The 288,358-nt window shown below is 36.8% G+C and overlaps 18 protein-coding genes and 1 long non-coding RNA gene across 31 annotated transcripts; 10 read left to right on the top strand and 9 right to left on the bottom strand.

The window, feature by feature from the left end:
* The first annotated feature begins 7,813 nt into the window (after nucleotides 1–7,813).
* LOC127935912 (tribbles homolog 1-like) lies at nucleotides 7,814–14,409 on the top strand. The gene is made up of 3 exons (XM_052534131.1): nucleotides 7,814–8,452; nucleotides 9,045–9,337; nucleotides 12,207–14,409. The coding sequence occupies exons 1-3, from the start codon at nucleotides 8,168–8,170 to the stop codon at nucleotides 12,670–12,672; spliced, it is 1,044 nt and encodes a 347-aa protein (XP_052390091.1). The 5' UTR covers nucleotides 7,814–8,167; the 3' UTR covers nucleotides 12,673–14,409.
* A 23,342-nt stretch (nucleotides 14,410–37,751) lies between these two features.
* Nucleotides 37,752–39,319, bottom strand: LOC127935597 (protein LRATD2-like). The gene has a single exon (XM_052533610.1). It carries the CDS (start codon nucleotides 38,673–38,675, stop codon nucleotides 37,869–37,871), a length of 807 nt encoding a protein of 268 aa, XP_052389570.1. The 5' UTR covers nucleotides 38,676–39,319; the 3' UTR covers nucleotides 37,752–37,868.
* Nucleotides 39,320–40,829: 1,510 nt separating this feature from the next.
* On the bottom strand, nucleotides 40,830–60,326 carry LOC127935623 (protein FAM91A1). Its single transcript, XM_052533695.1, has 24 exons — nucleotides 59,908–60,326; nucleotides 58,949–59,033; nucleotides 58,596–58,747; nucleotides 57,520–57,577; nucleotides 53,461–53,528; nucleotides 53,123–53,236; nucleotides 52,655–52,745; nucleotides 51,844–51,906; nucleotides 51,543–51,649; nucleotides 51,393–51,431; nucleotides 50,065–50,177; nucleotides 48,983–49,092; nucleotides 48,706–48,815; nucleotides 48,073–48,159; nucleotides 47,611–47,740; nucleotides 46,683–46,831; nucleotides 46,174–46,308; nucleotides 45,543–45,656; nucleotides 45,367–45,439; nucleotides 45,107–45,244; nucleotides 44,691–44,798; nucleotides 44,393–44,516; nucleotides 42,857–42,926; nucleotides 40,830–42,512 (listed from the first exon to the last, which is right to left on the bottom strand). Exons 1-24 carry the CDS (start codon nucleotides 59,977–59,979, stop codon nucleotides 42,309–42,311), a joined length of 2,514 nt encoding a protein of 837 aa, XP_052389655.1. The 5' UTR covers nucleotides 59,980–60,326; the 3' UTR covers nucleotides 40,830–42,308.
* A 7,291-nt stretch (nucleotides 60,327–67,617) lies between these two features.
* Nucleotides 67,618–107,411, bottom strand: LOC127935762 (protein spire homolog 1). Of its 5 annotated transcripts, XM_052533908.1 has the most exons (19): nucleotides 106,893–107,411; nucleotides 102,693–102,724; nucleotides 84,515–84,748; nucleotides 81,028–81,153; nucleotides 78,982–79,053; nucleotides 78,693–78,857; nucleotides 78,413–78,499; nucleotides 78,139–78,268; nucleotides 75,668–75,709; nucleotides 73,733–73,780; nucleotides 73,093–73,262; nucleotides 72,894–72,987; nucleotides 72,655–72,797; nucleotides 71,805–71,822; nucleotides 70,996–71,133; nucleotides 70,753–70,823; nucleotides 70,636–70,663; nucleotides 70,100–70,254; nucleotides 67,618–69,299 (listed from the first exon to the last, which is right to left on the bottom strand). In XM_052533908.1, the coding sequence occupies exons 1-19, from the start codon at nucleotides 107,203–107,205 to the stop codon at nucleotides 69,050–69,052; spliced, it is 2,316 nt and encodes a 771-aa protein (XP_052389868.1). In that variant the 5' UTR covers nucleotides 107,206–107,411; the 3' UTR covers nucleotides 67,618–69,049. The 5 variants fall into 5 exon arrangements, with proteins under 5 accessions (XP_052389868.1, XP_052389870.1, XP_052389869.1 ...); XM_052533910.1 differs by lacking the exon at nucleotides 75,668–75,709; XM_052533909.1 differs by lacking the exon at nucleotides 71,805–71,822 and having other exon boundaries at nucleotides 106,893–107,410.
* A 4,589-nt stretch (nucleotides 107,412–112,000) lies between these two features.
* On the bottom strand, nucleotides 112,001–118,211 carry LOC127935883 (V-type proton ATPase subunit C 1-A). 2 transcript variants are annotated; one of them, XM_052534094.1, is made up of 13 exons: nucleotides 118,043–118,211; nucleotides 117,543–117,702; nucleotides 117,393–117,460; nucleotides 117,094–117,179; nucleotides 116,503–116,597; nucleotides 116,311–116,402; nucleotides 116,129–116,227; nucleotides 115,652–115,720; nucleotides 114,490–114,582; nucleotides 113,644–113,737; nucleotides 113,345–113,442; nucleotides 113,126–113,249; nucleotides 112,001–112,595 (listed from the first exon to the last, which is right to left on the bottom strand). In XM_052534094.1, exons 2-13 carry the CDS (start codon nucleotides 117,669–117,671, stop codon nucleotides 112,500–112,502), a joined length of 1,143 nt encoding a protein of 380 aa, XP_052390054.1. In that variant the 5' UTR covers nucleotides 117,672–117,702; nucleotides 118,043–118,211; the 3' UTR covers nucleotides 112,001–112,499. The 2 variants fall into 2 exon arrangements, with proteins under 2 accessions (XP_052390054.1, XP_052390053.1); XM_052534093.1 differs by having other exon boundaries at nucleotides 113,345–113,737.
* Nucleotides 118,212–120,580: 2,369 nt separating this feature from the next.
* On the top strand, nucleotides 120,581–127,572 carry LOC127935084 (antizyme inhibitor 1-like). Its single transcript, XM_052532678.1, has 12 exons — nucleotides 120,581–120,760; nucleotides 122,133–122,276; nucleotides 122,825–123,001; nucleotides 123,115–123,288; nucleotides 123,395–123,567; nucleotides 124,204–124,332; nucleotides 124,420–124,501; nucleotides 124,599–124,673; nucleotides 124,759–124,924; nucleotides 125,587–125,702; nucleotides 125,787–126,004; nucleotides 126,443–127,572. The coding sequence occupies exons 3-12, from the start codon at nucleotides 122,900–122,902 to the stop codon at nucleotides 126,516–126,518; spliced, it is 1,311 nt and encodes a 436-aa protein (XP_052388638.1). The 5' UTR covers nucleotides 120,581–120,760; nucleotides 122,133–122,276; nucleotides 122,825–122,899; the 3' UTR covers nucleotides 126,519–127,572.
* Nucleotides 127,573–127,767: 195 nt separating this feature from the next.
* Nucleotides 127,768–133,992, top strand: LOC127935085 (ribonucleoside-diphosphate reductase subunit M2). Its single transcript, XM_052532679.1, has 9 exons — nucleotides 127,768–127,974; nucleotides 128,550–128,699; nucleotides 130,059–130,175; nucleotides 130,298–130,431; nucleotides 130,786–130,880; nucleotides 130,977–131,110; nucleotides 132,465–132,569; nucleotides 132,664–132,777; nucleotides 132,866–133,992. Exons 1-9 carry the CDS (start codon nucleotides 127,927–127,929, stop codon nucleotides 133,016–133,018), a joined length of 1,050 nt encoding a protein of 349 aa, XP_052388639.1. The 5' UTR covers nucleotides 127,768–127,926; the 3' UTR covers nucleotides 133,019–133,992.
* Nucleotides 133,993–134,544: 552 nt separating this feature from the next.
* LOC127935083 (protein LYRIC) lies at nucleotides 134,545–145,112 on the top strand. 4 transcript variants are annotated; one of them, XM_052532677.1, is made up of 12 exons: nucleotides 134,545–134,992; nucleotides 135,598–135,735; nucleotides 137,273–137,357; nucleotides 137,515–137,676; nucleotides 137,832–137,879; nucleotides 138,388–138,555; nucleotides 138,831–138,905; nucleotides 139,024–139,101; nucleotides 142,275–142,396; nucleotides 142,479–142,586; nucleotides 142,688–142,802; nucleotides 143,455–145,112. In XM_052532677.1, exons 1-12 carry the CDS (start codon nucleotides 134,639–134,641, stop codon nucleotides 143,520–143,522), a joined length of 1,521 nt encoding a protein of 506 aa, XP_052388637.1. In that variant the 5' UTR covers nucleotides 134,545–134,638; the 3' UTR covers nucleotides 143,523–145,112. The 4 variants fall into 4 exon arrangements, with proteins under 4 accessions (XP_052388637.1, XP_052388636.1, XP_052388633.1 ...); XM_052532676.1 differs by having other exon boundaries at nucleotides 137,512–137,676; XM_052532673.1 differs by having other exon boundaries at nucleotides 135,595–135,735; nucleotides 137,512–137,676.
* A 1,566-nt stretch (nucleotides 145,113–146,678) lies between these two features.
* Nucleotides 146,679–154,628, top strand: LOC127935690 (lysosomal-associated transmembrane protein 4B). Its single transcript, XM_052533785.1, has 8 exons — nucleotides 146,679–146,805; nucleotides 146,918–147,010; nucleotides 148,196–148,313; nucleotides 149,246–149,319; nucleotides 149,581–149,703; nucleotides 149,784–149,882; nucleotides 150,715–150,810; nucleotides 152,704–154,628. The coding sequence occupies exons 2-8, from the start codon at nucleotides 146,918–146,920 to the stop codon at nucleotides 152,776–152,778; spliced, it is 678 nt and encodes a 225-aa protein (XP_052389745.1). The 5' UTR covers nucleotides 146,679–146,805; the 3' UTR covers nucleotides 152,779–154,628.
* A 1,744-nt stretch (nucleotides 154,629–156,372) lies between these two features.
* Nucleotides 156,373–158,014, bottom strand: LOC127935691 (60S ribosomal protein L30). Its single transcript, XM_052533787.1, has 5 exons — nucleotides 157,903–158,014; nucleotides 157,739–157,787; nucleotides 156,987–157,132; nucleotides 156,764–156,894; nucleotides 156,373–156,479 (listed from the first exon to the last, which is right to left on the bottom strand). Exons 2-5 carry the CDS (start codon nucleotides 157,757–157,759, stop codon nucleotides 156,421–156,423), a joined length of 357 nt encoding a protein of 118 aa, XP_052389747.1. The 5' UTR covers nucleotides 157,760–157,787; nucleotides 157,903–158,014; the 3' UTR covers nucleotides 156,373–156,420.
* A 2,563-nt stretch (nucleotides 158,015–160,577) lies between these two features.
* Nucleotides 160,578–164,737, top strand: LOC127935897 (putative protein TPRXL). Of its 2 annotated transcripts, XM_052534115.1 has the most exons (5): nucleotides 160,578–160,775; nucleotides 160,956–161,045; nucleotides 162,700–162,936; nucleotides 163,966–164,016; nucleotides 164,111–164,737. In XM_052534115.1, the coding sequence occupies exons 2-5, from the start codon at nucleotides 160,967–160,969 to the stop codon at nucleotides 164,128–164,130; spliced, it is 387 nt and encodes a 128-aa protein (XP_052390075.1). In that variant the 5' UTR covers nucleotides 160,578–160,775; nucleotides 160,956–160,966; the 3' UTR covers nucleotides 164,131–164,737. The 2 variants fall into 2 exon arrangements, with proteins under 2 accessions (XP_052390075.1, XP_052390074.1); XM_052534114.1 differs by lacking the exon at nucleotides 160,578–160,775 and having other exon boundaries at nucleotides 160,782–161,045.
* Nucleotides 164,206–168,550, bottom strand: LOC127935896 (2-iminobutanoate/2-iminopropanoate deaminase-like). Of its 2 annotated transcripts, none has more exons than XM_052534111.1 (6): nucleotides 168,370–168,550; nucleotides 167,065–167,167; nucleotides 166,755–166,809; nucleotides 166,259–166,327; nucleotides 165,488–165,543; nucleotides 164,206–164,996 (listed from the first exon to the last, which is right to left on the bottom strand). In XM_052534111.1, exons 1-6 carry the CDS (start codon nucleotides 168,432–168,434, stop codon nucleotides 164,937–164,939), a joined length of 408 nt encoding a protein of 135 aa, XP_052390071.1. In that variant the 5' UTR covers nucleotides 168,435–168,550; the 3' UTR covers nucleotides 164,206–164,936. The 2 variants fall into 2 exon arrangements, with proteins under 2 accessions (XP_052390071.1, XP_052390072.1); XM_052534112.1 differs by lacking the exon at nucleotides 168,370–168,550 and adding an exon at nucleotides 168,057–168,262.
* A 617-nt stretch (nucleotides 168,551–169,167) lies between these two features.
* On the bottom strand, nucleotides 169,168–174,433 carry LOC127935633 (serine/threonine-protein kinase 3-like). The gene is made up of 11 exons (XM_052533709.1): nucleotides 174,250–174,433; nucleotides 173,924–174,004; nucleotides 173,705–173,833; nucleotides 173,486–173,600; nucleotides 173,238–173,402; nucleotides 172,867–173,034; nucleotides 172,637–172,774; nucleotides 172,353–172,478; nucleotides 172,066–172,264; nucleotides 170,760–170,932; nucleotides 169,168–170,671 (listed from the first exon to the last, which is right to left on the bottom strand). The coding sequence occupies exons 1-11, from the start codon at nucleotides 174,270–174,272 to the stop codon at nucleotides 170,513–170,515; spliced, it is 1,476 nt and encodes a 491-aa protein (XP_052389669.1). The 5' UTR covers nucleotides 174,273–174,433; the 3' UTR covers nucleotides 169,168–170,512.
* A 1,105-nt stretch (nucleotides 174,434–175,538) lies between these two features.
* Nucleotides 175,539–190,617, top strand: LOC127935001 (cytosolic 5'-nucleotidase 1A-like). Of its 2 annotated transcripts, XM_052532577.1 has the most exons (8): nucleotides 175,997–176,014; nucleotides 178,157–178,201; nucleotides 182,380–182,566; nucleotides 183,887–184,054; nucleotides 185,001–185,130; nucleotides 187,369–187,491; nucleotides 188,256–188,440; nucleotides 189,389–190,617. In XM_052532577.1, exons 3-8 carry the CDS (start codon nucleotides 182,558–182,560, stop codon nucleotides 189,743–189,745), a joined length of 972 nt encoding a protein of 323 aa, XP_052388537.1. In that variant the 5' UTR covers nucleotides 175,997–176,014; nucleotides 178,157–178,201; nucleotides 182,380–182,557; the 3' UTR covers nucleotides 189,746–190,617. The 2 variants fall into 2 exon arrangements, with proteins under 2 accessions (XP_052388536.1, XP_052388537.1); XM_052532576.1 differs by lacking the exon at nucleotides 182,380–182,566 and having other exon boundaries at nucleotides 175,539–176,014.
* Nucleotides 190,618–196,737: 6,120 nt separating this feature from the next.
* On the top strand, nucleotides 196,738–197,875 carry LOC127935050 (uncharacterized). The gene is made up of 4 exons (XR_008147960.1): nucleotides 196,738–196,772; nucleotides 197,079–197,218; nucleotides 197,410–197,459; nucleotides 197,578–197,875. It is a non-coding gene; the product is annotated as an uncharacterized LOC127935050 (long non-coding RNA).
* Nucleotides 197,876–215,082: 17,207 nt separating this feature from the next.
* LOC127935773 (hippocalcin-like protein 1) lies at nucleotides 215,083–247,196 on the top strand. Its single transcript, XM_052533931.1, has 5 exons — nucleotides 215,083–215,274; nucleotides 238,930–239,100; nucleotides 240,239–240,520; nucleotides 243,757–243,862; nucleotides 244,005–247,196. Exons 2-5 carry the CDS (start codon nucleotides 239,005–239,007, stop codon nucleotides 244,100–244,102), a joined length of 582 nt encoding a protein of 193 aa, XP_052389891.1. The 5' UTR covers nucleotides 215,083–215,274; nucleotides 238,930–239,004; the 3' UTR covers nucleotides 244,103–247,196.
* LOC127935772 (transmembrane protein 54) lies at nucleotides 245,981–252,161 on the bottom strand. Its single transcript, XM_052533930.1, has 6 exons — nucleotides 252,013–252,161; nucleotides 251,136–251,329; nucleotides 250,467–250,526; nucleotides 249,159–249,350; nucleotides 247,050–247,196; nucleotides 245,981–246,470 (listed from the first exon to the last, which is right to left on the bottom strand). The coding sequence occupies exons 1-6, from the start codon at nucleotides 252,065–252,067 to the stop codon at nucleotides 246,249–246,251; spliced, it is 870 nt and encodes a 289-aa protein (XP_052389890.1). The 5' UTR covers nucleotides 252,068–252,161; the 3' UTR covers nucleotides 245,981–246,248.
* Nucleotides 252,162–254,252: 2,091 nt separating this feature from the next.
* On the top strand, nucleotides 254,253–266,785 carry LOC127935910 (homeobox-containing protein 1-like). Of its 2 annotated transcripts, XM_052534129.1 has the most exons (11): nucleotides 254,253–254,481; nucleotides 254,970–255,081; nucleotides 255,848–256,259; nucleotides 256,908–256,993; nucleotides 262,080–262,190; nucleotides 263,005–263,130; nucleotides 264,096–264,246; nucleotides 264,748–264,830; nucleotides 264,985–265,080; nucleotides 265,324–265,445; nucleotides 265,528–266,784. In XM_052534129.1, exons 2-11 carry the CDS (start codon nucleotides 255,003–255,005, stop codon nucleotides 265,669–265,671), a joined length of 1,410 nt encoding a protein of 469 aa, XP_052390089.1. In that variant the 5' UTR covers nucleotides 254,253–254,481; nucleotides 254,970–255,002; the 3' UTR covers nucleotides 265,672–266,784. The 2 variants fall into 2 exon arrangements, with proteins under 2 accessions (XP_052390089.1, XP_052390090.1); XM_052534130.1 differs by lacking the exon at nucleotides 263,005–263,130 and having other exon boundaries at nucleotides 254,260–254,481; nucleotides 265,528–266,785.
* Nucleotides 266,786–271,548: 4,763 nt separating this feature from the next.
* Nucleotides 271,549–277,388, bottom strand: LOC127935700 (hairy/enhancer-of-split related with YRPW motif-like protein). The gene is made up of 5 exons (XM_052533794.1): nucleotides 276,079–277,388; nucleotides 274,261–274,327; nucleotides 273,834–273,917; nucleotides 273,605–273,686; nucleotides 271,549–272,980 (listed from the first exon to the last, which is right to left on the bottom strand). Exons 1-5 carry the CDS (start codon nucleotides 276,156–276,158, stop codon nucleotides 272,364–272,366), a joined length of 930 nt encoding a protein of 309 aa, XP_052389754.1. The 5' UTR covers nucleotides 276,159–277,388; the 3' UTR covers nucleotides 271,549–272,363.
* Between the last annotated feature and the right edge of the window lie 10,970 nt (nucleotides 277,389–288,358).

Here is a 288,358-nt window from a genome sequence, read left to right as displayed (position 1 = left end):
AGAACACAAGAGAACAGGGAGGACACAATGTGTAATGGAGCACATGCAGGATCCCTGCTTTGTGTCCCTCTGCCTTTATCCTGAGTGTTTGTTTGAGTAGGACAGGATGTAAAAAAGACATCAGGAGGAAATCAATCCAGTGTTTGCTACCCAGACTCCAATGCTCAAAGGTTAGATATGGTCGAATATGTCAAATCTAGGTGATATCTCCACAGCTTGGGATAATACATGACCCAGAAATAAAAAATACAATAAAAAAAAATATTATATATTTGTTCCATCAATGAAAATAGTTCTAAGTAAGCCACAGCAGAAATGCTGCACATAGTAAATGAATATGTTGGGTCAGTGATTCAATGACTTACTAATCAGTTGAATTAATGATTTACTGGCTCATTACCTACAGGTGGTTTTAAGTTAAGTATTTAAAGTATAATTTCATTTTTAAATAATTTCATATTATATTCCAAATTTTATATTTGAAACATGATTCTCATAACCTTGTTTATGCAACTATAATCGCAGTGTAAATGCATTCATGCCATCTCTAAACTGCAATAAACATCAGAATGGGTTGATTTTTCCTTTTCTTTACTTTTGTGTATTTGTTATTGACTAAACTAGCAGTGGATTTAGAAGTCTTTTAGCAGGGCTAACAAAATAACGTGTTCTTTTGGTGTAAACTTGTGAGCTTCTATCTTTAAAATGTAGCTTGCGAAGCAACAAGATATTTAGTCCTTTCACTAAAGAAAACAGCTAAACTACTATCACTAATATCAAGCTCTTGTTGATGAGTCATGCCACAACTTTAGTTAGTTTGCTTCTGTGAGCAATGGTGAAAGTCTTATAACAGAACATTAATCTAATAAATCTTTACATCTTCTGAATATGATCCAAAAGGTTGCTGTTACTCATACAGACTAAGACACAAGTACGGTGGTCTATTACGTTAACTCACTTTCTTCCATCACAAGTGTTGCAGGAGCTGGCATGTTACACTGCCTTCTTCTCTCACCAAGCAAGTGTCAGAGAAGCAGCAGGGGAATGTCTCTCCTCCTCGGCCAGCTCCGGCTGTTTCCATTTACCTTCCAAACTGATGAAAATATTTACTCCTGAAAACCTAGAGGATAATTTTCCTTCCCTGACTCTGTTCCAAAGGCATCTGGACTGTGTTAAGAGCTTTTGTGTGAGGTGGGAACAGACTGAGAGTGAAGACAAAACCTGAAGAACGTCTGCGCAGTTAACTCCTGAACCCAGAATGACCCACCATGACACTGAGACATCATTGTTTGCTCTACTTTACCAAGAAATGGTGCATATAATAACACAAACACTGTGAGATGTTCATAATAGGCATTGAGCCACCAATATTCCAGTCTTCAATATCAAATGATCCTTTAAAAATCATTCTGATTTACAGCAAAAGATACATTTCTTATTATTATCATCATTCTGCTTAACATTTCGATGGAAACTGTAATACGTTTTTTATAATTATTTGATGAAGAGAAAGTGTTCAAAAGAACAACATTTATTTGAAACAGAAATCCCATGCAAGAATGTAAATTACAATACTGTCACATTTGATCAATTTAACGTAATTTTATGATAATTATTTAAACCAAGATAATATGCATAATAATACAAACATCAAGAGATGTTCATAAATGGCACTGTGTTGCTTTGAACACAAAATGAATTGCGTTGGATTACTGAATCATTAAGAACACACACGAAATATAGGGTTTATACTAAGTTCAGTAACTTGTTAAACCATGCAAAACACGCTCCTGATGAGCCTTTTCTCTGTTCTCTTTTATCAAGTACAGTGTGTTCAAAAACACACAGGCCTCGTCCCAGCTCCAGACTGTGCATACTGTATGCCAATTCTCCTTTGGACTGTACAGCAGCTGATATTCAATCTAGTTTGGTTTGTTCCTCTCAGTATGTTGAGATAGAGTCTCATTATCCATATAGGGCTGTGCTCGCCTTTGTCCCAGCTTGTTCAGTTCCCAGGAAGATTTGATTCACAGCCTCATTTCATATCATATCATTTCCCCTTTGTGGGAAATTTGGCACTCTGTAGCCAGCGTGTTGCAGTCAGAGACGCAATTTACATAATGAGTTTGTTTTTGGTGTCAGCAAGAGCTGTCTGAAAGCTTTCGTCATCCTGTTTATAGTAAAACTACGCTAATCTCATCATCAGCTTTGGCTAGTTTTGTCTTTACTCCTCATATGGCATGTACAGCTTTGTGTCCTGAGAGAATCACGACTCAGCTAAGATCGAGGGCTCTCGATTTGCTGAGTGAGAGTTCTGACAGATCCAGGGACAACAGCGGGTACATCAACATGCTGGCGACCCAGGGTGGAAGGCACAACAGATCACGCCGCAGCCTATTATTATAACTCATTAGCATTAATAATGCATGTTTCCCTCTCTTAATTACCTCCGTCTACATGTTAACTTAACACCTTCTTCTCAGTGCTCACTCAATCCATACTACCTCGACAAGTACAAACCAGTCACTGACCCTGAACAGAGCTCTCACGAGTCCATATTTATGGAAAAAGGAGTTGCGTAACCTCTGCACACCTCTAAACAAAGCTGACAGGGGCAATTCTTTTCTAGTCAAGCTGAGAAAGTGCTCCCGGGGTAAAAGCACTTTAAAAGTGATATTAACAAGCCTTTACTAAAATAAGACTTGACTCCAGGGTTTGCCGGGAATCTCTTGACATTGATCCAGTGTCAGAAATCAATGTTTAAGTGCTAACACAGGATCACAGTTATTTGTATTAAATAAAAAATATGGTTGTTACATAAAAAATTAACACATTTTTTTTTATAAAAAAATTAAATATACACTACTGTTCAAAAGTTTTAAAGTATCTTATGCTCACCAAGATATATATTTTTTATTATAAAAAATACAGTGAAAATAGTATTTTATGAAATATAATATTATTCCAATTTAAAAAGACTGTTTTCTATTATAATGCATTTTTAAAAAAAAATTATTTCTGTGAAGCAAAGCTGAATTTTCAGGAACCATTACTGCAGTCTTCAGCATCCTTAAAATAACTCTAATATGCTGATTTGGTACCCAAGAAATATTAATTATTATTATCAATGTTGAAAATAGTTGTACTGCTTTTTTTTTTTCAAAACCGTGATGCATTTTTCATAGAATTCTCAGATGAAATGAAAGTTCAAAAGAACAGCATTTATTTGGATTAGAAATTGTTTGTAATATTATAAATGACTAAATGACTGTCACTTTTAATGAATTTAATGCGTACTCACTGAAGTAAACTTGTTTTTTTTTTTTAAATCATACTTACTCCAAGTTTTCAAATGGTAGTATATATTTATTTACCAATTAAATAATTTTAAATAATTGATTGGTCCATTTGTTAGATTAAATCAGTATATGAGGACATGTTTTTAATTTTTATTTTTTAAATATGTTGTGTTTTTTTAATCACTTTCCATGCCATGTTTGCTTAATCAGGAGACATAGAGCAATTACTATCAAAATCTGAAAAGTAACACAGGTATTCCTTCGCTTAAGTATGTTCTCCAAACCTACTACAGCAATTTTTCCAGGCCTTCCCTTGCATCCTGTCACAATGCCTGTGAAATTATTGCTTCATCCTTTCATGGTATTATTGGTGTAAATCTCAACTGTTGCAGTACAAAGCTGAAGGCCACTGAAATCCTGTTAATGTACTACAATTTAATTATTTTTGAAATGCTAAGCTCTCTCTCCCTTTGATAATTTAAGAACAGTTGACTCATTCTTTATGACTGAGAGGTTTAGAAGGTTTTTTTCATGCTAACGGACTAAAGACGAGTGTTAACTGTATAGGTCTGCACTTAAGTGGCATTAATGTGTTTTTAAGAGGTTCCCCTCCTCTGTTTCTTCTCTAAATGGAATTAAAACCAGCTACTTCATGCTTTTTGAACCTGCAAGAGACTATAAGCAGAACTCAACGCGATATTACGGCAGACTTTGTAGCGGTCGCTCTCACCGTTTAACCTCTCACTTAGGCAACATCTGAGAATCTCAACACAGATCCACATTCCAAACCTCTTTCTTAAGGTCATACAGTTGTAAGCAGCGGCACACTTCCTCTCAGAATGACTGTACTCAACTGAAGTAGGAGACTGGTGTCTGGGTGGTGTGGGGAACTGCCCTTAGCCACCACACCACTCTTTATTTCCTCAGGCTGACAGTATGAGCTCTTACTCATCATGATAACACTTACCATAACAAACACTTGGTATTCTCTAGTGTAACTGGATCCTGAGAAACATGGTAGTAAAAAAGACTTTAAAAAAACACTACAGCACATGGGAAAAGTTCTCAGCAGAAATACGCAGAAGCTGCATGGAAGCTGATTCAACTTGGCCTGTTTGAAATTTGATGCTGGTTAAACCGTGGAATGTTTACAGGAGCATTTTAGTGGTGCTGAATATGAGCCAATGCGCCTGAATGTATTATGTCTACTAAACCATGAGGATTTCAAAATCTTGCCACTTGAGGTTTTACAAGGCTAGCCGTAGATGTCCAGGCACCACTTCAAAAGTGCCTGCACACATCTGTGACCAAACCACAGCCGCTGAAGAGGAAAGACGCGTGACTGAATTACTGTGGGGCTGTTTGTATCACAGTCTCCTCACGTTAGCCCCAGACCCTCTCTGACCTCCTGACTCCCACACTACATCAGCTCCTAAGACCACTTTGTCAGGCTACACCATTACAATCAAGCCATCTGATGTTTTTTCATAACATTTTTAATAGGATTTTTAATTCATTCATAATTGTTTATATATATATATTTTTTTTTTCTATTTAAGCTAGTTTCTACATTCAAGAAACAATAGTCTTGCAATTTTATTTCTCACAAATGCTTCTTTCTTTCTCAAAAGTGTAACCTTAAGGGGATGTTTGATTTGTCATTTTATAAAGTGCACATTTTAAAAGTGTACTTAAGAATGTATAGTCATTAAAGTGCTTAATATCTCTTCAGTAATATTATATTATCTACAATAAGTTCAATACAAGTGTGCATTCAATACAATTAAGCTTCCTTCTTTTTCACAATGATATCCCTTTAAATCTCCTAATTTTATCAACCCGATCTCACGGCAATTCATACATTTTTCACAAGGTGGCTTATTCGTACGAATTCGTACGACCACACTCGTACAAATTCATACGATTGTTGCCAAATAGTACGTATTTTACGTGTTGCACAATTCGTATGAATTTGTACGAATGACCTACACCTAACCCCGCCCCTAAACCTAACTGTCACAGGGGTTTAGACAAATCATATAAAATCGTACGAGTGAGGTCGTACAAATTCGTACGAATAACCTCGTAAAATACGTACGACTTGGTCGTGAGATAGCGTTGAATTTTATCAGTATTTCTTATTTAACTTTTTCTCACAGTTACCGTATAAATTTTTTACTCTGAGGCAGAGATGGGCTTCTATAAAGAGCCTTATCATGCTTTCTTGTGCGGTTAACCTGTAATTGACTTTACACCTTTTGGGCTGTGTGTAGTACTTAGAACTTCCCTATTTCATGATTGCTTTTGATAGTCATTCGCATGGTCAAAGTTCAGCCAGACGCATGATGTATCATTCCTGTCAAGGCCAAAATCACAGGTATTTTTTTCTCTCTCTCTCTTCCAATCCAGCCGGTGTATGTACAGACCATCTAAGTAGAACGTACCTGTTTCTGGCTGAGCTGTTGAGTGCACACAGTGATCAGTTCCCTTTGTCTTTGCTACTGGCAATGAGTCAGCTAATTACAGTGGAAAAGAGCTCTGTTAGGGCTCTCAAGCGAGAATGACCTCAAATAGCCAGGTTCTCTGAATCACATGCAAACATAACACAAATAGCGTCCAGTGTGGTCTCAGTGACACCTGTTTATGTCATAACAAAAGAGAAGTAGATATTTCCCATGGAGAGTAGGGTGTTTTACACTAAAGGGAGAGGAAGAAGAGAAAACCTGTTCTGTTCCTGCTTAACAGCATGACAGACACACACATCAGATACTGAGTCATCAGAGAGATATTTTACAGTCAAAGAAAACATGGTTGCTAAAAATAATTTGTCTTTAATGTTAAATCCTCAGTCCGACCACATTTACTCCAAACCTGCAGGCCGCAGCTGCACCATCTATTTTACACATGACAAATTCAGGCAAGCAGGACAGGAATGTAGTGTACTGAAATATTCCACACTTCTTTTTTGGAACTGCAGGAACCTTTGTCATACTGGTGTTCTGCTGAATCACCTCTGAATACTTTTATTCCGCACATATTTGACTTGACCTTGATCATTAGCCCATAAAAATACAAATTTATCTTTCTCATTAACACCGAAAAATCTGATAAAGCTCTGGTATTTTAAGCATCAAAAACAGCCCATATTCCCTTGAGTCTATTCTAAACGGGGCTTTCTTTTTCTGTGTAGTGAAACAGGTGCTAGTTCAACTACACCCTTCCAAATTAAGAGCGGTCACAGCCAATGAAATGGACAAATTTGTCAGTAGTGACATACTCAACATTCTGTGTGGGACGTATAGCCATATGCAGCCAATTAGGAGCTGCATCAGATTTTATTTTGTCACACAGCTGATGTTTCAAACACAATGTGGAAGTCGCTGTCTTGCGTGCCCTGGAGGTTTGCTGGAGTAAGCCCTATGCTAATAGGTCAAATGGCACGGTGAGAAACAAATATATTTTGTGCATCATATGCACACATTTTTCAGCTCTTTGTGCATTCCCCCTTTGGTTAAATTAAACAAATATCTCCCTCCTAGAAAGATCTATGGTTATTCTACACAGGGCACCACCACCACTCCCCTGTCTTTCTCTTTTTGGGGATGACTCATCAGCATAGCCTAACAAATATGAACTATAAAGTACAAACCCACCGATTCCTCAGACACAGACCATTTTTTTTAAGTCAGGTGGGATAAATATGCAATTTTGGTTGATATATTTGCAGGAATATGATGCATCTTAAACATAATAAGAAAATAGGCACATGAATAGTGCAGCAGGCTTAATGAGTACAATAACCCTCTGAGCCCTGAATGTCGAAATAAGTTAATCATTGCCTGGCCATGTGTTTTGATGAAGAATGAAAAATATGAATGCAACTTCCTTGGATTTCACAATGCCGAACATTTGGAGTTCATTATAAACATTTGAAAAAAAATACAAAGGCGGCAGTTTTACATGGGCTAAGTGTTACATAAAAGCTTCGCTTGCAGATTTGAAAGCTGAGAGAAAAGGAAAGTTGATTAAACCAGCGCTTTACTATTATTCTGGAAGGTGAATGGCATGTGGCGATTGCTCAATCGTCGAGACTGCAATGAATGTGTCACTAGAAAGAGTCTGAACCGGGCGGAGTTCCAGCTTTGGGAAGTCCGATTCATTTTAACGAAAAGCTTCGTTCGGACGAAGTGATTCAATAAAAGCGATTCAATGATTCTTTTGAGTCATCACTCAAAGTTGTCCGCTGAAGTAGGTACATGCGCGACATTATGTGCATCATCATGAAGTAAACCACATTTAAGTTTGCCGATATTATCGCTGTGTTTCGTTTCTGCCGTATCGATCGTGTTGTTTGTGGATCCAGCACGTCACCCACTTCACAGTTTTACAGCCAATGTTTTCCATTCGGGGGAATGATCAGAAGAATCTTCCGAATCGATTTAAGTGAATCATTAAAAAGAACCGACTCGTTCGAATCGGACATCAGCTGAAAGTAGAGCTCAGAAAACAGCATCAGTAGTTCAGTGAGTCAGACAGCCCTCCTCTCGGGCTCAGATCTACACCGGGAATATTTCACACCACACAGCTGCCTCATACAGTATCTTTTGGGCTTCAATTTCGTTCAAAAAGCTTTAACGGACTAATGCAAAAAAATAAAACAAAAGCTGAAAAACAATGGATAAGCGAAACAGGCAGCAAACCTATGATAAAGAAACTTGCGTTTCACATTCATTAACGAGTAAGTAGGAATTTTTTTTTTTTTTTTTTTTTTTTTTTTTTGCTTTTTGCAGCGCATGTATAGATCCGGGATATGCTTGTGTAAAATCAAACTTACATCAGTTTCAACTAGCCTACTGTAGTTTGTAAGAATGAGCGTTCAGTGGCTTCAGAAACCGGTACCGGGAAGACACGGACACAAGCGCTTTGACACAGACGAGCCCGTGATCAGATGTCCGCGGCTCAGCGAGTCTTCTGCTGACGTGGGTCTCCTGGGCTCCTCACCGGGATCCCCGGTAAGCGGATCACCTCTGAGCCTCACCTCAGCCCACCAGGGTCCCGCTCGTATCGGCCAGTACCTCCTAGTGCCCCTGACCGACCGACCGGGGGTGCACAGCGCTTTAGACATGGACACAAACGAGGAACTGCTCTGCAAGGTAAACCAATGCATACTATAATATACATGACCCATATAATGATCCACTCTCTTCAACTAACACGTTTTATGCATCTGAGACCCAGCACTTTTATTTATTTTTAAACGCAGGTAATTTTTAAGTTTCAATAATACGCATCATCTTTAACAACAACAACAACTAAAACAAAATTATTATTATTATTATTATTATTATTATTATTATTATTATTATTATTATTATTATTATATTGTGTCTTATTTATACTTATTGTATAAATAGTATAATATTATATACAAATATGCAGTTGGAATTTGTGTTCAGATAACATGGATGCCATATTATTTATATCTATAAATTAAAATATGACAGATGTGTATCAATTATTTATGTATCTGCATCTGTGTGAGAAATATGGGGCTGACATGACACTCAAAAAGACTGTTTTATTGCTGCCACTCACTTTAACTTTTTATAATATGTTTGTGCTTTAATCTTAGAGTATCACTTCCATTCACCTCTTGTGAACTGACTTAATCAGGTCAGCGTTGATGTTGTCTTATAATACTATACGGAACACTATTTTTTATTTCAATTTTTTTGCCATCTGCAGGTGTTTGATATGGGCCAATACCAGGAGAAAATAACAGCCTACAGCATGCTCTCAAGTCATAAGAACATTGCACAGATAAAAGACATAGTTCTTGGAGAGAGCAAAGCATATGTGTTCCAAGAGAAGGATTTTGGCGACATGCACACCTTTGTAAAGAGTAGCAAGAGGATTCCTGAAGACCTGGCTTCCAAGCTTTTCTACCAGGTGGTATCTGCAGTGAACCACTGCCACCAGGTTGGCATCATTTTGGGGGACCTCAAGCTCCGCAAGTTTGTGTTCTCAGACGAGAAAAGGTGAGAGTTATAGTTAGTGAGCAGGAGTTCTTATGGAGCACACCAGGTGCAGTACTGTACCTCATGCATCAATGCCGTGACATCAGCAGTGTTATACTGGATGAATAGTGTCAGTTTTAGTTTTATTCAGTTTTCACTTCCTCGCAGCAATGTGTCACATTGCAGGTGACTGGTGCTGCTTCCCAAAAGATTCAATGGAACAAACCTATTATGTTCCTCTGGATTTTTCTTTAGAAAACGAGAGTCCTCTGAATTACGGAAGTGAATTATGTATAAAAAAAAAACCATCATTGATTGAATTTAAACATTTTTATCCACAATCCCCAATGAAAGAAACACACTGAAGATATATATATATTTTAACAGAGCTGTTTTAATTAGCATGCTGTGTTTCTGCTGCTAGACAATAAAACGTTGCACTTTCAAAATAATTGTGTGTCAAAATAATCCAGTTTATACACATTGCTACAGATTTCTGCATTGTGTTACATTACTTAGTGTCTAAATGTTTTTGAAAAATACAATGTAAATGTCCCTTAAAAATGCATCCGTTAAGCCTCAAGTAAATTTCAAACTAACCTAAAGGGCTTATACAGGGCTTCTTTAGAACAAATTATCCAACTACCAATAAGCAGATTTAGCAAATATGTTTTTTTTTACATGCTTCAATACATACATTTAGTTTGCCATTTCTGGGCCAACGTTTTAAGCCTGACCTTTGGGCATCGGTTTTCATTTGAGTGAAGCAGACAAGAACGTATAAGAGGACGTAGTCACCCTTCTTTCATGGCAGCCAATGGGTGCAGCAAGATGAGTCATAGCAATGCACACAGAGGGGAAACTCACCATTCAGGATCATACCCACACACTCGACACTCCACTCCTGAATACAGCACCGCTCGTAGGTGAGGGGCTCCGGCTCCGGCCATTGCAACACTTAAAGATTGGTCGGTCTGGCCTAGCAGACGCGTCCGTCTGGCACAGACGTGACCAGGGCATGCTGACATTTAGTCAGACGAATAGAGCGTTTGTGTTTTCTTTCACTTTGTTCAGCACCAGGCAGCATAGTGACAGATTATGCAAACCTGCTGTCTGCACACACTTTATCTTTCCGAATGCAATTTCCATAGCTAGAATAGCTTTTGTAAAATGCAGTAATGATGAGTGATGGATAAGCAACAAAAAGGTTGAAGCCCTGTGATAACGCTGAGATACGGTGTGTGATTGCATACAGAAAGACACTCAATGACCTGGAATGCGTCTGTAGTTCGATTGTGAAACACAAACACGCACACAAACAGGCTGGTTGGGCAGGGGCTGTTCATGCGTCACTTGATGTGGGTAATAAGGCTCTGCCAGATGCCGTGAGCGTACAGCACAGGTGCAGGAAGAACACAGTGGACCTACAGCACAGCGCAGTGCATTTCATATGTCCACAGTCTCTCTGTCTGTCACACACACAGGTCTATGACTCATTCTCTCCACCTCTCTGGCAGAATGCTGTTGTGTCATCTGCAAACCCCCCAAACCAAGGCTGATAGCCAGTGATGAAACACAATAGCATGCAGAGCAGCTCATGTTTTACTGAAAGGGATACCACAGACTCATGGGTCATCAAGTCTACATCTAAAGTCCACAGGGATATTCCTAGAGTAGTAGGGGATTTGTTTCTATCGGAAACTGAGCTAAACTTAACCCAGTGTTTACAAGAATACATTGCAGAGCTCTTTGGAATGAGAGGAAGTGTGATCATTTTGCACACGTGCGTTGTGGAAACTCTCGTGCATGCTTTTGTTTAAACGAAGGCCGTAATTAGATGAGGATCTGTCCTATATTTGTTGTAGCAATGGTTTCCGTGGTTTCCCTTCACAGCAATCTGTGAGCTCAACAAAAGGGATGGAGAGTTATTTCAGATCAATGCACAATGAAGGAAGGCTTCAATACATCACTTTGTTTAGCAATGGAATTGAAAGATACTAAATCTATCATCATCAGGCCCACAAGGAATCTCTGTTCACGGAGTCCTGCGTAGATTTCCACAGAGCCGGATCACCTGTCATTTACATCACGCCACCCTCTGTGTTATATCCTGGCTAATTTTATTATGCTTTATGCTTTGTTAAAAGATTGATTCCCATGTTTAAGATTTGAACTTGCTCTCTGATGGCAGTTTATTAAGAGATAACAAGTTATGACAATGCATTGATACCAAGGACCAAAAGAGGGAAGTCTCCCCCTTCTTACAATATAAATGCAGCTTAATATTTTAATCTAAAAACAATAACCGGTTATTGTTATTGTACTAAAGCAAACTGTTAAAATATTTAAATGATCTTGACTTAATCATTGCTGACCTGTATTCAGGAAGCAACATGAAATATAATTTTTAACAAATCTGGTGAATGTCAGTAAAAATCATTACATTAATATTTTCATATTTATATACGAGTGCACACATCAAATATGATTGCCCTAAAAATACACTACCGTTTCAAATGAATAAATGCTGTTCTTTTGATGTTTCAAAGAAAAAAAGTGTCAGTTTCCAAAAAATAAGAACAACTGAAAATCCAGCTTTGCTATCACAGGACATTTTAAAATATATATTAAAATAGAGAAGCTATTTTAAACTGCATTAACATTTCACAGTATTACTGTTTTTACTGTATTTTTTTACAAAGCATTTTTTCCCACAGGTTTTGCATCAAAATTTGTGTGTAAATGTGAAAAAAGACCTGATCGTTAGTGCAATGTAGCTGATTCTGAATGGAATGTATACCAGTCATATGATTTTTTTTTTTTTTTTTTTTTACAGCCAAAACACAGTAAATAGTACCTGATTGTACTAACCATGATGTGTTTATTTTAGGGCCCAACTGAAATTAGAGGGTCTGGAGGACTGCCATATTCTGCGCGGAGAGGACGACTTGATGTTTGACACGCACGGCTGCCCTGCTTACGTGAGTCCTGAGATTTTAAACGGCGGAGTGTGTTACTCTGGCAAGCAGGCGGATGCGTGGAGCCTCGGCATCATGCTGTACACAATGCTGGTGGGCCGCTATCCTTTCCATGACCCGGACCCCGCAACCCTGTTCTCAAAGATTCGACGGGGCACATATTGCCTCCCTGATGGGCTGTCTTTAAGGGCGCGCTGCCTACTTCGCAGTCTGCTCAGAAAGGACCCGGGCGAGAGACTGACCACAGCGGAGGTCCTCATTCACCCGTGGTTTAATGGCAACACACAGGACACAGGAAATGCAGAACAGGAAGTCAACCTGAGAGAACAGACAGTGCCCCAGATAGAAATTGAGCAGGATGAGGATTTTTTCTCCTGAGGAAACCATATAGATTGAATATGGACCAAAACTGTTCGTGAACTTGGTGTTTTGTTTTTATCATTTGGTTTCTTATATGGATTTTGTAATAGATTCAGAAGTATACACTCAGTGAGTATTCACTCAAAGTACTGTATCATGTGTGTCAGGTTTTTAAGGCCAGTGTGAATTCGTTTTGATGTCTTCTGCTAGTGAATCATTCTTGTGCTGTATGAAGTGAATGAGACTGGGCATTATGGGTCATGTGATAACGAGAGAATGTGAGAATGTGTGCATGGTGACTAACCTCGGCCTATGGGGCAGACCTTTGGCTTCACTTACTGTCAAAATGAATTGTCACTAAGTGAATACTGCAGTACCAAAGGTACTTGTCTCCTTTTATAAGGAGGAGAATGAAAACTAAAGGAATCTGACATACGCATACATATGGAGGACTAGAAGTGCAGCTTAAAAATATAATAAATAAACAATTATCAGTATATTTAATAAAAAAAAGTAAGAATTGTAATAAAAAATATAGACATTTTAACCTATTTAATTAATGTTTAGAAATTTAGTTAAATATAAAAACAAACAGAAAAATAGTTTTTAAAATGCAACTGGTTTAAAAAGCTTTTTTTAAAGTGCTCTTACAAAATAAACAGTGTAAAAAAAAAAGCACTTTTAAAAAAGCAACTTACCAATGCTTTATTAGATACAATTTTTAAAAAAGCATTTAAAGTGATTTTAATATTTAATATTAATACATATAATTAATGTTTTACTATATTTACCATTTTAAACATTAATTAAATAAACACTGGTAATTATGTTTATATTTGTGAATTTTTAAATGGCAATTTAGCTGCATTTTATTTTTATTTTAATTAAATAAATTGATAATTGATTCATTCATTTTAATTTGAGGTTGCACTTCCGATTACATGCTATAGACTGTTTTAAATCACAGATACTGTTTGCTATTCTGACTTATGCCTCTCAAGATTTGCCAAACTGTACAGAAAAGCCATTCAGAAGTTAAATGTCACATATTGACCTTTAACACTCTGTGACATCTAAGGGGTTACCATTACATACAGATTCTTAAATGTTCAGGATGAGCCTCGTACAGACTGATACAAAGTGTTCATTTATTCTGCTGTATCCTGATCTTTATAGTCTTTCTAGACACAGTTCATTTACTTGAATCCAAGCAACCTCATAACAGCATGAGGCTTCAGTATGGCAGGCAAGTTCATACTGCGAGTAAGATATAAGATGACTCAACAGCGGGGCGTTGGTGTAACGAAAAGGAAAGGGCTATGAACCCAGAATAGTGTGCTCAGTATGACTACAAACGCATATCTTTACTCTCGCTTTAAAGAAAGGAGAACAGTACTACTGTAAGGGTTGAGCATCCTATAAAGGTCTGTTTTCTGCTTGCCCTCTTGCTGGGGATTTTATGTTACCTCTAGATCCAAGAATAATGGTGATGCATGACGTTTATGATTTCTGAAAGGCTCTTTATAAGCAAAGGCTGGAGGGTTTGCAAAATGTCGTTCTTATGCATGCAGCACATGGGGAAAGCTGACACGAGTGCACAGAGTTCATATTGCTCTGTGAATTATGTATTTGTGACACAAACCCCAAGGTTTGACCATGAGGGTTTAACGGTTATAATCCATTGTTCAAATGAGCATCTGTAAATATGTACATCTTAAGTGTGTGAACAAAATTTAATAAACTCTTTGTTATTTATATTTGTGGTGCATTCTGTGAAAAACGTCTCTATAGAAAGATTGTATATGTTTTGTATAAAGCAAAGCTGTACATTGCATTTTATTCCTTGTGATTTCTTTTTTAATTTCCAGACCATCAGAGATCACTGATAATTTTCTCAATCCAGTCTCAAGATGTCAAAATAACTCTTGTTAACACAAAAGGTGTGCTTAACTGTATTGAATGTGCACTTCAGTGTACTTCAAACTTTAAAAGTATACGTATATAACTGTACTTGCAGGTGATAGAGTAAAAGGCCACTTAAGTATACATAAAGAGAAAACACTTTCATGACTGTTACTTACACACTTAAGTGCACTTTAAAAAATAATAATTTAGGAAGTATACTTTCTAATTTGGATGTGTTAAAACCTCTAAAATAACTAATATTTTTTTTATTATATTTTTAACTGCATGTTATTAAATATTACATTTAAAGTTAACATTTTTTAAATTAGTAGCTTCATTATTACAAATGTGTAATCTGTTAAAAATAAATTTAATTTATTACAAAAAATTAAATACGCAACATACAAGTTCCAGAATAAATTACTTTTTTTTTTTTTTTACAATAAATGCTTGTCAGTGCAGTATATCCAACAGTTCACTTTAACCATTTAACCAAGACAATAAAAGTATTTATGAAATTCATATTCAAAAAAGCACACTAAACTGTGTTTTACATTTTTATTTCATTGCAATTAACATGCAGTTAAGATTATGAAAACTTTACATTTAGTTTGTATATACTGCAGTATATTATTTCCGTAATATGAGTCTTTTCAAAAGTATTCTAAACATGTGCTTCTTTCTCACCAGGGAACTAAACCACTGGCAGCAATAAAACGTCCTCTTGTGCTAAATTCAGGACAGACTGAAAGAGAAAGCTTAATGTGCATTTTGACCTGAGAGTCGGGTTGCTCCGCCCTCTATTATGACTTCACAGAGGCTTGCGTAAGCGGCTGATTGGGTATCAACAGAGTAGCTGGAGCGTCTCTTTTGTTGGGCGGCTGCCAGGCAGCGTTGCACGCCATGGGTGCAATTGCCAAACATGTCGGCGCCAGCCTTGGGTGACGCTCTGATAAAAAGTGCCACTGTGCTTGCACGACCCATATTATCTTGACACTAGTCTTTCTGAGTGACATTATGAGTCACTACCAAGTGTATGAAGTTGTCTCCAAATCAAAGAAGATGTGATGGGATAAGGTCATATTTAAGGGCCTGTTAGCAGCTTAGTTGTGATATGCAGTCAGGCTTTAGACGTGATAAAGATATATAGATAAAGAGGTGTAAAGCGACTCTGTAAGCAACTTGTGTCACTACATGTCAACTGCACCGACTATTACTCTGCTTGCTTCAAGTGAAGGTAACGCCAACAGCCATGAACTTAAGTCTACAGAGACTTGATTTCAAGATTTACAAGAGCAAGAGCCGGAGCCATTATGATGCACAGCGTATCACTGTAGAGCATTTCATCTTCTGTCAGGACCATTTAAACACAAATACTGACATCACATTTGTTGTCAGTTACACAATCTACAATCCCACACAGAAACAAGGAGCAGAGGTACACTCTGATGATCAGATAATAATCCAAACAAATTGTTTCATATTGCATCATTTTGGAGATCTTCTATCTAAAACAACTTTGCAACATTACCCTCATTTCAAAATGACACTAATTTGAGGTCGAGGGAAAGAGGGCTGACAGGGTCAAAGAACATCATTTGTAAGATGTTCACAACATCAGTCAGAAACCAATACATGTCTGTTTTGGATGTCTGCACTGTTAATTATTCATTATTAATTTTATGTATTATTATACATTTATTAATATTTTGAATAAGCTTTTATGTTCATATTTTCATCTCAATTATATTTTTTACATCTCAATCTAGCTTTATTTTTATTTAAATGTTAGTTTTAGTAGATTTCAGTTAGTTGCCAGAGCAATAAGATTTAACATTTTCATTTAAGTTTTTCATCTAATATTTAGCATATATTTTATTTTAGCTTATTCAGTTAACCAAAAACTGATTTTTGAGTTTTAATTTAGTTACAGTAACAATAACAACACTGTCGACAATGGTTTATGAAAGATTTAATAAAGTTACTTGAAATTCTTTGAGGGCAATATTTGATTAGCAGTGTTATGTCACACTCATGTGGAGATGTTTGGTACTTCAACATTTACTTTTTCCAAAGAAAACATTTCCTGTTCCTGGAAAACAGGAACATAATTAAATTGGATAAAGGAAGGAAAAATCACTAGAATTCACAGAATAATTCAAGCCTGTTTCAGGAAACACATTTCTAAATTTGTTAAAAAGCCGACTATTCCTAATATATATGGGAATGGTTAACCACCAGAGGCCAGTATTTCAGCAAAATACCGATACACTTCTCGTCAGGCCTGTTGAACAGATGGTTTGATGTTCTCCGTGCTGTGCTAGCATCTGTTTCACTGTTTCAGTATGTTAGCTACATGAGAGCTCACATAAAAATAGAGATGCTTTACCTTTACCTGTCCCATCAGCCGTTTTACTGCGCTCATGGCGCAAGCTCTATATCACTTCATCATAAATAACCCCGCACAAGAAACTGTGAGCATACATTCAGTAGTCTAAATAGTTCTGTCATCATGAAGGCAAATTGTGCATACGCAGCACACAAGAACGTCTCTCAAATGCATACTGAAATATAGTTCTGCATTTCCAGATTACATAAGGTACAAGCTAACATGCATTTTTTATTTGTCATTTAATGCATAATTTGACAAATCTATTAGAAAATATGCGAAAATGAAAATGTATATGCATAAACCGGCCTTTTTCACATTTTTATCACTATCTGCAGGTCTCATCCATGAGTATGCAATATTGGAGAGCAAGCATTTAGTTTTGAGAAGTTGAATGATCAATGAAGCTATAGTGGACCCCTTTATTAAAATACCTGGAAGTGAGGAATAATATAAAAAATGTCATATTCACTCAGTATTACTTGATCTAATTCACAAAAATCTCAATTGCATTTAGGAAGAAATGAATTGTACTCAGTTGTGTTTTAGACACTAAAACAGTCCAGTACATTAGTCAAACACATTTTTATATTGAAATAATGAAGATTTCTGTGCCGCCCCAGACTGGTTGCTGGCCCCTCCCTGGTCACCCCAATGAAAAACACCCTGACTCCGCCACTGTTCCATTCTGTCATTGTGTGCTTATCAGACATAGCCTACTGAAGTAGTGCCTCGAAGTCAGCAAGTAGGCCTAACATACCAATTTTAAGCTTGTTTACTGTTGTGGTTGATTGACAGGTGAGGGGGCAGTGTTTCATGCGTCCAAAACGTGTTCGACCCACTGGTCGATAATAATGGATAATTCACCACGTTTTGAACTCCATTCACACTCCTATATAGCTGTGTTGGGATTCATCTTAAGTTAAACAAATGCCTCAAACACCATAAAATCACTTGGAACGCTTTAGCTACCAATTAGAAACTTTTGGAAAAGTTGTCAGGCTAATGCACAATGTCAAAAAGTTTTGTAGAGACAAAAAGTGATTTTTATCCTTTTCTGCTTTGTACTAAATTTGATTCAGGGTTACACCAGCATCCTAAACATTACAGAAGGTTTTTGCCTCCTGCAAGTGACAAATAACATGGGGAATGTTGCAACAAATCTGAGAGAGAGAGATAATCTTTTAATAATTGTACTGTGGTGCTTTGAATGCGAGATGCATTAACGCTTGCTCTCCCTCATAAGATCACGGGTTTGCCAGAGCTCTGTTGGCTGGGTTATATCATACCCCTCCTGATGGAAGTGAAACTTTCAGAGGAGCCATCTTTTTGAAACTGCTCAAACAGATGACTTTTGAATTACATTTGTCATCTTATTACCGCTCTCTCTAAATGTCATGTTCATTCCTGCTCAGTCATTCATCAGCCATCACATCTGTTAATAGACTGCTTGAAGTCTGCTCATTTTGTACACCACTGGGATGGTAATGCTAAACTGATAAGTTGAGCTACTTGTTGAGCCTGTTTTCACTCACAGCATCGACTGGTTTTATATTAAAAGTGAATCATTATAATAATAACAAGTTTACTGATGATAATTATATCAGTTATAATAGGTTGAAATGAGCATAGTAGGTTTACAAGAGTTAAAAAGGAACATATTTTTTGATTTGGTGTTGATGAAGGAGTGTTTGAATGTTTCTAATGGGACTTTAAATTATGTTGATGCAACTTAATTGCTTTATGTGTAACCGATGTACAAAAAGCATACTTTTTTAGTGAGTAAATGTTGGGAAAGATTATAAAAATATTTTTATAGAGGTGTTCTATTTAGTTGTTAATCTCAGTGTTGAATGCCATTAGCATTTGAGAGGGTAAAATAATATAGTTTTAGCAAGAAAACATATTATTCTGCCAAATAAAATTCAAAGAGAGAAGATGTTTATATATATAAAGTGTGGCAAAATGAGCACTAAAGCAAAAACATGCTGTATCAAAGATATAAACAAACATTTATTTGTTCAGGTAAAATAACATTTAAAAATATTCCTGCTTTATTTAAATAGGTGGCTCTTTATTGAGACTAATTTTGGATGTATTTAATGTGACACAGTGGAGCAAGAAGCCTAAGTAGCTTATCTTCCAGGCTTCATCAGCAAATACCTAATCAGCATTTTTGAAAAAAATAAAAAACACCCAAAATAGCCAGTAGATTAATTCTAATCAGACCTACACCACATTGTGAGAGGCTTAGCTGTACTTTCCAAAAATTGACCATTATATCCAAGCACACATGCCGCTTTTTGTTAAGGAAGCTGTGCATTTTTTGGTGCAAAAATAAGTTAACGCCTGCCCTTTTGTAAAGCCACAGAAGACAAAAGATTAGATTCTCAGCACATAACACATTGTGTTCTCTTCAAATCCCACAGATCAGACATTTCATTGGCAGCCTTGCTGGTTGTTCTCCCCATACGACTACGGAGATGTGATGTGTTAACAAGAATATAAATAAACTCTGGCTAAAAAAAGTAACTGAAACTATGGGAATATACAAACCCGATTCCAAAAATGTTGGGACACTGTAAATAAATTCATTGTGAATAAAAACAGAATGCAATGATGTGGAAGTTTCAAATTTCAATATTTTATTCAGAATACAACATAGATGGCCTATCAAAAAAATAATAATAATAAACTGATAAAATGTATAATTTTAAGGAAAAAATAAGTTGACTTTAAGTTTCATGGCATCAACACATCTCAAAAAAGTTGTGACAAGGCCATGTTAATCACTGCATCCCCTCTTCTTTTTATAACAGTCTGCAAACGTCTGGGGACTGAGGAGACAAGTTGCTCAAGTTTAGGAATATGAATGTTGTCCCATTCTTGTCTAATACAGGCTTCTAGTTGCTTAACTGTCTTAGGTCTTCTTTGTCGCATCTTCCTCTTTATGATGGGACAAATGTTTTCTATGGGTGAAAGATCTGGACTGCAGACTGGCCATTTCAGTACCCGGATCTACGCAAGGGCCCGAAGATCACGGGCATGCAGTATGGTTTTCCAGCCTTGACCTTTACGCACAGAGTTTGTTTCAGATTCCCTGAATCTTTGGATGATATTAAATGCACTGGATGATATTGGATGATATTAAATGCTCTGTACAGTAGATGATGATAAAGTCAAACGCTTTGCAATTTTTCTCAGAGAAACTCCTTTCTGATATTGCTCCACTATTTTTCACCGTAGCATTGGGGGAATTGGTGATCCTCTGCCCATCTTGACTTCTGAGAAACACTGCCACACTGAGAGGCTTTTTTTATACCAAATCATGTTGCCAATTGAACTTATAAGTTGCAAATTGGTCCTCCAGCTGTTCCTTATATGTACATTTAACTTTTCTGGCCTCTTATTGCTACCTGTCCCAACTTTTTCGGAATGTGTAGCTCTCATGAAATCCAAAATGAGCCAATATTTCAAAATGTCTCACCTTCAACATTTGATATGTTATCTATATTCTATTGTGAATACATTTTATGAGATTTGTAAATTATTCCATTCCTTTTTTACTCACAGTTTGTGCCACGTCCACACTTGGGTTTGTAAATTAAAAGTGAGGAAGTTCTTGAATGGAGGCCTTTATGTTGTTGCCAAACAATTCCCTTTGTATATACGATGTTTTGGATTTTTTTACCTTCGCTAATTCATTTTAAATAATGCCTATTGACTTTGGGTCAACCATTTCTGTCAGTAATGTTTGGGTTAAGATTACTGATAAGGTTTCTGTTCGCGCATTTGTTTACCGCATTCTGCATGTAATCACTTGTGTCATTAGTGATCACAGAATATATTTTTTAAAAGCTTTTTTTAAACCATATATTTTATACATAGCTTATAATTTTGTAAGAAAAAAAGTGTGCAGAATACCTCCATGCATGCCCAACCTTTTGTTTTTACATGCTTTTAACCCCCCACTCCCTGCTGTCATGTGGCAAATTCATTTCTAAACATACAAATGCTGCATGTCGTTTCCCAGTTAACATGAAATCATAAAAGCATTTAACAGTAGTATTACAAAATTTAAACTGCCTGTATGTGTGCAGTGTTTACATTTACATTTATGCATCTGCAAATGCTTTAATACCAAAGCAATTTACAAAGGCCGAAGGAGTGAGTCAGTGCATTGTTTTAATGATGTGAAATAAAAAGTTTTGTTACATCAGGGAGAATGCAAAACCTTAGATTAATTTCTCCACCCACTCAGAAGACCTTGCATTGCTTTTTTGTTGCTCTTGTAAAATCTTTCAAAGGAACAAGAAGGACTTTTGCTTAATTTTTTTGTTGATATCATGCACTTATGTTCTAAAACTTGCAATGTGCACAAGCCTACTCTATCAGTCCATTTAAGGTCTTTGGGGATTTTTTTTTTTTTTTTTTTTTTTTTTATGTTTGCCACCACATTCTTGTGGTTGATTACAAGGTGTAAGGTGGTTATGCACACCTCTCTCCACCCACCACCGAAACCATAAACTGTCATTCTGCTGCTGTGGATTGTGAACTAGAGTATGACGAAAGGCCATTTGCCCCATAAATGTAGTAAAGAACATAATCAGAAACCATAGACTGTTTCATAAAGATGAACAAAACATTCCGAGGCTGCATTAAAAGCCATGACCTGTACAGATGTGCAACAGCATGAGATTCACATTTCAGCGGGTGAAGTAAAAGGAGGAGAGTGGTAGCATGACCTCCTGGGCTACTTTAATTACAGTTCAGCCGTGTTGCTTTTCAGAGGCATAGACCATGGTTCTGATCATCTCCTTCTGATTATTAGACCTTTGTAAAGACTCTGTATGCTGTCAGGCTGTAATTATAAGAAGCTCAGATAGCTTTTTACATATAGCAGTACCTTACACAGAGCAGTTTCGAAGAATCTCCTGGCATAAGGAAAAAGACATGTATTTATAAACATGTATTTCTTACTTCAACTGTAATTATTATGTTTATTTTCTTTTTTTTCTTCTCCTTTTTTTTTTACATTAAGTTGCATTGACTATCAACATTAAAATTAATTTACACGGTATGTAAATTACATGGTACATGGTATGAATGTAAAATTGTGTTAAATGTCATGGTGCAAGAGCAAATTGCTTATAAACTGCACCATAAAAAAGACATGAAATTGTTAGATGTATTAAAATTCACAAGCTCCAAAAATTTTGTTAGATTTAGTTAAATGTAGCATTACTGTATATCACTTGCTCACCATTGGATCCTCTGCAGCAGTGTCACCAGAATGAAAGTCCAAACAGCTGATAAAACAGCTGATCACAATAATCCAGTCCACCAGTTAACATCTTGTGAAGTGAAAATCTGTGTTTTTGAGGAACAGATTCAAACACAGTCTTCCTCCATGAAAAGGCCATCCTCTGTTGTCTGCTCACATCAAAGTCCACCAACATAATTGTTTAGAACTGTTTTCACTTGTAAATTGTGCTTGATCTATGGTATTTCTCTCCTGATTCAGATAAGAAGACTTTTTCACTAGTGAAAGCAATGTTATGAATAGAGATTATTCGATGGATTTGTTACAAACACGCAGCTTTTCAATTCACAAGACATTAATTCATGGATTGGAGTCATATGGATTACTTGAGGATTATTCTGATGATTTTAACACCTGTTTGGTTCTCATTGATAGAACCCATTTCAATGCAGAGAATCCACTGGTGAACAAGTGATGTAATGCTAAGGTTCTCCAGATCTGTTCTGATGAAGAAACTAACTCATCTACATTTTTGCCTGAGGGTCAGTACATTTTCAGCAAATTTTAATTTTAGGATGATCTATTTCTTTAAAGTAAGCTATATTAGAAAGTATTGAGTATTAATCATGCATCATATACTAAGTCTTCTGAAACCACACGATAGCTTTATGAGAGAATCAGACTAAAATATGCACACATGAAAGAGATTTGAGAGCTGTGGCAGAGGGTAAGCTATCCAGTGAACGGCAACTTTTAATGGTTCCTCCAGTGAGTATAGAGTATAGACTTTTGATTTATATTATTTATTATTTAATTATATAATTTTGGAAACTTGACAGCCCCTAGTCCCCATTCATATTGTATGACAAAGAACAGCTTAGACTTACTGCCTCATATAGGTCATATGGGTTTAGAAATACTTGACGGTAAATAATGACAGGATCTTTATATTTGAGTGAACCATCTCTTTAAGTATTGTGGAAAATTGTTCAGAAGTGGATCGGTCTCATTGAGTTGAATAAAACTGAATAAAAGGAGCTGTCCAGAGAATGGGAGAGTGGGAACTTCTTTATGTGAGTCATCCTTTCAGCCAGAAGCAGCTATAAAAAAGGCTTAACACAAGCAAATATACAGCCATGACGCAATGATATAAATAAATCTTTTGCATTTTTCTCAGTTTTGTAGAGAAATGTCCGAAATCATCCAAACTTATGGAATATGAGAGTTTCTGTTGTTAGTTGTTTGTTATTAATATATCTATAAAGGATGACAATCATTTGAGCCATTCATTTGCTCTGGAAATACAGTATGGGCATTATTTTGTGTCACTTATCAGTCCAAATACTCTCAGCACTGCATGCCTACACTGATGCTAGAAGTGATGCATCTTGAACAGATAACTTCATCATCACTCCTGACAGTAATATCAAACAGTCTGTTCTTTCAACAAAGCTAAAAGGCTTTTTGAAGACCCCCAGCATCGTTCTTTTTCTTTGGACAGTGTTTTGCTAGTTGATATTAGACTTAATATTAGATATCAAGCTTCATGGATTCCCCCAAACAAGTTTCTTTTGACACATTACTGGCCACATGGAGGAGGCTGGGATGTGAAATTAATGTTCCGCTCTGATAGCCCTGACCCTGAGCTTACTGTATTGGGTGCTCCAGATTTTATTGTACATAAAATGCATCCGAGGCAATCACTGCTCGACACCAGTAAGGCGCTGTGAATGAAACATTCGGGCAACCCATGGGAAAGTGAACAGGAGCAGTGATCGGATCAGTCAGGCATTACGTGCAGAACCAGCAGCGAATGAAATCAAATTTGCAGAGATTTTGCATCTGGTATAACCGAGGAATGTATGATTCAGCATTTGGTGTTCGTCACAGTGGCTCCTGGAGTTATCGTCACAATACAGATCAGAGGAAATTGTCCTGCCCTGCAGGTAGTCAGCAGTGGCTCTGGAGTTTCTCTCTTTGTATTCAGAGAGTAACATGACAGCTATCAAAACACGTTCAGACAGGATAAACAGTGAAAGTAGCTTGTAAATTGTTTGATGTTAGGGAAATAAAACGTTCCCAGAATGTATTTGGACACAAATTATTCAACAATAAATTCTTTTAAAACAGCTAGTTCTATTGTTTTTATTGCTCTGCTTGTTTTTTTCACATGAAGGTTACATCTTTACACTAGTAAAAGGTCTTTATGAGTGAGTCACTGAATCAATAATTCATCCTTTTCACTCAAAAAGATTGATTATTTACGACATGAAACAAGCGATTCAGGAAGGAAACGTCACTATTGTCTATTGCTCGTGTTCAATAGATTGGAAACATTCCAACATAAAGCTTTTAATAATAATTCTATGAAACTAAATAAATAAAATAAAAAATTGTCCACAAAAATAATACTAATTCTATGAGAATAGACCATTTGGAAATACTGCAGAAAACATTTTTACTCCACTGCAGTTGTGTGTGCACTTTGGTGGCAGTGGGGAAAAACAGGTGAGATAGATAAAAAAATACCTTCTTGTGTCTTACTGTCAGACTCTGAATGTGTTTGGGAGGAGCACGTTCAGATTATAAACCAATTTAGCACAGGTGAGAATGTTCAGATGATTAACTCAATTAGCGTAAGTAGCCTATAAATACCCACAACAGTTTTTCTTTAATACAGTCCCTCCTCCACCCCAAATCTTCGCTCCTAACTGTTCTTATCCCAGCGTGTGGATATGGTGTTCTCTTGGTTCAGGCTAAATTCTGAGCTCGGCTCCCACCCCTCGGACAGCACACCAAATATGTATTTGATTGGCTCAATTTGATTATAAGTGTAAACTTGTGCTTAGTATATAGTTGTTTGACTTATTTATATGCTTGTATAGCTAGATTTTGTGTGTTTGTTGCTGACTAGGCAGTACACTGGTTCGTAATACACAAAATCATTCAACAAATACTGGTATTTAACATCAATGACATGACTTCAAAATACTAAATTATATGCACCAAGAGATTTGTATGCCTTAAGCTTTTCTTTTGTGTAGATGTTTTGTTTTTTTCTCAAGGTATACAAAGATGTCCAGTAATTTTGGTTGGACCCCACAGACCTATGTAAATTAAGTCAAGTCAACTAGAAAAATGTATTTGTTTCAAGTTGAGACCCTCTCGTTGTTGGTAAGAGTCCATAATGCTATATTGACTCATGTTTAGAGGAAAAAAATAGAAGAGTTCATTAATTCTGTTTCCTCACATTTATCAGCTGGCACTGTAGATTTTACTAAGTTCAATTAAATTTTCCAGCCAATCAGAATCTGCCCGACTTTAAAGAACTTGAGAATTTTAAGCAATTAAGCAATTGAACATTAATATAGTTATCATTCTTGCTGTGATCTTGCCTTTAGAGAGGTTAATTTGTCTTTGTTTAGTACTATTTTCATTGGAGGAAAAAAAAAAAGACTAAGTAAGTGTCAGTATTCTAGTTTAAATATAGGTTGCTCAATAAAAACATCTTGTTTATTGAACTGTAGGCCTGTAAAAGCAATATCACACTGTGCTGTTGGTTTGAACGTTCAGCAGGACTGTGATTACCTGTGACTGAAGCACAGCTGTGCTGACACACAGACAAACTGCATTCATGTGAGATTGCTTAGGCTTAATTGAAAAACCAAATTTAAAATGACAGATGCACACTGGAAAAAGCTCTCTCACTGACTGAAATAGCCTACCATTTGATTCAAGCACTTATTTTAACAGTGTTGAAACATGCAGACAGCATCATTTATGCTGCTCCTCCATTCATTCTGTTACTGAAGTGAGTGTGAAACAAGAGACTTAAGAAACAAGCTGTGGAGGGAGAATATGCTCCAATTTATTGGAACCATGTAATTAAATGCAAAGCAGATTACACCGTGAATTCATACATCAGTGAAGGCCTGATTAGAGCCTGGAGTATGTGACTTGATTGATCAAAATGCCACCACTATGTGTATTGGTTTAAGATCGATTACAGTGGCCATAGTTTTTGAGATTTTCAATGGCTTACATTTAAATTTTGTGTTTTTTGGACCTTGACAGTCCTTAGTCACTGGAAATTGCTTTTGAACAACGTGAGGGAAAATGAATGTGAATGATCACAGGATTTTGTTTTCTTTTTTATAAGTGCAGTATTATATTTGACCATTGTCTTGTTTTAAAGCTCTTGAAGCTCTTCTGTTATTTTGTTCCAACAAGCAATCCTACAGTAGTTTTTGTTGTTTGAAAGTGCTGTGATTGTCTTCTACTTCAGGTCTATCATATTTACCATTACTATGAATAGAAGATGATGCATAAAAAGCGTCATACGGGATGCTGCTCCTCTTTCCCACACACATCTCCTGCATTTCATGCTTTGAAACCCATTTAGTGGCCTCCATCATTTAAATGTTTTAAATGTTTAAATGTACTCACATTCACAGACCTCTGGAGTTGAACAGAACACGATTACTACCAATTACCTTCCTCAAGTCATTTACTTTTCTGATATACAACATTTAACTCACTCACCATTGGGTCCTCTTAGCAGTAAAGGTGTAGTATTATGAATGATGGAGGTTTGGGTTGGAGGAGCTTTTATGAGAAGTGAGAGAGCTGTAATGATATAAAGTCCTCCACAGCACTTACTGTATCTGCATGCTGCAGACCTCAAGATGCCCTCTTCTCTTAAATCTATTAATTTATAACCAATTCCTGTATCAACACTCAGAAAAAAAACACTGATTATTCCCAACACATTTAAGCTCTCTCAAAAAGACATTATTCTGTTGTTCAAAGTGTCGTGCAAAGGTAGGGGTGTGCAAAAATACATATATTTTCTTAACTGAGACATCAGTGGGTTTCCTGAGTGACTAGCTGACAAAGAGATCTTTAGAAAGGTTTGCATAATCAAGGAGCTACAGTAAACAGTTTGTTTTGGAAGGAAAATCCCATTCTTCTTGTCCATAAAAGAAACTGATTTTAAAACTATTGTGTGTAAACCTTTCAGACTGACCTGTTATGAGATCCAAGATTATGAATCAATGGAATATGCTTCTCTTGGCCAGCGTTATTTCAACTTCCATTTTTAAAAATCACATTTAATAACCAAATCCCAGGTGATCAACTTTTTTCGCTTTGCTACCAGGTCTGCATTTATTTGCAAAAAAACAGTAATACAGTGAAATATTATGATTTAAAATATTATATATAATATATGTAATATATTCTAAAATGGAATTTCTTCCTTTGATGGTAAAGCTGATGTTTCAACAAAATAACCTAACCCCTTCAGTGTCTCCTTATCCTTCCGAAATCATTTTAATATGCTGATTTGCTGAAGAAACAAATCTTCACATTATCAATGGTGAAAACAGTTTCATATAGCTTCATACAGTTCAAAAGAACTGCATTTATTTGAAATGGAAATCTTTTGTAACATTAAATATGTCACTACTGTAACTTTTAAACAAGTTAATATGTTCTTGTAATGTAAAAGTATTGATTTCTTTAAAAATTGTAATGACCTCAAACTGAACAAAAGTGTATGACTCTAGGCTAGTCATTTGTTTGACTTTTACAGACTTTAGCAGGGGCGGAGTGGCCATCTGGCATATCGGCCATTTCCCAGGTGGGCCAACGAACTTTGGTTCCGAAACAATGTGATGGCCCATCATGCAGGGACAGTGGCTCATTGTTTGGTATTCTGTATTGACAGAGTAAACCCAATCACAATGCGCCATAGACTGAGCAATGAAGTATCTTGCTCTGCCTCCACCTAAATAAATATTGCTTCACCCCTGGAAATATGTGGAAATATTACGAAGTCTGTAAACAGGACGTTAACAGAGGCCAGAGACGGCACATGATAAAGATGGATTAAAGAGGACAGAACAGATGCGTAACTGTATTGCAGCTGTTCAATAAGTGCCACCTGCTGTCAGAGAGTGAAACTGCATTATTATCATAATTTCACAAAGCTAAAGTCTGACCATTCTGTTTGCTTTAAATCTTGTAAATGTACATCTAATTTAAATAAATAAATAAATAAATATTATCATACTATATGTATGTAGCATCTTTGTTTGGATTGTGATTGTGATTAAAATGCATTGTTTGCCTCTAATTTTAAATGGATACAGATATTTGTTTGTTTGTTTAGGGTCAGTTCAACCTTTAATAGAGCAACAGTTTGTTCATGCACTCTTTCATTCTTGTCTCTAACTTAAAGAAAAAAAAAAGCAATCGGTATTCTAATCAACCAATTGGCCACGCATGTGCATGTGTATATCTTGAACCACAATGTATGGGTGCTGTCCGACTGGACTGATTCTGAATGATGGGCCGTTTGGCCTCAAAATCAAGGGCTGTTTTTTTGTCCCAGTCCAGCCCTGGCCTTTATGTTCTAATGTCATTTATCAGTGCACTTAAAAATGATTAAATTAAGTGTGGCTAAACAATTTCATTAATATTTGAATAAGATATTCTAACATTATCTCCACACATTGTCCTAATTTTAGACTGTTATCTACATCATGAAATATTTAATGAAGCCGATCACAGTGCTGACAAAGGCTCCTGATATGACTGATATGCCTTGTATTTTCAGACATGCCATACTTGTCACATAAAAGAGAAAAATTTACATTTATCAAATTAGAATAAGGCACTGCGTCTATCGGCACCACATGCGGTGACTTTCTGTCGCGCGCCCATGATGCTGCCCGGCATCACAATGAGGCCCTGGAATTTCCATTGCTTTGACTGAGCCAGCAGGTACTCAACGCTAAGAGAGATCCAGATACACCCTTGTGAGTTCATTATAATACATATCCAGAATGAAAATAAAACTCATGGAGTCTGGATGATTGATAGGGGTGTTTGGCATTTTTATGTCACCTATGCTTCAGGCCTTTTATTAATTATCACCAGCTTTAGAAGTAATTTAATCCTTTAAATTCAGTGTCATTGCGCTGTTTAAACAGCAGTTTTAAAGGACAAACTCTAAAACCTTTAAAAGCTTTCTTGAACATATTGGCACTTTTTCAAACAAATACAATATAGGACCGAATTCAATCTACCTTCATAAAAAAATGGATTGATGTGTTTTTTTGAGACAGGGGAACAACAATATTTCATGAGTCCAGCAGTGGTTTCTATGTTCTTCTGTGATAGCTTTTATGTTGCCGATCAAATAGGGTTCTCTTCTTGAGAAATAAGATACATAATCAAACAGGCTTTCCTCTTTCTAGGATGTTCAAAGCAGAACACAGACAGTGGGTAAAAGTTAATTTTACTATATAGGCTGACAAAATTGCTTCATGACATGTTTGTTTTTCATGTGGAAAAACAATGGTAATTAAATAAAATATAAAATAAGCACTAAATTGACTAGTTTGTATTCAGCCACATTTTTGCATTTTATCGTTCTATATTTAAAAAATATGACAACAACTAGAATAATAGTAATTAAATACAAGATAACATAAACACTAAATTAACTAAAGTTCAAATTCAGCCACTTTATTTGCATTTTATAATAATTATAATTAAATAAAGGTTTTAAATGAATCTATTAGGTGAACAAATTGTTCTCATTCACATCCAATGACTCCATCTACTGAACAAGAGGCAGCTGACAAATATGCAGAAATTACTGATGACCGTACACAATGTAATGTAGACATTACTGAAAGTTACTCATAAAGACAAAATTTTTAATAAATTGTTGAGTGAACGATTTAAAGCTGCGGTAGGGAACTTTTGCACAAATTATGTGCCCAGCTACATCTGATTCAAATATTATGCTAATTAACAGTGAGTGGTGGTTTCAGACATTACACTGCTTCACTCGCACTGACTCTTAGTCTGCCTGAAACAATAAAAAGACCAAGCTGAAAGTGGAGCGATTCGACCAATCAGATGAAAGCAGCGTTTCAGCTCCGCCCACAAGTGCGAATGAAATATTGAAGCCATAAACCGAAATGATCAAAACGTACACGGGCCAACTGTCTTGTCCATTTTCTCTCACTTGAGTCTCTTGACCTTCTGTAAGCCCCGCCTTGTTCACGCAGTGATTGACAGGGCTTGAGGGGGCGGAGATGTGATCGGCTCGGAATGCATTTTCAATGTGCACTTTGAATTTTGCTACATTCATTGCGTGTCATTAAATGAAAATGCAATCGTAAGTGTCTTGACTGTGAGTGTTAATGCATTTAAGAAAAAAATAGCAAAAATAGCATTTAAATGATCATTTTGCCACAGTTTTTGCTTGAAGGTGTTAGACATATCTAATCATTTCCGTAATACATTTTCATTTTAATTTTGCAACTTATAAAGCGTTAAAATTAATATTCATTTTACATGTTAAAACTGGTGTATGAAATGGCGAATTAAACTTATGAAATTTTATTTTCATTTTCATTTTGCACCAAACTTTGCACAAATGTATTGGAAAATGTAAATGTAAATACAGAAATGCATTGCCATTTTACATATTGCATTGTCATTTTGCATATTACATCCCAAATTGAATAATGCTACCCATATGCTTCCATACTTTTGACGCTCTAGCGGTTAATAAACAGAACTGCTTGCGTCTTGCGGAAGAACATCGTAGCCGGAACTACTTCTCTCTGTTTATGTCTATGAAGAATCACAAAGGTACTGGGTTACTCCGCCGCGGTACCCCGAAGCAATCTAAAATAGTCCGAATATAAACACTTATTATAGGTGCACCCTAGTGATTCAGGACAAGCCAAAAACACGGTTTGGAAAATGGATTCATGGTGTACTCGCTTATTATATACATTTTTCTACATTTTGAACACAAACAAAGTTACGGACCACAGCTCTGATTGGTTATTTTTTTTACCGGGAGCGATGGAGTTTCTGCAAATGGCAATAGGACCACTGGGAGGAGCCAGAGGAGCTTGATTTTTTCACAGATTATCTGTCTCATATTCTACCGTCAGGACATAATGACAGGTTTAATAAATATGTAAAAAATATTTTTTTACAAAAGTTCCCTACAGCACCTTTAAATGACTCACTCATAAAGAGAGTCACTTGTCGCCATTTTTGGGATGATTCAAAATCCACACCACTACTTAGATTTCGTCTAGAAACATTATATTTCCTACTGAAAAGTTGCACAATTTCACAATATTCAGGAATGCCGCTGACGGTGTGGGGTCTCATGTAAAACAGTTGCTTTAAAAAGTGTTTCAATTAAACTTTGAGACAAAGTTGGAGAAGTCTGTCAGAGCTATAAGCTATGATAAAACAAGACCATCCTATCAAACTGAGAACAAGGGTAGCTTTCAGAGAAATGACCAAGAGGCAGGTTACAACCCCCAGAAGAGCTGCGGTCTTTATGGTAGAAATAGTAAAACAGCTATCAACACACACTACAGCACTTTGCAGATCACGGCTACGAAAGACACTTCTGAGACCAAAACATGAATCATGCCTGGAGTTTGAGAATATCTGACACCTCTTAAAGAAAGAAATGTGAGCTGATTAAATTAAATCACACTCTTGGGCCAGAGAGTGAGGCACTGTATTAGGCACAAATAAATGACTGCACTTCAACAAATATTTATTTTGGTTCATAAATTTGTTGGGGGGTTACAGATTGGAATTGATGAGGTGGTGAATCCTTTGTCAAAACATTCTTGCACAAACGATCTTGCATGTCCCAAACATGTTTGGTTCATAAAATAAAACTCTCACCAAATATGACGCATGCTGAAACAGGCCTGAAACTACAGTACGCACTGCAGCTGCTCGCAACAGGAAGATTCATAAGTACAAGAAGTGAGAGAGCAAATTTACAGCATGTAACTTCCTTCCTGCTTGTTATTGCAGTTTAAGCGAAATCTGGTGTAGCCTTTCACATCTAGTGAAAGAGAAGCCTTTTATAGTGTGACCACTGCAGGTGTTAAAAAGATGGTTGAGGCTTAATCTCCAACACTGAAATATTAGCATAATTTAAACATGGCTTAAAAAGGCATTTTCTAAAGCCCTGGGGATATCAGAGGTATATCGTTAAAAGACACACTCTTAACTTGCATGGTAATTTGCAAGGAAACTGTGACTGCATTTATAATACTAATTAAATGTTATTATGAAAGGCTACTGAACGCTTCAGACATTACAGCATAAATTGGATTTACATAATGAGTCAGGTATGAAGAGTATGATAATTAGATAATGAGAAGCAAGGGAAAGATTTTGCCGTGGTTAAATAAGCATGTTTGACGAAGTTGATAAGCTATTTATGCATTGACAAATAGCTGCACAAGTTCACCTCAACCCAGGTCATCTGAAGCAAAGGTCTGCCAGAAATCATGCAGCTACGATAAGGACACTAGGGTTTTTGGCACAGGCTACAGTGCATTTAAAATGTACTTTCATTTCTAAAAATGTTAAAGATCTCGTTGTAACGTGAAAGTTCTCTCCAGTACCATGGTCTATCATTATAATAGCGTAGTCCAAACCGAACTGTTTAATTAAGAGGTCGATGTGTGTTGCGTAACACTGGAGGTTGTCACGGGTTCCCTCAGGAATTTCTAATACTAAATCTATTCGGCATTTTTGTACGACAATCCAAAAACAGCTCTATGGCAGGAAATGCTAACTAGGCTAGAGACCTGCACTCACAGCACAAGAGCAGTGTCACTGAGGCAGATCAGATTCAAAACATCACTGACTAAGTGCTCATAAGGGGGCTGTTGTCTCAAGCTGGCTGGAGTGTTGGCTTTCCAGTGATTCACAAAGACTGTCTTGTAGCCTTTGTGGGCAACCATTACTCACTCACAGTATGACAGTTGTAATTACTTCCCTGTTTCCCAGCATCCCGTGTTTACTCAGAGTGACCCTGTGGCAGTGAGATTGGGCTCAAATCATAAAACACCCTTTCCTCCTGTAACAAAGCACGTCATATGTGGCATATCTCAAAGGCACGGCTCCTGTTCCGACAGATAAGTCACACTGAGTTTCTATGACATTGTGTTTCGACCCTTCGGATTGTCCATGCATTTCAAGTCTTACCAGCTGATGTTTTTCCATGAGCAAAGTTTGAGGTCAGAGTCTAATATGGATGAAGCGTTTGCCTTATGATCTCATGAATGAACGGCTATGAACAAATGCTAGTGGCATATGTTAGGGCCTTTATAATAGCGTCTCAAAGCAAAGATATAAATTACAACCCATGTGGCATTTTATGCCTTGGCCTGTTCTATATTTATTTAACCCATTGTTAGGAAAGCTTTTTTTTCTACAGCCTCACATCATCAAATTCAGTTCACACGCTGAGAGAAAACTGTATTAAAATTCAGAAGTGGGAGGACAATTAGAGGATAAGCCAACTTTGGTATTGCATTTGAAAGTCGTGGAGAGTTTGCAGAGGCTCAGGATTAAAGCATTTGTTGAATTTTAAAACATAACTTCAAATGATTTCTATCAGACTTTTAAAACAAGCTCATATTTTACCTGTAGCTTTCCAGTTTTAACATATTAAGTGACCTAAAAAAAATGTGAAAAAAATATTAAAATAAATATTTTAATGATGTTGTTAATGTCAGGTACACTGACACAATCCATCGGCACATGTCAGTGTCAGTGCCACTCTCCAATGACAAAAGTCAGTGAAAACTGGAATACGGCACTTGCTTCCATACATCAGATGCCATGTCACTTTATGATAAAACTGCTAATTTTAATACTCTGCAAAAAACTGTGAATTGTTTTATGGTAACAACAAATGTAGTTTCATAACAAGGTTCGGGAGAAGCACATCAGATACTTAGCCTAATTAGCACAGGTGGAACCACTTAAGATAATCAACCTCAGGGTATAAATACAGCTGAATTACTCTACCTGTCTCCATTGACGGTTTATCAGCACCCCCCCTCCACCCCATCTCCTCTACTAGAGTTCATTTTACACTTTCTTTCACTCACGTAACTGCCGGAGGCTCACGAAAATACACAAAACTACATACAGATGCACCTACAGAGAATATATCTGCCGATATCAATGGCATACTTGTTGATCCTGGAACCACATTCCAATCAACCAATCAGAATTGAGATTTAACTTTTCAAAAATATCTGTTTTAGGCTTAAAATCAGAGTTAGGTGCTTCTACACTCTTGTTAATCATCATTTCCCACTGATTTTAGGAATAAATTATGGGTAGGGTAAGATTTAGGGGCAGGGATTGGGTTAAGTTTATATTTTTGGACAATAATGTTGATCCAGGATCATCATAAGATGTTGATCCAGGAACATGTCTTACTTGACAAAATCACGGTGATCGATACCAATAGACGATTATTCTGAATCAATAACGATGAAGATTATTTAGAATGATATTTACCGATACCGATAGTTTGCTTTTGTTAAAGAAAAATATCTCTCCTAATCGATGCTGTGCATAATTACACTCAAATAAAAATGTAAATGTCTATTTACAACTCATTTGCACAGTCTTCATAAATACCTGTCTTCATGCCAGATGAATTGAAACATACATATGTTATTGTAAAGCTCCTCTTTGGTGTTGTTTTATAGCTAACTAATGAACTGTGAACAACAAATATTAAGTGACATTCTGTTCACAATCTTAATTATTGATATCTTTCTGCGGTTGAAACACTGATTGAGCGATTACATTAGAGATGATACATTTTGGTAAGTGCTTCACTGTACTAGACTGTTCTTTAGACTGTCTCTGTTTGCTTCAGTATGCTTGAGTTTACGATGAGCTGAGAGATAACAGGAAATATTTGATGTGTGTTGTGTGCAGTACAAGTTTGAGACAGAGATGTTATTTTAGTTTCTTAGATGTCCTGGCTACTTAGAAATTGATTTGCATTAAATTCTTAGAAACTCATCTGGAGGACATAGTTGAACACCTTAAATGGACATTTACTGTATGTTGAATATGCATTATGATTGGATGAGATTAAAGCATCCGCATTTGATGAAGGTAGAAATGTTGAGTTTGGGTTTTTTGTCTTTGTTGCAATCTACAGAGAACCCTGAATGACTGTGAGAATGTAGAACTTTTCCTACAGGAAAATAAATATTCAAAAGACTTTTGTCTGATACCTTTAATTGAAATGGAAAATTGCCATGACAGTAAGCTAAACTGTATCTTTCAACATACCTTCTGATGTTCATTTATGTTTATTTTGCGATATAACTTATTAAAGTGGAAGAGACTCGTGCTCCGCGCTGCTGCTTGAACTGAGGTGCTAGCTCCTGCAATCTGTCACGTCACATTTAAAAGCATCAAAATGGAAAGAAAGCACAAGGCTCTTTGCGGTTATTGGATGGGAAGAGCGTTACAAATAATGTTTGGTGTAGAGAAAAACTGCAGATCTGACAACCATGGCTTGCACTATGTGATTCATAGGGTCAAACATAATGTCGCTATTTTTAACTGTGAATGTTATCGTGTTCATTTTGACAGAACTAACTTCAACAGAGAGATTTTCTTCACACACAGATTGAGTCTGACACGTTTTTCCACCGCTTTTTTCTTAACAGTATATTACTGGCCTTTATCATCGACTGATTTTGAACAATCAGCCGATGGCCATTGGCCAATAGTGAAATAAATTGCTCGGCCAATAATGATTTTTGGCCGATCGGTGAATCTCTAAGAAATGCACCATACTGACCCCATTGAAGAGACGTGAGGTCAGATATGTTCTCAGAGCATAATTGTATAGCCTAATGAATAATAATGAATAAAAGCAAGAACTGAGAGAGAGGGTAAACAGATAGATTCAGTCACTGTTTACTTGTAATTGCATGTGTACCAAAACATTTAGAAAGCAAGGTTGATGATTTATTTTGCAACTCATAGAGAGCCTGATTATACATTATAGAGAACAGCTTACAACTTGAGAGAAAATCTATCTGAAAACAATAGCACTCAACTTAAAATATTTAATAACTGAGTGTGAAATTATTTTGATTTCCAACAGAAGGAAAATTAACATAATTTGTCATCATGTGATGTCAAATACCAACATACTGATAAATCTCACGAAGCCCCAAAATTAAGAAAAAATATATATTTTTGCTAAAAGTAGCTAAATGAAGCCTACATTTGTCCATTGAGATGTTTTGCATTGTAACATTATTTTAAAGACCATTCAGCAAGTTTGACCACGCAGTTTTCATTACCATAATTCAGCCCGCTCACTTCTAAGCTACTGTTTCCATTATTTTCAATGTATTTTATTATATTGAAATAAATATAATTAAAGGTGGTAATACTAGCCTACTCTGACATTTTTAACTGATATAACTAAATACAAACAGGGCTTTACAATTTAAAACAAATACAAATGTTTTGCTCACCAGCCACTGTGGCAAGTGGTTTTCCAAAATTACTCAGCATTTTCACTGGCCACAGTTTTGTTATTGGGAAATAACATTTTATATAATTTCACTTAATATGAAAAGACACTACAGGGCTGTTACCAATCAAATGAAATCAGTATTAACAAAAACGATCTTTCCACTGCAGAAGAAACAGAAGCAGCTGAAGTGGCATTTAGATGCATTTATGCGGACAGTTTAATGAGGCTGAAATACAGCATGGATGCATTTACACTGCAAAATTACAACAGCATAAATAATATTATGAGCTTGGTGTTTTAAATCATTTAGTTATATATATATATATATATATGTGTGTGTGTGTGTGTGTGTGTGTGTGTGTGTGTGTAGAAGTATGAAATGTTAGAAAAAATGCAAACATAAGCTACTTTTAAATATGAAAGGAAACAGCCATGTAAGTGATTGTTAAAGAGTGGGTCATTGAGTCATTCATTCAAACTATTCATTCAGACGGCTGATTTATTCAAGAATTAAGCCTCTCTTTATGAATGGACCACTGAATCATTGACTCAAATGATTACTTCAAAAACCCTGAATCATTCATTAAGACTGGAATACACTGCACACTTTTTCCCCCGATTTTCTTCAGATTTAAAAGTTTTTAGTTTTTTTTTTTTTTCAGTGAGATGGATGGTACCAATGTCTGCACAAAGATCATCAAAATCGTTCTCAAGCACCCAAATTTGAGAGCCGCTGGCCTAAAGTAGGCTACTTTGTTTTTATAAAGACGTTTTATAAAATGTAAAATATTAAGGACACATTTAGGCTATTGCTGAAACGTTTATATATATATATATATATATATATATATATATATATATATATATATAGCCTATATATATATATATATATATATATATATATATAGGCCTATATATATATATATATATATATATATATATATATATATATATATATATATATATATATATATATATATATATAATGAAATACTATTTATTAAATAAATTCATTAAGTGACATCCTTCCGCTAAAAGATATAGTCCCTGACATGACAGAACATGGGCCTAATAGTGATATGATGAAGAGCTTGTTTCATAGTGTTGATCAGTCAGAATTTGTCCCAGTTCTGCCATTTTCTTTTAACAACAAAAAAAAAATGTTATAATAATTTATTTTAATTTTGAAATTAAATGTTCTGGATGGGTTTCATGAGAGTCACACATTATGCCGGGAAACATTTCTCTCCGCTACCTGTTGCACGTCAGTGACCGTTCGCTTTACTTCCGTTATTGCTCAAATGATGCGCCAACTCCTGTAAAACTGCAGCTTTACCGATCTGATCGTTTCTCCTCTTTTCCATGATCAAATCCTCCAAGCTCTGAAACTCCAGCACATGAAACTGTTTGTCAGGCAAGAAGAGCTTTAATCTGTACGGCTGTTTTCCTATCCGTATCTCCCCTCCCATCTTAAACTCCCGTTTACCGAATTTGCACCAGGCGGAGAAACATTCCGAATTTCTCCAACTTAGCTCTCTGTCTTTGGCCCCCACCTGCTCCATTGCGTTCTGCACCACCATGTCAGGACTGAGGGGTTTGTATTTGTACAGCTCGTTTACGACCCTGCCCCTCCTGCCCTGACTAGCATCGGTCAGAAAACTGTTCTTGACCTCCGCCCGGTGCAGGTGCACCACCTGGAAGTCCCCCACATACACAGCCCAGTGCGGGTACTGCCCGGCGGACACGAACTCCAGCACGTCCCCGGGCTTACATTTGTTCAATAAATTCTCCGGGCTGAACGTCTCCTGTTCCGTAGGGTTGCTACTTCTCTCATAAATGCACTCGTCTCGGTGGTAAACCGCGCAGTCCAGCTCGTAGTGCTTCTCTTCCTCCTTCTGCCCCGATCCATCGACATGCTGATGATGATTATCGTCCAGTTCTTCGTCGTCGGTGGCGAAAATGTAGGAGACCCCGATCCGCGGGCCGTCTTCCTCCGTGTCGAGCCCGTTAGGGTCTGTCGTGGGAACTTCGGCGTAACTTAGGTGTGACAGTTTGTCAACCTGGTTGCCCATATATGCCACTTCAGCAGCGGACAGATGGAGTGAAATGAGCTCCACCTGTTACGAGCAGAGAGAGACGGACATCTGGAAGTAGATTCACTGCGACGCTCCGTCTGCGCTGATAGTTGCTTACTAAAGAAACCGCGCGCATCACAGTTACAGACCCAAAACAAAGCACTTTACACAAGAAGAGTTACGTGTTATTGTTTGGGATAAGTCAGAGGTCACGTCCAGTTTGCATATCCAATGATTCGTGTTGCTGCTCCAGGCGCTTAGTTAGCTAGTTACTGGTCTATATCACACCCGATGTTTCCAAGCAGAAAGTTCTTCAAAGCTTCACCGACTTACTGATGGAAGGGATCAAATGTTGCTCCGGTATCCGAATACGACAAACCCGTTATTTGCATGCTCATAGAAACGTAAAGCGCGTTGTTGTTGTTTTTTCTCTAAAATTGTTCTCTTTTTTGAACTGCACCTGCTGCGTGTTGCTTGGGTCCATCAGATTATGAAAACTCAGAGAGACAAAGCTAAAGAAAACCAACCACAGCCACACTTACACACATACTCCCTCATTTAAAGAGACATCGCTGCACAATAGCACAATATAAAACATCTTAGACAGACGGCATCGAGAATTATTAATATGATAAAGTAGCTCACTCACGGCTGTCCTGTTAACACACTGTAACGCTGCTCTGTCAGTCATAAGAGGACCCACCGGAAATATAACCTAACTTCTGCATATAACGTATGCAATGATAATAATAATACACTAAATATAATTAATTAAATATAAAGTACATTTTATTTACAAACAGTGTTGTCGCTATATTTTTCCCTGATAAATCCCGTAAAAGTAAACCGTAATATTTTAACAATCATGTCATTTGTGTTTTCTGACTTAGAATCGGAACCAGTCTTGCGAGATTGGCCAATCAATCACAGTCTTACTGGTCAAACAGGTTTGCAAAATAGTCTGAATGCAGTTCATTCACTCGAACAATGAACAGTAGTTTCTCCAAATAGTAACGAAAAAAATAGTAGGCTTACACTAAAATATTTCAGAAGACCAAAAACAAAAAGTGCTGGGTGTTCACCAGTCCATTGTGAGAAACATGACTTTAGAATGTCTTCTACTATTTGTCAGCAAATAAGGCCCACACCAAGGATGATGAAAATAACTAAAAGAATTTTATAATTTGACTAATTCTGTGAGAATAGTGTGGAAGCCCGTTTCAGGCACAATAATATATATATATATAATAAATCCAAAAAAGTTATTGTGACTTTCTATCTTCAAAATTGAGTTGTTATATTTCACAATTAAAAAAATTGTAAAAGGTTGATCATGTTGGAATGGACTCACATTCAGAAAGATTTTTTTCCAGTCACGCACAGCTCGAGCATTTAAAGACAGACAACATAACTCCAGAGCTTGATGTAAGCAAAGCATTTAAATCTTTTGGTCTGGATGCTAATGTAGTTATAGTTATCAATCTTGGTGGGACTTTATTTAGTGTATATTGTGAATGGCTCTGTGCTGTATTTAAAGTCAATTTATATCCATAACAGTTTCACAAGAGTATCAAAATATGGCGACACATTTTTGATGGTAGGTGGGGGTGTTCACAAATGAGCTCTATCAATTTAATAATTCAGAATAATAATTTATTAACAGTCTTTTTAAACTGTAAAAAAAACTATTGAACCTTTTTCTCAAAATTACATAAAGATAGTTAATTACATAATACCAGTTTTGTTTTTCTACATGCACTGCTTAAAAACATGAAACGCTAAAAGACAGAGAGACTGAAGTAGAAAGTTATAATCCTTTCATACAAGTCTGTAGTGTAAAAGTTTCATAGGCTGCAGCACATCTACAATAAAAATAGATAGGGTAGCCACCCGCTGTCAAATTTCCTCCCATACACACATTTCTTGAAATATTGAGAGTTTCTGACTATAGTACTGACCTAGTTTTAAAGAGCAAGCCTCCAGATAAAACCGGTTTTAATTAAGCTCCAAGAAGATTAATTATAAAATTAATAAAAGTCTAACCACTACGTACACAGGCCTCACACATATTGTAGGATGGAAAAAAAAGAACATAACATTTTTTGTTGATAGGCATCATCAGATGTTTTCTTTTTTTTCTCTCTCTCTCTTTTCTTCTGGCTTGTGCTATTCCTATGATGCCATGCCCCATTTCAGGGCCTCACTGCCCCCTGGTGACACCCTGAATTTGTGTTGCTATAGTAATTAGTCATCGGGGACCCATCCTGTCTAAAGCCAAGCTTCAACAATCTGAAGTTAACAGTTTTTTAAATGACAAACTGCATGCTAACACTGGTAATGGGTGTTTCTGTAACATATTTATTAGTACTTTCATATAGTTTTTACATATTCATTTGTTATGACATATATTTTGGTGAATGGAATTGCGTGTGGGGAAAACGTAACTTCTGTACCCATTTAATTACAAGAGCATGTTCACAGTCCCATCAAGTACACTAACAACAGACAGTTCTTAAAATGCAGGGTGACTTTATAAAACTATCGGTTATTTTATTTCTCTAACACTGTGACTGGGTCGGGCACGGAGCTGGTGTTGTTTTGGGTCGTATCGAAAGGAATGGAAAGGGGAAATAAAGAACAGCGCACAATACACACAACGACTCTACACACTCATCATGCAGCACCAAGATCTCTAATCGGTCTTCATACACCACTACCATAGGTTTGATTGGGAAAACACTGGCAGCACCCTCAGTAAAGGCGGAAGGGAAAAAGTCAGGCCACTGAGGGGGATTTTAATGCTGTATTACTGCATCTTCGCACAATAAACTCTAAACTTATACTGATATTCAACACATCTAGGTCCTGATGGATAACTGATGACCTTGCTGTCACTGCTTGAAGGTTTGGGGACTAAAGTAGATAGTTTGTTCAAGTGGAAAAATGTTCAATCTGGCCTATTGGAATAAACGCATTCGGTGATAAAGTAGTCTAATGGGCACAAAGCAAACAAGGCAGCCAAAAAAATAAAATAATGGTAAAAATCAACATAAAAAAAGTTGGTCTTTGGTCTCAGTGAAGCAGAAACACTCCTCTGCTAAGCAGAATTGAGACAGACAAGTTTTCCAGCTGGAATACGACTTAACCGAATAAACTGTAATCAAGTTCCAACAAAGGTCTCGATTTCCCCCCAAAAAAAGAATAAACCTGAATGTCATCCACAGGCTTTGTGCAAAACGTAAACCTCAACTTCATGTTTTCAAACCCTGCTGATTCAGTCAAGTAGTTTTTGAGATTCTGTGCAGTGATATCATGCATAAGTCACAAAACATGATCATACGAGTAGGGCAACGTCATCCATCTCCAGGATCCAAGCAAAGTCTATATACACATTAAAAGGTCAATATAGGATAATTTGTAAATAGATTTTCTATGTTGTAGTTGGGTGAATGGGACGTGTGATTGAACCCATCAGGACTTTTAGAGTTACTCTGGACGCTCGCATCCAAACGTGACGGGAGGCGGCAGGAGCACTTGATGGCTGTGTGTGATTGAGTGCCACAGGTAACATGGTTACTCGTGACAGAAGTGATCAGAAGTGAGTGGAGTATGGTGTGGATCTGAACAGGGTTATTTTGAGGGAGGTGTTTTAAGTGGGCTGATCTTCTGTGGGGCACAGATATGCAGGGAGGGCGGCGCTCGGCCGCTCCATTCCTTCAGCTCGCCGTCCTTGAAGAACAGGTTGATCGCAGGTAGGGGGACGCCAGACTCTGCTGGGGGCTGACTCAGGGGACCCCAGACCCCGCTGTCAGGGTCCGCGGGCTGTTTTCCATCCTGTGAGGGATGGTGAAAAATAGTCAACACATAGAAAAAACATCAGAGAGTGAAAAGATAACAGGGGTCTGAAACTTCTTGCCTAAATTTTATAGAGATTGCACTCTCATAGAACAATTTATAGCTGATGATGGGGAACATTTAACAAAGAAAAAATTATATTCACTATAGAAATTTCCATGACTTTATAAGAATCCATAAAGGTCCTTTAGGAAATTGTAATTTTAAAGCTTGCTGATACTTCTTGGTTTTCCATGACTGTGTAATACGTAAGACATTAGCACTGCTACTATGAACTAAATCAACATTACATTAGGAACAATATAAAATTGGGGAAGATGTACCTGGAATGAATGAACAAAGCTGAGAAGTTTTAATGACAGTTTTCGACTGGAATGTAGTAACTCTTGAAGACTGCAAAAGAAAAAGAGTGTGTTCTTTATTATTTAGTATAGTCACATACTGTATATACTGTAATTAAGGCTGTCAAAAACGAACATGATTAAATATGCATAATGCTGCTTAAATATGCTTCATTTTTCTTAATACTGTTAATGCATTTATTCAGTATGTCCTTATGCAGGCAGATATTAAACAGTGGCCAGTCTTATACTTTCACAGAGATGGGTGTGATTTCTCACACAGCCTATTTTAGTGTTATCTGTCACTGTAGTAGGGAAGATAATATAAAAAAATTGCTAGCAATAATAATTAAATGTGCCAAAGGTGAAATATTTTTGTTCTGGAATACACATACAGAATTGGTTCCCTGTGTGTGTGTGTGTGTGTGTGTGTGTGTGTGACCCATGTAGGTCCTTTATGCCCCGCCTCTCTCAAACACGTAGTTTTCTACAAAGTCCCTCCTTCCTACAAGCGCAGTCTACTCTGATTGGCTAAATGACCCAGTGCATTGTGATTGGCCAAACATCGCAAGCACTCGTTGGAAATTGACGCCCCATTCTATAATCGCGAGCTTCATCTTTCAAAATAAATGTAAAGACAGTTAATAACGTCCATAGTTTTACCATCAGTTCAAGCCTGAAAGAGGAACCGAGTCGCGTGACAGACACAGTGATGAAGCTCCTCTCTCTCTCTCTCTCTCTCCTACACACACACACACACACACGCGCGCAATCCGCAAAAGTCCACATTTGAACAGTCAATAGCAAATACTTAAACTAAAAAAAAACACTTATAATAGCGTATTTAGATGCGCCAGATTGTCGTAACAAAGTCAGAATGACCTCCTCTCCTAGGTTCATGAAACGGACATCCATGAAATACTTTGCTGTTCTGTTGTAAGTAATCTTAAATATTCCTAAATGCATCTACTTTCAGAAGGCCAAATAAAGAGCTTTTGCTTTCGTCTAGAAACACACAGCATCTCCCTGACATCACTGCTTCAACACTAACTGTGTTTACTCAAACCACACCTTCTCTCTTTGCGTGAACATTTGGGCGGCATTATGCAAATATTTCCACGTAGACATGTGGGGGCGTGTTTGAACGAGCCGTTTTAGGGGGGCGTGCCAGAGTCTTAACTTTGATAAAGAATATCTCTTTGGATTTGAGACTTTAGTCTTTGCAACTTTAAAGATCTTCTTTATGCACCAAGAGCTTGTAACACTCTAAAGAGAAAGGAAAAACGTAGCATATGAGCACTTTAATATATATAGTGTACAGAGGACAGGAAATTATGGGATAAAGAGGTGAGACTGAGATTGCAAGAATAATGGGCTGGATTCAAATTTGCTTTGCTAGAAATGTTTGCTATGGTGCACATCGATGCTCAATATGCCAGCATATGTCTGCAAACACAGTATTTTTAACATTCTTGTACAAAGCAAAAAAAGGGACATTTCAGATTTTCAGGTTGTCACCTGTCTTTGCTGCAGAGTTTGTGGGAGACGATCCTCTCACACACTTTGTGGTTTAACTCGGAGCTAAAAAGAGGCATCCCGAAGCAAAGCTCCAGAGGAACCCATTCATCCTCATTGGACGACCCTGTGAACAAACAAGATTTTCTGAGCACCTCATACTGACTCAGTCGCATAACCAGATTGATTAGCAGCACTCACTAGTACTTTCAGCTGGGTCTAACACATTTCTAGTATGTTTAAATCTATTCCGCATGTTTTCTCCCTCAAAAACATCTGCTCTTAGTCAAAGAACACCTACCTTCTGTTCCCGGTTTCTTGCTGCCGTCTCCGTTATTCTCCTCCGTAACCAGCTCAAAAGATTCATTGCTTCCGTTGGGATCAAGCACTCTGCCAAGCTCAGGGTCTCCTGTGAGGAAAGTAAAGAGAGTGAATCTCATTGTTCCTTTGAGACCCCGAAGGTAGCGTTCAGGTTTTCACTCTGATTAGTGATGCAATCAAACATGTGGACTGAAATTAAAACAATCACTGAATTAGAGATTGGTGAGAGCTTGAACCGGTTGCTCTCATTCTAATCTAATTGCAGCACTTATAGTGGCTAATACAGCCAAGATATAGCATGGAGTGGTAATGATCAGTATAGGCGCCGTCCTTATCAGGGCTTTTGGAGATTGGTTAAATGGATAGTGTGGATTGAGAAGAGGCTCTTAGCCACACCGTCGGGGTCACTGGGTCGTCTGCGATGTCTGTTGTTGTGGTTCAGCATGGTGATGTAGCCACACTGGTGCTCCAGATCCACTTTGTCCCGCAGGATCTTAAGGGCTTTGTGCGCACACATATTGGAATATGAGAACTCTGGGAGAGGCAACACAAATCAGAGAGTCCAGTTAGAACTAATGGCCTTTCAGAGTGCTAAACACATCTACAGTGACCCTAAAAAACCCTGGGTTAATATTTATATAGAACTAAGACTTTACCTGCTTTAAGGTCTTCGTCATCAAATGGGAAGGGGACATAGACAGTCTCACCATGTCCATGCATTCCATGACCCTGAATAGAGAGCGAGAGATTTTGGTAAATGTTTTGATAAAACTAGATATGAGAACGTGTTAGATATGAGAACTCTTGGTTGTTCAGGGTCTCCCTCCATTACCTGAATGAGCACAGCAGAGTGGGTGAGGGCATCATTCAACATCGTTAGGACGTTGGATGTCGGGGCAACCCCGGGGTCATGACCCCATGATGTAATAAGCAGTCGGTCATAGGCCTGAATAACATGTTAGATGATTATGTAAGCACTAAGCATTATTTGTAACTTTTGTTATTTTATGCAGAATTGCATTTCTATAAAAATATGCTTATAATGCATAAACTACATCTCAGAATTTTGAGGATGGTAAGTGTTTTTTTTTTGGGGGGGGGGGGGGTACTTTTATTTATCAACAGTGACAAGAAATACAATTATAAGGATGCTCAAAAAAATTTAAGCACACAACTTTTGAATGCTAGTGTAATTTATATGTACTATTTCTTATAATTGAGTCTTTTTCATTTATTTATTTTATTAATGTATGGGTAGGGCGAGAAAAATAACACAAAAATTCAAACAGATTTTTAAATCTTTTTAAATATTTAATTTAAAGAAAATAGATGTATTTAAATATTTAAAGGAATATTTTTAACGTAATAATTTTTTTTTAATTAAAGAACAGATTTACAGAAAGAATTAAAGCACAATAAAATACAAACACAAATGAAATAAATATTTGAATGCTGAGATCAACCTGGAAGATTTCTGGCAGCTTCCGGAGCCTGGAGCCCTTGGACAGCAGTAGAGAAGGAGGGCCTTGACCAGTGACCGAGTACAGGTATAGTTTGAACCAGATGGAGCTGACCTCAGGAATGGCTGGACCAATGTGCTGAAAGAGACACAGCAGACATGTAATATAAAGCTACTCTAATAAACATGGCCGCTTCCAACCAAACCTCCTAGTGACAAAACATGTAATGCGAGTTATTCTAAATGCACAACGTAATTTCTGCTTCTGGCCAAATGCTGACCTTATTTGTAAAAGACGTCTAAACAGCATGTAAAAGATCTTTATGGAAATGCAGAGATGTAGTTGGTGGATGCAACTTTTATAAAGAAGCCCTGAGGCAAAGAAAGACCTATTTAGCTTGAACGCTACTCTCAAGAGAACAATGATCTGACTGCTCACTGAGCGAGCAGTTTCGTAAGTCCCAGCGATCATATATCCCTCTCTACGGGTCTGACTACAGTCTCTTGGGCTACCTGAGGTGTGCAGCTGCTGATTGGCCGGATCTCGTTGCTGAGTGGCGCCATGGAAACTAGCAGTTTGTAGTTCTTGTTCAACACACGGCTGCAGGTGGCAGGGTCCAATCCCAGCAGGCTTTCACAGCGGAGGAGGTCCAGAGGCAGGCCTGATGAGAAACACAAACCAGGACATGTGTCTACATGTACCACCCCATAATTGAAGGAGAATTAGATTTAATAAAGACCACAGTGATACAGTTTAAACAAGGACACTGATAGTGACGTGTATTACCCATCAGAATTGTTTCCACAAAAAATGAAGCAGCAAAAAAACACTGTTTTCAACACTGATAATAATAATAATGTTTCTTGACTGGCAAATCAGCACATTAGAATGATTTTTGAAGGCTCATGTGACAAGATTAGAGTAAATATGCTAAAAATGTTGCTTTAGGTCACAGGAATAAATTGCATTTTTAAATATATTAAAATAAACTTCTTTCAAACACATTTAAAATTCCCTAATCATTCCAAACATTTGGCCATCTTTTTAATTTTTTATTATGTATTATTATATTTCAGATGCTCAAAATAGTATATTTGCTTTTAATCTGAAATTACTAAATTATTTAACAAATTATCATTATTATTTTAATGAATTTGAATTAAAATTAAGAAAGAGAAACCATTATTAACAAATTCAAAAACTAACATAGAGTAAAGAATTATGGCAGACATTTATGACATTCTTTTTCGCATTGTTAAAAAGGCATACATGAACATTTTTAAATGTAGATGCAATGATGCAATTAAATTGTTGAACTGATTCACTGAGAAGGATTCAAAACTGATTCATAGAAATACAATTAATTGGTCAACAACAATATAATAAGTAAGTTGATCTCCCACGTCTAGTATTGACAAGCCCTCAGATACTGACACATACCTATATTTGGTACATCAGGGCCCTGATCAGGCGTGAGATCTTTGTTGTAGCGCAGAAAGAGTATTGTGTTCCTGAGGGTCAGCGCATGGTCAAAATATCTCTGAGCCTCTCCTTCAGCAGTGCTCTCAACCTTATAACATAAAAGCATCCTTATCAAGCTCAACACACAAAGACAGTCATTATGTCTGTGAGTGAAAGAACATGTGCAAACAAGAAAAGAATAACTAAAGGTTGGAGAGATTATTAAGGGAGAAATGCAATAGTCTTTATGCTTTTGTGTGCGCAAGAGATGTGAGAGCAGTGCCAAAGTGAAAAATGTGTGTGTGTGTGTGTGTGTGTGTGTGTTATATAATCAGCCCCTGGCGGTGGCCCCTTTCTATTTCAACACAAGCACAGAGACGGAGATTGTCTGTCCACTGTGTGTCCCACAGCTTCTTTTGTGTCCTATAATAAGGGTATTACCTTCTCCAGTTCCATGAGAAAACTGTCCAGGGTCTCATCAGACAACTTCCCAACCTCAAACATCGTCACGGCGTGGCTCTTCAAGTTCTGAGATGAAAAACAGCACATTCAATTCCAATACTTATAGATGTTATATGATGAGATCATATGAAGACAATCTTGGAAAACCTTTCATCATGACTCCTCCTCTATGTTCACTAAATCAGTAGTTCTCAACTAGTTTAGCTTCAGGGTCCAGCTTTTCCACTGGAGTTTAAGTGGTGACAGCATAGTACTTAAATTACTTAGTTTATAAATTGAATTTCGAGGGCTTCATGCTCTCGGCTGGCAATAATTCACCACACTAAACACATTGTGGAGGGCACAATCCGGGTGTTGTCTTTTCAGCAAGCGAACTCATTTTTAACATATTTTGGGTTGCATTTAAACAATTTTGTTTTTACTATTTAAAACCGCAGACTTGGCAACCCTGTCTGTAACCTGTTTTCAGTCATAACCCACCAACTGTGAACCACTCCACTAAATATTATCAAGCACCTTTAAAATAAAAACGTTAAATAAGCCACATGCAGTGTATCAAATATGTGTTCGCTGTAAAGCAGAAATACTTCGATCTATGAATGAGACACTAACAGGGGACAGATTGCCCATCATGAGGAAGGCAGTGAGGGTGGAGTCAAACAGGAAGGCGATCCTCTTGGTCGGGGCGGCTGGGATACTTAGACTGCTCACACTTGCGGTGTCTGGAGGACAGGGAAAATCATAAAGTCAATTTAATTCACATTATGATGGTTTATGTACTGACTGGAGCCAGACTAATGTTTAATAACACACTGCAGTAGAGTGAGTTGGTGTCTAATGGATGAGTGGAAAGATGTTTCTGACTTAATGAAAGCTGTTGTGCTCTCACCCTGGTCCTCCAGGCTGGTGGTGTCTGTATCAGTGGCTGAGGAACCTGCCTCCATCACTGGACTGCCACCCTCCCATGACAGCAGCATCTTCTGAGGGTCCATAGTGCCTCTGGCAAGTGTAAGAACACACCAAGGTATAAAACACATGAAACACCCAACTAAAGAGATATTCACACAAATAGCAAACTTTTTTTACAGGCTATACATTCCCATTCTGATTAGGGCTGCATATCGACATTGATTTCCTGATTCAATTTGATTCTCAATCACAAGCTCTCAATTCCATTTTGATTTCAATCTGATACTGAATCATTTGGGAATACTGAAGTTACAATGGCAACAGCTACTTAATCGCCTAACATGAATTTTGACTAGCTCTACAGTTTCTCTTTTTTTCCTTTCACATTTCCAAATATTTTTGCCATTACAGATTGTTATATTGGATACAAAGATAATATGACGCATTGGTACAGAGAACGAGATTATATGATTTTTCCAGAATTTGAATGTCACTAAAACACACACACAAAAAAAATTCAAAGGTTTTCCTTTATGGGAAATTAATAAAGAATAATGCATAATAATTTTTTTTTTAATTAATTAAAGGATTCATTCATTTGAATTATTACATTATCAAAAATGGTTAACTATTACTAAAATTGAAGTATTATCATGTTTAGCATGATATAAATAAATGAATAAATAAATAGCAAGGTGAACAGATGTGGGGTACTGCATGTGTTAGGTGTAAACAATTATTCATCACTAACCCAGCAACATCTGCTAGACGTGAGGTGGCACATATTATATTATGTTATGGCAGACATGCTCATGCATCAACTACAAATGCATCAATTAAAATGCCAATCCTAGGATTTTAAGAATCAATATTCAGTTCATTGGAAGTCTTATTTATGATCAGAATATGATATGGTATGATACCAAAAACACAGCTAAAATCTCTTTCTGTGTGAACGGCACAGAGTTTGGGATTTCTAGAACAGTAAGATTTTTGTTTGTTTTTCAGACGTGAGCCAGCAGTAAAAGCCTATTCATCAGTGTCAGGTAGGCTTTCTCATACTTGAGTCTATTGACCGAAGGGGCACTCTTCCACGAGGGGTGCATCTGGTCCGGGCTGATCACCTGACCCTTTTTGATAGCGAACCCCAGGCGACAATACATGGACACCGCATTCTGGAAGACAACAGAAAAAAGTCCAATATTCTTTCAGCATTCATACACAATCCAGTGATGATTATTAACTACTATAATAGCAAGTTAACACCATTAATTTACAAGGAAGTCTTCCAGTCTCTGAATTATGTTTGGAAAGCATCCACACACAGATCTTCATATATAATCCATATATAAATAAAATCCATATATAAATAAAATTATATTTTATATATATATATATATAATTTTATATATACATATTATATATTTTATATATATATATATATATATATATATATATATATATATATATATATATATATATATATATATATATAATTTTATATATACATATTATATATTTTATATATATAATATATATATATATATATATATATATATATATATATAATTTTATATATACATATTATATATTTTATATATATATATATATATATATATATATTATATATGTATAAATCATTAATGTTCATAAAACTATTCTTACATAAACTGACATATTGTTTGGCTTTATTAATGATTTACAAAAAAGTAGGAAAAGAAAAGAGAAAAAAATTATTCACGTTTCATAAACAAGGACTGATATTAAAGCTTTTTCAATGAAGCTCTCTGTCTTCAGGCACATCCCTATCAAAAGGCACCATGGCTGTCACACATAAAAACTGACGTCAATGGCTCTATTCAAATATACTCTGTCATCATCATTCACTAAATGACTAAGTTTTCACTAATCGGATGACTGCAGGAAACATTTCATTCTGTTTGTCTTTGCAAAATGTCAAAGAGATAAGGAAAATGAACACTACCTATCTTGTGTAAAGATAAATTCATTGGTAAAGATCGTGTCCTTTGAGTCACGTCAGTGTTGGCTTCTCTAATAATGAGTTATGGATTTTCATGATGGAGCTCATGAATAAGCTTGCTTTCCACTCTGCCAGATACTGAAATGGGGATAAACAGCTACAAAGGAAATGTGTGAACACAATGGTTCAGTCCTCATTCACCTCAGTCTGCTTTAAACATTCAAAGAAGGACTCATTTCACACCCCATCAAAAAGCCAAAGGATTTGGAAAATTGCCTTTGCGGCAGCGGTAATTCCAGAACCGGTGCATCCTGGATCCACCGCTCTCTCGGTCAGCTATAAAGGCATCATTTCAAATCAAACATTCCATGTAAATGGCCTTCCATTTTCATCCCTGCATGACACATACCTTCACCAGGCCCAAGTCAATCTCCAGTACATTAGCCAGCTGAAATGACAAACAGAAAAGTGGTATGACAGTCTCAAAGACAAGCAGAGTTACTGAAAAGAAACGAGACGGCATTCCAAGTGCCCTGCAAAGTGAAAACTGAATATGCACCTCCGACACATTAGTCTGCTCATCGATGGACACAAAGATTTTGTAGAGTAGCGTTTCGAAATAATCACCCTGGACTCTGTTCATGACAAACCCCTCAAGCGGCGGCACTGAAAACAAAAAACAAGAAGAGATTGTGTGCGTGTGAGCGTTGTACCCTAAATGTCTGCTATTCTATCAAATGGATTTATGATCATCCTATCATATCTTTTTGACAAATGATTCTTCCAGCCGCTATTCTGTACATTCTGTGGCAATGGAAGAGGTTATAAATAAAGCCTATTTGATAAACTGCAGTGCATACCTGATATACAGCTGTCATCTGATATGGGCACATCAAGATATATATAACCCCGGTTGTACAAACCTGAAAAAATTGAGAAGATAAATAGATAGAAGTTCTTGTACAGAATGTACCACCTATAAAAGCACAGGGCTTCAGACTATGAATACCGGTAAATGGTGGCTTTTTCCAACCTCTTTTCTAGCATGTGCGACTTACATTTTTGTTAGAGGTCATACTGGTCTGACTTCAAAAATGCCCCACACTTTTGGACTGTGCTGCTATTATCTGCTGTGCATGTGAAACCAATCATCTGCACAAGCCAAGAGACAGCTCTGTGCAGACCAGTACAGACTGGATGTTTCCATGGTGTCTATTACAGGTTGGCTGAAATCTTACAAATTTTAGTAAATATTATGATGTTTTTATTATTTTTATTAGTATTATGTTATTAATATAACTATTTAATAAGTGTGGTTAAGGAATATAACTTTTAATATTTTATTTATTATTTATTTATTATTATATTATTAACTATGGTAGTCTCACTGTCAAAATATTTAAAGTCTATCAAAATTAAGCCTATATAAAAAGTATCAATTAAATTAATTAATTAAATTTAATTCACAATTGTTATTGTTTTTTGTTGTTCTTTCTGAAAGCCTGCTATCAGTATGTCACACCATATACGGTCCTGAAATAGGATGACAATTAATTCTTCATTCCATCATAACATTAACGCTAAAATATGAGTACACTGTATTCATGCATAGAGCATGACATTATTTCAAGTGGTTTTCTTAAAGACTGAAACTGTGTCAGTGTCACTCACTCAGAACCACGTTGAACTCCATCGATCCAGCCAGCTGAGGTCCAGAATCTATCATCTTATCAATGGCGCTCTTCTCCGACACAGAGCAGGCCTGAAATCAACCCAGCACAAAAGCACTAAAGGCCAGAGATATTTCAGTACAGTTACAAACCTTCAAATGAAAAACTAGAAGAGAATGTTGTCCTCTGACAGTTTCATGCAGGGATTATGAAGGAAAATGTAGCTGTTGAGAATAATTTGTTAGGTTTTGTGCATCTTTTTTTATTTAAAAATTGCATAACTGTAATGGTGTGTTAGAAAACACAGTTGCATCATAAAAGAAGTATTAAAATGGTTAATGTATTTATATTCTCACTGACTCCATTTCTTTAAAACAATATTACCGTATTTCCTTTTTTCCATTTCCAAAAGCCTAATGCAATTCTGTGAAAGAGAGTAAAGAAACATTGTTAAATGAATCCGCCTTACCCTGATGTCATCCTCGGTGATATATCCGGTCTGTACCACCCACCAGGGCTCCACTGTGATCTCCACAGGTTTTGCTGGCAGGAGATCCCGAGCCGTTTTCCTCCGGAAGAATTTCTAACCACAGACAGATGTTGCTTAGGCAACAGTGTGAGGTTATCACCGTGTGTACAAAGCATTGCTCTCTATGGATTACATCTTTCATCTTCAAATGGAGCAATGGAACCATAAAGATTTGAGAACCATCTACTGAACATCATGTTGAAATCCCAGAAGAGCTTTCATGGAAGTTAACCACAACATCCTAATTGATCTACAGCGTAAAACCAAGAGCGACTTACTTTGGAAGATCTGCATTGGTTCATTAGGTCAATGTACTGGTTCCTGCCAATCCCAAGCAGCCTCAGACCTGAAAGGTCAACAGTTAGATCAATGAACATGCTAATGGACGCCAACTACCAAATACTTAATGTGTGGACACCTAATTTGCAATCTATGACCCTGTTTACACCAGGATTGGATATTAACAGGGGTTTGGGGCAAAATTTCAAGATAAGGGGGCAAAAAAATGCATTATTAAACTTAATCAGTTTAGACTGATGCAATTAAGTATTGATTTACACTGTACAGTAAAAGACGAGATGTAAGTAAGAGATTAATTTTGCATTGTAAGACAGCTTCAGTGGTTATACTCGGACATATAGACCATTTCAGTGAACGCTCTTTGCTCCCTTTCTGCATATAATTTATTCCCAGTTTGATTAACCTTTTTTTTTTCATGCTGCTAAGACCACTAATGTGAAGTGCTGATTTTCTTATGAGTAAAAAGCAACAAACTAATTGGTTCTGAGCTTGTTGGTAGCCAGAACATGACACGTCCATGTGTCTATTGCACTTAAACATAAATAATCACTATTACAATATCAAGATCAATAAATGACAAATATTTTTGTCATAATATTATAGCCCTACCCTACCCATATGAATTTATACAATGCCTTGCAAAAGTATTGAGTTAATTTTTTTTCCCCCATGGTTTATGTTGCTGAAATTTTTTTCACATCTATCTACACTCCATATTGACAAAGCAAAAACCAGGTTTGTAACAACGTAGCAAATTATTAAAAATAAAAAAACTTAAATGATTATTGATCATATGTAAAATTATAAATAATTGCCCTTTTGAAAGGTAAAAAATATTGAGAAAGTTTGTTTCTGAACCTGATTTATACCCAGTAAAACTGTTTTAAAACAACATGTTGGAACTGACTGTAAAAAAGCTAAATTCTGCACACTTGCATACAAATATAGCTCACCATTTTTTTCTTACATTGTAATCACAAATTTTCCTTACTTTGTAATCAATATGATCATTACATGACTCTATGAAATCTGCTTAATTTTTCCCCAAAATCTGCTGTATTTTTTCAGATTCTGTTTTTTACCATTTACATTTTTCTAGACTCTGTTTTAATTGTTATATTAACTTGTATTAATCAAATAGCATGTCTAATTAATTGAAATCATGAAATAGTTAACAGCAATTTATTAAAAGTTTAAAGTGCCACTATAATGCCATTTCCAATATTGCCTTTCATGCAGTGTGTAATGTAGCTGTACGTGAATGTAAACAATCTGCAAAGAAGTAAAAAGCTGAAAGTGCACGATAAATAAAATTATTGTCTACCAAAATAAAGAATCGACTCTCTACAGTCTAAACGAGTCGTTGGTAAATGAATCCCACTTCCATGATGGCTACACGTCACGGGATAATAAATTTGCATAATGTTGGCCAGCCACGTAAACATCTTGAACCCACCCACAAACACATCTTTCTACTGACGATTGCTTCTCTAATCTCGAGGAGTTCAACGTGGGATTCTGCTGTTGGATAATGGAACCGAATTCTGTTTATTTGGACCAGCTGCTCCATTGAATTACAACCTGTAAGTATGATAAATAATAAATGTTTAGATTTTCTATAGAACGTTCAAAATACAGAACTATTGAAATAGGCGTATTGTTTCCGACACTGCTGTATGTTATCGACCGATCACAACAGACTAGGCCATCTGACCAATCAGAGCAGAGCGGGCTCAAGGAAAATGATGGGTTTAGAAAGACTGAATCTTTGAACTGCTTATATTTTGAGAAAGTAAAGTGTTTTTTTACATGCATGTAATCCTATTGTAGGATATTACCAAAATAATATTAGGAACTGTAAAAATGGCGTAATAGGTGCACTTTAACAAAAAATACATTTTTAAGGTCCTATGAAATACATTTTATTTTTCTCAAATTCTGTTTTATTTTTACCACATTCTGTTTTCCATTCAATTTCTAGATTCCATTTTAATGGTTTCATTACATTTTAATTATCAAAAAAAGCATCTCTAATTAATTAATTTTACACAAAATAATTTATTATTATTATATTTTTTTTTTTTTTCAAAAAATACTGTTGTATAGCCTATTTACTATTTCCTGTGGCTTAGTGGTAGATCATTGCGTTGCCATAGCAAAAGGTTGTGGGTTCGATTCCCAGGGAACACATGTTAGTTACAAAATGTTAGCCTGAATGCACTGTAAACCGATTTGGATAAAAGCGTCTGCTAAATGCATTTCATGTTCGATTTTTCTGCTAAATAAATTCTGGTAAATAATTTTTCTGGTGAATATTCCTTAAAAAAGAAATGGTTTAACAATAATTGTATCAGTAGAAGTAGTGCTATCATTACATTAAGTAAAATATTTCTGTCAGTTTCTTCAATTTACACCAAACTTTTATTTTGACAGTCTGCTGTGAAGACCTTTAAGTTTCTGTCTGTATATGATATGACATGATTTGAAGTGAGCAGAGCCAGAGATTATGTTTATGTCTTCATTTGCTCATATATTGAGGCTGAAATCATAGGGACATTACTTTGACAGCCAGCTCTGAAAATAAATTACTCTTAATTGTAATGTGGAAATATGCATTTCCTGTAAAGCCGATTTGAAACAATATGTATTGGGAAAAATGGTATAAAATAAATGTGAATAAATAATAAATAAATAAATAAATAATTGAATTTTTAGCAGAATTATTATTTAAACTTTGAATGTGCATTCATGTAAAGCACAATGTATAACTGACAAGTGACCCGGCAGCCATACAAACACTATAAATTCAATGTGGCTTACGTGCATTTTCGACTACCTCTGAATCGTTTGATGATCACAAAACATTCTGGACCCAGTTTACACCTCTACTGAGTGCTGACTGCATATGCTTGTAATTGGTAGGACATCATGGATGTCCTTTAGTGTTTGGGGGAACTTCAGTGACTTTAATATATTCCTCTATGCCCCAGATCCTGCCTTCCTGGGGCCTCAGCAGCCCGTCCCTCTCCATGCATAAAGGCACAGGGGTCTGGGATCATTAGAGAAGGCCAGGCCTGACTGCGGCGAGCCAGACATGATGCCAAAGGCCGTGGGGTGAGCTGTGAAGGGCAGGAGTGCAGCCTCACTTCAGACAGAGAGATTAGAGCAATAGACCCTTGCATAGCCTGCTGGCTACCTTCTGTCGACCCAACCCAAAGACCAAATTCTGTGAGATCTCTGAGCATGCAGAGCCAGCTATTATGGGCCAATAACAAATTATTTATTTCATAAGAGTTTAATGATGTGCTATTATGTCAATGATTTTATACACAGATGCTGTGGGGTACAAATATGTGTAGCACTGTACAGCCTTCTACCCAATTCGCTTTAATATGTGCCTGCAATTCACATAAGACTGTTGATATCAACTCCCATAAGATACAACAGCACCTTTCTTTCAGCTGAATAATGAAAAGACACATGGGTAAATGTAAGGGGTTCATAAAATGCAAATTTACTCTAAAATTTTGTATTTTTTTTCCACTAAATAATATATGACTGTTTGTATTGTTTTCAGGTGCCTGTACAGTATTATTATGTCTGTCTATTTACACAGTATTTTATACTTGAACCGCACAATATTGCTTTCAGTGCTTTGAAGGTTTTTTCAGATATATTTGTATATTAAACAGTATTCTATTCAAAAAACAATATTTTTTAGTTTAGAAATATTTTTTATATATATTATTTCAATAATCATTATTTAGTAAATGCATTTATACTACCTCTGAGCAGCATTAAACAGTAATATGTCTAATTTGTAGTTTAAAGACAACACTGCCATATTTCTTCTGAAGAATAAGCAAAGTTTATTCAATAAAATATTTACATTCACTATTATTTAGAGTAATTCTGAGTCAATTCATTCTGAGTGGGCAATGCACAGCCGTCTCTAGTGGCTTATGGCCTTGTTATTGTACATGAGCAGCCAGTAACAAATAATGATTCCCAGCTCTGACAGAGAGAGAACAACTTACAGTCAGCAGCAGTGAAGTTGGGCAGGGAATCATAACTCTTCTCACTGTTCATGATGTCCTGAATGAAGGAGAAAGAGACTGGGTCATGCACTTCCAATCAAATGTAGTCCAATGAAACAATATTTGACCTAAGAGTTATGATTCTGTCATCATTTACTCTTCCTCATGCCTTTCAAAACCCATATGACCTTCTTTCCTCGATTAAAAACAAAAAGAAATGTTTACATCAGAATGTCCAAGCTACTTTTTTTCCATTGAATGACACTGAATGATGACCATGGCTTTTTTTTTTTTTTGCATAAAAAAATCAAAGAACATCAAGAGACTTAAAATATAGTCATTAAGACTACTCGTCTGATGCTTTATTGTGTTTTTCATATTTTTTGGACAGCCTGGTAAAACATGTTTGGAATAACGTGAGAGTGAGTAAATAATAATTGGGGAATTCTCCCTTTACATGATCTCAGAACATCCAAATAAATAAAACATTTTTTACTATGATTACTATGAATGCTGGTAAATGAATTTGCTTAAGTGACACCAGAAGTCACATGGATAGAAAACAGACACTGTTGCTTTACAATAAAAACGGTAAGCTAACACTCTGCAGAAGTAATATACAGTAAGCTCAAACAAAACACTTCCATCTAGATTACCTGTCTGAAGCATTACCAGAATGCAGAACTTAATGAGCATTAACAAAAGCAAAAATAACCTTGTAAACACTTAATACTTCTCTATTGCCTCTGTCATTAAAGGATGAAAAACACTTGAAAACTAGAACAGTAAAACACTGAACACTTGGATGCCTGCCCATGTCTACCATATGCTATGACTGTTTTCACAGTGTAGACAACATAATTTGGTAGTTTGAGGAAATGTAATTAGTAAATACTTAAGAGACGTGGCTGTGGTGCTTATATAGGCAATGCATGATTGAGTTAAGCATCATTTGCTGAGCCGTTACTTCATACTCTCCCCATTACTCTCTCTACACTATTAAAAGCTGCAAAAATAAATTAAAAAAGAAAAAGCTATTATGGTAAATGTTATTCAAATAGTTGACTTGACCGAACCTCCATGATGCTGATGTAGTAGGAGAAGGGTGTGACCCGCAGACCCTTGACCATGATGTCAGACAGGTGGTAGGGGTAGAGCATCAGATGCTCCCGGCTGTATTTCAACAGCTCTTCATAATACTTGCGTTCGTCCTTCTTCACATGCCTGACTGTTAGAGAAGAGGTTTTGACAGTGTTGTGGGACACTAAATCAGGGCAACAATGCTCATTATTTTAGTGTAATTACATCTGCTGACAGAAGCTACAATGGGCTTGTTGGCCCAGAGTGGAGTGAGAAACACCAATGGTTCGGAACAATGTCAGAATGAAAAATAGGATTTACGAAAGTGAAAAGCAATAGATTTTCTTACCTAGGTTATTGCGGAAGCGAAGCTGGTTTCGGATACTGTACAGAAGAACCTGCTTTTCATATTCACGCTGCGAGTTTCCCAGACTCTATGAATAAAGCAAAACACTGCAAAATCATTTCTTATAGAAACGAAGGAGCAAAAAATACATTTAATTCCTATGGATTTAGTTGAACAATGCACAATGCAATTTAAACACATAATGTTTGGCATTATGAGAATGTGAATTTGTTTAAATGATTTTAATGTAAAAGAAAAATCAGATCAAGAGTCAAAAGTAATTTCCATACAATGTACAAAATATTTACAAAGCCACAATTGTTGTACATCCCAATATTCTTATTGTATGTCAATATTTGTCTAATTTGTTCCCCTTTTAACCCTTTGATGCATTCTATTCTATTTTATATTGCAGATATTTCAAAATCTATTTTTTTTTATTTAAAAACAACTAATAAATCAATTAATCCTAAATATTAATATATCAACAATAATAAATAAAGTAAACCATTACATAATATTATTAAAAAAACTAAACATTATTTAAATATTATAGTTTAGTGTACTGTTGTACTGTTTATATTTCAAAGCATTAAGAAAGATTAAGATATTTTATTCCCACAAGCTTTAATAATTCACGAAGCAGAGGATTACTGCCTCCAAAGGCATTTTAAAACAAACATCTGAAACAAAATTTACACTTTTTTTAATGATAAGCCTTTTATGCCTATTGATGTGCAGATATTATGCAGAGGAATCCGATGACAGTAATGAAACTACAATAATGATGATGATGATGATGATGATGATGATGATGTGTGTGTGTGTTTGTTTACAGATAACTGAATGAATGAGATGACTGACAGTATATCTGGAAATCATGCTGATGCTGTGAATTATTCTGCAGGTAGTGCAGGCAGTGATGGGAAGTCATGTCAGATGGTGTTTGTGTGTTACTGTACCTGTTTGACATTGGCTGGGAGTTTGTTCCACGGGTAATTCTGCCTGATGTGAAATTCTACGTCCGTGTTCATTGCTGGACTCGAGCTCCACGTCTATTCTAACCGATACTCACGGGCTTTTGGGTAAGTCCGAGATGACTATACCCTCCCGGTACTTATTTAGTGATAAGAAACCGTCAGACAATTAAATGTCTCCTTTATGAATGTTATTTTAGCCTTGACAGTGAATGTCCACTTCCTTGTATATTTACGCCAGCCTTGGTCACGCTTCTGGCTATGTACGTCACTTCCGTTCAGCGCGTGACGAAAGAGGATTAGTCTGAATGGTCTGAACAGTAGTAATGGGAAGTCCGAATCATTTTCTCGTATCGGTTCTTTTGAACGGCTCGTTTCAATGAACTAGTTCGGAAAAACTTTGCCTGAGGGTTGTAATGTCGTTTAAGATTTAATATGATTTTACATTTAGTCCCGTCTTTTTGGATGTATTCTACGGAATCATAAAAAAGATCCGACTCAAAATGAACAATTCATTCACGAATCGCTGCAGAACAAAACGCATTGCATTCATTTGTAGTGAGGCGGGTGTAAACAAAAGAAAACGTTATGACGTGAAATGAAACTCATATGCTAAATCTTTGCCCACACCTTATAATAAACCTATCATTATTTTTTTAATGCAAATATCTTCGGTTTGTGTTAAGAAAAAGGCATTAACCACACCTATGGTAGGAAAGCAGTGCAGAAGTCAAAGAAAACAGATGTGTGCATCAAAGGGAAGAGGTGACATTACAAAATATGAGGCTCCCTTGCTGACAAATCAGACTCCATGCATTCTAGACAACATTCAACATCCTTGTTGATCCTGGAACAACATTCCAATCAACCAATCAGAATTGAGATATAACTTTTCAGGAAATATCTGTTTTAGGCTTACAATCAGGGTTAGGTGCTTCTACACCCTTGTTAATCAGCTATTATTTCCCACTGATTTTAGGAATAAATATGGGTATGGTTAGGTTTAGGGGTAGGGATTGGGATTGGGTTAAGTCCATATTTTTGGAAAATAATGTTGATCCAGGATCATCAGAAGACATTGATCCAGGAACATGTCTTACTTGGCAAAATCACGGCGACCATAGCTGATGATAGGCAGTGTTGGGAGTTGTCGATCGCGAGGTACGTAATCAGATTACTTTTTTCAAGTAACTGGTAAAGTAACGCATTAGTTTTTAATAATATAACTTTTTCATTTAAAAAACAAACAAGCAAGCCCTGTCCAGATTTTAAAAGTAACGTGAAAGTAACGTAACACATTACTTTACATAAAAATAATCTAAGTAACTTAATTAGTTGCTTTTTTATGGAGTAACGCAATATTGTAATGCATGACTTTGAAAAGTAACTTTCCCCAACACTGATGATAGGGCTATAAGGAGTACCCATCTGCACCAGTATCTAGAGTTCCCTTTCGATACAACACTCGTACTGTGTCGTAAGCCGTTAGGCTGAGATGCTATGGGGAAAAGTCCTTTTTCTCATATTTCCGAAGCCTTTCTCAATCAAGCAGTGAAACTGCAGGACCATTGGATCGTGGAGTTTGGTAGAAATGAACCAATGGCGGTGTGGCGGTGCCATGCAAGCCTATGGTGGTCGAGCCCACTCACCATATCCATATAAGCGGCTTCATTTTCATTTTCCTTCTGCCCACCTGCTGCCATTGGATGGAAATCTAAGGCGACCCTCCCTTCCAAACCATGAGCCCCAACAACGCTCGCGCTCTGCTAAGCGCTACCCCCTGTCGAGGCGGCAGGGACCCTAGCCCAGGATAGTGCTGGACCCGGCACCTCAGAAGTCAGCCTGATGCACCGGTCAGGAAGAGGGGGAGGCTAATTGCCTAGTCTCAACTTCCTGTCAACCCGTTCTGTTTCGGGTGCCCGAAGCGATGTGTTTGTTGCCTGCACAGGGCCCAACATAGCACCCTGGCAGCGTGCCACCATTCTAGCGGATTCAATAAAACCCAAACATACTCAAAGATAGAGCAAATTTCCTCTTCCACTATTTACGAGCACCACAGTTCCTTACAGCAACTCAGTGCCTGAACCAACTCAACCCCTCATCACGCAGGCCGAGGCATGGCAGGCCATCCCCATGTCAGAGTGGCTGTTGAAAACAATAAAGTGAGGTTACATACTCCCCACAAGGTCCTCCTGGTAGTCCCTCTTTGGAGAAGCCAACCATGGCTCTCGGACCTGTCGCTAGTGGAGCCATGGCCGATCCCTTTGAGACAGGACCTCCTCTCTCAGGTGAACAGAACGATATGGCATGTATGTATCCATGTATGGCCTCTCAACGGGAGTAGGTGGACCTCCAAAAGAGCATCATGAATACCATATTACAGGCTAGAGCTCGCTGGCTAGAGGACCGCTGAGCGAATGCTGGAGCCACGTTACACCCATCAGTGAGACTCCTACCTTCACTTCATCTTTGCTCTTGGTGGAACAGGGCCGGATAAGTTGATCTCAAATACTGTGGAGCGTTACAACAGAATCTTAAATCAATGGGAGGCCATGGCGCCGATGCCCACAGCAGTCCTACACCCTGCAGCCGCAGCGAACGACCGGAGGATTTGTATGTTTGGAGGCGAGGACACCTTGCAGAATCCAATGAGACTAATACAGGTAACAAAACTCATTTAGGCAATATAATCTGTGCCGGTCAAGGGATGATCCCACATGAAAAATGTTTTTTGTCTCCCCGAGGTTTATCACATCCCCCACAACTTGTGCTCTTGTATCTGAATATCAGATTTTTAAAACTATGTGACTATGGTTCTTCAAAAGAAGAAAGCAGTTGTTGAGTGGGTGAATAAATAAAAATAAAAAAATACCATGATTTTAAGTTGTTTTGTCTTATTTTAAATAATTTTAAGTAATCTTGAGGATACCTTAGAGGTTTGGTAAGTCTCACTACACTCTTAAAAATAAAAGTGTTTCAAAAGGTACTTCCAGCAATGCCATCGAAGAACCATTTTTGGTTCCACAAAGTACCATTAAGTCAAATGTTCTTTAAAGAACCATCTCTTTACTACCTTTTTATAACCTTATTTCATCACAAATAACCTTTTGTGAAACAGAAATGTTCTTCAGATGTTAAAGGTTCTTCTATGGCATCACATTTCTAAATGTCATGAACAAATTAACAAATAGACATAAAAACCTCAAAACGAATCTGTTCATAAATCTGACAAATGTTGTTTTCAAGATTAAAGTCAAGATTAATAAATAGAGCAGCATTCATTAAATGTTTAGATTAAATTTAATGACATCTACAGTCAAGAGGAAAATCTTGCCCCTTGTTAGGAACACACAACAATCCAACCATGAAACGTTCTGCATCATTTGATGAGTTGATACATTAATTAAACGGCTTTATATTTTTAGGATACACAAGAAGAGTGACTGCCTATGACACCAAAGCTAATAAGTTTGTGAAGTGCTCCAGTATAAAGGAGAGAACGATGCACAATGCAGCCACAGTCATTTATAACAAACTCTATGTAACCCTAACCCTAAAACAGAAGTGTGGTTTTCCAAAGGATCGTTACCGTACAAACGGTTTGATCATGGTTCGCTATCATTGATCTGCTTCTTCAACAGCCCCAACCAACCATGACTGTTTAGAGAATGCAACCCCTCTGCTAGGGCGTCCCAATTGCTCCTCTGCTCATTAAGGGACATAAGAAATATGGGGCCACAGCTGAGACTGGAAACCATCTAACTAAGGTTGAATTCACTTGTGAGTTGAGTACATATCAGCTGTGGCTTTGATGGTACGCTGCTGGTGCTCACCAGTATCTGTGCCATATTAAATCAAAAGAGATTTGAGCTGGCAATTGCAAGTGTCACAGTGGACCTCCTAGGTACAGCTTTCCCTACAGAGCTGTGACCCAAAGATCTTCAGGCAGATGTTTCTCATCATGATCTCCATCTCTCAGAATGGCTTGAGCAGCCAACTTTTTGGTCAATAGTGCCTTGTTAGCATAAATTGAATTGGAATCAAGGAGATATCCCTTTTTTCTTTTTTTTAGCCAGACTGTTTGATGAAATAATTGGTGAAGTGAAGAGAACATTTCCTGAGAGCTGTTTGTGGTCAGTTCTATGTAATTTACGAACGCCAAAAATGAACCTATGATTCATGAAATGGTTTATGTGCATGCTAAAATTATGTGGACAAGCATACAGCCATGCAATCTGCTGAGATGAACATTTTCTGTATGGGGCCCTTTTCTGTTCCAGGATGACAATGGACCCATTTTGGGGTTTGGAACATGGAAGTTAACTATAGGGGGAAACAAAATAACAACAACATCAACTACAGCAGTGTTTTTTAGCCTTTCTGACTCCAAGGTCCCCCTTTGCTGTTGTTTGCTGCTTTTGAAAACCTTCCTATCTAAGCTGAGAATAACCTCTTGGCATATTTTAATGAAGTTTATGAAACTAAAAATAAATGTAAAATACTGGATGTTTGCATAGGTTCATGAAAGGCATGAAACAGTGCAACCTCTTGCAAAAGGTTTAAAACAACTAATATTTTGCTGAAAACATAATTTGGAACACAGTATGCAAAAACAAAGTAAATTAATATGTTGTGGTGTCCACATACGTTTGGCCATGCATGTATTTTATTTCTCAAATGTCAAAAAAGATTTGATGATAAAAACTAAATCATGACTTCTGAAAGAACAGGAAGTGCTTGTTAGCAATGATTTATGTTTGTCACATTATGGAATCTCAAAGCGCTAAGATTTGAAGAGGCTGTCTTGAACCCAATCTCCATTATCAGGAAAAAAAAGGGCTTAAAGAGCCTTGACATCACTTAAGATACAAAGGATCAGTGGACAGAGATTCAGTCAAGATGTCCATTTCCTCCTAGTATTTAATGCTGCTTAGAAATGGTTTACTTCGTAACTGATGACCTTCCCTCTGATGATTAAAACAAAAATGAGATCGATAAGAAAACTCTTTTTTTCTGTTGAGTTCGGCTACTGAATAAAAGATATAGGGTGATAAGGTGATAAGGGTTTCTAGGCTATTCATTCCTAAAACTGATCGATTCAGCTTATATTTCACTGCACTATGTCATTTACAGGACACCACCAGAAGTAAACAACTACATACTGAGCATAACAAAGCATAGCCCCAAGCTTTTAGATACAAAGTACACCCCTCAAGCTTAGATAGCCCTTGACAGCTGTTGTCATGGGACCCACCAATCAGACTGCAGGACAGGCTTGTTGTGTCACCATCATCTCAATATACTGTCCTCTCATTGATTCAAACCCATTAAGACAATTTCAGCTGAAACTCAGCGTCAGAGTCAACATGATCTGCTTAGGCCTTATGAAATAAGTCTTTAGAAGTTGATTGATAAGACGGTGATGTTGTCTGACTTGCTAGAAAAATTCCAATTGAAATATTGAGACTTTCAGTACTTATGTAACTTTGAACATAGTACAAAATTGTTGTGCAATTGTAATGAGTCAATGATCACTACAGTCACCCATTCATAAAGATTGCTTCGTTCCTAAATGAATCAGCCACTGCGAACGAATCGACTGAATAAATGATTCAATGACAAAGAGTTTCATTTTGAAAGTACAATTTGAGTAAATTAGATTATATTCAAAACTTTATGGTTAAAACATTAATCTCGTAACATTGTTATTATGAGTTTAAATTCATTCATGCCACCTCTGAGCTTCGTTAAACAGCCTATTCCTTAAAGGGTTAGTTCACCCTAAAAATTAAAATTATGTAATTAATAACTCACCCTCATGTCGTTCCAAACCTGGAAGACCTCCGTTCATCTTCGGAACACAGTTTAAGATATTTTAGATTTAGTCAGAGAGCTCTCAGTCCCTACATTGAAGCTGTGTGTACGGTATACTGTCCATGTCCAGAAATGTAAGAAAAACATCATCAAAGTAGTCCATGTGACACCAGAGGGTCAGTTAGAATTTTTTTAAGCATCGAAAATACATTTTGGTCCAAAAATAACAAAAATTACAACTTTATTCAGCATTGTCTTCTCCTCCGGGTCTGTTGTGAGCGCGTTCACGACACTGTAGTGGCGCTGATGATGTATGACACTGCTTACATGTTATCTTTGTTATTGTGACCCGGAAGACAAGACAATGCTGAATAAAGTCGTAATTTTTGACCAAAATGTATTTTCGATGCTTCTACAAATTCTATCTGACCCTTTGATGTCACATGGACTACTTTGAAGATGTTTTTCTTACATTTCTGGACATGGACAGTATACCGTACACACAGTTTCAATGGAGGGACTGAGAGCTGTCGGACTAAATTTAAAGTATCTTAAACTGTGTTCCGAAGATGAACGGAGGTCTTCCAGGTTTGGAACGACATGAGGGTGAGTATGTGGTATTTTGCAAGATGTCTCAAGATGAAGGCCATACTTGTCTCGTGATCTTCTTACACACTGCTTTGAAATGGGTTTCCTCCTTTCATTTGGGTCATCTTGCAAGTCTTTGGCTGTACATTGCAGGTTTTTCTCAGTTGCTATGATTAAACATTTTATGATACTATGCTTTTTCTTCAACACCCTCAAAAGTTTTCTGGTAAAACACACTTGAAGCTAAGAAATATGGCTGAGAACTGTGTCTCTAGGAACTTTCAATGTCTGGGAAATATTCATATACTGTAGTCTCAGCCTTTCTAAAGTAATTTACTATTTACTCACATTTCACTGCTGGTTATATATGCTCTATATAATTGTGTATGTGACAAATAAAAATTCTTGAATCTTGAATCTTCTTGAATCTTGAATATTTATTCTCTTTAGCCTTTGTGAGATCTCTGTTGACATTTTTGCTACTCAACTTCAACACATGCATGGGCTAACTGTATAACAGCTCCAGATAATTCTGTTTTTAATAGAGTTTCTAAATGCTTAATTGTGTTTTGAGACTGTTTTATTCCCCATCATGCAAATAAGTGCTTTAAAAACAGCAATGCTGAATAGGGGTTGAATAATTATGACATAGCAGTATTATTAAAAAATCTTTTAACTCAAAAATTTGATATTATATATTGACAATATCACTTTTAATATGCCAGTGAACTGTTATAGATGCAATTTTTTATTTTATCCTGGATCTTCAGCTTGTATTTGTAAAGTACTGCAGTCTCTGAGGGGTTGAGTAATTTTGATTGCAACTGTACCTGCTGTTGAAAGTGATGTTTTTCTGCCCTCTAGTGGAGAATTGCAGTTCTGTCTCTTCCCCTGTAGTTTGCAGTAATCTGGTTTCAAGAAATCACTGCTATTTAGATGGAGCCAAATGTCAAAATCATAAAGGGGGTTCTGATGTTTAAACCCAACATCCAAAGACCCGAGAAACCCTACAGCGGCCCTCGGGCTAGACGACATATTGAATTTAACGCGGATGAAGACGAGGTTATGAAGGATAGACTATACAGTCTTTACCATCACACACACTGTAAAAGTCCTACGTAGATCACGTATTTTTCTTCCATATGGTTCCACTGAGGTAATTAATTGCGGTTTTAATACATCCTAAATACTGTATCTTCATCATATGAGATAATGTAGGCACATGATTCTTCACTGGCATGTCAATGCAAGTCTGATAATGAATGTGTAATAAATATCAAATGCGATTTCAAATACGCAAATGCAATGCTTTATTTATTGACAATTTCATTCTTATTAAAAAAAATCATGCAAATCAATCATTCTTTAGAGGAAGGCATTACAGTCAGTTTAGCACAAAACAAAAGAACAAGTCAACAGGCCTGTATTCAATTGCAGTGCATGTCTACTCATAAGTGTATTTTTTAATGGAATTTTTAAAGGACAAAGAGAAACAATCCTACCAAAAACTGTGACATGACTTCAGTACCTTAAAATAAAGTCTCCTGGGGTGTTTCATTGCCCAAAACAGCTAATAATATATTATAACTTAATTTACAATATTTTTAAGACAGCAAAATAAATGCATCTGAAAAATAAAAAAATATTTGTAGATGTTGAGTGAAGGTTAGAAATGAACAGGAAAAGAAAGCAACATTTTGCAATAAAATGATCATTATTAATATAAATCATAACTTTATCACAATAGAATGTATTTTAATAGTAAGAGGATCAGATGAGATTCGGATATACAGCATGTACATAAACATATCCTACAAAAGTCACTTCCCACTTTGAGCCAGTAAATATTAATGACTATGTACATCAGGTCCAAAACACATATTGCTCAGATAATGGAGATTTGTTTGGCACAGCCGATCACTACAGCTTTCAGCATCCGCTCTTAAAAAACACTTCTTGATCCTCATTCTTTGACTAAAATTTAAAAAAAACACCGCCATCAGACAGGAAAAATATTTATAGTTATCTTTAAGTATTTTTGTAATTATCTAAATGCATTTGTTTGGACCATGTCACATTTACAGCAGCATTATCTTTGAACAAACAATAAGAAAACCATTTGGTAGGACTTGATCTTGAATTGGCTGATTAAATCTACAGTCTCTTGATCTTTCAGCAATCGACTAGTACTTCCTTAAAGGGGAAAATAAGTCCATTTGGATGCTTATTTACATCTAGAACAGTTAGGCTGATCATTCAGCAACTATTTACATACAATTGAGCTCCATTTTACTATACTGAAAAATTTACATTCAGGCCTTTCAGTGATCAAAGCAGCCTAGCGATTTCTTTTTCACACTATCATTTCATTAATTTCATTCAGTGTCAACTCAAGATTCATTTGAGAAAAGCTGGTCAAAGTAAGTTTAAAGAGTGTGAAACTACATTCCAAAGCTTTAATCACAAAAGAAAACTTTTCCTGAGAAGGCCGGCGCTTAAGGACTCGTGCTGGAAGAGGAACGGCTTTATTCCTTCACCTCTGGCACTTTTTAAAAGGAAAAGAAGAGGTACTGAAGGTACGTTACAAAGGTAACAAAAGAGGCCGTATTTTTCATATGTAACATAAGCTTATTAACGTCTGGCATGTTCGCGACAGGTGAGAACAGTATAAGTGAGAGAGCTTTATTAAGACGGAGCACACGTGACTGTTCCAAAACATAGGGTCCTAAACCTCTTTGATAGTCCGTTCTGAGGGTTTGTAGTTGGAAGAACTGGTGTTGGACGAGTAGACGGAGTGGGTCCTGCGGTGCAGCCGGGCACGTTTTGTGGACTGATTATGTCTGCTGTTGCTGATGATGTCATTGATGAACTTCCTGCAGTCCACGCAGACCTCCATGGTGCTCCAGTCCTCTGTGAACTGCTCCGGCAGCTCCAGCTCGTCTTTGGACGATGAGCGCTCACCGTGCTTTGATGATCTGAGACGAATCAGGACGAGAAATAATATTACTGGCAGCCCTTACAATGCTAGAGATCAAGAGTTCCAACGTTTTTTGTTTTGTCAGCTGAACCCTATAAGCGTAAAATATTTCCTAAGTACCCCGTGAGATTTAAAGTTAATATTTCAATAATTTAAAGACACAATTACATGTTTACAGTTCTCTGATGCAAGTGAAGTAAAAACAAGTCATGCAAATAAAACTCTTTTTAGTAAGGGTTTTATTTGACTGTTTTTTTTTATTTGTAATGTTTTTTATTAAGGGCTCCATGACTAGGCCAAAATATTATATTGTGATTATTTTGTCATATATCACATTTTGATATGATGAACACTTACTTTGTAGCTGAACTTTAAAGGGACCTCAATCATCTTTTTTAGTCTACATTCTATTTGTGTGTTTTAGGTAACCAATTCAATTTATTAATATTAATAATAATAATAGTTAAGTATTATTATTAGTTTTATCTCTAATTAAGGTTTTAAGGTCTAAGGTTATAAAAGTTAACTTAAACCATAATACAAAAAATGTGGTTGTTATACAATATGTTATTTAAGATGGTTTTTAAAAATGATGTGAATATGAAAATAAAATGAGCCTTAGCGAATGCTACATTCTCAAAACAGTTCCATTTGTTTAATTTAATGTTAATGTTCATGCTTCTTTTAAAGTTGCATTTAATTAAGTATTAGCTTTTTATCAATTCACAAACTCCCTACAACTCCCTTAAGAACCCTGGTACAAATGACACACACTCTCTGATCACTTGTGGAGCTCACCTGGACATGGTGCGCTGAAGGCTGTGGCGTTTGAGGCTGGATGTGGTGGAGGTCTTCTCTGGGGCGGCTGACGCTCCAGACTCCTTTTTGGGCAGAATGCTGGGGCCCAGAGAGGAGATGGGCAGGCTGGCATGAGGCTTGGAGGGCAACTTCATCTGAGATGAGAGGATGTGCGGTCATGAGCAAAATGAAAAATGCACACCATAGTTAAAAAGTTTGGGGGCAGTCAGATTTGTTTTAAAAAAAAATTATACTTTTATTAAGCAAAGCATTCAAAAAAAGTCACAATGTTTAAATGTTGCAGCATGAATGTTTTCAACAGTAATAATAATAGGAAATGTTTCTTGAGAGTCAAATCAGCAAATCAGAATGATTTCTGAAGGATCATGTGACACTGAAGACTGGAGCAATGATGCTGAAAATTCAGCTTTGCCATCACACGAGTACACTGCATTTTAAAACATATTAAAAGACAAAACATTTTTGTTTAAATCAATGCAGCCTTGGTGAGCATAAGGTAAAGATGCTACATTTACCTTCTTACAGCACTGTGAACAAACAGGCCTGTGAGAAGAAAAGAAGAAGAAGAAAAAATATGATTCCACTGTGCATCACTACTTCATTTTAAGCCTGAAATGAAAATCTCCACCCACCTCTTACAGAACTGGCAGGTGTAGGACCAAGTGAAGAGCGAGAACTTCTTCGTCCGACATGAGAAGCAAAGCTGAGAGGAGGAGACACACAATGAAACACCTAGCATGTTCAAAACCTAGTGCGCAGTCTACTTAGTATTTATAGGCACCCTGTGCTTCAAACAAGAAGACAAATTCAAAAGATAAGCTTGTGTTGTGACATCTAGAGTGGGCAGTGATTGTAAAAGAGAAGAGTGCATTTACCTTTCCTTTCTTTAGCGCATTATAGACGTCTTTATATTGCTGGAACTTTTCCAGCTCTGCTTTGACAAGAACCTGTCTGATATGCATCACCTCCTCTACGGTCAATGTCAGGCACTCGACGGGGTAGCAGAACTCCTCCTGAAACCAACATATCACTTTCACAAACATCCTGAAGCACAAACTGCATATTTAAACATGCCATGCGAGAATGAGGGATGGAAAAATCATAATCAAGACGCAGCACTGGCAATGGAAACAGAGCTGAACATTTATAATTCATTAATATGGAATGTTAAACTCCGTTTATCTTGTTATGTAAGTTTCACCTCTATAGGTCAAGCCTTGCATGCAAAATTTGCATATAAAGATGAGTGGAAATCTAAATGCTCTGTGCTAAAACAATGCATAATTTTTATAATCATATTATACAATTATATTTGACCTGCTATCTCTGCATTATCCCATTCTTGACCCCTCTTATCAAAATCTTACTTCTCTAAATCTAGCATCGTCTGAATGATGCACTAACTTGTGCATCATTCAAAAGGAGAAAGTTTGTTGAGCGAAGTTGTTTTTCCATTCGATCATAAAATCATCTTGAGGACGGGTAACTGAAGTGATTTAAGTGTGGGGAATTTCCTTCAGCAGCTTTCCCTACCGGCCATGCAACATTGTGCAACATGCACACATGAAGCAGACTCCCTGCAGGAAGACTAACGAAGCCAGTGCTGACTAAATAGTGATGAAATGACTCCTCCGACATAACGTACATCCGTGGGCATGAGAATGTGGAATATGGTGTGCTTTACCTTGTTGTCCGAAGACAGCTTCAGTGTAAGGCAGGAGAGGAAAGCAGAGTGGTTACAGCTCTTTATCTATACTGCAATAAAACTACAGTATCACTCACTATCTAGAAGTGTTTAACAATCATTTTCCTGTAAGTGCTCTGTGATTATCAATTTTACAACCGTTCAAAGACCTCACAGGTTTTGCAATCAGTAATGATCAGTTACTTTCCTTTTAGACAGGACCAAAAACATAAAAAAACATTAAAAGAAAAACAGCATTTATCTGAAATAGTAATGTTTTACATTTAACATTATGTCCTTGCTGTCATTTTGATCAATTTAATGCATTCTTACTGAATAAAATGTCTTTAAAAAAAATCTTACTGACTTAAAACTTTTGCACGGTAGCGTAGCCCTTGAAACTTGTGCGAGGATGGGACAGAATCTGAGTCATTATTTACTGAAAATCTTTTATTTCTGGCAAGTATATCGTCAGCGTTGCAGATTTTAATGTGTGAATGAGAATGACATGAAAAGCAGGGCAGTCCGTGCCTCCTTAGAAAACATCCAGCCCCCCTGTGCTGCTGTATGGCAAAGATTAGCCTTTAATTGGGCTTCTGAATTGAAAATGAAAGCACAAGTTCTCCTTTATTTCTCTTTCTCCTCACTCGAGACCTGCAATGCTGCAGCACTAGACAGAATCCTGAGAATCTAATTATACTTTCACAAGACCCGGGACAGTTAAGTGTGACCACAGCCTGCAGCCAACTGACTGCTCGACACTAAATTACTCATTTACTGTCCTGGGAACAAGGAAAAACAACTTTGTAGGCAGAAGCATGGAGCTAAAGGAAGGGTTTGTAACAGTTACCAGAGATTTGGAGTTCTGGCGAGACGGAGGCAGGAAAGGCCGAACGCTGGTGGGAGCTTCTTTCTCTATGGAGTGCCTCCTCTGTGGAGCGAAGCGTTTGTCAGGTTGAGGGGTGGAAGAAATGGGCAGGAACTGTGGGGGATCTGGGGAAAAGACACAAATTGAGATGAGGAATCAGTGACAGGTTTTTTGTTTGGACTGTGAATAAAAAGTTCTGGATATTTCATGGCGGTTCTTACTCTTTTTGCCCATGACGGACTCTGGAGACGTGTCCTCAACCAGCGATGTGGACACACTGGAGCTGCTACCAGACTTCATAGTGTTTTGTTCCTCCTAAAGTAGGAAAAAGAGACGGTTCACAATCATACTTCACCTGAAAGTCTCGTCTAACATTTTGATGGGGTTTTTGCCAATACAGAAGATATCGAACCCACTCACATCAGAGTCGGAGCTGTCGAGCTCAGCCAGCGTGGGCGCTTTGAGCAGCCTCTTTCTCTGGGACAGCGGCTGACCTCCAGCTACACCGTTTACGGGGCTCCGAGCGAGAGACGTGCAATTGGCCAGGGACAGTGTGCTGACGGCCAACTTCCGGGGTCCATCAGGGATGTCTGTGTGTGGGATGGACATTATGAACATAATCAGATGCCAATCAAGACAGCAAAGGCTTTTTAACATTAGGCTTACACCGCACTGAACTACAAATAGTTTTACAAGCTTGCAGATCTTGATTTCCGACTGTTTGCATTGTCAGTTTGGAACTGATGAAATTGGATCTCTTTGTTCAAAGCAGTTAATAAAGGGAGGACAGAAACTCTCTCTATGGCACATTCACGGATATACTATGTGAAAGAAAAGGCTCACTCACTTGTTTTTAAGTGACTACATAGCAAATGCAACTTAGTTCACTATTAGGGAAAATCAGTACATTTAGACAATCCATTTCTTAGTCTAATCCTCATTCAGAACTGAATTCTGTTCACACACACGGGCTCTCAGAACCCAGGCATTTCTTCTCACACTGGGCTCAGGGGCGTGAGAGAGTGATGTGAAAGTCATGCTTGCATCAGGAATACTTTACCTGAGCTTCGGAACAAGTCCTGTGGGGTGCTCATACTTTTGCCTGCGCCTAGAAAGGAACATATTCTTCAATATGATCCCAAAAGCACAAAACAGGCCTTTCTATATGTGACATTCAGACAGTAAGCCATATAATATACAAGTTTAAACTAGACTTGGGTAAACCAGTCAGCAGCTCTGTGACATCAGCACACAGAAGCACAAGCGCGGTGTAGCCACAACAGAAGCAGCAGCCATACTGGACAGAGGACTTGTGGGATATGGAGGAGATGGAGATATGAACAGTGTGGTATAGCAGCAGGAGGTATAACAGACGAAAGTCCAGTGCAAGCAGCCATATTGGAGGTTAGCAGCAACTATTTTACATTAAAAACCGCAAATCTTTGCGTATGGCTTATTTAATAAAATGCAATTGAAAGGGAAGGAAATACAGTCCGCTTAAATTGGCTTTATTCATTAAACACTGACTGATTAAATCTGCATTGCTTCTCATCTGAATAAAAGCTGAGCTTGCTATCTGTTATGTCAACAGAAATGACCAACTCTCATTAGTGACGAATTGCTTTAAGCTGTAGCAATTTGCTGTCAGTGTGAACAACCCTAAAACAAATGGTTTCAAATCTTGGTTGTTGCTTTCTAGGGCGATTCTCCTTGTTCATATTTATACATTCATAGTGGGTGAAAAAAGACTTAATAAATTCAATAAATTAAAGGGTAAACATGTATGTGTAAACTGACACATTCACTTCATTGCAACAATTTATTTTGCGATCGATAGCTAGATTGATAGAGATTGACAGCCAGGTAAAAAATAATATAACTAATTAAACAGCCTATATATGTCTATGTATGCCAAATTAAATATGGTATATACTACGGTCAAAGTCTATTCATAGATATTATAGACTTATTATCTTATCATAAAGAATTACAATAAGAATCAGGTCACAAGATATTAAGAAGTCCATAATCCATCTTACTCTCTACTATTCACAGACCATATGATTATCCAAGTCAATCTTGACAACCATCACCAACTGTATTATTGATGGATAAAGAGAATCTATAATTTAATGGATTTGACTGAAAGCCACTGCTCACTAAAAAGCTTATAAAAACCTTAATTTAATATCTTGATATGTCCTTTAGTCATTTATTATCATTATTTTTTTCCATATTTTATTTAGCATTCATTTGTTCTTATGTTTTGAGCTCAAAATGTAATATTTTATTTATTTTTTATTCTGTGATTTTTCCTTTTCTTTCATAGTTCTTTTAAAATGTATATTAATTAATTATATTAAAAAAACACTAAAACTATTTTAATAATTTAAGTTAGCAGAAACGTAAGAAAAATCTGATTCTGTGTCCATCATATTCTACACCAACGGTTCTCAATTCCAGTCCAGGGATTCCACTGCTCTGCACATTTTCCATGTCTCTCTTATCTGACGCCCTCTGTTCAGTTCATGGATCTCCATCCTAACGAGCTGATGATCTGAATCAGGTGCATTAAATAAGGAAGACATACAAAATGTTCAGAGCAATGGTATCCCAGAACTGGAATTGAGAACCACTGTACTAGACGATTTACTCTAAATCGGTCATTACTGAAGGTCCGAAATCTCTACTGTTGACTCATCCAGACTTTAAATCTGGGCAAATTTTGTGTACCAAGTTACAACCTTAACTAAACAAGTAATTGTTTCAAACAATTCAATCCACAGACTTCCAATATTGATAATATAAGAGGGAATATAAGAGGCACTGCCTTGTCCCCATCCTGCTATGAGCACTATAAGGTTCAATGCCACAACCCCACCAGCAGAGGAGCGTGACGTGATGGGAGGAGCGACTACAGGGTTCTGGCACAAACACAGAAGCCACAGGGTCAGTGAGCTGACAGGGGTGAAGCCACAGTGAGTGAAGTCTTTACCTGATGAGTCAAAACTGACAGACATGCTAAGAGGACGCATGACTGTGAGAAAGAGGCAGAGGTTATGAATGAAGAGAGAGGGAGGAGAAGATAAATTAAGCCATGGGTTAAAACAAGGCATTCAATGTAAATGCATTTAATGTCAACAACTAAGCAGCCAAACAACAAGTCATTTCCTTTTAGGATCAAGAAAGAATAAATGTTGTTTTTGTAATTTCTAAGTCAAGCCAACAGAACTGTATTACAAAACTGATGAAGCTTTCTGACAACATATAATGTATATCACATTCACAACGAATGGAATACAATCAACTTTTTTTTACTACTTTAGGATCAAGAATGAAAAAAATTAAGATTTATTTTCACAGCTTTGTATCAAGCACTGCTTTAATAGACCCAGTTTTCTCAAAGAAAATCCAACTATTCACGTAACATATACAATACATATTTCTGATAAGCTCCTTTAAGTTTTAAAGGTTTATAGACTGTTAGTCTCACGTAGCCAGACCTTAAGACTGGCAGCAGAAGGTCTGGGAACCTGAGCCACTTTAAAATGGCCAAGGAGTGCTCACGAGGCAATATGACTGACAGGTAAAACAACCAATCACATTTCGTTTTGTGCCGCCTCATGTTTAGTAGCGTGGAAATGTCGGCACAATAACAGTGTGTAAAACTCTTGGATGTATTTTAAGTCTATGCCACAAACTATACATATCTCATATTTGAAAATTCAGTGTTTAGTTGATCCTGATAAGCGCTCATTGTCACAGTTGTAAACAAGACAGCTGTTTTCTTTCATGAGGGGGTTTGAAATCACATCACAGCATCATTGTTTCCAAGCAGAACGTTTCCTGGGAAATCCTGTAAATTCAACCAATCCAATGACGACTTCAAAGAGTTTCCAATGTTGTGTGCTAAATAGATATGCATCAGATGTTCGGCTAACGGCCCGTGGGCATGACGTCTGAGGCTGAGACCAACTGACTGTACACACTGAACTCTGTATCTTTAGGCAACTGGAGAAAACAACAGACTCTTTTCACCACACGACCTGAGAATACATACATGCAAACCTTAAGCTTCATTAAGTCAGCTGTAACCGACTCAAATCTGGGACTTTTATCCAACATGGATTATTCTTATATCACAATCGCCAGATTTGTGCTTGTGTAACTATATAATCATCAACACATACACCCGAGAGGTCTTCATGTGCATGTGCACCTTTAACTTAAAACCTCACAATCTTTATCTATTGAATCCTTCAGCAAAATACCACCATGAGACCAAGGGTCCTATTTTAACAATCTAAACGCAAAGTGTAAAGCACACAGTGCAGGTGTCCAAATCCACTTTTGACAGAAAAACGGCTGGTGCACCCGGCGCACAGTCTAAATGGGTTGTCCCTATTCTCTTAATGAGTAATGGGTGTTTTTGGGGCGTAACATGCAATAAACCAATCAGAGTCTCATCTTCTATTCCCTTTAAGAGCCAGTTGCGCTCGTGCCATGAAAGATTTGCTATTTACATGGCGGAATTTGGCAAGTGCAAAGACAGAACGCGTCTCCGAGATGAAGCGGAGCTGTTTGTGTGCGAGTCCCTGTGTTTGATAAACAGCGTATACGCTCTTTAAATAACAAAGAAAAAACAGACTTGCGCTAGACCAGGTTAAAGCTGGTCTATGGTGCAGTCTATTTTCAGCTCCTTAAAATGGCATTGTGCCAAAAATGCGCCTTAACACACCTCTTTTTTAGACCAGCATGCCCATGGGCACAAAAATTTGCGCAAATGCATTTGCTAATTAACCGACATGGCGCTGGATGGGAAAATGCAAACGGCACCAGACTGAAACTAGCAAACACACTTGCGCTGTGCGTTGCGTCGCATTGCGCCGGGTGTATGATAGGACCCCAAATCTCAGGGCAAATCCACTATTAAAAATATGTACCCTTTCTATAACCATGCAAATTAAAATGGTTGATATGCAGTACAAGATTCAAATGCCATGTAACCATATGGATCAATACGTTTTTAAAAACATACAGTATCAATCCAAGGTGAGAAATATATCCAGAGATTTACAGCTGTAAATAAAATGTGCGGCGCAGAGTTAGAGACACGGGGCTGTACTATAGACGGTGTTAGAGAACAAATGGTTGAGTGTAGCGCAAGCAGCCATGCATGAGAATGACACACTGTCACACATCTGCACTGCTGTCTGACATGACATCTCTGCCACAATGACACATACTCACCTCCTTCCATATGACTGATATACTTGATATATAGGTTAACTAACTCAACATGAAGCTGGCTTTGAGTGAAAATGCAATGCTATTTAAAAGAAACAATGTATCCTGGATATGTAAAGAATGCATTTGGAAAATTTGACTGGTAGTGTATATACTGTATACTACCAGACCAAATAAGACTCTGTGATTATGAGAGCAAGCCTGTGAAAATGTACTCACCGAGTCGACTTCTGCGGATCATATCAGGTGAGACAGGCCTGAGCTTTCTCTCCGACCGGATCCCTTCCAGGATACGCTCATGAAGGCTGGGAGGTGTTGGAGGATGAGGCTTTAGCTTACGAGCAGAAACCTTAAAGCGCATGCAAACACGCGCATACACAAAGATTAATAGGTTGGTGTTAATAGGTGACACTTGTGCTAATAGATTCATGTCATATACTTCAGTTCACACATGACCATAGGTGAGCGTATTTGTGTATGCTCTCATGCTCACAGGATTCAGTGGAGGTCTGGAGCGAATGAAGTCCAGAATGATCTCGTGTGCGCTCTTCTTTAACCTCGGAGGAATGTCACCACTGACCTACAGCAGAAAGAAGCATGCTTGATTTCAGATAGGCAAAGTAAACACTGTTGTGGTGAATGATCTCTGCAACAAACAGTAATAAAGGTGAATTGCAATGTGCGGCTGTAATGTTGGTACCAAGGAATCGAGGAGAAACTTATCTGAATAGATTGATGCAATTTGGGATTCATTTTTACATGTGCACACTCACCATGACTTTGCGAAGTTTGTAGCGCTTGGAGCGGATGTCGTCCATGAGCATCTCATAAGGCGTGAGCTGGAACTCGATGGGGAGAAGGTTATACTGACGCTCCTGGACCTTCTTCAGCTTCACACCGTGTCTCAGGTCCCTCATCACCTGCACCCAAAACCGTGCCTGTGGAAAATATACACAGCATGTGGTGTATGTCATATGACCATCCTAAAACCAACACACACTCTTAGCAGTGCATAATCTAAAAGTATCCAGGGGAGCAATGAGCTTGTCTAATTGTCCTAACCCAGTCAGCGTTCTGCAGCTCATTCAGGTCTCTGGTGGGCTCTTCGGTTTCTTTTCCCATTTTCCGCAAAACCTGAAAAAAAAAAAACTTTTCAGAAACTGTATTCAGCATTTCTTTGGTGTTGGATATGGAGAATGACATAGACTGTCCTCAGTCTGGGGTCAGATAAGAAAAAGTCAATGTCACTTTAACCACTAAAGGTCTGGCTTGTTTGTAAATCGATTCCTTCTCATGTGACACACAGTCCCAGCTAGCTTGCCAATATTAAGCCGAGATCAATATGCAGCTAATGCAGTCTTTAACTACTTTTACTAGTCTGCACTACATCCACACCCACTGATCCACAAGCAAAAGTTCATTTCCACACACGGGTTGAAGTCGGGACAAAGGCATATATGACAGACAGATTTTGCAGTAATGGTTTTCCCCTTCACGGGCTAACTGACAAACTACAAAATGTGTTCAGCAAACGTCAGCCGATAATACTGTATAGTCTCTCATCTTATTAGTTTTGAGTTGTTTGACATTCATGACAACATAAATTAGATTTACCATCACAGGACATTGTGTACACAAATAGTTTTCAGCATTGCCTTAGAATTATGTAAACCAGGTTTATGGTCAGAACAATTAATTATTATTTTGCTGCCACCTGGATTGCTTATTAAATTTCTTTGGTGAGCTTACAGTCTCCCTCAGAAGAACTCAGTGAAGTAAAGGCATGTGTCCCCTCTGGGGTTTACCCTGCCCTGATGAAAATTTAGCAGGAATGAACAGAAACTCACATAGCTAATATTATCTGAGCAGAGAGTCTGATTTCTTAAAGCAAATATAACTGAGCAGCATCCCAAAAACACAAGCCAAAAAGGAACCTTTTGTTTATGCATAAGAAAGAAAATACAGGCACAGAGGGGAAAAAAAAAGTGTAGACTCTGAATCACCAGAGCGAGACTATTCTGTCATTCTGGCCAAGATCAAAAGAACCACTCGACTGATTCTGCTTTCCACTCGCTCTCTACACTCCCTTCCTCTAAAGCAGGGGTGATTCTGGAAAAGTACTATGGTGTATGGAATATAACACAGCTGCCAGTAATATTCAACTGAGCAGCTGATTTGTGCTGCATCCCAATTCTCATACTTCTATTCTTCACAAGTAATATGCACTTTGCTAATGTTATTTCACACTTTTGATGACGCTTGTATACTAAAATGTGAAAATTTGTATTTATTTTGAATGTGCAGGTGTGTGCACAAAATTCTGGTTCAGGACTGAATTGTTCAGGATTCGACATGTGACCTCCACCCAGTGGCACTCGGTGCCGCTGGATTAGGTCTCCTTTATGAGAGGAGGAGGAGCTGCACTATAGAAAGCAGGTTAATTCAAACTAATGCCTCAGAGAAAGAACACATTCAGTGGGATAAGGCTTATATTACATGGTGTTCACAACATGCCACTTGATTACATGTTACAGTTTAAACAGCCACACTCTGTACTAAACTAGGCCAACAAGGCCAATCATAGAGCATTCCCCCTTAAAAACAGCTTTTTATAAACCTTGTCAAGTTTAGGCTTACATAGCTCAAGACAATAAGAGCGTTCTCAAATTTCCTACGAATTCTGAACAGGGGCAGTTTTTTTTAGAAGTAATAAAATAAAATGCACACTGTAATACATATACAGAATATACATAATACATCAAAAACAAATCTCACAGATTTGTAAAAAAGAAATAAAAAGAATTATAAATTATAAAAAAAAAACAGTTTGGTACGTAACCAATCGGTATGCTTCTAATGCTTTCAGTGAACATAACATAATAAATAAATAAATATAATGATAATAAAACATATATTGTGCATTTATACAAATAAATATATATAAATAAGTGTGTGTGTGTGTGTGTGTGTCTGTGTGTGTGTGTGTGTGTGTGTGTGTGTGTGTGTGTGTGTGTGTCTGTGTGTTTCTAACTTAAAAAAATGCAGTTTCATGGTTGGAACAAACACTATTGGCACATGATCAGATGCGAGTCACATGAGGGTCATTACCTCTTTGGCACTCTTGATCTTCTCCAGGAAGGTGCGTAGCTCCTTGGTCTCTGCGTACAGGGCTCGACACACGGCCTGGTAGTGGTTGGGCGCATCTGAAGGGCTGGGGAGGTGAGACGTGCACAGCTGGAGAGGAGAAAACAGTGACACGTACATCACAGGATTAGAGGCTAAATGTTTGTTACCAGAACCTTATTGACCTAAAATATTTACTTGGTGATGACAACTCTTGAAAACATTTACATTTTTTGGTGAACTACCTCTTTATTTATTTATTACATCTATATTATTTAATTGTTTATTTCATTTTATCATCACTATTTCAAGCATTTCATTTGGATTGGTTTCATTGAAAAAAAATATATTTGTTTAAATCTGACATTTTTAAGATTGAATTAATAATCACCTTTTTAATCAACACACAAACCCAAGTTTAGGAAACTCGGCATAAGACCACCACTTTTTTTTTGTATGGACTAACATCATATGACCATATGTTATTGTCCCTTTGTTTGAGACCAAAACATTTGTTTCCCATTTGAAGGTTGCTGTAAGTACACTGCACAGAGAGATGCTCTAAAACATTCCACTGCTTTGGCCCATTCATGAGCAAAATTGGTTGCAGTACAACTACAAACCGTTAGTAACTGTTCTGTTTGTCATGAGGTCACTTTCCTGAAGTAGCTGACTGTGTTTCAGAGGACAGAAGTGCACTTAAAGGGTTATGTGACGAGTGGGGCGGGGCCGAGGGATGTGGGAACGAGGAGTGAGGCCAGGTGTAGTGATTGGAGATGAGCTACACCTGCGACCCACCACCGGTCTCAAGTCCCACGTAGGAGATGGAAGGATGTAAAACTGGAGCGACGACTGTGAAGGACGAGAGAAGACCAGGCCTGGGCTTTAGTTTATGTTTTGGTTTTTATTTGCGTGCATCAGTCGTCCGTGAGGGGCTGATGCGCTGTTTGTGTTTATTTTGTGATGATTAAAGTTTCATTTTGATTGTGCGCCGGTTCCCGCCTCCTTCTTCCCGATGATTATGGAGTTTTATTATTACAGGTTAGTTCACCCAAAAATGAAAATGATGTCATTAATGACTCAATCATGTCACTCCGAACCCGTAAGACCTCCGTTCATTCTCTTCTCTTCCGGGTCTGTTATGAGCACATTCACGACGCCGCTGACATGTTTTCTGGTCCGCTCAATAACAAAGATAAGACGTCAGCAGCGGCACTGCAGTGTTGTGAACGCACTCATAACAGACCCGGAAGAGAAGCCAATGCTGAATAAAGTCATAATTTTTGTTATTTTTCAACCAAAATGTATTTTCGAGGCTTCAAAAACTGACCCTCTGATGTCACATGGACTACTTTGATGATGTTTTTTCTACCTTTCTGGACATGGACAGTATAACCATACATACATTTTCAATTGAGGGACTGAGAGCTCTCGGACTAAATCTAAAATATCTTAAACTGTGTTCTGAAGATGAACTCAGGTCTTACTGGTTTGGAACGACATGAGGGTGAGAGTCATTAATGACATAATTTTCATTTTTGGGTGAAGTAACCCTTTAGGGTCAATGCAGGTCTCGTCCAACACTGTCTGATGAGTTAATCCTTGCTTCTTCTACACAGACTTTAAGAAAATCATCTTCCGAATCTGTCTAACAAGTTAACCCTGGCGTTTCACATTATGTTTTGGCACATAGCAGAGCTTGCATGCCTGACAGGTCAAAAACACAGGCCCATTTAAAGTACTGTGTCTCAGGTCTAATAGTTTGAGCACGACCCGTATTTTAAAATGCACAATTAAGCTGACCAAATACACCTCCAACCGGCTCAATGACATTTCCCCCACACCTTCTCTTTGAGCTCTGCCCTCTTCAGGAATGTCTTACACAGCAGAGATTCTCCGTCTGTGTGATGTTTTGCTGAGGAATCATGCTTAACGAGAATATTGTCTACGACAAGGGAAAGTGAATACAAATTGTAAAAAATCCTGCTAGACCTGACAGGAGAGAGATAAGAGGCTAAAACAGAAATGTAAATTATTTAAAGAGGATGTGGCAGAGGAAGTTAAAGAAACACCCCAGGAAGCCTTTTTACTTTCCCATTCCAAACGAATGGGCTGAGATAATCTTCTGTTCTCTTCCTCTTTATTTCCGTCAATCTTTCGCTGTCTAAATAAAGAATTTAAAAGATTTCATCAGGTTCAGCTCGGGGAAATCTAATGTCACGGTTCATTTCTGCACTCGACCTCATAATTAAAGTAGGAGACTATAAGGAAGGCTTGAAAGGACAGACATTATCTAACGAGTCCTGAAAGGGCCCTGCAGAATAGTGCAGAACATACTGTAACCCAAACTGACCATTACCAGATACGTGTTGTTCGTTTGTTTGTTATTTTAAAGTTTCCATGGGTATTTTCATGGCGAAGAACAAGTTAAAATACAATAAAAGGTATTCCTTATTACGATGCTAATTCATACTAAAGCTAGTATCTGTCTGGTCTTAGTCTGGTCATAATCTTTCTTTCCACAGTTAGTAAAGAGCTCCTGCATTAGCGTACTGATAAATATGACTGTAATTGAAAATAACTGCTGCTGCTAAGTGTCTGAAGGCCTTTATGGAGTCTCAGGGTAATGTGTTACTGGAGTGGGCCTGAGGGAGTAGCATAATGAATACCAGCTGAGAGACTAACTCTCAGTAAATAACACTCACACCGATCTTAAGAGAGAGCAGATACACCCAACTCAGGATCTGTGAGGAAGATCTTGCTTCACAAGATCCACAGTTTATCAATATTCATACTAAATATATTCATATATTAAAATTCAATATGAATTCATAAATATATTACTTAACATGTATGTGCCTTAATTATTACTAAACTAATTGCATTTAATAAAATTATATTTTAACATTTCATAAGAGTTTCAATTATTGGTAACATTTTGATTAATACAACTAGCGACTGTGCATTGTATCCCATAGATTGTAGTATGCATTTAATAAATAAATAATTAAATAGATTTTATTTTAAAATATTACTTTATTGAACTGAATTCAATAAATTAAAAATAATTTTCAAAGTTTATATAAAGTATTGCTAAAAATAGCATTTGTACATTGTATCTCATATATTTTAAAATTATACTTTAAAAATGATTTTAAAAAAAAGCTCATTAATACTTAAATTATTATTGATGCAAATTAAAAATTTATAAATTAACTATTTAATTAATCAGATGATGACAGATATTAATATATTATTATTTTATTAGATATTGTTATATTAAATTGCCAGAGGATGGCAAATAGAATGAAATAAAAAATTTTTTTTTACTTAATTTACATAATATTTACTCAAAAAATAAAATTTAAAAGGCTTTTGGTAGATTTTGAAACCGCCAATGCCAATAATGACAAAATTATTGATAATGACAATTATTGGTCTTGCCGATGTATAGCGCTCTATCAATACTCACAGAAATGATGTCACGGTAGCCACGAATGTTGGAGACTTCTGTGGGTTCTTCCTCTCCCTCATCCTCTTCCTCCGTTGCCTCATATCCCTCATCAGAACAGTCTGTTTCGGTGTCTGCCATGTTGGTCATGAGGTCGATGAGCTGCTCCAGAGGAGGGCTGAGCTCTCTCTCCTCATGCTCTTTCAGGCCATAATCCAAAGCCTTGTAGATCATTATACCCAGAGACTCTATGATCTGTAACACACACAATCACATTCATTAAACAAGAATAGATGACCATACAGTCATGACATCAAAAGCAACACATGCTATGAAATTAAATGGATAGTTCACCCAAAAATGAAAATTTGATGTTTATCTGCTTACCTCCAGGGCATCCAAGATGTAGGTGACTTTGTTGCTTCAGTAGAACAAAAATGAAGATTCCTAACTTAAACCGTTTCAGTCTATCAGTCTTATAATGTAAGTGAATGGAAATCACGGCTTTGAGAGTCAAAAAAACAAACACAAAACTAAATTAAACCCTGCGACTTGTGATGATACATTAATGTGTAAAGAGATTAAACTATCATTCTGTGCAAGAACCTGAACAGTATTTCTATTATTTTTTACCTCTGGTTCACCGAAATATCTGAGCTGTCCTGAATGTTTTCTCAACAGCCGGTGCGTCTTCTTCTTCATCTTGCTTTAAGGCGGATCGCAGACTTATAAATGCATTACTGCCACCTATCTCTCAAATGAAATAAACTCAATTAGGGGTGTCAATGGTCCACTTGAGAGATAGGTGGTGGTCTATTGGTAGCTGAAGAAGAAGACGCGATCATGCTCAGAACAGTTCAGACTTTACGTGAAATCAGAGGTAAATAAAACATATAAATACTGTTCAGCTTCTTGCACAAACCAATCGTTTCGTGTCTTTACACATCAATGTATAGTCACGAGCCGCAGGGTTTAATTTGGTTTTGTTTGTGTATGTTTTTTTCACTCTCAAAGCCGTGCTTTCTATTCACTTATATTATAAGACTGACAGACTGCAACAGTTGGAGTTAAACATCTTGGTTTGTGTTCTACTGAAGAAACAAAGTCACCTACATCTTGGATGCCCTGGGGGTAAACAGATAAACATAACATTTCCATTTTTGGGTGAACCATCCCTTTAACCTCTATTTTACAACCTATATCATGAGCACTGATAAAATGCATTAGAGACTAGCTCTAAAGAAAGAGAGAGTCAACAACCTCTTGGATAAGCCTCATTACAGTCTCATGACTCTCAGAGGCCTGCATGCTTTAACGGAGCAGGAATTCAGATGTTCAGATTTGACAAACGCTGGATATTAGTCTCAAACTGGACTTGAAAATAAGGCTTAGTTTTATAATATAAACATATTCTGAAACATTATATAAGACTATATTATTAACATACTATTATATTATATATCAAGTCAAGTCACATTTAATCATTTAGCACTTAAAACAATTCAGGCTGTTTCAAAGCAGCTTCACAGTAATACTCAAGAAGATAACAGTATTTATGTTACAAAGTTCTACAGTTAGGAAACAAACACAAATTTAACTTTAAAGCAGTTCTAAAAAACAACAGAATCCTTATTGAGCTCAATTTAGTTTAATGTGGATTCAGTTTAGTTAACTGTGAACGTGGCTAAATCCAGTAGTTATAAAGCAAACTAAATTCAACTATGAAAGCAGCTCTTCAGAAGATAATAGCATCAATATTCAGCTCAAATCAGTTTAATGTTGATTCAGTTTAGTTCAATAAGTGAAAAATTAAAAAAGCTTAATTCAGCTATAAACAGCTCTACAGAAGGTATAGAAGGTATGATTCATTTTAGTTCACTAACAGTGTCGATGTTGCAGAGTTCATCAATTAATGTTAATTTAACTATCTTCGTTAGTATTTATTTATTTATTAACAATAAAAAAAGATTGCAACACATTATAGGCTATGCAACCGTTTTCTAAAAATAGCATCAATATTTAATTTGTGGCCTCAATGCAAGTGAAAACGAGTGTTTTCCAGATAAATATGAACCCATGCAGTATCCCAACATTACCCACCGCATGCCTGACTGCTTCTGTGAACAAAGATGCCCTCTGTTATCATATGAGCCATCAAGGAGCTGATTGACTGGCCTAGTGTGGTTTTGTACCAGTTCAATTCAATCATGGCAGAGTAAATTCAGAGATCAGGAGCGGATGTACTCGTGAAAATCAGCCCGGGCGGGAATCATCGCAGCATGTGCTCACATCAGGAGACCCGACAGCCAATGAGCGATCAATTAAACCTTACTAATACAACTGAGCTGCTAGAACAGTTCATGCGGAGCAAATGACATTATGCCATTACTGAAAGAATGGTAAACTAACTATTAATTTCATGCAAATAGAAGACCATTTCCAAAACAAGATCAAATTAGGAGGAATACAGATAATCTACAGTACATACAGTTTTGTCCTCAACCCTTTGTCAATAAACTACAACCAGACTCAAACATAGTACAGAGAGTTAATTATGTTTGTAAAGGAGGTTATACCAAACGACTTATCAGCGAGAGGATAAAAAACTGTTTAATTATTGTTATGTAAGTGAGTGCTCAAACAGAAGAGGCTTCGCTACTGCATCGTGACTCTTAAACATTTCACCACCTCCACCGAACACATCTCTATTTCAATATTGACACTTTTACAAGTGTGGATCTGCAGTAGTTCATACCTCGCTAAAAACATGCTGTGTTCCAGACTTTAATCCTTGTCACGAGGATAACAAATATTATAAGTGTCCTGCTCTTATGCAATCTAATCCTCTGTGTAATACACTGTACTAGAGCTCACCAGCAAGACTAGCCTGCTTGGGATTTAAAACACAAAAAGTGCCCTGAACAGTGTGTTGAAGGTTTCATTCATTACCATCAGACTTGTTTCTCAGCGTTTAATAAGACTTAACTACTCGGAGTGTGCAATATGAACAAAATCTCATATGAGTACTTTTATATAATAATGTTAATGTTATAAATAGGGATTTATCTACAGTACATTACAATTCTGGGCTATGTGGATTAGAAGATAATTATAAAAGATGGTCAATATCAAAATGCTATACCATTTAATAAAAAATGCATCACAACATTATAATGTACAGTGAGTAAAATAAATGTTAATTTTGAGATTTGCTTAAAATCACATTTAACAGTGTTATTAAATTATATATGTTAAATTTAAAGATTTAGTAAACAATAGATAATGGAGAAGGCCATCAAGATGATAAAATATAGGCAGTGTTATTTGATTAGATTGATTAGATTATTTTTATATATTTTTTTCACTTTATTTTACATTCTAACATTTTTATTAGCTTATGTTTTTTTCCTTTTGAAAATATTTTTTATAGTTTTAAAGCTGCGGTAAGTAACTTCAGACGCTTTAGCGGTTAATAAACAGAACTGCTTGCGTCTTGCGGAAGAACCTCGTAGCCGGAACTACTTCTCTCTGTTTATGTCTATGAAGAATCACAAAGGTACTGGGTTACTCCGCCGCTGAAACCCCCGAAGCAATCTAAAATAGTCCGAATATAAACACTTATTATAGGTGTATCCTAGTGATTCAGGACAAGCTAAAAACACGGTTTGGAAAATGGATTCATGGTGTACTCGCTTATTATGTTCATTTTTATACATATTGAAAACAAACAAAGTTACGGACCGCAGCTCTGATTGGTTATTTTTTACCGGGAGCGATGGAGTTTCTGCAAATGGCAATAGGACCACTGGGAGGAACCAGAGGAGCTTGATTTTTTTCACAGATTATCTGTATCATATTCTACTGTCAGGACATAATGACAGGTTTAATAAATATGTAAAAAATATATTTTTACAAAAGTTACCAACTGCAGCTTTAATTTAGTTAGTACTCTAAAATAAACTAAATGAAAACAGTTTTCTCTGCAATCAGTTGAAATAAAATATACATTTATTTATTTAAGTTAACATTTATTATACTTCATTTCAAGTAACAACATTAATCTAACATTGTCTGATATGGATCAATTAAAAAAAAAGATTATAAAATAGATTTTTTAAATAGAAGTCTTGCTCAGTCTTTCAGCATTATTCCACTCCTGTTGTCTTTGTTGCTCTCATGTGTAAATAACAGAAGTCCTGCCTTCAGCTATAAGTCTAAAAACACTGTCACAAACACAATCTTTCATTGACGTCCTTTTATTCCAGCTTTTCCAGGTGTGGTCAACATTAACAAAGCATCAAACATCCACCTCAGTTACACATCTGGGAGAGGCAGAACTTTTACATAACATAAGGACGCCAAAAAGGAGAAGTCAGGAGGACGAGAATGCTGTATGATGATGCAGATGCAGCGAGAGCTCATCGAGTGTGGCTCGTCATCTGTTAAATAATGAAAATGTTGTTTGGCACACGTCAGTAACTAACAGCCCCAAAGCTACATGGACCTGTTTGGCCTTTGTAGTGCTGCCCATGCTAAAAATGCAACAGTATTTAATTTATTGAATATATATATTATTTACATTACAGATTTTTTTTTTTTTTGCAAATTTACAAAAGCTAAGGTTCTTTTTCCTGCAGTATTGCGTGTCTGAGGTTCAGTACCTTTACGTTTCGTGCCCGCGATTCAGAGGCGGTGGAGGGTGTGACTGTGAGAACATGGAGTTCCTGGTTTGAGACTCAGAAGGAATGAGATCGAGAGAGAGCAGTGATGCTGGAGGACGGGTTACAGGAGAGGAAGCAAGAATCACGACACACTAACACATACAGAGCTAAATCCAGTCAGAAGCACATGACTTCAGCTAGACATGCATGATACAATCTGTGTGCTGATCAACTCTAAATCATCATTGTCTATCTTCTGATAGCAGAGACAATGTGTTTTATTGGCCAATATGTATATCAAATATATAACAAAGCCTCAAATCCTCAAATCAAAGTGATATTTCATCTCCATCAGTATATGTTGAGAATAATGATGCCTTGCCTTCCTCTCTCTCTCTCTCTGTCTCACACTATACAAAACAATGAAGACACAGGCTAGTGTTTCCCTCAGCCCAGTTCACATGACATCACTGCTGCGAGGCACATCCCTGGTTTGTTATGCTTTCCTCAAGACCTGATATTTCAGAACCCTAAACATGTTGTTGTTCTTGAATTTGTTGTGCTTTTTGTGCATCCATAATTGCGACTTTCTTTTAAATAATTGACACATCATTGGCTAGTTTTGTGAATTGCCTCCTCTCAATAATTATAAATAGTTAAATTAATCAAATTAATAGTTAAGTTAATAGTTACATTTTGAAAAATAATTTTAATAATTTAATAATTCATAATTTTATAATTTAAGGTAATAATAAACATGGTGACTTATTTTGCATAAGTATGTATATACATGCATACAAATATTCTTTAGTTTATTATTCCTTTTATTATAACCATATTTATTTGTACAAATATTATAAAAAATATTCATCATTTATAATAATAATAATAACAATAATTTATAAACTATACAGTACATTATTTATATAATTATTTGATATTATTATTATTAACAAATTATTTTGTCAATTTGTCTATTATAATATAATAATAATTATTATTATATAACATTAATATATATAAAACATTTATTATAATTTACTAGCATAAAAATGTTTGTATATTTAATTATGTTAGAAAATTATAATAACAGTAACTATTATTAATATAACAAATAATAACACATTATATTCTAGATTTATAGAATTATAAATTATCATTATATTATATTATATTATATTATATTATATTATATTATATTATATTATATTATATTATATTATATTATATTATATTATATTATAGATTTATAGAATTATCAATTGATCTTATTTGTTTTCCTTCCCATATTCTATTATCTGTATATACCAGAACTAGAAGCTATTGAACCTATTAGATTAAAGAAGTGATTCTGGCTCATTGATTACAAAACTGATGACTTTGAAGAGCAAAAGCTGTTAATGCATGTCCATCTGTTTCAGACACTTATTTGCATCTCCACACTGATCTTCAGTCTCATTTCAGAATAAATCAAGACACCTACATCCTGACACTAACAAGAGCAGTCTGTCCGTCAGACAAAGCTCTGTTTCCTCTATTGAGTTAGCATGCCAGTGCCTTTACACCGATGTGGGCAGCAGTCAGCTGTCTGCTGAAGCATCGGCATGTGGCTCACAGCACATGATGCATGAATGAATGTGTGCACACCCGCATACATAAAAGGCAATGACGAGGCCGTCATTTCCAGGATATTCCAAGACTTTTTCCTGAATCATTCCAGAAACATTATTAAGAGGACATCATCCATGGCAGACCTGAAGCATAATCAATAGCACAGCCTGCACGGAGGCGAACAAAATTATGCATAAGTTAGGGTCGGTTGTTATTTATTTATAGACGACTGACCCTGTTAAGATGAACCATCTAAAACACAGTGCAGATGAGACATGATGAGACGGGCTCTTCATCACTGTTCATTCACACCACTTTTGTCTATTCACCAGGGGTTACTGCGCTGATCGTCAGAGAGCACACTGGGAACTTGGGAAGAAATTGACATCAAAACACAATATGAAATATCTTATGAAGATCAAGATGGAAGCCATTCATTAGTTGCAACCTCAGACTCCTGCTATTGATCAAGATGATAAATAGCATCCAGACGTGCTATCCTTGATGTTTCTGATTGCTTTGCATTGTTATAGTCAAAAATATATATTCATACATTTCTTGATTATTACAATGAGAAGCATTTGTAAATCTTTCGTCAGAAACATCCGACAAAATAAGAGAGTTTAACTTTGGTAAGTCAAACTAAAATAATATACTTATTATGTAATATTAATCTACTATATAGTGCACTATTGTTATTATTATATGAAATAGTCTTTTTGATAATCAAATAATAGTAGTAATAATAAAGAGGGTGACTTATTTTGCATAAACACATTTGAATATAAATGTATTTTTATGAGTTTATGTATTACTCCCAGTTGTAAGAAAATTAGACCATTAGATATTGGTCCTTAATGTTGTGGCAATTTTTCTCTGTGATACCAAAAAAAGTATTTAAAAAAATTATTTTCAAGGTATTGTAACAAAAAGTTCAACTGTTCTGTGTTATGACAAACTGTACTTAAAGGGATAGTTCACCCAAATAAAAAATATTGTCATCATGTACTCACCCTCAAGTTCCCTCAAGCACAAAAAATGAAGGAAAAATAAAGAAAAAATACTATGGAAGTCAATGGCTACCAGAAGCTGCTTGGCTACCATCATTCTTCAAAATATCTTCTTTTGAATTCAGCAGAAGAAAGAAATTCATACAGGTTTGGAGCAACATGAGCGTGAGTAAATGATGAAAGATTTTTTCATATTTCAGTGAACTATTATTTTAACATGGCAGTTCTCTTCTTCTTTCTTGACCTAAAAAATGGGCCAATCAGTCTGCGAGAACGAATATTCATAAACCTCCCAAAAGACTTTCCAAACCATTCAAAAGTGTTTTCATAGCAACATTCCATTAATAGTTATTCATTGACCAGGTGGATTTCCAGCAGTAATAAGTATTAACTTTATACACTGGTAAATCTAGGCTCATTTCATCTCACCCAAGATGATCTGAGCAAATATTCCCATCTGAACAGTTGAATCTGTGCAATTGGTTTGACTCTCTCTGTAAGAGGAGACAGAGATCAGTGATGGTGGAAGGAAAGAATCATTCATGTGGAACTGAACTGAAATATCTTCTTCTTACACATATATAACATTGCAGCTCAATGACAAAGAATATGAACACACCTGGTTTGACCTCCCACCTCAACTAGTTAAACTGACTTTGGAGTGATATTTCATCCAACTCAATATGTCCACATTCTTAATATGGTAGTTTTCCTTTCCCTCGAGCTCGATCCATGCTACACGAAACAATGAAGACACAGGGTACTGTTCTTGGAGCGCTTCTCACATGACATCACTGCTCCAAGGCAAAGTTTCTTCACCATTTTCCCAGCATCATATGGAGATGAGCCACTGGAGATGATCAGAACAATGCCATTCTTCTCTGTTCTACACGGATGCATCATGTTGAGTTTTTGAGAATAAATTAAGGGCAGGATATCTGACCATGTATGTGGAGCGCATGCTCCAAGACCACAGACGCCCAAGGGTCCCAACCACACCTTGATAAACTTACAGTACATAGCTGCTTCAAAATCACATGAATCAAACTAGTTATGGGGGAATGACGGAAGCGCCCAAGGGTCTTGTGGTCTTTTGTTCCAGCCATGAATAAACTATATGAACAGGGTGAGAAATGAACACATTTACCACCAACCAAATGTGGGAACTTCTCAAATAGTGGGAGGTCATTTTGCTTTTCCCATTCCCATTCATTTGACGGGTGACCTTGTTTTGCCCATAAACTAAAATATTTTTTTCATGTTTAATCATCACGTTTGAAATATTTTGAAAACCTATTTCTGTATATATCTATATTTTTAAATTGAGCTACTGTATTTAAGTAAAAAAAAAAAAAAACTAACATGCAATTTGATGCAGATGAGGCTAAAAAGTAAAAAGAAATTCAGATATGTATAAATCAATGAGATTTTCCAAAACAGCCCAGCAGACTATTTACATAAATATCAGTTTTCACTATATCCCTCAATGAAAATTCTTAGTAAGACGATATTTAAAAGCTTAGTTTAATGATCAAAACTAGTTGTCATTGTACATTTAACTGATAATCATATTTTAACATGACTTTTCTAAAAATTATGGATAATCAAGTAAACCTAAGTTGCTTCGGTCAAGTAAGTGTTCATCCGCAAGTTATTCATACGTTTATTGTATTTTTATCAGTAAACTATCAATCAGATGCCATGAAGGCATGAACTAGATTGTGAACATCAGGCTTTTCAGCTTTTAGAGGCCATTGATATTTTCACATCAAATATGATAAAGTAGGCTTTATAGGGTTAAACATTTTGCAACTAGCTGGGTTTTGTGCTTACTGTAAATGACCTGAAAAAAAAAAAGAGTTGATTTAATGTCAGCTTTGCCATACTTGGTTATGGCTAACGCTAACTTTGGATGGTGGAGTGTGACGGAAATCCTAATTTTTATGATCTTTCAGGGGATTTTCAAGATTAAAATGCAGTGGTTGCCTCTTATTTCAAATGCCTACAGATATTTTGGTTTAAAACCAGTTTGCTTGTTACAGAACAAATAACGAATGAATAAATTTGCTTAAAAAAATAAAGAAAGAAAATCAGCAACCAATAGGCCATCAGAATCAGCCAATTTGCTAGTTAAAGAAAAAATCGGCCATGATCGGTGCTAAACTAATTAAAATACTAAATTAAATTACCTTAAATTGGAAGCACAATCTGGGGTGTCTTTTAATGTCAGTTCTTCGAAAGGTAGATCTAGTCTTTCATGAAAGACAGAGGTCAGGGATCTTGGGCTTAAAAAGGTTGGTGACCACTGCTGTATAAAAACACAAACTACATTCAATTGGCATGTAAGGCCTGTTTCCCAGGAACATTTGGATCCTGAAGTACAGAGATCCATTAAACTGGCACAGAGGTGACCCACTAAAAGCAAAAGAATGGAGTACAAAAAACACCATGAGAGTGAATGAAAGAGAAAGTGAATGGTTACATAATGATCTGGGCTACATCCAGAGCCCAACAGAAAGCTGGACATTTGCTTTCCTCAGACGAACACGTTGAATCACTGTCCCGTACAGAGACTGATGGGGAACGACTTCTGCTACTGTCCTAATGTAGGAAAGATCGTATCTCTCTCTCTCTGACATCACTCAAGGAAAAGGAAGTGCTATACTTTTTTATAAACTTCCATTTTTTTTATTTTCTTGCACATGTAGCTTCAAAAATAATTGCTAAAACAGTGCTCTAATCATAAAAAAAATATATATTTAAAAAAAAAAATCACAATATGCAGTTCTGTTCAAAGGTTTGAAGAGAGCAGTGTTGGGTATAGTTACTTTGGAAAGTAGTTAGTTAGGTTACAACGTTACCATCAATTAAAAGTAATCAGTTATGATACAGCGTTACCTATTCATAAAAGTAACGCGTTAGAGTACTCATGCGTTACCAAAAATTAAAAGCAGTTCGCAGCGGCTCACACATGACAGACACAGCCCCCGGCCCCTTTAAATGCACCTAGAAGTCTTGACTCCCGACTAAATTAACACTGCAGGATAACAATAACAGGAAAGACAGTCAGCAATAGGCTATTCCACATGGCGTTTTATTTATTTATTATCACAGAACATATTATTAATCAAAATTCGCACCTACCCAGCCCGGGTAGCCTAGGCTACTGTATATTATGAGGACCACAAGATAACTCCTGATTTTTCTTTAACTTTAAATAATGCAGTTATCAAAGTACAAGTATGCTTACTTGTAAACACAACCTTAAACAGGCTTGCAGATTTAAATCCATTTAGAAATGATGAACAACCAGCCAGCCAACGATCTAACAGAAATTAACAGCTGCCTGTCAAACAAAAATGATAACAAACCGACCGAATTAAATCCTTCACTGCCACACAGGCAAATGACAAATCGCTTAATAGCCGAACTAATTATTATTAAAGTGTCACTCACAGAGTGTGCATTTTACCGTTATGTTCTTTTCTTTTTCGTTGACAAATTGAAAATAATGTGCGTACTTCCATAAACCAAACGCTGTCCTCTCTGCCATCTAGAGGAGTTCGAAAAAAAAAAAAACACACACACAGGGTCAGGCGCAGGGCACAGACGCATCACAGCCATTGACTTTACGATCACAGAGCTTCGGCTCCGCTGATACTGTACATCCGCAGGTGGCACAGTAGACCTAGGCCTACTGTCTGACAAAAAGCAGGCTGCAGTCGGGATTTTCCTTTCCTTAAAATAACGGATTACTTTTTTTAAAAAATAACGAAGTTACTGATTACTTCCGCACGAAACTAACGCTTTAAGTTACACATTTCAGGAAAAAAGTAATTAGAGTACTCTAACGCGTTACTTTGTAACGCGTTACCCACAACACTGGAAGAGAGTAAGATAATTTTGTTTTGAATCTTTAACAAAATATATCATTGTTTCCAACATTTTAAGCAGTAACCCGTTTTCAAAATTGACAGTGATCAGAAAAGCAGCACATCAATATTAGAATGATTTCTAAAGGATCATGTGACACTGAAGATTGGAGGAATGATGCTGAAAATAAATTATATTTTAAAGTATACTCAAAAAAGAGACAGACTTCTTCCAAAAACTTTCAAACATTACCCAGCGCAAACTTTTTCAATAGTTATGTGGCTGCTACTGCTCTCATCAAGATATTAAGAACGAGAGAGAGCACTGAAGAAAGAGCAAGTAAAGAGGTCCGATCCAGAACCCCATGATCTGTTTGAGGGGGCCGGAGACGATGTTTCATTTGAAACCTAAAACCATTAGTCTCACTCTGCTGGACACAGCCCTTTAAGTCCTCTGGGAAAGGATGTGGTGAATTTATGAGGTTGACTCTTGGCCAAACCAGCATAAATTTCATCAACGCATCTTAGACAACGCCATTCCGAAGTTTGGTCAAGCTCTCAGTGGAGCAACAGGTTAGGGATGAGCAAACATATTGGTGGATTGCCAAACCATTCCAGATATGTTTCTTAAAGAAATGTACCAGTGTTTGTTTAATTGGAGTAATTTGCATCTTACACAATCTTAAAGGTTCTGCAAGGACAAGATTATGACTGATTAACCAAACAATGACAAATCCGTTCTTGGTTCACCAATCATAGATATGCAGGACATGAAGCATTTCTTTCACATTAGATGGAATCATAATAAAGGACGTCAGGGCGGAGTTCAGGAAATGTGAAGAATAAAACTGATTCGATCTTAGTATAGACTGGCCTTCACACACTTAAGTGATCTTCCTCAGCTGACAACAAACACACAAAGCATGGCCTTATGCAAATATGTAGGGCTGTCATGGTTATCAAACTTTGTCTGAAAAGTAATTGCAATGATTTAGTTGTTTTGTTCGCATCAGTTATAGTGCATGCTTGAATATATGCAGGTGCATCACACTGAATTAGGAAACGGAAACAAAATGTATGATAATAATTTCCAATGATACAATAATAATAAATAGAAATATTTTTATTGCATCATGTAAAATGCTAATTAAATATCGCTTTTTTTTTTTACTATGACAACGCTTTAAAATAAATAATTTGATTTAAATAAATAATGATAAACAATATTTGTATTATCATCATCACTATACAGTAATGTGATAAAAATAAAAAGCAGTATTTCTTCACTTTCACATGGCTTAAATTTAATGTAATAAACCACCATAACATTTTCATTTAGTACAATGTTAGTCAATTTCACATGTACTAACAAAGAAACAGCAATTGAAACAAATTAAACATGCATATTTTGAAGTAGAAAAACTCTGAAAGGAGTGTTTTCTTGTTTTACTTACAACTACAAAAATATTAAGTATAAAAAAAGTATAAAAATACTTTAATATTAACTTATAAATATAAATAAACTGTTCCTTTAAATAATCACAATCAAATCATAACAGATCAGGTTATTATGTAATAATCATGACGGACCTAAATATATGGGTCAAGATTATGTCTGGCTATTGAGATCAACAGAGACTTTATGTCGTGTTCTAAAACTGTACAAACCACAAAGAATCTTCCAGGAGGCACAAGACATCATAAGAGAACAACTTGTTATTTGAGGCTTGCTACGTGGCTATAAAGTAATGGTTGTGCGTAAATTGGCACCAAATGCGAATGGGAAAATTAACATTGTGCGTCAAGGCTGTGTGTGATCAGGCCAAAGTACTCACACATTCCACCTCATCCTTACACACAGACACACTCACACACCGTCAGCTGAGGAAGGAAAGTTATGCAGCGAGGTGAAAGAAACACGCTTTGTGCAGTGATAACAAAAACCTCCAGGGATCTTAAACCACGAGGGCATCAAGCTCACAGTGAAAAAAAACAAAAACAAGTTCTCCAATCATACACACAGAAAAAAAAGAGAAAGCGGAAGCCAAATGAGGGGTATTTCAGAGATGGAATATTGAAAAAGATCAGTCAATGAAAGCCAGGGGAAGTTATATTGGGAATTTACAGGGGCCTTGACCGGTGTTTTACAGACCTTCAGCATTCGTACCCCTCCCCCAAAGCTGGTCTAACAGCTACAGATCCCTCTCCCTTGAGACCAGAACCACAGACAGGTTCTACCACAGGTACTTTATCTTACAGAAACTCTCATTAAGAGGTCTGATAATCCCACTTTAGCCACTGAACGGGATCTTGGACCTAATCCTCTTTGGTGATCCTTACGAATTTTCTATAAACAACCAAGATGCCTCTGGGTCACAATTGACTGTGTCTTTCATCCTCCAGAGCTTGAAGGTCATAAAATCGTTAATGTCAGTTGGCAAATGCACATCAGTGATTATGGAAGCTCTCGGAAAGCCACAAATTTCTCAGTCCATGCTTTCAGCAGTTTTTAGCTGAAGGTCCCTGGTGAGAAGCCAAGGCATCTAAATGTGATCACTATTCTCCTATTTATAACATATTTGAATCCTGCCAGTAGTACCATGTTAATGGGAAAACTGGGTCAGCTCGCCACATTCTGTCTGGGTGAAGTGCCAAAGGCCAGAGTGAGCCGGATGAAGCCCAACAGAGAGCACTTCCCCAATCAATAGCATTTTGGAGATGGATCGATATGATTCTGCATTGACAACAAATGCATAACTGTTAACTGATCACAAATAACAGATTGTCTGTAAACTAAAAAATGTTGCATAACGTCCAGTCTACAAAGAAGTCTTCATCTTCATCACGAATGTGATCTTTAGTCATAAAAAATGATATTATATCTGTGATATTATGATATTTCTGAATTAATATTTGATGACAATGTAAAAACAAAAGTATAATGAAAATCTTTAATAACATAATGACTAAGACGTGTGTAAGACCACATGACATTTTAGAGTCATTCAATTGAAACTTTTCTTTTTTTTGAGAAAAAATATCATTTTCTGTATCTTGGACATTCGCATTTGACATAGACTCTTCTACTAAGAAATAAGTGTTGCAGTAATAATAAAATCACTTGGTTACCTCTGTTGTAGATTATTAGGTGGAACATTATGATGCCTTATGAGGCCTGTCTTTAGTCACTGACTCACTGGGCAGTTAGGTGGCCTTTGGTTTGGCCTGTCTGTGGCGAAAAGCAGTTTGCTTGTACTTCATTCAGTGTAGAGGCAACGCTTAAATGAGGCCGAGCTCTTAAACATGCATACTGCAACATCACATGATTGCTCTACGAGAGGTGCAGTCATGCAGAACAGAGCACACACACACACCCTGTCTCATTACTGCCCTCAGACAGTGTAGGCTTTATGAAGAGGAAGACGCCTTAGCCCAAAGCCCTGATCTCATTGACTGTATACATGAAACACTATGTACAAATGAAGATTCTGCCATCATTTACTTAACATTGTGTTGTTCCAAACCTGTATGACTATTTCGAAAACTGTGCTAGTAGCTCTTTACCATGCCATTACAATGAAGAAGGCCTGACGTTTTAAAGCTTCAAAAACAGAAGTGGAAACAATTGTCCTGAAGCTATAAAAAATTTAATTATGAGATAAACCCAGGAACCAATTTGTTAACAAATAATTCAGAATTGGATCATACTAATCTCCAAACCTGATTCCAAAAAAGTTGAGACACTGTACAAATTGTGAATAAGTACATAATGCAATGATGTGAACGTTTCAAATTTCAGTACTTTATTCACAATACAACATAGATGAAACATCAAATGATCATAATTTTAAGGGAAAAATAAATTGATTTTTAATTTCATGGCATCAACACATCTCAAAAAAGTTGGGACAAGGCCATGTTTACCACTGTGTGGCATCCCCTCTTCTTTTTATAACAGTCTGCAAACGTCTGGGGACTGAGGAGACAACTTCAGCTCAAGTTTAGGAATATGAATGTTGTCCCATTCTTGTCTAATACAGGCTTCTAGTTGCTCAACTGTCTTATGTCTTCTTTATCGCATCTTCCTCTTTATGATGCGCCAAAAGTTTTCTATGGGTGAAAGATCTGGACTGCAGGCTGGACATTTCAGTACCTACACAGTATCTACACAGCCATGATGTTGTAATTGATGCAGTATGTGGTCATTGTAATGTTTGAAAATACAAGGTCTTCCCTGAAATAGACGACGTCTGGATGGGAGCATATGTTGTTCTAGAACTTGGATATACCTTTCAGCATTGATGATGCCTTTCCAGATGTGTAAGCTGCCCATGCCACACACACTCATGCAACCCCATACCATCAGAGATGCAGGCTTCTGAACTGAGCGCTGATAACAACTTGAGTTGTCCTTGTCCTCTTTAGTCCGGATGACATGACGTCCCAGTTTTCCAAAAAGTTCTGACCACTGAACAGTTTTCAACTTTGCCACTGTCCATTTTAAATGAGCCTTGGCCCAGAGAAAACGGCTGCACTTCTGGATCATGTTTAGATATGGCTTCTTTTATGACCTATAGAGTTTTGGCCGGCAATAGTGAATGGCAAGTTGGACTGTGTTCAGCAACAATGTTTTCTGGAAGTATTCCTGAGCCCATGTTGTGATTTCCATTACAGTAGCATTCCTGTATGTGATGCAAGATCACGGGCATCCAGTATGGCTTTCCGGCCTTTACCCTTACGCACAGAGATTGTTCCAGATTCTCTGAATCTTTGGATGATATTATGCACTGTAGATGATGATAACTTCAAACTCTTTGCAATTTTTCTCTGATAAACTCCTTTCTGATATTGCTCCACTATTTTTCGCCGTAGCATTGGGGGAATTGGTGATCCTCTGCCCATCTTGACTTCTGAGAAACACTGCCACACTGAGAGGCTCTTTTTATACCCAATCATGTTGCCAATTGACCTAATAAATTGCAAATCGGTCCTCCAGCTGTTCCTCCTTATATGTACATTTAACATTTCCGGCCTCTTATTGCTACCTGTCCCAACTTTTTTGGAATGTGTAGCTCTCATGAAATCCAAAATGAGCCAATATTTGGCATGACATTTCCAAATGTCTCACTTTCAACATTTGATATGTTATATTTACGTTTACATTTATTCATTTAGCAGACGCTTTTATCCAAAGTGACTTACAAATGAGGACAGTGGATATGTTATCTATATTCTATTGTCAATAAAATATAAGTTTTATTATAATATAACTTAATATTATTCCATTCCTTTTTACTCACAATTTGTACAATGTCCCAACTTTTTTGGAATCGGGTTTGTATTTCAGTTTTATTTATATATTATCACAGTATTTATTATTATTTTTTCGAATTCAAGATTCATGATTCAAGTCTATTTTATTGTCAATTCTTCCACATGTACAGTACATACAAACAGAGAATCGAAATTGCGTTACTCTCAGACCCCCGTTGCACACAGATAACATAGCCTAAAAATCTAGATCAAAATATAAAATGTAGATACAACTATAAAATAAGGGAATGTTAAAAAGACATATAATAAAATTAAAAATAAAGTTAAATAAAGCAGCGCAAGGCAAAAACTAGCTTTTATAGATTTTTTTTGTTTGTTTGTTTGTTTGTTTCTAATTTAAGTCATTTTGTTCTTATTCATATCTTTTTTTTATTACTGTATTAGTAAAGGAAGCATTTTTTATTTTCATCAATTAAAGAAAATTATTTTTACTAGTTTTAGTTAACAATAACAACAGTGGTTCAAAGTTTTGATTCAAATGAATCTTTCATTACAACCCATCACTGCTACTGTTTTCCATTAACAGGGCTGATTTCAAGATTGTCAGTATTTTGGTCTGGACCTTAAGAAAAACGCTATCATTTGATTTCAAGCTGAAATGGAATATGGACCTTTTTATGAAACTTTCACGCCACTTTTGAGTCTATCTTTCCTCCTGGCAACTGCATGGAAAAAAACAGCCAACACATTATTCAAAATGTCTTCTTTTTTGTTCTCCATAAGAAGGAAAGACACACAATTTTGAACAACATGAACTGAATTTCTCAGGATGAACATCAGCAAGCATCAGACATATTTCAACTTAAAGAAGATTCAGTTTTGGAAAGTTGTCAAACAGGTCATGAATGTTTAAAAAAAAAATGATTATCTTTACTATATATCCACCTGATTGAAGAAGAGATTGTGTCTGTGTGCCAAATAGGCAGAGCCCTGCTGTTCTCCTCTTTGATTATCCTTTCATTCACTGTCACGAGTCTACAACTAGTGCTCTGTTGATAATCTCGTTCAGAGAAGGCTCCGAATGCATGCACGCACAGCCACGCATGAGTCTATGTGTGGGCGCTTGTTTGCATGTATGCATCCCTCCTGTGGACCCATCTGTTAACCGCTGAGGCATTTTAAAATCTATCATATTTAGCCAAAAGATTCACTATTTTTAGCAAAGACACACAGTCCTATATGTACAGTACTCTCTTGTTTACTGAATCAAAAGCCAGTGAATATGTCCTGTTCTGTTCGAGTTGGACAGCAGAAGATCTCTTGGTGCTGGAAAGCTTGGGAAAACTATTTTCAAATGGATTACAGCAGAGCTCTGGCTACTTCCCAAAGTGGCAGGGCGCATTAGAGACCAAAACACATCTTTGAGGCAGGCTGAGATCCACATAGTTGTCACACCAACAAAGAACAAACAGCTAATGAATACCATCAAGACAATGAGGTTGCCATCGATGCAGGCACTCCTGAAAACCACTCACTCTGACCTAAATGGCAAGTACATACACCATGGACACAGACAGCAGCATGGAGTCAGCAAAAAAGTAAAAAAAAAAACTGCACCTAGAAACCTTCAGAAACCATACCGAGAAGAAAACTAGCCTTTTCCTCAGGATGTTTAGTCAAGCTGATGCCCGTTACCAAATATAGCAACAGAATGACTCATTTCACTCAAAAGTCAAAAACCAGTCAGGCGCCTCAACAAAAGATGACTCACCTCTATTGATGAACTGGGCGGGATGAGTTTATCTGTAATGGGGAGGAGAGAAACGAAAGAGAAACAAATCAGATATGCATTATCATACTCAAATTTTTTCTAAATATTCTTAATATTTCATATGTGTTAGAATTTTATGTTCATCAACGAATTTGACAACAGGATATAATGTAGAGCTAGATTTTTCCATTTCTGGATAATTGATAAATCCTATTGTTAAGTGGTTGCTAACACATTGCTAAGGCGTTCTGGGCGGTTGTTAGTGTGCTGCTATTGGGATCGTTGGACTGAAGTTCTTCTGGATGGTTGCTATACTGTATAGTGCAAAAGGACTTTTTCAGCAATCTTGGTTCCAGAAGTATTTTTCCTATTTATTTTTCCCACAGGAATTAAAAAAGGGAGTATTTTAAGAGTTATAAGCCATAAACCAAACCAACAAGCTATGAGGTGAATCAAACTATTAAAAACTTTGATATGAAGCAAAAATATATTTAAAAATCGGAAGAAAAGACAAGGTACAAGACTGCATTTAATGGCTTTGATGAAGGAGAGAACTACAAAAAGTACTGTGATGGCATAATCAAATTAAATACGATGCAGGAATACTCTATAAAACTACTGATGCTGATTATGTATTTAGAAGTAATATGTATTTTGTGTTTATTGCCAAATATGCATATATATACACACATTTTTAAGTAGTTTGAGTGTAGGGAGTAACAGACTGTTACTTCTTTTGCAGTGATTCATATATGTTCATTTTGAATCAGTGATTATGATATCTTTCCTCAGAAATTAAACATGATTATAAAAAAATGAATATAAAACAGTTAGTTGAAAAAAAATGCAGGCTGATGGCTTCAACAGAAGCATTATCCAACCTCACAGATCACAGTGGGCCTGTCAAAAGTACCAATGTTGGTACCAGTCGTATTTTTTTCAACCGCTCGCTCTGTGAAGAGCGTGAAGTGTTCATCGTATCTGTTGAGCATGTGAACACAATGGCCTATCAGAGGTGTTTGAGAAGCCGCATAACATTTTTTTAGATTTCAGTACCGACATCAGTACTTTTGACAACACTACTGTCTTTATTTGTTTATAAGTTATAAAAATAAGAAAAATCAATTTATCTATGGAGAAAAAAAAAATTACTTCCAAAAATCTGACTTTGTACTGTTAGAACACTTGGTTGCTGTGGTGTTCTGGGTGGTGGCTAATGCATTTCTATGCGGTTCATAGGATGTTCTGAATGGGTTTATAGATTTATAGAAGTCAAAATAGCCAAAATAATCTCCAAATACGGTATTATTCTGGTCCATCTTTCAATGCAAGTCTATAGTGTTTTTGTTTGTTTTTCATTCCAACCAGAAATCAGAAAACTAAATAGCACAGCTTAACACGCCCCATGGTTTGAAATAACATTTATTTCCGAAAGCACAAATGATGCAGAGCGAGATGTGCACTAAATCTTAATACATATGATTATTTTTTAATAAAAGAGATACAGACTTTAGCAAGCACCGTCAATTAACAGCATTTTTCAAGAGAAGTGTGTAGTATGTGTTACAGCCATGAATACATTTCATTTAAGGGGAATTGACCGTGACCCTCCCCCATTTCTATATTACACAGAGAGACCCAGGGGTTCACCTCAGACAACCTTCACATGAAATATTTAACTCTGATCTATAAGAGGCAGACAGAGAGGCAATCTGTGCCCATTGAGCCTGAGATACACAACATCTACACATGGGGTTAGAATAATAATGTCTGTCTTTTAGCCCTTCCTTCAGTGGCACTGCAGGTATAATGTTAGTGTTAAAAGAAAATACTTCTCTGGGATTGGCTGAGAAGCAGAGTTCAGTGCTGCCACTAATGAATGAACCCAGTGTCATTGCAACGGCCACTCAACAACTAAAGCGCAAATATAACTGAAAATGTGCAAAGAAGTCAGAAACTGAATCCTCCTACTGTCTAACATACACCATCTGGACCCGAAAGACGTGTTTTTGAAGAGGTTCTTTTGTCTTTCAGTGCAAGACAGATACCAATAATACTGTTGTATGAAAACAAGTAGTGTAATATTATCATCCTATAAAGAAGAAAGGAGATCATTGGAAACAATTCATCCTTTACATTGTGACCTTGTTGTTATCATGGAAACCCATTCACAAGGGTGTTTGACTCGATAGGAAAGAAACCAAAATTGGGACAAAAATAGGAAAGGTTAAAACCCATGCTTCTAAAAATGTCTCTGCATTTATTTATTTTAAAAATATTTCTATTTCTGAGTGGAGCCAGACAATTAATTTAAAATCAATTTAAATGAATTATTAAATTCATATTTATTAATCATTGTTAATGGAAAATACTAGCAACAACATCTGTGACAAATATGCAATATATTCTGATGCTTTCGATGCAATCACAACACCTTGTAATAACAGAAAGTGAAAGCATTATCTATCTAAGATTAATCTATATCTCTCACTTCTCAGGAGCTTTAGAGCTAACATACACTTTCATATTTCAGTTTTCTTGTTGGAAATTGAAATTCATGCTTTCTCCATGTTTATGTTGTAGCAACTATAAATCTCTCTATAACATAAAAGGAGTGAAGCATTGCCTAAAGCTTGGAGGCAGACTTATTTACACATCACATCTCTAACAGACTCTCAAATGGTTTTATTCAGTTTGAGGGACAGATCTATTCATCAGGGATGGATCACGACTGAAACTGGCAGGTTCTGAAACCCACAGTCTGATATCATTGGTCAGTCAGCACAATTTGAATGTATCCACATTTGCCAGGCCAGCAAACGTCCCCAGGAGAGCAGAATTCAGGAGACACTTTTTGCATTGATTTTTTTGCCTGATAGGGACCATCTGATCTAATTATTTGCTTGGCATTAGGCATTACACTTCTTTACTTAATAAGAAACCAGGAGACAAATCCTTTCACTTTTCATCCTTTAGAATAGTTTGCATAAACAGGGTCGTAGACTATCAACTGCATAACTATACTGCGACTGTCTTAAAGATGAATCAGCAGCTAACTGCAGCTCATTCACAGGTTAGTACTAATGACTTCAAGCAGAAGAAACCTATGGAAGTGTCCTTTGGAAATTAAATGTATAAAATACTATCTATAGAAAACAGCAAAATAAATAAATAAATAAAGCTCAAATAACTGACAGTCATGTCTTATTAGTGAGATGATTGAGACATTCATCCCAATAATTATAACTAGCAGTCAGATTGACTCCCAAAGCCAAACCCAAAAGCCTCAGGCTCGGGAACCCACATGAGATAATGGTGATATTTAATTATACTAGTTCTGTCTGAGAAATCCCTCTCTCTCAAAATTAATAAATTTTTTGAAATAATGATTATTTTGTAAAATAATAATAATAATCAAATATAAAAAAACAGTTAAGATCTATATTCAAAGCCCCAAGCTATATGTTCTCAAGTAAAATACATTATTTTAACTGGTAATCTGATGGCATATTTTAATTTATAATGGTTTCATATTATTAATTTAGAACATTGCACTAGATATGACTGGAAGTACAGAATAACGTCAGATATTTAGATACATTTGGCACGTTCAATGTTCTATATGAATCATACTTGGTATTTTCGTAATAGTGCATTCTGAACAATACATAATCATGTCTAAATGTTGAATCAATATGGTAAGTAGGCTATGCATGATGACCGAACAGGTCCCTATTCTCGCCTTCAAGACTGAAGGTGCTTATCTGATGTATCCATCACATGGCCCCATTGTTTACAGTGACACGATGGTCGCCACGATTTAACCGGTTTTACGGAGAGGAAATGGTTGGTGTTGCAATGAATTATGATTTTAAAAAATCATGAGAAATTAGAAAAACAAAGTGCATATATATATATATATATATATATATATATATATATATATATATATATATATATATATATATATATATTCTTGGGGGGAAAACACCTTAAGTAATCGGCGTAAATCTAGAATTAAGGAGTAACGTTAGGCACATTCCTATCTTTCTAAAAATGGCCTCCATTAATCATAATTTCGCTTATATTTACGTGTCAGTTGTAAATAACGCGTCTCAATGCTGTTGCTGTTCAGCTGTCCTCATGGTGCGCCATTTACTGCGCATTTGCTTGGACTTCTCAAGTAAACATTATGGTTACCTGTACTGCTCTGTTGATATAATTGAACAGTCCCGTCTTTCCGGATCCTCACATCTCCAGGACCCGCAATCCGTCCAGGTGGACTCCCACCCGTCTCTTTCCGTCTCTGTTTTTGGGTTAACCACCTGCAACACTGATAACACACGGCCCAGGCTTGCTCCTCATTGATCGGTTGACTGTACAGAGTTAAAATCTCTTCCAAACATAAGTCGTCTTCCCCGTCCGAACAATCCATACTGATGTCTTCGGGTTTCGCCCCATCTCCAGGATCCTGGAGAACCGACGGCGAGATTAACATTCCTCCGTCAGTCATTCTTCTTCTCCAAGCTTCCCGAGAGCGAGAGAGACTGTGTTGGGGTTGTAAAGAGACAGCAAAGGTCTGTTTATGTTAGGTCTGTCATCTAGAAGCACGGCGCGCGCGTCGCTACTTCTGTTCTGAGCTCGCCTCGAGCTGCTGCTGCTGCTGTGTGCTGTTCGGCTCTGAGGCGCTCACAAGACTTTTCCGCATGGTCTTAGAGTCAGTCATGTCCTCAGTCAGTCCTGTGACAATATAAACTATTATAGAAGATCTTAATATTCATATATGGTGACCTTTTCCGCATTTTATAATAATGTAAGAACTTTAGAAATTAGCCTAAACGCTTAGTCTTTTAAAAATGGTGTTTAAAAAAAAAAAAAGGTTAACACAGACATATATATAAGGGGTCATATGATGCGATTTAATTTTTTCTTTCCACGTTCTTGGTGCGTGAAGAAGATCTGTAAAGTTGCAAAGACTAAAGTCTCAAATCCAAAGAGATCTTTATAAAAGTTAAGACATGTCCACACCCCCCTAAAACTGCTCGTTCAAACACGCCCCCCTTTATCTCTAGTCACTATGTGGGAAGATATGCATAACGCAGCCCAAATGTTCACGCAAAGAAAGAAGGCGTACCTTTTTTCTCGTTGTAGTATATGTTAACATTCAGTTTTAGATTGCCCAGTTAAAGCTGATTCATAATTAGGCTACTTGCAACCCTTTCTCTATAAAAAAGTTGTTAATTTAAAACTGCAAACTAAATTGTGGATTTAATGAAGGGGAGACACTCATTTATTAAAAATGAGTGAGAGTTATTGTAATTGAAATGTTAAAAACAACAAAAAGATTTACAGGATCTTTGAGGTAGTAAAGTAAAATAGGCATGTCTGGTTTAAAATTTGATTTGATTTGGATATATATAACCAAACAGGTAAAATCTTAAAGGGGGGGGGTGAAATGCTCGTTTTCACTCAATATCCTGTTAATCTTGAGTACCTACTGCATCCTTCATAACTCCTAAAAGTCTTTACTTTTATTATATTTATAAGAGAAGGATAGTCTGTACCACGAGTAGGCTTTTGCGTTGAGAGCTGGAAGCTGTGACATTACCTTGAAGAAAAAAAAATCGTCCAAAACAAACCATGGCTAACAGTCAGATTCAGCGTATATTTATGATCCAGAATCAGATCCAGAGGCTGAAATTTAACAAGAGCATCATCAGCGACGACGTCTCTATGTGGTATGTACTGAAACTGTATATATTTGCTTAGCGGTTTTGGAAAATGACTAAGTTCCACTTTATGTCGTCTTTTTTTTTTTTTTTTAAGCTGTACATGTGGAAAGTGCAGTTTGATGACAACATCGCATGTTGTTTACTTGATGTGCTTACGCGCCGATAGCTAAGTTAACAACACAGAGATATTTGAAGCAGTTTTACTCACTGCATGCGGTTCCAACAAACGATCGTGACCCTTTTTCGTTGGGACTGCATCATCCTTAAGAAATAAACAATTTGCAAATCCAGCATCAAACTGGGCCTTGTTTGTAAAACAAGCATCTTCGAAATGCAGGGAACAAACAAAAACACTTGCAAAACTCCGTTGATGCTCTGTAAAAATAAACTCCATCCACTGGTCCCTTAATGCTGTTTTTTTTTTGGTAATCTGTGCAGGGTTGTCTTGCCCTGGCAACCAAAAACACACTCCTTTTGTGACATTTCGCGACGCTCTCGCTCTGATCAGTGATTGTCTGTGCACAGCCTCTCTCTGCTCTGCTATACGGGAGCGTGCGCTCTTCCGGCAGAAGTGCCTCAGGACCCATATAAGGAAATTCCGCTCCATCTAACGTCACACAGAGCCATACTCGAAAAAAACTTTCCGAAACTTGTGACAAACCGGAAGGAGTATTTTTGGAACAAAATCCTTCAAACGTACAACTTAATTTTTGAAACTTTGTCCATGTTTAGCATGGGAATCCAACTCTTTAACAGTGTAAAAAACTCAGTATGCATGAAATGGCATTTCACCCCCCCTTTAAACAGCAGGTTCTCTCGTTTAAGTTCATATAGTATAATATCCATATAAACTTTTCTCTGTATGTCAAAAAACTAAGACTTTACACCTCATTTCTAGAGCAACAAATTCAGAGACATAAATCCCAATTTCCCAATTTGCCCAATTTTTTTTAGTTATCTATTTATTTGACTGGACATAATACAGAATAGTGTCACATTTCATGCAGCAGATGCTTTGCACATACAAATTTGCATCCTCTTTTGAGTATGAAGGTGACTACACAATGTATCAGATATGATTTTGAGGACACTATGTTTATGCATTTCTATATTTGGTATTTTACAACTTACTCTTCCTACGTTTACGGTTTTGAAGTTTAATTGTTTAAAGTGAAATGAGGGTGATAAGGGATGACATAATGATTATTTGGAAATGATTAGTTTAAATCAAATTCATGTACATAAATAATGTTAAATCTCAGCCCGTTATTGGGCAAGAGGAAACAATAGTGCTCTTTGTTCTTGACATTAATTTACATAGTTTTGGGATAAGTTAAATATTTCTATAATAAATAGAGGTATTTTAAACAATGTCTATTCTTTGCCTATACTCTGTGTCTATTTTGTGATGCAAAACCCTGCACAGGTAATGCCACATTTATTAAAAAAGTAATTTTTCCCCTTTTAAATGTTTCATATTAATGTCATGGTAAATGTCTAAAACACAATAGTACATTTATTATGAAATTTAAAATAAACTGCTCTATCTAGTAGTTCCAGTGATTTTACAGCACTTGGCATATTAAAATATAATTATTAAATTAAATCGTATTACTAAAAGTAAAAACATAAAAAAGAAGAAATAAAATAAAATTTAACTTAAATAAGAATGTATATATATATATATATATATATATCTCGGCTTATTTTATTTTTATTTCCATTTTTATTTAGTTGATGTACTTAAAAAAACTAAAAGTTAAACTGAAATAATAAATATTAGACATATAAAAAATTTAAATGTATATAAAATAATGCAACTTTTTTTTTTCTAAAAAAAATAAATAAATAACATTACTATGAAACTGAATCACCAATAAATATAAAATAAGCAAATATCTTGTAACGTCCATTAAATGCATATTTACAAGAATGAGAGCTATAAGTAATTGTGAGTAATAACTATGCAACATTATGAACATGCTTTGTTCAGTAACTCCGGAAGAAATTAGGGTTGACTAAAATCTCTATTAGCCATGCTAATGATCAGATGCATCTTTTTAACCCACTTTTGCAACAAAACTTCAGCAAGGAGATATTTATAAGTGTGCATTAATTGGATATCATGTCGTGAAGCTCTATTTCTCTTTAAAGCTTATGGTTTCCTAATTCATATCACTGAATTCTTCTTGGTTTCAAAGTGTATCCTCTGCATCAAACAAAGATGTTTTTTCCCTCATGGTTCCCCCGCAGATGCAGCAGATTCCTCTTTGTGCATTGTCTGTTTTGAGTCACTTATCTGCTGTAAAACACAAAGAAGCTGTCACCATATATCGAATGATAATCAGACTTAATATTATTCGAACTTTGACACAGCTGTTCTTTCAGTCTGCTTTGTCAGGCTACATTGTCAAGACCCTGAAGTTTGAAGAATCGTGCATGAGACCTTTGAAAGTGTAATATTTCATAATAGCTGGGAGTCTTCTATTCAGTGACTGAAACTTCATGACCGCAGGATGTTTTTTGATGGTTTGCACAGGTACTGGAAATCAAAACCTGCATTAACCATCTGTCTGCCCCGGTCTCCACAGGATTTGCTCTCCATACCATCACCTGAGGAGGAAGTGACACATCTCACAAAAGTTATTAAACCTCAGCATCTTAAAGCTACAGACTTTTGTATTTAAATCAGATAAACAGCCAATATTTTCAACCGTATGTATGCATATTATAACCTATCAATTTAAGAGCATGTACCCGATAGTTTTGCATTGTCTTTAATAAGATGGCTAGATTCTCCACGAACGAAGCAGTTTGTAGAAGTGACGCCGTTGTGGATTTCAGCATCAGTATTGGTAAATCACGTCGATTCGGTTTCTCTGGTCCAGCTCTCATGATATCCTGGTTCAATAGCATCTGCTCGACTCCCACCGCAGCCCATTGAAATAATAAAAAATGGCGTGCAAGTGCAAGCTCTGGTCCCACGCGCAGCTGGGAGTGAATGAATGGCCTCGTGCATTTGCCAAACTTGAGATTTGTCATCCTTTACGTCATCAGTTTATCGTGATACTGTGTGGAGGCGATTTCCGCCGAAACAAACAATAAAGGAATAGGTTTACGTTATAGACCAAAACATGTTCAAATAAAACTTGTATAGATAGCCTTTATAGGCATATATTATAAAGCGCACACATTGGCTACACCAAGATTTGATGAGAGTGCTTCTGTTTTGTATTTTCCAATTCAATAAATTTGCCATATATTATAAATCAGTCAGTGTGGTGTAACCAAGTTATTTTTGATCATAATTACTGTATTACAATATATTTATTTTTTTGTTTATATTTATTATCACCTTTTTTTCTACAGACGTTTTTTGGGGCCAAATAGAGTAACCCTTGATATTAATGAATTGTGTTTCATAAAATGACCCTGGTATTACTGTACACTGCGCTGCCATGGTATTTTCTTAAGGACTTGTTTTAAGGCAGTCATCTCCTTCAAATAATTCTTCAGAAACAGTGCATAGAAATTTGAACAAACATCCTAACTCCTGACAATAAAACACAAACAAAATGATGTGCTATAATTTTATTGACTTTGATTGGTTTTTACATCCAGCATGTTATCATGTATTTCACCTTTTCCAACAAAAACATACAGTAAATACATTTAATCTCACAGCAGAAGTACAAACACAAACATAGTGGTTCTCAGCAACACAATTAAACATAATCACTGCATTACCAGCACGTGGCACAGAGTACGCACCAACAGAAGATTAAAAACAACAGAATGCAAAACCATTATGGGCTCAGCGAAAGCCGAGTGTTCAGTGTTGGACCAAACATGCTTTCGAAGGACAGATTTTAAAACCCCTGAAAATCCTTCATTTGTAAACAAATGAAACCAATAACACAGATGGTGAGATTCTAAGACTTCTTATTAGAAATCTAATCAGATCTGCAGGAATGATGAAGGAATGAGGAAGATAAAGATAAACAGTAAGTGTTTAATAAGTTACTGGGTACTGTCTCAGTGAAGCAGGATGGAACGGTGCACTGGAATTTGCCTTCTATTTGAAGTCAAGGAGGTTGCAGTCGATCTTGTAGTAAACATAGGGATAGTACTCTTGCTGGCTGAGATTCAGACCCGGGATGTCCATAGAAGCCTAAAACACCAAAAAAATTAACATACAGATATCTTCAATTAGGCCAGTTTCTTATGCTCACCAAAGCTGCATGTATTTGATCAAAAATACATCAAATACAGTAATGTAAATATTTTGTAACTTTATAAATGCCTTTACTGTCACATTTTCTCAATTTAATGCTTCCTTTTTGAATAAACTTAATAATTGTGTTTATCTTATTTACCCCAACCATGTTTTCAACATTGATAGTAATACACAAAAAGTTTTCGAGCAGCAAATCAGCGTATTAGAATGACATCTGAATGATGTGACACTGAAGACTGGAGTAATGATGCTGAAAATGTAAAAAAAAATTGCATTTAAAAAATGTCTAATATATTTTAAAATGTAATGTATTCTTTTAACGCTGAATAGAAGCTAGTTCTTTTAAAATGTAAAGATTACACATTATTACTGTTTTTTTTTTTTTCAATAAATGCAGCCTTGGTTAACATAAGAGATTTCTTTTAAAAACATTAACTTAGTAAAGAAATGTAATTATTCCTCACATCAATAACAGTAGAACTGCTGTCTAAGTGTTTGTAAAGGTCCTGCAGAACTTCTCTCAGTTTCTTCATGTTCTTCCTGTTGGGCTGAAGCAGCATAGCCTGGAAATTGACTGGCAGCCCATACCTGTTAAATACACATATGCAGGGCTTACTTCAGACAATCTTCATCTACTTATGAAACAGATTAATATGCTTTAAACAGATTTGTACACACTGTACCTCAAGACTGATTCTGTAAAAACCCGAAGTGCCTTTATGTGTACCCATGCGATGAAAGCCTCACTGAAGTTTACTTTAAGCCAACGCACCAAAGGACCCTGAAGTGCAGAAGCAGATTGACCATTGTTATCATTACTTTTCTTTTTTCTCTTTCTTATATTAAAATGGAGACTAATCAAGGCCCAAGGCCTCCCTAGCTGGCTGTGAGGTTGATACATTTTGAGGTTACTCATCAACAACATTGTGGAGGATTTTATAATGTTCAATATTGAATCAAATTTAGACAGTTGGACGCGTACAAATTGCTTTTTCTTGTCAGTGGAGAGGCGAGTCATCTCCTCTTTGTCTGCTTTCATCTCCTCTTCATTGTACTGAAAATCACGCACCATGAACCTGAAAATCAGAAACATAGGGTCAAGCTTTCCACTGATTCAGCTGAAAGACAGGATGGCATCAGTGAACATCAAGAACAGACGGACACTCCAACACATTGTGATATATTAGAACAATCTTACAGCAGTACGTCATTCATAATCTGAGAATATATTTACACTGGTTCTTGAAATATGGGACAAAAGTTTCTTGGTTTTAAATAGGATTTAAAAAAAAATACTTTTATTCCACTATGACGCATTAAATTGATCAAATGTGCCAATATAAAAGATAAAAGATAAAATATTTCTAAGTCAAATGAATGCTGTTCATTTGAACTGTGTATAAATCAAAAAATCCAGAAGAAAAAAAATAAATGCATGGTTTTTAGAAAAAAAAAAAAGTAAATGAAGCAGTTTTCGGTGATTACTGAAGGATCATGTGACACTGAAGACTCACAGGAATAAATTACATTTTAAAATATATTCAAACAAATATTAAAGTTTAATATTTGTGAATATATATTTAATATTTGTGTAATACAGTAACACTTGTGAATATATATTCACAATATTACTGTTTTTTTTTTACTGTATTTATCAAATGAATGTAGCTTTGGTGAGCATAAGGGACTTCTTTCAAAAGCATACAAAAAGATATTTTGAACAGTAATACATTCACAAATCTGCCATTCAAATACATTAAAGAAACTGAGATTACAGGATGATTTCACAACAATAACAACTATAGTCTGTGAAGCTTCAAAGACTCACTTGTTTTCTCTGGCTTTGTGTTTGAAGTCATCAATAGCCTTCCTGAAGAGTGTCACACTAAACAGCCCACTGTCATGGTCTTCAAATAAAAGCCTAACAGACGAGCAGATGAAAGATCAGTCACTATCACCATCAAATTTCCTTTATCTAACACATACCGTATTTTCTGGACTATAAGTCGTACTTTTTTTCAAAGTTTGGCTGGTCCTGTGACTTATAGTCAGGTGCGACTTATTTATCAAAATTAATTTGACATGAACCGAGAGAAATGAACCAAGAAAAAATGAACTTATAGAAAACATTACCGTCTCCAGCCGCGAGAGGGCGCTCTATGCTGCTCACTGCTCCTGTAGTCTACACAGAGCAGCATAGAGCGCCCTCTCGCGGCTGGAGACGGTAATGTTTTCTCTTGGTTCTAAATAAATGCGACTTATAGTCTAGTGAGACGTATATATGTTTTTTTCCTCATCTTGACGTATTTTTGGACTGATGCGACTTATACTCAGGTGCGACTTATAGTCCGAAAAATACAGTATAAGCTTTGAACATTAAAAGCTTGAATTCCATTGCAAAATTTAGTATATAATATGTAAAAAAAAAGATGATTTCTAAAAAGCATAACTATTTATAGGTTACTTGTTTCTCATTAGGAGTACAACCATTTTTCCACTAGCAGTTGTTCCTCATGCACTGCACTGCCATTGACTTTTTATTTATCTTCCTTAATGTTCTCAATAGGTTCACAGTTTTGATGTTTTGTTACCTTTTTATTGAGGTTTATTCAAAGTCTTGGAAATGTTCTTTGCACTGAATGAAATTTATCCTTAGTGTTGTTGAATCTCCTTGAAATGTTGCTTGGACTTCACTATGATTTCTTGTAGAGTGTATTACTTCAGATTAATTGAGCACATAAAGGAGTGCACAATGTTTTGGAAAGCATAGTTTGTGTGCAGAAGCACACTGCACTGTAATGCCTGTATTTCTATGTGTCACTGCAATAACAGAAGGGCATGGATTCCATAGACACTGTCTGTCGAGTTTACATGTCCACCAAAAGCAAAGCGTGATGATGTCAAGCTTTAAATACATACAGCTGACAGAGAGTTCATAATTCTATACTTTAAGTGATTCAATTTTAAGATAGTCATTGAACTTTACTCACTTTGTGGATCTTGGAACCACCATTTCAGAAAGAGTTTCATATGTCTTCTGCCAGTCAGGATAACTCGTCCTTTTTAGGCCATAAAATTGACAAAAATAAGTTTTGCAGAGGTAACAACATATAATAATAATAATAATAATAATAATAATAATAAAAAACGGGTTCCTTCTGAATTATAGAGATTCACCCAAAAATGTAAACTCTGTCATCATTTACTCACACCTTCTGCTGAATGCAAAAGAAGATATTCTGAATATTGTTGGGAAGAATAAAAAACTATGGTTCCCACTGACTTCCATAGTATGGAAACAAAACTCAATGGGAACAGAAACTGTTTTCTGACATGATTTAAAATATCTTCTTTTGCATTCTACAGAATAAAGAAAGTCACACAGATTTGGAACAACATGAGGGTGAGTAAATACTGACAGATGTTTGGGTCATTTTAAAAGCACAAAATACTCCAGCTTGACTTACTTTGGAACAACTACAAGTAGAGTAATAAGATATTCAGAGTCCAGAACAAAGTCCTCCTTCTTGACTATATCAGCCAAGCTCCTAGTCAAAAGACTCCCTCTAGTGGACAAGACATCTTATTATGTTCAAAAGGATTAATGTCACAGAGAATGTCACAAATAAATGAAGAATATGAAACTTACACATTCTTTCTCTCCAGGCTCTGCAGGTTTCCCTTCAGGCTATTATAAGCTGAAGCTCTGGCTTTAAGATCATTGTCAATCTGACTCACTTGCTGAGAACAGAGAACCAAAACGGGAAATTCAATGGACAAAAAAATCTCCTTTTATATTTTCCTATTATAAACAATGGCTAAATATTTGAACGTGTGTCACCTTGGACAAGATCTCGGAGATGTTCTTGAGGGACTGTTTGATTGGATACTTGGCCATATCCCAGTGAAACCGCGTAACATACGTGACCAGATCAACTGTACGGAAACAATAATTCATTATAAATATTTATAATTATATAAAATAAGATTTATGAGTTAATTTACTAGGACATTCTGCAAAAGTGGAACTATTGCAAATATACTTCAGGTACACTTTAAACACCTTGCATTTAAAAGACCGATATTATTCAAAGATCATACAATCCTTATTAATAGCAATATTAAAACACATCTTAGGCATAATATTAAGAAATGTGCATTGTGCAATAAAGAAATACTCCAAATAAAGTTGAATTTCTAATTTTATATCAGTAAGTCTTAAGTTACACATCAATAAATATGGTAATGAATTTGAAGTATACTTAGTAAGAAATAAATGTATTTTAAATGTATTATTGTATAGTTGTTGTTGTTGTTGTTTTTACTGGGGTAGACCATGAAGGATTACATCTTTGTCTTTGAAGATCTGTATGTGAATGTTAATTTGACATTAGTACCCTTTAAATGTTTTGAGGATTTTATGTTCACTTGCCTCCATTGGCCAAAAGATTCTCCTGAACTTTGTCTCGACTGTCCTCTAACACATCCGCCATGTACTGGGCCACTTTCCTCACTACGCTGGAAAACAACAGCAATTAATAAATGAATAAAAATAACAGCAGCACATATACATTTAATTATATTTAGAGAACTTTAACATGACAGAAGCTTAATAACTTAATAACCCTATTATGGGAATTTGGGGAACTATGAGACTGTACCAAAAGCAGTGTGTCGTTGACAGTGCACAAAATAAAATCATATAAAAATAGTCAAATGTTGACATGAAACCTCTCTACGAAAGAGTCCAGTTTGGCAAGCTCATCAGACAGCCCTACAAGGATATCCAGAGTCCCCACCTGTTGAGAAACACCACCAAAACTCACTAGACAATGAATAAAGCAGTGCTTTAACTGAATTAGAAGACGAGGAGTCATTTACCTTCAGTTCAGGTATGTTGAACTTGTGGTTGGTGGACAGGTTGGTCTGAGCTGTGGCCGTGTTCATCTTGTCCCATGTCTGCTGGCAGTTCTTCTCTCCAGGAGCCGAGATCAACCAGAACTCTGTCATGATGGTTCCTCAAACAATCCGAGAAAGGGTCCTAAAACATAGATCAAAATCTCATAGCATATGAGACACTTAATCCCCCCAAAAAACTGAACTACTTTCGAGGTTGATCATATGCCCAAATTCACACTTCTCCATTTCATTCCGTAAATATATGACCAGTCACGAGTCATCAACAGATAACATTTGTCATGCTTTTAATCGCGTTTAAAAATGTAACAAATACTTTTAATCGTAAAAGTGCACGCTGATATGGTTTACGTATCCGTGATATAATGAGTTAAATTCGCTGTTTGATGTCTGTAAATATTGTATGAGCAGCGCTTACGCCAGTCACGACTATCAAATTGACATAATTCTTTCGCGATACTTACCGATTATATGAATCACTTCAGTAATCTACAAAATAATCTGTTAAAATCGGAAGCTGTTTTAATAAAACATTGCTGAAAACACAGTTAATTGAGTCGCTGTTGAAAACCCTTCGGAGAGCGTCACACTTCCAGTCAGCTGACCAGAGGAGCTTGTGATTCGTTCAGCTGACAGTGCGTTCAGAATGCGCAATGTGGGAAGTTTTTTTTTTTTTTTTTTGACCCATTCAAATATCGAATCAATTAATATATTTTTCAAAGTAATAGTTTTAAGATATTTTAGCTGCTGATTCCTTTTTTTTTTCTAAAAAAAAATGTATATATATATATATTATTTATTTGATGTCAGTTTTTATCTGAAATTCTTTCACCCAGCAAATGGCTATGAAAACACATGCATCTTACACTGTTTAGTATGTTTAAGTACTGTTGTGTAAGGCTTTGCCAGCTGTGAACCTCACTATTTTTGTGTTCTACATTATGAATCTGAAGGAATACAACTGATGTTTGATGACAAATGCAGTCTGTTGACAGGGAGCAAATCAAAGGGAGCAACATTTCAAACAAAATTGGTTTTACTGGTTCTGGTGGTATAATGGTTGTATACAGTAGCCTATAACAATATACAATACACTAGTTGTATATAACAAAAGATAATATAAATCTAAACATAACAACAATGAATTTAAAAATGATTTGAAAAATAAAAGGTGGAAGTAAAAAATATTGTATCAGAAAAGCCTCCAAGATGCTTCAAGAAACCTATACCTCCAAAACATGAAAACCTTTGCGCAAGTATGCCTAGGACAAAAGATCAGTCTACTAAAAGGGTGGATTGCACTAAATGGTTTGTTTTCGTTAATTGAAGTTAATAGATAAAAATCTGTTTATGACATTCTTTTTCAAAGCATCCTCACTTTACAGCATTTTTACATAAGTGCCTATAACTTTTCACAGTACAGCTTTGCAGGTAGGTTTCTTCAAGTGTCCTGCCTTAGTTTTTCCTGATTCTTCATGTAATCCCAAACAGACTGAAGATGGTGAGATCAGGGGCCTGTACCATGATGGTAGCTGAACAAATTCAGAGTTACAGGATTAGTTTTGAGTTGACAAAACCAAACCTCTCCAATCCGGCTTTGTTGGGACCATGATGCTGTTCATCAACTTTCTTTCTCAATTCAGGCTTTGATCCTGAGTTTGTGGAGCGCGTGCACATGAATGTGTGGCATCACTGGAGAACAGCCAATCACGAGCCTTGCAACACAAAGCAAGTTTGATTTACTTCTCGCGAGAGACCCAGCGAGAATCAAAACTAAAGGTTAAAGGTTTTGCTAAAGGTTAAGAGATTGAAGAATATGACACATTTAAATGTCATATGAAAAATAAAGGAGGACTGATAAAATAAATGATCTTGCTCCATCAGTGTAGTCACAAGTGGAACTTGTTAACTTAGTTTATACATTTGAAAATATATAGAGATAAGAGACTTGAACATGTAAGGTCAGATTTGAAATTTTTAAAATAGTTCAATCTTTTGATACTACAGCTTATTTATATTACATGATCTGTATACATTAATATTTATTTAAAATAATTTATAATTACTGTTAAACTAAAATTGTTTGTGTGTAAGAGATAAATAATAATATGAATCACAATAATTATATAAATCATAAAATGATGTTATTATCATTAAAGCCAGACTTCTATTTTTTTCTTTTTTTTTTTTAAGCATAAGTGACCTTTAATTTGGAGCAAGTTAAACTGGAGTGACTTTGTGTCAGACATGTGTCACTTCTCTCACAGCTGATTGGTCCAACTTCAGTTTGAGATCTCTAACCCAGAACATAACCTGCCCTGGAGCAGGTTAGCCGTGCAGCGTAAGATACCATGGCAACGAACACCGATTAAAGCCGAGCTACTTTCATAGTACCTAAAACCCAGGATTGGTGCAAACTAAGCTGAAACATAGCTGGCTAGCCACCTAATCCAGCTTCATGGTACAGGCCCCAGATCTCTGTGTGAGGCACTGGCTGCTGTCAGACTCCCTGTGCATACAAAAATCTCACTGAAGTATTACATTTAATGGAAAAAGGAATGTTTGGAAATGTAAACTGGAATTTCCTACTGACACACTACAGCAAAAGACAGAAAAATAACTGGCTTAAATTAATATTTTGTTGTTGTTGTTGAAAATACTAATGGCTTAAGACTTTTGCACAGTTATATATATATATATATATATATATATATATATATATATAAATATATATATATATATAATAAATCTAAGATAAGAACGTAAATATTTCATGAGTCATCTGATGTCCACGCTCACCGCTGTCAAAGCGGAAGGATTAGCTCATGAATATTAATCAGTGGTGGCTGACGTTTCTTGGAAATCCTCCCGAGAACGGCCAGTCTCGAACAGATCTCGAGCCAGTCACGTTGCTGCGTAGCTCACGTAGCCGCGCCTTTGTAGAGCTGGTACTTTAGGCCACGCCCCGTGTTTTCTAATAGAAGGTTACTTCCGCCTTCCTCCAGCGACCATTTCTTCGTGAGACAGACAGCAGCGCTCTCGTGTTCGACCGAGCTATCCTCGCCCAGGCATATGGCACAGACAGCCCCTCTTCTTTCTTCTATTTGTGTCCCCACCACATTTTAAAAATTCCGCCGAAAAAGAGAAGACGATTTTCCAAATCATTCAAGCCGTTATCTCACGTAAGTACCGCGTTTGTTGTTGTTTTTAATCTTCATTCCGGAAAAATCCGCCTTCTGCTGTAAGGATCCGTCACACAACATGGCGGTTGGTTGTAATCGCGCTTGTTATACCGTCAACAGCAGTGCTCCGTGAAGGACAACGAGAAATAGAGTTCAAACTCACAGTTAATTAGGATTAAATGCGTTCAATTATTTATATAAACCATTAGTTCTCGGAGCATGGCCGGTTTAGTTGGTTTAAATAGTTCATAATTCAGTGGACAAACCCAGGCGCTTACGACATGCCCGATCAGGTTTTTGAATGACGAGCGTGTTACACATTAAATATTAATACTGATTTACTGTACTCTAATAGCAGATGCGATATGGTAATAACATATATCATGCTAACACTAGTTAGGTGTTTAAAAATGTTGTTTTCCTAAGAAACGTATGTTTTGGTTAAGTATTAACGTAAAAGTTACCTCATAGAAAAAACACAAATCACTTTCATGGTTATTATACCATAATAACGAAACAATTATTGGAAAAAAATATATTTTTAAAAGATAAAATGTCATAATTCTAATAAAATGTCTTGGTAAGATGACTGGAAAAAAAGCTCTAGTGTTAATTTTGGGGGGCAAAACTTATAATGCAATATAATACAAGGATGATAGAATCCAAAGCCTGATGAGTCATATTTGATACATTTTAACATGGATTTTCCAAAAGAAGGTCAATTGGCTTTAATCCACTAATTGTTCATCTTAGGATGTTACTAACAATATAAAAGTTATTTTTTACAGCATTTCACAGCAAAGACACCTGTACCATTTACTATTTGCTAAAAAAGTATGAACTATCAATTAGATGACCCACAGCATGCAGTAGGTTGTGTACAACAGGGTTTTCCAGCCATGTTTTGATGATGTTGATCATTTTTTTTGAGGCCTTCGAAATTCATGTTTCAAATAATATCCTACATTAGACTTTACAGAGTTAAGGTGGTGTCCACATTAAGAAATAAACACCATTACCTCTGATAAATGTTCAGCAAGTTACTTCATTTGTTGACTCCATGTGTTAAGATAAAGACAGTGTTGCTTAAAAATGAGAACATGGAGTATCTGATCATCAGGTCTGTTTAATTAGTCCAGTACAAAGTACAGCTTTAAATAAATGGTCACTTAATTAAAACATTGTAGCCTACAAATAAAGTGATGTATAATGTACCCATATCAAGAAAACTGGTTATGTGTCTGTCAAGAGTTATATTGGAAATGTACCAACCTGTCTAGCTACATTTCTGTGCTGCATAAGTTTATTTTATCCATCAGCTGCTCTTGTAAATCAAATATGTATGTATACACCTGTTTCTGTGGCTTCACAGGGCTCCCCACTCTCTCTGCGAGTGTATAAGCGCTACCCAGAAGGCCTAGGGGAGGCCCTCTACCGCGAGCAGTTCGACTTCAACGCTGAGCCGCCTTGGGATCCTAGTTGATAGCGGGAGAAGACCATCTCCCACGTTGTCCATGTGAGTCCATAAATATTGGACACATCCCTTCTGAAGTACCATTCAGAGACTGTTACATAATAATGTGATTTGTTTAATTACACACAAAATCCGTGTCTGCACCCACCAAACTATAGTGGATAGTTTTTGGTTTTACATAACACTATTTATGGCTTACATGTAACCGCTTTGTCCCCCGTTCATATTGCACAAATCCATTATTAATACCATTAAATGCTCCATTGTGCTTCAAAGCCACAGGCATTTATTTTGATTGGGTCTGAGTAAAAAATTAAAAATAGCCCGTAGGCCACATTCTTGAAGCCTGTGTGTTGTCGTCATCTCTAAAGATGGACTCATGTGATGCCTTCTCTAGTTATGCGATTCATTGTCCCTGCCTCTTGTATTTATTAGCCTCATAGAAACCCAATTTAAATCAGTGATAGCATTACAATGGCTTTGTTGGTGTTGTGGTTTTGATGAAAAGTTTTTTGTGAAAACATAACGTTATTTGTATGTTATGGAAGTTGTTGTACTGAAACTACTATGCTATGGTTTCCCCTGAACAGTTTGTTGCATACCCAGAATACCCCAGCGGCTCAGTAAACTCTCTATGATTGTCGGATTTGCGGAATACGGTTGAGATGAAAGGATTCGTTGATGCACCAAACTACTTAATTGAACTACTGGAGGGAGGAACGACCCTTGACGATGTTATCGAGAACCACGTCTGTGAGCAAAATCTGGTGAGTGCCGAAAATCAGTCTCCAATTAAATGTCTGACTGCATTATGAACATCTGTTTTAGTCAACAAATGTTTCTGTCTTTTTTTACTGATTGATGTGATTTTGTTTGTCAGGCTGAAAAGAATGCATTTGTTGTGGCCGACCTTGGGGCCCTAATGCGACAGCATGTCCTGTGGAAGACCACTATGCCTCTCATTCGACCCTTCTACCCAGTCAGCTGTAACAGCAGCCCTGTAGTCATTGAAGTCCTGTCTGCTCTTGGCGTTGGTTTTGTCTGTGCAAATAAGGTACCTGTTTTTTTATTATTATTATTATTAACTGTAGATATTAAAAAGATCTCAAAACATGTATTGTGAAAGCACACCAAATAATAGAAATGTTCATTTCTTTCAGGCTGAAACCACATTGGTACTCAATCATGATGTCCCTCCTGAGAACATCATCCTGTCTGGAGTTTGCAAGCAGCTTTCACTCATTAAACACGCGGCCAAGACTGGCATTAACTATCTGGTGTGTGAAAATGAGGTAGAGCTTCGCAAAATTGCCCGTGTTCATCCTGAGGCTAAGTAAGTCCTTAAAATATATTGTATATATATGTGTAATAAACATTTAAACAAAATGTGTGTATGTGTATTTTATATATGTCAATACAATTATCGTTAAGAAATTAATACTTTTATTCAAACATTAAATTGTTTTCAACATTGATAATAAGAACTGTTTCAAATCAGCATATTAAAATGATTTCAGAAGGATCATTTAGCACACTGAAAATATAGATTTAAATAGATACGTTTTTCATTTATAATAAAGCAAAACTTGTTTTAACTCGATTGAACTGATTTTGTAGTTTTAATAATCAGTTTATTTGTAATCAATATACTTAAGTGATTTTTACAGTTGATTAGCCTATTTGTTTTTCTTCCATGCTTCTGTTTAAATGTAAGATGAAAAAAGTCACTAATCTCTTTCTTTCTTGTATTATAATTGTTCTACTGTTTATTAGCATTTTTGTTCTAATTAATAACAAAGATAAAATAAAAACATGTAATTATTAAAATAGTAATTATTTTTTTGGAACCTTCAGAAAACTAAAACAAATTGCCTTTGCTGACTCTGTCGACCTTAAAATAGGTGTAGCGCAGTCATTAATGATTATTATATATTTATGTCATTAATTCTCTTCACTTTTCTGGTGTTAGGCTTTTGCTTCAAGTCTGTACTGAAGCACAGGTGGAGGAGGCCAGTCTGACCATTGGTTGCTCCCTGAAGAGTTGTAGACACCTTCTGGAAATGGCCAAGGAGTTGAGTGTGAATGTGGTTGGAGTCATGTAAGTCAACTGATTTGGTCCTGACTAATCTGCTGTGGCTCACTTTGTCTTGTTAAGAGTTTTTAAAGTGGGACTTTTTTTTGGCAGGTTCCAGGTACCAGCATCATGCAGAGATCCCCAAGCATACTCCCATGCACTGTCAGACGCCCGCTGCATCTTTGACATGGCAGTGAGTAGTTGTACGGATATTATGTGATAATTGAATTTCGATTTATCAGTAAATTTCTTGTATCCTTTGGAGTGCTGAGTCTTCTTTGTTCCTACAGAAAGAACTTGGCTTTGACATGAAGATCCTGGATATTGGTGGAGGATTCAGTGGTTCTGAGTTTCAGCTGAAACAGGTAGGGCAAGTATATGTCTTTTTGTTTTTCTTTTTTGAATATCATCCACTTATTAAAAGCATTTCTTTAATTTCTCTTTGATCAGGTACATTCGATCATCAAACCCCTGCTGGAGGCCTATTTCCCCTCAGCATCTGGAGTGAGCGTCATTGCTGAACCAGGAAGTTTCTTTGTGTTTTCCTCCTTCACTCTGGCTGTCAATGTTATTGGCAAAAAGGCAGTATACCCGGATCTCCATTGTAGCACACATGGTGAGTCCAATCATATTTGACACAAACTGTATTTGGCATTAAGGAAATTGTCATTGATTACTCAATCTCATGTCATTCCCAACCTCATGTTGTGGCTTTGGCTCATCTTCAAGACCACAAATTAAGGTATTTTTGATGAAATCCTACAGCTTTCTGAAACTGAAACATTTTATGGCCCAGAAAGGTAGTAAGGACATTGTCATTTGCATTCCTCTGCTTGTAATCAAGTCTCAGTGCATGCGTGTTCTACGTCTGTACGTCAGTGTGCATCGTGGCACTCATGAATGGCAGCGGACACTGACCCGGAAGAGAAGAAATCGTTGAATAAAGTATTTTTTATTTTTTTGGACAAAATGATTTTCGTTATTTTCATAAAAATACGATTGAACCACTGATGTCGCATGGACTATTTTTATTATCTTATTACTTCATTTGTGGGCTATAAAAACATTTCAGTTGTTTACCTGTCTATGGAGGGGCAGAAAGCTCTTGGATTTCATAAAAAAAAAAAAATCTTTATTTGTGTTCTAAAGATGAATGAAGGTGTTACGGGTCCAGAATGACATGAGGGTGAGTAATCAATGACAGAATTATCTTTTTGTTTGAATTAACCCTTGGAATACACATGCCTCATTTTCTCTGTGTCTCTTTTGCACTTTCAGATGAGCTGACCCCAAACAGTGCACTAGAATTTGTCTATTACATGAACGATGGTGTTTATGGATCTTTCATGGGGAAGTTGTTTGGAAATGTCATCACCACACCCTCTGTCCACAAGGTAAATAACAAGTCTACCTGAACACATGAACAATATTTGCATCGGTTGCCCAAGATTTTAAACTCATTGTTTTGTGTTTTTCAGATGTCGCTCACCCTAGATGAGCCCATGTTCTCCAGCAGCCTGTGGGGTCCATCGTGTGACCCACTGGAGCAGGTGGTGGAGCACTGCCTGCTCCCTGAGCTCGCTGTTGGGGACTGGCTCATTTTCAGCAATATGGGGGCCAGCGGTCAGGAGGGTCCGGGAACACTCAACGACACAGACCAACCACCTGTGTATTACACCATCTCCACAGATGACTGGTGATTAAGATCACGTTGCATTTGACCTTTTGTTCTGGCCACAAACGGTTTTTGTCTTCCTTTTTTCATTCGTTGTTTAAATATTACGTTGGTTGCGTGATCATTTTGTGTTCTAGATTCAGTCTTTTTATCAGCTTCTATTTGGAACTGATTGGTCTTAGGCTTCATTGATCTGAGCTTATGTGCCTCAGTTTTTGAGTGAAGATTGACAAAATTATCAACACGAAAGGTTGCATATACTCAGATCAATGTGCTATTTGAAAGAAAACAAGTTAACAAAGATTGAATCCAAGATTTGGTGATAATATAGCATAATGAGAGCTTTACAAGCATTTTTTAAAGGCCAGTCATTTTTGACCGGGAAAGCCAAATTAGGTAAAGGATCATCAGCACAGGTATTAAAAGTTAATATCATGCTGTTTTTCCCTTTTCCCCCAGGTTTGAGATGCAAAAGGCTGGAATTTCTCTTGATGACACCATGAAAACCCTCTCATTGGTCCAGTATGGCTTGTGAAAAGATCCAAACTCCATCCACTTACCAATGGGCGCGTGAATAGCTTGCAGAGTCAACATTCCAGCAGTCATGGGTGGAAAAAAATTGCTTTGGTGGGGGAGGACAAAAATTACTTTGTTATTGGTCAAAAACAAATTGATTGACATTGTTACATCAGATTCTCACAATTACAAAAGGCTCACTTTCCTTATCACTCAAAAAGAATGACAGAAAACCCATATAAAAGAACATATGCAACAAAATGGATGACTGGAGATGGCACCCAAATCTTGGGTTTCTTAATCAAACACCGTTTACATAAATGTTCAACTAATTTAATTTTATTATGTGTACATATAGATGACCTAATGACAGTCTTGTAAATTAGTTGTCTGTACAACATGATGCATTTGTCTCAGATCAGGATAGAGTATAGATTCTGCACAGATATGCCATGACTCTTAGTGTGTGAACAAGTGAAAATTGGTTTAGTCCTTGTTCTCTCATTCTAATTTTCCATGGTTTTGTAGGAGTAGGGAGCTTCTCCTTGCTCCTCATGCCAAATCATGGTTTCCTCATTACATGTGGTGTGTCACGTGACAGTATTTCCAAAGGTTGTTATATATTTCATATTGCTCTATAATTGAGTGTTCTGTAATTTGCAGTGTCCCTTCTGAAGATTTTAAACCTTCTGTCAGGTTATGAGTAGATATAAATTGGTCTCACGTTTTCTCCAATAACATGTTTTATAAAACTGGTAAGTCTGCCGAGTGTTATGAATCTGCTGACAGCCTGCTTAGATATTACATTTACCTCAAGTAATCTAAAACACAAGATTCACCTCAATCCGATTAAATGCTTTAAAGCACTGGTCCTCAATCTAAAATTCAAATGATGTATATTTCAACTTCAGGTGTGTCTAGCATGGTGTCTAAGATTGATGATAACAGCTCGCTGTTTTATAAAATCATGTCCTTTAGAAATGAAATATACCCTTTGTCCACTAATGGACCATTGCCTGTTTTTGACTGTAAATTTGTGCTTGTAAAAGTAATTAAAATATTAATTTAATACATTTCTGACCAACTACGATCGAGTCGTTTTTGTGTCTGTTTTTTAATGTAACGTTAGACCTTTGGAAGCTTGGTACAATAACCTCCTTTGTAATATAATAAATTATTATTTATTTAAAAACTACAATACCCAAAGCAACACTGGCATTACATGTATTTTATTTTTTGCATTGAATCAACCAGCTGATGAGTGGTTTTATATTGTAATTTCAGCTTTACGTAAGACGAGAAGCAAAGGGTTAATTTCTACACATAAGCACAGTGGAGGAGGAGCTATGAGCGTGTTGTAAGGTTGTAAATGACAGACGACAGAAAGATCGCAGCTTTACCGCTGCTGACCAAAGACGATTATAACCATGAACTCCAGCATAAGCAACACTCTATCGAGCGTTATGGAATATCAGGTAAATAACAAACTTATTCTACCTACAGTATTTAAGTGCAATATCGCGGCCTAAAAAAAATAATGTTGAATCTGCCTGCCTGGTTATGTGTGCGGCTGTGAGCTTTCATAACAAAGAGCCTCGCACATTAGGTAAAATAACCTTAAGTAAAGCGATATATAGCATTGATGATAATAATAAATAATTAAAGTATTGTATAATAATGACAGTGTCAATATAAAGGGTGTTATGTGTTGCGGGTAGCGACAGCAACATTTGGATTAAATATAAAAGTTGTAACATTAAAGACCGAATAAAGTTAATTAAAGACAGATTTGATAGTTATTATGATAGTTATTATTATTATGTTATTATTATTATTGATAGTTAAAAGTTCTTATTATTATTTTGGGATCGGTGTTGTTGTTTAAATCACATGTACATAAAAACCTGCCATTTAAATATCTCGTAAGCAGATTCGTCATCAGTTTGTCTCGCGGCATCGCTCTCATAATGAATGATGTAGGAATACAATACAGTTAAAACAACTTTAAAAACATCCATTGCTATATTTAACAGTTATGTTTCTCTTGCAGAATGGTCACAAGGATGTCGACGCAAACAGTGTTGAAGACGAACCCCTTCTCAAAGAAAACCCAAAGCGATTTGTCATTTTTCCTATTCAGTATCCCGACATTTGGAAAATGTACAAACAAGCCCAGGCTTCATTTTGGACAGTTGAGGAGGTGAATATAATTTTTTATTTATTGATCAAGTTAATATTAGGATTATCATTTTGGCAACTCAATTAAAACACTTGAATGTATTGTAATAACTGTGACAGTGGTGGTATTAATCGGATAAATAACAACACAATTCTGTTATGATTTAAAGGCCTATTTAACTATAACTGTAACTATATAAGTATAAAGCTGTAATAATTGTTCTCATTCTGAAAGAACAGCGCAGTCCACTCCACAGAGGAATGGTATCGTTTTTCCAGCTGATAAACGATAAAAACATTCATTCAATAAAATAGACAATCAGAATCGACCAGGCAAAGGGCTTACTGTGTATTTAAAGGGGTCATGTGATGCGATTTAAAAATTTTCTTTCTCTTTGGAGTGTTACAAGCTCTTGGTGCATAAAGAAGGTCTGTAAAGTTGCAAAGACTAAAGTCTCAAATCCAAAGAGATATTCTTTATAAAAGTTAAGACTCATTCACACACCCTAAATCAGCTCGTTCAAACATGCCCCCACATGTCTACGTCACTGTGTGGGGAGATTGGCAGAACACCGCCCAAATCACCGGATCGGCTTTCACTGTGGCTTTTCACGGCCATTCCTCGTTATAGCCACAGACTGCTGCTCACTCAAGCTGCGATATGCAATGCAACACGTAAAAAGACAGAATAAGTCATTATAATCAGAAATGATGTCCCCACTGGATGCAACAACTGTCTCGTTTGTAATGGGTTTTATTGTTTTTGTCCTGTCTGACCAGGACGTAACATTTCCGTCACACACTTGAGGCATTCAGCCAATCACAATGCACTGGATAGCTGGCCAATCATAGCACACCTCGTTTTTCAGACTGATGAGCTTTGTAAAAATCGACACGTTTCAGAAGGCGGGGCATAGAAACATTATTGTACAGTATGTGGAAAATCATGTGTTTTTTGTTGTTGTTGTTTTTTTACCTTAAGCCACATAAACACTTAAGTACACCAAAATACACAATATAATGTTCTTTTTAGCAACGTCATATGACCCCTTTAAAGCGGCAGAGAAAATAACTGCAGCATGCGCCTATTATAAGCACAACGTTGTTGAGTGTTGGTGACAACCCTAATATGGTTTGTGTTACAGTTATTAATTTTATTAGGTTGTAGTTCTAATGTTGTGTGATAGGAAGTACACGCCACAATTATAACGAAATACACAGCGGAATGATATCATTGGAATGGCTTTCAGAATATTTTTTTTCCTGCTGATGAATTTACATTTTTAATAAACTAGTCCTATAAGAACATTTAATTACAATTAGTATTTGTGCTTGTCACTGGTGCATGTAAAACTGCTTATCATTCTAATGGTTGGTTTAGGTGGATTTATCAAAAGACTTGGTCCACTGGGACAGCCTGAAGTCTGAAGAGAAACACTTCATATCCCATGTACTGGCGTTCTTTGCAGCAAGTGATGGGATAGTCAACGAGAACCTGGCAAGTGCGCTTCCTAACCTTCATTAAGGCTATGAAAAACCAATGTAAAATTTCATATATAGTAATGAATAGATCAGTCCAAGTTGTGTTCCTACTAAACATCATGCCTTTACTTGTCACAGGTGCAGCGGTTCAGTCAAGAGGTGCAGATCCCAGAGGCTCGCTCCTTCTACGGCTTTCAGATCCTCATAGAGAACGTGCACTCCGAAATGTACAGCATGCTCATCAACACCTACATAAGGGATCTGAAAGAGAGGTGAGAAGAAAATAAAGCATGCTTTTCTTCTTCAACAATGTCAGTTACACCTTTTAAAGTGCTTTTACACAGGTGACAGGTGCAAGATTCAGTTAAGCAGTTTATGCTAACATTTTCCTTATGTGGTTTATGTGCAAATGTTGCAAGATATTTTTTTCTAGCCACAAAAAAAGTCTTACACGCATGGGAAATTAAGTTATTGATTGTACCTACCTGTGTTTTATCAGAATATCTTTGATTAAAATTGTATTTACTTTATAAATAATCATACATGTCTATAAACATAACATCTGTATTTATTTCTGAATTCATGCATTCATTCATTTTCTCTCTCTAAATCCAAACTATTTAAAGGGACTATTTGTTCAATGCAATTCACACCATGCCTTGTGTAAGGCGGAAAGCAGACTGGGCCTTACAGTGGATCTCTGACACAAACTCAACTTTTGGTGTGTGGAAAAGACCTTTTTCTTAAAAAAAAAGTATACAAAATTGATTATCACACTTGTACAACAACAGGTGTTTGTATATTTATTTATTTTTAGGAGAGCGATTAGTAGCATTTGCAGCAGTGGAAGGCATCTTCTTCTCTGGATCATTTGCGGCCATCTACTGGTTGAAGAAAAGAGGCCTGATGCCAGGACTCACTTACTCCAATGAACTCATCAGCAGAGATGAGGTTAAATCTTTAAGATATTTAAAGATCTTTATGATATTAAGATCATGTTTTGATCAAGGTTTGTTAGGTGTCCACTAGGGGTGTCCCCGACTAAGGATTTTCATAGTCGAATCGGAATTTTCGAATCTTGCCGATATTCGACTGATCATATGTTTGGGGGCGGGGCAAAATACATTGAGTCAAGTCAGACATCCGACAGCCATAATTAATGATGTTAACACACAGGGAAAATGTGTAACAAATGCCTCGCAGATACAAATGGGGTAAATAATGTTTTTATGTTTTGATTAAAAGATAGTTAAACCTAAACGTCAGCGAAACCCTGACAATTAAAATTTTTTACAATAGTGCTCTCAATATAAAGTTAGCCTATATGACAGAGGTTATTAATGTTCTGCATTTCTGTTTTGAGCTGCGCGTGCTGAAGATGACCAGTAGAGTGAGCATTTGATAGCAAGTTTTTAATCAATGGGATTTAACTCATAATTTAATGTAGAATACGCTTCGTTATTTAGACAACATAACGTTAATATTAAGACTAATAGGCTACCTGCAAATGCAAATGAACATGTCTGCGCGGCTCTGAATGTGAACTCCTTTTGTGGACGCGTTCTTCATGAAACAATGTGCAGAAACATAGCAGCTAAACTCTAAAGATTCACAGCGTTTTATTATAATGGTCTTCTCATTATAATGGTATGGATGTGACAGTCAAGTCATAGTTATTAATATTCTGTATTGTAGTTTGACCTGCTTGTGCTGTACTACAATGAAGCGCTTGACTGAACCAAACACATTTTATATCAGGTAAACAATATATCCACGATATATGTAGACCGGCTGAAATGTTCTGAAATCACTTTTACCCTACCTGTTCGAAAAAAATCCAGTCCGTGCCTGTGTCAGTTTGAGTCTTGATAAAGTTTTAAATCCCTGCCGCCAAGATGCTCCTCTGTCGCTCACGGATTATGGAAAGTGAAACATAAATCTATAGGGGTGGTTGGATTTATTCACACACTTTAAAATATTAATTTGAAGCTTCGTATTTTCAGATTCTTATTCACGGCTTTATCATAATAGGCTGTATATTAACTAATTGGGAGAAAACCGCAAGTTCTATGTGAAATCAGACATTTGAGCTCCCCCCATATAGTCCGAATGGCATAATCAATAAACCCGCGAATATTCGACTGTGAGATTGCTAGTCGAATCAGGCTCCTCTAATCGAAGCATCGAATCCTCGACTATTCGGGGTCACCCCTATTGTCCACAATAAAACATAGAGAGATAATAAGAAGCCCCTGTGAAAATCTAATCATGGCTAGTATTGATTGAGCCATCTGAATCTTCACAGGGTCTGCACTGTAATTTCGCATGTCTAATATACAGCTACTTGGTGAAGAAACCTTCTGCTGACCGAGTGAAAGACATCATCACAAAAGCTGTGAGCATTGAACAGGTGCATACAGTTTGCTGTACTCAAGTAATGCAGGATTCCTTTTTCTTTCAGACATGAATGTAATTGCATTTGTATTTTGCTTGTTTTCCTGTAGGAGTTCCTCACAGAAGCCTTACCCGTCAATTTGATCGGGATGAACTGCTCTCTCATGAAGCAGTACATTGAGTTTGTGGCTGACCGGCTGCTAACAGACTTAGGATTGCCCAAAGTCAGTATTTTATTGGGATTGTATTATGATTTTTGTCTGTTAATCTTTATACTTATATAACAGTGCTTTTTAAATTCTGTCTGGAAAGGTTTACAAGTCAGAAAACCCCTTCGACTTCATGGAGTCCATTTCATTGGAGGGAAAAACGAATTTCTTCGAGAAGCGAGTGGCTGAATACCAGCGACTTGGAGTGATGTCAAATGTGATGGACTGTGAATTCACTCTTGATGCAGATTTCTAATGATGAACTACAAGAAATATTATTAATTTTTTTGGGACAGTTTTAGTAAAAACAAAAAACAAGCCATATGATCTTCAGACCTTGTCGAAAAGAAGTGGAAATCAGGTTTTCCAGTTTCTGAATAACATGGTAAAGAATTTGTCAAAGAGCTCACCAAAGTGGACGTGTGGCTTTAGCGTATTCAGACCAGACTTGGTGTGTGTTATGACAACCATCATCTGAGGTTGCACAGTTTCAACATACTGCCACCACTGGTCAGGAGATATGAAAAATGGCTATGTTTGCTTATAACTTAATGGATTGGCCCAAAATCACAAGCCTCTGGTCTCTTTCAGTCTGGAGTAGCATGCCAAGTCGAATGGCAACCAGTTTTCCCGTGTCTACCAATTTGGGCATTGGTTTTTACGAATGTTATTTTTTACTAATGCACTGGTGTATGGTTCTGAAACTTGGTATGTATCGTCAGCACAAACTCAAAAAGTTTAGTGCCAGTGCCATCTTGTGGTCAAAATTACAATGAAAAAAAATAGTCTTAATAACTTTTGATTCATGTTCCCTCTTGTCACGAGATTGTCTTGTTAGAATCCTTGGATTATGCAGAGAACAATAATACTAATTATGCCATTATTAGCTGAACTTCCTGTCATTCATTTTGATTTACATCAAACTCTGCCAAGAAGCCTAACCACTGGACTTCTGTGATTCTGTGTTGATGGGCATAACTGTTTTCATTTACCACATCAACAGATTTGATGGCATAATGCCAAACTGCACCTGAGGCTGTATCTCTTCATAGCTTTGACATTCTGGGGAGTAGGGAGTGGGGTCCCCCTCGGTCTGATCGCTGTGGGGCCCGGTGCAGCCGCACCAGTTGCACCCCTATAAGGATATACTTAATGAATATTTCTTTCAAATATAACCTGTTAGAGTATGACAAACCCAGACGGAATAAATGGATTAGTTCCTAGCCTATATGTTTATTTGTTTAGTGATTTTATTTAAAATACAGTCAGAACCAATTAATGAAGCAATTTTCTGGTGGGTTAAAACTGAAATAATATCATAATTTGGCAATAGACTGATAAGGTTATTAAATGCAATAAGAATTTAATTAATTTAGATTAGTTTTTTGTTTTTGTCCACAAAAAATTACAATCACAAGCCCTTATAAACAAACGATGAATATGACAAAAAAATTAAAGTAGTAATTAATAAATAAACGGAAACAAACTAAGGAAAGCTAACTAATCGGAAGAATCTTCAAAAGAAATCTCGTATTGTTTCAAGAATTTTTATTACTATAAAAAAAGAGAAGTCAGAAGTCAAAAAGTGCGATAGTAGGAAGTGAGCCCGGAAGCTTTTTTAATTATAGATGAAAAGATGATCAAACAGACAAAAAAAAAGAGGATATATTCCTTTTGTTGTCCAAAAATGCTGCGCCCCGTTAAGACGAAACAAAAGCGTTGTCTAGTTAGTCAGATCGATATGTTTTGAGACACAGCCATCATGTAAAAGGCGAGAAATCTCAAAGCCACTCCCCCCTGTCGTTCACTCTCTCCCGCTGCCAGCAGCAGCTCACTCTCCCTCTCTGCGTGCGGTTCTTGTCCGCTGCTTATAAAAATGGACCAGGACTGGCGAGCTTTGGCCACACGGCGAGCCGAATACGTGTCCGACCGTATCCGCGGTTTATTGTCCTCAGGCCTGGACTTCCTCCGGCTCGAGCTGGGGGTTGATCTGGGGCTAAAGCCGGAGCAGTGTCCGTCGTGGCTGATTCTAAGCGCGGCGCTTATCGGGCTGACGGTGCTGGTGCTGCTCGCGGCCTGTGGACGGAGGAAACGCCGAGTGTCACCCGTTACTGTGAGTCCCAGCACCGCCGTTGCTGAGATCCCGGTTAAGACCGCTCTGCCACCGAAGACTGTGAAGACCGAGCCGAGCGAACCGAAAAAGAAGAACAAAAAGAAAGCAGCCGAGAAGGTAAGCGGCCTGTGATGGAGATCTCCTGCTAATGGTTGTGATTCAAAACTTAATCAGCTTTCGTCCTACACTTTCGTCTTTTTGGACACTTATGCGAAACCCAAAAATGAGATCTAGGTACGCAGCTTACTAGGTTTCGAGTAACATTGTCTTTCTAAAAATCATATTCAACTGATTTGAGTTTGATGGAGATTTCCAAAAGTAACGTTAGATGCTAACATGCTAACCTGTCAAAACCTCTAGGCATCAGCTATTCATATAGAAAGACTTTACCTATCATAACGATTTAATTCTATATCGCTTATCGTCAGCTTTAGGATTAAATGAACAAATCTGACGTTGTTATTTGATACCGAGTAACTTATCGGTATAGTAATAATACAGACACGAGGACTACAGGAGAGCCACGTCGCACAGTCGAGCAGAGCGCGTCACAACACGAGTTTCGTTTCGGTTAAACACCAGCTTTTGTGAGTCCACACTATATAAAGGCTCCGCCGTAGAGACAGTTTTCGTGGCCTAAGGGCAGTTTTTAAATACTGTCAGTTGATAGAGGACTGAAATGTGGAGTTTGTGGTTATTGGTAACTCATGTTCCCGCAGCAGAAGGCCCAGGCGAATGGACAGACCGTGACTGAACCTCAGGAGGAAATCAAAGTCATCCAGGAGAAAAAGAAGAAACCCCCTCCTCCTGCTGCACCTGCACCTGTGTCTGCGCCTGCACAGCCACCTGCGGATACAAAGGTTGGGTCCACCTAGTACTCATGCTGGTTTGGTTGAGGAAGTGTGTTTGTTTATATGTTTGTAGTAACAATAACTAGGAACCAAGGCATTTTTTGGCAGCTGTGGTGCATTTTAGTAAGAGTGGTTTCTGAAGAGCAGCGCAGTTTGGAGATTTATTTGCTAATAACATCGAACATAAGTATGCAGTGATTTGACCGGAAAGCTTATACCTCAAGAGTAGAATGTGTGTAGTAACAACAAACACTCAGCTCAGAAACATGTAAGTGGCACAAACAAAGAAAAGAAATTTTGTAATAACTACAACTGAATTTAGTACTAATTTCTATCACTTATTTACACATGATATCACAACTGAATGTGAAGCAAACCTTAAAAGTTGAGTGACCTAAAGGTCCGTTCACACCTAGAACGATAACGAAAACTCTATTATTCTACACCAACAGATGATACTAACTTTATTTATTATAAGCACATGCTGCAGTTATGTTGTCTTCTGACATATTCTGAAATAATTGCTCTTTAACCTTTGGTGAATTTGGCTCTCGCCTGGCTGTTGGATGTTTTTATCATTCATCAGCTGGAGAAAATGGTTCTCAAAGTGATTCCAAAAGTGAGGAGTTAAAGACAGATATTAGTGTTGTAACTCAAACTTACTGGTAAACCCTTACAGAAGCGAATTAAATTTGTTTACCTACATGTCATGTGACCATCAGAGAAACGTGAACATGCAAATCTGGTGTTAAACTATTAAAAATCCATTTGGGCTTCTCATGGGGTACTTATGAATATTTTGCAAGTGAAATTAGTCAAATGGGTTCAGCAGACAAAAAGTGCACTATAGGTTTGCTTTCCACTCACTGATCTCCATAATGTAGATTAGAAATATATTATGGAATTATTTATGGATGTTTCATGGTGCTTTCACCCTTAACCTCAGTTGGTTTGCCTGGACGAACCTGAGATTGATTGCTAACTCTGTCAAATCGAACCCGGGTGCACACCAGAAATACTAGTGTGAAATCCCCCTCTACATGCCCTGTCCAAAGTCGCAGCTCAGGTGTCATTTGGAATCAGTTCCCCACTTGTAAATATGACTTTGCTTTGGTCATCCGGTGCTAAGAATCCATAATTCTGACATTTCTGACTCCACTTGTACATGGCACATGACAATGACTTGTATAGACAGGTTTGGAATGTACATTTGACTCTTTTGCACAATAGTGCTATGAAGGTTTGAATCAGCCTTGGTTCAGTCTGTAAACCACGATTGAGAGCGGTCGGGTGTCAGTATCGGCCTGTAATTTGATAATGCAGATACGGCAAATATAGGGTAGATCCACAGACCATGGGAATCTATGTACTTTTCCCAAGGCCTCACACTTTAGGCATAGTTTTTACAAGGCTGAATAAGTATTTTTAGATATATTTCTTACTGTCTGAAGTGGCACTTTGTGCTTGTAGTAAGTGTGAGTAAGAAAGACACTTTGTTTCTGACTTGTCAGGAAGTTCTAAATTAGTATTTTTGGCTCCTATGTAGACCAAGAAAAACAAGAAGAAACCAAAACCAGAGGTGAAACCAACCCAATATGTTTCCTCCACCGATGGCAAGGAACCTGATGAAGGTATGAAACTGGGTTACCAAACTGTGGTGGCAACCTCACATTTTCAGTGTGAAGGCTGTTTACTAGTCATGAGTCTCAGTGGTTGAAATGCAGAACATCAGAACTTCATATGAGCTGCTTGTACCAGATGCACTTTCAGTATGTCTGTGTTTAGCAGGTGCTTGGGAAACCAAGGTCAGTAATCGAGAAAAACGTCAGCAGCGCAAAAAAGAGAAGGGCCCTGGTGACAGCTCTGGAAGTCCTGTGGGTGGAGATCGTGCCAGCCAGAAGGTAGAGCAACCTGCGCTTACAGCTCCAGCTGGCACCAAAAAGAACAAAGGTATGCTTTTCCTATACAGAGTACTTCCTTTAAATGCATTTCTGCATTCAAGGACTGTGCTCATGGCATCTAAGAAAATGTTAATTCACAAGGATTTCTTTTAAGATGTTTTCCAGTGTTAGTCATTGGAGCGCTCTTCCTTTGATTTATTGTAGAGTCATCACGTGCCAAGGCCTCGAAGGGTGATGCCATTATAGCCCCAGGTAAAATTACAGTTTTCATAAAATGAATATAGAATCTGTGAATGTTCCACCTTTTCTTTATGAAAAACTCTAGAATTTGGCCTACAAGTCTGGCTCTCTAACCATTAGGCCAAGTCTGCCCTTTAAGTGTTATACATTTCATACAGTTTATAAATGTCAGAAGTTTTCATTTTTATTGAGGGCGTAGATTTATGTAAACCTGAGTTCAAAAGGAAGATTTTATATTTATTTATTTGAAAGAAATTACTACTTTTATTCAGTGAGGATGCGGAGTAGTGATGCTGAAGATTCAGCTTTGCCTCACAGGAATATATTTTTAAAATACGTTATAATAGAAAATTAATTGTCCTAATATTTCACAGTATTAATGTTCGGACTGTATTTTTGATCAAATAAAATGCAGCCTTTGTGAGCAAAAGAGACCTCTTTCAAAAGCATCTTGCCATCCCCAAACTTTTGAAACTAATGTTACAGAATATACTTAACAAATTTCACCCTTTTCTTTTAGTCACCTCTAACTGTAAGGATGTGAGCACTGTAAACGGTGGAGGATGGACAGAGATTCCTGTAAAGTCAACCCAAACAAATGCTTTAAACAATAAGAAGTTGTCTGTTGGGAGAAAGACCCCTGGACTCAAGAACCATGAGAACTCCACCTGGAAACAAGAACCAGAGGGTAAGAATTCAGAGTTGTATGTGACCCTGCCTCGATGCGTTTAAAACAATTATGGCTGCTTGTAAGGGTTTTTAGCTTTACAGTAAACTTTCAGATTATTGTGACAGATCTTGGAGATATTGGAGTTTCTTGTTACATGTAGTAATCAGATGGTAGTTCCAGTGAAATTCGAGTTGAGTTATTTCTCCTTACTTAATATTATGTTGAGATGTCAAGCATTTTAACCACACATTTCTCACAGAGCTTTATATTTATGTGCTGTCTTATTGTGGCAGGGCCGTGGACTGGTTTGGATAGTAGAATTAAGGCAGAACCGAAACCAGTAAACATGCTCCGACTGAACCCATCAGGTACTTATTTCAAAATTTAATTAGGATGTCATTCTTGTGAGGAGCAAATCATTTTTTTCTTGTATGCTAATGAGCACTAGAAACATATAACTTTATCTTTACCCATGTATTTTCACAGGTGGGGAGACTGGGACAAAATCTAACAGTGATAATGGCCTATGGGACAGTAAACGCATCAGTGAATGGTCCAGCTTAAGTAAGATTAAAACCTCTTTATGCCACTTTTCCACTGTGTGGTACGTTTCACTTTTGAGGGGTTTTCCACTGGGTACAGTACCTGGTACTTTTTTTCGTACCACTTCAGTTAAGGTATCGTGCGTATCGTTACCAAAACGTGACATATAAACTCTGCTGATCACTGATTGGCCAGAGTGACTCATCACTACCTGCATCACTGAAAGACACAAACACAAAAGAACCGCTAGATTTAAATCCGCACAGCCATCAAAGGATCAAACGCAACTGTTTTGAATGAGTGCACCTTTTTAAACAACCAAAAAATTTTGTATCGTTGTCTGTCGAAGAAGCACAGACATTCCTCTCATTGATGGAAGAGGAGCAGATCCAGCAAGAGCTTGATGGGCTGACATGGAATGAAAAAGTTTTAAGGAGTCGCGACTCATGGCAGTAGAGACGGCGCACCTATAATAACACTGCAGTGGAAATGCAAGCCATGCCGTGCTGAGCCATACCATGCATTAGAAAATATTTGCTTGATAAACATTTGAATCCAAAATGCACTACCATATAATTTTCACCAAATCAGCTTATCTTTGTAAAATGGCACCGTTTCTTAAATCTTAGCTTTTTAATCAGTTAATCTTATTATTATTATTATTATTATTATTATTATATAATCTCTGCACTAGCACATGCGTCCAGGTGAACATGTAGACTTTTAGAAGTTTACTCCATTTTATAGCGTGTGAGAACGCAGTCAATGTTAATTTCAGTTATTTTTCCTAACCGACAACTCGTTAACAGATTATTAGCTGTTAACCGACAAGATTATTTTAAATTGGAATTTAATTAAATTAGAAAGGATAAGTATCTGTGACCCATTAAAAATACTAACATTTGTTTCCCGGGGATTAATTTTACATGCGCAAAAAGCAGCAAACAACCGAACATAAGGATTCACAAGGGCTATATATAGCGAATAAATAGGCCTGTACGATAAAAATATTTTTACTTGAATAATAAATTACGAAAACGAGCGAAGAACACAGTTTTGGTACATTTTTGTGTTGTGCGAAAGGAAACCGCAGAAAGCGGCATCCTATTTTTCTTTAGGCTTATTTTACGCAAAAAGACTTGTTTTTATTGTGAATGTACACAAAGGCAAACAGTTTAGGCTCTTTATGACTAAAAGGAGAAGTTGCTCCCACTATTAGAAGGAAAAAAATCAAGTCAAGCTATGCTACTTTGACAAAGCAGCCTGTTCATTATCATAATAAAATACAGTCAGTCAAACATATTAGAAAAAAAACCCCACACTGCTCAGTTTAAATATGTAATAAAATCTGTGCTAGTGTTATCACCGTACCACCATGATGTTATGCAAACATTTTGTTTTATGTGGATCTTGTAATGTGATTGAAGTAGTCTAATAATTTGGCATTCAAATATATAGTGAATATGGAAACATTTGATTTTGTGTCGAATGAGACCCAACGCTGGTTTCAGTTTCGTTTTGGCCTACATGAATTTGTTTTGGCTTTTCGTTTATGTTGCTATAACTTCTTATAGGCTATTTTTTATTCTTGTTCTTTTTTTAAATAGGCTACTGTTAATTGAAAGGTTTTGTTGTGGAGTGAGGGAACTAAAATAGCATTGATATTTTTACAGTGTTTATTATGTTTGTTAGGGCTGCATGTGATATTTAATGCGCATCTTGTCAGTAAAGCCGGTTCTGTAAACAGTAGTAAATCTCCATCACCTGCTTGCTTTCACGTGGAGCAGCATTAACTACATAGTGCCATTGTTCACTGACAGGCTGATTGTGTTTAGACTGGTAGACTGACTTTAGAATGGTAGTTGTATATAGAGATGTTCCGATACCCTTTTTCTCTTCCCGATACCGATTCCGATACCTGGGCTCAGGGTATCGGCCGATACCGAGTACTGATCCGATACCTGGGTGTGTATCTGTATATACAGCTGTATATACTACTAGCCCTGTGTAAAATGCTAGAATTCTTTTTATGGTGTGCTTCAGACAGATCCCTCAATAAAACATGAACAAATACATGGTGAACTACTGTATTTATTACAGTATTTTTATTATCTAACATGAATTTGACAGTATTATTTATTTTCATATGCAAAAAAGAACTTCAAATGCAGCCAAAAATCTAACACCGCAAACTAAAAAAGGTATTTAAGTTTTACAATATAACTGTATAAAAAAACTGCAACAAATAAGTCTAGGAATATAAAAAAAGATCTATTAATCAGATAATCTCTTTACAACAAAACAAGTAAAAAACAAGCAACCATCTAGGCATAATTATTATTATTATAGAGACGTATTATTATTACTGTAGGCTACAACAGTAGCTTTATATATTGTCAATTTACTCATGTAAACCAAACATTTATTTTAATGGGCTGCCATGAAGATCTTTGAGTGTCTGTGTTTATGATATGACAGTATTCTCAAATGAAACGGTAAATTCTCATGAAGTGACGGTTTATGCGTTCGTGTCCTCATGACACACAGCAGAGACTACAAAACAGCGAGCTCTCGCGCATCTGTGCCAGTCACCCACAGAGATGTAGATTTTGCGGGAGTAATATTTAAATAGTATTTTGCAGTTTAATATTCACAGACACTAGTATATATTCGGCTACTGTCTGGAGCCCTGCGTTTTGACTTACACGGAAGCGACTGAACGCAGTTGCCGGTACTGAATATACTCGAGAGTCTGTAACTACCGGTACTACAGAGACATACTGCTAACCACTGATCTATAATATAGAAGCGGCTTCACTGTCTTTTGGCAGTTTAGAATGTGATGAGTGATCCAGTCATATATAGATCAGGGCTGCTAACGCGTTTTCATTTCTTCTTCGCTGCTCTAAACAGGGGTTGCTTGTGGCAACACAGCACAACTTCCTGTGTTTTCAATGCATTTTGAGCAGCGAAGAAGAACCGTGCAGCAGTTAGGCAAAGCTTGCGGTCATAACTAGGTATTTTTTAAGAAAATGGTATTGGATCGGTATATGGGTTCATGTACTCGCCGATGCCGATGCCAGAATTTGTTGTGGTATCGGAGATATTTCCGATACTAGTATCGGAATCGGAACAACTCTAGTTGTATATTCTGAAAGACTATTAACATCACCAGTGTCCTCTTATGATTTCAGATGGTCTTCCCACCGGGGACTCCTCAGACTGGAATGCTCCAACTGAGTTATGGGAGAATTATGAAGATCCCAAAGGAAATGCCCCTGTTTTGAAAGAGATGCCAGTTTCCAAGCCACTTGTGGTATGAAACAAAAAACGCATTCAGTTATAGTTTTATAGCTTAAATCAACAAGACTATAAGTAGATTTCAATATTTGTTCCAGTTGCAGGAATCAAATGATGACAAGGACAAGACAGACCCTGCAGGTGTTGGGAAATCCAAAAGGCGGAAGAAAAAGAAGAGACCAGAGGAAGTTGGATCAGCCGCTGAGGTAACGATCACGTTTTAATGAAATATGTATAGACATAACAAATCAATACCATGTGTAAATTCTGCAGTTGAAACAGACTAAGTTGTACGTTCCTCTTCCAGATGACTCAAGTAGGTTCTGCTCCTGCAGAGAAGATCATGACAGTCAAGCCTCATCCGCCTCATGTTCCAAAGGATGAAACATCCAAGCAAAATATCCCTCCACAGTCCCAACAAAGTGAGTGGGTCATAGGTGATGTCCATCCATCCATAGTATAATAATTTAGTTTAAATTTAATTGAAATTATTTTAGTTCTTCAAGTTAAAAATATAAGGTTTTTATATCGTATTTTATTTAACGTTTATTTTAAATAACGAAAATGTTTTTTATGGTTGTAGTTTTCGTTTACAATAATAACCCTGGTGAGAAAGCTTAACAGCAATTGTATATTTGTGACCTAATGCATTTGACTGAGTAAAAATTATTGTATTTTGCACTTTTTTTTATGTATTTTAATACCATTTTCCCATTACAGAGAATATTTTCAACATCATTTTGATGAAACTTTCAGAATTCAATTCAGTTCAATTCAAGTTTATTTGTCTAGTACTTTTTAATATACAAATAATTGTCCAAAAGTCCAGCGTTTTGTGACCTTAGGGAGCGTGATGGATTGTAGTAGAATATCACTATTTTTTTCCCCACAAAAATTCTGAAACTTTTATTTCCAGGTTTAAATTAAATTTTAAATCCTAGATGTTCATAGTTGGCTCTGGGACCCTGCTGTATATAATAATAATAATAATAATAATAATAATAATAATATGATGATGATAATATAATTAATAATAATCATGCTGAATAACATCCTTTGTTTTTGCTCCCACAGAGAAATCGGATCAGAATTGGGAACCACCGAAGCAAGTTCAGAAGAAAAAGGCCAGGAAAGAAACCTGAACCATGAATAGCATCCAGGATAGCTTATGCAAATATGATTATGCAATAATTCACAAGTACAGAATTTTATAATGAATAAATTTACTGTGCTTTAAAAAAAAAAATCAAAAATAGAAACAAAACTGAGTTGGAAGAACTCAGCACAAAAAAAGAGAAAGAAATCTAGAGTACATGTGAGCATTCTGTCGGCTGGAACACTATGTATGTGCACTATGACGCTACACTGAGGTTTGTTGAGGAATACTTATCATCCTTGATATCAGACATGCTTTAAGTGGAGCAAAACATTCGTGGTCATTTTTTTCCAACTGCTACTAAACTGATTTTGAAGTTGGAGTGTTGAATTTCATCTGGGAAATTTTAAGGATCTACCGTTGTTCCATCAATTACTGTTCCTGGGACACTTTATACTGCTGAATTGCACTTGGCAGTGTCCAGCAGTTGCAGAAGTGCTACAGTTCCTGTTAGAAGCCAGAGAGAGGCACTGCGAGCCGGCGTCTCCTCCAGCAGTACTTCTGTGAGCAGTAAGAGGTGAATTACTGTAATCGCTGTGTTGGAAAACCAGAGAACGGTTCTATTACAGAGAATGTTTCTTTGCTTTTTTTTTAATGCTAAACCTATTTTCTTCGAGCTTTTCTTCCGTCCTTATATATAGGCCTATATTACCCATATAATTGGGTATGTGGATCTTCGAGATGAGTAATGACTCTTCCCTTTTTAATCAACTGCTAGTTGAATCCAATGCTTTATTTCCTGCAAATTAAAGTAGAAAAAGCCACGCCATATGTATAAAACTATAAGGGCTTTTTTTCTATGGTGAAACTCTTTGTAATTGCACTGTGCTGAACGTTTTAAAATACCCTGTCTATTTACCTTTCCTTTTTTTTCTTTTTGTTTTCCCTTGCACAATGTGAACATTTGATTTTTGTTCATGTTTGTTTTGACTGAGCAAGTTCTATATGATTTTGATCGGGATGTTGATTATGATTGGCGCAGCTTTAATTCCATGACACTAAAACAGGATCAGTATCAGGAATCTGTTGCCTTAATCTGTACTTATTAGTGTATGCTTTCTGTTCTCTTCCTCTTTTTAAAGTTTTTTAAACAGGTTTGGCATTTTATTTCATTTCAGAATTGATTGATTTTAGTGTTGCACTTGCATGAGTTTTTAATAACCATTCATAGTGATGAACAACGTCCTGATTCTCTTCAACTCATGCAAGTACCGCTCACTGTAAATAGGCTTTAATGAAAGATCGATGATGATGATGAATGGATGTGGGGTGGGTTTGGGAGGGGGGGTTTTAAATGCGTATTCATATTTGGATTGATTAGTGGTGTTTTGCCCATGGTTTTGTAAATTTCAGTAGATCATGTGTTTCTGAGGCACTCTGGGCTAGCATCGGATGCCTGCCTTAGTTTATCATTCTAGAGGTTACTCAATGTATTTCTACCAGTTTAAGAATGATTGATCATGTTTACTTGTCAATGCAATATTTCTATGTTGATTTGTTAAATAAAAGAAGATCGCTATTTGAGCTTAGAGCTGTTGATTTATTAAATAAAAATAAAATTTCGTTTGGGCTCTGAGCTTTTTTTATTTAATGAATCTTAGCAACAGTACACTTCTGTGAATAATTCAGCCAACAGTCTTAGGTTTGCTGTTTAAACTGACACTGATTGAACATTAAGGAGTTTAAATATAACCCACATCCTAGTCATAATGTTTGCATGTTGAATTGCAATTAGTCATTTTTTGTTTTGTTCTCATACTGCATCGTTATTGGCTTCTGTTTAATTTATCTTTATACTGCAATTACAGCACACTGTGCACATAAGTCTTTTATCCAGCAATATTTGGAACGATAAACCGTAATTATACACCCCTCTTTTATTGTTTTGCAAGAGCTAATATTTAGGAAAATGCAAATCTTTATTATTTTATTGTTTGCAGTATTTCTATTTTTTTCTAATCCGATATTAAACCAAACATGCACTAAAAAATACAAAATGAATTGTTGGTATCGATGTTGCTGCATCCTGACAATAAGTCTTGTGTCACGTGTACAGTCTAACCTGCTTTTTCTCTGTGGTACATAAATCCTTTTTCATTGATTTATGCCCCCCACCCCGAAGGGATAGGGATTTTTTTTAGCAACCAGCTCTGCGGTAGCCATGCTGAAAACAGTTGTGCTACTTAATATTTTTGTGGAAATCAAGACTTTTTTTTTCAGGATTTTTGATGAACATAAATTATGACAGAGGTTCAAAAGATCAGCATCTTTTGATGCGCTCACAGGAAACTTTGTGCATTTTTACTTTCTCGAAAAAAATCATTCTGAATGATTTATAAGTGTTTTGAAAAATGGGGACATGGGTTATGTCCTCATAAGTCACCCTCTCCTTGTAATACTTGTGTCATACCCATGTCATTATACAAAGTTGTGTCCTGATATGTCACAAAAACAAGAGCACACACACACACACACAGAGAGAGAGTCTCGTTGGTATGGGCCATCTGCTCTCCTGTGTCCTCATCAACACTGAAGATTTTATAAACACTTTTGTAACCAAGGGAGAATAAGTCTGAAGACATGTTTTCTCCAGTTTTTACTTATGTTTTTCATATCCATGTGTAATTTCTTTTGCAATGGACAGTTTTGTCATTAAAAAGATAAATAGTTGTATAGTCACAAATTAAGAAAAACTAAAAAAAGGGAGATTTTAATAAAATAGTTGTTTTTCCTAGACAGCCATTTCTAGTTTAAAACAATGAAGCCAGTAGTTTTAATAGTCTTAACTCAACATCATATCTTCAGGTAGGGGCAAGTTTATTGTATTTATATAGCTTATTTATGTTTGATAATATGCTTAAATTATCACTTTAATACAATTTATTATTTACAATATTTGTTAGCCAAATGTTTTGTATTTTTAATATTTAATGGATTATTTTGTGTTTAAAGTTTACTTCTCTGTTTACATCTTGCTGATGAACCCAGATTGCACTGTGACAACTTGCCCCATGTAGTATGACCATATTGTGGTCTCAAAAGGTCACAACTGTATCTTCTTAAACGTTTTACACCCCCCCCCCCCACCCCCCCAAATAAATATGCACAGCGAACTGCACCAGCGGGCACATGACGTCACACCAAATCCCCCTCCGGTCACGTGGTGCGGACTGGAGATGAGCCGGATTAATGCAGCGGTGGGGAACGAAAGGGACGGTAACGGGAAACGGAGACAACTCAGGATTTAACGGCGACCGAATGCTGCGACGGTGAGCTGTAGCGCTCTCAAAATCCATCGATTTATATTAATAAAAAATTATAATATTGCTTCGTGCTAAAAAGGCATACATGAACTAGCTCGTGCTGTTTTTGGACGGAAAGATGATTTCTCCGTGGGACAGATGGTACACGACCAGCTGCTGCCTGTGCTGTCATGTACGGACGGGCACTATTATCCTGGGCATCTGGTATATGGTGAGTCAATGCAACTCTTATTAAATAACACACACACACACACACACAGACAGAGACAGCCGTTCTGTTTATTTTTATAGCCACATAAATAGTTATCAATATGATAAATGTTATTAAGTAATTAATAATAGATTTAACTTAACTTAATCTACTAATTGTATTAATAGATTTCTAACTTAATTACTTTTTTAATTAAAAAATTGCTGTTTTAAAAATAAATATTGTGTTAACGTTACCTATCTAGACAGCCTAGAAGTTCTAGAACATTCTAGAAAAGTCTGCAGACATCTAACGTTATATGATGCCCAGTAATATTGTCTTGGAAATCGTGCTATATTCAACACTGTTGCAGGACATCAATACAGAATTAAAGAGAAAATTTGAGATGCATTAAATAATTTAACTCCTAAATGTTACTGTTATTACTCTGATTATGTCATACTTCCTCCTAGTCTTAATCTAAATGTTGAGGCTTATTTTAGAAACCAGAGCCCTTTAACCTGGTATAAATAGAAAAATAGTCTTATGCTGAAACTGTTACTGAAGGATGTTTAGTCCTAACGAACAAATACAGGAGCAGTGAATATTGTGGTCAACTGCAGTCTCTTCTGCACTGCAAGGAACAGCAGAATTCATTAACCTAAAACCTCCAGCCATGTTTATTGACACAGAAAGGAAAGTGCTCTCACAGACGAAACATTATCAGAGACAGTGAATGAGGATAAAGGCAATGTGTGTCACAGATTAATTTAAAATGTTCATATAAATCTGTTCCTGTAGCTCAGTGGTAGAGCATTGCTTTAGCAGCTCAAAAGATTGTGGGTTCAATTCCCAGGGAACACACATACTGATAAAAAAATGTATAGTCTGAATGCAATGTAAGTCGCTTGGGATAAAAGCGTCTGCCAAATGCATAAATGTAAATGTCATTATGTAGAGCTAACAGCATAATATGGTTGATGTAACTGTTTTTGTTTGGTCTGGAAAGTCAAACATTTTCAGAAGGTTTAGTATTATATATATATATATATATATATATATATATATATATATATATATATATATATATATATATATATACACACACACACATTGTCCTCTTTTGTAAGTTTCTTTGGATAAAAGCATCTGCTAAATGACTAGATGTAAATGTAAATATTTATTAATAATCTCTGTCCTCTTCAGCTGATCAATGCAGTGGTTTTGTTGATCCTGTTGTCGGCTCTCAATGACCCTATCCAGTACCACTACCACCTCACCAGCTCCGAACTCGGCACGGATCTGGATGTCATGGACGATGCAAGTACGTCTAAGTCATTTAATCCCCCATAGTTATTAAATTCCAGTATGAGCAAACAACTTTTTAAGTTCAGCGATAGCTCAAAGGCTGCTATCCTGCTGTCTGTGCAGCTATAGATTCTGGCTCTGGTTACTTCGATTAAAACCGGCTCTCATCAGCAGGATTTCAACTATGATTCCTTCTAATTGGTCTGGGCAGCTTTGCATCTGTCCTCTGTTATATGAGGCCTGTTTTGTAATAGGCGCTGAAGTAGACAGACTGTACACTGGAGTGTCCTTTAACATATGCAGGGAATTAACCAGAAAGAACTCTGTTTCTAAGAGCAGCACCACTGAACTCAATGTACAGTACTGAGAGCATGAGCAGCTCATAATGATACGATAGAGTTACAGCCTCCCAATCAAAAGTGTCAGAGATGACGAAAACTCTGTAATAGGCCATTAGGTGAACTCGGTGTGTAATAATTCCTCAGGATGTCAGTGATAATATTACATACTCTGAAAAAAATAAATTGGGAAATGATAAACTAAGGCCAGAAATCTTCCTGTTGGCAGTGTGTTCAAACAATCTTCCTTCTGAAAGCTTCAGGAGTTCCTTCGCTTGTTCTCCTCCACTATGTGCTTTGTAGGCTGTTTTATTATCTGTAAAGTTTCTTTGCATGCTGCTTTGTTTATATTTCTCAAGAATATGAGATATGCCTGTGTTTTGGAAAGAATGAGAGTCCGGCGGCTGTTTTGGAAACACAGCACTGTAGACAGTAGGTCAGGTAACTAGTTCATGGTGCCTGTAACGTCTTGTGAGCACTTCGCCGAACTACTAGAATTTGAACTCAGGCAGGCAATGTTACTGGCTCATATGACACTATCTAGCTTTTTCTGTCCTAGATTGTACATCAATATTGTGCAGATCTGATGTTGCGTGTCTTTCCTCCACAGACATGTGTATCGCTGCTGCAATCTCATTGCTGATGATTTTGATTAGTGGAATGGCCACCTATGGTGCATATAAGGTTTGACAACTTGCTTGTTAAATAAACTATTCACCTAAAAATGTAAAAGTTCTGACGTTATTTACCCACCATCACCATGAGACTTTCTTTCTTGCGTTGAACTCAAACACAAGGGTGAGCTAATAAAACAGACTTTCATTTGAGCTTAAAGGATCCTTTGACTATAAGACCATTTATTATGATTCTGCTAATTTAATAAATGCAAATGCTCAATCCATCAGTTGTGCTGCGTAGTAAAATGATCTCTTTCTTTTCTTTCAGCAACATGCTGCATGGATCATTCCTTTCTTCTGCTACCAGATCTTTGACTTTGCTCTTAACACACTGGTAGCGATAAGTGTTGTAGTCTACCCCAACACCATACAGGACTATCTTCAGCAGCTGGTAAGGATCTGGCTGTTTCAGATCTGATATTGCAAAGTATCATTCCGTTTTTTTGACTCGATGTGTCTTTGTTTTAACAGCCTGGGACCTTTCCATACAAAGAGGACTTGATGTCCACAAACAACATGTGCCTAGTATTAGCAGTGCTTCTCTTTGTTGGATGCATCTTAGCCTTTAAGGTAAAGTGAAACAACTGTACTGCTTTCCTTTTATTGTGATCTGCCAGATCATTTTTGGTTCGCTTAAGCTAGATGTGATGCACAGTAGCCCGCAAGATGACTGCTTCAGACAAACACTGTTGTCCTTCTAGAAGCCTGACTTCAGATGTGACACAAATCGCTTTATGACAGCCTTCACGCATTAGAGAGAGGCAGATTACTCTGCTGGGATAAACACAGTGTGCTAAAATTAGCCTCTTTGCTTGCTTTCCTTGCTGTTGTATGCATGACGGTCTAATAGGTTGTTTATTGCATTGCGATCTGTCTAAATCAATCTGAATGCCTTTGAGAATGAACATTATCTCTGAATTTAGAAGTAAATGTGTTGGAAACATAGTTCTTACTGTACCTTTTACTAAAGGAGTACATTTCGTGAACAGTAAAACCAGATATTAGTTTGAAAATTATTTTTTATTTTAGTCAGGGGCCAGTTTCATAAATATAGCCACCACGTTAAGACTAACTAGCAGTCTTACTTTTCAGATTCAAAGTAGATCAGTCTGTTCTTTCATGTCATTTGCTTTAAAAAAATATATGACCAATATTTCAAAAAAAAAAAAAAAAAAAGGTAGGTGTCAAAGACAAGTCAGAGCAGTTTATGCAGCCGACCACAGCTTACTTAATTTTATTTGTCCCATATGTTCTTATAATTTTTTGCCATCTGGAAATGAAATAGTGTAGACAAGTCATTGTATCTGTGGCTCTTTATTTTTGTTGTTTAAACCATATGCACATGATTGTAGGTGGTGTTTTATTTAGCATCAACTACAGCTCTTTCTCTAATTTTCTTTAGGCTTACCTTATTGCCTGTGTGTGGAACTGCTACAGATACGTCAGTGAAAGAAGCACTACAGAGGTCCTGCTTTATGTCACCACAAATGACACTACAGTAAGTCAGAGGTCTATTTGTACGTTCACTGTTAAATGGAGTCTTGTTTCTTTACACTCACATTTGACGATGTCTCCATAATGACCACACATAAACCGTATCAACAAAATGTGGTCCTTTTGAACTTTTTGCCCCTATTTTCCAGAATCCTGGAAAAAATGTATCATAGTTTCCAGAAAAAAATATAAAGCAGCACAACTGCATCCAACAGTACTTAAAAATAAAAGACTGGAGTAAATGCTAAAAATTCAGTTTTGTTATCAAAGGAATAAATTACATTTTTAAAGTTTTTTTTATTTTTTATTTTTTATCAAACTGGTCATGCTGTATATGTCAACAAAAGAATGCAAGTTTTTCATGTACCATTAACCAAACTAAACATAATGAAAATGATCCAGTTTGGTTCCTGTCCCAACACGTGATTCAGTCATGAAAACAGTCTCATGTAGTCTGCTGTAGAGTTTATCTTTGCACAGCTAAAGGGGATGCACGGATCATGATGCCGGTCTCCTCATGCCCTGTGTATTGTTGAGTCAGTGTTTATGAAGGGCATTAGAGAGGGCAGGGCTGTGTTCCTCTACTGCCTCTAACCCCGCCGCTGTCTGGCTGTCTGACGTAATCCCGTTTTATTGCCTCTGTCTATCTGTCCTGCTTCTCTGTTGATTCTCAAAGCCCTCCAGTCACTGACAACTCACATGTATGAAGAATTACATTTAATGCATCCAGACAAGTTGCGAATGTGATCCCCTTAGGGCATTCATGACCATATTACTAATAAGCTCACCTTTTCATAACGGAATGTTTTTCTGTATAGGCAGGATGAACTTTTCTGTGCAGTGACAGACATTTACAGATCAGATGAAGGCAGAGATCTCTTACCAAGGGTCTTTTCCCCCTTTTGTTATGTCTGACAGTAATGCCTTACAGATTGCTAGAAAGCAACAAATACATTTATTTTTAAGTGTATTTTTAAAGATGGAAACAGTAAGAAATTAGGAAATTATGAAGAGATTTAATTTTGGGCATGATGCAGGCGGGATTCGAACCTGCGTCTTCTACATGAGCACCATAGATCAATGACTATTCAGAATACTTCCATGCTACTATTATATCTTCAGTATATACCATGTATACTACGCTAGGGTCATTATTACTGTTAAAATAAAATATAAAAACATCAACAACTAAACAAAACAAAAACTTAATAACAATAATTAAAAAAGTTAAAAAAAGGAAGAAAGACTCATGGACAAAAACACAAAATGTTCTTTAAGAAATACACTGATGTACAGAGCCCCCGAAAATGACACGAAAAAGAAAATATTGTCATGACCACAAATTAAGAAATTTCTTGCACAACTTATTAATTCATGGTCACATTTGATCAGTTTGGTCCCTTGATTTGATTACGTGGCCATGTTGTACTAATTTATTTCCTCATTTGAATTAAGTCATGGCCACACTGTACTAAATTGTTCCCTTGTTTTAACTAAAAATGATGGAACAAATTAATAAGTTGTGAAAAAAGAATTCTCAGTTTGTGGCCTTTTTTTCCAGCGTGATATTGTTTTTTTTCTCCAATGTGAATTTGCAGGGCTCTGTACAGATGACCTGCTACATTTGCCAATATTTGCAGTAGCCGACTAAAATAATGCATCCCACAATGCAGTGCTCTTCACTTGACCCATTTTGTCCGATTGGAAAAATGAAGTAATATCAGACATGCTTTCTTATGTGCACTTGAGAAATTTCTACACAAAATTATATATATAAAAAATTGCTACAATTTATTTATTTAAAAAGTAACAATTTATCCTGTTTAATCTAAGAACATAGTTCAATGCAACAGAAATATGGAAAGCATTTACTAATATGTTACTGTTTTACTTTCAGGTACTACTTCCACCCTACGAGGAGGTCGTCGCCATTCCGCCGAAAGATCCCCCTCCCCAGTACGTTTCAGCTTGAGAATCACACCCTTCTCTAACTACGCTCCTCCCAAACCTCCTCCAAAGAAACACTCTCCGTCACAGAAGCCCATTCTGTTGCCCCGGTCTCCTGTTTGTCGCTGTGTGACGTAAGCCTCCTCTCTGGAGGCAGCAGTATGACTTTGAGACGCCCTTCCCTCGACGAGGCTGCCCAGCTGTCCTGGCAACCCAACGCTCTGTGTCAGCTCCAATCCCATTTGCACATTCGCCGATTATGAGCGACACTGGCCTTTTTAATACTGTGAATTTCTCAGTAGTGTTATTGTCTACTGATATACCTGAGAATTGAATGCGGCGTGCATGATGAACACGGGAGTTACGTAACAGCACTTTTTTTAAATAAATGGGAAATTACCTAGAAATGTTCTGAATATAAGAAGCTGGCGTTTTCACTTTAATTCCGTTTTACTGTGCGAAATAAAAATGACGAGTTTTTATTCCGAATATAACTAAATTATTTGTAAAAGAAAAAAATAATGCAAGCAATTCTACACCATTTTATCTAACAAAGTGAAATCTTTCAAGTCTTCCTTTATACACAATGTCCCAAAACATGATGCAATTATTGATTAATATTCTCTTTCAATCAATCAAATGCTAATCGTTAGTTGTAGATGTAGATGTTGCAAAGACTGAATGATTCTGCTGCTTGTTAACAGTTACAAAGCTGTGTATAATTGATAACATTGGTTTAAAGGTGAAATCAAGTAGATTTTAATGATTTTATGGACTGTTTCATGCACCATAGGGGTCTGACTTCAAATTAAAGGACTTGTCACAAAAAAAGCACATATTTGGGTTAAGGTGCCATCACATTTACCATTTTTTCAATAGGATGCCATGCGATAGGAATTTAGTTTCCCCACTAAAAGATTTTAAAACATTAAGTTTGGCACACATATACGCCACGAACAAAAGCTGCATGGTTTGAAAGTGATTTCTGTGTGAACTGTGCTTTATACATCACTACACTTAAAACACAATGGACTTTTTTTGTCTCAAAATTTGTTAAAACTTTTGATAATGTAAATGCATCTTAACAGTTGAGGCACTTAGAATGGAAGTGAATTGGACCAGTCGAAGTTAAATTCTTGCTTTATTGCTTTCAATAGCATCACAGGACGATATGTGTTAACATGATTTTAGAGATCTCTCTATGTGAAGTTATATCCCATTTTACGGTTTAACCCATAAATTGAATAACAATAGTTTAAACGGCGTTACAGCAACAGAAATATTAAAGTGCTTTTATAAATTAGAAGCTTCACATTTAAAATCCTTTAAAAACATCTCCATTCAATTCCATTGTAGGTGCGTGACATACCTTGATTTTTGCTGCAGGTTTTTTTTTTTTTTTTTTAAGAAAACCAGAACCTTTTGAGTTAATCAACATTATGAACCATTGAATAAATGAAAATGACCGGTGTTAGGAAATCATTTTTGTTATTTGGTGAAGTTACATGCTCCTGTTCAGAGAAGTAGCATAACTTTTTTGTCATTATCACTGGGTTACAATCTGTGTCTGCAGACTGCAGTGTTTTTTGCACATATGAATATTATTCATTCGTGTTATTGTCTGTGTGTTAATCAGTAATTGTGACAAATGAAAAAAGTAGATTAGCTTGTAGCTTAGTTCAGATGACATAGCATCTCCCCCACTCACCTTCCAGCTCAAAATAGCTTCTGTTATTGGGAACATTTTCTGATTTTTATATACAGTGGCTATGCAAGGGTATTTTGTAACATGTATCCATAGCTGAAAATGACTATATGCTTACATTTATTCATAACATTAGGTATAGAAGCGCTAATAAATGTGTTAGACATTGATAGATTGATTTTCTTTCATTGTTCTGTGCGTAGACTTTTTTCTTCAATTCAGCATCTCCGAATCAGCTTAATATAAGCAGTTTCATCATGAAACACATTATGTGTATTTGGAATATTGCTTTTGGTATCCATTGTGACTTGTACATTTTAACATAAAATCTCACACTATTTCTCATAAAATTAAAGTAATGATCACCGAATTAATTCTCAGAAACCCAGGGCAATATCTGTCATTAGGTAGAAGGCCTGTGAATGTTTGTCTTTGTCTTGAGACACATTCTGTCTTGGGTTTACACTGGCTTATGACTTATTTCTAAAAAATAAAATATTAAAGTAATGCTTCATTATGGCTGTCTGAAGAAGTCCATGGAGATCTGGGATATATCAAAGTGGACTGACTTCAGAATTAAAGCTTGGCATTACCTTTGATGACCAGAGATGGATTCACCTAGTTTCAGTCCTTCCTCATTAGAACTGTCAGGGTTTTACCAATTACTTTGGTTACAAGAAATTAATAGATATATATTATATATATTCACCCACTGTCCTATTTTGATAGTCCAAGATACTGTCCAGTGATGCTTTAGTCAATAATGATAAAAAATAAAAAAACAGCACTGTTGTGATCTTGTGTAAATCAGCACAGTTCCCCGTTTATCCTTTTTATTTTTGCAAGCTCACTGAACGTGATTATATTTATCTGTGTGGGTATTTAAGAATTAGGCTAGACTTCAAAACCAGCTACACGTGACTGAGGAAACTAGGGCAATCACTTCAGTGAAGAGAGTCAAGCCCTTTAGGGCTGTCAGATTTTAATTTTGGTCTGAAAATCCTTAAGAGGAAAAAAGTAAGTCATTTCAGCCTCATCTCAAGGGCTGCTATAAATCACTGAGAACAATTTAAACTTTGAAATGAATTTTATGAATACAGTACAAAAAATTAAAAAACCTCTCAGATGGTTTCCTTGTTTAGCGAATATTTCAGTTATTAAAGTAACAATGGACATATTATTCTGTAAATCCAATTATCTACCTGGCTTACACACACTGCCCATTAATTGCTAACATTGTTGGCACATAGCTACAATTTTAATTTACATAACTATGGAATTGCACAATTCAAATACCTCAAATATATATTTTATCCTCAAATCTATAAAAGGCAAGTCAACCCCTTCTTACTGAACATGATATATTTGGTAGCAATTTAAAACGCAGTACTTTTTCAGGTCAATCCACAATGGATGACAAGCATTTCATTTAAGACTGCTTAACACAATTTATACATATTTTTCAAATTTAGTACTGGACTACAGACATTTTAAAGCCAAAATATAACACTCTATTCTACAAAGAACAACTTTGTAATTCACCCTACACTGATAAAATGATTTAACTGCAAAACTAAGAATAAAATGCATTAAATATTGCACCCACTGCTGTGGCTCAAAATGAATTCACAGCACACATAATGAAAATATTGGACCATTCATGCTCTTAAACTGGGAAAAGTAAACATATCCCAAGAGCACATCAAGGATCCCAGAAACGGATGTCTTGATCTTTTTTTTATTTATAATAATAATAATTAACCTTGAATAAATAAAACGGTGGCTAAACAATACCCCATTCCTCAACATCAAAGGTCAAAAGATGAGTAAAAAAAGCTGTCTTTAACATGCCTTTTATCCAGTAAACATCAACTCTGAACAAAAGCCGACACAAAAACAACCCGTACCAACAAAGACCGTTTCAACCAATTTTATTTCTAATAAGATCTGGTGGAAATGGTTCTACTTCTCGCCCTGCTGCTGCTGCTGGTCCGGCATGCTTCTGATGATGTCAGAATCGCCTGTCAAACGCAAGAGAAAGACATTAATGACAGAACAATCAGCTGAACCTGACACAACGTTACAATTCTACAGTTGAGAGTATATAAAGGACAGTCAGACGCCGTCTAAGGTGCTCTAGAGTTCCACGCCAGAATCAAAATAGCACAAAACATACCAGCAACCTTTTAAATGTAGATCTACTCTGACACATGATAATACTAATTAAAATACTAAACCAGTTACAATGAAGCAAAAGTATAAGATCAGTTCCCCCACTGAAAGGGACGGATGCATGAACACACACCGGGGTCAATGATGGCCAGTGTGCACACTCTGTAGTATTTGCCACAGGCTGTGCCGAGCTCAATGTTGTTTCCACTGTAATGATGGACTCCGGTTTTGGCCAACATAGCGTAGTACTCAATCTCAGATTTCCTAGAAACAAAAGATACAATTGTATTAACAAAGACTTTTTACATTTATACAGCAGATTAACAGCGTGTTTCAGCGCAGTAAGTGGCACACACCTCAGAGCAGGACAGTTGTTGGCCAGGATTACCAACTTGGCTTTTCCTTGGCGAATCATTTTCTGAGACTGCTTGTATCCGAGAACATATTTACCGCTCTTCATCACCAGCTGCAGTCTGGAGTTGATAGACTCTAGGGACTTTTTCTGAAAAGATGAACGACGAAAACCATAAATACACCTACTGCACAAAACATAAAAATACACTCTGAAAGAAAACAGTGACTTACATGTCATTGTATTATATTTTACATTAGACAACAACCAGTCATTTCTTTGCCTTGATCATTAGACTAATATGTCGAGGATATTAATAATAGCTACACAAATAGGTTGCTTTCCAAAGTAACTAAGAAAGTAGCGTTCCATTCACTCTATGAACATCACATCAATGCACTTAAGTTATATACACAAAATGTGGCCATATCACGTCTGCGTCATAGACAACTAGTTTAATACTATATCTCAACGATAATTCAGAAGAATTACTCCCATACTTTCTTCTGCAGACACCGGTCTCATTATTAACATATCTGATATATTCAATAAAACGAATCCTTGGAAACAGAAACAACCGGGCAAGCAGCTACACTCTTTATCTAGCTCACATTTAGCAAATAGATACGAACAGTGCCTAATAAGAGCCCCACTCCGTAACTTAAAAGTAATATTTCAGTATTTGTGGATGAAAACATGTTATTTTTATGATCGGGCCTGAAGGGAGCTCCACGTGAAGCACCGCGGTCCACTCACCGCCTTCTTCGCGGCCACCATTTTTCCTGATTAGTCCGATTTGGCCAACCTAAATACAGAAGAGAAACAAATCAAAACCTATACTTTCAAATCCCTTCTGTTTGCAGTCTTCATTAAAGTCTTAAATGGGGTATTTTAATCGTTTCATCCAGAGCCACGCTCACCTCCTGATCACACCAAAATGGCCTAGTAGAGAGAGGGCTTCCCAGCGTGCAGCGCGCGCGTAAACCTCACGCACCCGCATCGCGAGAGCGCGAAGCCTCGAGACCGCTGATCTCAGAACACTCACACAACCACACAAGTGACGTCGTGTGGTGCAAGCATAGACAGTAGTGATCTTCTTCTTCTTCTTCTTTGATGTTTTATGGCGGTTGGCAAACCGGATACTGAAATATTAAATTTAAGTTACGAAGTGGGGCTCTTATTAGTCATTGTCCATATATATGTGCTGTCGTGTTTGCTAAATGTGAGCTAGTTAAAGCGTGAAACCTCGATACCGCTGATCTCAGAACAGTCACACAAGCGACATCGTGTTGTGCCAGTAGTGATCATAGGTAGTGAGTGATACGAAAAACGAACCTTTTTGAAGCTCCGATTCAATTGAACCAATTGCTTCGCAAAATGATTCACTGTTTCGAAGCGTGACGCCTGCTGGTCAAAACTGTGTACATGCAGCACAAACTCATGTCAAAACCATAGACTGTATAAAAACAGGTCAAAATAAGCATAAAACAACTTTTACAAACCCAATGCAAATGCTTTATTTAAAGTATAATATATTAAATGTAATTCAAATAATAAAATATTGTTAAATATGAAGTGTCTGTATGTTTTTTCATATAATTAATTACCAGGGCTTGTCTTGTTTGTTTTATGGATAGTTTGTCTAAAGGCCTGTACGAGACTATTTTCTACAACTCAACCATTGAAATCTCGAACCCCTGTTTGATCAGCCCTCCGAATCACTGTTTCGAAGCAAGTGATTCGAAAAGGTTTCGAAGCTTCATCAAGTAGTCTACTGCTTTGAAAGCGCCCATCAATAGATCCCAGTAGTTCTTAGCTTTTTGACTCCAAAAAAATATTCCACAACTTTTTCAGTAGTTCAAGACTTACTTAATGAGTATTTGGCACAATAAACAAAAAACACTAGCTTTCTAATCTTTTTGAATTCTATCTATTTTATTTTTATTTATTATATTATTTAAAATACCTTTGCTATGTGTACTGTGTTAAGCTAACTTAGACTTGTCATAGCACTTGTGTATCATTAGTCTTTTGTTGATTTTGATTGCTTTCATTGTCCTCATTTCTCAGTCGCTTTGGATAAAAGCGTCTGCTAAATGACTAAATGTAAATGTAAACATGTATTATAAAAATGCCCATGAAGTTATAAAACTAAATACATTTTCACACCTTTTCCATGTTTAGCAATCTCACTTTTAAAATCATGCTACTTCATATATCCAGGTTTTTCAAGAAATTTTGAAACCCTGGTCCCTGAAGTAAACATTTATTGAGAGGGTGAATTAAAATAATAATTGTGCAGATTTTTTGTTTGTTGTTATTGTTGTTTTAGTTTATTTTAATGCTTCTTATTTTTAAATATGTCATATTGAGAACTCCCTGGGAAAAAAAAACTGTAGGCCTACTATCTGTCAAACATATACACTTGACTGCATTCTTATTCTTTTATATTTGGTTGCCTTGGCATTAATAAATATGATGTTGTTATGGACATGTTGCTTTTTGGAATGTGAAATTACAGGCAGATTTAAATGTGACAGGCTTGTGATGCCTTGCATTCAGTACATCACTGATGTCAAGAGAGTCATAACACAGGAAGAGGAAGCTATGAAGTTAATTAAAAATACATTTAAAAAATAAATACAAAGGTGAATTGTTGACCAGTAGCATGCATTAAAAAATACATCAACTTGGCCAATTTATTTTTTAATGCATGCTACTGACTAGGTTACATGTTGACAACAATAATAATAATAAAAAATCATACAAGGAATTAATTTTCTTTTGAGGATGACCAGCCTGCCTTTCCTACTTTGAGAAAAAAATTAAGTTAGAAAACTTAAACTATTTATTTGAATAACTAAAAATATCATGATCTAAAGCCTAACAGAATCATACTGTGGGGAATGCTGCATTACAAAGCCATTTTTCCTGTTGAAATCACTCAAACTATTCATTTATCAAGATATTTTTCTGAGTATTAGAGGCATATTTTGATGCTCATGATGTGTTGTGAAATGTGTCTGATGGCAATTTATAATGCATAGCAAACACACAGTCTGTGTTTTATGCAATATGAGTATTTAGAGTGAATTTAGAGTCTTTTGTCTAATGTCCAAATCACTATATTCTATTTTTATAGGATATACAGTAATAGTAGGGGTCCCTTAATATGACATTTTTATGCAGAATGATCGAAGCATATTAAATGGGATTTTTGATAACCCAAACATTTTTCATACATTGTGTTGTCAAAATGCCAACAAATATGTCTCCTCGTTATTTTAATGCAAAAGATGTAAAATTTAAAACGAAGTTTTCCAATCTCCAAAGAGCAATTTATCCAAATAAAGAAACTTATGAAAATTATTAACAGTGAGTTTGATATGGATGCATAGCATTCTCTGCGCAATGGCATGATGTCCAGTTGTAGAAGTAGTTATGGACATTAGGAATATTTATTGTAGAGCCTGAAGATGCTGATTTACAGCCTACAGTAGTTTTTATTACAGTCTAATTCGGGTTGGCTAGCGCTACTCCAGAAGTCACCTGTAGATGTCGCCAAAATAATTACTCAACCAACACGTTATAATTTAAACTTAAAATACAGTTTATCTCATTAAACCTGTTACAGTCGGATTTATATCGTTATTTTGGTTGTTAGAACTGAAGATGAACATCAAGCGTCACCTATTATTTCGTAACACAAAGCATTCTAATCACAGAGGACAGAACTTCGCTGTTGTTTTGCAAATTCAACTGTGACCATTAAAGTTACCGGGAATAAGAGCAGGTTTGCATATGACCGCCGCTCATACACACTCAGATACACCCAATGTGTTCCCTGAGCAGGGAATGAGTGCTGTCTCTACCAACTGCGCGTTTAATTAGCACATTCCTTCTGCAATTGAAGTCGATGTACGCCTCTGGGCACAACAACACTCACTAAAGTGCTTGACTTCACTCCTGTCAGAGGAAGGCACGATGGGATGCGCTTCTAGCACTCAGACCACAGCTCAAGACACAACACGACTCGACACCAAACAAGATGGAAACACATCAGGTAAGAATACACAACTATATTTAGTCATTCGTTGTTGGTTTGCAAGGTGCTGCACGAGGTTAAGGAAGAATTTTAGGTAAAAATGTTGTATACTGATCACGTGATATTATGCCATGACACGCTGCTAAAATGCATGGTAGATCCTTAAGTGATAGAGGAAGATTGTGATCTTAGTTACTTCTCGGATCCTGGGTCACCTTAACTTGAAACTGAACCTTCAACAATGTGTAAGGCACCCAGATCCTTATCCAGAATGCTGTCATCAGTTTAGATCTACTTGACTCCAGCGTCTCTCATAGAGAAACTTAGAGTATGCATTACACTAAAAGTCCCCCTGGAGAAACCTAAGGTTAAACACCTTGCCCAGACCTTAAACCATAAGGTAAACCATTGCAATTTTATAACTGCCTTTAAACTATTAACATTCCTTCAGAGAAACACTGTAATATACAGTTATTTATAAATAGCATGCATGCATGCAGTTTGTATGATCCCGTGTTACACTTACATTTATGTATTTGGGAGATTTTTTTATATCTATAGTGGCAAACACCTTCTTTATACATCTACATGTATTAAAAAAAATGATGCAATCTTATGAACAACAAAAAGTGCCAAAAAATTATATGTAAATATAATTTAATTTATCAAACAAATATAAGAAATGTGTATTTTGCTTTGTTGATGTTACATGCTTGTTCACAGTGGATGAGTTCTTGGAATTTGAGGAAATACATTTCGGTGGTCAGAGGAGGTCCTCCCCACCTCAGGTGCTCCCTCAAGTGTGGTGATGCGTGTCAACCTGCCAATGGTGACATATAAACAAAGTGTGTGCTTATGGAGATGAGAAGAAGGTCTTATGTATGTAAATGTTGTGTGCTTTAGATCACAGATGACCCATGTCATAACCTAGTACATAAAAGCTAGTTTTCTTGTTTTAATACATCAGTTTTCTTTCTGCTGCACCTATTGTTAGTTTTCATTATAGCTTTGTTTCATATAGTTATAGGCAGTGGAGCTTCTTTAGTAGACTAGTCCAGAGGTTTATTTAGAATTTAAAGTGGGTCTCAAAAAGAGTTGTCTTCTATCGTACCGACACTTGATACACAGAAGATAGGAAGAGAGAAAGGACGTAATATATTTTCCTATTTCTGTGTTGATGAAATGTGAATTCTGTGGAATAGATTTAAATATAGGAAAATGTGCTAAGTATACTGAACTCCAATCGCAAATATTTTTTTCAGTATTGAAATCGAGATTGTTTGTGCTGCGGAAACCTTCCTGAAAAAGTTCTCCCTGAAACACTTATTGATTTATATTTAATCCATTTACATTATATAACCACTATTATTTTACTATCAAAATGTTAATATGTAAAATAATGTTTCAAATTTTGATATCATTGAGAAACTATTTTATTTTTGTTAATGTTTTGAATTAAGATATTATTTTTATATTTACAATTGCTTTTGTAATTTTTATTAGTTTTTTATGTCTACATTATTTTTGTGATTTTAGCGCTTTAACTTTTTTTTATTTATTTTTTGCTTTAACCGTTTTATTATTTTTAAAGTTTGTTTTATTTCAAGAGATTTTTTTTTATGGTTTTAATTAACAATAATAAAACTGGTAAATCTTTGTCCTTGTCTCTAAGGAACAAATAATGAAAACGGTGGTCCTGCAGCAGACAGCGAGACAGTTCCAGACCAGACCCAGGCCGAGGAATCTCCTCAGACATCCAGTGCAGCTCCTGTCGCCTCGGACGAAATACAGAGCTCTGCGGCTGCTGTAGCTCACAGTGAACCGGAAGCAGCTGCATCTGACCAGCCTGCCGAACCCGAATCAAACCCCTCCACGACAGCTGACAATACTGAAGAACCAGCACCAAGTGGTACGTTTCACATTAACAGACAACAACACTAAGTCTTCTCCCAGTTTCCATATCTTAAAGAGACAGTGAGCCAAATCTCATGGAAAAACCGGCTCACAGTAGTTCTTCAAGATCAAGGTACATAATACTTTGTGTTCTATGCTTGTGCATGCAAATGGCCTTGGTACTTTCAAGGTACGTATCTCTAGATGCAAAACACCTTGCACATTCTCTTTAGCGACGAAGACTTCCTGGAATACCTTTGTATCATTTTAAACATTAAAGCACCATTTTACACATTCATACTTCCCTTTACACTTCAAGTGAAAGGGGGTGGTACTAATCTACACTGGTAATAGTGTGATTGTTTAACCTGACAAGTGTCCTGCTCACTGTTAACAGACCTAAAGTAGAAGTACAGCACTGCTCTGCTTAGTTTCCTCTTTCCATCTCTTTTTACCAAATGGTTTGCTAAGGCTTTCTTGCACTGGTCTGATAAAGGTTAGGAAAAACCAGGTTCCAGTTAGCCGGGCCGGTTTCATTTCAGGATTATGAATACACAGTAAGACACGGAATAGGAGTAGTGCATTATTTTCATCTTTAACAGTAGTTCCATTGGCCTGATCTTAAATGTGGCGAGGACCACAGCATGCCTCACTGCCTGAATTTTATATGTAAATGACAGTTTATCCACACATGCAAATGCCTCGGGTGCAATGTGGAAAAAACTCTGGCATTGTCAAATAACATAATGACAAACAAACCACAGGACAGCATACAAAGCAGAATGAAACAAGAAAAAAAAAAACTCTGATTTTCAGTATTCATTTTATATTGGATTTGTTTTAGTATGTGCAATGTGAGAAACACAGGACATGTCCTGAAAATATAGAATCACAGAATGAAGACTGATGCATTTATATGAAATTTTATTTATCAGTATAATTTCTTTTTTTTTTTGGATGATGATGCAATTTATTTGGCTACTTTAACCATTATGAAGGGGAAAAATTGAGCCTAAATGAATTAAACGCACCCGTATTTCCACAGAAAACACAACTGAGGCCCAGGCTGAATCTTCCCCACCAGAGGAAGCACCTGGTAAGTAGGGTAATATGATGCAAGACAGACCTAAAAATCTTCTCCAGGGGATAAATGTCTTGTCTGATTTCCCATACCACTTCATCTCTTTCAGCCTCTGGTGGAGAGGGTTAAGTGTGCATCATTTAGCACAGTTACTACAGAATCCAGAGTCAACCACCTATTTTCAATAAAATCCAGATTCAAATGAATGGTTTAAAAATCCAGTGGGACATTAGTTTATTTATTATAGAGATATTGCTTATTTGTTGCCAACATATAGACCAGCTGGTCTTCAGAGACTCCGTGCCTGTCTTCGTATACACAGAATACAAACATCCCACTCGAGTTCTGGTTTAGTGAATTATAATTGCTAGAACATAAAGCAACAAAATTGCTATTTCCTTCATCGAGATTTAATATTGGTGCCTATTTAAGTGGCTTTACCCCTTTATGAAAAATGCAAAAAGCCAAAGAGGATAATAAAATTGTGGAATGCTATTTATATAATTATGTAATATTTTAACCAATGGAAATAAAATGTTATATACATTTAAAATGACAAAGGACTTACTATTTGAAAAACAGGCTTTTTTTTTAGGTTTAAGTTAATGTATGCTAATGTTTTCCTGCAACAAGCACAACAGATTGAACTCACCAAATGGAAGAAATGTTGTTTTTGTGGTGTGGTTTGATTTAATGTGATGATGACAAGTTTAAAAATAAAGTTGAATTGAACTGGGTTTTGAATTGTTGCTATTACATAATATATAATACTCTCAATAACATTTATATTAGCAAAATGGGCAATAGAAAAGAGTGTTTTTCTTCTGTTGGTGACTTGGGAGGTTTAATGTTTGATAGATTTTCTTGTTATCAGGGATGCGGTTTGTCTCCATATACTGTGTTTACAATTTGTGATGCATGATGGGGTCATATAGTCAGGAGGCATCTGTGATGGGTCCCAACACAGCAACCGCTTCAATCTCAACAAGTCCTCCCTGTAAAAAACAGAAAATGAGATATAAAAACAAAGCAGGTTTATGTGACCCCCCCCCCCCCTTTTTTATCTCAAGTTGATCCATTAGAGTAAAGTAATAGCACAACTCTCCTCAAGAAGTCATATAATTTGAGGTATTGTTCATTTCCTTTGCTCAAACAGTGTGAGATGGCTTATGTGCCAAAGTTTAAAACTTACACTACTGTTCAAACGTTTTGATCGATAACGTTTCACAATTTTTTTGAAAAATCTCATATATTCACCAAGGTTGCATTTATTTGATCAAAAAACTTAATCTTGTGAAATATGTTTGCAATTTAAAATAACTTTTCTATTTTAATATTTTTATTTAATCATTTTTTCAATTTTCAGTGTGTGTTTGTGAGTGTGTGTGTGTTTTAGAGCTACAGACCCCAAACTGTTGAAAAAGTAGTGTGTAGTTAGCAGGTTGTCTTAGCAAACACCACTAACTAGTCTATGTTATATACTCACTCTGGGCAGGGCAGCTACTTGATAGGCAGCTCTAGCTGGGAAATTGCTCTTGAAGACTTAGAAGAAGAAAAGAAACAGAAATTAAAATGTTTTTAGACTTTGGGAAATTCTGGGATCTTTACTAGTGACAAATGAAACAAAACTGCCTGTAATGTCGAAACTGACACTTTGTGTCTATAAGCTGTATGCTTTATAAAATATAATCTTCATCTTACATAGTATTCTGACATGAATAGCAGTATCTTATCCTTGTGTGTATCATTAATTGGATCATAAGTTTTAAAGAGAGGATGACATGAATTCAGTTCAGAGTGTTTGTTGACGATGCAGGTTTGCATGTCACATCATGGAAAGTTCTGTGTGGCAGGAGGCAGTGATGATGGTTTGTCTTCGTATAGAGGAGGCTTTCGTTTCACAGATCTGCACTGTATCCCTTTACACGCAGACAGGGTAGGATTACCCATCAGCATTGTATTCAAGAGGAAATACCCAGGGATGCACAGAGGCATCATTGTGTTACATTCCAATAATCAATAACTTCCATAAAGCATTATCACTTAAAGTGAAGGATGTTAAGTAAAGCGATTTTAGGGAAGCTATATACAGGAAACACTAATGTCATGATTGTTTTTAATTCCATTCCCAGTGATGATGTTTTCTAGAGCTATTATCAAGGCTATTAAAACTGTAAGGGGAAAAAATCTGTGGTTGATTGTGTATACGACACGCTGCGGTCAATTATTCCATCAAGACTGCTTTATTAATACTCACACTGCTTGTAAACATCATTGACGTTATTGAAGTCATTAATGTCGGCCAACAGCACTGTGGTTTTGACAACTGCCAAAAAAAAACCAAAAAAAAAACCCATTAAATTTCTTGAAAATCTGTAAGATGGAACTGACATGTTAAAGAAAGGTTTGCTCCAAAATTTACTCAGGCCATCTGAGATGTGAAATGTAGAGATATAGCATTACATCACTTGCTCAACAGTGGATGGGTGCCGTCAGAATGAGTCCAAACAGCTGATAAATCACAATAATCCACAAGTAATGATCCCGTCCATCAGTTAATATATTTTGAAACGAAAAGCTGCATTTTTGTAAAAATTAAATCCATCAAGAAATCTTTTACTTAAAACTGTTGCTTTGGATTCTTATTTGCAATGCGGCATACACCCTGAATGGCCTGAGGGTGAGTAAATCTTAAGCAAATTTTAATTTTTTGGTGAACTATTCCTGTAAATAGGTGATGCTGGATGATTTACCATTTTCATATCCACATCCAGCAGCTTTCAGAATCTCCCCCATGTTAATGAGTGCCTATGAAGTTGAAAGAAAAAACACTGAAAAATGCATAATTACATAACTACCTCTATCCCATACTGGAATTTTTTGTGAGAATAACTACTTTGTGTAATACAACTTTTTAATTTATGTATCAGTGTCAACGTGACTCTGACCTTATTTAATTAATATATTAATTACTTAAAATATTATTCAAATACATGATTGTGAATGAATCATTTATTCGAAAATATCTTCATCAAAATATCAACAATTATTAAAGGGCCACACCTGCTTGGCCTGAGCCTGCACTCCTCCCACCACCAACTGTCCACTCACGTCCATGCCGATCTGTCCTGAGATGTACATTGTCCGGTCCACCAAAACAGCCTGGCTGAAAGTAGTAACCGTATCATTTAAAATTTGAATTAATAGTGAACTCTGATTTTGGAATGAATAAATGTACATTACAATGCACTGTGGGAAAAGTTGTCCTCCTCTGTCTTCTGCTGGCACAACCAGTGCACTGCAGTTACGACTAGCCCAACAGCCAATCAGGTTTTCTTGCTTTATTTAATGTTGGGCACAGTATATTTGGATATCATTAATCATAAATTGGATACAGAATATTTTATCAAATGAAATATAAGAGGGTAGCTTTGTAGACCACCAAGATCAAGTTTAAGTTCAGCTTGAGGTCACAGTCCAATACCAAGTTAATATGTGTCTAACACAAAACTAGTTCAGTAAGTTACATAATGCAAACATTAATGCCAGTTGTTTTAGCACAAGGTTTGCACAACGGCAAGGAAATTAAAGATCATGTCATCTTATACATTAAATCTCATCAATATTGATTCATGCTTGTTGAAATCATGTAATCAGCTGAGCATAAAGTGAAATGTATATGATATATAATTATGAAGTGCATAAATCTAGTTATCAGTATCTATCTATCTATCTATATATATATATATATATATAGAACCACATAAACAGAACAACCACATAAACAGAACAAACAACATTGACCTCTGGCCAAGTCAATGAATGAGTTTCAAGTGCTTTTTTTTTCTTTTCTTTTTTTTGCATGTAATGAAATAAAACGTTGCTAAATTTTATTGCTACTGAAAAACATTTTTAAAAAACAGTGGCATTAGGGAGCGTTACAAATAATCTTATTATAACGCATTCATAACAAAATCCCAGATTTACTATTTTAAACGGTTTGAAATCTGAATGCTATTGTTATGTAACATTAAAGTGACTGAGAAGACTGTTACCTGTATATGCCATGTCTAATAGGGGCTTTGGGTGTAAATGGGATTTTTCTCTGAACAGAAGTCATCTCGTCCAAACAGTTTATGAAAATAAATCGCACCGAATCCCCAGCACAAAGTTGAGAGAGCTTTCTAAAGACACGCCCCGAACAAATATTGCACTGCAGCAGCCTGTTTCAGGCCTTTTGCTGGTCAATGCTGACTGTTAAATGTATAGCTGGTGGTGCTTTATGTGGAAATCACACTCATCCATTTGCTAGAGCGTGCCACATGTGCGTTCGTTGAGGAAGGTGAAGATGATGGTTGACTCTCTCACCTGTAGGGCCCGATGGCGGCTGGAGCAGATGCAGTGTGAATGATCTTTCTAATAACCGCAGACATCTCTCAACACTGAGATCCAGACTCACAACTGTCCGTGAACTCTTAGTTGAGTTAATAATGATTGTGCGTGAAGCAGGTTTGTAGGGATTCACTTCCAGTAGGCGTCAGCGATTCCTACCGTAACGACCCACATACTCCTACACATTGTATGTGTGTTTCAGGTTATTCAATAACAAGTCATAACTATATTTGAGGAATGAAGGAAATAAATGATAAACAAATATACACGGTTGAACAAGCTGATTCAGGTCTTTATGCATAAATATAGTTATTATCACTTAGCAGAATAAATAAGCGCTGAGTGTAATTGAGTGATTACGGTAATTCGTGTAAACATAAACAAGTCAGGAAATATAAAATATTCCTAGTAGGCCTATATATTATTTTATAAACATTAGCTTAATTGTAGTTTTTAAAGTGTTATAGTTTAAACAAATAGCTTGAGACAATGTTACAATCACATTCAAACCATAAGTATTGTTTTTGTAACTTCAAACTGAAAAAAAAGTTGTGAAATTATATTGGCATTTGCTCTTAAAAATAACTTCTAATAAAAAAAAAGGTATTTTGGTGCTGAGGAAAACTGGATTTTTTTTCTCTTCCAAGACTCTATTTACATTTTTCTTTTGTTTTCAGGTTTGTCAGTGTTAGTATTTTTTAATAGCGTTTCAATGGTGTTCCCCATATATTTAACCATATTAAAAATACTGTTGTTAAATAAGTCCACAAAGAGTTTATGGAGACAAGTAACAGACCTTTATTCAAAATCTCTAGGCAGAGCGCAAAAAAATAACATACATTATGAATAATACACAATAAATTAGAGTGTTCAGTAAAAATGTGCCTATATAAATGTCAGAGTATGAAATAAACTGATATAACTCACAACTGCAGGAAATGTAAGGCATTGGTAACATCCCTAACTATTTTATGAATAAGCTTTTTTAAAAAGAAAAATTATTAGAAGACTATACTTCAAACCAACTCAGATTTATAGACTTCATCAGTCCACAATCAGGGCATAAACTTCGCGAGAGTCATTTTAATGTCTATTTAAAACAACTCATCCAAGATTCAGCAACTGGTTTAGGTCATTCACATTACTGGCATTGTTACATTACTACGTCCTTGAGTTGCTGTATTGCTTCTGCTAGGTATTGCAAGACTCAATAGGCCTAGTAATGATGGTACCATTACCATAATGAGAAACACAAAATCACTGCATTGAAATGACTCAGTCTTTTGAAAAAGACCAGAAGAGAGAGAGAGAGAGACAGTTCAAAGCCGAGCAACCCCTGAGATAAAGTGAGAACTTTCAAATGGGGCACAGGAAAAGTAGTTCTCACTTCCTCACACACATATTTGCCACAAGTTATCAAGAAGCCAGTGGCAGTGAAGAGAACATAGGGAAGACGTCACACAAACATTCAGAAACCGAGAAAGTGACATTCAGCATAAAAAAGCCATGCATATTTACAAAGCTGTGAACAGATGTTTCAAAACCTACTTTGTGCTGACAAGGAATTTTAATGGGATTGGAAGCATAGCTGCGGGAATGGTCCCGTTTCTCTCTAAATTAATACCACTAAAGATGGTACCGTGGTATCTCTACTGTAACATGGTCCCATATTAGCAGAATACTAACATAAAGCTTGGTGATGCAAACTTCAAAAAGAGGGTTATCAAGCGCTCTAAGGCATCCTCTGCTTTTGATTGTCTTTGGTTTAGTAATCCATTCACACCTAACAATGACTTTGCAGCAGTCCAACCAGCATTTCTTATGAATTCAGCCACAAAACTTCAAATTTTTACATTAATTTTCGCCTTGGATTCATTTAAGTATTAATAATGTATAAACCACAAATATAGAGTTTGCTGAATTTGTTTTTCCTAATATTGTGAATTTGAATTAATAAAAGAAAATAGTAATTTTATGTTTTATACATCCACTGGGACCTTCTTCAAAATGTACAAACAGTAGGAGTCTAGAATAAGATGCGTCAGTACAAAGACTGAACACAGGAGGGGACATAAGATCTGGCCAGCCAGCTTTAAAGCTCCAGCATCTGTGAAATCGGTTAGAAGTTCTGCTGCCGGCGTTTCTTCGCATCCATGGCGTCAAGGATGGGTTGCCTCTTGGCCGTGTAGCGCTGCCGCAGTTCTTCAATCTCTCGCTCCATCATGGGGTCCAGAGCAGCAAGCCGCATCTGGAGCTCCTCAAAATCAAGGTTTTTCAGCTTCACAGACAGAAACAAACGGTGAATCATTTAATTCAGCTTTATGCATAGACAACGACTCAAAAAAGAACATCATCAGAGTACTTACAAAATCAAAATCTCCATCTTGCGGAACTTTCCAATTATCAGGGAAAGCGGTCTTGGAAATTAAACACGGGTCCTGTTGGTTGTGATTGAAACCCTCTTGTGCTTTATTTGAGGCTTGTTTGTCAAAGTAGTCCATGAAGGATGGACGCTGTATTTCCTGAGATGTAGGGTTCCCTATGTAGAGGAAAAAACATCAGATTAAACATTTCTCAAAGCAGCACAAAAGTGTTAGATTGGTCGTATGATGAGATTTCAAGTGTTCCTTTCTCTTTGGAGTGTTACAAGCGTGGTGCATGAAAAAGATCTGTAAAACTGCAAAGACTAAAGTCTCAAATCCAAAGAGATATTCTTTATAAAAGTTAAGAGTCAACCACACCCCCCTAAAGGGCTCGTTCTAACACGCCCCCACACGTCTACGTCACAATGTGGGAAATTTGCATAACGCCAGCCAAAGGTTCACACAAATAAGGCGTAACTTCTATTCTTGCGGTTGCCACTGCTGCCACATTGTGGAGACACTGTTTCATTGAAAAGAAAAATTACTTTGTTTGGCCTTCCAAATGATGACACAAATGGAAACCAGTGCTTAAGTTGTATTTACAGTACTGTTCCAGAACAGTTCAACCCAAATATTCAGATGTGTGGAGCGCATTTTACAGAGAATGAGGAATGTTTCCTGTGAGAGTAGCCTAGAAAGCAGATGTCTGTTTCTATAAAGTGGGGCAATTCCAACTTTGCAAGGAGAGTATGGTGCTTCTGACTCTCAGTCTGTAAGTATGTTTTCATGTTTAAAGAATGTGCCACTGATGATTCAAGTAGAGTAGCATTTGTTGTTTCTCCAATCATAAATGCAGACATGGTTTTATGTGGGAACACAATCATTAAAAGACAGTATAAGTCATTATAATCTGTAATTATGTCCCCATTGGACGCAGCAAATGCCTTGTTTGTAATGGGTTTTATTGTTTTTTGTCACGGTGGCCAGTGTTCTGACTGGGACATCACAATATGTTAAGGGGCGTAACATTTCCATCACACACTTGAGGAATTCAGCCAATCACAATGCACTGGATAGCTGGCCAATCAGAGCACACCTCGCTTTCCAGACCAATGAGCTCTGTAAATATGTACATGTTTCAGGAAGGCGAGGCATAAAGGAGCAACAATAATGTAAAGTATGTGGAAAAAATATTTTTTAACCTTGAACCGCATAAACACATAGCATTACACTAAATACACAAAATAGTGTTCTTTTTAGCAGCATCATATGACCCATTTAATGTAAAGAAAACTATATAAACGCTCACTCTTCATCGAGCCGAAATCTTCCTCATCTTCATCGTCGCTGTTGATCACCATGGTCCCCAGGTCAGACTCCAGCATGGTGCCGCCGTGCTCGATCATGGTCTGAGCGCCGTCGCTCATAGTGCCGCTGGCTCTCATGGTGCCAGCGCTCTCTGAACCAGACTTCACCATGGTGTGGGAATCCACTTCCACTTCATCATCCTGCACAATCAGTCACATATGACATCAGCTAAGACATACGCTGACGTAAGCTGTACAACTAATATGCAACGTTGGTGAATTATCTCACCGAGTTCTCATCCTCCTCCTCCAGCTCTCTCTGCTGCTCCTGTTGTTTCTTGATCTTCATCTCCATGGCATCTGTGATCAGGTCCCGCAGGATGCTCACCGGCTTAGCACTGGTTATAAATGGATGCTGCCAAGTAGACAATGAAAAGCATACCAGATGTTTATTTTCACGGCTTGGATGGAAAATGAAGAAAATAAAAAAATCCCCCAAATAAAATAGAGAATAAATAACTATGAATCCCAAACAGAATGAGAAGTTAGCAATATTTTTGGCTATACATATACCTGCAGCAATTGAGTGGCTGTCGCTCTCTGCTCTGGGTTCTTCACCAGACATTTCTTCACAAAATCTGTGAATTCGTCACTCCACAGCTCTGGCTTGCGGAAAGTGGGTGGAGGGTTTGTGGGGATCATAAAAATAGCCTGATGACACAAAAAGACAGAACAAGACACCATCACCAATCAGTTTCTTATCAAAGTTGCACATCAAGGACTTCTCAGCATGTTCCACTCACTCTCATTGGATGAATGTCTGCATAAGGAGGCTTTCCTTCGGCCATTTCTATGGATGAGATGCCGAGAGACCAGATATCTGCAACACAGTTGTAGCCGATCTCCTGGATTACTTCAGGGGCCATCCAGAAGGGTGTTCCTATAACTGTGTTCCTCTTCGCCATTGTGTCCTTTTGTGGTCATTATAAAAAATAAAATAAAAAAACATGACAACAAGCATAAAGTGCTGGATGCTTTATATTTTAATGACTTTACTATTACTCTAGAATATGGAAAATAAATTTAAAAAATGTTGAGTAATGTTGGATGTTTTATATGTAATGTTCAACCCTTTAACTAGTAGTTTCTGCATTAATCCAGATTCAATACTCACAGTAAGTTGTCCAGCCACTCCGAAATCAGCTAGTTTAGCATGGCCCTCTGTGTTGAGGAGAATATTCCCTGCTTTGATGTCCCTGTGGATTTTCCTCATGAAATGGAGATACTCCAGACCTTTCAAGGTGGATTTGAGGACTGTGGCGATCTCCTCCTCGGTGAGCTTGTCAAGAGAAAAAAAAAAGTCAGTGTAATTAACCATGTGCTGAAGCTGTGTAGTGTTTGTATAGTCGTGTTTTTATTTACTGTTTTGTTGCGCAGTCTGATGATATCAGACACAGATCCAGCGCCACAGTACTCCATCACGATCCACAAATCTGTGTTCTTGAAATAGCTGCCATAGTACTTCACCACATAAGGACTGTTTAAATAAAAACAAAAAAATAGCAGTGTCGGGAAATGTTTCATATAGGCATAAAATAAAATGCTTATTATTCATTTATTGTGCATTGATTGGCTGTTTACCTATCACATTGCTGCATTATGGAGATCTCTTTGATGATCTCCTGCAGGTCTGATTCGACAGGAACCTGTTTAATGGCCACAACCTGGCCTGATTCCTTGTGAATGGCTTTAAAAACACTGCCATATGATCTGAACCAAAAAGCATTCATTGGGTGAAATTCTTATTCAAGATTTATCCATTCAACATCACTCGAGTAACGTTACACTGTCAATACACACCCTTCTCCAAGCTTTTCAAGGACATCAAACACTTCCTCAGGCTGCTTGGTGAGACTGTCTTCACTGAGTTTCTTCAGCTTACTGTCATCAATAAACACAATCGTAGGTTATTTAACGCTATGGTCCAAGACAGAGGAAGTTCAAATGTGACTTAAACTTATATATACGCCAACAAAAAATAACAACAACTGCTCTTGTAGATAGGTCTAATTACGAACATTAAGATATTAACCACAAAATCTGTAGTTTCATTTTGGTTGGTAAGATGAGGCCTGTAAATATTAGCTTGACCGATAACAGGTTAGCATAGCGGATCTTTCACTTACTTTTTGGGCACCGAATGCTCCATGTTTTTGTTATTCTGATGAACAGGTAATTTCCGATTAATTTCAAACACTTTGTTTGCTCAAATATTAAGGAGTCAGGCAATAACGCATGTTTTGTTCGGACTTTCAGGAAGCGCTATCGGTCTCTCCTTGCCGCTTCACAATGACGTGAAGCGAGCTTTCGTGTGCGATTTTCCACGACAAACCGCACTTCAAAATAAAAGTCTCTAAAAAAAGAAGAAAAAAAAAATACTAAATATATTGAAAGCTCAGTGAGGGTGCAATAATGGAGACTTTCCATGTACAGTGTTTAAGCAGAAAATAAATCGTACATCTGTATTAACATCATGAATCGATTTCAAAAGCCACTTTGAGAGGTTCAGTGGATTTTATTTATGAATAAAACATGATTATAATAAAAACATAAAACAAGAGTCTCCTCTTCGCTTGTTTCTATGGAGAGAAATGTGGCTGGACTAGGCAGATTCAAACATATAATAATGTTCAGTTAGTACAGTTAATTAGTTCCAGTTCTTCGCTATGATTGGCAGAGCAGTGTTTCAGAGTACAACACTGGGCCATTGCATTTATCACTCCTCTTGTCTACAAACCAGAAGCGGTATATAGAGAGTGAGGAGCAGAATTTGCCTAGAGTTGGTTTGTTCCCTAAATTGGGAAATGGAAAACCATGAGGGATTCTGTAGAAGAATGATTACACTGCACGTTAAAAGGGAAGGGAAAATGTCTATCCCCGCACCATTAATATGTTGTGCCAGATTAGCTTTCTGTCTGTGAGTTGCTTGGTGACATGCAAAACTTGAATACAAATATACAAACTAACTAGCCAAAACTTGCATTACCCAATGCAATATCACACTGCAATGCTGAATATCTAGATGTCATACTTAAAACTGCTATTGTGGAATCCCTGAGAATGAGAATATATTTCTTCCTTCACCCAGAAGAGGACAGCACTGGACAGTGTGGACAGTTGTCACTCCTGGCCCCAGGGCTCTTGTCAGGGCTCCAACTAAACAGCCAATCCCTGGCGAGGTTGTACATGGGGTTGAAGTGCTGCCTAGCAACTGAGTATTGGGTAATGTGCTGTTTCACCCCATTACAATGGCATTAAGGGGTATCTGTCTGTATGTCTGTCTGTGTATGTGTCTATGGGGATATACCAGAAAGAACAGCTGTCAGGGAAGCCCGTTATTCATTGGCTGAAATATGCTGATCCAATCAGAATATTATATTTTGAGAGAGGGAGAGAGAGCACATGCAGATGGATTAAAGAGGGAATAGAGGGAAATAGAGGAGGGTGGCATGTGCATGAGTGAGGGATGAGTATGAAGGGAGGGAAAGAAAGAGAGAAGGGGACAGATATCAACACATACCACGTCACAGCAGTAGATTGCAGGCACAGCTTCAGAGCAGAGAGGATATAGAACCAAAGCCAGCAATACCATTAGACACTGAATCAGGAGTATAGCATTGGATACTAGCTGTACTGTGCTACCTAAAGCAGGAGACATACATGTGTGTGGAAGAGAGGCTGTGCATTTGAACAGAGAGAATTAGCCCTGGATCAGTGTGTCGTTAATGAGAAGAGCTGGGGAGAATGAGTCTTGACCCTGTTCAGGTCATGAAGAGGCAAGACTCCTTGCCCAAAGCCTGCCCGACAGCCTCAAATGGTGATAGCAAAGCATCCTGGGACGACACCAAGGATATCCATGAAAATGTGTGTTCTACAAAGAAGCCCAAACCAGTAAGTGTCCCATTTGTGATTTCTGTCTTTCCCATTCAGTTTGTGCATCATATTTGCATATATAACTCTACACATTAATTGTGATGTGATTTTTCCTATCGCTTCTGTCCTTTTTCTGGTGAGGTCCCACTTTTGCCGGCTATTTAGTGCGTTAAGTGTGTACGTACATTAGTGCACGTATTTCAGCGCACACTTTTAAGTCACTTTACCCTCATAGTGACCTGTAGCTTGCCAGAACAGCATAATTACATGAAATATAATTAGAAAAACATACAGAGGAGCATAGCCTTTTATGTTGTGATGCCTGCTGTTGTGTCAGTGTTTGTAAAACAGAAACAGAACAGGTTTAATAGGACAGCACTATTAGGTAACAGCACTAATGTAAGGAGATAATGCCATCAGAGAAGGTACAGCAGGTGCAGCTCAGACGTCCATTGCTTATTTAGACTCTGCTAACACCAGCGTAAAGATATCGAAATGCCATCTGTCAAATGTTGTGGTGAATAAAATAGTGACATTGCCTCCAAGGGCAGAGCTTTATAATAGGAGATTCTGTCTGACCTAGTGCATTTGTTTTGTATCTTAAAGAAGTTATTAAATACACTTTGGATCGCACATTAATTTGAACAGACATGAAATCAGCTCAGTGCATGCAACAGGCAACTGGTCAACACCATGTGGATATTTCCCTTCTCTGCAGTAGCCTTTAGCTCTATACACACTCTAAGTGTCACTGGCCTTTTCCAGATCTATTAATAACCTGCAATGCTGTTCTCCTATTTGTTGTATTCTCCTGTTTCCAACACTTGCACTGCTTGTCCCAGACGGACCCAGAAGTGATTTATGTTTCCTGTTCCCAGTATTGTCTAGTAGTTTACCTAGTTAGTGGGTATAGAAAGTCACCAGCCAATACACTTTGACCTATATGGACACACATTAGCCAAGTAAAATATCTAATTTGAGCGCACAGACACATACCTTAAAGTCTTGGGTACAAAAAAGCAATTGAATATTTACAGCATTATTGACTAGAGAGACATTACAGTTCATTTACTGCATGTACACTATACTAAAGTTATCAAGTTGTCAGTGAGAACCTGGCCTTAGATAAATGATAATATACAAACATATACATTTAAAAATTTGGTTAAGTAATAAATGTTGTGAAATTACAACAGACACTGCTATTCAAAAGTGGAGTCAGTAATATCTTTCCTTTTTGAAAGAAATTGATTTTGCTCAGCAAGAATGCATTGATTTGATAAAAAATGTAATCGACAGTAAAGATGTTACGTAAAAAAATTCTTATTGATTCAAATACACTTTGTTCTTTTGAACTTTCTTTTAAATAAAATCATAAAATTTCTGAAGGATCAAGTGACACTGTAAACTGAAGTAATGGCTGCTGTGAATTATTATAGAAAACAGTTGTTTTAAACTGAAGTAATGTTCAATTTGACAGTTTGATGTATTTTTGATCTTCTTTAAAATATTGCTCCTATTTTATGAGACAACAAAACAACATTTTTGAAGAAGGATGGTATCTTTCTATGCCCACTTCATATTTCAAAGGAATGCCCACAATGTAAAGGAGCAGAGCTGGAGTTTCTGTTTCTGCTTGGTCAGAGGGGAAAGAAAACACAGAGTTTACATTTTTATTTACCGGGAGATTATTTCCTGAGGCGAGCTGCTGCTAAAACTCAATCTTGAACCCCCGTGGTGTCTGTAACTGTATCTGTGACAGAATATAAGTGTCTCTAAATCAAGAGTTTGAACCATGCTACTGAGCAAGCATTTGAGAGCTTTTTTAAGCACACGGTTTATATATTACACATCACCACAGGAGAGCTAATATGAACAGCCACTCCAAAGCGCTACAATATCACTTACCCATGATTCTTAGTGTAATATAGCATTATTTACTGAATCAGAAGCAAATTTTCCAATATTGTTGTTGGTGACCATGAAAGGATTGTTTGGTGGTTCGTTTCTCAACAAGGCTCATCTGTTGTATTTGCTTTCCATCTGTGTTTTCCTATTTATTTCCATTCAGAAAATACATGTATTATGATATGCATTCCATAACAGACAAATCTGTAAAACTGTGACGTGGAGGTTGATATGAAATGTTATTTTATGAAGGGACCTGTGAGACGGGCCAGGAAGGTGGAGGGAGGCATATTCTTTGTAAGTATTTTTAAAGGGTCATGCAGATTTTCATCTCCGCCGTCACATTAACAATCTGTTCTGCTTTGCTCTACTAAACGCATGACCTTTTGACCTACAATATGGACTATGTTATTGCATTTTAAGAGCTCAGTTTGATGATGCTTTTAAAACATTTGACAGTGTTTTTAAGTCACATTACTGGGTGCAAAGAAAAATCATTTCAAAATCCATGTCTTTCAGTAGATATATTAGTGTGTCTGGCAGTGGGGTTTAACTAAAGGCAAGACACAAACACACACACACACACACACACACACACACACACACACAGAGTCTGGTTCACTATCCTTGTGATGATATTTTGTATGATTTATAACCTTCTGTACCCATGGGGACCTCAATTTAGGTCCCCACAGTGACATAAGTCCCAATGAGTTGGTGTGTATTCAGGTTTAAGTCCCCACCGGTATATAACATGTACACACACACACACACACACACGCATGCACACATATAAATGTAGAGTATATCATTATAGAAATTATATACTTTTGCAATCAGAAAAAAAAAATATTAAATTGAATTCACAAATTTACAAATTAGTTTGACTTATAATGCAGTTTACACTTTTTACCAATCAGTTAACTTTACTTTTATAGTCATATGTGATTATTTTGTTTTGTTCTTTTTCTGACAAATAGCAATTTTACATAGCTAGAAGAAATTACATAACTAGAAAAAAATCATTATAAAAATGTACACTTTTTTTTTCTTTTTACATTTTTTTTTTTTTGCAAGATTTTAACTTTGACTGTTCCAGGTCCAGAAATCAAACTTTTAAAGTTCTCAAATATAATATTGTTTTTGGCCAAGTTGCCCCAGGCCCTGTTTGAGAACCAGTGGTCTTTAGGACACTCAGACTCTTTCCTCTCATTCTTTTTTTCTCTATCTTTCTTTCTTTAATTAATTAATTATTTATTTGTAAATATTTTTTCCCCTTTAACACCCTAAATGTTAGCATATTCTCAACTTTTCCCCCTTAACATTAACTAATTTGTTCCACTATGTTTTGCCTTTGTATTTCTGTCTGATAAAGAAAACTAATATCTGCAGGAAAAATATCACTTATAGCTGGTAAGTTGCAATTTAAACAATTAGGACAGATACTAAACGGCAATACAATGTTCACTTTTTCCTGATCTGTAAAGGGCTTTTAGAGTAAATGTTCCGTCTGACAATGTACTGAATAGTTCAATTCTGGCCCCACTGCCCCATCAGCCCATTCCCTTTGTAATGCAGTGGCCTCTTTTCCACTCTTATTTCCTGGTAATGTCTCATTTCCACAACCGCCTGAAATATCATATCATCAAAAAATGTTCCAGTCTTAAAGGGTTAGTTCACCCAAATAGCAAAATTATGTCATTAATAACTGACCCTCATGTCGTTCCAAACCCGTGAGACCTCTGTTCATCTTCAGAACACAGTTTAAGATATTTAAGATTTAGTCAGAGAGCTCTCAGTCACTTCATTGAAGCTGTGTGTACGGTATACTGTCCATGTCCAGAAAGGTAAGAAAAACATCATCAAAGTAGTTCATGTGACATCAGAGGTTCAGTTAGAATTTTTTGAAGCATTGAAAATACATTTTGGTCCAAAAGTAGCAAAAACTACGACTTTATTCAGCATTGTCTTCTCTTCCGTGTCTGTTGTGAGAGATAGTTCAAATCAAAGCAGTCTGGATATCCGGTTCGCGAACGAATCATTCAATGTAACCGGATCTTCTTTAACCAGTTTACCAAATCGAACTGAATCGTTTTAACCGGTTTGCGTCTCCAATACGAATTAATCCACAAATGACTTAAGCTGTTAACTTTTTTAATGTGGCTGAGACTCCCTCTGAGTTAAAACAAACCAATATCCTGGAGTAATTCATTTACTCCAACAGTACATTGACTGAACTGCTGTGAAGAGGGAACTGAGGATTAACACCGAGCCAAGCCAGATAACGAATAAAACATTGACTCGTTCACGAGTCAAGAACCGTTTCTGTCAGACGCGTCCGAATCGTGAACCCAGGAGCTGATGATACTGCGCATGTGTGATTCAGCGTGAAGCAAACCAACACACAGAGCCTCTGAACCGAACTGATTCTTTTGGTGATTGATTCTGAACTGATTCTGTGCCAATGTTATGAGCGCGGGTAAACCGAATGCTTGAATCAAGGGCAATCATCGCAAATGACATCATTACATCGAGTGCAAAAGAACCGGTGAACCGTTTTCTTCAACCGGTTTATTGAATCGAACTGTCCGAAAGAAGTACTGGTGATCCGAAAACCAATGCAACCGGTTCTTGTCTCGAGAACGATTCAATCTTTTGTTTGTTATCTGGCTCGGCTCTGTGTTCATCTTCAGTTCTCTCTTCACAGCAGTTCAGTCAGTGTACTGTTTGAGTGCATGCATTACTCCGGGATATTGGTTTGTTTCAACTCAGAGGGAGTGTCAGACACATTAAACAAGTTAACAGCTTAAAGAGCACCTAATATGGCATTTAAAATGTTCCAAATATTGTTTTAGAAGTCCCCAACAACAGTTTTGCATGCATGCAATGACAAAAAAGACTTTAGTTTTCTTAATATGCATTTATTTTTACCTGTTTTGACAGCGATTCTCAAATGATTCGTTTAGTGATTCACTTTCCAAAACCCCGCCTTTGCGTGACGTTAGCGAATATAGCCCAGAGTTCATATTGTAAAAGCACAATCAGTCTTTGTTTGAGTTAACTCGATGCATAAACATAACGTTTTTTCCAAAAAAAAAAAAAAAAAAAGCAGTAACGTTACATTACTACAAGGTATGACTCTATTCTTAAAGAAAACTCCGAAAACAACGACAAACAATTCACATATCTCAATACAATTGTCATTGAAGACCTAGAAGCTAAACGGTGCTTACACAACAAACCAAACAATCATTAAGCATGCTACATAAAACATAAAAGCAACAATTATTAATAACACTTACAGGTTGTGATACGGAGAGGGAAGCTGATGCAAATACACTTGGAACTGAACCTTCCTTCAATATCAGCCGGCTCGCGAATCCAAGTTTGATTGCATTTAAGTTGGTAAAGCAATCGTCTTCAAAATGGCGTGAACAAAGCACAAGGCTCGGACTATACTTCTGTGGTACAGTTGTATATATGAATTGTAGCCACTTAGTCTTCAAATGCTCATCCTTGGGCAGATGAAAAAAGTTTGCTTTTGAGTCGCACTTCAGAACACAGCGTCTCGTCGCCATGATGATTTCTAGTTTTCACTGGCATCTTGGAGCGCAATAAGGGGGCGTGTCGTATTCAAATAACTTGACAAGTTGACGTCATCTAGTCAGAGAAAAAGCTTCAGTCTTCTAACGATTCATAAAAATGACTCAGAGTCGACTCTTACTTTTGAAAGACAATAACTTTATATACGGTGCACTGTCATATTTCAATCTTTCAGGATGTTTTTATTCACTTAGATCTATGTTACACACTACATGAAAGGTACATTTCAAAATTCCATGATAGGTGCTCTTTAAGTCATTTGTGGATTAATGCGTATTAGAGACGCGAACCCTTTAAAACGATTCAGTTCGATTTGGTGAACTGGTTCAAAAAGATCCGGTTGCATCGAATGATTCGTTCGCGAACAGGATATCACTAAACTGCAGTGTACATGCTCACAACAGACACGGAAGAGAAGACAATGCTGAATAAAGTCATAGTTTTTGCTATTTTTGGACCAAAATGTATTTTCGATGCTTCAAAAAATTCTAACTGACCCTCTGATGTCACATGGACTACTTTGAAGATGTTTTTCTTACATTTCTGGACATGGATAGTAAACCGTACATACAGCTTTAATGGAGGGACTGAGAGCTCGGACTAAATCTAAAATATCTTAAACTGTGTTCTGAAGATGAATGGAGGTCTCACGGGTTTGGAACAACAAAAGGGTAAGTTATAAATGACATAATTTTGCTATTTGGGTGAACTATTCCTTTAATCAGACCTCTAGGATCTCCTAGCACGAGGGAGAGATGTCACATGGCCCATCATGAATGGCCAATCGGCCTCAGTTCTTTGGGAAAAGAGGCTTTTAAATCATCACAGATCAATTTACACAGGCTTGTCCTTTTCCCATAACCCCCAAACAGTACACGTCTCGGGCTGGAGGGTTGTCGCCCGGTTGAGGGTGTGTTGAACAGGATGCACAGCGGTCTGGCTGCGTCAAGCGGGAGCCCCTTTCCAAAATTAACTAGCCCTGCTCTTCCTGGTGGTTTCCTGTGACATACTGAGCAGCCATCAGTCAGCTGATGTGTGGCCATGTGACACATGAGCACGGTAAATGTTTTATGCTCTGCTGCTAGGAATCACATTACTGACTACATCACCTGATACATCCCCAGCAGTTTCCACTGAATTACAGAACACAAGTTGAAAACATTACTTGAAAATTAATTTGATGACTGGGTCACTCTTTGTGGTCTGTGTGGCAGGATATTAAATATTGACTGAATAATCAAATTCAGGAATAGAGTTTGTGATGATAATCTCAAATTATCTGGTCCTGTCCGATCTACTCGATCTACCGGAGATCCTAATGTGCTCTTCATTAATCACGCTATTATTGCCTTCTCATCTAAAGTGATAATCTGTAATGACGCATGATTGCTTGCTGCAGAGAGATGACTATTGTGTTTCATGTTGTTCTTTCAACTGCTTTATGCACTTCACAATATTTAAATCTTGACAGTTCTTTTTAAAGGCACAGTTCACCCTAAATTGGCAATAATTTGTATAATTTTATAACAATTGGTAAATATGACTTCTGGGCTATATTTCCTTCATCTGAAGTCTTGCCATACCTTAGTGACATTGTTATTTATTGTTATATATATATATATATATATATATATATATATATATATATATATATATATATATATATATATATATATATATATATATATATATATATATATATATATATATATATATATATATATATATATATAGACGTGTCTTGTCAGATTTGAAATCAATGATTCCAAATGTTACTAGTTCTTATATTGAACAGTGTTGTTATTGTTCACCAATAAAAATATTAAAAACCAGTAAAACTATGTATACATTTTTTTTTATTGAAATAAAGCTCAAATTAAGTTAAATAAAAAAAGCAAATAAAATATGAGATGAAAAACTAAAACTTATAGAAAAATATAAATGAAAATTTGTAATGTTGCCTTGGCCTAGTTTGAACTGCAGTACAAAAATGACTAAAACTGAAATAAATAGAAATGAAATTTAAATAGAAATATAAATTTTTTTAAACGTTTCAAAAATGACAAAAGCATATAACAGGATTACTAACTTTAGTACTAAAATGATAACTAAAATAACCCTATTATTATGTAACACTTAAATATGAGAATTTCCAAATCACACAAATGGAATTTGAGAGTTGTAGAGGAAGACAATTATTTGGAAGTTGACATTTCAGTATATTTGTCACATGGGGCTATCATTTGTCATATGGACCACTTTCATGAAATCAGTGCACATGCTTTAAATAAACAGAGGAACCGGGTACCCTGTACTTGTATGAGATATGCTCTAAATATGTGATGAATGTCTCACAGCACTTTCACCATCCTTATTCAGCCCAAACCAGAGAACGCAGTCACCATTGCTGTGTCGTCGAGGGTTCTGTTCCATACAGAGATAGAGCAGAAGGTGTTTGAGCAGAAAGGTATAGAGGAGTACCTCAGGTATCAGGTGGAGCACGAAAATGAGCCCTTTGCACCTGGCCCAGCATTCCCATTGGTTAAGGTAATAATGCACAATGATATTAGAAAACTGAAAAATATAACGCATTATCAAGTTATGAGTTTTTTTATTTTTTTTTAAATTTTTTACAAATACTAGGGCAATGTCTTAAAGGATGAGTTCATCCAAAACAATAAATAAATAACCTTCTGCCCATCAAAGATGAAGATGATTCTGTTTTTTCATTGGAACAGAATTGGAGAAATGCAGCATTACATCACTCACCAATGGATCCTCTGCAGTGAATGGGTGCCGTCAGATGAGTTCAAACAAATGATAAACAATCACAATAATCCACATGTAATCCACTACAGTCCATCAATTAACATCTTGTGAAGTGAAAAGCTGCATGTTTGTAAGAAACAAATCCATCATTAAGATGCTTTAATTTTAAACAGTCACTTCTGGCCAAAATATGAGTCCATAATCCACAGTAACACTTTATCCAGTGCAAAAAGTCCATCCCCTTTTGCCCTCTCACATTAAAATCCACATATTTGTTTAGAAAGGTTTTGGACTGTTTTTCACATGTAATTTATGCTTGATTGGTGCATATGTATCTCCTGATTCAGAAGAAGATGACTTTTCCACTACAGAAAGCAATAGAGGATTATTTTATCCAGAATCAGTGGTATGAAAACATCTTAATGATGAATTGTGTTTATTACAAATCCAACGCTTGTGCCCTTGATTACTTGTGAATTATTGTGATGTTTTTGTCATCTGTTTGGACTCTCAATCTCTTGCTAAGCAAAGTATGTAATGCTAAATTTCTCCAAATATTTTCTGATGAACAAACAATCTACATCTTGGATGGCCTGAGGGTGAGCAAATTTTTAACTATTCTTTTAACAATATTGACTGTAATATTGTCACTGACTACCCCATAATCAACTACTTACAGTATAGCTCCATATGATTAGACACAGTATTTTGTGTGTTTTCTCAGGCACTGGAGACAGTTAATTGCCACTTGCGGGAGCTCTATCCAGAAAGCGAGGAGCTTTTTGACATTGTGCTAGTAACCTACAACCATGCTAACGTAGGCATCAGACTCATCAACACCATCAACTACCACAGTAAGTACTGCTGACCTTCCAGCAATCTGGATCCATACTTTCCATAAAGATGTACATGGTCAGAAAGGTCCACAATGCTATCCTTGGGTGATCAATGTTGACAATAAATGATAACTAATAATAATTACTGCAAAAACTGTAACATGTATGTAACGTTTATATTCAGTTAAAAAATTATAAGAAAGAAAATGATTATTCATTTGAGAAAATTACATGCGTTTTGATAAAAGGCAGTAAAATGTGAATAAAGGTAACTCAGCATGAAATCATAAACAATAAAGCAGTAAAATGTAGATTGCTATGCTATATTATTAATCAATAAGTCAAAGCATGGGATACAAAGTACTGACATGATTCAGAGGACACAAAACTGTAAATACAAATGTTTTCTTAGAAGATAAATCTCCAGCTGGCCAATCATATCTTCCCACAGAGATGCATGTGACACCTCTAACCTTTGTATCACAAACCAGCCACTTCCTGCTCGGTTCCCTGCAGTGCCCCAGCTGGACTGGTTTTGATCGTTCTGGTGGCTGACTGAAGAAAAAACAAACATCTCTCCATCCTTTGGCCTCTCTTTGAAAAGAACAACAAATACGCGGTTATGAACTGACGTTTCATGAAGCATTTGAAGTCAGAACTTTGTGTCCCGTACCATGAAAGACTGTTAGATGTTTGTTAGATGATAAATAAGAAGAGTCTAATGCTGCAAAAGTGCCAAAATCCATCACAGCAAGAAAAAAAAAATTATACAAAAGAATGCAACAAATAATATTGTGCCTATATATTCTTCTTTCATCTAAAGCCCGATAATTATTTTTCAAATTGTTTGAGCTTTGAAACAAGAGCCAGTCAAATTGCATGGGAGATCATTTGATCTAAAATATCAAGAGTGCTGAAAAGTTCTCTCATGTTTCTTTGCTATTCTCACTGGAGAACATTAACCCCATTACCTTGTAGACGCATTCACATCACTAATATTTTATATTCATACTTTATTAAAATGTAGTATAATGTTTTAGCAATAGCAATTAATAATATGATTTTTTTTTTTGATGTCTCAATGCATTTCCTCTCACCTGAGCCTTTTTATCTCATGTAGCTTCTTTTTACATCTCTGAACTGCATTTATCCCTTTATTTAATGGCTCTCAGCAATACATGATTCTGATTGGTCAGTCACAGCATCCTCTGGTCACAGGTCACATATTTTTGTATAACAAGGCTAAACTGTATATCTGACACTGTTCCTGTTATCCTATTTGGTACTAATTTCTTGTCTCCTATTGCACTTCACAGTTTCATTTTTTAAATGATAAAATAAGTCAAATCAATATTTTATGTCCATGTATCCACTTATTTGCTAAGTAGTCCTAGAAATGTAATAATGTAGAGTTATGCAGAGGAAAATTATTACCATTATCTCAAAATAAACACCTTCAGGTGCCGTAAGACTCCACCCCTCTACACCAGGATGCTGATGGGGGTTTATTTTGAGATAATGATCAGCTGACTGTACCTTATCCTTTACTCCTGCCAAACTTGGCTTGACGTGTCATATAAATCAAACCTGCTGCTGATGTCTTACTGAGCTGGTACCCATGCACTAATGTGTCAAAGTCTAAAAGGAGCTCATTACCCCAACATTTCCCACCAGTCTAAGCTTTCCATCTGTTAGACAGTTCATAAATGAGGTGTCGAAATAGTCTTCTAATCGAGAACAGTGGATTTTTAACACCGATTGTTTAATTTTCCCCTCGTTAAAAAGGTTGTATAGATAAAGCTACAGCTAATACTACTTTGGTTAATGTTTTTAAATATATATTAATGTGAGAGGAAGACTCCATTCATATAACATCTGTTTTATTTTACATGGACGCAAGGGCGGCCATTATAGGATCACATGACCAGCTGAATAATACTTGAATTATCACAGAAAATAAATTACTCCTGGCCGACAGCTAACAGAGTATTTCTATAGTCACATTGATAACTGAAGGTTTTTTTTTAGTTTGATACAACATCCACACCATTAGGTGTCAATATAAACCATAGATTGCCAAATGAACCACATTTACTATTTACTGATCAATATACACTCTTTTTTGATCCCAAGTACATACCCTTTCAAAACACTAAAATAACAATAGCTTGAATGCAATATAAGTTGCTTTGGATAAAAGTGTCTGCCAAATGCATAAATGTAAATGGGTGTTTAATATTCTTCTCTCATCCCCAGATCTATTCATTGAGCGGTTCTGCATGACAGGAGGTAGCAGCCCCATTGGGTACCTGAAAGCATTGCATACAAACTTGTATTTGTCTGCCGATACTGAAAAGGTTCAGGAAGCCCTCGCTGAAGGTTAGGACACAGTAAATATGAGATAACACATGCAACCGACTAGTACTTCATCTTGTAGCACAATAACATTCAGTAACTGTGACATTTTTATGCAACAAGCAGTGCACAAAGTGCTTACAAGAGACCTTCGATGTTATGTTAGTAAATATAATATTCATAGGACTTTTTGGGCAAAATATTGTAGCATAAAAAGTTTTTTTTTTATCAAATAGAAATAATAAATGGTGAGTAAAAGTTAGTATAGTATAGTATATATGATGCAGAATTGGTGTACAGTCTCAATGTCACAATACAGTGTAGCAAAACCATGTGAAGTGAACTTACCAAGAAACCAGTTTATCACGACCAGGTGATTTACAAACAGTAGACTTGTGGTATAACAAGAGGTAACCTGTCAATGATTGTGAATTTTGAAATGTGCTAAATTACTTATTGGTCATAGTGACCCCAAAGAAATTGCTTTTGCAGTTTGCCATTTAAAGATCCTTTGAGCACATGAGCACTGTACCGTCTGTCGCTTTGTTCACATAGTACAGTCATCATATTAATTATTGTATAAATAACTTGTATATAAAGTAAGCTAAATAAGCCTAACTGAAGTGGGGGAAAGCATTGAACTCCAGATCGATTTAACAATCCAATGACCTATTTGTTTTACTGAAGCTTATTGGTTCCTGCCATAAAGTCTTTAAAGAACACCCTTTAAATGTCAGTCATCACACAACTTTTCGGCTGATGAGTTTTATCTTTGTGTTTTCTTACAGGGATTGCAGCAGCTACCATGTTTATGTCAGAAAAACAAACTGAGGTGTCCGAGACTCAGCTGAGAGTGGCATTTGATGGTGACGCTGTTCTTTTTTCTGATGAATCTGAGCGTATTTTTAAAGCCCATGGCCTGGACAAGTTCTTCGAACACGAGAGGGAAAATGAAAACACATTGTTAGATCATGTATGCATTTTAATTTTTATTCAGTTGATCTGTTTATATTTTAAATGAGACAGAGCAAATGAAAAATGCATGTTTAAAGGAATAGTTCACCCAAAAATTATAATCTGTTGATAATTTACTCATGCTCATGCCATTTAGATGAGTTTGTTTCTTTGTTGGAACAGATTTGGAGAAATGTAGCATTGCATTACTTGCTCACCAATGGATCCTCTGCAGTGAATGGGTGCCGTCAGAATGAGAGTCCAAACAGCTGATAAAAACAACACAATAATACACTAGTAATCCACACGATAATAGTAATCCATCAGTTAATGTCTTGTGAAGAAAAAAGCTGAATGTTTGTAAGAAAAAAAATACATCATTAAGGTATTTTAACTTTAAACCGTCACTTATGTCCAAAATATTCGTAATCCATAATAACACTTCCTCTAGTGAAATAATCATTCCCTGTTGTCTTTTCACATTAAAATCTACAGACATAATTGTTTAGAACTGTTGAAAATGGTGCTTGATTTATGCATATTTCTCTCCTGATTCAGGCGAGACAACTAGAAAACAATATTATTTATAGTTGACAATATTATATATAAAGAACCTTCACGAGACATTAAAAGATGGATGGATTGCTTGTGGATTATTGTGTTGTTTTTATCAGCTGTTAGGACTCTCATTATGACGGCACCCATTCACTGCAGAGGATCCATTGGTGAGCAAGTGATGTAATGCTACATTTCTCCAAATCCTTTCTGATGAAGAAACAGACTAAAATTTTCAGCGAAATTAAATTATTCCTCTGTAATCCTTTACAATGATCATTTTGGCATTGTCACCAGTGGAGTAAATAATGACACACCATCTTTAAATTAGCTGATATAATATATCATGTTTTTATTTTATATAAAGCTGAATCTCGAACAACCGGATGTAATGTATCTGTTTACCTCACAGGGGCCACTGAAAGGTTTTCTGGAAGTGCTTGGGAAAATTCAGAAGAAATTCTACGCTAAAGGCCAACGTCTGCACTGTCCCATCCGCACCTACCTCGTGACGGCCCGCAGCGCAGCCAGCTCCGGCATCCGTGCCTTAAAGACTCTCCGTGCCTGGGGACTAGAGACAGATGAGGCTCTTTTCCTGGCTGGGGCACCGAAAGGCCCCATGCTGGAGAAAATCCGGCCCCACATCTACTTTGATGACCAGATGTTTCATGTGGAGGGCGCTGTAGAGATGGGTGCCATTGCCGCCCATGTGCCCTACGGGATTGCACAGAAATACCCTCATAAAAAAAGCACCAATACAGGAAAATAACAAAGAACGGGGAAAATATGAAGAGGCACATTATGTTCCTATTTTGGAAACGACGTTTAATTTGCGTACATTTTTATTTTGTAAACTCGTTTGTGCACTCATTGGATCAGGACCTCAGTATTCTCTTGGCCTTTTTCTATATGACCTATGCAAGGACACACACAACATTTAACCAAGTAAAGATTCAACCCAGTGTTGTTCCTCTGCACTGTTTCACCATCAGTAATTCTGTACATGACTTTTGAAATATGTATTATGAATGAAATTTGACCAATGTGCCTCTGTTGAAGCACTGCGATGAACGGTCATTTTCATCTAAGCACATGTTTCTAAGAGAGTTTCTCAGTTTGTTGAAATATACATGACATCAACTTACTGTTAAAATGGAATGTGTGCTGCTATTCTTATTTGTACAGTGTGTGTTTTAAATCGCACTGTATAATTCAGCATTGGACTGTGATGGTGTTCTTGCTTATTACTGTGTGAGCAAAACTACAGTATTCTTTCATGCAATCTAATGAATATGGTCGTATATAATAGATGGAATGTTAGTCTGTAATGTAATGTTAATAAGAATATTTTATGAGAAGATGAAGTACTCAGAGTCTATAAAGCCATGGGTAGTGAATGATTTATTTAAAGTGCTAACTGTACTTTTTTGTTTTGTCATCTGCATTCAATATACACCACTGTTTAAAAGTTTGGTGATATTAATGTTTTGAAAGAAATTAATAATTTTATTCAGCAAGGATGTATTAAATCAATCTAAAGAGACTATAATTATAATACAGACATTAAAGAATCCTGAAAAATATGTATTACAGAATGTGCAGCCACAAAAATATTAAAATATATTATCATTACCTGCCACACTTTCTCTCAAGATACATTCGTCATGGAGTTAATATCATTTCTTGTTTACACATGGTCCATAGCTTGGCATCAGATAAAAGTTATCATCATCAGAACTGGCAACTGTCTATTTCTGCTTAAGGGTGAAGACATCATTTCCTGCTTATGTATACTGATTTATTCGCATGTTTCTTGTGCCTTGTCTTTCTGTGCTGTTTAGTAATGTTTTGCAGCATCCGTCGTATAAACATTATTGGAACAAACTATGTTGACATTAGAGTTTAGTCTGCCTCTTTAAATTAATCCAGCTCTGATTGTTAAATCTACTCAATTTGTGACATATTAGCTGCCTTCTCCATAATTTGCCAGAACAGAACGTCCTATTACGTAATAGGATGTTCTGTTCTGACAGATTATTATTATTTTTTTGCTTTTATAAACTAATCTACCTTGATACAAAAGGCAAAGTTCTTAGGAATGCAGAATTTTAGTCTCCATTTATAACGTAGCACAAAAAAATATTTTCTGTTTCACCGTCAGCATATTTTCTCTGAAAATGCTGTATAGACAAATACTATTTGCTTAAACGTCCTTCAGCTGTTCCTTGTTCAGTATAAAGAATTAACTATTTTATAAAATACAATTTTTGAGTGTATTTTTTGAGAATATATTTTAGTAATCCCAGCATGCACCTCCTCATCACCGCATTAGGTGGCAGCAAAGCTTTATATGATCCTCGAGACTGCTGAAGATCCAAAAGCTGAGGACCTCAAAAACATTTTTAATGCTACCATAATCTTACAATAAATATCTTAAAACACTGAGGAATAAGGAGCATTTATATAGCCTACTTCAGATATTGCATCACCCTACGACCTACGGTATAATGTATCAGATTTGCTGGAGTTTGCAGAGGGAGAGGCTAAAACAGGACTACGATTTATCAGGGTCTAAGCACTTGTTACGCTCAGTGAGGTTTTGAAACTAGAAAGAGAAAAAATGAATGCTTTCTCTGTTCATCATTGCTGCTGGTGCCAATTACCAAGAAGCCTTGCCAAACTGCAAGTGCAGATAAACTAGAGGGCTATCAAGCAACTCTGCCTCTGAGGCGCCTGCGTGGTAATGAGGCCATTTTTGTCCAGCCCATATGTAGTGATTGATCAGAGATCGTTTCAATTTTATTACTTTGGAGAAGTGCTGCGGAGGGACTACTGCCATCTGGGTGACTTTATTAATACACTCTTCTCAAACACTCTCTAAATAAGCTAATTTAAGTCTGCTGCTAACCAGAATTTCAACAAAATAGTCATTTGAAACTGACTAAGATAATCAATTCAGGGTGCATTTTTAACAACGCCATTTCAATCGTAAAGCTGGACTTGAATGTTCAAATGAAACATTAAATAAAAATGTACGGTCAGGCTATCCCAGATATAAATGAGTTTGTTTCTTTATCGAAACAGATTTAGAGAAATTCATCATTACATCACTTCCTCACCAATGGATCCTCTGCAGTGAAATGGGTGCCGTCAAACTGTTGAAAAAAGACATCTTATACTATTCCACAATAATCCACAACATGAGTCTAGTTCATCATGGTCATCTCATCTTGCATGTTTGTAAGAATCAAAGGCATGGATGCAGATGGATACAGATAGAAATGTAGTCAAAGACATTTCCAATACTGAATAAAACAGTCCAAAACAGTTCTAAACAAATATGTGGTTGGATTTGGATGTGAGTGTCACAGTGTCTGGTCTGTGTTTCCCTGGGTGTCCACTAGTGGTCTCACTTCCCCATAGTCACCCCACTGCAGGCACTACATTTCCCACAAAGCCTTTTTCCCCTTCATCACTGTTAATTGCACACCTGTTAATTGCACTCAGCTGTCTCCACTTTCCTGTCTATATAAAATGGTCTGTTTCTATCTGTTTCATGGAGTCCTTGTTTTCTGGCTTTCTCGTGTTCCCCTCATGGTTTTCATGTTTCTTGTTTTTGGACCGCTTTACTTGTTATTGACCTCTAGACTGTTTTTTGGATTTTGATTTTTTTGATTACCATATTAAAACACTGCAATTGGATCTTTTGTTTCATGTGTGCATTCGTAACCCTGAGAAGACAACAAGGGATGGACTTCTGCATGGAAACATCTCGACCGATTTGTTTGAAACATGCAGCTTTTCGCTTCAGAAGACATTTAATTGTGTATTATTGTGATAATTTAAATGGCTGTTTGAACTTCTATTCTGAAGGCACTCATTCACTGCATATGATCCACTGGTAAGCAACTGGCTCACTAAATTTGCATATTTTCTCCACATCTGATGAAGAAACAAACTCCTCTACATCTTTGATGGCCTGAGAGTGAGTACATTTTCAGTGGGTGAACTATTCATTTAAGAAAAGGTAGAACTGCTGTTTTATTTTCCATTCTATTGGCAAATTTAAATGAATGAGGATACATGTTATAAATAATAGTGGCATTTTTGTTTCTGTTTTTCATTGTGTACGTTTTGGCAGTTTTTATGTGCTGAACTTGCACCATTACATCCCGTAGTATTAGGCTGAATCAGCTGCAAGTGATCTAATGGGTGGATGATTATAACCAGTTTATTAAGAGCTAGCGAAGCTGAAACCACATCTAAACCTGGTGCAGACAGATGAAGAGAAGTGCAGTGAACTCGTATGATCTGCCAGCAGCAATGCAAGGTCGCCCTCTCCCTCAGCATGACTTCACTTCAGTTCATCATGCTGTGCCTGTATGTATTCAGACCAATGTTTTTGCAAATATTCCACAGGAAGAACATCTTCTCATCAGGTTCTGTATAAACTTAATGTTTAATATCCTGTTTGAAATCGATAGCTTTGACTCTTTGATGGTAGCCAATGAATTGGCCTTTGTGGCAATGAGGTAATAGTGAGGTAATTGCCAGACTTTGATCTGATAACAATAATTAGACTCTATCAGCAGCTGCGGAAATTCATGAGGGAAAATGTGGGAGATTTGACGGCGTATGGCCCCGGGGAGTTAATCATCATCATAATCCAGTGCCATGACTGACCACAGAATTAGATTGTAAAGGGAATTTGCTGTTGTTTTTACCCTATTAATTGTGTTTCTCCACACTAACATATGCCATCATAAAGCTAAATAATTACAACAACAAAAAATATAAAATCTAGATGTGCAAAAAGAGGTGTCAAAATCAGTCATAATGGTACATGTTTCAGACTTATACATCATGATCTGATACATCATACATCTTTCCATAGATGTATTGTTAAGATAGGACAACATTTGGGTGAGCTACAACTGTTTGAAAATCTGGAATCTGAGGGTGAAAAGAAAAAATCTAAATGTTGAGAAATCGCCTTAAGTTGTCCAAATGAAGTTTTTAGCAATGCATAATAATAATCAAATTAAGTTTTAATATCTTTACAGTAGGAAATTTACAAAATATCTTCCTAGAACATTTATCTTTACTTGTATGTAAAAATATCTTCCTAGAACAATACTTTTATGATTTTCGGCATAATATAAAAATCAATCATTTTGACCCATACAATGTATTTTTGGCTGTTGCTCCATATTGTTTTGTGTTCCAGGGTCACATATGACTGTGGCTAAAATGCAGTGGTGTCAAAAGTACTGGCATTCATTACTCAAGTAGAAGTATAGATACTAGGGTTTAAAAATACTTTTGTAGAAGTTGAAGTATCAACTCAAGCTTTTTACTCAAGTAAAAGTGTAAAAGTACTGGTTTAAAAAACTACTTAAAGTATACAAGTAAAAGTAATGTAAGGGAAAAAATGCCATTAAGAACAAAAGCTTGGGCCGTGCCACAGGGGCCTATTGTGCACTACCCCACCTCCTCAAAACAAACATTTTTCTAAAGGCCATAATGACTATAATGTTATATTAAAATGTTCATGTTGAAAAATTTGGGATGCACTATAGGCTACCTCTTTCAGCCACATATATGCCCATTGAAAATTAACGCATTTTAGTACAATGCAAATACATTAAAGTACTAGAGATATGATGACTAGTTGCCAGTAAGTATTGTTATGGTGCAAAAAGTCAAACTTCAGAGGCATGTCATCAATAACCTTTAATGGAATGTAAATGTACATCCAAGCTTAGCTGCAGGAATCTGCGAGGGCGATGGACAAGAACAGTGGTGCAGGCTTAGTAACAATTACACTTCTAAGGTTGTCTATATACAATAAACTTTATAGTGCTGTCAAAATGAATGATCAATCCAAGTGAGTAATCAAAACTAAAAATGAAAAATAACTCATAATCCTGATACCTTCTTGATTGATAGCTTCTTGTATTTGGTACATACGTCTGCTATGTCCAGTGTGGGAGGGGTAACGAGTTACAAAGTCGGTATAGCCTACTTATCACAACATTGTCAATCGCGTCATCAATCGCAAACGATAATTTATTAAAACGTCTCGCTACCGAACTACCTACAATAGCTTAATTTGCGGAGGAAGAAGAGAAAGTACTCATTTGGTAAATGAGCCAGTGAGAAATAATAACTTTTAAGTAAGGTCCAGTGTCTTTTCGATACTTTTATAATGGTACCGGTGCCTAAACCAATACTTTAAAAAAAAAAGAACCACAAAAAAAAAAACTATGGATAACATTACATTACAAATATTTAAAATAAATCCATAACTTTCACCTTGAAAGTGAAAGATGTGCCTCCCTTAATCTAAGGCTAAAAAATGTAATTTACAATCTGGGTCATTATTTAATACAAAAGCACACATAATGTTTCTACTGTATCTCTGTCACTCACTCTGATATTTAGTTAAGATGAGTGCTGTCTGTCACTTGTCTTTAATCAGTTCTGTGAATTACTGTATTATCATTCTTTATAAAGTAGCTATAATGTCGTTTTTAAAATACAGTACTGTGCAAAAGTCTTATGGAAAAGAAAAAAAAAATAGTATTTTCACCCCAAAAAAGGGTTTTAAGCCAGTTATTTATATCTTTTGCTGCAGTGTGTCAGTAGGAAATATCAGTTTGCCATTAATTTTAATAATAATCTAGTGCGATTTTGAATGCACAAGCAGTTTGATATTTTCTACTGACACACTACAGCAAAATATATAAATAGACGAACACCATTCTTTTAAGTGAAAATACTAACGTGCCTGACTTTTGCACAGTAGTGTATGTATAAAGTACGTATGATTAAATTAAGTATATTTAAATTAAAGTATGTGTTCGTTGTGTTATGGGCTAGATTGTCGCTGGAGGAAACGGCTGTGGTGTGATGAGCTGTGACAAGCGAAAACTTTACAGTAGATGAGAAAGCGACAGCTTCTTCGTGACCTTTTGTAAACCGTATTTATGACAAAAAACTGCACAGATACGGACATTCTAACAATCTATCGATAAACACACACCTTGTGTCCTCTGTCTCTGTTTGAGCTCACGCTTCTGCGCCGCGGTCTGCGGATTGAAGAGCGTGCTGAAAGACGGGAGGAGACCGGTCTGATGCCGGCTTCATATGAAATTTAAGCGAACTGACTCTGAGACGATCGGATACAGGTTCCATACCCAACCCTACTTTTAAGAAATATATATTTTTGATAAACAAACCCAAAACTGGCTATGTCCTTGCTGGAGTGTGATGTGATCTGTGTCATGTGCAGGTGCGATGGATCGCGTACAGACCAATAGGGTGTCCGGATGGTATATGTTTATACTTCTCATCCAACCACAATCCAATTCACTCCATCCGGATGGCGCGATTTATCTGGATAGGGTTTTTTTTTTTTTTTTTTTTTTAAATGATGACAAGCCGGAATGAAAACAAGCCGAAATGAAATAGCAGTAACGAAGCTATTTTTTAAAATGTAAGGAGTAGAAAGTACAGATACTTGAAAATGTAAGGAGTAGAAGTAAAAAGTCGTCTGAAAAATAATTACTCGAGTAAAGTATAGATACCCCAAATTTCTACTTAAGTACAGTAACGAAGTATTTGTACTTCGTTACTTGACACCTCTGCTAAAATGTAAAATAAATATACTGCATTAACAAAACATTAGTGATCCAGATGTTGCTTAGAAGGTTAGTTTTGGCTGGGTATGGAGTAATTATGGGTGTGAAGTTATATTATCTACCAGCAGGGTCTAATAAGGTCATGTTAACCAGGTAAACTGCTTGATTTTGACTTCACTATATTGTATTATTTGGCAAAGTTCCTTGTTGCGATTAATAGGGAAGCAACATAGTGTTTTGATACGCTACAAAGCCACACGTTTGGAAAAAATAATTCATTTCTAGAAAATATGCCAGAAACCCCTAAAAGCCAACCAATAGACTAGCTTAGGCAGTTTTTTTTTTTATTATTTTTTTTTTTATATACATGTATATAAGTAGTTTAGGTCGTAGATCTCCCAGTTCTCCCTTTTGTTCTCTTGCTTCTCACTTTCTGCCCTAACACAGGCATCTCTTCAGCAGACCATTGTCTGGACTCCTATAACCCCCAAAACAGCCTAATTTGAGAGCGAATGAGTACTGACGGATCCATCAAGCTTCAACATAATCTGATCAGTCAGAGCCATCGGATTAGGATGACAGGTCTGAATAGGAGCCAGGTATGGGTAGAAAGCCCTGATCCTTTAGAGACCGCTCTACTGAATCTCCTTAAGCAAGCATGCAGATCTAATCAATATAAGCTCATACACTGCCGCCCATTGATTTCCGTTGTGACTAAAAGCAACAGTTAGACGCATTCTTCTACCTGTGTCTAAAAAAAGAACCGCAATTTCTTTTTTTTTTCCCACAGACGTCACTGTGGATCTGAATTGAGTCTCATGGAGGCAGACAAGAATTTGTGTAATTACTTAACACTTACATCTTGGTTTCAAGCTTAAATGATTGTGATGTTTAAATATTTCATTTAACTTTAAGATTGAAGTTTTTTTATGTAAATTGGTGAATTTATTTATTTCAGCATCTCTCTGGTGCTGAACCTGGTCTAAGTGGTCGGCAGGAGGTATCCATGGCAACAGGATGAGGTTGTCCCTTGGTGTGGGCAATCTATGGTCAATCTTTACAGTACTTATTGAATTAGAAACCGCTTACTGCTGTCTCCATAGTAACAAGAGCTCAAGTAGAACCGTTAGACCAATCATGCATAACTTGGGATCCACAGATAAACAGTTTCCTTATTATTAATCAACCACTTTATACGTAAGTGAACTCACAATTTTTTGATGTCTAAGAGAACTCACTGAAAATGTAATGTTTTTAATGATAATTGCAGGCAAGTATCGCTTTACAGTAAGGCGTCAGCAATTGTTAATGCATTATGTATCATAATACCAATAATAAGCATTAATTCTACAGTTTTTTTTAATATTTGTTAGAAGCATAGCAAAATGTTTTAAAGTGGATTTGTAATAAGTGTTTTTATTGTTAACAAACTATTAAAATAAAGCTGAAATAAAAAATAATATAATTATAATAATATAATGATAAAATAACAAATTATAAATAATGCCTTGGCAACTAAATGAGTTTAAGTAAAAGTACTAAAATCTAAAACTGGAAAAAAGTAATATTTTATATTAAAAAGTTGTAAAATTTTTTATATATATTAATAAAAATGGCAAAACATAAAATTACTGAAACAAACTGAAATTGAAATTATTATATTATAATAATAAAACAGAAAAATATAAAAAATATAAGCTATATGAAAACTACAATATATAAATAATACTACAATAACAATTAAAAATAATGCAATTTCCAGAAAACAAGTCAAATAAAAAAAGATGGTTTGTATATTTATTATATCTCAGTAATTATGGGAAGCATTTTATATATAATAAATAAATAATGGGTATTTAACATGTTCAACCTAACTGTAAGGTGTAACTGAATTGGCCTGATCTGGATCCATTGCTGACACCTTGACGTAACCTTGCAGTCAGGCTGTGGGTGGACAGGGCAGCGGTGGGTGGCTGGCTCTGGGTTTTTAGGTCCCCAGTGTGCATCCCTCCTGCTGTGATTCCACTCAGTCTAAATAAATATGCTGTGTGGACCTATTTAAATATTCAGTGAAAATTCTGCCTAACTTTGTCCATACCTCAGTTATCAATATCTCTTGTTAAAGTGCCAGAAAACAACACTTGAAGACATTCACTGATTTTGAAGCGTTCTCCTCATCTATTCATGATGCATGAGTTAACTGCAGTCATCAGCAGCATCTCCAGATGTTACACTCAGCAGCTGGTTGATCATGAGCCACAGGATTATGTTCATCTGCATGGAATTTGCATTGAATTTCTTAATTTGCATCTGTCATGATCGTGGATGCTTTTGTGAGACACATTCATTTTTAAAATCACAAAGATGTGTTTCATTTGTATTCTGAAAGCAGTGACACTTGTTGCGATGCCAAATGTTGTCTTTTTATATTTATATTTTTATAGCTGGCATTTTAATGTGATGATCCCAAGTCAGGAATGAGATGAGGGTAGTGCTAAACAAATAAAAACCAACAGGTTTCTTTGGCCTTATGCACGAAGGAGCTGATAGACTCCAACTGCCTCCAAATGTGTGCCTTTTTAGCTTGTCCTCCAACAGTTATATTTATGGCCTAATTTTAGTAGCTTTTTATTAGAACCAAAATTTGCTGTAAAGGTCACTTGTTCACCTCCCAGTGACATTTTAACTGTTGAGTCATACGTCTCCCTATGTGTGAAATGCTTGTTCCCGGAAATCAGTGTTATTTCATGTCTATGTCTATTTGATCCCGAGCAACAGGCATCCAATGCTGTTGATCCCCACTCCCTGTCAGGCTGAACCGCTGGCCTCAAATGATCGTGTTGGTCTCCCTCTCTGTGACGTGATGCAGACAGTAATGTAATAACAGGGACCCTGGGAGCACAGACACGACACGTCTCCGCTAAGGTCACACAGAATATGCACCTTAAGCCAGTCATCATTTATCTAATAACTGTTGTAGGGAGCAGTGTGCTGGACATTCATCATCTCTCAGTTTTACACATTTGATGATAAACCGCATGGTGGAAAATTATTCTACGGGATATTTGAGGGAGCTTTATTCTCAGACTTTTCCTAATTTGCTCCATTTTGCTTCAAGAGAAAGATTACCATTTAAAAATTTGTGCACTACCATTATTATTTTTTATGAAGTCTCCGGTGTACACCAAGGATGCATTTATGTGATCAAAACCACTCTAAAACCGTAATATTGTGAAAGATTATTACAATCTCAAATGTTCTATTCGAATATATTTTAAAATGTAATTTATTCCTGTGACGCGAAGCTGAATTGTAGCACAATTACTCGGTGTCACACGATCCTTTAGAAATCATTCTAATATGCTGCTGAAGAAACTTATTATTATTATTATTATTATTATTATTATTATTGATGTTAAAAATAGTTTAACTACTTAATATTCTTGTGGAAATCATGATAATTTTTTTCAGGATTTCTGATTAACAGAAAGTTTAAGGAACAGTATTTATTTGAAATAGTAATCATTTGTAACATTATACATGTCTTTGTCACTTTTGATGAATTCTACGCATTCTTTCTAAATATAAGTTTGTTTGTTTTTCAAAATAAATAAACTTCACATTTATCCTGTGGAAGATAAAGTAGATTTTCTCTTCTTCACAAGACAAAACTTTGTAAATGAATAAGTCCCCCAAACCATCTTTCAAACAGCAGAAGAACAGATTTTTGCCGGATGTAGATTTGTCTGAGTCAGTCTCCATGGGGAGATCCTTTCCAGCGCTCACCATGGCAACCAACTTGTGCACTGGGTTGCTTCCAGATCGTATGGTGTGAGGTTCATTCACAGAATCTGTTTGGACGGCTCTTCTAGAAAGAACTGACTAATAGTACACCATGTAATGTAAATAATATCATGTTTATTCCTTTATATGAGGGACACCAATCAAATATGTCAAATGCGTTACCCCCCTCCTATCTCATTTAACCCAAACAGGACCAGTTCCCATAAGTCACAGATAGAGATCTTCAGCATACCTTTGCTATGGGGCCACTCTTGGGGATTTTTACATACATGTTAAACTAAACATAATCTTTCACAAGTGATGCTGCTTTTCAAGATCGAATGATTGCTACATGTGCATTACAATCTACAGATCCATCTATGACCAACAGGTCAAGAGTGTTTCAATACCATATTTGAAAAAGAGACTACAGTGAAAGTCTTTTTCAGTTGAAACCTTGAAGTAAATTAAAAATGTTAAGATTTTCCACACATTTTCTACATTACTTCATTATTAGCAGATACTTTTATGCAAAGCAACTCACAAATGAGTCAATAAGCAAGCTGTTTTTATTCAAAGTGAAGTACATATAAATATATAGTTTACTTTATGTAAGTCTCAGAGTGGACCAGTGATGGCAGAGGAGACAGGAGAAGTCATTCAAGAATTTGGTTTAGGAGAGAAACTTAGAGCAATTATTGTAGACAATGCTGTGAATATGATAGTGGCCATACGACAGTTACAGATCAGAAATATTAGGAGTTACACCCTCAACCTTGCTGCAGAAAAGGTGTACAACATCCCAGGCATCTCCAAGTAGTTGGCAAGAATGAGGGGAGAACATTGTGAAGAACATATTTGAGAAGCAGCGTCTCTTGGGTAAGAAAGAAATTCAGTCATTGTTTCAGTTTTATTCATGCATGATTGCGGTTTATTAATGCATATTAATAACTATCATTTAAATTGATTTCATTTGGCATTATGTTTCAGGCTTGCCAAGCCAATCCGTTGTCCTGGACATCAAGACCTGCTGGAACACCTTGTTCCTCATGTCGAACAATACCCTGCCATATAAAACTACCTTCTTGAATGCAAAATGGTTCATAAAGAGAGACAAGTAATTCAATGAGCTAGATTTCACATAAGCATTAGTAGAACTAGCAGATTTAAGTTAATAAAGTGGCTAGGCTGAATCTAGTAGATTTCAGTTATTGTATTGTACTGTAAGTGCTCATGCCAGCCTGATTCAAGTACATGTAATGAAGACAAATAATGTAATGTTAATGTGCAATATTTACATCAGAATCGAATTCACTTGAAAAAGTTAGAGAGGATGACTAAAGGAAGGCTGTGGAGTTTGTCAGTGAGATGAACTTTATACACATCTGCTCCATCGTGTCCAGTGACAGGAATGCTACATGTGGCCAAATCCTTGAAAAGATGAAGCAGCATCTACTTTAGAATTAGAGAGGAAGATATGCAGTTTGTGGCCGCCATTAAAAAAAAAAGTATGGTGTGATCCATCCAAATGCTACCATGTGCCAAAACATTATCACTCATCATAATGAAAATTTATACACAGCCAATATGAGTGAGTGATTGATTAATTAATAAACAAACAAAAAAAAAAAACATGCAGGATGGTGATGTGTTGGCATTGCTTTAGGAGGCAACGACCATGGACCTTCAATTCAAGGCAAAGGTGGCAGAGTGAAGTCTGGGATCGAGTAGTCGAGACAGCAGTGAAGTTCTTTCAGAATTTGAGACATGTTAACTATGAGATGTTTTATCTTTAATGTAGAATGAATTTAATGATGTACATGACATTAATGAAGTCATGTCCGTCTCAGTTGTCAGAAGAGGCTGACGAGGTAATCGGAGTATGGGATCAGCAACAGACCCAAGATTGAGAAGAGCATGAAAAGGTGGAGGAGGACTTAGTAAGTTAGATATATATGTATGATGTTTATGCTGTGTTCTAACAAGCAAGGAATAAAACTGACTACAATAACATGGCAAGTCTTATATTTCAGCTTCAGAAACAAAGACTCTCTGCACTGGAGGAATTTTTCACAGGAGAGGACAGAGAGCTGGAGAGACTCCTCATTCAACAACATACTACACAGAGAAAATGAAGCGTGAAGTGTCCGTCTACAGAGCCTTGCTTCTCATCTCTCTTTGAAGGACCTTTTTATAAAAAAAAGTGCTTTATGTGCCTATTTCTGTTTGCTTAGAGGCATTTGTAAACCGCAGTACTAAAGTTCAGCAGTAATAAAATAACATGACATTTTTAACATCTTTTGACATAATCTTTTGCACCGAATTATAGAGAGTATATCAATAAGCAGTATCGGTTTCTGTATCGGTAGCGATCAAATGTAAATGATACCCATCCCTCCTTATATATCTTATTTAATTGTAGTGGGAGGAGTTACAATCAGATGAGCATCAGCTGATGCTTGCCGTCACGCCGTGGTCTGTCTGGACTACGCTTGAGCTCCATCCGTCACTCAAACTACATTTCCAGCAAGCATGAGCGGCTCTGTTCGAGATTTATTCTTTTGGCCATTTAATCAATGGTTGGCATTAAGTTGGATTTGAAAGTCTCTCAACAATATTGCTCTTAAATGAAATTCAAAGCCCAATATATCTTGCTGCATTCTATCGAAGTGTCTGCTAGATGGCCATTTCCCGAATGCCTCCGCAAATGCTCTTTTACTCCAGGGACCAGTTGTCTGCTCTCATCTGTTAGCGGCCCTGGTGCTATATTTAGGCCATACCAATAACCAAATCCATAGCATCTGATGAGCTGTATCTTCAGACCAATGAGTAGCCCTGGGTGACAAGGCCTTCCAATAGAAGCAATGTCATCACTATTCACTAATGCTTTATTGAGTCTCCCCATAATGTGGGGGAAGAGAGAGCGAGAGAAAATCCTCACACATAAATTAAACCTTTCCAACTTTGTTGCCATGGAAGCTCAGTCCTTTTGGTGAAGCTTCTCATTCTTCAGTCTCTATTTAATTAAGGCTCCTGAGCTGCCAAAGCCTTTTTGGCATACTACTTTAAGTACATCAACTCTATCAAGTTATGTTTGTTCCGACTCTTTCTGTGTGGCCGTCAGACTTATGGAACCCAACAAATCCTCTGCTTCAGGCAATACTGGGAGTTCATAGGGTTTTTGATATTTTCTCATCTCGTTTGAAACCAGGAATGCAACTGAAATTCATAAATGTGCATATCCACAAGTATTTATTGCACATAGAAAATCTACTGCTTTTTTCAGTACACCTTTATTTCAATTTGTAATTTCGTCATTTCTATTCTTGGCTATCATCAGTCTCTCACTTGTGTAAGGAAGCCCAAAGACTTTATATCACACAATGTGACATTATATCTCATGACTTTCACTTAATAACAATGTTGTTTTACATAATTTCATCTTTAGTTTTTTTTTTTAGGTCAACTGCAACTTTATTTCTCATAGTTGCAACTTCATATATCATAACTGAGACTGTATTTCTCTTCTTTTCTTTTCATTGCATGTTATATCTCACAGTTGCAATATTTTTTTACTTTATATTTAGACATTATTTCTTGTTATTGTGAATTTCTTGAAATTTGAGTTATTGCATCTTTTCTTGTGATTGCGAATTTGTCTGAATTTATATCTCACAGTGTGACATTATATTTCATAGTGTGACTTCTTTTCTTGTCAACTTTATATCTCATTATTGCAACTATGCTGCGATAACATTTTTACTCTTAGGGCGATAACAGGCTTCCATACTTTCTCCTGAAAATAGACGAAAACTTTTTTTTTCCCATTGGCAGAGTTGTGGCATTTCCAATACGATGGGCACTTTGCTGTTATAATATGTTAATGTCTTGATTATTGAATTTTGTTATGGAAAAAATATTCCCTGGATACCAATGACAGAGATTAGCAGAGGGACGATAATCTGTCAAATCTGATTCAATACACATGCAAATGCAGTCTCATTAATGCAAGGAGAGCAGAATGGAAACATTTGACCTTGCTGCATAAAAATGAAGCTCAGAATCCACTAGCTTGATGCTAATTCAGACTGGGGTGTCCCGGTTTTTGTCCTGGTAACTAAGACAGTCACAAAGAGGCTAATTAGGGCAATCCACATTAATTAAAATCGCTCCCATGTGAAGCTGGTCTCAAATTGGACTTAAATCGAAGGACTGGTACAAATGTGATTGATGTTTACATAGACAGAGCCTATGCTGCACTGTGCTCTTTGATTATGAGTCTTTTAAAAAGATGGTCTTGGATATTCCACAGCACTACAGGGACTAGTCCATAAGCTGTGGTTTGATATTAAATCCTCTTTCATTCTTTGTTAAATTATTTAGAGCTGAGTCTGATAGCTTTGTAAACAGAGTAAATTACAAAGTATTTCTACATAAAAGGATGTAGTGATGAGATTAACACTTTTTGAAAGTCAACATGATTACATCCAAACCATTGTTCATACAGTAGCATCATAATGAGGGGTCAGATGTGAGATTGGTTCAGACTGTGATCCGACAGTTCAGTCCAGATTAAAAAGAGACTCTGCTCGAGCTCAACAAGTGACAAGAACTGATGACATTAATGCGATGGCGAAGATGGTGAAAGGGTGAGAGAGTCTTGTGCAGTAGATTTCACAGTGAAGTCTTTTGAGTAAACAGTATCAAACAGAGAGATATTTTTGGTAAAGTGAACGAGATATTGAGATCAACTGGATTCCAGTTATTATGGCATTAACATCTCTGCAGTCTTTCCCAGACTAAAATAAAATAAAAATAGGACACTAGTTGGGCTGAAAGATATATTGGTACTATATTGGTTATTATTGCTTAAAACCCATCTCTCTCTCTCTCTATATATAAGACCTCTAACACTAGTTTGCTCTATTCTTTTTCTATTCTAAGTTCCGTATCAGTTACAAATTATCATTACTTACCTATAAGGCCCTAAATGGTTTAGCTCCTGCGTACCTAACTAGCCTTCTACCACGTTACAATATCACGCTCCCTAAGGTCACAAAACGCTGGACTTTTGGTAGTTCCTAGGATAGCAAAGTCCACTAAAGGAGGTAGAGCTTTTTCACATTAGGCTCCTAAACTCTGGAATAGCCTTCCTGATAATGTTCGGGGATCAGAAACACTCTCTCTGTTTAAATCTAGATTAAAAACACATCTCTTTCGCCAAGCATTCGAATAATGTATCTTAAATTGTGAGTGTAGTTGCATCTGATCAAATGTGCATTCTTATTCTTTAGCTTGGGTAAACTAATTAATTTTACTTTGTTGGAACAGCAGCTATGCTAATGATGTCTCTATTTGTTTCTATGTTTTGCCAGGGGATTTACATCCTGTGGTAACTAGGATTTACACAAGCTCCAGTCTGGATCCAGAACACCTGAGAAGAGATGATGCTGACCCTCAGAGGACCTCAGATGATGCTAACCCTGAATCAACAAATAGAACTAACAAATATTGGTACAAGTTTGACTGCATCATATAATAATTATTAATTATTACTAATATGAATAATGTTCATCATCTGGCTGACTACGTCTTTATACATTTTTTTACAAATCCTGTCAAACGTGCACAAACTGAGAGTCACCACTTATAAGCTACTACTAAATATTGTAGAAACATAACTTTCTGTAAAGTTGCTTTGAAACGATTTGTATTGTAAAAAGCGCTATACAAATAAACTTGAATTGAACTATTCTATCTGTTTTCTTTTTATTTATTTAAAAGCCCTTGCTACGTGTACTGTGTTAGGGGGGGGGGGGGGGGGGGGTGAAATGCTATTTCATGCATACTGAGTTTTTTACACTGTTAAAGAGTTGGATTCCCATGCTAAACATGGACAAAGTTTCAAAAATTAAGTTGTACGAAGGAGTATTTTTGGAACAAAAATACTCCTTCAAATGTACAACTTTATTAACTTCCGGTTTGTCACAAGTTTCGGAAAGTTTTTTTCGAGTATGGCTCTGTGTGACACATGCTCTCAACGCAAAAGCTTACTCGCACTCGTGATTCTTTTGCTCTGCCCTCACGTCACGCCTCCAGCGGCTCGTGTTTTTCCGAAATAAATCGGCTCAGACTATTTTTCTCTTATAAATATAATAAAACTAAAGGCTTTTTGGAGATATGAAGGATGCAGTACTACTCTATAGGTACTCAAGATTAACAGGAGATTGAGTGAAAATGAGCATTTCACCCCCCACCCCCCTTTAAGCTAACACACACACACACACACAAAGACACACTTACACTGTGTGTGTTTATTTGTGTGTATACCTACTGTGGATAACAGTTTAAGTGAACCAGAGTACTCACTTGCTCTTGACTTGCTCTTAATAGTCAGTCACTTATGACTGTTAGAGGCTATTTATAAAAACTAGAGATGCATTGAACATGATTTTTCATGGCCAATTCTGACTGATCTGACTGATCGCTGTTTTTTTTTTCTTTAAGCAAGAGGCAAGACAGAATGAAAGAGTGTATGAACAAACTGTTGCTCTATTAAAGGTTGAACTAGCCCTAAAAAAACTAATAGAAAAAGAAATATCTGTATCCATTTGAAATTAGATGCAACTACTGCATTTTAATCACAATCCTAACAAAGATTTTGTAAACAAATAATTCAGACTGGTTTTCTGAATGGGATCAACCAACTAATTTACTAATGTAATAAAAATAATAGTGTATGAATCGGACATTGCTACAGGTTTGGAACAACATGAGGATACGCTATGAGAGGATATTCTATCTCTTTAATTAATACCCACACAAGCTAACATTTTCAGGCTGTTTTCCATTTTTAGCAGTTGCACTCTACAGCATACAGTAGACAAAGTGTGCATTACTTCCCATGCATAATATATGTGCAATGTTCCACTTACTGAACAGCTGAGAAGCATGCGAAAAGAGATATGCACTCTGTTTTTACTAAGCAGACCTCCTAAGATCACTACTGACACGCATACTGATATTCACACAAGATACTGACTATTGATCTTAACACAAAGCTGCTTTCAGAGAGAGGATGAGTCATGAGACCCATCAGAAGATTCCTATCTGAGCACATTAACCCACCTCAGTGAATTTCTCTAGAGGTACAGCATCAGCTGAGTGTCGTGGGAAGACATCGAGCCAATTACTCCACTACAGTATTACTTTAACAGGATTTACTGCTGTACACAAATGGACTAGTCTGGTGCACTGTAGGTGTCTGCTGCATAGCGAACCCTCTAATTTCCATGTATGCATAATTTAAAGTAGTCACATGCATTGCTTTATGGCTTCTTGCCATCAGCAACAGCAAGAGGGCAGCTCTGCACATGCCACTTGTGCTCTGATAATCGCTTCAGTCTCTGTGGCTTTGACAGCAGTTGGAAAGGAAAGATACTTTGATCAAAGTTGAACAGAGGAAGCTTTGAAAAACTCAGAAATTTCAGATTTGTTTGATGGTGATACTTTCATAAAACAAGATTACACATGTTCTGATATTCTTGAGTGCCACTGGGTATTAATGCCTTATGGATGGTTGTACATTTAATTCAATGAACGAATCTCTTATTGATCAGTTATGAATAATGCTTAAGGATTCCTTTTAAAATAACTCGCGTTGCAAGGACATTTCAGAAATGAATTATGCTCATAAAATGATGCCTCTTGTTGAAAATTTTATTCCCCCCTAAAAGTTTTAATACCAGAATTCAAATGTTCAAAAATTGACATTGTTGACAATGTTCAAAAACAACACATGACTGCCCAATTTTGCAAGTGGCCGAAGTATTTTTATTTTTTCTAAAACCATAATATTGTAAAAAATACCCTAAATATAATATACATGAAGAAAAATATGATTTGAAACATGTCATGCAGGGCTTCTAGAAATACCATGTTACTGTTTTTAACTGTAAATCACAGTTTTTGAAAGTATTTTATAGTAAAAATGTGGTTAAATCATAAAAAAATTCACCATATATCAATAAGGTAACATTCAGTTAAAAATCTAAATTTGTCTGTAAAAATGACATGCATAATAACTATGCAGATTTATTTAGTTATAATTTAATCACATTTTTTTTTAATTAATCTAATTTTTCTTATTTTCTTATTATTTAATAGCATTCAATCATTGCCAGTTAGCAGTATTTTCCATGTAGTCAGAGAAAAAGGCCTGCAAACCATTTGTTGGTGGTGCTCCAACATTAGTGAGCCACTGACTGAATCAGATATGATCATGAAGTTGCTAATCTGAATGTTTTTTTCTGTCTTCTGCAAAAAAAAAAAAAAAAAAAATAGGCCTATGCGCTCCAGTAAACCTGATTAATTTCTCCTCATCTTATGTGACTGTTAACTAAATTCTCATGGGTGTGTGTATGTGACATTTGTTGATGAGGGGTTTGCCCTGATTGGTGTCTTTGTGTGAAAGAGCTGGGGAAATAAACTGCCATGTCAAAACTGTTTTCATTAGCATCAATAATCATTGTCACATGTGGCTATTTTTCTGCTCCTGTGAGAAACACTGCACCTATTTGAATAAAACGGTCACTGCATGCCTGAATGATAATAGAGTGAGAAATACAGTTTATGAGGAGCATTCTGGGTCTGTACAAAAGACTCAAGAGAGCAGCAAGGGAGTATAATTTAGAGGAAACCGCTTAGACACTATATCATTCATCTTAATCAACCTTCATAAATGTCTTTGTCTAAGCAGTAGCAAGTTTTGTATTTAATCACAAACTGCTACTTACTTGCCTCAAAACTTTTATCGCAGTTCCTAACACTTAAATCCATCTAATCTGTTTAAATAATTCAGAATTGTATGTGTTATATAAACCAGCAATATGCTTTGCAAAACTGATTGGGTCATTTTAAGGATAGTGCATATTGATTTGGAACTTGTGAAAGGCAGCCCAAGCAAATTAATTGATATTCAGTGCGTGTGTGGGTTATTGTACAGTATATCCTCGAGGAACGGGGAAAATTCAAGCCCGAGTGTTTAGAGGAATCTTTGCAGCAAATATTGACAAAATTAAGTTTTTATGCAAATACTCTTGGTAAAAGGATTTACTGGTACAATCTTAGATTGCATACTGTGCTTAATAACCCAACAATGTATGAGTGTGAGAAAACACCTTAAACATTGTTATTTGTAATGGGTAAATGTAACCTGTAATAAGATAATTACCATGATTTCACGTATTTACCTTTGCATGCAGGCAGGTTATTCAATCCGCACATCTTTTTTCATGCTTCAACATCAGAACCAGAGTAAAATATTGTCAGGTTTTTCTTATATTTGTGAGCTTATATTGCATTTCACGAGTTCACCCTTACATCTAATCTGAAGGCAAATAGTAGGCATATTTTGGCGTGCTGTCCTGGGGGAGGGGTCCGGGCCCGGAGCATAGCCCGAACCCAAATAACTCCCCCTATCCCTAATTTGGGATAAATAGATTAGAAGTGAGGAGTTGGGGTGGAGGAGGGTTGCCGAAAAACTGTCGTGGGACAGGAGGTAGGAAGACTGGATATATATACGCTTGCGTGCTATTTAAGATGATTAGCTAAACGAGATGAACCTGTGCCAAATTGGATGATTATCTGATCGTGCTTCTCCCGAACTTTGTTAATAAAACCACATGTAAATGCCATGGCCTTGACAAAGAGAAGCCCGATGTAGCTTAATAAGCAGACAGTACACTGTAAAAAATTTCTTGTTGTTTTTACAAAAACTTTTTGGCAGCTGTGGTTGCCAGAATAATTTTGTAAAAATACAGAAAACTGTAAACACATTTACGTCAAAAACTGTTAATTTTACAATATAAAGCTGTAATTTACAAACAAGAAAATGTGAATATAAACCAGTAAATTCAACAACACACAAAATTAAATCTGTTTTGTACCTTGAAAATACTGACAACCACCATAATAATAAAGATGGTACTGTATAAGAGAAAGCCACATGAAGTATCAAAGCTCATCACAAGTAGCTTCACCACAAGCAGAAGTATATATTAACATATAGAAGGTGCACATTTATGGAAACACAAAACACCATCATGGTAACACACGTGATACTTAAATAATGCAAAAAACTTTCATTAAGCAACAGAAGATGTAACATAAAGCTCAAATGTACATAACTGATAACAAGAACTATTTAAAAACATGATTATTTAAACAAAATACTTTCAAACGTGGAGTGTCACGCAGGGAATTCTGGGAATATCAGTTTACAGTTTTAGACTGTAAATTATACATTGATTTGTTCTTTTTTTACTTCTAAAAGCTGTATAATTAACAGAATTTTACTGTAAATTTACATTAAATGCTTTGTTAGATCTTTTACAGTTTTTCCCTGTATATAGTACGGGAACTTACTGTTAACCTATTATCAGTTTTTTTTGTAGCGTTTTTACAAAATTTTACAGTTAAAATTACACTTATTTTTTACAGTGTATGTTATACCAATGACAAGCTTTTCATGACACTTCTAAGCTTTTGTACAGACAAATTCTGACTCTGTTCCTATTCAGATCAGAACTCATCAATATTGCAGCAACACTCTCCTGCTCCTGGTGGGCTCCACCGTCATTATTAATTTAGCTTTGTTTTCTTTTCTTTTTTTTCAGTCTCTTGCTGCTCAGCTGCTGTTGTACAAGACTTTAGGCTGACTCCCGGGCTGCATTGCAGATGCTCAGTGTTTATTGGCTTCATAGTGGAGTAAATATCATGGCAGAGGGTTTTCCCACAACAGTACATCAACTTTTGTCCTTTAAGGCAGTATTTAGCTAATAGCAGTAGTGACATTGACAAACACTTTAATAATTCAAACAGTCTGACAGCAAGTGCTGTCTGCAAACTCATTCTCACATACAGCTGAAAGTAACTGATAAAGTTTGGCTGCTTTGTTTATAGTCTCATACTAAATTGCCAGAATGGTGCCACCTTGATATTGACATTGCAATAGAATTTGACCATTTGTTTTCTTTGGCGTCACCGATGGCCCATTAATATACAATCGTGTCATTGCCTCATCTGTGTACTGAGGGAACAAAATCATCCGGTAGTTGATATTGATCCTGATATCAAGCATGCAGGTTGTCCTTGTTGCACAACACTTGTTCAACTGTAAACCTGCCATAAGTAAAATTATCCTACTGACAAACAAGGCTGAGAAATATCGTAATTACAGTAATATCCTATATGGAGGGAGGCTCCAGAGCCTAAATGACTTCCACATTGGACAACACATGGCAAAGGCACTTTCCACCACTCTGCCCAGCATTTCTTTAGTTAGACCACATGGACAGCAGGTGCACTACCTTTATGAAACTAAGAAGCTTCTGCTAAGGTCAGTGATTGTGAATCACACACAAAAAAACACAAAACTCTATGCAGATCAGTAGCTTATGTGACCTTTGTATCTTTTGTGTCTATTTTGACCTTTAAGGTTGTGTAGTGAATATCAAAGTTTAATATTTCTCTTTAAAGACATAATGCACTGTGAATAAGCCAAATGCATGAGTACACTGTCTTCTCATTCATCTGTTTCATTCAGCTGTTTGTGCGTTCATTCATTATCCTTTGTGGTCTTTGGTTTATACAAGAACATCCGCTCTGATTATTGAAAGGTGCTCTAGCACTTGGTCAAAGCATTACAACTGTGACACGCACAATCGTCACATTGTGTTCTAAGAGGCAGAGTTAAGACCTGTGTGCTTGTCTTCAGTGTCCACCATTGGTCAATGGTTGGTCAGACTTCTACTAAGATTATGGTGCAGCTCGTCCTGCTTCACCAGAAATAGCTTGACCCGATAATCCCCTAACTGAGCAGAGGTGACATGAACAGTGTGAGGATTAGCCGTCGCTGAGAGAGACAGTGGCCAGGTGAAAGTGCTACCTGCTTTAGAGGTCTCTGGGTCAGGCAGAAATGTAACACCAGTAACCCTGTGCACGGTTTCCTTGATTGTGTGTTTACCTTGCAGAACTGCTATCAGAAAGGGAATTGTATGGTGAAAAACAGGGCTTGCTCAGTGTATGTGTGCTAATTTAATGTTGAGGATGCATGGTCAGAACTGATTCGTTTTCTTAGTGATGATTGAATCTGTGGTCACAGAATTTAACCTTTTGTTATTCATAAAATTCTACACACCCTCTGCCCTTTTTGTGTTCAATTATTATATATTTTGTCTAATTTGATAATGCTTTCAGCTATTCAAAGTGTAGAGCTCTCAGTTCGCACATTTATATTGATGCTCTGGATACAGATTCCCGGAATCATTTTAATTTCGCTTCTATATGATTCCTTTGGGTGTTTTTCAGTTTTTATGTCCAGTTTGTTTAAATAATAAAATTTCTCTCTCTGCTAAAACTGCACGGGAAACTTTTGTCTGGATATTGTTACAGATTGTTAAAGATTTCCTGATTCCATTCAGATTCACAGCAATTCTATTTGATTTGTAATTTTTATTTGATACTGATTCATTTGGGTGTTTTTCGGTTATAATGTCCATTTTCCTTATTTGAAAGAAATCCTCTCTCTGCTGTAGCCATACAGGACAGGTGTTTCAGACTGACTGTAATCTCCAACTTATGAGAACTGAACTGTAAGTCATTTGTTTTGTGAATCAGGCTGCACTTTTTGCACTGCATGTTTTTGATTCACTATCAAGAATTGACTTATAAGAGTAATTTTTAATTCAGACTAAACTGGTTGTATGATTTTTGTCAGAGTAAAATCTCAGAAAAATCAATATCAGGATTTAATTGAACCAGAAAATCTATATTTTTATCTAGTGCTATTTGGCAGATAATTTGATTAAATATTTAGATGTAAATTGATTTATACAATCCATGGGAATCAAACCCATTTAACCTTGGTATTGCTGTTTGTGTATATATACATACATGTGTATATATATATATATATATATATATATATATATATATATATATATATATATATATATATATATATATATATATATATATATATATATGTATGTATCTTATATTTACATTTAACAGTAAAGCACAGTTTCAGAAAATTAGAACAGAATAAATAAAAAGGCTAGGTTTTGTCTAGGCCTTGAGACTCATATGAAGGTGCTTTCTTTTCTGTGGAAGGACTGTTGTTATATGCCCTAGGCTTTTGAGTCCAGTGTATTTCAAAGCCAAAAAATCCCAGGAAGAAAAAAAGAACTATGGAAACAGGTAATGTATGTAACATTGGGAGTGAGAAAATGCTTGGCTAAGAAACAGAATAATGCTTGAGCTAACAAAGCCAGAGGTGCAATCGGATGAGGAGCAGTGGAGAAATTCAATCACATCAGTTTCTTATAGAGAGAGGGAGAGAGTTGAAGATATACCAACACTTTCCGAGTTTATTTGGTCTGGGATAAGACTCCACATCAGTAGTATCCATCTACCAGTAACACAGCCACTCAAAACACACACACTCTCTCTCTCTCTCTCTCTCTCTCTCTCACACACACACACACACAGCAGTTATATTAATTACTGTAAATTTTATTACATTTTAAGTCTTGGCTACCACATTCCAATATGAATTCGCCTTCTGATGGTCACATCAATTTAAATTCAGAACCTGAATCTAGTCATTTTCAGTTTCTGCCCAATAATTAGAGGTATTGTATAATATATACTGATGCTAAAACTACACAAAAACTGCACAGGTATAGTCGCAAGTCATTTTGTCAGAAAATAAATGCTTTTGTCTTGATGTTTGCCTTCCTGGTGGCTCATCATGCATCTTGGGCAAATCCTGCTGGGAAGCTGTTAATTAGCCGGATCTCTGTCAAAGCTCTGCCTGGCTGGTTGCTTTTAAGATTGTGCATTACGAGGTTTTAAAGCTACTTAGTCTTACACCAGAGAGATCTCATGGTTTGGATCCACCTCACTTTATTGTATTTCATAGTCATTTGTTTAGTAAAAGGAAAATGTGTTTTTTACATACTGGAAAGTCTAACGAGACTATTAGTGCAACAGATTCCCATTATCTTGTCCCTATTATTCTCCTCTCAGCGGTTATCATGATACCTCCTCATAGCCAGGCAAGATTACAGATTGGGCATGTGAGGCACAAATCCTGGGGCCCAGGACTCTCAATGTGATCAAAGTATAACAGGACTCAGCCCACTCTGCCACAGCACCCTTCTGGAACGGCAAATTAGCCCGTTTGTTTCATGTATTTGTAATAGACATTGGTAAACATTTTTAAATGAAAATGTTAGAATCTATCTATTTATCTATCTATCTATCTATCTATCTATCTATCTATCTATCTATCTATCTATCTATCTATCTATCTCTCTCTCTCTCTCTCTCTCTCTCTCTCTCTCTCTCTCTCTCTATCTATCTATCTATCTATCTATCTATCTCACACATAATGTAGTAAAACAGTTTAATTGCAGCCTCTCTGCAGTCAGCTTTCCTTTGTGACTCCTATCCTATATAAGCTTTTTTTTAGGTGTTGCTGACTGTACTTCTCTAAAATAAGCGATATGGACCCTAAAACAGTTTCAGCGGTCCCATTCGGCGTAGTGACATCTTATTAAAGCGGCACCACGTAATCCTACCAACACCCTCCCTAGCTTTAAATCCGCTCGTCCGGTGCAGTTGTGTAGACGCACAGCCTCCTCCTCCTCCTCCTCCGTGGCTCGTGTTCCTCGGTAACATGGTGTGCAGCGCGCGGCAGCAGTAGACGTATCACTGGACCGTAAGAGAAGGCGCTCGCACTGCTTGTCCTGCTCTCCTTCCACAACAAATCAACGCAACGAGGGAAACTTTGCGTTTCTTGGACACGGTAAGCCAGATATGATGGCCAATCAACGCGCCCAGATTACTTACTGTAAAATATTAATATTTTTTAATTCTTAATGACGGAGCGTTGGCTCTCCTCTTCTGTATTGTCAAATAGCATCCCATCATAACCACGCGGAACGATTGGGAACGATTGAAAGTAAAGCCTGCAGTTACAAAAAAATAAATAAAATAATAATAATAATAATATTAATACTTTTTTTGGTAATTAAAAAGAAAGACATACAATAACGCGGATGTAAAATATTTCTGGTCCATTGCTTGATAGTTCACAACACAGGATCGGGGTCATCGTGCATCCTCCATGTCGTGTGAACATTTCTTTATGAACGAACTGATAGTTTTGTGATTATGAAGGACGTAAGGAATGTTTGGATGGGTCAGGGGTCGCGCTCGACGGATGTGCGTGTTTCCAGTTATTCTGATCGGACAGTCAGGCGATGCTATTGTTCAGACTGAGCTTCTGAAGGGCTCGAGGAAGCGGGACAGTGATCCTGCGGAGGGAACCCTCGGCTGCTGCGATCAATCATTAGCCTGCTCGAAAAGTGGTCAATGCAAAAATATTTACAATATAAATGTAATTATTATGACGAGTTACCATATTCGGCAACGTGTATTAGACTGCAGTAGGCTAAACTCTAGAAGCAGTTCAGTGTTATATCAACAATAATCTCGAAAAAGTGACATATTTACCCTTTTACTGTAGCACAAGTGAGTGTATAGCCTGTTTTATGACCTAGTGATGCTTTTAAAATAACCAGCTAATTATTTAACCGATAGGATTAAAGATATACAGAACCCTACAGCAGGATATATAGGCTATTATATTAATAGCTAGTGCAGCATTGGCTACTGTACGATATATATATATATATTTTTTTTTTTAAAAAAAAACCCTACTACCATCAGACAGCAGCATATTTCTTATTGCTTCAGAGATATTAAATAGAAACAAATTAACAAGAGGAGTGACTGCAATGATATTTCACTGGATAGTTTTGGATAGTATAGTATACTTATATACTATACATATATATACAGTAGGTAAAGAAAACATCCCCTTTAAAATAATCACATTTTGTTGCTTTGCAAATTGAAATGAAGACAGACATGTTTTGGTTTTATCCAGCTATATTTACTCAGTGCCATGTATAACATCTAAGTGAAAGATGTAACACCAACATGTCAGAAAAAAACCGATTCACCGACCGAGTTAGAAAAAGGATCACCCCCTCGTATACATGACTTGTAAACTCAATCAGGTTTAACTAATCACTTTCTCAATGCGCACAAAGCCATTTGACTTTAAACTGTGATTAATCGCTCAGCATGAAAAGAGCTTTCTTGGAGCATTTCAGTCCTTGTTAGTGCAATTGAAGCAAACAATCAACTGCAGGTGGCAAGACACTGTCAAAAGATCTCCTGAATAACGTTATGGACAGGTACAAGTCAGGAGATGGGTGCAAAAACAAAAATCCTGAAGGTCTTTCTGACCAAGAGGCCTATACAGCAACTCTGAAGGAGCTGCAGGAATTTATAACAAAGAGTGGTCATTGTGTGCATGTGACTACAATAACACAAACTCTCCACAGATGTGGCTTGTATGGGAGGGTTGCAAGAGAAAAGCCACTCCTCAAGAAAGGCCACATGCAGTCATGACTGAGCTTTGTCAAAACGCACCTTGAAGATCCTGAGGTAGTTGAGACTAAAACTGATTTATTTATTATTTATTTATTTATTCATTATTATTTTATTTTCTGACATGTTGGTGTTCTTTCACTTGGGTGTTATCATTTGAGTGTATATATGTGTGTGTGTGTGTGTGTGTGTGTAAGTTATGTAAGAAGATGAGAGTGGTGTATCTGAAACAATCTGTAATCAGGCTGCTCGTCCCACTGATCAATGGAAGGGTTACGACATCAGGACAGTGTGGGGTCAGGGATTTCTTTTTGCTTAAGATGTGCTGATAAGCGTGTAAGAATAATGTGTGTGTATGGAAACATACGATAGATTCGGATTTGGGGTTGAGCTGTCAGAATTGTCAGTCTTTCCAAATTCATATGCTGTTAATAAGCTTTTTTCTATAACACATAAATCCAGAATTGTATTAGCTTTTTTCAGTATAATGACAATTTATATTGATTAAACGGTGCTGTGAAGACAAAAGAAAAAACTACAATAACAACAGTTATAGTCCATATAACTCTTGTGCTATATTCCAAGTCATATAATAACTTTGTATGATCTGTTTTGGGAAGAGGAGCATACCATTTTTTTTATTATTATCTTTATTTCTGTGTTCAGTTGAAAAGGTAAAATCATATGGGTTTGGAACAGTAAGTAAATACTTTTTTGGATGATCCATTTCTTTGAAGAAAATGCTTACTTTTGAAAGTTACTTTCATCGAAGTGTAGACTGAGGAAATCGAAGATGACAGTGACTCAAGGGCTTTGAGTTTCTGCATGCCATTAACAGCACATTTAAAGTATGTGATCAGTGCTTGAGACACATGATGAATTGCTTCTGTGAGGCTAGAATCTCCTGTCGGGGCTTTTCCTTGGATTTCTCTTAGAAATCTCGTGGTCTCATTAATTGTCTCATTAGTTCTCACTTTGCTGTTTTCTTTAGTGGCTTGAAGCACATGATCCTCTTTGGAATCGGTGAAAAGCCGAATGGAAGGGTGGATCTCATCCACTTTGTTCATTTTCAACAATAAGTGACGGTATATGCATTCACTACAGGGAAGCTGTGGTTTGCTGCACATAAAATGTAAGTTTATGACACACATTATGTCGGAAACACTGGTCCATAAAACATCCACTTCCACTACTGGCTTGTGAGTTAATGGACATTAATGATAATAGTAGTCATGGCACATAATCTAAGATAAATAAGACATCCATGATAGTTGTAAGAATACATTAAAGTGCCCTTTGTAATTAAGATATTCAAGATAAAAATATGGAAATCAAATCAGATGTGCACTAAGTGCCATGTCTTTTGATGCAGGGAGACTTTATACTGCTGCAATCAAAAAGACCTATATACATTTTTAGAGACATTAAAAATGTTGTAATTTATAAATAAATAAATATATATATATATATATATATATATATATATATATATATATATATATATATATATATATATATATATATATATAATTTTTTTTTTTTGCTGTAGTATGACTCAGCATTATACAGCTCATTTCAACACTTTGAGTAACCAAGCCCTGCATGTGCCTTTTACCTGACCACTGCGTTCCACTCAGCCCGATTGTGGCTTCGCTGTGAGATCTGATTGTGAGTCTGAGAACCTTTTCAAGGGAGGATGTGGCTTTTGCCCCCCACTGAAAAGTTCTTGCTTCCTTTTTCCATAGCATACCCAGAACAAGCCTTGCCCTGTGCCTTCCATTAGGCTGCCGAAAGGGAGACCAATTACTCTCAGCAGCCGCACTGTGGTTGATTCTAAGGAGTTCTCTCAGAATCATCATGTTGTTCTACTGGGAGAGTGTGTGTGGTAAGGTGTGTGTTTTTGTGTGCTCAAGTGTTTCTTGAGTGAGCCTCCGTCTGTGAGTAAATGCAATCAGTGTCATGCTGTTTTGCTCGCTGGCTGCAGAGAAACCAAAGAGCAAAATAAAGTCTATGGTTTTTGCTGAAAATGCACAAATGCCCTGCTTAAGCACAGTAACCTCCAGAAATCTGAAATTAAGTAGACCAACACATGAAGTACTGTACTTCTGTCACGTTGATCGTCAGTGCTTCTGTACATCCAGTCTAACTTGGTTTTGGCTCTTTCAGTAGATCTTCCCACTGTTCAGATGGACTGCCTTGTTTTCAGCATGAACTGGGTCCTGGTGAGTCAGTTCCTTTTGCTGTCATCTTAGATGACCTTTTATTGACACTGGGGAGTTTGGAGGACCTCTTAAACTTGATGAGAGCTATACTTGGTGTTTTGAGATGATTTAGCTACAGAGAGATAAGAAGAGGAAAAGCAAATAAAAAGTCGTAGGGGTTTCCTCGTTTGAGAAATTCAGAGACCAACAGAAAAGTTCACAGAAGAAAATGAGAAAAAGAAAGCAGTTTAGTGAATTCAAGCTGCAATTTCAATTAAAAGTTGCATACAATAAAAATGAATGAAAACATTTTACAAAAGCAGCCAATGACCAGTGTCTTCATAGTGAAAGTTATATAAAACTAGACTGTTACACTTGAGAAAAAACTGTTGCCAAACGAATTCTGAGGTTATTAAACCCTTTAACATATTTTCACATACAGAATTTTATTTTTATTATTTTCAGCAAATTTTAACAAATATGCATAGTCCAGTCAGTGGCTTATAAAAAATAGTTTTATTTTACATCGGGATGGAGGCTGCCATGTTGGGATCACATGAGCGACTGAACACTACTCACTCTTGATACCTTCCTCTATTTCTGAACACTTTCACTTTGTGAATGAATTTTAAACATTGGTAAAAAAGGTCATTTCTACAATGCCACACATAACAAAACTGTCTGTTATTACGTGGTTTGTCATCCATGCCACTAGGTTTCAGTATTAAGTTCAAGACCTCTGTTGTATTAGTTGTTTAGGAAGATGAATGAAAGTAAGGCCAAAACAGCACACTTTTAAAAACTTAAATGCTGACAGAAAATGACTCTCTGAACATCACTTGCATATTTGCTCCAATCTTGTTTCAAGGATATGGTGTGTTTAATTAAAGTTGGCGCCAAACTACTTTGGCCCTCCAAGAGCACCTTTGGACACCCCTGCTCTAAAGTAAATCACAAGGCCTTTTATACCTTTATACTCTCATCATATAGTGAACACATATTGTCAGTATTCCCAAAGGATCTATGGATACTAATATACAAAATGAGAGCAACCGTTGAAGGTCAATGCACACAATTAATTTTCAGACACCCTTGGTCTGATATACTGCCGTTGAGTCATGTCAAGAAAGTGTTCTAGACTAGTGAGGTCAACACAGTTTACACAGACTCAACCCATTACACGATCAAAGTAAGCCAACCGTGTGGCACATTTGATCCCAGGCATGGGGACTGTGGGGTTTGCTTTCTGCTCAGAGACTGTGTGCTGTGCTACATGATAGCGGTTGAAGGAGACATTCGTGCTGAGGGGGCAGTTTGTGTTCTGACGAAAGGGGATGTGTATTTTTAGTCTTGGCCTCATCACGACAGGAAATGGGATAGTGGGCTCCATAATGTCTCAAATAACATACTTTTTGAGACATTTCTGTTTCTCTTTCTCCCAAGCCCTCCCATTAAACAATAGTTTAAACAGTTCATCCTTATTTGGGAATATCATGGCAGTAGAATGAAGACCTCCTATAGCTTTGGCATGTAGATTTGTGTATTCCGAATTTGACTGTATAACCTTGTGAACCACTCTATGCATTGTATTGTATGTATGTATTATTGAAATTGAATCTGAATTTATTGCATTGAATAAGCCATTTTGAGTAATACAAGTAATACACTCTCATCAAAATGAATCCTTAGTGTATTGTAAGTTTATCGTCTCAAACATGACTTTGAATTGAAATCTCAGGTGTGATAGGAAAGAGTTACTTGTCTTGCTGTCCTGTCATGGGACGTGCTGAGGTTGGCATGGGTTGATGTCTGGACATCCATGGGGTCAGCACTTTGACGATCTGACTGTGACTGGCCACTGTGAAGTGAGAGATCTGTTCTCCATGACCTGAATAATATGATGCCTTAGGCAATTAAGGTGTGGTGAGAATAATTACGTGGATGTGGGATGGAGGATGTCCTCTGAGTCCAGAACATTTCAGTGTATAGTGTTAAAAATGGAAATGAGCTGCGCTACATTCTGCTACCATTAATGGAAACTTCCACAAAATCAGTTGTACTCTCTAGCGGGACAATAAAAAATATAAAAATTATATATATATATATATATATTTATATTTCACAGAATAAATTGAGACCAGATATCTCTATGCACACAAAGAGGCTTTACATTTTTGCTTGCGGTTCACTAATATGGGCTATTCAATATCTGATAATCGGATATTAGTGGTTGCCTGCATTTTTGGCCAACACCAATATGATATATTTAAAGGGGGGGTGAAATGCTCGTTTTCACTCAATATCCTGTTAATCTTGAGTACCTATAGAGTAGTACTGCATCCTTCATAACTCCAAAAAGTCTTTAGTTTTATTATATTCATAAAAGAAAGATAGTCTGTACCGATTTTTCCCGGAAAAACACGAGTGGCTGGAGGCGTGATGTGTGGGCGGATCTAAAGAATCACGAGCGCCAGTAGGCTTTTAGGTTGAGAGCGTTTGGAAGCTGTGACACCGTGAGGACAAAACCAACCAAAACAAACCACGGCTAACAGTCAGATTCAGCGTATATTATGATCCAGAATCAGATCCAGAGACTGAAATTGAACAAGAGCAGCATCAGCAATCAGTCTCTATGTGGTATGTACTGAAACTGTATATATTTGCTTAGCGGTTTTGGAAAATGACTAAGTTCCACTTTATGTCGTCTTTTTTTTTTTTTTTTTTTTAAGCTGTACATGTGGAAAGTGCAGTTTGATGACAACATTGCATGTTGTTTACTTGATGTGCTTTCCCGCTGATAGCTAAGTTAACAACACAGAGATATTTTAAGCAGTTTTACTCACCGCCTGCGGTTCCAACACACAATCGTGACCCTTTTTCGTTGGGACTGCATTATCCTTAAGAAATAAACAATGTGCAAATCCGGCGTCAAACTGGACCTTGTTTGTAAAACAAGCATCTTCGAAATGCAGGGGAACAAACACAAACACTTGCACAACTCCATCCACTGGTCCCTTAATGCTGTTTCTCTTTTGGTAATCTGTGCTGGGTTGTCTTGCCCTGGCAACCAAAAACACACTCCTTTTGTGACATTTCGCGACGCTCTCGCTCTGATCAGTGAGTCTGTGCTCTGCTATACTGGAGCGCGCGCTCTTCCGGCAGAAGTTCCCTCAGGACCCATATAAGGAAATTCCGCTCCATCTAACGTCACACAGAGCCATACTCGAAAAAAACTTTCCGAAACTTGTGACAAACCGGAAGTAGTATTTTTGGAACAGAAATACTCCTTCAAACGTACAACTTAATTTTTGAAACTTTGTCCATGTTTAGCATGGGAATCCAACTCTTTAACAGTGTAAAAAACTCAGTATGCATGAAATAGCATTTCACCCCCCCTTTAAGTAATATGGGTAAATAATAGAAAATAAGATATTCAATTGTTAATTAAATTCACTTGATTCATTTAAATCTAATATTACACTTTTCTAATTATAATTCACTGTAAATATTTGAAAATACAAATACAATATACTTTAAATGCTGTCAATAGATCAGATTTCAGTGTTTTTGCAAGCAAATTTTAAGTTTCTCAGGGGAATGAAATAGTTTTGCAAGAGAATGCAGATGTTTTGCAAGTGATTATAACATTTCTCGGGTGAATGCAATACTTTTGGATTTGACATTGAATTTGAAGCGGAGATAAAAACTTAAAAATATTTTCTGATTTAATGGTCTGAATGATAAATTGGTGTATCACTTATTTCTACAAAACTATTTTTGTATTAGGTTACAATTTTGTGAAAGTATATGCATTTTTATATTCTTGATCAACATCACCACAGTTTGTTCTTTTATGTAGGTTTTAACTGAAAATGAGTGTAAAGGTTACATGCAAACTGAAAAAAAATATTAACAAGTAAGACAAAGGCAAAGACAAAAACTCAAAAGCTAGCATTGTTTACACTCATTCATCATCTAAAGCTGAAGTTCACACAGTATGATACTGAACTAAGGGTTTTCATGCTGGAGATTTTAAAACACTGTATTGTCAGAATGGTTAAATATAGTTTAAATAAATTTGTGCAGCCACATACTGCAGCTGGTGATATTTTGATAATACTGTCTTCACCGTCTGCTTTCCCATTCCTCACTGAGTGGATTCTGAAATGTTGGTAATGGAGGCTTAGGAAACATGTCCGTAGTCTGGCTCAATATGGCAATAGGAACAAACATCTGTCGGAAAAACAGATGTGATTTGTATGTCTAGCAGTTGTTAAGTGCCTGAAGACTGCCAGAAACCAGGTTAGCAGAATCCACAAGCTCAGACAAGTGACTGCAGACTGAGCCTTAGAGCACGGAGATGTTCCAATCAGTCTTGGTGTTTTTGTGTGATTGTCAGCAGGAGAAATGCTCTTCTTGCCTTCAGGAAATTGGTCCAACTTCTGGTCCTACAGAAGTAGTGCAAGAATGAGATCAAATATAATTCTTAGACTGTAATAATATTTCACATCATTACTGTTTTTACCATATTTTTGACTTATGACTTACCAGACTTATGACTGATAGTGTGCGTGGATTGTCGATTTGTATTTTAAGACAATCTTTTCAGCACCTCCTTTGTTAAGGTAGTCAGCACTACTGCAGTGCATTTTATTATTTTTATGACAGTGCTCTGAAGTACATAATCCGGATTGCTCAATATATTTATGCATATATTTATATGATGTCCGCTAAACTACAACTAAACTGACTGTTATCGCAGGCAGCTGATTTCTTCTTTAAAATTCTAAAACATGTAAAATACTTGATTCTAATTTTAAGATGTACTAAATTGCAATTATATCACTGTAAATGTGTAATTAGTCAGTACATTTGGCTGCACACTTCGAAGACACTGTACTTGAGTACTTATAAAGTGGGTCAAAAGAGCAATCTAAAGTTCAAGTAATTGCATACATTTAAACCTTAATACATTTTCACTGAATTGTAAATAACATGCAATTCTCTTTCCTAGCATTAATCCTGAATGAAGCATGAATCCACTTCTTCTGGTCTAGGGCATCCTCAGAGGCAGCATTGATTTGTTTCATTCAAAAAAAGTGGAGAAAAATGCAATTAAATAACATTAAGTGTCCGAAAACATTACATTCAGTTCATGCTATTTTGTTGTTTCTATCGTTCTTAAAACTGGTTGTAGAATATTTGATGTGTCTTCTGATATTGACAGGATGATGTCTTTGAAAACTGAATTGCTCACAACCTTGATCACCTTCTTCACTAATAAGATCAGACTCTCTGCGAAAAGCTCTTTGTGTTCCTCGAGCTAGTACACTGAGAGCTGACACCCAAATCCCATTCAGTGGGATTTACAGCTGCAGAAAGACTCCTGCAACAGGTAACTCCAGGGGGATGAATGATACGCTGCCTTCACTTCGCTCCATTGCACTGCACGTCCCAGAGGAGAAATGGGAAACCCAAAGCAGAAGTTACATTCTAATTAAGTCACCTCCATAATTCAGATTCTCCAGATCTAATATGAAGACCACAGTGCAGGAAATTTCCATAACCCAATCCCTTAAAAGCGGGGCTACTGAATCCATGCCCTGGCTGCTTGTCTGTTTTTCTGCCCTGATCATGACTAATGACCTTCAGGCACAGTTTGAGGAGATGCTGTAGAGCTCAGGCTCCACAGCCCTGCGGGGTGATTTATGTGTTTGTGTCTTCTTGCGGCTGAACAGTCAGCCAGTGCTAGACAGGCTGGCAGGAGACCACCGCCAAATCTGGCAGCAGGAACTCCCAAACCGATCCCTCAGCAACTTCAAGCAGGTGGACGTTTGAGGCAGAAATTAATGGATTTGTTAAACATCAGTGGTTTCGCAGAGGTTTTGAAGCAACTCTCTGGGGTGAATCTAAATCGTGCTAATTGCAATATTATGATAATCACTGCCATATATTTTTAATTCATCAACAATAACAGAATGGCAGACCTTCTATGTGCATTTGTGTCAGCAGGCTGTGTGAAGTAAGGTGTTATCTGAATTAATCTGTGCTTGTACAGCTGGGAGATTATCCAGTTGACATATCTCTATGTTGATGTTATGTTCGTATAAAAGGCACATGGAGGCTAACAAGGATACATTTTCTCCCCAATGCGGTTATGTCTCTGTAATATTATCCAAATTCCTTCATTTTTTCCATTTTTCCTTCATTCCTCCTACATTTAAAATGGCTAAAAGTTATTAAGTTGCACAGTGCAGCTGAAGTATTTCTTTTTAAAGTCAACATGAAATGACCATTTTGCTTATATAATCTGACATTTCTGAGTCAAACGAGACATCATAAATGTAGTATGAGAGTTGATTTATTGCATGGGGAAATGGTTGGACCATGCAAAGTGAAAACAAATTGTAGAGAGGTTTCTGTTGGCTGAATGTTAAGTGGCATTGATTTATGGCATTAGCTGTACTGCAATTGGGAAAAATATATATATTTTAGTTATGAGATTGAAGTCCAAATTGAGAGAAAAAGGTGTAAATAAATGCATTATGCTTTAGTTTTTTTGCAAACCAGACATTAGACAAATGACTCTTTTCAACTAAATTTTAACGAATCATTCAAAAAGACTCTAAAACTTATGAGTTCAGTCTGGTTAATCCTTTTCTGAATGAACTAATTAATACAGATTTGTAACTGAACCAACATCTAACTATTTTAACACCTAGGATGATAGCTATAACTATCATGGACGATACATTTAATAAGTTGTAATATTGCTTAAAAAACAACAACTCTATAATAGCACTCTATAGAAGATATCACTACACTATGCCTGTCACACTCTGTGTTGGAGAGAACGATGGAGAAGTGGATCAGAGAAACAATCTTTAATAAATCCAAAACAAGAGGGTAATCCAAACTAGGAATGGCTAAAGCACAGGAACATGGCATCTGAGACCCGACCAACATAGACAGCATAGAGGAAATGAGGCCAATTAACACAACACACCTGAACCAAATTAACACAATCAAACCAGGGAGAAACTGGGTCACGGGGAACACATGGGAAGAAAAACACACACAAACAGCCAGAGGCGTGAAAATACCCTTTGGGGAAAAAATGGCATGAAATTTAATACATGCTCATTCTATTTCGGCTACTGCCTGAGGGGTCATTAGATTATACTGAACCTCTATATTGTTTCCCACTCCCTTACACATTATTTCCACTTTGGGAAGAGATCCTGAGGGGCTGGAAGTCAAACTGTGGTCATGGTTCACCTTCTCTATTGGTGTGGTTCTCAGTCAGCTCCAGTGGCTTTCTGTCAAAGAATATTACTTCCAGTTGAACATGATCAAAGTTTATTTTCCGGCTGAGAGCATATGTACATCTTATTTAAATTTTAAAGTGATTTGAAGTGGAGGGGTCGCTCATCTGTGCTGTATTTCAGAACAGTGTTTCAGCAGAAGAAGATAAGCTGACTTTTATGAGCACCATTGCAGTATTGTAGTGTTTGGGTGTGAGTGCGTGTTTGCTATCTTTACAGACTGCACAGGATAGATTTCAGACCCGACGTAATGGATTGGGCAGATGAATAGAGGATGGGACTGCCACTTGCAGACTCCGTATAAAGTGTATACTGCAATGTAAAACCTCCTGCCAAATGCACATCAATATGGCGACATGTAATAAAGCTACAGACTCAGGTCAACAAGCTGTTAAGAGATCCTATTGTTATCTATTGAATTCCACAAACGAGCAGCTTTAACGAGGCGGCGAACCTTGATTAGTCCCTGAGAATGAATTTTTCATGAATTCTTTTGAATTCTTTGATACTGAATGCATTACACAGTGTTTAAACACTGCTTTTCCATCTTAGCTTTTGCTTGCAGCATACAAGGTATTTCAGAGAATTAAAAAAAGGTTGATTGTTAATGTCTGTTTAACAATCAACAATCAACAAAATTTACTTCTGGGAATGAACAATTAAATATACAATATCGTGCAACATTGTGCATCACTACTTTCATTTCCCTGAAGTGTATGCCATCTGATGCAAGTGCAATGTGCACAGCATGAGTGTACAGCTGAATATAAACAGCATTCCGTTCCAATAGGTGGCTGTCAATTTTCTTTCAACGTCATGATCCGTTCCTGGTTTGTAAAGTGCTTTCATTATCGCTCCAGCGATGTCTTATGTGTTACAGTTTTTTTAAGACAACAAGACTAACAAGCGCTTAACCATACTTCAGATACTTTTTCTAAACTCTTAACACAGACTCACACCTACAAAACACAATTGGCCAAATGGATAATTTTCTTCTCAAATACACATTTTGTTAAATATATACTAAATCTTCATTTCAAAATAGAACACATCTTTCTCTGCACACACCAACTTTACCAAAACACTGGAAATCTGACTCAAAATTAAATTATTCTGTCAAAGAATAACACTTGTTTTCACCTCACAAGGTACATGCAGTCAATCAAAGTACACCAGGTTTCAAAATACTGGCTATTGTTGACATTGCAAAAACTGCATAGACTTTTCAGTCTCAGTTTTACAGGTATTTGCATGCAAAACATGCAATTCACTGTTTTACACTAAATTTCTTGGTTAGGAACTGTATGTCCAAATGTACAGTAATGTTCACATTCAAAAGCATTCCAGTAAAAAGCTTCCGAACAAAAAACGACAACAGCAAAAAGCTCAGATATAAAAACTAAAGAAAAGGGGGGGGGGGGGGGGGGGTAAAATAAAAGTAAAATAAAAACAATCTCTCACTGCTCCTGCTCCTCCTCTCACTGCTCTGTCTCCTCTCACTGCATCTCTCACTGCTCCTGCTCCTGCTCCTCTCACTGGGCCTCACTGGGACTGAGGACACTCTTCAAAGTCCTCCTTTTATTGTATAAAGTGTCAATGAAATAGAAAAAAATAACCCCTGCCATTGAGTCTAAGCCAGATTGGAATCAGCTGTGGTTGGCCCAATTTATACAACATAAATCAACTAAGATATATTGTTTTTGAACTGATATCATTGCAGAAGCAGAGGTTTTTATACTGTATCTAAGGTTTGGAACATTGTTTTTGCTATTGTGGGATGTTGTGTGTTTACATTTGTAAATACTACAAAAACGATCCATAATTTTGTTGGGAGGTATAGCTTGTCTGTTCAGAAAATGTAAGCATTGTGGAAATGTGTTCAATGACTCCATATTGTGTGAAAACGACATGAAATGTGTGAATGGTACGGCCACAATTTCACAGTTATGCTGCTGTGAATATTCAAAGAAGCACTTAGCTCATTTAAAGTGGAATGTGAAATAGTTTTTGTGCATGTGTCGTCTTTCATTTCTCAATTCTTTCCTTTTGTGCTCTGATGCTGTGCCAATGTGGATGAAGGCCAGCGGTCCCTTTCTGTGTGACCCACATAACCATAAGTGCTTATAAAAGCCTGAGTTTCTCTAAGGAAACATGCCCAGGGTTGACCTCGATGTACCACTTTTTTGTCTTTTTTTTTTTTTTTACTCAGTGTCATCTGGTTCAGGCCAAGTGACTTGATAACTGTAGGTGTTTACAACAGTGAGTGGTCTTTCTTCACAATTTAGCATTGCTTACTAAAGCACACATCACTATTGCTCATATTTAAATACTATTGTTTCGCACATAAATGAGAATTCTGTCATCATCTTAGTCATCCTCACGTCATTCTAAACCTGTATGACTTTCATAGTCTTTCATCATAGACACTCTTTTGACTTGGAGTCACAATATGGCTTTGTGTGATTATTAAATTTGTAATGAGAAACGATTATAAACTGGCTGTTGTCAACAAAACACTGCCAACATATTCCACCTGAATATAAGCTTGGTGGTTTTTATGTTTGAAAAATACAGAAATGAAGAAAGCCAGGATTTTTTGTTGTTGTTGTAATTTTACACTATTATAAAATAAAAAGTGTTATTATTATATTTTCTGAACTACTTTTAGTGTTTATTATTTTACAATTAAATATTATATTTCACTAATATGACATATTTCTTTAATATCTAATATCTTTATTTAGTAATAATTCTGATCATCATCATAGTTTTTATTATTGATATTATGTTTATAGTCATGGTATTGATTAATATAGTCATGGTATTGATTATAATATCAATTATTATTATAGTATTTTTCCTAAATAATTTATTTATATATATTTTTGATAATGAGATTTCTCAATTTTAGTATTTAATCTTAATAATTAATTATTTATTATATACTATAATTGATTGTTATTATTACTATTATTGTTATTACTATTTCATAGTCATATTGATATATAATCACACATTTTCTTGTGCATCCCTACTAACAAGTACAGCCAACTTATGCTTTTTTAAAATTATATTGTATTATGATGATATGGCTTCTTATCACAGAATAAGCATATTCTATACTGTAATAAAGGCTGTCGATTAGCAATGGATTACATATATACTTAATCCTTATGAAAATACCAGAGATGGCTTGAAGAACACAGATAAACTATAGTTGTAGCAGAGAGAAGCTTGTATTCTACAGCAATAAGTTCGCATACAACCTAGTAATCGAGTCACTGCAAGAAAGCATTTCATTAAAGGCTAGTCAATATTGTCTTTTGTTGAACAGAATAGCCCTCCATCATTGTATGTAATGGACTGCATTCTTTCAGCAGCCGCAGTGAAACCAAATGAATGTTTCTGAAACAATAAACGACAGATGAGCAGTTATACTCTTTCAGCAACATCTGCAACTCGATCCAGCTTATGATGCAACTCACACACACATACTGTATACGGTATATGCAGGTGTGGACACTAACATTATGCGCTCACACACAGGTCACAGAGGTCATCCCGTCTCCAGTGTTTATCAGGCTTACACGCTCAGAGCGGGTCCTAATTGCTTTTGTTTATTATGATCAAGTGATCTGCCACAGTATGCTGGCAGGGACGGCGGGACTTCCTTTATGCATCTCTCGTGAGTGTGGAGGCGGGATGTTGTAATAACGACACACTACAGCCAATGTGTCGGAAAGCTTGTTAATGGAGGTGTAGGTCATACGCTGGGGGAGATGCTCATATCGCGCATATGTTTCTTAGCAAACACCAACAACAACATTTTACGATTTTTCAATCAGACACCAAATACTCCAAATATGTGTAAGCAATAAGGTATAAGAGGCCATTGCTCTTCTATCTCTCTGATGGGCAGCCAGCTGAGATCAGCTGCAAGTCCCTGTTGGCAAGAGGTATGAAATTACATCTATAATGTGAGCTGACAGAGGGGACCGCACTCACCGAGGACACAGCCTCATTCTTATTTTTACCTCCTTCATTAGCGTCCTTTCTCCATCTTCCTCTCCCTCTCTCTCCTCCACTTGCTCTCTCTCTCTCTCTCTCTATCTCAGACTGTTCTTGTTATTATGTCTTCTAGTCCCGCCCTCTCTCTTGAGTAAAGCGAAGCAGGTTCATTGATTCAGGTCAGGGCTCAACCCCTGCTGTCTTTATTAAAAGCCATACCTGACAGCTGGATGAAACGAGTGCTGCTGTGTAATGCTACGCTCAAATGTTAAACCAAATCTAGAAACATCTAGAAAGGTCTTGACTTGAAGAGTTAAGAATCTTCTTTACACACTGAGGTCACGTCACAGGATTGTTTATGAGCTAAACTGTGCTTTGTAATCGGCATTTAGATTTACCGTGTTGTTGTACACTGGTGGAATGAGAAGGCAGGGAACCTTTAGCCTCTGTAAGCTCCGAAATTTGATGGTTTGGGGATTTCAACAACAGTGTTTTTAAGAAGATGGTCTGGCCTTTGGCTCATGGGAGGTTTATATTGTCAAAATATTGTGAGGTGTGTGTGTGTGTGTGTGTGTGTGGTGAAAAAAGGTTGTAATTTATCTAATCAGTATACCACACAGAAGGAAAAAATCTAAAAAGAGAAAATGGCTTTATTCCAAAACATAGTGAGGTGGAGTACTCTGATAAAATATAATCCCCCTACCCAAAACCAGTTAAGCTCATAATTTTCATTGGTCGACTCTGTAAAGAAAAGGTCAGACTTCATGGACTCAACTCAGACCTCAGAAAAAAATATCCATTTTTTCCATCTTTAATAATGTATTGTCTTTAAATTATTTGTACAAGGGGGCTTTTTTCAGCATATATTGAAAAGCTGTATATGTTATTAATTTGAATAAAAGTGTTAATCAGTTGACAGCCTTGAATTTTTTCAGTGCTTTACACAATGCATTATGAGATTGCTTTCCCCACAAGGGATACATCCCAAAATGGTGGTATATCAACAGCCGGCGTAATTATGCTATCTTCTGTTTGGAACAGCTGGGCGGCTATGATTTCTTAAAATGCTGCCGACAGAGACAACTCAATAGGTTTTGGAACAAGACTCTTGGGAAAGAGAGATAGAGAGAGAATTTAAAAAGAGAGATGGTTCATGCGAAGGTTGCGCAATTAGAATTGAACTTTAGAAGAATTAAAAGTGTCTTAAGTAAATGAAATGAAGGAAGGGATAGTGCTGGCGGATTATAAAGGAAGAGGCAGAGAAAGAGATGGCGGCTGATTTAGAGAGATCAAAAGTTGCTTGTCGGGTCAGATTGATTCTCTGATTACCTCTGTTTCTCATAAATGGATGAGAGATAGAAACGCAGGAGCAGGGACAAAAATCAATCCTGTCATCCTCTTCCTTCTGCCTTTTTATAGATGCAGAAATAAGATACTTTATTGTGATATACTACTGTTGTGAGATTCATCTTTTGGCTCTTTCTCCCCTCGTCTGATGCACTCCAACTCCCTCCTTTCATTTCTCTCTTCTCCTCTTAGTCTTGCATTTTTATTTGACTGGTATGCAGTGGCTCCTTCACACTCCTTTCTCATGCTAGCAGGGATTTTAATGAGGCTCTTGTGTTTCAGATATTCAGCCTCCACATCCCTCAAGCTTTCCCACACAACTCTGGGATGATTTCACTGAACCGTTGTGGCACTTTTGAATGTTTGCAACCCAGTTTTAAACGGGAACTAAATGCACTGAATATTTACATGAAGCATTTTTGTCAAGGCAAACATGGCTACTTGTAGCTGTGGTTAAAGAAATTTTGTTTATGATGTGCTGGCCGATACTTCAGTTGCCACTATACTGACACCTGATGGTGTGGATGCAGCATTGTGCGGACTCAAGGCAATCAATGCAGTTATTTGCTTGAATTTTAACCTCTGTCATTTTCCCAGAGAGCACAGCATTACTCTCCTTTTTATCCATCAATCCCTCCACAGCTGGATTAGCAGTCCAGATGTTGCTGACCCACATAGAGGAGAGGAACAGCTGTCTGCAGGATGGGGTGGGAAGGCTGTCCTGGATTTTAACAGTGAGAACAACCACTAACACATGTGGGACACTGTGGAGCGAGAGAGGATTACCCCTTAAGCCCAAACATCCAGAGGAAGAAACAAGAGAAACTGCATAGAACAAGAAAAGGAGAAAATCAGTTTGAGCTTGCGAAGGGGCTGTTTCAGCGTGCTTCAGCATATCCGACTCTCTGGGATCTGCTGTCATCAGGGGTTTTCAAGAGCACTTGTCCCATTTCTATGTCATAAATAAGCTCTGTTAGTAATTTCGGTTTTTATGCACCCAATTGTTTTTTTAGGCTTTTCCAGATGAAAATTTTATTGCTCAGAGGTTTGCCTGCTCATTACATAGTAGGCTTAAAGTCAGTACAAAATTAGATAACTATCCCATATACTTTTTTCATGCTCTTGCCTGTTATTTTAGTGAATGATTTATCTGTGTACATTATTCCATAAATTTAACATTTATAATAGATTTGTAATTTTTTTCAACATGAATAAATGGTTTCCTTTGAACAGTCTAATTGAAGATAGAAACCTGAAACAGTATCATGGTTTACATAAAAAGATTTGTTGGCACAACTGTTCAACATTGATAGTAATAAGAAATGTTTCTTATTTTATTAGAATGATTTCAGAAGGATCATGTGACAGTGACTCACCAACACAGGATTTCATTTCATTTTAAAATGTATTAATAAAATATTTAGAAAAGAGATATATTGAACTAAACACATTTATAAAATTTACATTTTATATTAATAAAATATTGCTGTTTTCAATGCAGCCTTTGTTTAATGTTCAAAAACATAAAAAAAAAATCTTACCGACCCCAATATTTTAAACAATATATTCGATAATATAATCGAGAATAGCATAATAGACTCTTCTTATTTAAACCTCTGACTTCTGAGTGCAGATTTACTGAGTGTGATTTTGGCTAATCTAAGCAAAGTTTAGGAGCTTCCTGAAAACCCTAGAGAAGACTATTAGGGGTTTTTTTTTGCAAGAGAAAATGCATAAGCAGGTTATTTAACCTCCTTTCTAAGGAGAAACACAAGATTTAAAGGATCTCACTGGTGACTTTCCCTTTGGGATTTGCCAAGAGACAGTTATTTGAGAAAATTTAAGTGGATGAAGTCATTTGTGACCCTGGAGCACAAAACCAGTCATAAGGCAAACATTTTTTTTTATCGAAATTGATCTGAATAAATCTGAATAAAAGAGCTTTCCATTGATATATGGTGTGTTAGGATTGGACAACATTTGGTCGATATACAACTATTTGAATATCTGGAATATGAGGGAGGAATTTTTTTTTTTCTTTAGAAAATCGCCTTTAAAGTTATCCATATTAGGTTCTTAGCAATGTATATTACTAACCAAAATTTCAGTTTTAATATATTTACAGTAGGTAATGTATAAAATATCTTCCTGGAACATGGTCTTTACTTAATATCCTAATGATTTTGGGCATAAAAGAAAAATCTATAATTTTGACCCATACAATGTATATTTGGCTATTGCTACGAATATACCCTAGCGATTTAAGACTGGATTTGTGGTCCAGGGCCACTTTTCATTTTTTATATATTGCTCTCATCTTCCTCCAGATGTCTTATGTTCCGCTATTCTGGAGCTAAGGACATTTTTTTTCTTTGGGTAGGCTTGGTTGAGCCTTCTTTTATAAAGTCTAATGAGTGTAGAGTGCTATAAACTAACATGACATTTCTCAGTGTGAGTGATGAAATTCAGGCCCAGGGGAACGGGGAAAGGGAATTGCACTCCTACCTGTATATCAGCAAGGTGTTTGCTACGCAGTGAAAGAGAGAGAGAGAGAGAGATGTTGCGACATTTAACTGCCACCCATAAGTACAGATGCAGACACAATTACTTTGTCCTGTAGTTTCAGTTTTATGTCGCCTCTTAGTTTTCTGGTTCCTATAGAAGGCAACTTAAAGCAAAAATGCTTTAGAAATCCAGGAAATATCCAAAGGGCTGGTTAAGGCACATAATCAGATGGCATAATGAAAAAAACATGCACGGCACAATGCCATTTGCATGTCTGCTGGTCAGTCCAACACCAATGCTCTTTCATCACATCTGGGCCTGCTGCCAGTGTAAGCTGCTCCTGCTTTGCATTCTTGCCATTGTTGTTATTTTTTCTTTCCCATCATCCCTCCCCACACACACTCCCTCATTGTGATCCCTTTGCTAAATCATTTGCTGTAGTTTCAACCCTAAATGGTGTTTGGGATATATAGTCAAAGGACTCAGGTGACATATAGTGACAAAACACTGTTCATCACTGGTGGAGTTTATGTTTGTGAGGTGTCGACTGTTTTATATACAGCGGGAGTTCACTGCCATTGTTACTGTCGCAGATTACATCCCATCGTATACTAATGCAAAGGACACACTTCGGGAGCTGTACAGCACCATCAGCAAACAACAAAAAAATAACCCTGACGGCCTATTCATAATAGCCGGTTACTTAAACCACACAAACTTAAAGACAGTTTTGCCAAAGTTCTACCGACATGTGAATTTTGCAACAAGAGGAAAAAACACACTGGACTTTGTCTACACAACAGAAAAGAATGCATACAAGGCTGTACCCTGCCCCCACCTAGGGTATTTGGATCACATCTCTGTTATGCTAATTCCAGCATACAGATTACTTCTAAAACTCACCAAGCCGGGTCAAAAACTCATCACAGTTTGGCCAGATGATTCTAGTTCAGCACTACAGGAATGCTTTCAGTGCACAGACTGGAACATGTTTAAAGAGGCAACCACCTACAACAACCTCACAGACCTGCAGGAGTAAACTGAAACTGTGATTGCTTATATCAAAAAGTGCATTGATGAAGTGACAGTCACCAAGACCATCACCACATGTGCAAACCTAAAGCAGTGGATGACAGCAGAGATTCGTGGGCTGCTAAAGACCAGAGATGAAGCATTCAGATAAGGAGATAAAGCAGCCCTCAAAACAGCAATAGCCAATCTGTTCTGTGGCATCAAAAATGCAAAACGGTCATATGCTCAAAAAATCAACAATCACTTCACACACAGCAGAGACACACGGAGCCTGTGGCAAGCCATTTAGACCATGTCTGACTACAAGCCCCCTCCACACGCCTGTGGCGTAAAGAAGACCCTATCTAGGATTAACCTAACCCCAAGCCTGACGACATACCTGGGCTTGTACTGAGAGACTGTGCTACATAGCTGACAGATGTCCTAACAGATATCTTCAACACCTTGCTGAGCCAGGCAGTCGTCCCCCCATGTCTCAAATCCACAAAAATCATATTGGTACCAAAGAAATCACCTGTGTCCTGTCTAAACAACTATCATCCCACAGCACTGACTACAATCACACTGAAGTGGTTTGAAAGGTTAGTCATGCATCAAAATCAGCCTCTCCCACATACTTGATCCGCTCCAGTTTGCACACTGTCCAAACCGCTCTACAGACAATGTACTCTCCTCCACCTGGCTCTTACCCACTTAGAACCTCATTCAGTCCTTTTCGGCCACAACACCTCCAGCAGTACCACACTGAGCACAGGTGCCCCACAAAGCTGTGTGCTCAGTCTGCTGCACTTCACGCTGCTTACCCACGAATGCACTGCCAAGTTCAGCTCCAACCACATCATCAAGTTCGTTTTATGACACAACTGTGGTAGGGCTCCTCAGTAACAGCAATGAAACACATTATAGAGGGGATTGGCAAAGCTGGCTGAATGGTGTGGCAATAACAACCTGTCCCTCAATGTGGAGAAGGCAAAGGAGGTTGTGATGAACTTCAGGAGAAACTTCGTTGACCACCCCCTACTGACCATCGACAGCTTGACTGAGGAGAAGAGTCAGCAGCACTAAAATTCCAGGGGTGCACATCACAGAGGATCTCACCTGGACCACCAACACATGTCACTCTCCAAGAAGGTAGAACAGCGGGTACACTTTCTCAGCCAGCTGAAAAGAGTCCCTCCACCCATCCTCACCACATTCTACAGAGGAACAATTGAGAGCATGCTGACCAGCTGCATCACTGTCTGGCACGGAAAATGAAGTGCAGCAGACCGCAAGACCCTCCAGCAGACAATGAACACAGCTGCAAAGATCTTCGCCGCCCCACTACCCCACATCCTGGACATTTTCATCACACAATGCTCCAGAAAAGCCAACAGAAGGACTCCAGAAGGACCCCACCCATCCCACCCACAGTCTCTTCCGGCTCTTACCATCAGGAAGACGGTACCGGAGCATCCGAGCCCACTCCACCAGACTGCTCAACAGCTTTTTACCCCAGGCTGTGAGAGCTCCGAACTCAAATCACCCCACCCTCCTCTGAAACCCCACAAACCCCCTAACTCCTGAAACATGGACGATCTCACCTCCTCTACCCCTGAAACACCCCCAACCTTTTCACATCACTGAAAAACTGTCAGATTTTTTTTTTGTGCAATTCAAATCTATTTTGTGCAATTCTCCTCTATGCTCACTAGACACTTTTCACACACTGTTGTATTTACATAATCCCACAAAAGAGTAATATTTGTGTTTACATGCTCATGCACTACAAATCATCTTGCACTATTCCCCAGCCAGCTGCTTGACTTACGACGTTTCTCTTTTCACATGTACAGTATTATGTGAAGCATTCGTATGTATAGTCTGTATATTTTTCCTTTTCAGTATAGGTAAACATCTATATATAGTATATTCGTATTCAAAATCTGTCAGTAGGTTAGTTTCGTATAGGTACAGTGTTTATGAGTAGGATTTGAATAGTTTATATTTTTTAAGTTTATGTATAGGCAGACAAGGTTTATACTGTTTTACTTCTTTGTTGTTCCACTGAATGTCCACACATGTAGAGGAATGACAATAAAGCTCAACTTGACTTGATTTGACTTACATTTGGGCTGAGGAATTTTGGTGAAAATTTTCAATTTTTCTGATTACAAATTGCAAAAATTAGAAGATGATTGGTGCAAGTTGTGTTCCCAAATGCACATTACAGGCAACCCAAATACAGAGCAGGTGGATTTTGTGTGGAGCAGCATTTATTGTGGACCAAGCCTCCCTGAGAAACTGAAAACTCATGAGGTTCATGAGCTGCTGATGTGCAAATGAACACAGTGCTATGCTTCACTCCAAAATTATTTTCATTATATTTCCGTCTAAATTTAAGGCATATTGCAATTGCGATTTATTGTGCAGCCCTCAAATGCAATGCAAAATAGTTAACTTTAATATATTTGTAATGACTTAAAGGTATAATTCACCCAGAAATTAATTTTCTTTACTCTCGCTCATGTCATTTCCAACCTGGATTTCTTTCTTCTGTGGAACATAAAACAAGATATTTTGAAGAAGGTTTATTTTTTTTTGGCGGTTTTTAATGCAGAATCACCTCAAGCCACAGCATGGAGAAATCTGAATTTGATCGTGTATCTGATAGCTAAAAAAAATGGTTTTAATTAGATTTTCTTCATCTGATCCCTCTCTGCTGGGGGTTTGTTTCTCTTTTGGGAGGACATGCATTCAGAGTACATGAAAAATCTAATCAGACAGACTGCCATCATCCGTAATCGTGCAAAAATTAGCGTCCCCGGAAGTGATACAGTTTGGAGGATGTTCTTTTTCTCTATGCTTATGTAAAGTAATTTAGCTTAAACTTTGCTTCTATCGCATACTGTCAAGATAATCTTTCTTCACTGAGCTCATACCGCTCCCTGTGTGTTTGAGATAAATGTGCCTAGTGCTCAGTGCTGGATGCTTTCATATATCTTGGAGAGTCTTGATTGTGTGTACTGTTCCTCCTTCAGTGTTATACCTTGGTGCACTGTGTGGCCTCGGATCATTGCCCATCTTGCAGTAATTGTGGGTAGCTCTGTTATTAATTAGCGCGGGTAGCTAACTGTGATCTCAAAACATCATGAGAGAACGTTTTTTCTGCCTCACATTTGGACCAATTAATTTGTACATTTCCTTTTGCAGCATTACAGACGTTTATGTGTTTTTATCAGAGCACATTTTTTGCCCAGGAAGTGAGAATGAGTCAGCTCAGAGGAGTACTTTTAATTCACTAATGGATATGTTCATACACACACATATACAAAAACACGATCGCACACAAACACACTGTCTCTAATTATCCATGTAATGTCAGGGGAGACATTAGAGTCCACTGAGCCCTGATGGGTGTAACACCAGAGCAAGAGAGTCCAAACACACTTTATTATGATTTGGAAGAAGCTTGTTGTTTTTAATTAGCTGAAATTTTATGTTCACGATGCCGTGACGGCATCTAATCACTTGACCTCTGGCCTCATAACTTAAACTACTTCTTGCCATTTAAACTTGTAACCTACTCTAAAATGTTTTCAGGTCTTACCTCATTGGCCCTCACTGGTCTGACCTGGGGCCTCGGCGTTGTCACTGCGCACACAGAGACATATCATCATGGGAAAACAGAACAGCAAACTCAGGCCCGAGATGCTACAGGACCTGAGGGAGAACACAGAGTTCACTGACCACGAGCTGCAGGAGTGGTACAAGGTGGGGACATCTTGAGACATGCACAGGTGCTGTGAATCTGGGCACTTAAGCCACCATACTTCAGAACAAAATGCAAAAAACTGTACCTTTAGTGGGGAATAAAAGTTTGTCATTGGGTCAGTACCCTTAAAGGGACAACTTTGAGCCTTATCTACCACTAAAAGGTGTCTATTAATATGTTGGAGTAGTAATATATACCCTCAGGTACTACTATGAACCATACAGAGGTACATAAGATGCAAAGTTGTCCCTTTAAGAGTACTGTCCCATTAAAAAACTACTGTATCCCTAAAGACACAATTTTTGCTATTTTTTTTTCTGAGAATATATGGAATTTATACGTAGACTATATGCATATTTGAACATGAAAACAGCCACCTTTACAAAAATATGGTTAAATATAGCATTTAATGTATGTCTCTATAAGTGGTTGTCATGGGAAATCACTAAGCCTACAGTAAAATACATATCCCAAGGTTGGTTGCCCCAGAGAGGACAAAAGGTTAAGGACATATGTATGTGTATATATATGTAAATTTGAGCTACTATATTATGAGCCACAGTGGCCTTGGGGCTGAATAAAAGCAGATTTTATTGTGCATTCAAGTACTTTCGAAATGACTGTCACATTTAATTTGATACATTTTGTGTACTGTTGATGAAGAATTTATGAGCTGACCAAATTACTTTCACATCACTTTCAATGGCAGCACAAGAATGATAAAATACACAAATTATATAATTGTATAAGCACTGAAAACAGTCACTGTCTTTATTGGGAAATCAAAAAAGAGAGAAATATGATATTGTCTTTGGAGTAAATTTTCGTATTTATCGTATTTATTCGTATAAATCACTTTAAAACAAATTATTATGTAATTTCTGCTAGCAGGAACCTCCCAGGAGGATGTGAATGCAGTAATAGACTGTCCCGCTTCGTATTTAACCCACAAACACCTTGGCTGATTGTGAAGGTTGAAGACTTAAGTGGAAATTACAGCATCATCATGAGAACTCATTTATGACTTTGGGGGTTTTGGGATGACTGTATCTGACCTGAGATATCATATTCTAATAATGGAGTCTATTAAACCATGCCACTTATGGTAATATGCTGTATGTTGTTCGCTCTAAACAGGGGTTTCTGAAAGACTGCCCCACTGGGCATTTGAACGTTGAGGAATTTAAGAAGATCTATGCCAACTTCTTCCCATACGGTGATGCCTCTAAGTTTGCTGAACACGTCTTCCGTACGTTTGACACGAACAACGATGGGACCATTGACTTCCGGGAGTTCATTATTGCTCTGAGTGTGACATCGCGGGGAAAACTGGAGCAGAAGCTGAAGTGGGCCTTCAGCATGTATGATCTGGATGGCAACGGTTACATCAGCCGTGAGGAAATGTTAGAGATTGTGCAGGTCAGTGGCTTTCTGGGATGAATGTACTGTAGTCTGCACCGTAAATCCACTATTAAAGGCATAGTTCCCCAAAATTTCATCATTTACTCTTCAACTTGTTAATTGTACCTTTTTTCTGTTGAAGACAAAAGAGGATATTTTGTTTAGGAAACAATTGACAGTAGCCAGTGACTTCCATAATACAGTACGGAAAAATACCATGGATCTTAATTCTGTCAACTGTCTGGTTACCAACATTCTTCAAAATATTTTATTTTGTACTCAGCCGAGGAAAGAAACTCAATAAGGTTTTCAACAACTTGAGGGTGATTAAATTATGACAGAATTACATTTTTTGGATGATCCTTTTAGCAGAAAAAAAAGATTGTATATTGCATCCATACCTCATTTTCTCAATGCTGTGATGATTTTGATAAACAAATATGGTTTATTAGACTTTTGATGTTAGGTGCTAACTGCTAGCTTGGTTAGCCGGTCTCCCAGACTTATCAAACTGTCATGACAATTGTCAAATGTTTAGCTGGTTGGCCAGCTTGTCTCAGCTGACACACAGCCAAAACACCAAAACAAAGTGGCCTAACCAGACTGGGCAAGCTGGAAGACCAGCTAACAGCCGCAGGCATTTTCAATAAGCTGACTATTAAAGCCTGATCAGCATAGCTTGCTGGTTACCAGAGTAATCATGTAGTGTTTATGTTGTATTATACAGCAGGGCCTGAACAGCATGCAGGATTGTTTTGCACACAATTTTAAACATTCCCAAAAGGTCCGTAACTCCCACCCACAAATCTTAACACATGGGTGAAAGTACATAATAGACATGGTATTATGGTCATAAAAACTGGACAGTTGTAGCACCAAGATGCCCTGGAAATCACATGATTTGAATATTATCAAACCATTGTAGGCAGTTTTTGAGAGAAGAGTGAGAAGCCGATTCTCTTCTTCAGCATCTCTGCACGAAATCAATATTTACACTATTTACTTTATAAGAGCACATTGTTAGTTTTGAGGTGTACAGTTAATCTATGCAAGATAATCCTCTAAAATAATTGTTTGTCTTGGTGATTTTTAATCAAAATCTGAACATTTGCTTCTGCTCTGGAGGGCCATGCCTTCTCTGATGATGACAGCTTGATGACTTGGGCAGAATATCTTTAGCCACGCCCCCACAACCGTTAGTTTGATGTGAGTGAGAGGTGGAGAGGAGGTGTGCTAAAATAAAACCCTGCCTTCTATTTAATTTTCTCTTTCAGTTGGAAATACATTACAATACTTATTAAGGTCAGCAGCAACCTCCAGTTCATGGGGACTTTAAGCATCTGACAGTTGTTCTGATAGACAGCAGTCCACTGGAGACTATTCAATAGTTGCATGAATCTGTTCTAAGAAGTTTGGATGCTTTGTTAAAGACAAATGGTGGAATAAACACTGAGACATACTGCCACTTTCCTAGGTGTTCACATTACTATCCAACCCTTATGCTCAAAAAGAGACTAAAATGCTAAATAATGAGCCTAATAATGTTCCATTTTCAAAAGCACAAACATAAAATAACATAAAACATAAAAACATAACATAAAAAAGTTGTAACAACTGTATAAATGAAAGTAATTATTAAATACAATTAGAAAATGTAAAAAAACATTATTTTCTAATAACAGTTTTATTTATCTTGTATATTTTTTTTACATGCATAGTAATAGTTTATATATATATATATATATATATATATATAAAATACTCTTTAGATCTGTTTGCTCTTTGCAATGGTTACTATTTATAATTTTCCATAGTGTGATTTTTGGTGAATTTTATTAGAAGCAGTTTGGGTCAGTTTGACCAGCGAACTGCGTAATAATTATAAATTATAATAATAGTATATGGAAACAATTTAAATGTCCCCATTTATTTTAATTCTTAAATAATAATATGGCATTTCAATGATATTTTGACCGCTAAACTAGAAAATGTCCCCGGTTTCCATTGCAGAAATCTGCTCACCTTTTAAACAAGGATTTGTGATTTCTAAAAGTTCAGGCTTATTGAGCACACTAGTCTTATGATGATCAATCTTGGCTCAAGAAATCCTCCTCTTCATTGACTTCTGTAGTGACTTTGTGTCCTTATAATGTCAGATGAAAGAAAAAACTATTGCTTTTATCTTTCAAAAAAAAAAAAAAAATACTTGAAGGAAACAGACACAATTTGTACCCACCTAATATGTTGCTTATTAACAATACAGCCATAGCCTTTCATGCTCCTCTTGCATGCCTCATTTTTTTTTCTCTTATAATGTGTGTGAAATTATTCATCAGATCAGAATTGATCATTAAGAGACATAGACAATATTTGAGCCAGCCTGCAACCATATAGTCTATTACTATTTCTGCAGTATATTTACTGTGTAAATATCATATATATCAAATGTCTCTTGTTATAAAAAAGTAGCATTGTATTCTTCTTCTAAACCATCAGTCACTTCTAAGTGCACATGCATACAAGTCTTCATAATGTGCAGAAAGCACAGAGATAAGCAGCCTGACCCCTGGTGGAGAGATCAAACACAGACATTAGCGCGCTGTCCCAGATGATCGCTCCCCTGTCATCCTGTGCTGTGGGAGTAGAGTAGCATGTGCTTAGCATGCTCAGTTGGTACAAGTCTCCCTCAGCTAGGCTTGGCCAAGCTCCATTCTGTGCGATGGCCCTTGACTAGCAAAGCCTGTTGGGAAGATCGCGGAGATGGGGGCAGGGCCGTAGCGCCCAAGTTGGCTCTCTTCTCTGTTGGATCAACGAGTTAAATTTAACCAGGATTTATCCCTGTGTGCGCAGAACAGTGGGATTATCCGCAAGCTCATGGAGGTTACAGTTGGCTGGCACTCAGAGATTGCAGCATGTTGCATATTTTATCAAGGCGGCTGCTTTTATAAGGTGGAGGGCTAAGCCGAGAGTACAGCACCAGCAGTCTGCCCAACTGTGAATATCATTATCCCTCAAAAACATTACATAATTGATTGACTCAAAACCGACATCTCTGATTTAGTGGGTATGGCAGGTAAATGAGCTGAAAAAGCCTATGAAGTTTCCCTGCTCTGGTTTGCCTTCTGCTTCATGGCTCGTGGTGAACCTCATTGCAGGATGACATGCTAATGGAACAGAATATTGGATAAGCTGAACCTGTGAAGGCCAGATAGTGGTCTACTGATATTTTAACCTGGTTCATTATTCTTTAACAGGCCATTTATAAGATGGTGTCATCGGTGATGAAAATGCCTGAGGATGAATCCACACCAGAGAAGAGGACAGATAAGATATTCAGACAAATGGACCTGAACAATGATGGTAAGATGTGGATTGTGTGATTATTAAATAGCAAAAGTATGTGATTTCATTAAATAAATGTATAGTACGTGTGCATTCAGAGCATGTGTAGGCCTCGTGAAAGAGCGTAATGTTTTGGATCATTTCTGTCTTCCCATTCTAGGCAAGCTGTCTTTGGAAGAGTTCATAAAAGGTGCCAAAAGTGATCCCTCCATTGTGCGGCTACTACAGTGTGACCCCAGCAGTGCTTCACAGTTTTGAGTCGCTCCAGACAAGCGGCACAAAAATGCATGAAAGCTCTTATATCTCATTCTTTTTTGTGTTCCAGACAGAAGAGTTTTAGGAAAAAAAGTGCAACAATTTTGCTTTCAGTTTTTCCCAGAATGGACATGTGTACATCTGAAGCACAAAGACAACACCCGCCAGGACATTCTCTGTCTGGTGCGTGGCATCCGTCCTTGTCTCTGCAGAAGCTGATGGAGTACTCGACTCAAAAAAATATATATAAAAAAGCGGCCGATAGTGTTCCAGGGTCCAGATTTTGGAAAAGAATGTTCCTTTTTAGGAATCATGCATGCGCTTTTGAACTTCACCACCCTTCTTGTGTTTAATATCTGTGCTGTTTTGTTTCTCTTCCTCTTTGTTTTGTGAGGGCACAGTTCCCCATCTACTTTTTATATTGATATGTATGTGTATATACAGTATAAATGCATTGAGAAACATGATAGGACTACAAAGGAAGGCAGTAATAGACGTCACATGCGTCTTATGGCAGTATTATGTAGCTTTGGGCAGTATCCACTATCCAGATTTTAGCCTCCAATTGACCCATTGGACTGATGGACTGAATGTTGGGATTTTTCTGCTCTGGAACTCATGATCTTTATTTTACAAAGAGAAGGCTGAGGATCCCATTCTAGAATTTTGTTCATTTCATTTTTGTTGTAAATATGTGGTTTGCTTTCATTATTTCGTTATTTATTTTTTTTGCATTTTTATGGCGTTTATTTTAACCGGGGATATTTTATTACTGTCAAAACTAGACGTGAGACACTTGATGTATTATGCCGTTTGGAGTTAGTTGTTAGTCGTTCGAGGCTTTTCAGTGCATTGTGGGACATTTTTGCATCAGGGGACACATTCCGTTGAATGGAAGACACTGGTAGCACATATCATTTGAAGCGCTTCATCTGTGTGCGTGCGGTTATGCGCGTTTGTATGTACGCAAGAATGACGGTTTGCATGTTTTGGTGTATGTATGCGTCTGTGCTAACTTTATAGTCATATTGTGTAGTTAATACAATATCTTTGTATGCAAGCAAGTTTTTGAACCCTGATTTGAAGCAGCAAATTCGTGACACCTTGATCCGGTAATCCTTGAATGGTACTCAAAATCACAACCTTAGGTTTCCATCAACATCATAGACAGGAATGTACAAAGTTATAATTTATAATCATTGCTCACCTTTAGATAAAAAGTTTGAATCCTTAAAGCGATCACTAAGGGCTTATTTCCACTCTTGAATCAACAGGTGTGAAGAGAACGCCACTGCTTTGGTTTTTCTTTTCGTTTTATGCAGCGACTGAGATTCCATGACCTGAATTCTCCAGGTGGTCCTGCTTTTGTAGCATGCAGCATTAGTTTGTGAACTCCATATATGCCCACTCTCAATACATGTGTAGCTGTCTCACTTTTCTGGCATCTATGTTGCTTCCATATTTGTACTGAGACCATATTTGATGCTGCACCCTCTATGGCAACTTTCCTCTATTATGTTGCATGGAAACCTCATGCGAGGACATAATGATTGTCCCCTTTTACTGACGTTGAAAAATATACATATGTGTTTAGACTGTTGCCTGAGAGTGATTCTTACACAATACTGACATACTGTACACTTACTGTAATGTTGTGTGAGTAACTTATTGATTAACATGGTGATGTGATCATAAAGTGCAAAGGTAATTAGCCGAACTGTGTGGCATTCAAAGTTGAATTTAGAATACCTTGAACATTCCAATATGATTCCTGATTTTGGAATGAAGGTAGAAAAAAAAACCAGAAATGCAAAATTGAAATTTGAATCGGAATGTAAAGCTAAAATTATTCAAATGAATAGAAATTTAAAGAACTACATGTAAATTGTTTCAAAGACTTTTAAGTTTGAAAGTCTTTGATTATATTTAAAATATTTATATTTTATTAGATTACACTTTCTCTAGACAGCATGAAAGTTTTTAAAAAGGTATGTTAAGTGTATCAACATAACACATGAGTTTTGATACATGAATGACAAAACATCAAATCCAACTTGCACAAGCACCAATGTAACATTCACCTTTCTTCATAAGTGTTTAAAATGCACTTGGTCCCTGAATGATGCCAGAGCCATGGTCCGGTTCATAATCAGATCCAGATACTGGACCTTTCCAGCGCTGCCCGGTTAAATGGGGATGCGGAGTGGTGCTGGCGGTACAGACCGAAGGACACGGAGCCGTGTGGCCGTGAATTGTAGGGTGGCCTGTGCTGCTCTGGCGGTCTAATAATGGACAGCTTTTGCTCCTCATCTTCTTGGCAATTTTGGGATGGGGGTGAGCAATGGGGGTCGGCTGCTCTTGGGGTTTTCATCTGAAATGGAACATAGTGATGCCACTATAGTATGACTGCAGAATAAGGGCTCTTATACAGACAGGGGGCCGTGAGTCAGTCACACACATGTTAGTTCGTATTCTCTCAAGCATCTATTAGGATGGGTCGCCATGATTTTACCAAGTAAGACATGTTCCTGGATCAACATCTTCTGATGATCCTGGATCAACATTATTGTCCAAAAATATAGACTTAATATAGATATAAACCCAATCCCTACCCCTAAACCTTACCTTACCCAGAATTTATTCCTAAAATCATTGGGAAATAATAGGTGATTAGCAAGGGTGTAGAAGCACCTAACTCTAAATTTGTAAGCCTAAAACAGATACAACTTAAAAATTATATCTCAATTCTGATTGGTTGATTGGAATGTGGTTCCTTGTTGATCCTGGAACATGTTGTACTTGGTGAAATCACGCTCGCCTATTAGGATGACCGCTTGAGTTGTCAGATGAACAACTTAAGACTCACAGGATGAGTCCACCTACGCCAAAGCGCTGATTATTTTTATTAGTGCAAATTTAAGCTCCCTTGAGAATCAGTGCATGCACATACCAATCTGCTCTCATCTTGTAAATGTTGTTTGCGGAGGCACCAGGGAAGACCGAGGTAGGAGATGGAGACCTTAAATAAGCGACATGAGAACACCATCTCCACTGCACTCATTAGTATCAGTGGGACCCACAGGACTATCGTGGTGCTCTGAGAGAGAGAGAGAGAGAGAGAGAGAAAATATAGAAAGCCTTGATTTATTGCATATATTTACTGTGAGCGCACTGGGTGATCGTGACCAGCACAGTGTTTTTTAATTGCTCTTTACAGTTGGTTCCTTTTCTGTGCATATATATATATATATATATATATATATATATATGTGTGTGTGTGTGTGTGTGTGTGTGTGTGTGTGTGTGTGTGTGTGTGTGTGTGTGTGTGTGTGCGTGTGTGTGTGTGTGTGTGTATGATTGTGTGGTGTGTGTGTGTGTGCGTGCGTGCATATATGTATGTATAATATAAGAACAAACAATATATAACCAAACATGTCAGCCTGACATTGTCCGGGGTATATAAGAAAAAAAAATTATATCTTGGTAACACTTTACCATAAAGTTCCATTTTTTAACATTAGTTAACACAAACTAACAATAAAAATAGCTCTAAAGCATTTCTTAATCTTAGATAATGTTAATTTTAACATTTAATAAAACATTCAAATCGACCCTATTCATATTTCCTGGATTCTCAGAAGCGGATGTCAAGTCAAGAAATTACAATAAAATATATATTTTTGTGTTTTCATTTGCCCCATAGCAAAAAGGAAAAAAAAAGAAAGAAAAAAGCTCAGCACACACACACACACATCTATATATAGATAGATAGATATATAGCGTTGCTACATTTAGGATTAATCAGAGTCATCACAGTCTACAACAGTTGTATTTTTATTAACTAATGTTAAATATTAATAAATGCTGTAACAGATTCATGGTAATGTTATAATTCATTAACTAATGTTACATAGCTCAAGTTAATGTTGTGTCATATGCCTAAACTATTGCATTGTTTGTACTGCTTTGCGTTTTAATGTAAGTTTTAAAGTTGTATACTGGCCCATATAACAGTCATCTTATAGTGGATGCATTATCACGCAAAATGAATAAAATTGAGTTATTTACAGTTTTTCATAATTAGTTTATTCCACTAATGAAAATATCCAATAGTGGTGGGGTTACTGAAAAAAAAAGTCATTTTTGACTGATCGTGTGATCTTGGCCATAGTTAGGCTACTAATATGATGTAGGCTAAAACATTTTGAACATTCACATTACTACTAATTTCTCTTTGTAAAACTTTTTAATGAGGAAGAAATTGCTAAATGTGCTTTTAATGAGTAGAGACTCACATTGTGAACAAAATTATCAGATCCAATATGCTCCTTTGAATAGCTTAAGTGAAAACAGGCATTATGACAGAAGAAAATGTTTTTCCTACAAATGTGCACATTTTTATTTGAAGTTAATGAGCAATAAATGATGAAATCCAGTGGGAGAATATTGCATCAGAAGAGTTCAAGTTTAATACTGACAACACTGGTAATTCTAATAAACCACAGTTTAGCAATTAAAAATTAAATATCAAAATTGTATTATAATTACTACACAAATTTTCCAAACTTTCCAAAGAAAAACTGCACAAAACTGTTTTGAAAGTTGTGAAAATTATGAGATATAGAACCTTTATACAGTATGATATTGACGATTTCCCTGACTAAAGTCTGTTGTTACAAACTGCATAAAAATGAATGTTTTTAAAACAATAATTTTAAATCTGGCCCAAAATAGCATGTGTATAATACTAATAAATATTAATTTATTTACACAATCTTTTATGATGCTTACATTGCAAAGCTTTGAAAAAATGTCATTATTTGTTCACAGAGTCATGGGTTTTATTTTCGCTCAATACATTTTAACATGACAGGGACAATTAACATGAGCTTTAGTTTGAAGTTAACTGACTGTTAATTAGTTCTACTGCAGACCCCTTGCTAAAGATCCCAGCATTGAATCATTTCTAGATAATTGGTGAACCGCAAACATATTTGAAATGTATATATATATTTTTTAATAGTCAGACTATTTTCTCTGATTTCTCTTATGTACTTACAAAAATACGTGTGGGGTCAAAAGGACACTCATTGGCGATGGTTAGGTGACTCCTGCCATCACTGTAGCCACAGTAAGCCAGCAATCTCTTGTCGCCATGAATGATGGTCTTTATCAAGGACACCATCAGTCCGATAACTGAAGCGGCAGCCACTAGAGCAGCAACAGCACTTGACACGAACACTGACCAGTTCTACAATAAAAGAGAGCTGTTTTAGCCATATTAGCAAAGAGCTATTATCTCAAGGATTTGTCCTTGCAGGCTTCTCTGTATCACAGGGGTTTAGTCAATTCTGAGCTCTGAAGGCACATGCAAGCTCTCTCACAAACCAGTGATCAAATGCTAGCGAGCTCGACACAAGCCCTGATGAATGAAAGAAGAAGCAGGTGTGTGCCACTGAAGCAGAAAGACCCAAGAGAGCGTAAAACTGAGGAAAACTGACAGAGAATGCACAAACAAACAAATCATTCACAGCACTTTCATGGGCTTTTTCTCTTTGAGTCTTGAAAGAAACTTTTTTGAAGTTCCTATTTGTGCATCTATGGTGGAGCAACATTGAATGAAATTTGCATTTAATATGAAACTAGCTTTTATCTAAAGCCCAGGTCTATGAAATTAGAAGATGACATTCATGAAAGAATGCTGAATTTCATTAGATGAGAAAATACATTTTGCAAAAATAAACTGAAGCTTACTATTAAGACGAATACTATTTTATATTGACATTATTTTCGTGACAATTAAGAACATGTCCCATCAAATTTTATTTATTATAAATTGTCTGTAAATATGTTCCGGAATTATTTCGTAGCTCTCATTACTTTTAATACATTTATGGTGAAATAATAATAATAGAAATTATATTATTAATTATATTATAATATAATTATATATTAATAATAATAACAAATATATATCTAATATTAGCACATATATTAGTAGTATAGAATTATAGTTTTTACTTCAGAGTCATGAAAATATGAGTTGGAAATTATCTTAACTATTGGGCTGTGTTCATCTGTTAAGTATTACAAGAGAATGTGTGTGGTTTTAATAACAAATGTAAAAAGAGGTGCTCTACCAACAGAAGAGGAGGTGCAACCAAAAATCAAAACACATATGAGCTTAACAAAGGTGCAACACACAGTCTTCAAAGCTCAAGCTTTATTAATAAAATAGCATGATGTTTCGGCCGTCTGATGAAGGACCAGGATGGCTGAAACATAATGTTAAAGCTTGAACTTTTACATTTACTATATTACAGTTATCTAAAAACAAATCATTTGTGTAGTAGAAATGATTACTTACCAGCAACCTGTTCTTCCTGTTTTTGGACAGAACAATAGTCAGTATCCCAGTAATGACACCCTATAAGGATGAACATGAAAGTACATTATTCCATTTTATTCTTGGCCCCAAAATATTTGACTGCAAATATTTATAAAATAGCCACATTAAAAAAATTATGCAATTGTTCTAAAAAAAAAAAAGCAAAGTGAAATGTATCTTAAAGAACAAATAGCACAAGAATATGTTTCAAGTAATATATTTCACAATAAAAATAAATAAATAAATAAAATATATATATATATATATATATATATATATATATATATTTGTGTGTGTGTGTGTGTGTGTGTGTGTGTATAATATAAGAACAAACAATATATAACCAAACATGTCAGCCTGACATCCGGGGTATATAAGAAAAATAAAATGTATATCTTGGTAACACTTTCCAATAAAGTTCCCTTTAGAACATACAGTGTGTGTTATGTTAGGTTCTAAATTATAAAAAGCATTTGGACATTAAACAGTAAAGCATGTTCATTGTAGATGAACTACACTTGTGGTTACTCTGCTTGTTATATGTATTTTGTTAAATAGCCTGTTTTGCAGTGTGCAAAAAAAAAAAAAAAAAAAAAAAATATCTTGTTCAGCTAATTGGCTACTTTACATGGATATGTCGTGCCTCACCAGCAGGCCCGCAGTCAGGGCGATGACGTTCGAGATGGCGCTTTCCATGGCCTGTCCCCGCTGAAGGCTGAAGTGTCTCAGTACCACACCATGGACCAGAGCACCCAGCAGGAAGTTCACATGCCCTACTAACACCATACTAAGACCCATCTTCATCAGCCCCTTCTGCTCCTCCAGACTGCCACAACACACCCCTGGGGTGAAAGGGAGAGAGAGAGCTGATGGGATACCAGATTTAACCAAGAGCTCTGTGCTGATTTTATTATCAGTCGATGAATTAACTCCAGTAACTTCCTCTCAACAAGATAAACACTGAGTTAAGACTTGGAGAGAAGACAAGGCTCGTATTCTGACAAGGCTGTGCTGACAAACATTACAGATATTTTGCTGCTGTGCTCTGGAAAGACTGTGAAAGCTAAAGGAAAGATTAGAAGTGGAGCAGAGCGGTGTGGGTGGACAAACACAAAGGCTCCGCTGATCCACTGAGGACAGGGTCTGGGCTACAGGAGAGATGTCACCTCGGTTAATCATTACACACTCTGTACACTTGGCACAGCAAACTCAACAGATAATTGTTAGACTTTTGGGAAAAGAAAAAAGGTTTGTGACAGTGCTACTGTGCTCATATATTTGAAATATTATGTTCTAAGTAATACTGTATGTCCTGCATCCTGTAAAACCATAAACAGACCTTCTATAAATCACAGGCTTTATGACATATGAAGCAGACTGTGTTAAAGAGACTAATGCATATTGAATACAACTTTTCATTTAGGCTTTGTCAGTAAACAGAAAGAAAATTACCGGTCATCCTCAACATAGATTCAAAATCATTAGGGGTGCATGAAGAATTATTATGGTTGTCTCAGTAACTCACCTGAATTCCCCATTTGAACAGTTTCCAATCTAATTGATGTCCTTGGTTGGGTCATGGCACTTATGTATATTTACCAGAAGAGTGGAGCAGCACCTCCTGTCTGTACGGTCTCAATCACGTGTGTTTGTGTACAGATTGAAGGAATGTCCCCCGGATATTTCCTCACAGGCTGGGCAGTCTTTAGGGTTGATACGTTTATACATCGTTTGTTAATGATTACTTTACTTGTTTTAATATTCTGAATAATGTTTAAGCAAATTGACTCATATTGTCTCATAATCGAACAGGATAATAATTGATGTAGATTCTCTCCACAAGAGGGACACATACACAAAAGAGGGGAAGAGCACTGCCTGTTCACTGTGGCATGCTACTTTTAGAGAAAAAAATGAAACAAAAACTAATTTTAAAACAAATTTTAAACCAAATAAATATAATCAGCTTAAGGTGGCTGGTTGGTTTCAGCTCTTCCAGCCTGTGGCTGGTTCCATAAAATGCTAAGACTAGTCTTACAAGTAAGTCATCAAATGTATTTATTTAAGTCAGTTGCATAAAAACTTAGATTGGTTGCATTTAAATCCAAAATATATGACTCATTACCCCTTGACAATGGCTAGTTGGTCAGAATAGTCACAGATTAGGTTTATGCAACTGGCCCCTGGCCGGGGTGGAAGACCACCTAAACCCAACGAACCAGCTTAAACTGTTCTTAGCAGTTTTTTCTCTCTTCTACTTCTTATAGTTGTTGTTTTTTCCCCTGCATGTTGTTATTACAACACAACTGAGACATACAGTATATAAGAGTGAGAATTCAAATCAAGGGTAACAAATCCACTTTCTTCAGTTGTAAAGAATATGATAAAATGGCAATGAAATTGTTACTGATTTTGAATCATTTTAAGTTTATTTTGAATGCAGCCATGTTTAAGGCATGGTAACAATATCACTGGCCTACAAAGCAAGTAGAAGAAACAAGATGAGCAGATAAACATTTCATAGATCTTTCCGCTGTGCATTTGTATTTTTATTTGATCTTATTAAAGGGACAGTTCATCAAGACTGTCATCATATTTTATTAGGTGCCTCTTTTGTTTTCAACAGAGGAACAAAATTCCTACAGGTCCGGAACAACTTCAGTGTGAGTAAATGATGATAGAATTAGCATTTTTGAGTGAAATATCTCTTTAAGTTTACTAGTAATTTTGTTTGAAAGGGCCCCAGTGTGTCAGATATGGGCTCTGTTTTTGTTATGTATGGCTAGTTAGATAAAATAATTTAAGAATATTAGATTGAAATTTAGAAAAGTATTTCGAGTTTTGATCAGGACCAGAATGGTTTTGTTTTTGGATCATACACAGTGGCGTCTCAACCATAGCATATTAATTTGGGCAAGGGAGGAAGTCCAGTTCAGGAGATAGCCAGCAGCACTAATAAAGTCTGAGGGAGGATGCTGGTCAGCAAGCTATAATAATATTGTCTCCTGGATATTATCTTGATTGTCTTTGCAGGCCAGAGTTGCTAGATGGATCATCAGTTTACATCTGTGCGAGCTGGCACACTCATATCAGCCTTTCATAATGAGATACAGCTTCTCACAGAGAGGAGGCAGGATGTGCACCAGGCACATATACTGTTAAAAATACTGTTAAGATGGGTTTCTCTGTTGGCCGGGTCTCCTGAGGACAGGACTTCTCATTCAGATGATGAAAATTAAAGGTGAAGTGCTCTGCTGTGGATTATTATGAATCAAAGTTTTGTTTAAACTTGATTAATCATTGGTCAGAAATGATCAAACTCAGGCACTTATATTCATTTGATTATTACTATTGTATATGTATACATTTTATTAGACAGAATGAAATGTTTTAGAATGAAATAAAACAAATAATACCAACACAACATACTTTGTTACAACATTTGTTAGTTGTACAGGCATTTATTCATTATAACTTTATTATTACTATAATATACTACATATAACTAAAGAAAGCTATTGCTTTGTATTTGTGTCATTATGAAAGCAAAAAAAAAAAAAAAAAAGAAAAAAAAAGGAAAACGTAAATCCGTACAGAATAGCAGTCCTGCAAAATCTAACAAAAGTAAACAAACTTGTCAGAAAGTAAGAACTCATTTTATATTTCACAACTACTCCCAAATATTTATTCATAATGTCTTGTAAAATATTTGACATGTCGTTAAAGACGTATGGAAGTGTCTTCTAGCATCCACTTCCTGCATCCACATGGGACTGTCGCTGCGGGTGAGAGGTCGATTGTTGACTTCCATTTATCCAGTAATATTATGCTGCGGCATCCCAGGACAATGTGACCCTCCTCGGATCACCTTCATTAGCTAGTTGAAGCACCACGGAGTGCAAGTGATCGCACGGGAGGGCCGGGATCTAACCCAGGGTGTGCACCGACCGCACCATCTCCAACTCCGGCGGCAGTTTGACGGAAGCGCGGGGAGGTAAGGCGGATAACTGCGAGGGCATATAGCTTTTCATGCTAGCGGCAAATACAGTTACTCTAGCGCTCTGTGCATCAAAGCTTTGCTACTATGAAGGCATCTTACAACCGCAGTCATAATAAGTGACACAGTGAGAAGCGAATCTGCTTCAAAAACTAGAGCAGCTACTTTTTTTCTAGTACGGCATGACTGTACGCGTAGTCTGGTTGTCTGTCAGAAGTAAAAGCCGCCCTCAAGCCACTGGATTCAGCTCCAAGTGCAACAAATTCTTGCATGCAGTTGCACAGTAGCGCGTGCCCGCTGGGGCTAGCCAGCTAGCGCGAGCCTGACACAAAATAAAGTCATGATCACAGACGTGCGTTGGCTGTTATTGAAGGTCGTTTTTAAAGCAGACCGTGGACGAGTTGTTTCTATTTCTATCGCTAGTCTAGCATGACTAACTGATACATGCTGACTGGCTGTTAGTAGTTCTTGTGATGTTTTGACAGCCCCCTTGTGCCCTGCGGGGTGACTCCTCGACCATGCGACAGTGGTGTCTTCCAGCTGTGGCTCCACGCGCCGAACCGCTCCCAACCGGCCGATTATCACCTCATATCTCAGGTACGACCACAAGTGTGATGTGCGAACATTTTATATGAAGTTACTGTATACTAACGTACACTCCTGAAGGATTGCCAGTGTTTGCGGTATAGCAAAATAATTGATTTAAGTAAAAGGTTAGATAGAAAAGAAAAAGTGAGATTGACAGCAATGTGTGTCCAGCATCCCTTTTGCAGTTTACTAATATTTGAGAAAAATCTGCTTACTCTTGTGCTGTTCCAAAACTTTATGACTTTATTTATTTTGTTCAACATTAAAGGGGAATTTTACAATGTCCTCCTCACTTTTTTAAATAAAATGAAAGTTAATGGCGCTGTCAGTCTCCAAAATGAGAAAAAGTACCATAAAAGTATGATCAAAGTGGTCAGTTTGACTTTTGTTATATTCCAGGGCTATGGAGTAGCTTTGTGTTATCCAGTTCAAATCACATTTATTTGTATAGCATGTTTTACAATACATATTACAAAACATGTTCCAAATGGCGAGGAACATATATCTATAATTTTTTTTTTCTGTGCAAAAATGACCACAACCCCACCTCCATATGTAATATTCTGTTGGTTTAAGTCTTTGATTAATATTCTGTCTTTAAGATATTTAAGTGGCTATTAGGTGAATCACAAAATTATAAACTTTGATTTGAAGCAAAAAACTATTAGAAAACTGGCCAAAAACAAGAATTCATACTACAATGACGTAAAGAATTACAATCTCTTGAAGCGTTGCAAATGACAATTGAAATTTCTCTACTTGTCTTGTCCCGCAGATGAAAGGATGGAGTGTTGTGATGTGGAGCCACGCTATACCATTGAACAGATCGACCTGCTCCAGCGTTTAAGGCTGTCAGGGATGACCAAACCTCAGATCATTCAAGCCCTTGAGTCTTTAGAGAGGCTTGATCCAGACCATCGTACCCCATGCTGCAACAATCACTCGGCCCCACCCAGCGCCCCTACCTCCGCAGCCCCTGCTGCTCCCTCATCCTCCTCTTCTTCCTTCTCCTCTCTTACCTCAGCCACCACACAGACTCCTGTTATGGATGCTGCATTATCGCCAAGCAACAGTTATGATGCTTCGCCCCCACCCATGTACCCACCCAGCGGAGTTCAGAGGTCGTTTAGTTACGACTTGGCAGAAGAGGACTGGGATCTGGAGGAGAAGGTGGAGGAATACATGAGGTATCGTTTTTGAGCTGCTTCTGTGGGCTTCTCTTCTCCGGTCTGCTGAGAGATAGAGATTAATATAACAGCTGATAATGGCAGTGAATGTCCCTGAGCAACAGTGTAATTTTCAGAGAACAAGATCTCTTTCTGAATCAGGTCAGGTGGACAGTTGGTTCTGATGGATGCTTTTTGCAGCTTCTTCTGTTACTGCTTTGGCTCTGGAGAATGTGACTTAAAACAGTATTTTCCCCATTTAAGGCTAGAGTTTAAGTTTAAGTTTACGCTAAGGAAAATGTCCTGTACTAAAATAAAATATGAAATGAAAATTTTACTTTGGAAACTAAAATTGCAAAAAAATAATAGTCATATGTCTAACTAAGTAATGTTCCAAATTTGAAGTTGATATTTCAAAAATTAAGATTCCTGTGAAATTCAGTTTAAGTGCTATTCCAAGACTCCATTACCTTTTTTTTATGCATTTTTCTGTCTTAAATTTATAGGATAATTGAAGGCTATAGAACCTTGAGACCTAAATTAACACATGTTTTATAAAATTATTTTAAAGCTGCTAACGTTCTTCACTATGTCAGTGTGTAATGAAATGTAATATTTATGTTTTGTTTTGAACAGTGTCACTGTAATGCTTGTCTTTGTTTGGACTAGGAGGGACAGCAACCTCGTGAAAGAAGAGATAAAGTCTTTTCTCAATAACAGAAGGATCTCACAGGCAATTGTTGGACAAGTCACAGGTACTCTGAATCCTTTCTGTCTTGCAGTGGGAAAAGTGTAGCCAAAAACAGCAATTTTCTAATCAGGCAAACCACTTAAAGTATATTTTTTATTTTATTTAAAACCTATAATCATTTACATGTCCAAAACAGATTATTCTTCATTTCCTGTGCTGACTAAAATAAATATATTATTCAATTTTTTATAGATATTAAACATGTCTACACAATGAAATAGTTGAAGTCTGTGGAAACAAACTGTGAATTCAAGTTCAGTTTGCATTTCCATTTCTTTAAGACATTGTACATTGTCAAAAAGATAGCACACATACTTAAAGGGTTAGTTCACCCAAAAATCAAAATTATGTCATTAATAAATAAATAAATATATGGAGAAAAAATATATATCTCGATATACGATATATGATATATATCTCTATCTTTACAGGAAAAATACCCACCAAAAAACTACTGTAAAAAGAAATATGCAAAATATTACATTTAGAGCCCTATGAAACGTTTTATTGTTTTCTTCACCATATGTTTTATTGTTACCTAATTTCTGTGTTTTAGCATGTGTAATTATTTAAATGCATAAAAACAACTTAATTAGTTAAAAACGTTTCTTAAAATAGCCTTATGTGAAATGTTTTTCCCTTCAGAAATTCTGTGTATTTACATTTACATTTGGTTATCAAATGAAGGCATAAAACATTAATTTTATCTTTTAATTATTTAAAATTAAGCAAACTTTATTTTTGGGTAAATAAAGGGGATTTACTATTAAAAATAAAACATGGAAGAAATGTTGTGTGATTATTCCTTAAAAAATTATGTTTGTTTCATTTAAATAGTAGTTGTAGTGGGCTATGTACATTCTGCTGAACAATAGTAATATATTTCTGGTAAATACTTTTATTTTGACGGTTAGATCTGTATCTTTACAGTTCAGTGTATGTGATACTACAGTCTATGATGTGATATATGATGCTAGTTTTACTCAAATCAAATGGTCAAATGCTCATGAAGTGATTCTCAGTGCAGTTCTTGAGATGTTCTTCATGTGTTTTCGTCTTTATTTAGTGAGAAGACTAGACGCTGAAATCACCGCATGCGTCACGCGCGCTTCCGTGTTTGTAATAAACTAAGACGCACCTCTGTGCCATTCATAAACACAGACATGCAGAACATGCAGGATTTATATTTAAATAGATTTTTCCTACTTAATATTTGCAGATATTAGTCCATATCGCGATTTTATGTAAGTGCAATGACCTACTTTTGATTAATTCATTCAAAATTTGATAAATTTCGTGTCATTCCACGTTAAACTGTAAATTCCGTGTTTATGACTGTATTCTGCGATTTTGTCCACGTTTTCTGCATTGCGGAAATCATAGCAGCCTACGTACAGTAGACATCTGCCTGCTGTTTGCCCAACGCCTTAAAACCAAAGTATCTCCATGTAATGGAGCCAGTTGTCCTTTTTTGTTTTAGACTTTTTTTGAGACTAGTTCTGTAAACGTAAGGTGAGTGGGAACAAAATCAAGGAGGCAGGGGCGAGCACAGCACAGAGAAGGCAAACAAGCAAAGTGGCGGAATCAGAATTAAATATAAACGATATGTCAAAATCCATAATGTGTTTAAAAAATATCTCGATATATTTTAAATATCGAGATATCGCTCACCCCTACTGTCCATGTCCAGAAAGGTAAGAAAAACATCATCAAAGTAGTTCATGTGACATCAGAGGGTCAGTTAGAATTTTTTGAAGCATCGAAAATACATTTTGGTCCAAAAATAGCAAAAACTACGACTTTATTCAGCATTGTCTTCTCTTCCGGGGTCTGTTGTGAGCGTGTTCACTGCAGTGTATGATATCCGGTTCGTGAACGAATCATTAGATGTAACCGGATCTTCTTGAACCAGTTCTCCAAATCGAACTGAATTGTTTAAAATGGTTCGCGTCTCCAATACGCATTAAACCGCAAATTACTTAAGCTGTTAACTTTTTTAATGTGGCTGACACTCCCTCTGAGTTAAAACAAACCAATATCCCGGAGTAATGCATGCACTCAAACAGTACACCGACTGAACTGCTGTGAAGAGAGAACTGAAGATGAACACCGAGCCGAGCCAGATAACGAACAAAAGATTGACTCGTTCTCGAGTCAAGAACCGGTTGCATAGGTTTTCGGATCACCAGTACTTCTTTCGGACAGTTCGATTCAATAAACCGGTTGAAGAAAAAAGTTCACTGGTTCTTTTGCACTCTACGTAATGATGTCATTGGCGATGATTGCCCTTGATTCAAGCATTCGGTTTACCCGCGCTCATTACACTAGCACAGAATCAGTTCAGAATCAATCACCAAAAGAATCAGTTCGGTTCAGACGCTCTGTGTCGGTCTGCTTCACACTAAATCACACATGCTCCGTATCATCAGCTCCTCGGTTCTCGAATCGGACGAGTCCGACAGAAATGGTTCTTGACTCGAGAACGAGTCAATCTTTTGTTCGTTATCTGGCTCGGCTCGGTGTTTATCTTCAGTTCTCTCTTCACAGCAGTTCAGTCAGTGTACTGTTTGAGTACATGAATAACTCTGGAATATTGGTTTGTTTTAACTCCGAGGGAGTGTCAGCCACATTAAAGAGCCACACAGATGGGAAATCAAAAATTACCTGTATTACAGTGTATGATGTAGCTGTCCATCAGTGTAAACAATGTGCAAAGTTATTAAACCAAAAAGTACACGATTTATAAAGTTATTGGCTTCTAAAGTAAGGAGTCGACTCTGAATCGCTGAAACGAGTCGTTATAGATTTCAAATCTTTTGCCCATCTCTATGTACGTCACTAGAACACTTTGCATAATAATCTCCGCCTACCGTCTTGGGAGAAACAAAACTCTGAAGATCAGAAGAACCAATGGCTAAAATTCATTTTTACCACGATACCAGAGCAGTACAACAAATCCCTTTTGTTGTGTTCACAACATTTCACTGATGACTGCTTTTCTAATCTCGGTGAGTTCAAGACGGGATTTTCAATGCCTTTGGCCATAAAAAAGGGTTCATTACCAACTTTATTTGGACCAAAAAGCATCTCCGAATCACAACCTGTAAGTTGTTTTCTTCCGAGCGTCTTATCAGTATGTGTGCTGTCTGCAACCTTTGTCTGGGCTTCGCGCGAACCGTTTGGGGATCTCTGAGAATTGAGGTATTTTTAAAATGATTTTTTGACAAAATTACAATGTTTTTTAACCTTGGATGGATTTAAACCTGTTGTACAGGACTTATAAACAGTGATAGGAAGCTTAGAATTTTCATCTTACTGGCACTTTAAAAAAGTTAACCACTTAAGTCATTGGTGGATTAATGCTTATTGGAGACGCGAACCGTTTAAAACGATTCAGTTTGATTCGGTGAACTGGCTCAAGAAGATCCGGTTACATCGAATGATTTGTGTATGGATATCACAAACTGCTTTGTTTTGAACTTGCTCACAACAGACACGGAAGAGAAGACAATGCTGAATAAAGTCGTAGTTTTTGTTATTTTTGGACCCAAATTTTCGATGCTTCAAAAAATTCTAACTGACCCTCTGATGTCACATGAACTACTTTGATGATGTTTTTATTACCTTTCTGGACATGGACAGTAGACCGTAAACACAGTTTCAATGGAGGGACTGAGAGCTCTCTGACTAAATCTAAAATATATTAAACTGTGTTCCGAAGATAAACGGAGGTCTTACGGGTTTGGAACGACATGAGGGTGAGTTATTAATGACATAATTTAGATTTTTGGGTGAAATAACCCTTTAATGTATGGTGGTGCTTGAAAGTTTGTGAACCCTTCAGAATTTTCTATATTTCTGCATAATTCATCAGGTTTTCTGAAAGTTGACAGAGAATTTTAGTCCATTTCTCCGTAATGAACCCCCTTAACTCTGTGATGTTGGTGGGTTTCAGTTGGATTAAGGTCCAGACTTTGACTTGACCATTCCAAAACATTAACTTTTGTTCTTTTTTAAACATTCTTTGGTAGAATGACTTGTGTGCTTGGGGTCATTGTATTGCTGCATGACCCACTTTCTCTTGAGATAAAGTTCTCAGACATATGTCCTGGTATTTTCCTTTAGAATTCGCTGGTATAATTCAGAATTCATTGTTCCATCAATGATGTAAAACAAGCCCAAACCATGATACTACCACCAACATGTTGGGATGAGATGGGATAAGGTTCATATGTTGGAATGCAGTGTTTTTTTTCTTTTCCCAAACATAACGCTTCTCATTTAAACCAAAAATGTCTATTTTGGTCTCATCCGTCCACAAAATATTTCTTCAGTAGCCCTCTGGCTTGTTTACATGATCTTTAGCAGATTCCTGATGGGCAGCAATGTTCTTTTCGGAGAGCAAAATCTGATTACCTTTTGGATCATATTTATGGAGAAATATAGAAAATTCAGAAGGGCACAGAGTACAGATTGGGTACAAATATGCTTATAGTATCCAAATCAGTTTATTTCGAGGACGTTATTTTATTTAATTTTTTTACACAACAGTGTGCGTCAAAAAAGCAAGATGTTTGTTTGAAATTAAAGTTTGTTGTAAGTCAGTATTGCATTGATGCTGAACATGCTGAACTTTTATTTAACAATTTAAACAATATTTTAAAATCATTGTACAATCACACCAATAGAATAAAGCAGTCTTATTTTAGTGTTACTTATACTATTAGTATTTTGAATTAGCTTAAATTTGTATGTTTTCTTTTTTAATTGAATTTATTTTATTTTAATAATCAGTTATTTATGTGCTTTTTTTTCAGTCTTAGTTAAATTTTTTATTTTATTTCTAATTTTCTACTTTCTAATTTAGTGCTACAACATTTAGCGAAGGCAACATTTCTAAATATTATCTAGCTTCCAGTTTTTCATCTAATGTTTCTGTTTTATTTGATTTCAGATTTGTTTAAATTACCAAAAATGTTTTTAATATTTTTTGTTACCAATGATAATTATTGGTTTTATTCGGGTACTTTCTGCTTTTCATGCCATTTCTGTAACCCGGTTTTATTTTATTTTTGACTGATATTCTGCAGGTATTAGTCAGAGCTACATCTCCCAGTGGCTTCTGCAGCAGGGGCTGGAGATGAGCGACTCCAAACGCAGGGCGTTCTATCGCTGGTACCTGCTGGAGCGCAACAGCCCAGGTGAGTTGTTGTTCCTCTCCAAGGGGGTGACTTTTCAAAAACAAGGCAGTGGCCTGAATTGGCTTGGGGCTGGCTTAAACAAGAATAGAGTTTTATATTTAGTTTTTTTTTCATTATTTTTTTCTTCATTTGCTATTCTGCCATATCTTCCCTATGTAGTTTGCATGGTCCTTGAGGGTTAGAGAAATCAAGATGTGTATTGGAAGGACATGTCATGTTGCCGCACTGAATTGAAATTCAATCAACTGGTGTCATTTCCCATTAATTATGTACTTAGGTTAATGCTATTCTTGGCACAACTAAGAAGTGTAGGCTGTGGCAGTCAGAAATTAGCTTTAAAGCCTTTTAGGCTGTAACACTGCCAACACCTGCATCATCTCACATTTATAATATAGAGAACGTGTTGATGCGTAAAGGAGCTAATTATGTAATGTGAAGCCCTCCAGGACCACTCCTGCTCTCCATCTCCCAGGTTAGACATTCTTCTGTAGCACTCAGTCCTGATCCTGGGTTTGTCAAATGCTGGTTTTCATGTCCTCTCTGCACTTAGGTGCAGTTAACACCCGACACTACTAACAGACCCCTGAGCATGACGCTTTTACCTTCTCTACAGCACTAGAGAATTGAGCATGGCTCCATAAACTTCAATATTTTTGAATGTCTATTAACACTGTTAAGTGTCTATAATTAAGTTTCTCATAGGGTTTTCATTGAGCACTATGTTAATATTTGTTAATGATCATCACAGCAAGTTTTTGGTCCCTTGAAGGGACTCTAGTTAACACAGTTTTCTGATTGCCCAAATGGGTTAAAGGAATCAGATGGAGTGAAAACCAGCATGCTCAGGTCCCCAGGAGCAGGACTGACACTCCTTTGAATAGGCAGAGAGAACTGCTGATGCACCTCCTCCCCTGGTACTCTGCTCACCAGTCCCAGTCAGGTAACGTCTTTGCTGCAAGGAAACACAGATTAAGTTCACCTCAACACAAACAGTTTGAGAAATTAATATTTGTTTTCTTTGAGTCTAAAGCCACCTTTTCAATATCTCTTAATATAACAGACCGGATATCATTCATTTCTAATTTAGAGTAGTACGGCAGCTGTGTAGAGTTCCAGTCATATGCATAAGCGGAATTTTCAGATACGATTTGAGATTCTGTTGAGTTGAAATATTTCAACTTTTGCAGCTAGACTGGTTCTAATAATATATATATATATATATATATATATATATATATATATATATATATATAAACACCTAATAGCCTATCAATATTCTTTAATTCAGCTCTTTAAGTACTATTTCTTAAAATGGGCAGTTATAAATGATGTCCAAAATAATTATTTTTAAATATTACATAATTATTTATAATGATTAGCTCAAGAAAACCCATTATGCTTTTCTCTTAAATGTGTTGCGATCATTTGCGTGGAAATATTCGTACATATAGTATGTGCATCAGGACCAGTTTTGATTGCCACTATGGGGTGATATGTAACAAACATATGGAAATAGTGGAAAGGTGGCTTTAGAATCTTTTCGAATTAAATAAGCTATATATAAAAGTATAGTTAACTGAAAATGACACCCTCACAGTGTTTTAAACATCTATGATTTTCTTGTGTGGAACACAAACTAAGAAATTAAAAATAAAATTTAATGCATTGAAAGTGGATGGGGACCAGAGACTGCAATGGTTTGGTCAGTATTCACATTTATTTTATTGAAAAGGGCATCATAAAAAATCTGCTATAAGTATCTCCTTTTGTGCTCCATGGGAGACAGTCATTCTATCTTCCAGTGAGTAAATAACAACAATGCAGTGAATTTATATTTGATTGTTATTTTGGTTTGTATGCGTTTTAAGTTCTGTATTCCATCATTTTGGATAATGTTCACAACAGGGGCCACATTGTCCGTGCGTTCTCTGGTTAAAGAGGAGCCTGACTGGAGATTTGCTGGAAGTCCTGCAGAAAGGGCAGCTGTTGGGCCTTTTAGACTACGTAGAGGGAGTCGCTTCACCTGGAGAAAGGAGTGTCAGTCAATCATGGAGAGGTAAATCACAGAACATTACTGTCTTTGGCACTATTCAGACAGTAATTGTTTCTCAGGGTGACTTCTGTAAAAGAACATTTGCATGACTCCTTTGAGATAAAACTCTCTAAAACATATGTGCTGCAGTTAAATATGATTTTCACTCTTCTTTCAAGTGCTTAATTTGAACAAATAATCGATATATATATATATAATATTTTTTTTTTTTTTTTTTTTTTTTTACAATATCCGTCCAATGAATGATTCACAAATTCAGATTTTTTTTTTGTAATGGCACTATCCCCATATTTTTATATTGAGTTATGGTGCCCAACAATGTACCCATACAATTGGAATATTTTCTTTGTTCACAAGCATTTTTACATTTAATGTCATTGTCATAAACATTAAATAGCCTATTTTATTAATCTGCACTGTTCTAAGGCCATTCCTATTTCCTGTTGGTTGAACAATTATTGTGACATCACAAGTCTTGTTCTGATTCGCTCTGTTTGTTCTCAGTTTCTTTACAGAGAATCAGTATCCCGATGAAGCCAAAAGAGAGGAAATTGCCAATGCTTGTAATTCTGTCATTCAGAAACCTGGTAAGTGATTGCAATGAGTATCTGAACTGCTACAGATCCAGACTAGTCTTGGCATTGCCATCTTTGTTACAAATTTAGCCCTGCCTCACTAAATGTATAAATGCCTTTACTAATTGATTTAAATGATTAATTTCTTATATAAATGTTGTTTCAGGAAGCAAACTGTCCGAATTTGAACGAGTCACTGCTCTCAAAGTGTACAACTGGTTTGCAAATCGGAGGAAGGAGATGAAGAGACGTGCAAACATAGGTGAGAAAGGTTCCCTGGCTACTAAAAATAATTATTTGTCTATTTGTGTGTTTATGAAGTATACGCAAGTTTGGTCTCTGTAAGATTTTTTTGTAATGTTTTTGAAAAAAAGGCTCTGAAATATCCGCACAGGTTAAAACAACTGGTTTATATTTTAATATATTTTGAAATGTTATTTATTCCTGTAATGGCAAAGCTGAATTTTCAGCATCATTATTATCGTTATCTGTCGCTTTCACTCAGAGGCTGCTATACTAGAGAGCCATGGGATAGAGGTACCCAGCCCCAGCTGCCACTCCATCAACGAAGAGGTCGAGACTCAGGAGTTTGGAGATCAAATCATGAGTCGGCGGTTCTCTGAGCAGGTTAGAGGTTGTTGTTAATTCACTACTTGGACTGCTTTTGTGGTCAGGATTGTTCACTTGCGTGTTATGTGTTTGCATCCAGGAGGAGCTGTCTCGGAGGAAAGACATCGAGTTAGAAGGAGACATGCTTCATCCTGTGGAAGTGGTTATTCCTTCAAGCCCGACCTCTCAACTCATGGAGCAAAAGCTGGATGAATCGAAAAGGGAGGCTACTGATGATGATTAACCAAAGAACTGAGTCGTTTTTTTGTTCCAAAGTGGCTTGACGTGGTTCTCAGCCAAGCCTGACACTCTAAATTCTCTGGTGCCTCTAGTGGTAGGGAGGCCACTCTTATGTATCTACAGTAATCACGCTTGTAGTAACTGCAATATTTACTCTATACAGTATACTTTGCATTCCAATACAGTCTTAACGCTTCCTGCAAGAGGGAAAAATGTGTAAGGTGCAAACTAATAACTTTCTTATCACGCTAAAGCTGTTTGCTTTAATTTCTCAGTGTTCTCATATATAACAGTTCTACCTGTTATTATCTTAAGCGAGCAGTCTAGAGAAACCTGCTGGACAGGTGTTGTATTTGACACAACGGAGGCACTGAACCCAGTTTGAAGTCTGTGAATCTGTGAATTTTAAGAGCTTAACAGTCTCTTAATTGTCATATGCAATAGTTAAAGACAAGATTGGGTAGACAAATCCCTACTAGATATACCAACTCAGGTAAAACTAAACTTGGCAGTTAAGTGAGAATATTGCAGTTTTCGCCCTCATGGAAATCAGTGTTTCTCACAATAATGGTTCATTGGATAGAAATGTGACTCAAGCATACAGAATTGTGTACATATACATAAAAGATTTTACACTTTTTTTCAGATTTGATCTGAAAGTAATATTCTGATTATAATGGCTCTGTTTTTATATACATAGTTATTGTAAGCTCTTTGTATCAAGCTACTTAATCTATACTGACCCTGACTAGTGTTAAGGGTCTAAAATACTTTCTAAAGTTCCCCCCTATGGTATTTGCTATAAGCATAATTTACGAACCTCTTCGATAATGCAATGCAGTATGTAAAACTACAAGTATAATATTAGCATTTAATGCAACAAGCTGCTTTTCAATGGATTGATATCCACGGTTTATTTTTCTGTGTCTTAACGAATGCCAAAGTTTGGCCAAGTTGTAAAACAATGCATTTTACATGAACAAAGTCAAATAGACTTGACAATTGCTTAAGGCACATCAGTGTACCTTGGTGAGAAGTGCTTTGAGCGTGTAAAGGCTTTAAAGGGTTATAGTTCGCCCAAAAATGAAAATTATGTCATTAATAACTCACCCTTATGCTGTTCCAAACATGTAAGACCTCCTTTTATCTTCGGAACACAGTTTAAGATATTTTAGATTTAGTCAGAGAGCTCTCAGTCCCTTCAGTGAAGCTGTGTGTACGGTATACTGTCCATGTCCAGAAAGGTAAGAAAAACATCATCAAAGTAGTCCATGTGACATCAGAGGGTCAGTTAGAATTTTTTGAAGCATCGAAAATACATTTTGGTCCAAAAATAGCAAAAACTACGACTTTATTCAGCATTGTCTTCTCTTCCGTGTCTGTGTGAGAGAGAGTTCAAATCAAAGCAGCTGGATTTCCGGTTCGTGAATTAATCATTCAGTTCACCAAATCGAACTGAATCGTTTTAAACGGTTCGCATCTAATACGCATTAATCCACAAATGACTTAAGTGGTTAACTTTTTTTTTTAATGTGGCTGACACTCCCTCTGAGTTCAAACAAACCAATATCCCAGAGTAATGCATGCACTCAAACAGTACACTGACTGAACTGCTGTGAAGATGAACACAGAGCAGAGCCAGATAACAAACAATTGACTCGTTCATGAGTGAAGAACCGGTTGCATCGGTTTTCGGATCACCAGTACTTCTTTCGGACAGTTCGATTCAATAAACCGGTTGAAGAAAACGGTTCACCGGTTCTTTTGCGCTCGACGTAATGGCGTCATTGGCGATGATTGCCCTTGATTCAAGCATTCGGTTTACCCGCGCTCATAACATTGGCACAGAATCAGTTCAGAATCAATCACCAAAAGAATCAGTTCAGTTCAGACGCCCTGTGTGTTGGTTTGCTTCACGCTGAATCACACATGCGCAGTATCATCAGCTCCTCGGTTCTCGATTCGGACGCGTCTGACAGAAATGGTTCTTGACTCGTGAACGAGTCAATGTTTTATTCGTTATCTGGCTCGGCTCGGTGTTTATCTTCAGTTCTCTCTTCACAGCAGTTCAGTCAGAGTACTGTTTGAGTAAATGAATTACTCCGGGATATTGGTTTGTTTGAACTTAGGAGTGTCAGCCACATTAAACAAGTTAACCACTTAAGTCATTTGTGGATTAATGCGTATTAGAGATGCGAACCGTTTAAAACGATTCAGTTCGATTTGGTGAACTGAATGATTAATTCACAAACCGGAAATCCAGCTGCTTTGTTTTGAACTCTCTCTCACACAGACACGGAAGAGTAGACAATGCTGAATAAAGTCGTCGTTTTTGCTATTTTTGGACCAAAATGTATTTTCGATGCTTCAAAAAATTCCAACGGACCCTCTGATGTCACATGGACTACTTTGATGATGTTTTTCTTACCTTTCTGGACATGGACAGTATATCGTACACACAGCTTCAGTGGAGGGACTGAGAGTTCTCGGGCTAAATCTAAAATATTTTAAACAGTGTTCCGAAGATAAAAGGAGGTCTTACATGTTTGGAACAGCATAAGGGTGAGTTATTAATGACGTAATTTTCATTTTTGGGTGAACTAACCCTTTAAGCTGCACACAGTATGATTATTGTTCTGGCCTGTCAGCTCTGTACACCAAAAGGATTCAATGCTGCACACTGTCAAGGCCCAATACTCTGTGCTTTTTCCTAATTTAATTAAACAATAAAATGAATTAACAAATGTAGTGTTGAGTTTGAATTAAATTTGTGTTTGGCAAGGCAAGGTTTTTTTGGCATGCTCATTTTAGCCTTTCTTCAGGTAAAACAGGTAATATAACTGAGCACATGGGGTTTATTTGAACAAAAATACAGTAAGAAAAGTAATACTGTAAAATTACAAATATTGACATTTTTGCTAAGTATTTGAAAGTATTAATATTTCTGTTTTTTTATTATATATGTGTGTGTATGTATATATGTGTGTGTGTGTGTGTGTGTGTGTAGTCCCCACCAGGATAAAAAATAAACATGTACACATATATTGATATTATATTTTTTGATATAGGCCTATTTTTATATTTTATTATATTAATATTGATTTAAACATTTTGAAGTCATTGCAGCCCTCTTGGTTGAGAAGCACTGGTATTTGTGAGATGATTTTCTCAGAGCATGACCAGTAGAGGGCAGTGATATTTATTATGTGTCTGTTGTTTCAGAGAGGATGAGACCTGCACTATCTCCCTGTATCATGTAAGAAAACTGGATTGATAGGCTCTTAGATTTAATTGTAAATTACCTGTCAATGCATATATCTCGAAGCTGTCTGCACTGTTGTTAAAAGCTTTAATTGGTAGTCATTATAATGTCAAACTTTGCAGTGAAGAACTGTTTTGCTAGCTCTACTGGTACACAAATCAAGGGCTAAAATAGCCACAGCCTGCATAGTGTAAAATGGGCTAAGACTTAAGTCTCTATCAAAGCAACAATACACTGCATGGAACAAGCTGAAGGAACAAGAAGTAAGGTCAGACTTCCTAAAAAGGAAGAAAAAAAAATCTAGACTGACTGCCTTGTTTTCATATTGACAGGAAAATATCTACCCTGCCTGTGTGTATCATATTCTTTAGTGTTTATTCTCTCCGTGGCCCCTCCCCGTGGGAAAGCTGGCCTCATGTGATTGTGGTGGCCCATACTGGAAGCTGTGGTTGCAGCAGTGATTCTACTGGTGCCGAAAGAATGGAAGACTGAACACACACACACACACACACACACACACACACTCAAGCCTAAACGTTCACTAACATAAACACACACCACGATCAACAAGCGAATCTCTCTACACACAGTCCACACGCCACTCACATGAGAATCTGCCCCTTGTTGCACCACATCCCTCACAGACACACAGTCTAGCACAGGCATACACACATTCCATGCCCATTTTAAGGTTCAAACTGAGGAAAACACAAGCAAACAAACAACAACCCAAGAATAAAAAAAGCAACTCTCCTTCATCACATCACCAAAGACCAGGGTTTTAATTGCCCTTTTAGTGGTAAAACACATGATTATTCAGTTTCCATGGTTAACCCCACTTTTAATTTGAGACAATCTTGTAAATGATGCATGATCCTTCCAGTGGTGTCTCTGGAAAGCTGATCTTTTTCTGAGTCAGACATAATGGATGCCCTCTGTCACAGAATGTGATCATTTGTACTTTTGCTTAAATACAATTATGTTTCTTTTTGTGTGTGTGTGTGTGCATTACCAGTTTCTAGAATATGTAATTCTGACTGTCAGATATTTCCTAAAAATCAGGGTTGTGCAGATGGGTTCATAAAGTAAAGGTCCCATTGATTTAATGATTACTGACTTAATAACAACACATCGACTGTGAGTGACAAGGTTGTTAATCGATAATTCATGCTTTTGTGGAAGCCATCAGCCTACGTTATTTCAGTTTTATTTTTTAAATAATGATATTAAAAGCCAGAATTCCTGGAGAAAAATACGCTGCATTTATAATCATGCAAGAAAACTCTTTAGCAATATCTGTTCACATTGCAAACAATATATATTCAGTTTCCCTTCGCTCTCAAATTACTTAAATGTTTGTTATATGCAATATACTTTGCATTAAACATGTCATATATTGTTTCTAACATAATAAACATTTTTAAATCAATAGTTTTATATTTCTCCATTTGATAACTTTATTTTAAAGTCTCCTTGTTACACATTACATGTTTTAACTATTAGAATAACAATGAATTATGCATAATTACATGCAATTAACCCTTAAGTAAAACCCAAATCCTAACCCTAACCCTACTTCCATAGTAGGAAAATAAATATTATGGAAGTCAATGGGAACCACCAATTGTTCACCAACAATCTTCAGAATATCTTCTTTTATGTACAACATAAGAAAGCAACTAATACAGGTTTGGAACGAGATGAGGGTGAGTAATTTTTAGTAATTTTTGGGTGAACTATCCCTTTAAATAACCGTCTGACTTTGACTATACAACACATTGTCTCTTATATAGCATTATGTTTCTTCTGTGTATAAATGTGTGCGACAAGATCCCTTTTTTTGTTTTCCTTGTATTTAGAAGAGAGCAGGTTAGTTTGGTTTCACTCTAATTACAGCCTGTAGATGGAGAGTGGTTGGCGGAGGCACTGAGAGGACACGGTGCGCCTGGTCTCCTCTTGCTGTTGCAGGATCAGGGCCAGCAGCCACCATGTTTTCACTGAGTGGTCGCTGTACCGCAGTGTCCTCATCACCATCACTGGAGAGTGGAGACAGCTAAAGGAAACAAGATGCTCTAAATGGCACCTTACTCTTATAGCACACAGAGGAGTCTTTCAGATAAGAGTCACCTTCTTGGTAAGTCCATCTCTTCTTTAAAGGGGACATAACACACACACTTTTTATGCCATTCTCATGTTAATCTTTAGTACCTATAGATAAGTATTTCATCCTTCATATTTCCAACGAGTCTTTAGTTTTATCAGATTTATAAAAGACGGCTTTACACTACTTTAACAAACCCTGAAGCAGTGTATTTGGCACAAAAATACTCTATCATACATCCAACTCGTTTATCAAATCTTTGGCAACGTTTAGCATGAGGATTCAACTCTTTAACTGTGAATGTCAGAATGCATGAAATAGCATTAAACCTCCCCTTTAAATTTTATAAGCGTTTTGTTTTTAAATGGATTTTTAATTGTTATTTTTAAGGAAAGTCAATTGAACAAAATATTGGTAATAAAATTTAGTTATGATGCAAGTTAGAGTTGTCTGCGAGATTTGTATATATATATTTTTTTATTTAAATTAACTTTTTGATAAAAGAACTGGGTGTCCAGGTATAGAATAATAAGACATAACATTGCTAATAGTTTTCCTCTGATCATGGGATTCAGGAAAAGGGAACTCACTTTTAAGAGGTTCACTAAATTCTGCACACATGGCCCTGCCTTGAGAGAGCTGTGATCTGTGAGTTTGTTCGAGTGCTGCCATCTTCTGGAAGTAAGTGAACAAGAGGAACACTGTTTTAACAAGGCACATTTAATTTGTCTTTATGTAATCTTCTCAAGAATTTCCATCTCAGATGTATGATATATCATGTCAGAATCCAAGTGAATGTATAAATGACTGAGTAAACAAGTACACTAATAAAAATAAATTCTAGAAAGTTCGGGTATATGGAGCTCAAAATCCAATTTCCTATCACTAAATTGCAGTCTTTCTGATAGATGCATTTCATTGATTTTACACTTAAATTCTAAAGTCCATATCATTCCAATCCTATTTTTCTTTGTAAGCAGAAAAATCACAAACAACTAAAAAGTTTTGTTCAATTATTTCTAAACTCTCAGAAAAAAATACATAAGTAGTCAATCGGTATATACTAATATGTATTTATGTACTAATATGCACCCTTTAGGAGTAACAAGGTGTATCTTTTGAAAGGGCATCACCCTATTGACAGCTTTTGTATCTGTTTTATCTGAGAGTATAAATGTTGGAACAGTAGATTCAACCGAAAACACATTTTATTTGAATTGTTCAATGCTTTGTAGTTCCTTTAAAAGGCAGTAATGGTCATAAATAAGTCTGAATGACCAAGAAATGTTTTTTTTTTTTCCTTTCAGGCTGTCATAAACTCCAAACTTCTGATTCAGAATGCCCCAATCTCTGTGCCCCAGGCCTGTCCAGACTTACTGGAGGTGCCCAAACCCCTGCGACCTGGGGCTGGAGACCCCAGAGGGGCAAAGGGTCTGAAGGAAATCTGGGGAGGGGAGTTGGAGGAGGATGAGGAGGATGAAGGGATTGTGGGTCCATCAGGCGAGTGCTGTTGAAGTCTGTGTGGATGTCTGGGGACAGAGGGCATTCGACGCCCCGGGGTCAGCGCTGGACTCAGTAATGCCCCCTGGGTGCTCAAAGATCCCACTCGCAGGGCTGGTGAAGGGTAGCCCAGCAAGGCGGCGGTGCCATGGGGGGTCAGATCTCGGCAGGTGGTAGGGGGAAACGGGCTAGACAAAGCTGGAGATGAAGTGGATGTCAGCTGTGGAAAGGAGGGCCAGGGCCAAGGAGGGAAAGGCAAAGCGGCGGGGCTCTGGAGGAGAGGGTCCAGCTCACTGGCGCATTGACTGAGATGGGACACAAGGTGTGCACCAATGGGGTCTGAGGATTCGACCCCCTCCAGAGAGCTGAGGTATCTTACCACCTCTCCAACACACTCCCGAAATCCCAGAGTCCTGTAGTCCACTGCCAGAGCACGAGCATCAAAGTAGCCTAGGACAGAGAAAACTAATTATATACTTGATTTTTTGTCAAATAAATGCGCTTTGTGGAGCATAAAAGACTTCTTTTAAAAACATCCAAAAAATCTCACTGTTCCCAGATGTTTAAACAGCAGTGTGGCCTATATTATGTGAAAAAATATTTTGCTTGATTGTTTTTCAAATAAATAATTGTTTTTTATATTTTTATGTCACTTTACTAAAACAGATCAAAATAGTATCTGTAAAATAGAATAGCACCGTTGTGATTAATCTTAATGATATCTGACCAGATAGCAAAAAGTACACTGTAAGTTTTAATTGTCAGTCAAATTAAAATAAGTTTTAATACATGTAAAGAGTAAATTCGAATTGTTTTCAGAAGTAAATTCGAGTGGTGTCTGAACGTGCAAGCATGCACTGTTGCAATGAATGGTGTTCCTGTTGCAGTTGCTAAAGTTTTAGCATGTTCCTGTGTTGTTTCTAAGCTGTTCTGGTTGCTCAACAAGGCATCACAAGTGAATATTTGAGGTTATGGGCTTGCCAAAATCCATAACCCAAAGGATGAGCAATAGTTATAGTAGCAGTAACACTGTATACGGTCCTGAAGGTTCTCCTGCTCAATATCTTCTCTTACCTTTGCCGCCCATGGAATGCAGCAGTTTCAGATGATCCACTGTCATCTGAAGAATCTCAGCCTTCTCCAGTTTAGAGGAGCCCTGGGAAAAATTTACTGGTTTTAGTTTTGAAACATTTTATTTTTATTTTTTTTTATTGTTACTGTACGTTGAAACTCTGTCCACTAAGCTGTTTTGAAAATTTAAAGCATCTAACTGATCCTGTGGCGTTCAGTCTGATCATCTTACCTGTTTCTCGAAAGCACTGGGTACGAGTCTCCTGAGCTCTGACAGACTGTGGTTGATCCTGTCCCTGCGTCTCTTCTCAATTATCTGTGGAATCCAGCAGAATATATTTAAAGATAGCGACAATTTGAAGTTAAAGGCATTTGCTAACTGGATTATTTTTGTGGCCGAGGCTTTAGTTGCAGCATTTCTAAAATCAGATTTTGGAAAAAAAAAATACCAAGTCAAAGAGAAAAACACAAATCAAAGTCAGACAAGAGGGCTTAAACTGTACAAATGCATGTTGCTGCAGCGGGTCATGTTGCAGGGAGTTTCGAAAGAGGCCAGTATTCACAGAAGAGACCTTGTACCAAGATCATATCCGAATTATATATTTGGTCTGTTCTTGAAAAAGCAGGGGAAAAACAAAGCTGGATTGACGTAAACTCACCCCTCTTCTCTTCTTGCGCGCCAGGATCTGTGAGGTACTGCCTGGAGACATGGACCCAGTGACAGGGCTGATCAAGAGAAAGAGCGAGCGGGGAAGGGGACAGATTGAAGCTTTGATGTCAATGCATATTGTTGTCATTACTGTACTTAATACAATGCAGAAACGCTGTTGCACATCATCAAACCCAATCTATTTTGTCTTGGGCAACTGCTAGACACGGGAGGACCAGGGTAAACAGAAAACAAGATTATTTTGGTTTAACGCGTTTTTGGACATTATTGTCAGATGGCTGATATGTTATGGTTTTTGCATAGTACGAAAGCATTTTCTTTTTAAGCTCAAAAGACTTGATGATTACATATCCGCAGGGCAGGCTGAAATGGTGGCTTTCGCATGCACTTTGAGCACATCAATAGATGGTATTATCCTTCAATGTGGATCTGGTTTGCATGGGCACTTTCCGTGCTCTGCCAGCAGAATGACAGTGTTTGTTTTGCTTTTACTTTGACTTCCATGCATAACTATTATTTTTATATCATATTGTAATTCCTTTTAACATTAAGAGGCTTAATGCGCAGACATTAGGTTTGTTTAGAGGAAAAGAGTCTAGTCCAAAAAGAAGATTAGTTACAGAAATAAACTGTTGTATAGAGTTTTTGCATCCTGGTTAAAAGTTTTTCAAATGCAATAAGATGAGAAACCATTGGTCATCGTAGGGCACAAATCAAAAGGACCAAACGGCGGTTACATGCGTCTTAAGTCTGCTTTTGATTTGAGTCACAGCTTTGAAAATACTGCATCAAAAAGACTAAATGCAACTGCGAGAAAAATGCAAAACAGACAGAGAAGGGAAAAGCATGCTGAGCTTAATTCTCATCAGTGGCACAGCAATAGGAAGATACGCCTCTCAAGACTAAAACAAATAAGATCATTATGGGCCTCCATCAGCTGCCCAGTTAGACACTGGCCCTGTGCGTGATTTTGACAATGTGGGTCTGCTCACATAAACTCCCGCGTCATCGTACTCAGCTATCAGGAACAGTGTAGTGTAGTGATATGCACTTCTTAGGGAGGGACAACAACATGACATCTTGGTTGTAGTATTTGATGATTTTTGGGACATGACTTGGCTGTCCCCTCATGCAGGATCTATGCTTCTTGGTGAAACCTAGCTGGATATACTGAGGCACCATATAATATTAAAGTACAACATAAAAAATATCAAGAAGTGAAAAATTTCAATGTGCCTTTGCTACAGTGTAATTACAAGTACTAAGTAATTTTAATTAACAATATGTACTTCCTACAGATTTAGGGTTAGGGTTTGGTTTAGTGTTGCTTGTAATTATATCCCATAGTACATACTTGTAATGAAATAGTATAATTATGTAAATAAGTGTAAAGGATAACTCATTTTTTTACCAAATGATGTGTCACCAAAATTGTTAAAATTGATATCCTGGCCAATGCCAAAAATCTTCATAACAACATATAGCATTTGTATAACTTAAATTGTGAATGTTAAACATTTTATGAATTATTATAAACAACACCAACTCTTAAGGCCCACGCAAAGTCGAAAATGCAGCTGTCAAAAAACACCTTGCATTTTGACAACCAAAGTTGCTATTTTTGCATTAAAAGAGCTATAGCTTGTCCATTTCAATGAATACTTAATTAAATTCACCATAAATGGCACTTTTTAACACATGATTCAGTCTTTATAAATTCTGAGTAATGTGAGCTCTGCATGTTCAACAGAGTCACTGACACCATATATCATCAGCACATTATATAATACACACTCAAAGTCCTCACCAGTAGCTGTCTTCCTGTCCGACATCAATCAGTTCATCCGTGTCTGAGTCTGGGGAACTGTAATCATGAGGTCTCTTCATCGCCACAGGGTCCTCCGTCCTCCTCTATCCCTGCAAGGGACTGTTGAATGGATGGAGATGTGTGAGATGATCTGAGATGATCTCAGATGATGGATTCCTCCTCTGTCCTTCAAATGCAGCTGTAAGGAAAGCAGCCACCTTCTAATGTGAACACGCCCCTCCCTAGTTCCTTTTTTCCTCTCCAACTTCTTCTCCTCTACTTCTCCCTCTATCCTCCGACCACAATACAAGCACGCTTGCTTGGGAGTTTTTATTAGACCTCTTTTGCTGACTAAGTCTGGTACTTGTTTCTGCTCTTATATGTAGTCGTGTTTTGACATCTCCAGACCCCCTGGACTTGAAGCCAGAGAAGGACAGTCCTTGTCCTGTGTTCTCTCACTTTTGCTGCTTTTCCTGGCCCTTCCTACCTCTCAGTCACCCTGGCTACGCTCGTCCTCCCACTTTCTGCTGCAGCAGCACAAGTGACTGAACTTGGGCACTTTGGCAAAGTCTTCCTTTCCCTCCCACACCCCCCGCATCCCAGCCCCTCATCAGCCCTCCCTTCTCTCTCGCTCTCTGTCATTTCTCTCCTTTCAATTAGCCTCTTCTCTCCACTGTCTCATCTCGCTCTATCTTTACCCCCTCAGTTCCTCCCTCCTTCCTTCTGTCTGTTTCTCTGTCTCCTCTTTTCCACTCTTTTTAATTAGTTGCCCTCCCTCTCTCCCAGGACAATAGGAAGAATACTGTGGGAATAGTGCCTTGGATTTGGACCCACATGCACACATACAGTGGCCTCCAATAAAGAAGCATTGTTTTCTTTTAAAAATAAAAAAATCCAAATGCAATTAAGAAAAAAACACTTTTGTGTTCGGGGAACATGTTAGGAAAAATTGTTAGCCTGATGCAATGTAAGTCGCTTTGGATAAAAGCGTCTGCTAAATGCATAAATTTGACCTCTGATGTGGAGGCTATGCTATGCTCCTGAGTCTGAAGGACAAAGCAGCTCTGATAGTGACCTTAAACTGATGGCCTCAGTCTGAATAGAGATGAAGAGAGGTTAAGAGAGGATTTAGCCACTGAGTGTCTGAACAGAGGATCTATTCAAGGATGACAGCCTTTCGGTTTCCCATGTCAGACACACGGCGTTTTCAAAAGAAACATTCCACTTCACACAATATAGTGCTAAGCACATACATGTAAAATCAGAGGTGTTCACCTCTCCATCCACTACCGTGGGAAGCTGTAGGGTGAGACCAGCCATAGTTACTAGAATTACAAGTGCCTGGCAGGAGTTTGCTGTCAGGAACGGTGCCTTACTGACCCAGGAGCTGCAGCAGCATGTCCTGAATCACACAATACTCCATCCTTCCTGTTGGCCTGCTGCTTTGATTCCACTGGGCCGTACGCAATTGAATAGTTTTCTGGTGTGTGCACATTTGTGCCAGTGCAATTGGCTGACAGCCTGTCTGATGCAATTACACCTACACTCTTGAAAATAAAGTTTCCTTATTAGAATCTGTGGTTCCATTAGGAAGCTTCCATGGAAACTTTCAAATGGACAAAAGCTTCTTGATTATTATAATATTATTTACGTGTAGAAAAGAAATGGTTCTTTTAAGAACTGATCACTGAATGGTATTTCTGGGAACCAAAAATGGTTCTTCTAGAAAGTGATAGTGACGTGACATACAGCCAAGTATGGTGACCCATACTCAGAATTCGTGCTCTGCATTTAACCCATCCAAAGTGCACACACACAGCAGTGAACACACACCTGGATCAGTGGGTAACCTGTTTTTGTAGATAATACAATATTAATTAGATATAAATGCCATAATGACAGTACACTTTCATGACTTTCATGAAGGTAATTATGTCAAATTAAATGTGTTTGATCATTCTCCCAACTCAGACATTAAAACAGTAATGTAGCATTTGGTTGGAAAAGGTAGCTCAAATCTGCACCACTCTGAAAAGAGCTGAACTACATTCACACTACTAAACAATGTAAGGTAAGACTGGAACACACTACACAACGTTTGCCCAAATTTTACAATTTGGTCAGGTTGACGTTAGTTCCTGAAAGTCGGAGCCAGTCTGCAGATTTGAGATGACAGATTTGACAGAAAATAGCAGAGTGCATCATGGTCAAAGACTCCAGTTGGTTTAGCTTCAGGTTATGACTGAGGATATCAAACATGTTTTTATCTGTCATGTGTCTCCTACTAACAAGGCACGTGTTTCCGCATGAGTTTGTTGTCTATGGAATGACTTCAAAGTCTAGTAGTGTGTGATCCTCAGCCATTTAGATTTTCCTCTGTAACTATTCACAAAGTCGTTAAATGTGTGGTGCTTAGTGTTTTAAAATCTTCTCAGATTTATGTCAGGTAGTGTATTCCACTGCTAGCCCCTAAAAAAACAATAAAAACTTACTTCATACGGCCACTGAAAAAAAGAGTTGAGGGAAGTTGTGACATCTTATGTTTTAATAAAAGGTTTGCTAGTATTTTATGCCATTTGGTTTGATTCTTTCATTATGAATTCAAAATGCTTTGTGAAGTGTCACTTATATGTCCAAATACTTTTTGAGGCCACTGTACATGTACGTGTGTTTGTTTTTCCAGGGTATGAGCCGTATAAAGCACATATGCTTGTTTGAACATCTCCCCTCTCTTCCCACGTTTAGAGATGGATGGTGGCAGCAATTAGCAGTGAGCGGACGTGTGGCATCTGACCGTCGCGGGAGGCTTATGGGCTGATGTGTGAGTCAAAACGAGTGTAAGAGATCCTTCCATCCTCCCCCGACTCCATCTCCTTTCATTACAAATCCCTCTTTTATTCGGGTCTGGATCTCATTTCCAGAAAGCAAGAAGAAAGGAGCTTGAGAGAAAATCTATGAAGTCGGGCCTGACGTTATTTTTGTTGTCCACGCGCTTCAAAGTCGTGCTTTCTTCTCATTCTCCGTTCTGATTATTTTTCTTTTGCAAGGTTTTTCTGCATCCTTCGCTTCTCCCCCTTTTTCCTCCTCTTCCTCTGGGTTTTTGATCTTTGTCATGACACACTTCCTCAGCTGATGACAAATTAAGGGGGAAACTCACTGTGGAAATTGAATGAATGCAACAGAGGGGGGAATTAAGTAAATAAATAAGTTGATCTGCAAAAATAGTTTGAGAACAAGGGGGAAAACTGAACCAGAGAACAAAGCGAAAACTGGGATTGAGCAGAGCGGCTTCTTACGCTCTTGGTTGGCCACTTCAGTGCTTTCGCACAGCCCTCCCTCTTCACCACAACAAGAACAGCTCTACAATTGAAATTAACAAGCTCATATTTTTACAATTCTCTCACAGAAAGAAGCGCATGCACACATACACGCGATCGCCCACTTTCTGTTTTTCACACAGTCAACACACAAACTAATGTGCAACTTACATATTAAATGTCACTGCCAAATGACAGCAGCCAAAGCTCACACAGTCTTCCTCAAGCAGTAATCATATTTTAATTCGTGCTGACACACACACACCCACACGCCCACATGCGTTTAACCAGCTCTGCCACATCTTGCACGACTTTCCTCCCTTTATGTGCAGATCTCAGCGGCTGACCCCAAAATCAGCTTGTGTTTTGATGTTTCTTTTCATTTGACTCTCTGAGTGTCGGAGAGCTGAGGCCCAACTGCGAGCGCTGACGAATCTCACAGGGACTTATCTCTCCTCCAGCCATGAGAGGAATGCCAGACACTGAGGCTTGCCCACTTTAAAGCCCACTAATGACACAGCTCCACATTGCATGATTCTGTATGTGTATTCATGGACATGTGTCCCCAAGGACAAAATGCACTGAACGCATGACAAATGTCACAACTGATTGGGTTAATGAGGAGGAGCCTGTTTGCTCTCACATGGAAATTCCTCTTTTATTTTTTAAGATAAAATATGCTGATATATATATGAAATTACCCATAATGACATTAGGGTCTATTTAATTAATTATTTTTTTTCTCACTTTATAATTTTTTTTTCCCCCCTTTAGGCTATATATATATATATATATATATATATATATATATATATATATATATATATATATATATATATATATATATATATATATATATATACATATATACACATATACATTCCTTCCTTTACATTTCCATCATTTTATTTCTACTGTATATTAAAATAATGTATTTTGTAATACTTCGTTATTTATCTCCTGAGGTCTGCTGTATAAGCCTACTTTATTTATGAGGGTATCTCCTCATCCACCACCAGTGTTCAGCATCCACCTGGATGATGCGACGGCAGGAGCCATATTGTGCCAGAACGCCCACCACACACCAGCTTACTGGTGGAGAGGAGACAGAGTGATGAAGCCAATCAGTGGATATGAGGATTGTTAGGAGGCCATGATGGTCAGAGGCCAATGGGCGAATTTAACCAGGATGCCAAGGTCACACCTCTACTCTTTTTGAAAGACATCCTGGGATTTTTAATGACCACAGAGAGTCAGGACCTCTGTTTAACGTCTGATCCGAAGGACGGTGCTCGTTGACAGTATGGTGTCCCCATCACTACACTGGGTGAGCACCCCCTGCTGGCCTCACTAGCACCTCTTCCAGCAGCAACCTAGTTTTCTCAGGAGGTCTCCCTTCCAGGTACTGACCAGGCTCAGCCCTGCTTAGCTTCAGTGGGCAACCGGTCTCGGGCTCCAGGGTGATATGGCTGCCGGTATAGACTGGTCTGCTAGAGGAAGAAAGCAATGCTGTTTACCCACCATGCCCTCCTCATCCGGCTCCCAAAATATAAATAAGAAGGGCAAAAGCCAACAAGAGGAAGCAGAAAGGGTCCTTTGTGGCTGAGAGCGAGGTCCCTTTCAAGCTGTTTTCCCACAGCGCCGAGCCCCCGATAGAGGGCCTGACTGCGGTAACTCTCGCTGGTGCCGGGGTCCAGACGGGCCGGGTAGGCCTCACTAGGCCACAAGCTGCCATTGTCTGTCGCCACAGAAACCAGCGTCTTCATGTCAGACATGTTTTTCTGTTTGTTTTCTTTTTTTGTCTTTAATGTGGCAAGGGGAATGTGTCCTCCCCTTCTCCCCCCAACCCATCCACATTTCTTTCATTTTTTCTTCTCGCTCCAAATGTTATCCTCCTCGCTCTCTTTCTTGCTCCATCGCTCTTTATTCCTCCAGAAGACTGTGATTTGTAAGACTCTTGAGTGGTAGGCAGGCCCTGTCTTTGTCATGGTGCTGTGGCCTGCCTCTCTCATTTTTTTATTTGACTTTATGAGGGTTTGGCACAAGCTCATACTTTTTCTGACTTGAAAAAAAGGGGGGGGGGGACTCAAAAACAAAAACAAAACCTATCCCCAAAGAATTCTGTCGTTCCCATGCTAAGCCAATTTTCTCCTCAAGATTAAGCCAGCTCCTACAACAGAAGGAAAAGGAGAAAGTGGAGAAAAGAGAGAAGATCTGGTTATGATTCGAGACTCTAAACTAAGAGAGGATGCCCCACAGACATTGAACGAGAAAAACAAATCTGGAAAAAAGAGAAGTGTTTCTATTTTTAAGAGTCTAAAGAATGTCACTGTGTGCCATGACTCAAAGGATCTGCAGCTCCATGGTAATCAGTTCATTCTGACGGAGATCGGCGACCACATCACACGCACTACACCATCTTTTATGAGCTGGGCAAGAGAAGGGGAAGAAACGAAAGTCAGAATCACTTATTTTGCACTTGTAGCCTGTGCCACAGCATTGCTCTAGCAATTTTACTGTATATTTGCAACCACTGTTTGGATGTGTTTTATGTTGCTGAAATATCTCCTTGCTTTTGTGTTTACATTTTCCTAAAAAGTTTTTACATTTTCACAGTGCAGGGGTGAATTCACTAAATAGTTGCCAAACTTTTGCGCACATAGTATTTCAGCACAAAACATGCATTTTATGTTCTAATCACCAGCAATCCAGTTTAAATTTCGTGCAAAATATTAAAAAATGGCTAATTCATGAACTTGCACAATTTCATTTGTACAATTTGCAAATGCCTCACTGATGGTTAGGGTTAGCTGTGGACCTTGGTGCTTAATTTAAAGGTAAACTATGCAACTTTTGGTGCTCTAGTCTGAAATAGTCCATAAATAAACACACTCTTAGAAGAAAAGGCATAAAAGGGGTCACTTGGACAGTACCTTTCCAAATGGTACACATTTGTACCTTATTTTCCCCTAAAGGGTTGAAATACAGTAATTACCTTCATAATAGTACCTTTCCGAAAGGTGTATATTTTGGATATAATTTACTCATATAAATTTGACAAATTTTGAACAAAAAAACGAATTAATTGCAATGCAATGTTTTTTATACAGAGTGTGCAAGAGGTGTGAATGAAATGATGGGTTCAAGATATATGTGTTTAGAGAGACTGATATACTGTGCATATCGGTTTACATTTTACATGAGAATATACAGAAGATTTAAAAACTGAAACTCATGTATGCAGTTGTTGGGTAATGTGCTGATTTTTAGATAGTTATTGTGTTTTGTTGTGCATGTCAACTCAGCCTTAAGTCCGGGTTTTAGTGTATTATAGTTTAGTCTTAGTTTCAGTGTTTGGCGGGTGTTGGAGAGCTGTCAGTCTGTGGTCAGTCTGCATGATATTGAGGGCTGCAGGCCTCCGGCTCTGTCCACCACGCTGCTATGTTTGAACTTAATTATAGCCAGACGGCCCTGTCATTACAGCCCAGAGCAGCCGAGCGACGGCCTGCCCGTAGGTAGTGGCGGCAGAATCCCAAACAACAGCGTGCAGTCACACACTCTCTGGGGCACAGAAAACACACATTGGGATAGACACAGACTTATCCAAACCACACGGACACAAACAGAAATACAGATGCGAGCAAGAGCATTGTCACGCACTCTGCATTAACACAAACAAAATCCTTGCCTTACAGCAGACACAGATTATCATGCATACCCAAGTCTCATTGAACTGAGAGCTGAGGGAGTAATTAATGGAATAGTTGACCAGAAAATCATGTTATTATTATTATTGTTCCAAGCCCATACACTGATACTTTTTATTAAAAAACTTTTTTTTTTTTAAAGAATTTTTGTAGTCATGCAACAGGAGTTCATATCTAAATATGTTAATTTATTATCAGTGTTGGAAATATTTTTGACACCTGTGATACTTTGAAGCATAGAAAACAACATAATTTATTTAAAAATGGAAAACAATATACACTACCATTCAAAAGTTTGGGATACAAAGTCATAGTAAAGACTTGTTTAATTTCACAAAAGATTTCTATTTTCACCTTTTTATTCATGAAAACAAGCATAAAAATAGCTAGCTACACATCAAATCCAATGAAACATCTTTTATTCATCAAAAAACCCTGAAAGAACTATCATAGTTCCAAAAATAATATAATATTTAAAATAATAAAAATAATAATATTTATATAATAATAAATATATATATATATATATATATATATATATATATATATATATATATATATATATATATATATATATATATATATATATATATATATATATATATATATATTTATACACACACACACACACACACATGTGATAATGTAGACTAGTAATGGCTAATATAAATTAAACTTTGCCACTACGGGAGTATATATATATATATATATATATATATATATATATATATATATATATATATATAATAAATAAATATTTAAATACATATACATGAATGAAAATCTATTTTTATTTTTGGGTGAATTATTCCCTAAACAAATTGAGGAATGCAAATAAAGGAGTCAATGAGTGTTACTGAACTAGACAGCAAAGCTTTGCTTGTGGCCGGAAGCATGTGGTTAAAGCAACAGCAATTATTACTCTCCTTTGCCTCAAATAAATTATAATAAAAAGGCAGACGTGTTTATTTCTGGCAGCCATTGGCCTGGGAGAAAAAGCAAAGACACGCAGGGCACAATGAGATATCGTCTCCGGATGACACAAGGACATTAAGTGATAATTACAGAGAGATGAGATTTCCTTTCTGACTACAGAGGAGAGTGGTGTCTTCAGACTGTAGAGGGGCGCCGGTCTTATTAAGGCCCCCAGAATTGGTATCATATCACCAAGACCCCCAACTACACCCCCATCAGATGTCTAGATCCTCCAGACCCTTTGTGGTGTATTATGACCGTTCCACCTCAAACAAAAACACCCACCTCCCCGTCCACAACACGCATGCACACAAAACAGACAGTCAAGGCTGTGTCTCACATCTTGTGATCAGTGTGTGAGGGGTCTGCGCTGCTGCCACAAAACAAATTCCTGACATTCTGGGATAATTCAAACGTTTCACGGCGCAGTTTTTGTGCACATGAGAGGCAGCTCTCGGGAACGGAAAATGCCACCATGTCATGGCAATCTCTCCCCATTGTCTCTCTCTTTAATCAGTGCTCTTCTGTGGCTCTAAATATCCCTGTGGTGTGCATCTGTGCCTGGGAAAAAGCAGCTCTTTGCCCCACTCGGTGCCGAAACATGCCATCAAACCACACTGTCTGCCTCCTTGCATATGATGACAGGAAGATTTTCACTTGCATCCTTCAAACTTGATATGTAGGAGCACCTAGGAAGTCTGAGAATTGCTCCAAAAATAAAGTCTCCTGTCATGGTTATGACACATCCAGAAATGCTGAATCAAAAGCACTCATTTTGGTTCTTTTAGGCTCCATCTCGAGGCATGAGTTTTTGAGTGTCTAGGTTAACTTTACAATATTTGGAAAACATATATAGGAGTTACAAGGATGGATAGATTTCAATGCCCTACAGTCAAGTCACATTTTTTATTTATATAGGGTTTTGTACAATAGTGTCAAAGCAGCTTTACAGTGTTAAGCAGGAAAATAGTAAACAGTAGACACAGATTATCATACATGCATAAGTCATAATATAATACTTTTGTTCTCTCATTGTGTTTAATTGACAGAACTAGGGAGTAATTTTTGACCTGAATAGAAAATTATATCATTATTATATTTTAGAATAATTTATTGTTCCAGTCCCACTCTTTTCCATTAATTTTAACATTTTATTTATTTATTTTATATTATTTTATTTATTTTGTAATCGTACAGCAGTATTCAAAGTGATCAAAATTGACAGTATGTACTATTTAAAAGTTTTTAAAAAGTTTTTGAAGGAAGTTTCTTATATTATTATAAATATAAAAGAAGTCTGGGAAGTCTCTTATTTATTTGATCACAAAGTAATATATTTAAAATATATTAATATCATAATAAGTATAGTTCCAATCTATTAACGTATGTATGTCTATGCTCAAGACTTTCTGATATAAAAATACAATTAAGCATAATTAATTTAATTATATTTATTTGGAATACTGCTGTGCACAGTACACATTTCTTAATATTAAGGCTAAAATGTGTTTTAATGTCACTATTAATGATTGTATGATCTTTGAATAATATCGGTCTTTAAATGCAAGATATTTAAAGTTTACCAAAAGAGTACTTGTGAAAGTTCCACTTCAGCAGAATCAAATATATACTTAAGTATATCTTTAGTTGGATTTCAGCACTACTCTCACACAATTAAAGTGCATTAAGTACACAATTTGTTGTTTCAATTTAGCAGACATTAAGGGTACCCTTAGTATATTAAAAGTACAATTGCAGGGTATTTTTATTTAGCATATAAATATGCCGATTTATTTATACTTAGCATTACATGTATATCAATTGCATTAAGTATATTTTATTTTGAACTATAGAAGCACAGTAAAAACAGTAACTTTATAAAATACTATCATGATTTAAAATAACTGTTTTCCATTTCAATATACTTTAAAATGTAATTTATGATGGCCTGTTTCAATAAGGAGGTTTAACAAACTTACAATGAGAAGGGACACTCGTGAGATTTCGGTTTAAGAACAGCTGATTTGAGAAAAGTTCATTTAACTTAGGGTATGTTGACTTTCAGTTAAGTGTGCTCCAAGGCTATGAAAAGTCATGATCAATGGAGCTCCGAAATTACGATTCACCATGGCAACAGCACCCGACAAAAGGTGTTTTTTTTGTCCTACTTCCAGAATTAATGCAGCCTCCTCATTTACAGGATCCTAAATAAAAGGACATGACATTTTTGTCTCTATTTGTCAAGCGCAAGGTTGGGGGTTTGATTCCCCGGGAAAACATGATAGGTAAAAATTGATAGCCTGAATGCACTGTAAGTCACTTTGGATAAAAGTGTTTGCTAAATGCATTAATTAACTTTTTAAAAAGGGGGAGGAGAAACTATGGGTTTACTGAAGAAAATCTGCTCCTGACCAGGGGCTTGTTTCCCAAAAACATTGTTAGCTAACTATGGTCCCAAGTTCCACTGAACTCGATTGGTAATGATGGAACTTGCAACCATAGTTGATTTTGGGAAACACTCCCCAGGTTAGGTTCACAGAGTAAGTTACCTCTCTTTCAGAAATGGGCTTGATTTAGCATGCCTTCTTGGGTTTGACAAACCTCTCATTCTGAAACTGAAAACCCGGAGTTTCCACCATTTCAGGGTTAACATACTCAGTTTTCACTCAGTTCACTTACGTTCATACTCAGTTTTTCTGAAACAGGCCTCTGATTTTTCAGCAGCCATTTTTATGAAACAAAACCTTGTCTTTTTGCTAAAGATTACAGAAAAATATTCACTTGCATCCTTCAGTCTTAATACATATCCTACCTTATGACATCTAAGGATCAAAAAAAAGCTGAATCAAAAGCACTTATTTTGGTTGTTTTGGGGGACACTCCAACTTGAAGCCTGAGCATTTAATTCAGGTTAGTTTCAAGTTTACAGGATTCAGGGACAACACACTCTGGTTTGTATATAGGAATTATAAGGATGAACAAAGTTTTATGAGGTGCTATAAACTTCGTTTTCAAAAGAGGGTGTATGGTGGCTTATGTCCACTCGCCTACCCTGCGGTTTAGAAGGGCCACCATGAAGCCTTTGTGCTCTGTGCCTTTACCATGGGAAAATTCAGCAAACAAATAACTCACCCGGTGACCCATCAGTGTTAAAAATCACTTTCGAGTGCTGTGGATTGTGATGCATGGGTGCGGTGCAGCCTGCAGGAACTGCATGTTTGTTTTTAATCTTGGTCCAAATGTAAAAAAAAACAAAAAAAAAAATGCTATTTGGGGGTTAAAGAGAGCAAATAAACACACATTCCATTACAGACAATGGGGGTAGGCACATGAGCTGGCAGTAGGGGCATGTTAGGATATGGGCATTGTGAAGACATCAGTCCTCACTCAGAACGGGATCTATTTCAGAGCAGATGTGAGTTTGTCATCTTGTCAGCAACCACTATGCTGAAAAATAAACTACTTCTCATGAATGTGCTGTTCATCACCCTGTCATCTGTGTAACAGCAGTGGAAATGTGCACTTGTTGAAACTATTGGCAGTGCCAACTGTTTCAGGGATTTTGCTCCCTCATCTGGTGATAGCGTTTATTACACTCTCTTCATATTTGTCATTGTATAGTCGTGATATGACGGGGATCAAGAGCATAAATAATTAAATCATTTAGACGAGTTTTGCTTTTCTTCACGAGACAGTGAAGAAACAGGGAAAAGTTGGGGAACAGGATCCCAGTGAGTTAGCAAATCGTTTAAGTCATTGAGTATTATACAGTCAGCATTCTTGAAACGAAAAGGCTATATCACAATCACAGTACACTGTATACATTATACACGCTGTAAAACTAGTGTGCATTTATTAACTCACCTTTAGAGAGTCCAGATGTGATGGTACATTAATAACATGCTTGGAAATGTTCTTTTGGCCTCCACTTACTTTCATTGACAAAGACATTCTTTAAATAAATATCTACTTTCACAGTCAAACAGGTATGAAACAACATCCTTTAACATTTCCTTTTAAAATATTATTTAAGTTCTGCCTTGACAGACATGCAGCCTGTTAGACCACATCAATCAGGCAGAGAGAAAAGTTACTGTAATAATAATAATAAAAACTAATCTAAAAAGGTAATTAGATTACTGTACTACTATCTCCGTGTACTGCGTTTAAGTTAACTGAGACTTGTTATAGCACTTATATATTATTGCTTGCTTGTTGTTTTTGATTGCTTCCATGTCCTCATTTGTAAGTCGCTTTTGATAAAAGCGTCTGCAAAATTGT

This window comes from Carassius gibelio, chromosome A19 (genome assembly GCF_023724105.1).
Source record: "Carassius gibelio isolate Cgi1373 ecotype wild population from Czech Republic chromosome A19, carGib1.2-hapl.c, whole genome shotgun sequence".
Classification (NCBI taxonomy): Eukaryota; Metazoa; Chordata; class Actinopteri; order Cypriniformes; family Cyprinidae; genus Carassius; species Carassius gibelio.
The sequence above is the reverse complement of the archived record's forward strand: the minus strand, read 5'-3'. Positions and strand labels throughout refer to the sequence as shown.

Bases quoted from the DNA above. Each gene is read 5' to 3' on its own strand.
- LOC127935912 (XM_052534131.1), top strand. From the start codon at position 8,168: ATGAGCGTTCAGTGGCTTCAGAAACCGGTACCGGGAAGACACGGACAC. The intron at 8,453-9,044 runs GTAAACCAATGC...TGCCATCTGCAG, and splicing joins ACGAGGAACTGCTCTGCAAG to GTGTTTGATATGGGCCAATA. The intron at 9,338-12,206 runs GTGAGAGTTATA...TGTTTATTTTAG, and splicing joins GTGTTCTCAGACGAGAAAAG to GGCCCAACTGAAATTAGAGG.
- LOC127935597 (XM_052533610.1), bottom strand. From the start codon at position 38,675: ATGGGCAACCAGGTTGACAAACTGTCACACCTAAGTTACGCCGAAGTT.
- LOC127935623 (XM_052533695.1), bottom strand. From the start codon at position 59,979: ATGAACACGGACGTAGAATTTCACATCAGGCAGAATTACCCGTGGAAC. The intron at 51,907-52,654 runs GTGAGTGACACT...CAATTTTTTCAG, and splicing joins GGAGTTCAACGTGGTTCTGA to GTTTGTACAACCGGGGTTAT. The intron at 42,927-44,392 runs GTGACAACCTGA...TTTCTTTTGCAG, and splicing joins AAACTCTGCAGCAAAGACAG to TCTTCAAGAGTTACTACATT.
- LOC127935762 (XM_052533908.1), bottom strand. From the start codon at position 107,205: ATGACTGACGGAGGAATGTTAATCTCGCCGTCGGTTCTCCAGGATCCT. The intron at 78,269-78,412 runs GTGAGCATGAGA...ATGCGCTTTAAG, and splicing joins CCAGACCTCCACTGAATCCT to GTTTCTGCTCGTAAGCTAAA. The intron at 70,255-70,635 runs GTAAATGTAGCA...CTCTCATCTCAG, and splicing joins GTTCACAGTGCTGTAAGAAG to ATGAAGTTGCCCTCCAAGCC.
- LOC127935883 (XM_052534093.1), bottom strand. From the start codon at position 117,671: ATGACAGAGTTCTGGTTGATCTCGGCTCCTGGAGAGAAGAACTGCCAG. The intron at 117,180-117,392 runs GTTTCATGTCAA...GTTGTTTTCCAG, and splicing joins CTGGACTCTTTCGTAGAGAG to CGTAGTGAGGAAAGTGGCCC. The intron at 116,598-117,093 runs GCAAGTGAACAT...GTTTCCGTACAG, and splicing joins GAATCTTTTGGCCAATGGAG to TTGATCTGGTCACGTATGTT.
- LOC127935084 (XM_052532678.1), top strand. From the start codon at position 122,900: ATGAAAGGATTCGTTGATGCACCAAACTACTTAATTGAACTACTGGAG. The intron at 124,333-124,419 runs GTAAGTCAACTG...TTTTTTTGGCAG, and splicing joins GTGAATGTGGTTGGAGTCAT to GTTCCAGGTACCAGCATCAT. The intron at 126,005-126,442 runs GTGATTAAGATC...CTTTTCCCCCAG, and splicing joins ACCATCTCCACAGATGACTG to GTTTGAGATGCAAAAGGCTG.
- LOC127935085 (XM_052532679.1), top strand. From the start codon at position 127,927: ATGAACTCCAGCATAAGCAACACTCTATCGAGCGTTATGGAATATCAG. The intron at 131,111-132,464 runs GTTAAATCTTTA...GAATCTTCACAG, and splicing joins AACTCATCAGCAGAGATGAG to GGTCTGCACTGTAATTTCGC. The intron at 132,570-132,663 runs GTGCATACAGTT...GTTTTCCTGTAG, and splicing joins AAGCTGTGAGCATTGAACAG to GAGTTCCTCACAGAAGCCTT.
- LOC127935083 (XM_052532673.1), top strand. From the start codon at position 134,639: ATGGACCAGGACTGGCGAGCTTTGGCCACACGGCGAGCCGAATACGTG. The intron at 134,993-135,594 runs GTAAGCGGCCTG...ATGTTCCCGCAG, and splicing joins AAAAGAAAGCAGCCGAGAAG to CAGAAGGCCCAGGCGAATGG. The intron at 139,102-142,274 runs GTAAGATTAAAA...TTATGATTTCAG, and splicing joins CAGTGAATGGTCCAGCTTAA to ATGGTCTTCCCACCGGGGAC.
- LOC127935690 (XM_052533785.1), top strand. From the start codon at position 146,918: ATGATTTCTCCGTGGGACAGATGGTACACGACCAGCTGCTGCCTGTGC. The intron at 147,011-148,195 runs GTGAGTCAATGC...TGTCCTCTTCAG, and splicing joins TCCTGGGCATCTGGTATATG to CTGATCAATGCAGTGGTTTT. The intron at 150,811-152,703 runs GTAAGTCAGAGG...TTTTACTTTCAG, and splicing joins TCACCACAAATGACACTACA to GTACTACTTCCACCCTACGA.
- LOC127935691 (XM_052533787.1), bottom strand. From the start codon at position 157,759: ATGGTGGCCGCGAAGAAGGCG. The intron at 157,133-157,738 runs GTGAGTGGACCG...TCATCTTTTCAG, and splicing joins TGGTGGCCGCGAAGAAGGCG to AAAAAGTCCCTAGAGTCTAT. The intron at 156,895-156,986 runs GTGTGTGCCACT...TTTTGTTTCTAG, and splicing joins AACAACTGTCCTGCTCTGAG to GAAATCTGAGATTGAGTACT.
- LOC127935897 (XM_052534115.1), top strand. From the start codon at position 160,967: ATGGGATGCGCTTCTAGCACTCAGACCACAGCTCAAGACACAACACGA. The intron at 161,046-162,699 runs GTAAGAATACAC...CTTGTCTCTAAG, and splicing joins ACAAGATGGAAACACATCAG to GAACAAATAATGAAAACGGT. The intron at 164,017-164,110 runs GTAAGTAGGGTA...CATCTCTTTCAG, and splicing joins CCCACCAGAGGAAGCACCTG to CCTCTGGTGGAGAGGGTTAA.
- LOC127935896 (XM_052534111.1), bottom strand. From the start codon at position 168,434: ATGTCTGCGGTTATTAGAAAGATCATTCACACTGCATCTGCTCCAGCC. The intron at 166,328-166,754 runs GTAAATCATCCA...TTTTTTTGGCAG, and splicing joins TGGATGTGGATATGAAAATG to TTGTCAAAACCACAGTGCTG. The intron at 165,544-166,258 runs GTGAGTATTAAT...TCTTCTTCTAAG, and splicing joins CAATGATGTTTACAAGCAGT to TCTTCAAGAGCAATTTCCCA.
- LOC127935633 (XM_052533709.1), bottom strand. From the start codon at position 174,272: ATGGAGCATTCGGTGCCCAAAAA. The intron at 170,933-172,065 runs GTGAGCGTTTAT...TCCTCTACATAG, and splicing joins AGATTTCGGCTCGATGAAGA to GGAACCCTACATCTCAGGAA. The intron at 170,672-170,759 runs GTAAGTACTCTG...CTGTCTGTGAAG, and splicing joins AAGATGGAGATTTTGATTTT to CTGAAAAACCTTGATTTTGA.
- LOC127935001 (XM_052532576.1), top strand. From the start codon at position 175,868: ATGAGTCTTGACCCTGTTCAGGTCATGAAGAGGCAAGACTCCTTGCCC. The intron at 185,131-187,368 runs GTAAGTACTGCT...TCTCATCCCCAG, and splicing joins CAACACCATCAACTACCACA to ATCTATTCATTGAGCGGTTC. The intron at 188,441-189,388 runs GTATGCATTTTA...TTTACCTCACAG, and splicing joins AAAACACATTGTTAGATCAT to GGGCCACTGAAAGGTTTTCT.
- LOC127935773 (XM_052533931.1), top strand. From the start codon at position 239,005: ATGGGAAAACAGAACAGCAAACTCAGGCCCGAGATGCTACAGGACCTG. The intron at 239,101-240,238 runs GTGGGGACATCT...CGCTCTAAACAG, and splicing joins AGCTGCAGGAGTGGTACAAG to GGGTTTCTGAAAGACTGCCC. The intron at 240,521-243,756 runs GTCAGTGGCTTT...ATTCTTTAACAG, and splicing joins AAATGTTAGAGATTGTGCAG to GCCATTTATAAGATGGTGTC.
- LOC127935772 (XM_052533930.1), bottom strand. From the start codon at position 252,067: ATGACCCAACCAAGGACATCAATTAGATTGGAAACTGTTCAAATGGGG. The intron at 251,330-252,012 runs GTGAGTTACTGA...CTTTCACCCCAG, and splicing joins TGTTCAAATGGGGAATTCAG to GGGTGTGTTGTGGCAGTCTG. The intron at 249,351-250,466 runs GTAAGTAATCAT...CTTTTATTGTAG, and splicing joins ACAGGAAGAACAGGTTGCTG to AACTGGTCAGTGTTCGTGTC.
- LOC127935910 (XM_052534129.1), top strand. From the start codon at position 255,003: ATGCGACAGTGGTGTCTTCCAGCTGTGGCTCCACGCGCCGAACCGCTC. The intron at 256,260-256,907 runs GTATCGTTTTTG...TGTTTGGACTAG, and splicing joins AAGGTGGAGGAATACATGAG to GAGGGACAGCAACCTCGTGA. The intron at 264,831-264,984 runs GTAAGTGATTGC...ATGTTGTTTCAG, and splicing joins TTCTGTCATTCAGAAACCTG to GAAGCAAACTGTCCGAATTT.
- LOC127935700 (XM_052533794.1), bottom strand. From the start codon at position 276,158: ATGAAGAGACCTCATGATTACAGTTCCCCAGACTCAGACACGGATGAA. The intron at 273,918-274,260 runs GTGAGTTTACGT...TGGATTCCACAG, and splicing joins CGCGCAAGAAGAGAAGAGGG to ATAATTGAGAAGAGACGCAG. The intron at 273,687-273,833 runs GTAAGATGATCA...AATTTTTCCCAG, and splicing joins CCAGTGCTTTCGAGAAACAG to GGCTCCTCTAAACTGGAGAA.